Source organism: Saccopteryx leptura, chromosome 10, assembly GCF_036850995.1.
Source record: "Saccopteryx leptura isolate mSacLep1 chromosome 10, mSacLep1_pri_phased_curated, whole genome shotgun sequence".
Taxonomy (NCBI): Eukaryota; Metazoa; Chordata; class Mammalia; order Chiroptera; family Emballonuridae; genus Saccopteryx; species Saccopteryx leptura.
In genome coordinates, this window is record NC_089512.1 from 34,066,683 (window position 1) to 34,299,000 (window position 232,318).

The following is a 232,318-nucleotide window of genomic DNA, read 5'->3' on the forward strand; positions in this document are numbered from 1 at the left end:
GGGCACGCTACTGGGCCGCCGCACCTCTCGCCCCGCCCACCGGCAATACTGCGCAAGCGCAGCCTGGCCCTCGGGAAGTTTCTCTAAGGCTGGGATGGTGGAAGCCAGACTCCTCCCGCCAGTGCGCAGGCGGTGGGCGGGGCCGGGCCTGAGGCGCAGGTGCGCACGTGACCGCCAGGGCTCCTAAGATTGTGCGTGTGAAAGCGGTACCACGTCTGAACGCAGGATGTTCCCGGTTTGTGTGGAGGATGAAGGGTGTTGAAGGCAAGACGCTCGGATGGCCTTTTTAAGGTGAACAAGCATTCTCCTTTAGGGATTACAGTCCTTCTTTTCTAAGTCCCGTCCTCCCTGGAAAATTGTCTTCCTATATGTCCTCTTTTTTGCTATTGGAAGACTAATCTGTAAATGTCTATATTTGATCACTGCAGAGTCGATCCGTTTTGTGTGATGTGACATATTTGTATCTAGATGAGTACTTTTTTCTTACAATTATTATTAAAGATTAATAGGCATGTAAGCATAATTATAATATAAAATATTACAAATGTTTTTATTATGCATTTATCATATTATAATGTATTATTGTTGCAATGAATAAAATGTTTCTTTTATTTACTATATTGTTTTCTTTGATTTATTTTTGTCCTCTTTTTCATTGTAAAAAAGTTGGTCACCTTACCTTTTTGTGATTTTTAAAGCAAATTAAAGGCTCCAAGAGCCAACTAAAAGCACTTCCCAACATTATCTGGACTGATATTTAAAAAATTAAAAAATTAGGGACGTTCAAAGAATATATTGGATTCTTAATAAACATTTATTTTCCACAAACTCAATCATGACCCAAAAACACAGCACCCCCAGTCTATAAGTATTGATTGAATTGTCAGAAAACAATATATTTTCACTTTAATTATCCTTATATTAACTAATTGTAATAAGTAATTTGGTGGTTATCTGGTTAATGTCTTCTCCCTTATAAATGTTTCAATTCAGCAATAACACATATGAACTAGTGAAAGGCACCACAATATGACTGAAACTCAAAATTCGTGCTGAATCAAAGAAGCAAGATACAGGAGTGCAAACTGTGATTCCGTTGATAAGGAGCAAGTGTAATCAATGATGCCAGAAATCAGATAAATGGGAAGAGAATGTTTGGGTTTATGGAAATATCTTGATGGTGGTGGTGCTGAAATGTATACGTTTGTCAAAACCCATCACATTGTACGTTTTAAATGTGTGCTTTTAATTCTTAGTAATACCTCAATAAAATTTTAGTTGATCTGTGTTTAAATGGAGCGAATTGCTTAATATTTTTCACTCTTTATATTTGGAGAAGTTGATAATGTTTCAACAGTCTGCTGTAAAGAACACAGGCGAAAAGAATTTGTGCCTGGTACAGAGGTGGTTCTCATCCTACAGCTTTATAGCTGAAGAAGGGATGTTTTCTGTCCTTACCAGTTTTATCCCAGTGATGAGGACAAGCTTTGGTCCAGAGCAGATGCTCAGTAAGTGTCTTAAAATGTTAAACCAGTGAACTTCCTACTAAGAATATTTAATGTGCCCTCCCCAATCTTGATTCTGAAGAATGAAATATAAATTCCTTAGCACAGAATAGAAGGTCTTTTAGAACGTGGTCAAACCACATCGTCAAGGTGTTTTCAGTCACTGTCTTGAACAAATTGACCCCAAACTACAGCAGATGAATGCAATTTTACTCACTCAAAACTGGACTTTATGTCTGATGCTCCCTTTCTAATCACAGTTTGCAGAATTCCTAATCCATCTTGAAGGAAGCCCTTTCTAGCACTCCCAGATAATTGTGATCCCTCCTTGAACTTATTGATTCCCTATACCAGCAAATTTCAACCCTTTTCATCTCCTAGCACACATAAACTAATTACTAAAATTCTGTGGCACACCAAATTTTTTTTTTTGCCAGTATGACAGTAATAGGTATAATTTTGATTCATACATACCAGCTATTGTTGAGTTGGCTGTTGTCATTTTTTTATTTGATAGTAAGGGAAAAGAGGTCTGTGCCCCTGACTCAATAATCGAGTATTGCATATTTTAAAAATTCTTGGGGCACGCTGGCTAAAAATCATTATCCTGTACATTTAATCTTTATTCCTTGTTCATTTATTCAATGAAAACTGAATGCCTACTTTGCACTAGGCAGAGTTACACGTTAAAGGCACAAAGACAACAGGGTAAGTAAGATAAAGCAGGGTAAAAGCAAACTGAAGCTTCAAAATATCTGTAGTCTTAAAACTGAGTCTTCCAACCCATGAACACTGTAAATCTCTTCATTTATCTAGGTCTTCTTTCATTTCTCTCAGCAATGTTTTATAGTACACAAGTCTTACACATCTTTAAACAATTTTATCTCTAAACATTTTCTATTTTTCATGCTATTTTAAAGTGTTGTTTATTTAGTTTCAAATATCAATTGTTTTTGCTAGCATATAAGAATAGAATTGCTAAGTATATATATCTTAATCTTCTCTTCTGGCCCTGGCCAGTGGCTCAGTGGATAGAGCATTGGCTCAGTGTTTGGACATCCTGGGTTCCATTCCCAGTCAGGGCACAAAGGAGAAGCACCCATCTGCATCTTCCCTCCTCTGTCTCCCCCTTCTCTCTCTTTTCCCCTTCCACAGCCAGTGGCTCGATTGGTTTGAGCATGGTGCCGGGTGCTGAGGATAGCTCCATTGGAGCACATCAACCTCAGGCACTAAAAATAGGTTGATACTCGAGCATTGGTCCAGGATGGGGTTGCTGGGTAGATCCTGGTTGGGTGCATGTGGGAGTCTGTCTCACTATCTCCCCTTCACTTCAAACAAACAAACATACAAAATGTATTTTGCAATTGTGAATTATCCAGAAAACCTTGGACTTTGGTGGTGCAACCTCATGACAGGCCACCCTGTGAATATCTGCCAGGATGTCTAATAGTATCTCCACTTGAACCAGGTCTATGACATTTACCACAGTAGATAGAATTTGTCCAGTGTGAAGGACTCAATGCTGCTTGGTCAGAGTACCCTCATCCTGCAGTATGGGACTCCACCCTCAGGGAGAGCTGGGACAGACCTGAGAGAGGGGTTTGGGGAGACACTGGTCAGCACACACGCCCAGCTCTGGGATCCCCATGCTGTTGAATGCTGATTCCTTTGTTCCTTTCTATACATAGCTTCTTTCCTTTCCTTTCCGCTTCCCTCTCCTCCCCTTGTCTCCCCTTCCTTCCCCTCCCTTCCTTCCTTCTTCCCTTATCATTTCTTCTATGACCCTTCAGGATACTTTGCTTTTGATCCTGCAGCGTCTGAACACTGCTTTTCTAGGTTCCACCACTTCACACGTCTTATAAGGACACAGAGTTTATGACTCACCTGTGTGCAGGTGGGTGATCCTGAGGTATACCCACCACACCCCCTCCAGACTCCCTCCCTGATGTCTCAGTCCCTGACAGAAACTGCCAACTTTCAGTGACTGCCTTTTCTTCCCCTGTAATGGGGAAAATGAAATAATTCCCCTCGCATAAACAACACCCTGTGACTTCCCACATGGGAAGAGCAAAAATAGCTGTCAGTCCTTGGTTACATTGGTTCGCTTACTTTGATACAAGATCAATGTTCCATGTCCTTGACAGATTGAGGATGGATTATCTACATAGGCAATGATATCATCTACAACTCTGCTTGGTGACAGAGGCAGAAACGGAGAGGACAACGATGTGTCAAGTGCCCATATCTTCATGAATTTGAGGACACAAACTAAAGTTTGGTATATGATGGTGATGAAAAGAAGGGTGTTATATCTTAATTTAAAAATGCAAAAAAGAGGAGGGCTGGTGTGGTGCAGCTACTTTGTCAGAGTCTCAAAAGGAGACAATTGTTTTAATTCACGCTATAAATGCAAATGCAACACACACTCTTTTTCTTTGTCTACAATACTTCTTAATTTCTCTAGTTTTAGCAGACCTCCCCCTCCTCTTTGGAAACACTTTAATAGTGGCTTGTCCAAATTGAGACGTGCTGTAAGTAGGAAATTTATACCATATCCCAGGGGTAGTCAACCTTTTCATACCTACCGCCCACTTTTGTATCCCTGTTAGTAGTAAAATTTTCTAACCGCCCACAGGTTCCACAGTAATAGTGATTTATAAAGTAGGGAAGTAACTTAACTTTATAAAATTTATAAAGCAGAGTTACAGCAAGTTAAAGCACATAATAATAATTACCAAGTACTTTATGTCGGATTTTTGCTAAGTTTGGCAGAATAAATCTTTTTTTTTTGTATTTTTTTTTTTTTTTTTACTTTTCCGAAGCTGGAAACGGGGAGGCAGTCAGACAGACTCCCGCATGTGACTGACTGGGATCCACCCAGCACGCCCACCAGGGGGTGACGCTCTGCCCATCTGGGGTGTCACTCTGTCGCGACCAGAGCCACTCTAGCGCCTGAGGGAGAGGCCATGGAGCCATCCCCAGCGCCCGGGCCATCTTTTTGCTCCAATGGAGCCTCGGCTGTGGGAGGGGAAGAGAGAGACAGAGAGGAAGGAGGGGGGGTGGAGAAGCAGATGGGCGCTTCTCCTATGTGCCCTGGCTGGGAATTGAACCCGGGACTCCTGCATGCCAGGCCAATGCTCTACCACTGAGCCAACCAGCCAGGACCTAGAATAAATCTTTATAAAACAACTTACTATAGTTAAATCTATCTTTTTATTTATACTTTGGTTGTTCCACTATCACCCACCATGAAAGATGGAATGCCCACTAATGGGCGGTAGGGTCCAGGTTGACTACCACTGCCATATCCCAAAGACTTAGTATAAAAAAGAATGTAAAATATGGAATTATTTTTATAGTGAATACATTATAAAATGATACTATTTTATTTTTTAATTTTTTAGTTTTTTACAGGGACAGAGAAAGAGTCAGAGAGAGAGATAGGGACAGACAGACAGGAACAGAGAGAGATGAGAAGCATCAATCATCAGTTTTTCTTTGCAACACCTTAGTTGTTCATTGATTGCTTTCTCATATTTGCCTTGATCACGGGCCTTCAGCAGACTGAGTGACCCCTTGCTTGAGCCAGCGACCCTGGGTCCAAGCTGGTGAGCTTTTTTTTGCTCAAGCCAGATGAGCCCGTGCTCAAGCCGGCGACTTCGGGGTCTCAAACCTGGACCCTTCTGCATCCCAGTCCGACGCTCTATCCACTGCGCCACCGTCTCGTCAGGCTCTGACACGATACTATTTTAAATTTATTGCATTGAGTAAAACAATTTTTAAAAATGTTTTACCTATTTTGTTTCCTTTTTTTTTATGTGTTTAATAAAGAATTTAGAATTACACATCCGGCTAACATTCTATTTCTTTTGTTAGCATTATTCGAAGACATTCCAGCAGGGCATTTCAGACTGTAGCATACTCTTATCAAGCGACATCTTAGTGGTGCTCCAGTCATACATCACATGTTGGTTCTCAGGGAATCAGAGGATGAAATAGATAAAAAAGGAGTCTTATTGGAAATATTTGCAAAATAAAGTGGGAGGAAAAAAGATCGGGAAGCAGAACTGTCAGCCTGCAGTGCAGACCTGGCAGAGTCTCCACTGCTCTAACGGGGAACTCCAGAGCAACGCTGTCCTTCAGGGGCGCCCTCTGGGTACAGATGTCTGGGCCCAAGTATGGGTATGACTGCTTTGCTTAGTTATTTTTTATTTTTATTTTTTTCATTTTTCTGAAGCTGGAAACAGGGAGAGACAGTCAGACAGACTCCCGCATGCGCCCGACCGGGATCCACCCGGCACGCCCACCATGGGGCGACACTCTGCCCACCAGGGGGCGATGCTCTGCCCATCCTGGGCGTCGCCATGTTGCGACCAGAGCCACTCTAGCGCCTGAGGCAGAGGCCACAGAGCCATCCCCAGTGCCCGGGCCATCTTTGCTCCAATGGAGCCTTGGCTGCGGGAGGGGAAGAGAGAGACAGAGAGGAAGGCGCGGCGGAGGGGTGGAGAAGCAAATGGGCGCTTCTCCTGTGTGCCCTGGCCGGGAATTGAACCCGGGTCCTCCGCACGCTAGGCCGACGCTCTACCGCTGAGCCAACCGGCCAGGGCTGCTTTGCTTAGTTATTGGTGGTGGGGGGGGTGCTGCTCCCCAAAAGAATATGCCTTCCATTGAAAGCTGAAGCCCATCATGATTATCAGCTAACCACACTCCTCTCAGCTGGTGAAGGAGTTCTTTCTGGAAGGGGGTTCTGGGCAGAGCAGAGCCACTACACTTGCCGAGTTGGCTCATGGTATTATTTAGAAACAGAGTTAGTTGTTATTGAAAAATCAGAGATTTTTCATACCAACGTTTGAACTTTTGGATTCTCTTGGGGAAAAATCACTAGGCCCACATGCCTTTCTTGGAACAACTGTCTAAAGCTGAGCAGCGGCTTCCCGATTACTTGGGACATGAACTCGGCGATTCACCCCCCCACCTAGCCTGCTTCTCACATGGGCATTCTTTGCCTGGGGATGGAGTTCTAGAGAGGCTTCAGACTGGTAATCAGTGTACTCTGAATCCCTCCCAGAGTCAAGCTTATAGCAGGTGTGAAATCGATGTTTATTATAAACAAATAAATGAATGCCTCATGTACCTGCTATGACACTTGCATGTAGTTCACCAAGAAGACACAAGGTGGCGGTGTGTGCTCAGAAATCCACCTGCATCAGCGCTGCACCCACAAAGGATGAACGTTACCATCTAATTTTCTTGTCATGGGGATGTACAGCATAGAGAATATAGTTAATAATGCTGTAGTAATTGTACATGGTGTTATGTGGGTACTAGACTTACCAGGTTGATCACTTTGTAAATTATATAAATGTCTAATCACTATGTTGTACACCTGAAATGAAGATATAATATTGTGTATGTTCATGGTAATTGAAAATTTTTTAAATTGTTTTTAAAAATCATGATTTTACTTATAGATATGACTTTTAATTCAATTGGCTGTGAATGTGTATGTGTACCTTCTAATAATATATTTAAATTTTACACATATCCTAATGTGTATAACCTTATCTACACACATAGAAAATATTTAAATTGAGAAGATACAGCCTGACCAGGTGGTGGCGCAGTGGATAGAGCGTCGGACTGGGATTCAGAGGACCCAGGTTTGAAACCCAAGGTCAGCTTGAGCACAGGCTCATCTGGTTTGAGCAAGGCTCACCAGCTTGAGTCCAAGGTTGCTGGCTTGAGCAAGGGGTCACTCAGTCTGCTGTAGCACCCCCCCATCAAGGCACATATGATAAAGCAATCAATGAACAACTAGATGCCACAAAAAAGAATTGATGCTTCTCATCTCTCTCCCTTCCTGTCTGTCTGTCCCTATCTGTCCCTCTCTCTGTCTCTGTCACACACACACACACACAGAAGATACATAATTAGAATACAAATTAACATATGTAATTAGGGTATATACAAATGGGTAAATGAAATTACAATATATAATAGATTGTATATGTGGTTAAATACATTTAAAATTAACTACATAATTAAGGTATACATATATAATTAGCATCTATTAAAATATATATATATAATTAGGATTTTTTTAATTTATTCATTTTTAGAGAGGAGAGGGAGAGATAGAGAGGAGAGACAGAGAGAGAGAAGGGGGGAGAAGCTGGAAGCATCAACTTCCATATGTGCCTTGACCAGGCAAGCCCAGGGTTTCAAACCGGCAACCTCAGCATTTCCAGGTTGACGCTTTATCCACTGTGCCACAACAGGTCAGGCTATAATTAGGATTTATATAAAATTAGGATATGTAATCAAATATATATGTAATATTTATAAACAATTGGGATGTATATAATTACATTGAACCATATGAAATGACTGTTGTCACAAAAATACAGCAATTTTATATAATTGAACCTAATATTTCAAATGGGCCAAAATGAGTACACCGGTTCAAAAATAAAGCTTATCTTGTGTTCTCTTTCACTAGAATCTTCTGTTTTCATATTCTCATACTAATGTCCCCAATCTGTCAATGACATGAAAAACTGGTCTCAGATCAAAATAAGTGAGCCATTCTAACCAAGAAACCAAGGACCCACATGGGAAGTCACAGGGTGGTGTTTGTGAGAGGGAAATTATTACATCTTTCCATTACACGGGAAGGAAAGGAGGTCACTGAAAGTTGGCAGTTTCTGTAGAAGTCAGGGACGGAGGCATCAGGGAGAGAGTCTGGAAGGGGTGTGGTGAGTATACCTCAGGATCACCCACCTGCACACAGGTGAGTCATAAACTCTTGTGTCCTTATAAGACATATGAGGTGGTGGAGCTAGAAAAGCAATGTTCAGACACTGCAGGATCAAAAGCAAAGTGTCCTGAAGGCTCACAGAAGACATGATAAGGGAGGGAAGGAGGAAGGAAGGAAGAAAGAAAGGGAGGATGGAAGGATGGGAAGAGGATTCCAGAACATGGGCTCACACAGCAGAGATGGGACTGCAGGGGAGAAACCCACCCTGCCTTGGCATCATTGGCTCTCTTCCTGAGCACTGGGATTTCAAGGTCAGGGTGCCATGCTCAAGAGTCTTCGCTGGGTCCAGGCTGCCCCTTTTAAAAAAAATCTTTAACAGTGGTTCCCAAAATGTGATCGCTGGACCAGCAACATAGGATCACCTGGAACCTCTCAGAATGCAATGCCCTAGCCCTGCCCAGACCTACTGAACCAGAGACCCCGGGTGGAGCCCAGCAATCCTCCTATGAACAAGCCCAGGTGAGCCTGATTCTGTTGAAGTGTGAGAAGCACCCTCTACCAGGCGTCCCCAAACTACGGCCCGCAGCGCGGGCCGTATGTGGCCCCCTGAGGCCATTTATCTGGCCCCCCGCCGCACTCCCGGAAGGGGCACCTCTTTCATTGGTGGTCAGTGAGAGGAGCACTGTATGTGGCGGCCCTCCAATGGTCTGAGGGACAGTGAACTGGCCCCCTGTGTAAAAAGTTTGGAGACCTCTGCAAGTCTCATTTTCCATCACTTTCCCACAGCCAGAACCAGTGAATCATAGCCCTCCCAATACACTGGGCTCAGTGCTCCTGCGGCTAGTTGAGACTGAAACATCCCTGTATTCCTCCCTGCTTTGCCGTTATTCTGCCTTCGGGACTCAATTCAAGCATTCTTTTTTTCTGGGACAACGTGTGAGAGTCCCCAGGGTGGCTTAGATGCTGCTCCTCTCGCCCACCCAGCCCCTGGCTTACCCTCTCTCAGCTGTTGTTAAATAATGTTTGAACTATGGATGAGAGTCTTTCTCTTTTTACAAGGTGAATTCCTTTGTTCATTTTGTTTTAACGTCCAGGGCCTGGCTTGTGGAATTTAAAAAAAATTGTTGAATGAAATAATGAATAACCATTTCTTGGTTAGCAACTTTAAAAAGAGTAATCATAATAGTATGAATAAGAAGAAACATTTGCTTGGTCCTTCGTAGTTTTTTACAAATTAAAAAACAGCCCTATTTAGCTACAAAGTACAAATCATAAAATGCATGAGTTTTTTTTTAAAGAACTTACTTATTCATTTTTAAAGAGAGAGAGGGAGAAGGAGGGGGAGAGGGAGAGAGAGAGAGAGAAGGGAGGAACAGGAAGCATCATCTCCCTTATGTGCCTTGACCAGGTAAGGCCGGGGTTTTGAACTGATGACCTCAACATTCCAGATCAATGCTTTATCAGAGGCGGATTTAACGGCGGGTGCACTGAGCATGTGCTCCCTGGGCCCCGAATCCTGAAGGGCCCCACAAAACCCCAACTTGACACTTTTTTCTAATGACACCAAGTTTGGTTTCACATGTGCAGTTTTAACATTAATAGTACATAATATTTTTTATTTATTTAAAAATATGATTAACATGTATTTTTATTTTCCCTGTCTCTCTCTCTCTCTTTTTTAAGGGGCCCAATATTTTCTTCTGCGCCGGGGGCCTCAACTGACCTCAATCCCCCTCTGTGCTTATCCACTGCGCCACCACAGGTCAGGCAAAACGCATGTTTTAAGTGTGCAGTTCATGGTGTTTTGACAAGTTTATACACCCCATGTGAACCCCATCACTCCAAAAAGTTCCCATACCCTTCCCCAACCCATCTCCAGGCAAGCACTGACCTGCTTTCTGTCATTACATGTTAGTTTTGTCTTTTCTAGAGTTTTAGCAATAGGGAATCACAGTTTGTGTTCTTTCGTGCCTGACTTCTTTTGCTCAGAATGATGAGCTTTGGATTCATCCATGTGATCATTTGCATCAGTAATCGATTCTATTTTTACTTCTGAGTAGCAGTCCATTGTATAGATATAGCACAATTTGTTTGGCCATTCACTTGTTTTTGGACGTTGTTTCCAGGTTTGGCTATTAAGGGTAAAGCTACTGAAACTGCTATCATGCTCTCAACTGTAATGGAAAAATAAGGTATTAAAATAAAATAGAATAAAACTGTGGCCACACTTTGGATGGATCCTCTTTCTGCTTTTTAGGTAGTTTCATTCATATCTTTTTTTTTTTTAATTTTTTATTTATTCATTTTAGAGAGGAGAGGGAAAGACAGAGAGAGAGAGAGAGAGAGAGAGAGAGAGAGAGAGGAGAGAGAGAGAGAGAGAGAGGAGAGAGAGAGAGAGAGAGAAGGGGGGAGGAGCTGGAAGCATCAACTTCCGTATGTGCCTTGACCAGGCAAGCCCAGGGTTTCGAACCAGCAACCTCAGCATTTCCAGGTCGATGCTTTATCCACTGTGCCACCACAGGTCAGGCCTCATTCATATCTTTGAGTTTCACAAAACCTGGGAGATCTGTCAACTGAGGGGCTGGCGTATATGAGTCTCAATTGTTAAAGGGATAAATATCCAAATGTATTACTACCCACTTGAAAGATGAGAACATATTACCAATCAGTTTCGTGGCTTGTTCAAACCCCATGGTGAGTTTGTGATGGATATTCTAAGACTCGGGACTCAGCGGAGGGTGTGATGAAATGGAATGAAAGCTCTGGGCTGCGTGCTTTGGTGAGCTGGGCTGGAGAATGTCTTATTGCTGGGCTTGGGACTATAGGGGCAGGGACAGGATGACAGGGCATGCATAGCTGGTGCAGGCAAGGCTGGAGGCCCAGATATATGTACTGTATTGTTCGCTCCATAAGACACACTTTTTTCCCCCCAAAAGTGAAGGGGGAAATGCCCGTGCGTCTTATGGAGCGAATGTTCTTTTTTTTTTTTAGCTGCTGTGGGTTCCCGGTCAACTAGAAGAGTATTTGAACATTAAAGTCTCTTCTCATTTGTAAATAACAGTGCTAATGGTTGTTAATACTGCTGTTCAGTTTACATTGTTGAAATATTATTGTCGTATATTTTATTAAATATTTTAACACACCATTTGGTTCAGAATTTTTTTTTTCTTATTTTTCTCCTTAAATCCTTAGGTGCGCCTGGCCGGTTGGCTCAGTGGTAGAGCGTCGGCCTGGCGTGCGGAAGTTCCGGGTTCGATTCCCGGCCAGGGCACATAGGAGAAGCGCCCATCTGTTTCTCCACCCCTCCCCCTCTCCTTCCTCTCTGTCTCTCTCTTCCCCTCCCACAGCCAAAGCTCCATTGGAGCAAAGATGGCCCGGGCGCTGAGGATGGCTCTGTGGCCTCTGCCTCAGGCGCTAGAATGGCTCTGGTTACAACAGAGCATCGCCCCCTGGTGGGCGTGCGGGGTGGATCCCGGTCGGGCGCATGCGGGAGTCTGTCTGACTGCCTCCCCGTTTCCAGCTTCAGAAGAATAAAAAAAAAAAAAAAAAAGAATCCTTAGGTGCGTCTTATGGTCAGGTGCATCTTATGGAGCGAAAAAATACGGTACCTTCCAGAGCTGTTGCCGCAGGCTCTCAGGCTGTGCACTGCCCAATTCCAGGATGCCACGCTTGTGCACGATGACCTTGCTACTTGAGATGTGGTTTCTGGACCAGCAACACCTGAGAGCCTGTTAGAAATGCAAACTTGGTGGCCCTCAGCCTACTGAGTCACGATCAGCATTTAACAAGATGTCCGGGCGATTCTTGTACACGTTGGAGCTCTAGAAGCCCTGTGCTATGACAGGAAATGTGCTTCGTGGAGTTGTGCAGGGTGTGGTCCTTGTCCCTAAATGCTGGGTCGATGGGGTTAGGACCAAGCTTATTTTCTTTCCTGGTCTTCCCACATCACTCCTCAGAATGAACGACGCCCCGTGTGTGTGCACATGTGTGGTGTGCATGCATGTGTGTGCACACAATGTAAATTTCCCTACAGTTCATGTAACTTCCCTAATATAACATGCAGAAAATTATAAACTTTCCCAAACCACATTCAGGAAGAGCATGCCTTGGGGGCCCTGTACTCTGGTGGGGGCTGAGAGGCTGAAATTCTAAGGAAGTTGAGGAGGGGAGGAGCCTGAAGGCCTCCCCACCAATCACAGGAAGGCTCCCCAGAGCAGTGGCACTTCCGTAAGCCCCTTGGGAGCCTGGATTTCAACACTTGGTTTGGTTGCTTCTGACTCTGAAGCTGTGCGTAGAAAGGAACCAAGAAGTCAGCATTCAGCAGCATGGGGATTCCGGAGCTGGGCACGTTTGCTGATCCGTGTCTCCTCAAACCCCTCTCTCAGGTCTGTCCCAGCTCTCCGAGGGTGGAGTCCCACACTGCAGGATGAGGGCGCTGTGATCAAGCAGCACTGAGTTCTTCACACTGGATAAATTCTGTCTACTGTGGTAAATGTCACAGACTTGGCTCAGGTGGAGACACTATTGGACATCCATTCTCGGTGGCATACATGCCACAGAGGTGGCTTGCCATGGAGGCTGCACCACCAAGCCCTCAGGGTTTTCTGGAGAATCCATGCACTTCTGAAACTGTTTCTTCTATGCTTGGTCAGCCTATTCAAGTATGGAATGCCTACTGTGCTTGGCTGTGCTACAAGTGCCAGCTAACCTTCCCCCCCCCCCCCCCCCCCATGTGCAAATAAGTTTTGTGGTCTTGGCCCTGGCCGGTTGGCTCAGTGGTAGAGCGTCGGCCTGGCGTGTAGAGGTCCCGGGTTCGATTCCCGACCAGGGCACACAGGGGAGGCGCCCATTTGCTTCTCCACCCCTCCCCCTCTCCTTCCTCTCTGTCTCTCTCTTCCCCTCCCGCAGCAGAGGCTCCATTGGAGCAAAGATGGCGCTGGGGATGGCTCCTCCGCCTCTGCCCGGGGCGCTAGAGTGGCTCTGGTCGCAACAGAGCAACGCCCCGGAGGGGCAGAGCATCGCCCTCTGGTGGGCAGAGCGTCGCCCCCTGGTGGGCGTGCCGGGTGGATCCCGGTCGGGCGCATGCGGGAGTCTGTCTGACTGTCTCTCCCGGTTTCTAGCTTCAGAAATTAAAATAAAGAAAAGAAAAAAAAGTTTTGTGGTCTCCCCATATTTTATAAATTGCGTTTTTGCTTTTGTTTCTTCATTCATTTTTACCAACAGACTCGCTAACATGTGAATAAGGGATTTGCATGTGAAACAACTAAATAACATGCAGAATCACCACCTATGAGTTATTCTTTGACATACTTAAATGCCCTGGGAAGATATCCAAGATATAGTGCTACATAAAAATAAGACACTCAGAATAATGCTAGTAGTATAATTTAATATATGTAAATTAAAAAATTTGTTTATGGCTTGACCAGGCAGTGGTGCAGTGGATAGAGCATCGGACTGGGACACGGAGAACTCAGGTTCGAAACCCCGAGGTTGCTGGCTTAAGCACAGGCTCATCCAGCTTGAGCACAGTAGCTGGCTTGAGTGTGGGATCATAGACATGACTCCGTGGTAGCTGGCTTGAGCCCAAAGGTCACTGACTTAATGCCTAAGGTCTCTGGCTTGAGCAAGGAGCTACTCGCCCTGCTGTAAGCCTCCAGTTAAGGCACATATGAGAAAGCAATCAGTGAACAAGCAATCAACAAACAACTAAGATGCCGCAACAAAGAATTGATTTGTCTCGTCTCTCTCTCTTCCTGTCTGTCTGTCCCTGTCTGTCCCTCTGACTCTCCTTGTCTCTGTAAAAAAATGTTTATGTATATATACCTTTATTTCTATATTTGTATATACACACGTATGCATGTATACATAGACACGCGCGTACAGAAGAGACTGGAAGGGTGCGTACAGACTATTGATATTGGTTAGCCCTGGGGAGGGACTAGGGTGTGAGGGGCAGTGCTCGGACTGTTTATAAAGGAGGACTTTCCTATTGTGCTCAGTACACCTGAATGCTGTTTGAACGTCTTAGTCTGGGTCCCCTGAAGGCAGGCTCACATACTGCGAGGAAGTGCAAGCCCAGAGAACGGGAGGAGTGAGGGATGATGGTTGTGAGGCAGGAAAGGAGGGGAAGATGCTCCTGAATTGGGTGTTTTGTTGAACCTCCTGGGACCCCTCCACAGGAAGCTATCAAAACTGCTCAGTCTCAGAACTGTCTGAAGTGGTGGAGAAAAACAGGCACGAACTTCTAGCCCAGCTCTCCCTCGTTGATCCAGGCAGAGTTCATTCTTCTGGCACTTTGGATTGCATGCACGAGCGTGCTGACTAGGTTTCGGGGGTGGAGTCAACAGGAAGCCAGAGCAGTAGGTAAGAGATGTGTAGCTCCGGCTTGAGGAGAGGCACTGTAGGTTATGTCAGCGTGAAGTGGTCCAAATCCACAAAGAATTGGTGACAGCAGCTGTAATCAAAGGCTGATGGGGCCAAGAATGTCTGGAACGCTACTCAGAAATTGTCTGAGACATTGCGCAATCGAGGGTATGTTTGTGTATTGCTCGTATACATAAAAACACTAAAAAGTTAATTTCGCAAAGGATGAAAATATTGCAATGTTGTCTTTGGGAGATACTGAAATTTCCCACTTCTCAGATAAACACACAAATGTACCATTTGCCCTACTCTGCTGCGCCTCGGTCAGACAGGATAGAGCGTCTTCAGTGTAGAATGGAGACAATGACGGTTCCTACCTCACAGGATTACAGTGACAATTAAATTAGTATAACAAAACATAGAGAGCTGTGCTAGCATAGGGTGCACCCTATGTGTATGCAAGCTGTTATTCTCTTGACTATGCTAGATAACAAACCACCCCAAAGTTCGTGGCATAAAATGACCACCATTTTGTTATGCTCATGGACCCTGTGGTGCAGGAGTTAGGAAAGGGCACCACAGGAGCAGCTTGTCCATGCTGCATGGTGTCTGGGGACCTCAACTGAGGAGACGCGAGGCTAGGGGCATGGGAGCTGGGGGATGGACTCATCCGAAGCTTGTTTTCTCATGTGGATGACGCCAGGACTGGGGGGACTTGGAGAGCAAGATCACCTAGGACAGTGCCTAGACATGGTTTGTCCACACGATTTGGCTTCCTCACAGTGTGGTGGCTCAGGGTAGACTTGTTCCCTGGTGGCCTAGGGCTCCACGTGCAAGTGCCCAGAGCGCAAGGCAGACGCCATGCAGCCTTTTACAATCTAGCCATGGAAATCCCACAGTGTTGCCTCCCTCACATGCTACTTGGTCAGAGGTTAAAAGGGGAGGGACATTGATATCACCCTTTGATGGGGGAGTGACAAGGTAGAAGAGCATGTGATGTGGGCTGGAGATACTGCTGCAGCCATCTTTGGAAAACCAAATCTACCAAAGTTATTATTATCATTAATTTTTACAGGGGAGCAAAGCTCATGTCTTTCAAGAAGATCAACATTTTTAATTTTTCTCTCTTTTTTCTTTTTTCAGTGACTAAATCTTCCAGGAAAATAGTTTCTAGTAAACCATTTCAGATGTTTCATTCCAGGAAAGGATGACATATTTCACCTTGCAGAGAATTGATTTTGTGTTTGCTTTGTTTTAAAGAGTCACTTTATGAAAAGAAAAAAAGTAACTATGCTGGAATCAGGGAATCTTAGAAAAGCTCAGTTCTTTGTATTTTCCTGTTTCTCCCTTTCTGTTTCCGGAGAGGGATATTTTTTACTTTCTCTTCATCTTGGCCTGTTCATCTAAAGAAAAGGAAAAAGGAAAGGTTTAGGAGAGTATTTTTTTAAAATTATTTCTTTCAGCAGATAATTCCTTAGGGGGTGGAAAAGGTTAAAATCACAGAGGTTTTTCTGTTAGCCTATACACACGGAAACATGTCATTATCAAACACAGTCATGCTAACTTTGATATCCCTTGCTAGTGTGTTAAACTCAGTATATTTAACATACATTTACTGAGTGTTTACTACAAGTCGCACACTGGATTAAACATGGTGAATTCAAAGGAGAGACACCACTCCTACGTGTAAGGAGCCTCTAGTTTGGTGGCCAGTGGCACACAGGTTTGCCTTGGAGATTATGATCATTCTTGGCAACGCTGGTTGGGGTTAGTCTTAGCAGCACTGCTCTCCTCCTCATGTGACAACAGGGTTGGAGCTTATGAGCCGGGATGTTTACCTAGCAGGCAGCAATCACTGAGGGGCTGGCTCTCTTTGGTTGGGGTGTGGGGAGGAAGAAGATTGTGAAGAAGCGTTAGACAGGTATAGGAGCTTGCACATGTGCCTGCCCACGTATGAGGCTGACTTCAACGTGCGTCACCAAAAGATATGTAGGAAGTAGCAGTACAGTCCCTATTAATACCCCTCAAACCTCATGCTCTCTCTTTAAAGTTTTGGTGGAAAAATCTTCCAGCAAACCAGATGCTAATAAACATTTTCTCCCTTTGTGAAGCATTGATCTGGTTTGGGCTAGCATTGTTTGAAGGCTATCGTCTCAGGAAAAACACGTTTTCAGGGACCCCCTCCCACCTGTGTAGAAAAACTGAGTCTCAACGAGTTAGTGTAGCATACGCTCCCTCTGTGTCTGATCCCAGCTTGTTTGCTTTACTCCACACCCCCCCACTGCCCCTGGCACACTGTGTTACAGCCGTGGCCAGTCCTGGGAGGCCATGTATTCTGTCACCTCTAGGACTTTAGCCCTGCTGTCCCTGCTGCCGAAATGTTTGTTACTACCTCTTCCCAATTACACCTGGCTAGCTTCTCTTTCTTTAGGGTACCTCCTCCAGGAAGCCTTCCTTGAACACCTCCTATCTCTGAATGGATCACGCTCTCCTCATCTTCTCTAGTTATGGAACTGATCATCTTTCATTGTCGTTTCCTCTAGGCCTCTCAGTTGCCCCCACTGCTCGGAGAGTTTTTTGAGAGAAAGGCCTGCAATCTTATTTGCCATTATTTCTCAGTGCTTGGTAGATGGTTGCCACACGGGAGTACTAAAGTACTTATTGTATGAAAGAAGGAAGTTATTTGTAAGGTTCTTATAGTTTATTTGTTGTTTTTATAGTTTTTTACTAATATAATTAGGGGTAAAACCCAGTTCATCTCAGGAGAATGAGAAGACAAGCCACAGACTAAGATAACATATTTGCAAGAGGCATATTTGATAAAGGACCATTATTCAAAATATGCAAAGGATGTTGAAAACTCAACAATAAGAAAACAAACAACCTGGTTAAAAAGTGGACTAAAGACCTGAACAGACACCTCAGTAAGGAAGAGGTACGAACGGCAAACAGGCACATGAGAAGATGCTTCACGTCATACATTATTAGGGAAATGCAAATTAAACAATAGATTCTGCTGTGCCTATGGGAATGGTGAAATTCTGCTACGGATCAGGCCCTGTGAAAGTGCTTTTTCATACAGGGTTCTATTTAATTTTCACAATATCTTTGTGAGTATATTGCAGATTGCAATAATCTCATATTGCAGCCTCGAAAACTAAGGTCCATAGTGAATAAATGAATTGCCTAAGGCTATCCTTTGTCTCAGCCTGAGTTCCCTGAGAAAACAGAGCATGAGACAGGGGCTTGTGTGCAAGTAGTTTATTCTGGCGCGTGTCCTCAGGGGACGTGGATGAAGGGAGGGAAAACTAACACAAGGTGGTTTTTCTTGAATTGGTCATCACTTTGGGCAAGGAGGAGTTTCCTAGTCTTTCTCCTGGGATCTTCTGAGAAACTGGGTAGAATGTTCCTCAGAATTGTCTGCCTGTGTAGAGAAAAGTGGAAATTTTGTTATGGTCTCTAGGTGCCTGTGGTTAAGGTTACAACTGGGGTGTGTACGTACGTGTGAATGACATAGATTCCCACAGTTGTCCCAAGCATCCCTGCCTTAGAGAAGCCTCAGGGCGGACACTGAGAGCTAGTCAGTGAAGCCGAGGTAAGCTGCCATTGCTCTATAGCTGAAGCTGGTGAGCTAGGATGAGAGGCGATGCACAAAATGTGGGCATGGCATTTAGGTGATGGAGTGGAGATTTAAACCAAGTCTGCCAAATCCCGACATCCCTTTTCTTTCTATTCTCTAAAGCAGTCAAGGAAGGACACAGAAAATTATTCAGCTTTATTTGACTGAAAAATCAAAATCAAACCATTAGCTCTTCCCAGAGTTCAGTTTCTTGTTTGCTGCTGTCAATAGATCGGGCTCATTCTGACAGCCACAAGTGCTAGCAAAGTCTTGGTTTGCACTTAGCAGTGCTCATATTGGCCACTAGGTGGCGCTCCACATCCTTGGCTGCTTCGAGGTGGGCAAAGATGTGTGGGCTGTTAAAAGTCAGAGTGGAGGATGCGATTTGGCAACCATTAAGTTTTATATTAATAGAGCAAGTAACATTTATGAACTCTTAATAAACAGAGTTCTAAAATAACCTTTAGAACATCATGCTGAAATAAATAGCAGATTTTTACTTCCCACTGCTGCCTTTCTATAAAGATATTGTCTGCTGTTCCCTCCATTAAAATAACCTACTGCCACCAGCTTTTGCAAACAAGGTACATTTGGGAGTTTGCAAGCTGACTTGCAGGCCACTAGAGAAGTCTTTCTTGAAGAGTGGACAAAGACACAAGAATCTCTTAGGGCAGGGGTCCCCAAACTACAGCCTGAGGGCCACATGCGGCCCCCTGAGGCCATTTATCCGGCCCCCTCCACACTTCCGGAAAGGGCACCTCTTTCATTGGTGGTCAGTGAGAGGAGCATAGTTCCCATTGAAATACTGGTCAGTTTGTTGATTTAAATTTACTTGTTCTTTATTTTAAATATTGTATTTGTTCCCATTTTGTTTTTTTACTTTAAAATAAGATTTGTGCAGTGTGCATAGTGATTTGTTCATAGTTTTTTTTTTAGTCCGGCCCTCCAATGGTCTGAGGGACAGTGAACTGGCCCCCTGTGTAAAAAGTTTGGGGACCCCTGTCTTAGGGTGTTCATTGAAACACAGATCCCTGCACTTTTCCCTGACCTGCTGCGCCAGGGTCACTGGGTAATCTGCAATTGTACCCACACACCAGGGATATTATGCAGTCTAACTTTCAACTCTTGATTCTATCCCTTGTCTTATTCTGAAGGGCTAGCTCATCAGGGATCTATCCTGAGTTGTCTTGCTTGTCTAATCGGCACTGATGCCCTCTGAAATGGATCCAGGTGCTAAAAAGTACAAGGTTGCAGTGTGGAATCTGCTCCTCTTCTCCTCGCTAGGTTGACTGGCGCCTTGTCCACCTGGCTCTTCTGCTTAGATGCTCTCTGAGCTGGAGCAGGGCAGCTCACCCTCAGGCGAAGCTGACTTCTAGCCACCGAGCTGGTGTGATTTGGCTACTTGGGTGTCCTGGTGGATTTGTAGTTACAACTCTTTGAAAGAACATTTTCCCAAGTTACCTCCCCTGCATAGTTTTCATCTAGTGTGCGCCCCATGAGACCTTCTGCGTAAAACCTGGAAGGCAGAAAGGCATCGGCGGTATATTGTCTTTAAGGAGGAGAAGCTCGGGCCAGGGCACTGGCCCTGTGGCAGCTCCCCGCTGGCTCTTCTGCAGAACGTGGGGCAGCAGAAGGCCCACAACTCTCCAACTTCTGCCAAATCTGCTCTATGGTTTCTCCAAGTCCTGAGCCAGGCGTGTGTTTACTTCCGTGACAAAGGTCACCTGCATCACTGAAGACAGAGGCTGGCAGGCGGTGTGAGGCCTGCCACGGTCCCTTGCATCTTGTGCTTTTCTCCTATGTCCCAGCCTGTCCTGCTGTCTCACTTCACCTCTCTCTGACTCCTGCCAGCCAGCCCTGCTGACTCAGTCCTCAACAACAGGGGAGGAAACGACAGCCCTACTACCAAGACTGTTTAACTAGCTCTCTGGATTCGATTCGTGTCCTTTTAATCCCTTTAATAAATCCTTTCCTATTTAGATTTCTCCTACTGGTTCTACTCTTTTGATCAAGCTCTGACTGGCACAGGCATGAGAAAATAAAACCACAATCATGCAAATTTGATACCTACCAATTTCTTATGATTAAAATTGTTTCCTGAGTTTACCATGACCATTATATGTTGCCCCAATCTCATAACAGATAAAAAAAGACCTTTCAATAATTTTCTTATTTAATGACTTGATTAAGCCAATGGGCATTTCTTCTTCTTCTTTTTTTTTTTTTTTTTTTTTTTTACAGAGACAGAGAGAGAGAGTCAGAGAGAGGGATAGATAGGGACAGACAGGAATGGAGAGATGAGAAGCATCAATCATTAGTTTTTCGTTGTGCATTGCAACACCTTAGTTGTTCATTGATTACTCTTTCATATGTGCCTTGACCGCGGGCCTTCAGCAGACCGAGTAACCCCTTGCTCAAGCCAGCAACTTTGGGTTCAAGCTGGTGAGCTTTTGCTCAAACCAGATGAGCCCTCGCTCAAGCTGGCGACCTTGGGGTCTCGAACCTGTGTCTTCTGTATCCCAGCCCGACGCTCTGTCCACTGTGCCACTGTCTGGTCAGGCGGACATTTCTTGAGTACCTATCATGTCCCAGGTGCTGTGTATGAGATGCTGAGTTTAAAGAAGTATAAGATTTTGGTGTGAAACTTGCAGGGAAACAGTGCTCCCTCCTCTGTTTCCTGGTTCCCAGGAGATTCCAGGAAAAGTCCAGGCCTGGGACTGTAGCTCCCAAAGCCCGTGTGCTGGCCAGGCACTGGCTCTGTGGAACCAGAGGACGGAGGGTCTGTAGTTCCCTGCATGATGGAAGCCAGGGGGGCAGGGGCTGACCACGCTGGACACCAGCCCCTCTGGTCCCCATCCCTCTCTCCTGGTTAGGTTAGGCTGCACAGGAGCGCCCACCCCCACCCCCGAGTCCAGGATTCGACACACTTGGGCGTTTGTTCTCAGATATCCTTGGCAAGAAATGTAGTCAGAAACAGTTTTGTAATTGTAAATCATTTCCTAAGGTTCTTATGATTCAACTCTTTCTTTCTGGTTGCTTTGTTTTTCCTATTGAAGAACCAAGGTAATACAATTTGGGATAAACTATAAGATATTGTCACAGCTGTGAGAATTTAAAATAAAGTAAAAATAATATTTCTACAGAATGACCAGTTGGAAATACTTACTTTGAATGACAGTTGAATCAATCCCAGGTGTTGAGCTTTGAGAGGGGGCCTCATAAGCCACTCTCAGTGGGTTTACAGCATTCTCGGGACATGTTATTCTCAACTGTTCCTTCCAGATAAAGACGTAAGGAAGTGAATGAGTGAAGATTTACGCAGCTTCCTTTCGGGCCTGGGCAGGGGATGCGGCAGCCCCACCAATAAAGCCTAGAGCCCAGAGCTTTGTTAATAGGTCATCCCCAGGAAGTTTTGTGCCCCACCGCCACTAAACATAATACCTACCATGTAGTGAGCTCTTCCTATGCACCAGGAACTGTACGAAACAGTTCAAGTACATTATTTCAGTTCTTATTTTATTTTATTTTATTTATTTATTTATTCATTTTTAGAGAGGCGAGAGAGAGACAGAGAGAGGAGAGAGACACAGAGAGAGAGAAGGGGGGAGGAGCTGGAAGCATCAACTCCCATATGTGCCTTGACCAGGCAAGCCCAGGGTTTTGAACCGGCGACCTCAGCATTTCCAGGTTGATGCTTTATCCACTGTGCCACCACAGGTCAGGCTATTTCAGTTCTTTACAAGAGTCCTCTGAAGTAATGTATATGATCTCAGATGAGGAACCCGAGCCACGGAGCAGTCAAGTAACTTGCCCAGGTTCAAAGAGCTAGCAAGCATCGTGCTCTTTCCTCTACGCCAGACATCCTCACGCTGTGGTCCCTAGACCAGCAGCGTCAGCATCACCTGCGAACTTGTTCAACGTGTAAATTCTTGGACCCCAGCCAAGATCTACTGGATTTAAAACCCTGGGAATGAAGCCCAGCAATCTGTTCAAAACCTTGCAGGTGATTCCTATGCACACCGACGTTTGTGGACCACTGAATCAGAGAGTTTGCAAGGTCGTACATAGAACACCAACTGTCAAGCTGGATCCTGAAGGTCCTGAATAACATAGGCCTTTGGGGAAGGGAGAGGCAAATGGACTGGGGCTCTACCGGAAGGTTCTTGGAGGAGATGGATCTAGATGTAGGTCCAGAAGGATCGGCAGAATCAAGAAAGGTGGAGGAGAGTGAAGGAGGGAACACAGAATGTGAAGGAGGGAGAAATAGCACATAACAATCCTGGGAAAGGGGGTAGATTTGGCTAATGCAGAAGTGTCAGGGCCTGGCCTCAGTGAAGCAGGAAGAAAGCTGGGAAAGTGAGTGATGCTTTCTATTTCTTTCCTCTTTCATTCATTCATGGAAGGGGATTGGATTTTCTACAGAGAGCAATATGAAACAACGGGGAATGTGTGAGCAGGGGAGTGATCCATTTAGCCTAAGAAACTAGGAAAAGAGTTTGTGAAGATGGAGAAGTTTCTGTGCATTTATATTATATTTCAGTGCAAAAGGCAGGAGTAAACTTTGGTGCAAAAAGTGTATATGTGGCCTGACCAGGCGGTGCTGCAGTGGATAGAGCATTGGACTGGGATGTGAAGGACCCAGGTTCAAAAGCCCGAGGTCACCAGCTCGAGCGCGGGCTCATCTGGTTTGAGCAAGGCTCACTAGCTTGAGGCCCAATGTCGCTGGCTTGAACTCAAGGTTGCTGGCTTGAGCAAGGGGTCACTTGCTCTGCTGTAGCCCCCTGTCAAGGCACATATAATAAATCAATCAATGAACAACTAAGGTGCTGCAAGGAAGAATTGATGCTTCTCATCTTTCTCCCTTCCTGGCTGTCTGTTCTTATCTGTCCCTCTCTCTGTCTATCTCTCTTTGTCTTTGTCACACACACACACACACACACACACACACACACACACACACAAGTGTGTGTGAAGAGTCGGGATGGGGCAGCTCCTTCCCTTGATGGCTCCTTTTAATGGCGTTTATGAGAAATCAAGGGGTGGCAAGGATGTTGGCTAATTTACTAAGGCAAAAATATTTGCTTATAATTTATGTCTACTCCTTATTTTGGGCAGTAAAAGGCAATTACTAATCCGCATTAACCTCTAGTCTTCTCAAATCGTCCAGCTGTCCCTGCACAATGTAGGCAAGAGTAGAGATGAGTGGAAACTGTGCTGAGATTCGATTTCCAGGAATTTCATAACAAGATAAGCAAACCGACACTTGCTCTACTTCCACACTGCACGAATAATTTCCATCTCTGAGCAAATGTTCAGTACAAACACTTATCTCAGCGTCTTTTTCCTTCAAAGAATTGTGTGGAATCATCTTTATGTGTTACTTCTGACAAGAAACAACTTGTAATGAAATATTCTCTTTCATGGTGCAGTGGTTTGAAAATGCAGAGAGATTAGAGATTCTCAAATAAAAGCATGTAACTTCAAGGACTGCATTATGGTTCTGTGAGCTGGAGCTCAGGATGTGGAGTCAGGCAGAACTGGCCTGGAATTTTAGGTCCTCGACTTAACTAGCTGTGTGGCCTTGGGCAAGTCACGTTTCTCCAAATCTCCAGAGAAATAGAAACAATTAACCTTAGAGCTGTACAAAGAATTAGAAATAACGGATGTAAAGCAGGTAGCATGCTAGGCACATTGAAGGCCAAGTAATGATAGTGAGGATTATCTAATATACTTAATAATTTTGTGGTGTCCTTCAATGGAGAAAATTCTATTATTATTTTTTTTTTTGGAGTAGAAATTCTAGCCCTGCTTCTTTAACATTCCTGAAATACTGAGGGTGACTTGTAGTGATTTATCATATTTGTAAGATAAATTCCCAGAAGTGGAATCGCTCAGTTGAAGACTACATACATTTATAATTTTGATAAATACTTTTAAATTAGTTTCTGTGAGGCTTATGACAATGTACCTTTCCACCAGTAAAGTATATGAGGTAGGCAGATGTTTTTTTGAACACACTGCCAGATGACATCTTTGTGGAAGTTTTACAACACGGCTGTAAATTCTCTGACGCACTTCCCATGGAGAGGTGGGAGGGGTCTGTGTCCCTCCCTCTCAATCTGGGTGGGCTGTGACGGTGTTGACAGACAGTTGTGGCAGAAGTGATGGTATATGATTTCTGAGGCTATGTCGTAAAAGGCCACGCAGCTTCCCCCTGGCTCTCTTGGGATGTTCATCCAATGGAAAGCAACCAGGCCCTGGCCGGTTGGCTCAGCGGTAGAGCATCGGCCTGGCATGCGGGGGACCCGGGTTCGATTCCCGGCCAGGGCACATAGGAGAAGCGCCCATTTGCTTCTCCACCCCCCCTCCTTCCTCTCTGTCTCTCTCTTCCCCTCCCGCAGCCAAGGCTCCATTGGAGCAAAGATGGCCCGGGCGCTGGGGATGGCTCCTTGGCCTCTGCCCCAGGCGCTAGAGTGGCTCTGGTCATGGCAGAGCGACGCCCCAGAGGGGCAGAGCATCGCCCCCTGGTGGGCAGAGCGTCGCCCCTGGTGGGCATGCCGGGTGGATCCCGGTCGGGCGCATGCAGGAGTCTATCTGACTGTCTCTCCCCATTTCCAGCTTCAGAAAAATACAAAAAAACAAAAACAAAAACAAAAAAAACAATGGAAAGCAACCACTATGGAAGAAGTCAAGTTGAAGAGGTCACGTGTAGGTACTTTGATTGACAGCCCTGTTGAACTCCCAGTCACAGGAAGGACTAACTGTTGGCTATGTGAGGGAGGGTGGCATCTTGGATCTCCAGGACAGTGGAGCTTTCAAATGACCACAGCCCCAGCTGACATCTGACTGCAACTTTATCAGAGACCCCAAGAGAGAAAACTGCCATCCAAGCCCTTCCCTTCGAATTTCCGACCCACAGAACTGTGAGCAGTTTAATTGTTGGGGTAGTTTGTTATTGCAGCAATAGTAATGCGGACGCTTCTCCACAGTGGTTCTTAAACTTTATGTTCAGCCTTCCCAGAAAACCTTTCCAATGAGGGTTCCTGAGGTTTTCAGGAGTAGATGCAGTGTCTAGCTCATTGGCTCAACTCCAGTCCTCTCCAGCCCATGAAAGCATGGGAGAAAATGAGTAAGAATGGTATTATTAGAGGGCTACACTTGAATCAGCACTAACTGAAATTTTAAAAAGTTATTCATGAGTTAACTGCAAAACTTTAGCTACTTTCTGGGAGGCAGTACAAAGATGCCTGAGTCCTTCTGTGGGGTCTGAGAGAGCTTGGTGTGAGAATTTGAGAAAGATATTTCATACCCTCTGAGTCTTAGTTTCTTTATTTGTATTGACAATACTTACCCATGGAGTTCTTGATACATTAAATAATACACTGTAGGAAAAATTCATAAGCGTGATTGTGTCAATACACAGTAGTTAGCTGAGGTAGGATGAAGAAGACTTTCTTACAACGCCGCCCTGTGGGGCTGTATGTCCCTCAGGGCTGGGCAGCACTAGGCTTATTTATGGGAAACCACTCCCTGCAGTAATACTCCTATAAAACTAACACAGCCTCCTCAATGGTTGCCCTGCTTTCACATTTGCCCTCCATTAGTATATTTTCTACCTCATAGGCAGAGTGAGTCTAAGTTGGATCAGGTCACTCCTCTGCTCAGAGCCCTCTGATGGCTCCCATTTCATCCAGGGAGAAAGCTACAGTTTTTACTATAACTTATAAGACACTTCACCCCCTGGGGTCTAGACACTTAGAACTCCTTGTTATTCCTTGAGTGCTCCCAGGGCCACCACAATCTGTTGGGTGGCTTGTGCTTTTTAGGAAGCACCCAGTCGAGGGGGAGAAGAGAGAGCTGAAATTTGGGGCCTAAGCTGCACTTAATCATGTTGTGCTCCTGACATGACTGACACCAAGCTGTCTTATTGCATAGCAGCAGTCCTGAACTCCGAAGCAGTGCTCCTGCCCCAGGGCCTTTGCACTTGCTATTCTTTGCCTTAGATTCTCTTCCTTCAGAATATCTGACTTGCTCATTGACTTCCTTCAGGCCTTTCTTCAAATGCTACCTTATCAGAGAAATCTCCTCTGGTCCCTTTGGGAACAGTAGCACCTTAGCTCTCCTCTGCTTTTCTCCACATCACTATGTATTTGCCACCTGATACCTATACTGTCTTTCTGATCTCCCCTGTCTAGAAATGATTCTGAGGAGTAGCCCCTGGACCCAAAACATTGGCTTTCCCTGGGAACTTGTTAGGAATGTAAATTACCTGACCCCACCCAACACCTTTTGAATCAAAAGCCATGGAGGTGGGACCTATTAACCTGTATTTTAATAAGATAATTCTGATGCTCACTCAAGTTTGACAATCCCTGGTCTAGGAAACAAAAGAGAAGCTTCTCTTCTCACTTGCTGCCATATTTTCAGAACTCAGAGCAGCATTTAACATAAAGTAGGTGCTCAATAAATATACTGCTTACAAAAATTAGGGGATATTTCAAAACGAATATGAAGCAATAAAATATTCCCTAATTTTTGTGAGCAGTATATTTGTTGAATGAGTGCTGAATGAATTGGAGTGCTTTCTAAGAACAGGGCTACCTTTTAATGGCTTTACAAGTATTAATTTCTTTAATCTTTAATGAGTGCTCTGATTCAAGTACTATAATGATCTCATTTTACAGCTGGGGAACCTGAACCATAGGAAGACTAGGTAACCAGCGCAAGGTCAGATAGCTAGGAAGTGGGGAAGCCAGGAACCCAGAGGTTTATAAATCACAGGTACACACACTGGCTCTCAACAGTCCTGGGGCACTCAGCACAAGTGTCAGGCTACCAGCTAGGGTGTTGCAGGAGAGCAAAACCTTGGAGGACTGACACTCAGACAACTTATAAGAGGAAAAAAGAGAGTTTTATTAAGCCAGCAGAGCACACGGGGCTATAGCTCCAAAGACATGTGCCCCCCAAAATTAGATTTCTTACAGCTTATATACCTTTTACAGAACATAAGTGCACGTGATTCCTTTGTCCTCAATTACATGATTTCAGGATGGGAGGGGGCTTACAGGATGCCGAAGGATAAGCATTTGTAAATTTCCCATTAAGGAGAAAGAAAGGGAAAGAGGAAAGAGCTACTCAAATCTCCCTTCCCCTCCTACATTCCTGGCTGTTTTACCTTCTTTCACCCAGGTGTATAGAAGGGAGGAGGTCCAAGCCTCCTTCCTCCTTCTATACAAAACCTTCTAAATATAAAAACCTCTTTATTTACATTATAACAGCCTTTCCTAAGCAGGAATATGATTGGCCATCTTGAGATTTTATAAATTACACAAAAAATCGTATTTACAAACTCTCTCTGAATGCTTGGCCTAAATTATAAAATATCCTTGAAGCCTCTTATTGAAAGGGGGGTCTTCCTCCTCAAGGGGAAGCTCTTATAAGAAAAGAAGGAAGAGCCTGACCTGTGGTGGCGCAGTGGATAAAGCGTCGACCTGGAAATGCTGAGGTCGCCGGTTCGAAACCCTGGGCTTGCCTGGTCAAGGCACATATGGGAGTTGATGCTTCCAGCTCCTCCCCCTCTTCTCTCTCTCTGTCTCTCTCTCTCTCTCTCTCTCTCTTTCTGTCTCTCCTTCTCCTCTCTAAAATGAATAAATTAAGAAAAAAGAAAAGAAGGAAGATCTCAGTGAACTTCTGTCTGGGGTGGGGGGTGTTGGGACTGAAGAGCACTGTATGAGAAAGCAGAAGTTACAAGTTCAGTCTTTGACTCCCATTTCCTGGGGTTACAAAATTGGCAAGCCATTTGTAAGGCCAGTGGCCACGGCCACATCACAGCCACCTGGCCCATGCAGGTTTGCATTTGATTCGGATAGACGGCAAACAATGGAGCCAAGAACTGGTGGGCCATTACATTTAATCCTAGCTTGCACCTGGTGGGTGAGAAATACACAGTGGAAAACCACTTCTCTTTCCATTCAGGGATCTCAAAGCCACTGACTCATCCAAGTTTCCTAGAATCAAAGGTTTCTACCTCACCAGCCTTATTCACCTCTGTTCCCCATCTCCTTCTCTCTGCACAAACTCTGCACTTAACTGACTTCTCCTTCAGCACTCCACCATCTTGGCTGCTTCTCCTCTCCTCCATGCGGTCTTTCTCTGCTCTCTTCTAGCATAGTCTCCTCTGCCCCAATTTATAGTGTAGAAATCAAAACCTTTAATCCAATATACAAACAAGGAAGTCTCTGATACAAAGTCACTTATTGAGACATAATGGGATTCCTCATGAGAGTGCACTCCTCCCCCCCACCATGCAACAGTCAAGGGTGTGGGGAAAAGCTTAGTTTTAAAACTAAGCCTTAAGCTATAAGGATCCTGCCTGCTTACAGCCTGTCCCCCACATCCAATGCAAACCACAAGCGAGCAAACATATATATATTTACAAACTTATTTGACCAACAGTGTACAACCCCACATCATGCAACAGTCAAGGGTGTGGGGAAAAGCTTAGTTTTGAAAAGATCTTAGTATTAAAAGGGCAGGAAAGGCTTAGTCTTAAAACTAAGACTTAGGCTTACAGCCTGTCTCCCACACCCAATGCAAACTATAAGTGAGCAAACATATATATTATATTTACAAACTTATTTGACCAACACCATTCAAACACTTTGAACCTCAAATTTCTATCTGTGAAATGGACCTGAAGCTGGGGGTCTGGAAATTTGGAACAGAGTGGGCCTGCAGTTGGCTAATACTGTTATAAACTACAATCCATGGGTTTTATAGAGACATCAGGCAGGTTACAGAAAAAATTTGAGGAGTTTATTTATTTATTTATTTTTAAAATTTTATTTATTTATTTTTTACAGAGACAGAGAGTGAGTCAGAGAGAGGGATAGACAGGGACAAACAGACAGGAACGGAGAGATGAGAAGCATCAATCATTAGTTTTTCATTGTGTGTTGCCCTTAGTTGTTCATTGATTGCTTTCTCATATGTGCCTTGACCATAGGGCTACAGCAGACCGAGTGACTCCTTGCTGGAGCCAGCGACCTTGGACTCAAGCTGGTGGGCTTTTGCTCAAACCAGATGAGCCTGTGCTCAAGCTGGTGACCTTGGGGGTCTCGAACCTGGGTCCTCTGCATCCCAGTCCGATGCTCTATCCACTGCACCACCGCCTGGTCAGGCTGAGGAGTTTATTAATTAGCTGGCTAGCTAGCTACATGGGGTACGGTCCTAAATCATGTAGAAAGTCCCTACTATTCTGTGGCTGATTTTATAGACCAAATCACATACCAGTTGGGGTAGGTAAGGAGGGAGCATAGTACAATAGTCAATTACTAACAAGCTTACAACATCTATCTATAGGATCTATTAAAAGGAAAAAGCAGCCCTGGCCAGTTGGCTCAATGGTAGAGCGTCGGCCTGGTGTGCGGAAGTCCCGGGTTCGATTCCCGGCCAGGGCACACAGGAGAAGCACCCGACTGCTTCTCCACCCCTCCCCCTCTCCTTCCTCTCTCTCTCTCTTCCCCTCCTGCAGCCAAGGCTCCATTGGAGCAAATGATGGCCCGGGTGCTTGCTGGGGATGGCTCCATGGCCTCTGCCTCAGGCGCTAGACTGGCTCTGGTCGCAACAGAGCGACGCCCTGGATGGGCAGAGCATCGCCCCCTGGTGGGCATGCCGGGTGAATCCCGGTTGGGCGCATGCAGGAGTCTGTCTGACTGCCTCCCCATTTCCAGCTTCAGAAAAATACAAAAAAAAAAAAAAGGAAAAAGCATTCTTATACATCAAGACCACAAGATAACACAGTAGTGATAATTGTTTTACATACTCGGCAAAGACATTCCCAAATCTTCTAGTGTTTACCCCTATCCCTGTCACTACAAAATATTTAGCTAAGGATGAGGAGAGAAGCTAAACTAAATTACCTTTGCTAAAAGTGTTGGGCTAGCTTATTAGGAAATAAGCTAGTCCCCGCTTGTTTAGTTTACAAGTTTTTATACATATAAAGGATTTCAAAAGGGATGATTATTAGAAAGCATATAAAATGTTACAGAATGCAGGTTTTTCAAGCAAGGGGAGTGGGCTCGTGATCACTTTGTCTAGAGGTGTACATCACTTTCAGGATTCCAGGAGGGGAGGAAGAGTTAGAATCAGTGTAGGAATTTTAATTAAGATATGTAAACATTGTCTCTTAAAGGATCTTAAGGATGGGGAAGAGGAAGTTTTCAGATAGGTTTTATCCTTCCAGAAAACTATGACTAGTTACTAACTAACTTTTGCCCCTTGTTAGTCAAATAAATTTGTAAATATGATATATAGGTTTGCTCACTTATAGTTTGCATTGGGTGTGGGGGACAGGCTGTAAGCAGGCAGGGTTGTTATACCCTAAGGCTTAGTTTTTGTTTTTTTTTTAATTTATGTTATTTTTTTACAGAGACAGAGAGATTCAGAGCGGGGGATAGACAGGGACAGACAGACAGGAACAGAGAGATGAGAAGCATCAATCATTAGTTTTTCATTGCGCATTGTGACACCTTAGTTGTTCATTGATTGCTTTCTCATATGTGCCTTGACCATGGGCCTTCAGCAGACCAAGTAACCCCTTGCTTGAGCCAGCAACCTTGGGTCTAAGCTGGTGAATTTTTGCTCAAACCAGATGAGCCCGTGCTCAAGCTGGCGACCTTGGGGTCTCGAACCTGGGTCTTCCACATCCCAGTCCAATGCTCCATCCACTGTGCCACCGCCTGGTCAGGCCGTAAGGTTTAGTTTTAAGATTAAGCTTTTTCCACCCTAAGTGACTTTGTATCAGAGACTTCCTTGTTTGTACATTGGATTAAAGGTTTTGATTTCTACACTATAAAATGGGGCAGACGGGAGCTTGCTCTCCAGTTCCTGAGATTAGCATTAGAACAGAGAGCAGAGAAAGGCCACGTGGAAGAGAAGAGAAGCGACCAAGATGGCAGAGTGCTGAAGGAGAAGCTAGTTTGTGCAGAGTTTGTGCAGAGAGAAGGAGATGGGGAACAGAGGTGAATAATGCTGGTGAGATAGAAACCTTTGATTCTAGGAAACTTGGATAAGTCAGTAGCTTTGGGAGCCCTGAATGGAAAGGGAAGTGTTTTCCCACTGTGTGTATTTCTTGCCCGCCAGGTGCAAGCTAGGATGAAAGCTAATGGCCCACCAGTTCTTGTCTCCCTTGTTTCATTACCATCTGTCTGAATCAAATGCAAACCTGCATGGGCCAGGTGGCTGTGATGGTGGCCATGGCTACTGGCTTTATATCCCTTTAATCTCTTTCTCTGGGTTTTTTTCTTTTCAGAGAGGAGGGGTAAGGGGGTCTTACTCTTTCTTTTAAAATACTAATGTTAACAATTTTTGCAATTCCTTGGCACCTTATCACAATACTGTTCTGAAGTCACATCCCCTAAGTCCATCTCTGACTTCAGAGGCAGCTGGGGTGCAGAGTTGTGGGAGAACCTAGAACCCCCTGATACTGCTGATGGGCCTCTCAAGTATGTCCCTATCCCTTCCCTTGTGGATGAAAAAAAGAAAGAAAGAAAATTTTTTTTTAATAAATCAAGATGTGGCCACTAACTTAACCTGACAAGCTCAAGGAAAGCCTACACAATGGTCTTATGAACTCAGGGAACTAAGAAAAACACATGATGGTCTAAATCAAACCCTTCTAACTAAAAGCAGTTATGGTGGGTAGTCATGTCCTAGGGCAGTGGTCAACAAACTCATTACTCAACAGAGCCAAATATCAACAGTACAATGATTGAAATTTCTTTTGAGAGCCAAATTTTTAAATTTAATTTACTTTATTTTATTTATTCATTTTTTTAGAGAGGAGAGAGAGAGAGAGACAGAGAGGGAAAGAAAGGAGAGAGAGGCAGAGAGAGAGACAGAGAAGGGGGGAGGAGCTGGAAGCATCAACTCCCATATGTGCCTTGACCAGGCAAGCCCAGGGTTTCGAACCGGCGACCTCAGCATTTCCAGGTCGATGCTTTATCCACTGCGCCACCACAGGTCAGGCTGAGAGCCAAATTTTTAAAAATTAAACTATATAGGTAGGCACATTCCTTATAAAGTGTCAGCCAAATAAGTTTGTAAATATGATATATATGTTTGCTCACTTATAGTTTGCATTGGGTGTGGGAGACAGGCTGTATGCCGGCAAAGTCATTATAACCTAAGGCTTAGTTTTAAGACTAAGCCTTTCTTGCCCTTTAAATACTAAGATATTTTCAAAACTTAGCTTTCCCTCACACCCTTGACTGTTGCATGATGTGGGGTGTGCACTCTTATGAGGAATTCCATTTATGCCTCAAATAAGTGACTTTGTATCAGAGACTTCCTTATTTGTATATTGGCTTAAAGGTTTTGATTTCTACATTATAAAATGAGACAGACCAGGGGTTTTCTCTCCGGGTTCTCTCTGGGCCAATCTCAGCCTTGTTTGGTTGCTCCGCTACCGCCCACCATGAAAGCTGGAACGTCCACTAGTGGGCGGGAGGGACCAGGTTGACTAGCACTGCAAAAGTGGGCGGTTTTTATAAAAAGTTTGCCATCACAGCTCTAAACAAAGGTCAATGTTTGCTTTTACTCAAGCCTGTCTGCTCTCTTTTGCATCTACATAAGGTACCTGCTAACATGCCTTTGGAATGTAAGGGGCCAGACATCCCACCAGAGCAGAACTCAATAGACCTCGCATTGTTATTGTTATGTGAACCATTAACTGTTAACTGTCTTGCTCCCACCTGTTTAAAAAAGTTTCAGCATATACACTTTTTACCCAATCCCAGAGATTTCCCTGCTTTACTTTCTCCAGGCTCCCTGATCTATCACCAATCAATTTCATGTAACCCCCTTATGTCTTCCCCTTTGATTCTGATGTATAAAATACGTGGTGAAACTGCCATTTTCCAGAGCACTTTCTCAATTTGTAGAGACTGCTTCCCGGCAATGGTCGACAGTTTGCCTCAAATGAATTCATAAAAATTCTTACAGGTTTGGAAGTTTTTTTTTTTTTTTTTAATTGTTTCTTTTCTTTTCTTCTTTTTTTTTTTTACATTAATTGGCATAGTTGGCAGGATTTCAAAGAAGCTCACTGAGGACCACCCTTCAGGCTCAGACCTGTGCTTTAGTACTCTCAGGGTCCATTGAGTCCCAACAGATCCTCATCTTGCTTTTGGTGAACTTGGGTGAGTTTTTTTTTTTTGGAATTCTGGACCTTCTTGTTTTAAGGTAAGAGGTCCTGACTTTATTTGAGCTGTATTTGGAAATGTTCAAGGTGAACCTAAAGGTTAAATTTTGAGAGCCTAGGTAGGTTAAGGCAGAACAGATTGTTAGTCAAATAAGTTTGTAAATATGATGTATATGTTTGCTCACTTATAGTCTGCATTGGGTGTGGGAGACAGGCTGTAAGCTTGCAAGGTCCTCATAGCCTAAGGCAGTGGTTCTCAAACTTTTTGAAGTTGGGGCACATTTAAAATTCTACAAATAATTGTAGGCACACTATATACAAATTTCTGAGAAATATGTTATAATAATTAAGTCAAATATTAAAGAAAAAATATATAAAGTCCAAGCATGCTTTTATGGTAATTAAATAAAATAAATACAACAAAATTAAATTTATTCTGACATTAAAAAACATTTTTTAAAATTTATTTATTAAATTTAATGCAGTGACATTGATAAAGCAGGGTACATATGTTGAGAGAAAACATCTCTAGATTATTTTGACATTTGATTATGCTGTATACCCCTCCCCCAAAGTTAAATTGTCTTCTGTCACCTTCTATCTGGTTTTCTTTGTGCCCCTCCCCTCCCCCAACCCCTCTCTCCTTCTTCACCCCCTCCCCCCACCCCCACCCCCCACCCCTGTTGCCATCACATTCTTGTTCATGTCTCTGAGTCTCATTTTTATGTCCCTTCTATGTATGGATTCATATAGTTCTTAGTTTTTTTTCTGATTTACTTATTTCATTGCGTATAATGTTATCAAGGTCCATCCATGTTATTGTAAATGATCCGATGTCATCATTTTTTATGGCTGAGTAGTATTCCATAGTATATATGTACCAAAGCTTTTTAATCCACTCGTCCTCTGACGGACACTTGGGCTGTTTCCAGATCTTCGCTATTGTGAACAATGCTGCCACAAACACGGAGGTGCATTTCTCCTTTTGGAGCTGTTCTATGGTGTCCTTGGGGTATATTCCTAAAAGTGGGATAGCTGGGTCAAAAGGCAGTTCAATTTTCAGTTTTTTGAGGAATCTCCATACTGTTTTCCACAGTGGCTGCACCAGTCTGCATTCCCACCAGCAGTGCAGGAGGGTTCCCTTTTCTTCCCATCCTCACCAGCACTTATTCTGTGTTGTTTTGTTGATGAGCGCCATTCTGACTGGTGTGAGGTGATATCTCATTGTGGTTTTAATTTGCATTTCTCTAATGATTAGTGATGTTGAGCATTTTTTCATATGCCTATTGGCCATCTGTATGTCTTCTTTGGAGAAGTGTCTATTCATTTCTTTTTTTTTTTAATATTTTATTTATTGATTTTTTTAGAGAGAGAGGAGTGAGAGATAGAGACAGAGAGAGAGAGAGAGAAGGGGGAGAAGCAGGAAGCATCAACTCCAATATGTGCCTTGACCAGGCAAGCCCAGGGTTTTGAACCGGCGACCTCAGTGTTCCAGGTCGACGCTTTATCCCACTGCACCACCACAGGTCAGGCTCTATTCATTTCTTTTGCCCATTTTTGGATTGGATTGTTTGTCTTCCTGGTGTTGAGATTTACAAGTCCTTTATAAATTTTGGTTATTAACCCCTTATCAGACGTATTATCAAATATGTTCTCCCATTGTGTAGTTTGTCTTTTTATTCTGTTCTTGTTGTCTTTAGCTGTGCAAAAGCTTTTTAGTTTGATATAGTCCCATTTGTTTATCCTGTCTTTTATTTCACTTCCCCGTGGAGATAAATCAGCAAATATATTGCTCCGAGAGATGTCGGAGAGCTTACTGCCTACGTTTTCTTCTAAGATGCTTATGGTTTCACGGCCTACATTTAAGTCTTTTATCCATTTTGAGTTTATTTTTCTGAGTGGTGTAAGCTGGTGATCTAGTTTCATTTTTTTTTGCAGGTAGCTGTCCAATTTTCCCAACACCATTTGTTAAAGAGGCTGTCTTTACTCCATTGTATTTCCTTACCTCCTTTGTCAAATATCAGCTGTCCATAAAACTGTGGGTTTATTTCTGGGTTCTCTGTTCTGTTCCATTGATCTATATGCCTGTTCTTATGCCAGTACCAGGCTGTTTTGAGTACAATGGCCTTGTAGTATAACTTGATATCAGGAAGTATGATACCTCCCACTTTCTTCTTCTTTTTTAAGATTGCTGAGGCTATTCGTGTTCTCTTTTGGTTCCATATAAATTTTTGGAATATGTGGTCTATATCTTTGAAGTATGTCATTGGTATTTTAATTGGTATTGCATTGAATTTATAGATTGCTTTGGGTAATATAGACATTTTAATGATGTTTATTCTTCCTAACCATGAGCACGGTATATGCTTCCACTTGTTTGTATCTTCCTTGATTTCTTTTATCAATGCTTTGTAATTTTCCGAGTACAAGTCTTTAGTCTCCTTGGTTAAGTTTATTCCTAGGTACTTTGTTTTTTTGGTTGTAATTGTGAAGGGGATTGTTTTCTTAATTTCTCTTTCTGACCATTGTTGGTGTATAAAAATGCTTCTGATTTCTGAGTATTGATTTTATATCCTGCCACTTTGCTGAATTCATTTATCAGGTCCAGTAGCTTTTTGACTGATACTTTAGGGTTTTCTATATACAATATCATGTCATCTGCAAATAATGATAGTTTTACTTCTTCTTTTCCAACTTGAATGCCTTTTATTTCTTCTTCTTGTCTGATTGCTGTGGCTAGGACTTCCAGGACTATGTTAAATAAGAGTGGTGAAAGGGGAGCACCCTGCCTTGTTCCTGATCTTAAGGGTATTGCTTTTAATTTTTGCCCATTGAGTATGATGTTGGCTGTGGGTTTCTCATAGATGGCTTTTATCATGTTGAGGTATGTTCCCTGTATTCCCACTTTGCTGAGAGTTTTGATCATGAATGGGTAATGGATTTTATCAAATGCTTTTTCTGCATCTATTGAAATTATCATGTGGTTTTTATCCTTTCTTTTGTTTATGTTACATTTTTTGAGTTATGCTTTTTAGACTTCATAAAAAAGAGAGGTTAAAAAATAAAAAAATGACAAAAAGTTATCTTTTTATATATATATAGATACATTCTTAGTAAGATTTAGTAAATTCGGCAGGTCTTGGCACGAATGTGTTAAGTTTTTTCATTCTTGTGTTTATGAGAAACATGAGCCTGATGTGTCCTAGCAATTTCTTCAATGTTTGGGCATATATATGAAAGGCAAACTCTCATTTTCTCATTAGTACATTGAAGAATTTCTCTCTTTTTACTCTTAATTGTGTTGAGTGCAGAAAACCCCCACCATACATATCATCCTAACTTTACACCAAACAAAGGATAGAAGAAATTTGCCTCCAGTCTTTCTAGGGAACATGGAGGGTAGTGTAAACAATCCAGCACCACAGCTTAACAGCCCTTTGCAACCTAATCAGGCAAGTGAGGTGGGGCGTTGGGTAGACTGTCAGCTTACAGCCAATTTCTCACACCTCTGTCCCCCAAAAATCTAAGCTTTACAACCTTGATGGTTTTTTGGTCCCCAGGAGGTACATATTTCTCTGGAATACCATAGGGCACACCTGGAAATCTTCTAGGGTGCACTAGTGCACCCTGGTGCGCCCTGGTGCACTTTGAGAATCACTGGCCTAAGGCTTAGTTTTAAGACTAAGCCTTTCCCAGCTTTTTAATACTAAGATCTTTTCAACTTCCTTCTAATACTAAGATCTTCTTAATACTAAGCTTTTCCCCACACCCTTGACTATTGCATGATGTGGGATTTATGCCTCAGATAAGTGGATTTGTATCAGAGACTTCCTTATTTGTAAATTGGCTTAAAGGCTTTAATTTCTACAGTACAAAATGAAGCAGACCCGGGGCTCTCTCTCTCAGATCCTGCCATCAGCTTTGCAGAGGAGAGGCAGCCAAGATGGCAGAGTGCTGAAGGAGAAGCCAGTTTGTGCAGAGTTTGTGCGGAGAGAGGGAGATGGGGAACAGAGGTGAATAAGGCTGGTGAGATAGAAACCTTTGATTCTAGGAAACTCAGATGAGTCAGTGGCTTTGGGAGCCCTGAATAGAAAGGGAAGTGTTTTTCCACTGTGTATTTCTCGCCTGCCGGGTGCGAGCTAGGATTAAGGGTAATGGCCCACCAGTTCTTGGCTCCGCTGTTTCATTACCATCTGTCAGAATCAAATGCGAACTTGCACCAGCCAGGTGGCTATGATGGTGGCCGTGGATACTGGCCTTACACAGGGGGATAAATAATGAATAGTTGGTTTTTAATTTTGGCCTTTTACAATTGGAACTACTTTACTGTGAGTCTAAACAAAGAAAATCTCTGTGGATAAATGAGAGTCTGAACTTGTTCAGCTCTGAAAATAAGGGGCACTTCCTCGCTCTAGCTCAAATCTCAGTTATTCTTAAGTGACTAAGAATCTCTATGGAGGTGTCAAGAGGGCATCCCTCATGATATTTAGGTCACCCCATAGGGATTTACAAATTCAACTGAAATTTAATAATTGACTCATCCGGGGACATACACATAAAGGTTGGTTGCCTAGTGCTTTGAGTCCTCCTGGCTGTATTGGGCAGTCAGGGAGAGAAACTGAGACATAGAAGAGGATTTGAGATGACTTGGGAGGTAAAATTCCCTTGGAGTTCAGCCCACAAGTAGCACACTTGAACCTACTATACAATATCCCTAGAAATTTGTTCAGACTCTGCAGATATATAAAGAAAACTAAAATTAACATGGGAAATCATACCTTTTTAGGTGGACAAGCCCCAAGGACACCAGACCCCGTTTAATAATCCTGCAAGTTAACTGCAAGTATCTATTGAAATAGAAAATTTTCAGTTTGAAATGGCCAAAGTGGGGAACTTGTGATACCTCTGAAGTGATTTTTCTGCATGCTCAATTTAAAAAAATGTCAGCTTTAAAGTTAATATTGAATGAAACTAAAGCATGTATTGATTAGAAATAGAAGGTGTTGGTCAAATAAGTTTGTAAATATGATATATATGTTTGCTCGCTTGTGACTTATATTGGGTGTGGGGGACAGGCTATAAGCAGGCCAGGTCATTGTAGCCTGGGGTTTGGTTTTGGGACTAAGCTTTTCCCCACACCCTTGACTGATTGTATGATCTGGGTGGTGCACTCTCATGAGGAATCCAATTATGCCTTGGATAAGTGACTTTGTATCGGAGACTTCCTTGTTTGTATATTGGATTAAGGGATTTTGGTTTTCTACACTATAAAGTGGGACAGAACAGGAGCTGGCTCACTCAGTTCCTGCTATCACAATTGCAGGGGCTTCCCTGATCCCTTGCCCTTCATGGGAAGAGCTGGTTTTCTGCTTTTCCCTTGTCTTCTTTTGTGGTTTGCCTGTCTTGGTGAGACACCAATAAATACGATGGCCCACCATCCTCCGACTCCGCCATTTCTTTATCGTCTGCCCGAATCCAATGGGAACCTGCATGTGAATGGCCATGATGGCGGCTCCTGGCCTTACAGAAGGTTTTGGGAGAAGCACAGATAAGTTCTTTAAAAAAAAATTCAGGGACTGTCTCTGAAGTAATGAAGGCCTTTGAAGTTAATGAATGCGAACACTATTTTTTCTCCTTCTATAGCTTCTCCACTATATTTGCTATCTGAGCTTCCTTGTCTGGAATCCCCTTCCCCCTTCCTTTTCTTCTTTCTCCTAGCTTTGTATCCCCTATGACCACTCTTCACTGACCTAAGGGAAACTAAGAATAGGAATTTGGACAAGAGTAATTCAGGAATTCTAGCAGCTCCCTATGGAAGAAAGCTAGTCTCAGTCAGAGGGTGTTGGGCAAATGAGTTTGTAAAACATGATTTTTGAGTTTGCTCACTTTTATTGTTAAAAATGGTGCGGGGCAGCGCCAGGTATGTGATCTGAGAAATTGCTAATTACGTTCTTGTTTGGGAAGGGCCATTGTCATGCTAATGTTTGCCAGAGGAGAGGTTTTGGCACCAGAAAAGTTTTAAAAGGAGAAAAGGAGAAAGAGAAAGAAACCAAGATGTCAGGGAAAGAGAGAAAAGCTATTTTTGCAGAGTGAGAGCAGAGAGAAGGCAGAGTGCTGAAGGAGAAGCTGGGGAACCAGAGGTGAGGGGCTTTGGGACTGGTGAGGCCTTTGATTCTGGGAAAAACCAGAGAAGATTCTCCTGGTTGTGGGACCAGAGAAGGTGTCAGTAGCTTTGTGAGCTCTGAGTGAAAGGGAAGTGTTTTCCCTGTGTGTTTGTTCTTCGGCCAGTACGAGACTTGAATAAAGGAACGGCCCACCAGTTTTTGGCTCCACTATTTCTTTACCGTCTGCCCGAATCCAATGGGAACCTGCATGTGATTGGCCACGATGGCCGCTACTACTGGCCAAACAGAGGGGAACCAGCAATTGTGTTTGTTTCTTAGAGTAGAACAGAATGAACCTACATGAAAAATTTCCCCGATTTTTATCTAGGACCATGATGGGTTCACAAAGAAATTTAAAATTTAATTGTTAGAACATGTGATCGGGGCTGTTCTGCCCTATTCCAAATAATATATTTACTGGTTTCTGATAGATACGTGAATTCCAAACTGCCCTTTTGCTGTTCCGCTTGGCTGCCTGACCCCATCCTTAATTACCAGATGATCACCCCTGGGACAAAGGAATTCCAGGAAGCTGGTCAATCACCCCAAGGAGGAGCATTCCAGGAAGCTGGCCAATCACCCCAAGGAGGAGTATTCCAGGAAGCTGAACAGACCAGCACACCCTTGCTCGAGGCTATCCCCAACCCTATAAAGTTTTCCCTCAGTCTGTTTTCAGCGCCCTTCTTTCGGGCAGGTCTTTCTCCTCTAATAAAGCCTGCACACCTGGAGTTTCAGTGCCGTCTCATTCTTACAGTTTCTAGGAGCAAAGGAACAGAATACTAAACAGGATTTGCTGAGAAACTCTTAGAGTAGTCTGTTTTCGCTGTAGAAAGCCAGGTCACCTTAAAATTATTGGAAACTGGAATGGAATTTGAAAATATATGTAGCCTGACCGGGCGGTGGCGCAGTGGATAGAGCATCAGACTGGGATTCAGAGGACCCAGGTTCGAGAGCCCGAGGTCACCAGCTTGAGCGAGGGTTCATCTGGTTTGAGCAAAAGCTCACCAGCTTGAGCTCAAGGTCGCTGGCTCGAGCAAGGGGTTACTCGGTCTGCTAAAGGCCTGCGGTCAAGGCACATATGAGAAAGCAATCAATGAACAATTAAGGTGTTGCAACGTGCAATGAAAAACTAATAATTGATACTTCTCATCTCTCCGTTCCTATCTGTCTGTCCCTGTCTATTCCTCTCTGTTGGGCAGATAAAATGTATTATGCTCACTTTGTTAAAGATAACAGGAGGAGGCCGTCGCTCAGGTGATATTAATGTGTGTTGGGGTGGGCTAAAGGCAGGCAGAATCCTTTAGCCTGGGGCTTGGTTTTGGGATTAAGCCTTTCCTACCCTTTTTGATGTAGGGCGGTACAATCCTATCATGCCTCAGAGGGTGACTTTGTATTAGAGACTTCCCTATTATGTATATTGGATTAAGGGTTTGGATTTCTACACTATAAAATGGAGGCAGAACGGGACTTGGCTCTTGGTTCCTGAGGTTAGCATGAGAGAGCGGAGAGAGTAGAGCCAGCAGTTAAAGGAGGCCACGTGGAGGAGGCCAGGAGAAGCAGCCAAGATGGCGGAGTACTGAGTGAGATGCCAGTCTGTGTAGAGTTTGTGTCTGGAATAAGGAAGGAGATGGGGAACTGAGGAGAATAAGGTTGGTGAGCTAGAAACCTTTGATTCTAGGAAACTCGGATAAGTCAGTGGCTTTGTGAGCACTGAATGTGACTGGGTTTTGGAGCCCAGTGTGTATTTTTACTTGCCCACCGGGTGCAAGGTAGGATTAAAGGTTATGGCCCACCAGTTTTTGGCTCCATGGTTTCTTTACCGACTGTCCGAATCCAATGCGAACCTGCATGGGCCAGGCGGCTGTGATAGTGGCCCTGGCCTTGGCTGCTGGCTTTACACTCTCTCTGTTAAAAAAAAAAAAAAAAAAAAAAGTGTGTGTGTGTGTGTGTGTGTGTGTGTGTGTGTGTGTATAATAACAGAAACAGAAGTAAGCATATATTGTCCCAAGGATTATGAAAGGGCATTTTCCTTTCTCCTTACTAACAATTTAGTAAAAATAAAAATTACCCTTACAAAGGGCAAAATTGTTAAGGCCCCTGTAAATACCGGAGGCTACGTATTTGTTCTTAACCCTTCCCAACTAAGTTGCCCCTACTTCAGAGTAAAACTTATGTGCAGATGGTAAGAATATGTAATCAACCAGTGATTGTTAAATCAAAGCCTGTTCCTTTCCAATTAGAGGGGGATTTAACAGCGGGCACACTGGACACGTAACCTGGGCCCCGACTTCTGAACGGCCCTGCAAAACCCCAATTTTACACTTTTTTTCTAATGACGCCAAGTGTTGGGCAGATAAAATGTATTATGCTCACTTTGTTAAAGATAACACAAGGAGGCCGTTGCCCAGGTGATATTAATGTGTGTTGAGAATCGTTGTAGCCTGAGGCTTGGTTTTGGGATTAAGCCTTTCCCACCCTTTTTGCTGTGGGGCGGTACAATCCAGTCATGCCTCAGAGAAGTGACTTTGTAGTAGAGACTTCCCTATTTTGTATATTGGATTAAAGGTTGTGAAGCTACACTATAAAATAGGGGTAGAACGAGAGAGCTTGTCCTCTTGGTTCCTGGGATGATTAGCATGAGAGAGTAGAGCCAGCAGCGGAAGGAGGACACGTGGAGGAGGCCAGGAGAAGCAGCTAAGATGGCGGAGTGCTGAGTGAGATGCCAGTTTGTGTAGAGTTTGTATTTGGGATAAGGAAGGAGATGGGGAACAGAGGTGAATAAGTCTGGTGAGCTAGAAACCTTTGATTCTAGGAAACTCGGATAAGTCAGTGGCTTTGTGAGCACTGAATGTGACTGGGTTTTGGAGCCCAGTGTGTGTTTTTACTTGCCCGCCGGGTGCAAGCTAGAATTAAAGACTATGGCCCACCAGTTTGTGGCTCCGTTGTTTCTTTACCAACTGTCCGAATCCAATGCGAACCTGCATACGCCAGAAGGCTGCTGTGATAGTGGCCTTGGCCTTGGCTTCTGGCTCTACACCAAGTTTGGTTTCATATGTGCCATTTTAACATTAATAGTACATAATATTTTTTATTTATTTAAAAATATAGTTAACATGTATTTTTTATTTTCCCTGTCTTTCTCTTTTTTATAAGGAGCCCAATATTTTCTTCTGTACCCGGGGCCTCAACTGTCCTTAATCCACCTCTATTTCAAATGAGGGAAAATTGAGGGGCAATATATATTTTGTTAATCAAGTTTGCCCTGGTTAACTTAATAGGCTAAACATTTTCTTAAAACCAGTTATCTAGAAGTAAATCAGATACTGAACCAATTGGGAAAATAATAATTTTAAAAGACTTCCACAAGAAAAATAATCTTGTGGCTGAATGTCTATGCAGGAAATTCCAAGGCAACTTTGGACTCTGCCAGTCTTGAGACTTGGCAAAATCAAGTTAGCCACTCCTATTAAAATAATTATTAATAAAAACTTACCTCTACCCAATATTCACCAATAAATATTCTTGAAGACCTGATGCCTGAACTGGAATTAAGCCCATTATACAAGATTACTTAAAAAGGGGATTTATAATTCCATGCACAGGTCCTTGTAATTTGCCTATCCTTCTAGTAAAAAACCAAATGGAAAGGGATGGAGATTTGTACAGGATCTCAGTGCTATAAAGTGACCAATCGTCCTCCTTTAGGGATCACAGTCCTTCTTTTGTAAGTTCCATCTTCCCTCGAAAAGTGTCCTCCTATATGTCCTCCTTTTTGATATTGGAAGACCAATCTGTAAATGTCCATATTCAATCGATGCAGAGCTGATCCACTGCATGTAATGTGATGTATTTGTATCTAAATGGGTACTTTTTTCTTACAATTATTATTAAAAATTAATAGGCATGTAAGCATAATTACAACATAAAATATTACAAATATTTTTATTATGCATTTATCATATTATAGTATATTATTGTTGCAATGAATGTTTCTTTTATTGACAATATTGTTTTCTTCAATTTATTTTTGTCTTTCTTTTCATTGCAAAAAAGTTGGTCACCTTAATAAACAAGATAGTTATTTCCAGACATCCTGTGGTTCCAAATCCACATAATCTTATTACCAGCTATTCCTGTGGGTTGCCAATATTTTTCAATGATAATAAAGTTGTACAGTGCCTGTTGGAGCATGTCTGTAAAATGAAAGAACAGGAACCAAAGCCCTGACACATTCTCCAGTTCCACAACCAGAAGAATCTTTTCTGGTTCCTCCTAGAATCAAAGGCCCCACCAGTCTCAGCGGAGCTCGCAAAGCCCCTACTGTCTGTGCTTTCAACTGGGAAGGTTACAAGTTTAGTTAGAAAATAATGCCCCAGGGATATATGGAGAGTCCCACCTATTATCTTAGATACTAAATGCTGATTTCAATAGTGCTAAATTTTCCAAAGATTTCACTCTAATCCAATTCATAGATAAAATACTTTATGCTCTAGGACAAGCTCTGATTCTCTTTACCTCCAGTAAAATACTTGAGTTATCTTACATTTAAAAATGGGCTACTAATTAACCCTGGAAACAAAACAGCTTAGAGGATTCCTAGGTTTAATTGGGTATTGTTGCAATTAGGCTCTAGTTTTTATTACTAAAATCAAATTTACATAAAATTTTAATTCAAGAACATGGAGATCATCATAGGACTATACAATATTACAGTCAGCAACTTGATTTCAATAGCAAAAGGGCTCCCTCCCTGGATAAGGGCTATCTCTGCTACAGCCATGTGATGTAAACAAGCAGAAGAGATAGTTATGGACTCTTTATTAAACTCTTTATCCCATTCAATACTTCTGTCAGTCAGTTGGCTTAACTTTGTAATCATCTTAACCCTGCAACTTTGTTAACCCTCTTTATAGGATGAAGACACCTACAATTGTGTTTTGCTTACTGACTACCTTCTTTTTATTTTTTTTTAAAGAGTACTTTATTTTTATATTTTTATATTTTTTACAGCGACAGAGCGAGAGTCAGAAAGAGGGATAAATAGGGACAGACAGACAGGAATGCAGAGAGATGAGAAGCATCAATTATCAGTTTTTTGTTGTGGCATTTTAGTTGTTCATTGATTGCTTTCTCATATATGCCTTGACCACGGGGCTACAACAGACTGAGTAACCCCTTGCTCAAGCCAGAAACCTTGGGTCCAAGCTGGTGAGCTTTGCTCAAACTAGATGAGCCTGCGCTCAAGCTGTTGACCTCGGCGTCTGGAACCTGGGTCCTCCCAGTCCAATGCTCTATCCACTGCGCCACCGCCTGGTCAGGCCCACCTTCTTGTTGTTAGGAATAATTTACAGAAGACTCCTACTAATAACACTGACTTAATCGATTTACAAATAAATGTTCTTTATAATAAACAGGGACTTAACTGAGCTGGATATGCAATAACTTCCATGGAGGATTTAAATTAATTAAATTAAATTAGTCAAACTATCCAGATATGAGAGTGCTTCTTGCTGTCTTTTATATCAGTAAAATAGTCTCTTACAGTGCCAATAGATGACTGCAAAGAAACAGAAAATATAGCAACAAAAAGGGGAACCTTTGTCCTAGGAAAATGATGACTTGGACACAACCAAACCAATCTTGCTGATAGGGGTTTAATTACCTATGCTTTAACATATACATGAACTAACACATTAGGGCAGGGGCCCCCAAACTTTTTACACAGGGGTCAGTTCACTGTCCCTCAGACCGTTGGAGGGCCGGACTATAAAAAAAACTATGAACAAATCCCTATGCACACTGCACATATCTTATTTTAAAGTAAAAAAACAAAACGGGAACAAATACAATATTTAAAATAAAAAACAAGTAAATTTAAATCAACAAACTGACCAATATTTCAATAGGAACTATGCTCCTCTCACTGACCACCAATGAAAGAGGTGCCCCTTCTGGAAGTGCGGCGGGGGCCGGATAAATGGCCTCAGGGGGCTGCATGCGGGACCCCTGCACGGGCTGTAGTTTGGGGACCCCTGCATTAGGGTCTTAAAAAGATGATTTTGTAAAGTAAATAATAATATGCTATTTTAATTCAAAGTGTATAGCAAATATTTATATCTGTCCAAAATACATATAGCCCTGGAAAATCATTCCATGGGTCTATTTGAAATATGGCAACTGGACTTTATCTAAATGCCACCATTTCAGTGGTGTAAATATGTATTAATTATGATTTGTATGTTTTCTCACCGGGTTGAGGCATTCCCTTGCAGGAGAGCTATAGCCTAATGATAGAAAAATTATGGCGGGAAAAATTTAATTCTGAATTGGGTAATTCCCTCTAAGTTAGTGACTGAGAGACTCATTTTACTGAACAAATAATGCAATTTATTTGGAATATTTAGCCTATTCTAAAAGAAGCGTTTAATCTCCCTTGCCCAAAAAGCTCTCCCTACAGTGCTCTTCAACCTGAGATCTCCATTTGGTAAATGTAAACCTTCTTGTAAAATTGTCACTGGCCGTCCTATGCAGCTGGATGAAGGGGCATACGAACAAATTCTGTGAAAGGGAGACATTCTGCATTACAGTAGAGGGCTTATTAACTTGCCTAAAGAAATTAATAAATTAGTAACAGATTCATTTCACAATGTGCTCCTGGGAGACAAAGACTTCAAAAGACCATAACTTGCAACTAAGAATATTGTCCATCGAGAAGAATACTGTCCATTGAAAAAAGACGTTTAAGACTCTCCAGCATTGCTAGAACAGAACTTTTCAGGTGCCTAACCATGAATGAACATCTGCTCCTGTCTGACATTTGCCTCTACCTACAGCCAAAGGACGAGAAGCAGCTGACATCAAAGACAGCTTTCCTGTGGCCTATATACCTGTTGGACAAATAAGTTTGTAAAATGTGTTTTTTATGTTTGCTCACTAATATTTTGCATTGGCTTGTGTAGCGCCGTGTGTATGTAGTCTGTGAAAGGCTGCGGCAGATTGTAAATTGTATTACCTTCCTGCTTGGGAATGGTCATTGTTTTGCTAATGTTTGCTGGGGGAGGAATTTTGATTGCCCTCAGCCTGTTTTGCAAAGAAGAGACAGAGAGAAGCCAGTTTTGGAGAGAGAGAAGAAAGTGTGCAGATGGGGAACCAGAGCTGAGGGACTGTATGGCTAGTAGAAACGGCCACCATCACACCTGTCTGGCCCATGCAGGTTCGCATTAGATTTGGACAGATGGTAATGAAACAATAGAGCCAAAAACTGGCGGGCAAGCAATACACAGAGTGGGAAGACACTGGGCTTCCATTCAGGGCTCCCAAAGCCACTGACTTATCTGAGTTTCCTAGAATCAAAGGTTTCTAGCTCACCAGCCTTATTCACCTCTATTTCCCATCTCCTTCTCTCTGCACAAACTCTGCATAAACTGGCTTCTCTTTCAGCACTCTGCCATCTTGGCTGCCTCTCTTCTCCTCCACATGGCCTTTTTCTGCTCTCCTACAGCATGGGCTCCTCCTAGAACGTAATCACTCTTTCCCTGGAACAACGTAATCTCTCTTCCTTTTAAAACCTTTTGGCATGAAAGCCCTCTCCCAACACATACTAACATAATCACGCCCATCCCAAGCAAGAAGGACAACTAATATCATCACCTGGGCAATGGGCTTCCACGTGGGCAGTGCCATCTATAACAAAATGAGCATAATATATTCTACCTGCCCAACAATCCACCCCTATGCTCACTTTACTACCCTCAAACTACACCACTGGCATCCCTGTGCAAGGAAATTAGGCACATTACACAAATTACAACAACATGACAAATCATACAATTTCAACAATTACAAAGGTACATTTCACCAGTCTCTGAGCACTTTGCCAAAAGTGCAAAATGTCCTCGGACTTCTTTCTAGCCATGGGAAAAGCTTCCCAGGGCAGGGGGAGGGCTTCCAGCAAAGCCGCCCCCCACCCCCATCAGGCTATTTTACATTGTCCAAAATTCGTAAGTCCATCCAACAAAGGAGCCAGTGCTCACCTCTGTCACTCCGGTCATAGTCCAGGAATCAGTCCAAGCACATGGGGCCTCAGCCGCACCCCTCATTTCTGCCGTCCTGGCAGGTCTTACACTGTCCCAAAGAGGAGCACGTGGCAATGGCAGTCAGCATTTCCATCTCTGCTCCGGAGAGCATGATGGCCTCCACCCCTATGCCCCAAAATCGCAGACCTACCAGGGGTACTCCTTGCTGCTGGGCTCTCACCTTCCGGAGACTGCAAATTGCAACTCCATTCTGATTCTCCTCATCCTCAAAAAAGGAACTGAAAACACCAGCTCTCGCTGCTGACTCAAGCCCGGGGCTGCTGCTGCCATCTGCTCTGCAGGTCCTGCAGCCCCAGCTCTGGCCTCTCGCTGCTGCTGACTCTCCACAACGTCCAGGGCAATCTGCAACTCACCAACCTGTGTGATTCCTTCTCCAGCAGCTGCTCCATTTCCAGGCAAATCTCGCAAACTTGGTTGGCCTCCTCCTCTAGCACTTCCTCCAGCTTCAGGGTCAGCATCTGTTTCTCCTGCGTTTGCTCCAGCTCCTTCCACTGCTCGGTTTGCAGGTCCTGGGCAGCCTCTTCCACAGAGCTCTTGGTTTCCTCACACATGGCTGTAAAAGTGAATCTGCTTATGGTCCCCAAAAGGACAGACATGGGCAACTATAACAGCAGCCAGTCCTCTACTCCACTGCTCAAAGGTGGTGGTGGCTCCATACCGAACTGTATCGAATCCTGCCAAAGACTACACCAAATGTATGGCCAGTAGCCACGGCCACCATCACAGCCGCCTGGCCCATGCAAGTTCGCATTAGATTTGGACAGATGGTAATGAAACAATGGAGCCAAAAACTGGTGGGCCACCAGCTTTAATCCTAGCTTGCACCCGGCAGGCAAGCAATACACACAGTGGGAAGACACTTCCCTTTCCATTCAGGGCTCCCAAAGCCACTGACTTATCTGAGTTTCCTAGAATCAAAGGTTTCTAGCTCACCAGCCTTATTCACCTCTGTTTCCCATCTCCTTCTCTCTATGCAAACTCTGCACAAACTGGCTTCTCTTTCAGCACTCTGCCATCTTGGCTGTCTCTCTTCTCCTCCCCATGGCCTTTCTCTGCTCTCCTCCAGCATGGGCTCCTCCTAGAATGTAATCACTCTTCCCCCGGAACAGCGTGATCTCCCTTTTAAAACCTTTTGGCGTGAAAGCCCTCTCCCAACACATATTAACATAATCACGCCCATCCCAAGCAAGAAGGGCAACTAATATCATCACCTGGGCAATGGGCTTCCACGTGGGCAGCGCCATCTGTAACAAAATGAGCATAATATATTTTATCTGCCCAACAGGGGCTTTGTGAGCTCCGCTGAGACTGATGGAGTCTTTGATTCTAGGAGGAACCAGAAAAGATTCTCCTGGTTGTGGAACCGGAGAATGCGTCAGGGCTTTGGGAGCCCTGAATGAAAGGGAAGTGTTTTCCCTGCCCGTTTGCTCATTGGCTGGTGCGAGATTCTAATAAGTGGAATGGCCCACCAGTATTTGGCTCCACTGTTTCTTTACCGTCTGTCTGAATTCAGTGTGAACCTGCAAGGCCATGACAATAGCAGCCACTGGCTCTACAATACCCAAAACTTAATGTGGAACTTTATTAGTTTGATTGTCTTTAACTGTCTGCTAATATTAATCGTTAATAATAATAGACTTGTTAATTTGGTTTTTTCTTTCAAACCTTGTATATATAATCCAATTGTTATTATAATTGCTAAAGGTGTATAAGATAACTTCTGTATTTTCAATAATACTCTAAAACAGTTTCTCTTTTTTAAAAAAAAACTATTGCTAAAAAAAGGGAAAGATGTTTTAAGAAATTCAAAAAATGTGGCTATAAAATCATGGCCCTCTATAACTATTGCTAAGGCACAGGACATTGACTGTCCTCTTTGTGAGGTCGGTTGGCAGTGGGGGAAGATCACATGAGGAACCACCCATGCCCGTGATTGCCAAAAGAAATGGCCCAGGAACATTTTGAAAAAACAACTGTCAGCCAATAAAATTTTGCCGCAACCTATCACCCCACCACCACCCTACCAATGCTGTAAATTACCCCCTGGTGGGAGAAGCTGCAGATTTCCCTGGCCCCTGTCTTGCAGACCAGTGAACCTCACCTGGGAGTGCTCTTAATAAAGCTTTTGCTTGTCCACACTTGGTGGCTACATCCTTCTTTCTTCCTTGGTGGAAAATACTTTACATTTGGTGCCGAAACCTAGGAGGAGCTTGAGCCTCCAAGGGCCGCTCCTCTCCTCTTCCCTTCCGAGGAAGACCAGGGACCTCTGACCTCCCACCCACTTCAGCACATGGTGCAGTAAGCCTCCTGCCTCTGGCCTCCCCTCAGTTTTTTCCGACTCTGAGACTCCCTATCCGTAATTGCAGCTGCATCAGGGACCTCCTACCCTTTCCAAGTGTGTGTGTTCCCGTGAAGACGTCCCAGACACTCCCACTCTGCCTGACTCTCCGGTGGCCAGAGATTGAGTTGCGGGACACCAATTCCCATCTCTGATCACCCCAAGGCTGAGGGCAGCCATGGGGGCACAGGAAACTAAACATGAATCAAAGACACCCCTTGGGTGCCTTATCTGGAATCTCTCAAATATAGATTTGAACTCCTCCCTAAAGAAGAAGAAACTGATCTTCTCCACTGTGGCCAGGCCATAGTACCCACTGGATAACCAGAGCAAGTGGCCTCCTAAAGGGACTTCAGACTTTAACGCCCTCACCGATTTATAGAACTATTTCCAGAGAACTGGGAAATGGTTGGAGATTCCTTACATTCGGACTTCTGGTATTTGCACTCCCGTCCTAATCTCTGTGCCGCCTGCTCTACAGCACAGGTCCTTTTAGCCACAGAAAGCTCAGCTAAACCCTCCGCTTCTGATCTTTCCTCCTTCACTGACTCCGTTGAGGACCTCTCTCCCCCTCCTGCACGACCCCCTCTGTCCTGTCAGGATCCTCCTCTCCCTTTGCTAGATCCTGTTTCTCATTCGCCTGCAGATACCAGTCCCTCTCTCTCCTCCTCTGTCAGTGCTCACAACAGATCTCACTCCGAGCCACCAGAGGGAGACAACCTTCTCTGCCCTCTCCGCGAGGTGGCCGGAGCGGAAGGAGTTGTTCGGGTTCATGTTCCTTTTTCCCTCTCTGATCTGTCTGTAATCAAAAAGTGTTTAGGCTCCTACTCTTCTACTCCTACAGCCCATATCAAGGAATTCCAATATCTCACTCAGGCATATGACCTCACTTGGCATGATCTCTATGTTGTCATGTCTTCTACCCTTACCCCTGAAGAACAGGACTGAATCTGGATGGCGGCATGGACTCATGCTGATCAGGTTCTCCTCACAAAGGACCAAATGCCAGTTGGGGTACAGGCAGTCTCCGACACAGACCCCAACTGGGATTACCAGACAGGACAAATAGGTAGGAGGCAACAAGACCAAATGATTGAATGTGTCATAGGTGGTATGCAGAGTGAAGCCCAAAAGGTAGTTAACTATCACAAATTGAGGGAAATCACTCAAAGACCTGAGGAAACCCAGCCCTCTTTTTGAACCGCCTCACTGACGCTGTGGTCCTCCATACTTGTTTAGACCCTACCTCCACTGCCAGGGCCACTGTATCAGCCACCTACTTTATTTCCAATCAGCCCCGAACATTCGGAAGAAACTTAAAAAGGCGGAAGAGGGCCCTCAAACCCCTATCTGAGACCTGATGAACATGACATTTAAAGTTTTTAATGGTCAGGAGGAAAAGGCAGAGGCTGCTCACCAGGCCCGCATGCAGCAAAAGGTAACGCTCCAAACCCAGGCTCTTGCGGCAGCCCTGAGGCCGGCAGATCAACAGGGGCAATGCATAGGAGGTGCCTGACCCAAGTCCGGGCTGCAAAGAGGAACCCCACCAGGAGCTTGCTTTAAATGTGGCAAAGAAGGTCACTGGGCCTGACAGTGCCCCTGCCCGAGGCCACCCACTAAGCCCTGCCCTGACTGCAAGCAGCCTGGTCACTGGCAGAGTGACTGTCCCCTTTGGGTAAGAGGCTCTTTCTCAGTGTCCCACGCAGTGGACAAGCCACCCAATTGGGAGGCCAAGCCAGCCAGGCAGGCCCATTGTTCGAACTTCTTGGCCTCATGGACGACTGACGCGGCCCGGACTCAAAGACCCCCATCACGCTCGCCTAGTGCAGGGTAATGCTGCAGGTAGTGGGAAAGTCCATCTCATTTCTTGTGGACACAGGGGCTATCTTCTCTGTTTTACCATCACACTCTGGGCCTCTTGTTCCCTCACAGGTCTCAGTTATGGGAGTGGATGGGACCCCTTCTTTTCCTCTTAGCACACCACTCCTGACATGCAGTTTGGACGGATTCCCCTTTTCACACTCCTTCTAAATTATGCCATCATGCCCTGTACCCCTCCTGGGTCGGGACATTCTACAGTCTTGGAGCCACTATCCAGTTGATAACATCTTCCCACTTACTTCTACCACTCCTGGCTGAAGGCTCTCCCACTACTACAGATCACCCTAACCTGATCACATCCCCTATTCCACCAGATGCTGTCAACCCCCAAATTTGGGACACTTCTACCCCTGTGGTAGCAACCCACCACCCACGTGTACATATCCGCTTGAAGAATCCCTCCCAATTCCCATCTAGACCCCAATTCCCCATTTCAGCGAATCATCGACAGGGCCTTAAACCCATAATTATGCACCTCTTAAATCAAGGCCTACTCATCCCTACAGAATCTCCCTGTAAGACCCCTATCCTTTCTGTTAAAAAATCCTCAGGGGCCTACTGCCTCACACAAGAGTTATGCCTAATTAATGAGGCGGTTGTCCCCCTCCATCCGGTGGTCCCTAATCCATACACGTTACTTTCACACATTCCCCCTGACACCACTCACTTCACAGTCTTAGACCTCAAGGATGCCTTCTTTACCATTCCTCTACACCCTGACTCTTACTTTCTGTTTGCCTTCACCTGGATGGACCTGGACACTAACGCAGCCCAACAACTTACGTGGGCTCAGCCATAGCTCAGCAGATAAAACTAGAAAGTTACACAAGCCTTTTTCCCCATCTGTTTCATCCCCAACCCTGCGCGTCTATTGTTTCTTTCATGATCAAGGACACAATAAGAGTCATGCCCAGGGAATTAGGGACAGCCCACACCTGTTTGGGCAGGCCCTAGCTTGGGATCTAGCTGCATGTGATCTTGAGACAAGTACCCTCTTGCAATATGTAGATGACCTACTCCTCTGCAGCCCCTCCCTGGCTGCCTCAAGGAAACACACCGCCACCCCTTCTTAACTTCATGCTGTGAACAGGTATCGTATCTCCTCTACTAAGGCTCAACTTCACTCTCAGTCTGTAGTCTATCTGGGCATTGCCTTAACCCCCACCACCCGAGGTCTCACTCTAGATCAGGGATCCCCAAACTTTTTACACTGGGGGCCAGTTCACTGTCCCTCAGACAGTTGGAGGGCCGGACTATAAAAAAAACTATGAACAAATCCCTATGCACATTGCACATATCTTATTTTAAAGTAAAAAAACAAAACGGGAACAAATACAATATTTAAAATAAAGAACAAGTAAATTTAAATCAACAAACTGACCAGTATTTCAATGGGAACTATGCTCCTCTCACTGACCACCAATGAAAGAGGTGCCCCTTCCAGAAGTGCAGCGGGGGCTGGATAAATGGCCTCAGGGGGCCGCATGTGGCCCGCGGGCCGTAGTTTGGGGACCCCTGCTCTAGATCAAACTCAGACCCTCCACAGTCTCCAGCCACCTACCACTGTGGATCAAATTCTTTCTTTCAGTCTAATAGGCTTCTTTTGACACTGGATTCCCAATTTTGCTCTCTTAGCCAAACCCCTCTACGAGGCTGCAAAAGAGACTCCCATGGGACCTCTCACCCCCCCCCCCAACACTATTAAAAGAGTTTTCTTTACCCTTTGAGACACCCTCATCTCCTCTCCCGCTCTCGCTTTACCTGACCCCAGACACCCCTTCCAACTTTTCACTGATAAAAGCACAGTAATGCAATTGGAGTACTGACTCAACCTGTGGGGCCTACATACCGCCCCGGGGCATATCTCTCTAAACAACTAGATATCACCATCAAAGGTTGGCTGTTATGAATTTCTTTACTGTTTGAACTTGCAAGGCAAAAGACACACCAGATGCAAGTAAATGGGCAGAGGGCTGAAACTCTTAGGCGAATTCAGCCCCGAAAAACTGCGCTTCTGCATATTTATTGAGTTCCAAAAGCCATAGGTCAGTAGATAAAACTAGAAAGTTACACAAGCCTTTTTTCCCATCCGTTTCATCCCCAACCCTGCACGTCTACTGTTTCTTTCATGAACAAGGACACAAGAAGAGTCAGAGTCCCAGAGCTTATCCATCATAAAGAACATCTGGTTCTTGGAGGCATTCCCCCAAGAATCCTGCGTACTTGCATTTAAGTAACCCAGACCACTGTCTCCCCTTGGCTAACACACTCCAAGATCTCTTGTCTCCAATTAACTCTTGCTCTGAAGTTAACTGCCATTTCTTTTCTTTTTAAAAACAACTTTATTTGACAAAAAACAAAAACAAAACATATTTACAGTTAACTGCCATTTCTATTGGTGCAGAGTCCTCTCCTACAGTTGGAAACCCTGCCTCTGGGCACTGGGCGTGGCAGCTGAACTCACCAGGAAGGCTACTAAACTCAAACTCACCCTTTTCCAACCTATCACTGTCTTCTCCTTCCACAGGCTCACTGACCTCCTTTCGCACAAATCTCTTTCTCTATTGGGTCCTTTCTGCCTACAAAAATTTCACCTCCTGTTCATCGAAAACCCTTCCGTCACTCTCTTACCCTCTCTCTGACTCAACCCAGCCACTCTACTGCCAGCTCCAGCGACACTTCTAGAACCCACCCACTCTTGTACGGAGCTAATAGATTTCCTCAACAGACCCCGAGATGGGTTATCAGATTCTCCTTTTAAAAATCCAGATCTAATACTCTTTGTAGATGGGAGCTCTGTGCAAGGACCCAACAGACGATGACGGTTGGCCTACGTGGTGGTCACCACCTCCTCCACCCTAGAAGCCCAACAGCTGCCAGAAGGCACCATCTCCCAGAAAGCAGAGCTAATTGCCCTCGCACGGGCACTCACTCTGACCCAGGGAAAACGCGTAACTATATATACTGACTCTAAATATGCTTTTCTTATCACCCACAGCCACTCTGCTCTCTGGAAGGAAAGGGGCTTTCTCACTACCAACGGCTCCCCCATAATCAATGCTACTCTCATTTCTAAACTTTTACAGGCATTACAGCTACCTGTAGGGTAGGGGCCATCAAACCTCTCAGGAACCGGTGGCCTTAGGAAATGCTCAGGCTGAAGCGGCGGCTCGAAACCTCACCACGGGGACCTCTCCCACTCCTCTCATGTTTCTCTCCACCTCCTTGAAACCTTCCTACACTCCTGAGGAAGAACAGGCCCTCTTCAGAAAAGGTAGAGACGTGTGCAACCAGGAACGGATATTTCTCGGAGATAGAATTGCCTTACCAATAGGACAGGCTGAAACTCTCTTTTCTGATATCCACTGTTCCTTACACATAGAGCCAAAGCTCTCTATTGATTCTTGCAACCACTCTTTTTCTTCCCAGGCCTCCCGCAGACTACTGAAAAGGTACATGCAGCATGCACTATCTGTTCCAAAACCTCTACGAAAGGGGGTCTTCGCCCCTGCTTCCCTACTCATCAGCTGAGGGGGCACTTACTGGGCCAAGATTGGGAAATCGACTTCACTCACATGCCCCCTCACAAAAAACTTTGCTATCTCCTAACTTTTGTTGATACCTTGTCAGGGTGGATAGAAGCCTTTCTCACCTCTCGAGAAACTGCAGACACCGTTGCCTCCATTCTCGTCGAACGTATCATTCTGCAATTTGACAGTCAGACAACTGCCCGGCCTTCATTGCCCAAATAGCCCAGCAGGTCACCATCTCTCTCAACATCACCTGGAAGCTCCACATACCCTATTACCCTCAATCATTGGGTAGGGTGGAAAGGGCCCATGGCATCCTGAAGGGTCAACTAACTAAACTCTCCATCGAGACCAGACTCTCCTGGCTGAACCTCCTCTCCCTGGCATTCACCAGAATCAGAGCAACCCTGCGAAACCGCACTGGACTCAGCCCCTTTGAGCTGGCTCACGGTAGACCATTCCTAATCAATCACAATTTACCTGTCAACTCTCCTCCTCTTACCACTTACCTCCCCTTTCTGTCTTTACTCCGCCATCTTCTTAGGGAACATGAGGACCGGACTCTCCCTCCCATAGGGCGTCCAAGTGAAGCTCATCCAGCAGTCCTCCTCCAACCAGGGCACAAAGTTCTTCTAAGGGAGCTCCAGCCCAGCTCCCTACAGCCCAGGTGGACTGGACCCCATACGGTAATATTGACTACTCCTACCGCAACCAAGCTCCTAGGGAAGACACCTTGGTACCATGTTTCCTGCCTCAAACTTGCCCCCATACAGGACCACTGGCAGTTGGAACCACTGGGTCCCACCCGTCTCTGGCTCACTAAAAAGTTGGGCCCCGCAGATCTTCCTGTTACTCCTGTCCCTCCCACAGGGCATTTGCTACCACCTTCCGACCTCCCTTCCCCACAACGTCCCTAACCAGCAGGAAGTAGCCAGATGAATAGCGGTGCCCCTGTCTAACATAAAAGGTCTGAATGTGAGGTCGGTTGGCAATGGGGGAAGGTCACATGAGGAACCACCCATGCCCATGACCGCCAAAAGAAACGGCCCAGGAGCATTTTGAAAAACAACTGTCTGTCAGTCAATGAAATTTTGCCATGACTTATCACCTCACCACCACCCTACCAACGCTATAAATTACCCCCCCACCACCACCGGGGAGAAGCTGCGCGACTTCCCTGGCTCCTGTCTTGCGGACCCGTGAACCTCGCCCGGGAGCACTCTAAATAAAGCTTTTGCTTGTCCACACTTGGTGGCTACGTTTTTCTTTCTTCCTCGGTGGAAAATACCTTACACTCCTGACATCTGGAAGTTTTAGATAATTGTAATTTGCAGCATTGTGCTCTTAAATCCTTGGTCCAATTCAAACTTAAAGTTAAAGCTTCCAATTATACAGTAAGTGGAAATCAGATTAATAACAGCACTTAAGTACTTCCAATAGAAAGTATATAAACCATAATAAATAGAAACCTATCTCATGGTCAAATTATTAAAACTAAACAGGTGTATAGTGTGCCCTCAAACTATAAATAAATATTATACTAGATGCAAAATATAAGAAAGCAAAACAGATAGCAAAAACTTGAGTCATAATAACTTAGAATGAAAATGATCCAAAGTGCTTTTTTATTAATAAAGGCCCATAGAACCTGACTGCCTCCCATTTACCTGCCTTTCTTTTAAATAATAATTTGGCCTTGAATGCCATCTGAGGTTATGCTTTAGTCCCGTCCCCAGTGGTCCATCCTGCTCAGCCAGAAAACTGCTGTTCTGAGACTTCCTAGGAATGAGCTTTCCTAGCACCATGGGACCATATTATCCAACCAGAAGGTTGGTCATCAATGCATCCTTCAGATTGATTTATGACCAAAGGGGAAACTGTGGATGAAAAAAGAAAAATTTTTGTTTTAATAAATCAAGATGGACCATTAACTTATCCTGACAAACTCAAGAAAAGCCTACACCAGGGGTCCCCAAACTTTTTACACAGGGGGCCAGTTCACCGTCCCTCAGACCGTTGGAGGGCCGGACTACAAAAAAAACTATGAACAAATCCCTATGCACACTGCACATATCTTATTTTAAAGTAAAAAAACAAAACGGGAAGAAATACAATATTTAAAATAACAAACAAGTAAATTTAAATCAACAAACTGACCAGTATTTCAATGGGAACTATGCTCCTCCACTGACCACCTATGAAAGAGGTGCCCCTTCCAGAAGTGCAGCGGGGGCCAGATAAATGGCCTCAGGGGGCTGCATGTGGCCTGCGGGCCATAGTTTGGGGACCCCTGGCCTACACAATGGCCTTGTGAACTCAGGGAACTAAGAAAAACACAGGATGGTCTAAATCAGGGGCCGGGAACCTATGGCTCGCGAGCCAGATGTGGCTCTTTTGATAGCTGCATCTGGCTCGCAGACAAATCTTTAATAAAAAATAATAACGTTAAAAATATAAAACATTCTTATGTAGTACAATCCATTCATTTCCTACCGCTCATGTTCATGGTTGCGGGTGCCTGGAGCCAAGCACAGCTGTCCTCCAAGACAACACCAAATTTTTATTGAATAATGCGTAATGTACACAGGTCGTTGTATGGCTCTCAGGCAATTACATTTTAAAATATGTGGTGTTCATGGCTCTCTCAGCCAAAAAGGTTCCCGACCCCTGGTCTAAATTAAACCCTTCTAACTAAAAGCAGTTCATGGTGTTCTCTAAACAAAGGTCAATGTTTGCTTTTACTCAAGCCTGTCTGCTCTCTTTTGCATCTACATAAGGTACCTGCTAACATGCCTTTGGAATGTAAGGGCCAGACATCCCCCAGAGCAGAACTCAATAGACCCCGCATTGTTATTGTTATGTAAACATTAACTGTTAACTGTCCTTCTTCCACCTGTTTAAAAAAGTTTCAGCATATACACTTTTACTTTTTACAATCCCAGAGATTTCCCTGCTTCGCTTTCTCCTGCCTCCCTGATCTATCCCCAATCAATTTCATGTAACCCCCTTATGTCTTCCCCTTTGATTCTGATGTATAAAATAAGTGGTGAAACTGCCATTTTCCAGAGCACTTTCTCAATTTGTTGAGACTTTGCTTCCCGGCAATGGTCGACAGTTTGTCTCAAATGAATTCATAAAAATTCTTACAGGTTTGGAGGATTTTTGTTTGTTGGTTTATTTTTTTGGTTTTTTGGTAACACCCTCTTTGTGACCCAGGGCTATCTCTAATGCGAAGGGAGACCACTGGACATTCTAGTAAGCTTGGCTTGAAGCTGATGCCCTTAGAGCAGGGGTCTCAAACTCGCGGCCCGCGGGCCGCAGACTAATCCACGAAGTTCAAGAAAAGTGTTGCGTAACAGTTGCCTTTTGTAGATCTACACTCAACTAATTGGGAACAGGAGCCAAAAGATAATTGTGCCGGTCTCCCACCTTTTGGGTGATCAATTCTCAGGGGTGTTCGGTATATTTCTTGGGAGGTGGCGCAGCATCAACTCCCCCCTGCCCCTTGCTCACAGCAGCATGATCTCAATAACACAACCTCTTATCCACCTTTCCTTCCTCCCTGTCTCACTCTCCGCCTATTCCCTACTGCTGCCTGGGCTGGGTCTAAGGCTCTGCTTTAACTAAGAGACCTGCTTTCCTCCAGATTAGGATAAAAGAAACTGCCCAGAGTGCACCTCTTGGCCAGGAGTGTGGCTGGATCAGTGTCCTTGGGCTTTAAATGTGCCCAGACAGCCTGGATTCTGGTCCCAGCTGTGCTCACATATATAGGGAAACAGAATCTTTCCTTCTTCCCTCTGCAGGCAGCTCATTCATCCTTTTTTTTTTTTTTTTTTTACAGAGAGAGAGAGAGAGAGAGAGTCAGAGAATGGGATAGACAGGGACAGACAGACAGGAACGGAGAGAGATGAGAAGCATCAATCATCAGTTTTTCGTTGCGACACCTTAGTTGTTCATTGATTGCTTTCTCATAAGTGCCTTGACCGTAGGGCTACAGCTGACCGAGTAACCCCTTGCTCGAGCCAGCGACCTTGGGCTCAAGCTAGTGAGCTTTTTTGCTTAAACCAGATGAGCCTGCGCTTAAGCTGGCGACCTCAGGGTCTCGAACCTGTGTTCTCTGCATCCCAGTCCGACGCTCTATCCACTGTGCCACCGCCTGGTCAGGCTCATTCACTTCATTTTTTGAATTAGCCTGACATAGGGACCTAGCATTTATGATCAGAAGTTGGGACCAGAGGCTAAAAGTTGTTGAAAACTCGGCTTTTGTTCTTTGGATTCAAAAGAGACCTGCTAAGAAAACTCTGCCTCAGGCCTGCCCCATGCAAATCAGAGTGGGAGCTCAGAGGCTGGTGGTCACATGGTCAGCATACGCTTCATCCCTGCTCACTGGGTGGGACTTCTTTTTCTTTCTCCCAAGGATACCCAGCTCATTCCACACCACTTCCAAACACTGTAAGAGGGTCAACACCTTAAAAGAGCAAAGCAAGGTCTGCTTTCTTCCTTAAAAGGGACCTCTGAGGTTATTTCTGGGTGGTGGGTTATGGTTATGGGGGTGTTTCTTTTTCTTTTAAGGCTAACTTGTATTTTTAAAATCTTCCATTCATACCCTGGAACTTTTTTTTTTCAACATAAAAGATTAAAAAATAAATTCAACTGCACAGGTAGTTTGTGTAACAAGTGAATCACCAAAACAGTTGGATGTAGAGAGGAATTTTATAGATATTTATATTCTTTTTTCATTCCTTAGTTCTTAAGTCAAATTCCTGCATACTTGGTCCAAATCTCTCTACCAACACCAACCCCCACCATGGACCTTTCAAGCAGCTTAACAGGCACAAGCTTTAATCTTAGGAACTCATCTTTCTGCTGAAGGACAGAGAAACAGTCAGAAGGAAATACTTTTGCCATAACTAACACTGTTCTTAAAAAGTCATCATTGCGCCTGTAAATGAATCAGTTGTGACATTTAGTCCACAACGTTTGAGTTTTAGAACAACATTAACAGAAAACACATATGTAGCACTTACTGTGTGACAGACACAGGTCTAATGCTTTGCTGGTGTTAACTTCTTCAAACTTCTCAGTGACCTTATGAGATCAGGACTATTTACTAATTCCATCTTAGAGATGAGAAAATTGAGGTACAGATAGATTAAATAACTATTCCAAAGTCACACAGCTAGTAAGAGGTAGGGCCAGAATTTATTTATTTATTTATTTATTTATTTATTTATTTATTTATTTATTTACGGAGACAGAGAGAGGGATAGATAGGGACAGACAGACAGAAATGGAGAGAGATGAGAAGCATCAATCATTAGTTTTTCATTGTGATACCTTAGTTGTTCATTGATTACTTTCTCATATGTGCCTTGACCGTGGGCCGTCAGCAGACCGAGTAACCCCTTGCTCGAGCCAGCAACCTTGGGCTCAAGTTGGTGAGTTTTTTTGCTCAAACCTGATGAGCCCGTGCTCAAACCTGATGAGCCCGTGCTCAAGCTGGTGACCTCAGAGTCTCGAACCTGGGTCCTCCGCATCTCAGTCTGATGCTCTATCCACTGCGCCACTGCCTGGTCAGGCGAGGCAGGGCCAGAATTTAAACCCAGAACTGTTCTGGCCCCAGAGTCTCTCCTCTCAATAGTACACTAAATTTCCTCTCTGTATTTTTTTTATCTTGATGGGATGATCTCTTCCAAAGACCTCTGGTGGGCAGGTAGGAAATTCTATTTCAGACATTATTGGGGTTCTCTTCTGATCTCCACAGTGTCAATAAGAATCATCAGCTTGGAGAAAAGAGGGGGTTGGGAGTCCAACATGCACTCACTTTTGGCTTCCTGGTTCCCCATTGGGGGCACCCCTCAGGGCTGGCTCTCCCAGCTGGCTCCCGGCAAACGAGATCAACATGGAACTGTACAGTACTGAAGATTTGTCCTCATCAGGACTCGCCTCGTCCCTTCCTGCACCTCAGGCCCCCATCTACTGGGGCTCAGAGGGCATTCAGGGCCCAGACTCTGAATTGTGTGGAGACCCCAAGCCCCATTCAAGAGTATAGTCTTAGGACATTTCTGCCTCCTTCTCCACCCAAGTAATGGCCTCTGTCACCTCTTTCTCTGAACACCCTGCTGAATCTTCATTTGTGGTGAAGCAAAGGATTTTTACTTAGTTCCCAAGATTGACTGTAGGAGGGGCCAAAGGTAGCCTAGTGCTGATTCCTCCTACCAGGGTGGGAGGTGGGGAAGGACAGACGAATTGCATGTCTATGTTGGTAAACCATTTATCCTGTTGCAAGTTCCCATGAGCCAAAACGTGAAGCAGTGAAATCAGGAGTACAGGGAAGCAGAGGTGGAAGAACTCAGGGACTAGAAAGTGGAAAGGCAAAAGTCACTTGAGGATGGCTGTTCAAAACCCCACTCCAAGTTTATGGTATCAACATTCCCCGGAGGATTTTAGGAATACTAAAAGCTTGGGATCCTTTGGTCTGCACGTTCTGGAAAATTTTTGCTTCGCCCATTGACTGGGATCCTACTGCTGACTAAAGGAAGTTAGAAAATATTTAAGTCCAGGCTGAGGCTGGGAGTAGCAGCAAGAAGGAAAGAGAAAAAGAAAAAAAAAGAAAAGAAAACAAAAAGGAAGAAGTTAAAAGAAAATATGTAAGTCTATTAGGACAGTCAGAACATACCTCATGGAGGTGCCCAGCTGTAAGGGGCGGCAATGACGTGTGTGTGCGTTTCTGGGTTATTTCACAGCAACACAGTCACAGGGAAAGCAGGGTACTTGGTTGAGGTTAGAAAAAAAGAAAATGTTTAGGGGAATTATCTGAAACTTGGGAATAAAGTAAAAAGATGATTGCCTGACATTTTAATGTCTTGCTGGAGCATTTTCTGATAAGCCTGCCTCAGGGTCATCTGAGTCTCTGGGAATATGACTTTGCTTGGCTTGCTGTTTGCAGTTGGAGCCCATTTGTTTTACAGCTCTGACAAGTTAGAGGGAAGTTGAATTACAGTAAGAAGGTGCTTTTTTTTTTTTTTTTTTTGCCTTGTAGGACATTGCTCAGTATTGTAGCTGACTTAGCACTCTTATTCCAGCATTCCCTTTTCCCACAGACCATGTACAACCCCTTCTCATATCCTCATGGAACTGGCTTTGTCTCTCTGCTAGCTCCCGCATGAATTTTGAACAAAACTTTAAATGTGCTTATTATCTGTTCATATGGAACTGTGATTACCTTCAAAGTACGCTTTCACAAGCATACTGAGTATTTTCAGGCCTGAGGAGTAAGTGGAGGCAGTAAATAGGAAACCCGTCAAAGGGATAAGAATTAAATTCATTAACAGTAGCAGGTGGAGAGAGAGAGAGTTCTAGAAAAGTTAAGGTGAGCAGTTCAGGATGAAGGTCATAGAGATGACAAGGTTGTCAGTATTCTGTTTCTGTGTGGCCCACTGGCGTAGACCAGGATTGTTCTAAGGAAACATTCTGGACCAGTCAGACCGTTCTTGCCCTGTTAGGAGGCTCAAAGCTGAGATCTACACTCAGTTGCTCTTCCTTCCTTCAGAGAGCAGTTTTCTGTTTATTCTTCACCTTTCTTGCCTTTATATCACTTGGTCTCTCTCTTTCGGTCCTGTTTATTATTTGACACACCTTCTTGCACAAGCTATTAAATTCCTGTTATAACTACAGAAGAACAAATTCATCAATAAAATAAAGGTAGATGTCTCAAGTATTGCACCCTGACTTAAGTTGATGTGGTTGTTCACAATTATTAGGTCCACTGGGGAGTAGGGGAAGCCTATTGTCAGTCTCCCTTGGCAACTGGCAGGTCTGTATAAACCCCCGACTAGGCCAGACCTGGAGAGAACTCCAGCTGGACTGCCTTATCCCGTATGAGATAGCTGACAGGCTAAACCCCTTCCTGGATCTATGGGTGGGCACCAGGGAGAGCTGAACTGAGAACATGAGGCTGGTCTGTTCTAAAAGGAAAATTTATTTAATACGTCCGAGTCCAAGTGAGCCAAGACAGAACAAAGCCATGTCGGCATCAGGGAGGGTAGGAGTATGATTTTTATAGTTTCGTCAGGGGTCTTGGAAAAAGCGGCTGACATCACTGCCTCTGTAGGTACAGGGTAATATTTTTCCTGTGTGGATTAGAGCAGCACCATAGCTTCTTCAAATTGTTTATCTCTCGGTTGATTGTCTAAAGGAGGCCTGGTTCAAAGGTTCTAGTTTCAAGGAAGTGAGGCCCCCTTTCTCCCATGGGTTGTCTCTGGGCCTGTGGGGAGGCTTTTACAAACAACTATTGTGATTTTTTTTAAATTTTATTTATTCATTTTAAAGAGGAGAGAGAGAGGGAGAGAGAGAGAGAGAGAGAGAGAGAGAGAGAGAGAGAGAGAAAAAGGGGGGGAGGAGCTGGAAGCATCAACTCCCATATGTGCCTTGACCAGGCAAGCCCAGGGTTTCGAACCAGCAACCTCAGCATTTCCAGGTCCACGCTTTATCCACTGCGCCACCACAGGTCAGGCCAACACTATTGTGATTTAAACTCCCCTAATTGTCAGGTCCCTTCCCAATGCAAACTTTCCCTGACATTTTTGCAAAGGTAAACTTTTTGCTACGTTTCAAAGTGAAAGCCAAGAAGCCATTAATTCTTTGAGTAGTGAGCTTTTTTATGCCTACTGACTCCTGGGAGTGAGTTTTTTTTTTTTTTTTTCTCAAAAAATGAAATTAGTTTAGTAACAGTTTTATTAACTTAAAATTATGTTTATTTGATAACCAATTTATGGAAACAAGAAGAACATACATTTGTCTTTTTTTTAATGTTGCCTTACACATTTTTAAAATAAAAGTGTTTGTACGATCGTACTCTGGATGGTCAGGAGGCATGAGGACGTACATGAATGTTCGTACTACTCAAAGGGTTAAGTGAAAGAATAGCAAGCAAATTAATTATAACCTCATAGTGGGGGATGAGAATGTTCTGTTTTGAGCCCAGGTGAGAAGTTGAGTGAGGGGAATTTGAGATTTAAAGGGGTCTAAACCTAACATTAAGTTTTATTTTATTTAATTTTTGGTTAATATCTGTGGTGTCCATGTTAGAAGAGCTGTAAGTTTAGATGTAGGTATTTGCTATTATGTTAGAAAATAGCAAGATTTAAAAAGGATTTATTCAGTTAGACATTTATATTGAAGTGGGCAGAAACAGTCAGAGTAGGGTTAGGGTTAGAATTCATTTCCATATCATCTGCTTGGCAAGATCAAGAGCATGCTACTTCTTTGTCTTTGATAGCACCTTACATGAAAGACAGGCTCTTTAGAGGCAATGTGACAGTGTTTAGGGGCAGGCTTGCCTCACCACTGAGGCGAGTGAGGGGACCAAAAATCCTTCCAAGTCAGGGTTGGATACAGACCTTTGAGAATCAAGCCTCAGGAGACACTTCCGAAGTACACCAAGATTTTTAAATTCTTTTTTGAAAAAATTTTATTGATTGATTTTAAAGAGAGAGGAAGGGGGAGCGAAAGAGAGAAAGAGAAAGACAGGCACACTGATCTGTTCCTGTGTGTGCTCTCACCAGGGATAAGACCAGCAACCGCTGCACTTTGGGACGATGCTGTAACCAACTGAGCTATCCAGCCAGGCCAGCTTTTTAAATTCATACACCCTGTTTATACAAAGATAGGAGTGTCTTTAGTATTTCTGGCAAAGCTACATATTTAGAACATCACAGATTTCACCAAACAACTCTATTTCCAATGGTCATTATGCTAATTAACAAAACACATGGTGTTGGTTGGAGATAAAGCTAGATGAAAGATTAGCAGTAGCCATCTTTGGTGCGTGACTTTTTTTTTTTTTTTTTACAGAGACAGAGAGAGAATCAGAGAGAGGGATAGATAGGGACAGACAGGCAGGAACGGAGAAAGATGAGAAGCATCAATCAGTAGTTTTTTGTTGCAACACCTTAGTTGTTCATTGATTGCTTTCTCATATGTGCCTTGACCGTGGGGCTACAGCAGACCGAGTAACCCCTTGCTCGAGCCAGCGACCTTGGGTCCAAGCTGGTGAGCTTTGCTCAAACCAGATGAGCCTGCGCTCAAGCTGGCGACCTTGGGGTCTCAAACCTGGGTCTTCTGCATCCCAGTCCGATGCTCTATCCACTGCGCCACCGCCTAGTCAGGCGATGCATGACCTTTTGATTAAATGCTATTTGACCATTCAGGTTAGGGTCACCCACTTTTAGGATAGAGTTGAAAACTAAAACCCACATGACATTCTGTGGGAAAATGTTTTAAAGAATTTCCCAACCAAATCGCTGTGGGAAAATCCACTGTGCTTTAATCTGTCTGCTATAGGAATTAAATTATAAGACACAATATCTTTGAATCAGCCTTGTAATAATTTCATAGTAATAAACTTGAAAGGACAGTAAGTTGTCAATGCAAGGGCTCTTGAGAAGGCAAAATTCTGCTTTCCATAGATTAGGAAGATTAGAGAACATTTACATACCAGTTGCAAAAAAAAAAAAAAAAACTAAGGTGAAACTTATTTTTAACCTTTATCTTGTTCTCATAAAGTTGATTTTCAGGCTAAGTTAGTTTTTTAGAAAGGTAGTTTTCTGTAATAATCAAGAAGTTTATGTTATGTAAACCTTGGAAAGATTATCAACAAGTAACTTTGAGTAGTTTGTGTTATAAGGAGCTACATTTCTTAGAATATTTATTATAGAGGGCAATGTTTATCACTTACAGTTGTAAACTTATTTGTCACTGGAGATTGAATTTATGGCTAACTTTGGAATCACTGAGTTCCAATTGTAAGACCTTTGGTCTTATAATTAACTAGTCATTGTATGAAACTCAAGCTTTTTTTTTTTTTTGAGGGAGGAATGGTATTTCCTTTGCACAAGTTCTATCCAACTAAATGTTAAATATGTGATTTTAGCAGTAAAGACACAAAGCAAATTCTCTTTCTTCCATAGTGGGTTTAGACCTGTTTCTCTGTAGCCTGTGGAAGATGTGCAGCAGAATTACTGAATATTCTGGATAGAGTTTTAAAAATGATGCTATTATATGAATGACCAAAGAGCCCAGGCTCTGACTGCAAAAATATTAGCTATCCTTTTGTTTGTGTTTGGTTTCTCAGTCCCTTCTTGTCATCTGCTTTTTGTCACTGGCGCAGAAGTCTTGTCTCTTCAGAGAACACAGCTTTGGGGATTAGTCCTGGATTCCAGGAGGCCTGTGAAATGCTGCTCCCACTGTGAATACACAGCATTTGTGGATGATAACTGCGACTCTTCATCTCTTCAAAGATACAGTCTGGGTGTGAGGGTAGAGGGGCATCGTTAAAAGTCTTTGATGCCTTCCTCTCTGAGCCAAAAGAAGGAAGTCCTTTATGTTTCTGTGTTTATAGGGGATGAGGCTGGGGAATAAGACTGTAGTTCTAAATATCTTTTCCAGCTTCTAGATCAAGAGAAAAATTTGAGAGATGAGGCTGTTACCGCTGGAATCTAGCTTGTCCACTAATACGCATGTATGCTTCGGATGGGGTCTCATATTGGCTCATGGAGTTGACGATCGTCCTTCTTCATGGGTACTAGCATCTTATCTCCCAAAGACCCCACAAAGATATTCTGAATCACAGATTACAGTTATTGCACCATTTTTCTTCTTACTATCTCTCACCCAACAAGGGCATGTGAAGAGTGGCTTACATCTGAGATTCTGCCACAGCTTGCTTTTTTTTTTTTTTTAGTGAGAGACAGAGACAGACAGAAGGACAGGAAGGGAGAGAGATGAGAAGCATCAACTCATAGCTGTGTCACTTAGTTGTTCATTGATTGCTTCTCATATGTGCCTTGACTTGGGGGTTCTAGCCAAGCCAGTGACATCTTGCTCAAACCAGCGACCTTGGTCTCAAGCTAATGACCTTAGGCTTTAAACCAGTGACCTGTGAGCTCAAGCCAGTGACCATGGGATCATGTCAATTATTGCACGCTCAAGCTGGTGACCCCGCACTCAAGTTGGTGAGCCCACTCTTAAGCTGGCGACCCTGGGGTTTCAAACCTGAGTCCTCAGCGTCCCAGGTTGATTCTCTATCACTACACTACCACCGGTTAGGCCACAGCCTGGTTTTTATATAGATCTGATTAAATACACTGAGTTACTATTCATTCTATTAGCTATAAGTAAATATCTTTAAGTTTTTAAAGTGCTGTCACTGTAACCATGATTTAGGAATTCCTGAGTTTAGCACCGAGTTCTTTCACCAGCCTTAAAATTCCCCATCCCTGGCTCCTCAATAATTTATTTCTTTTCCAAAATCACTGTGAACTCCATCTTTTATGTTAACTTTAGAGATTTGCAGGGTCTGAATAGTATTACTTTCTTAGTTAAATCCCATTATCTCTGCCTCTGTTTCTCCCAGCTTTCCTGGGATCATCCTTTCATTTTCCACATCTGCCTTCCCACTAATAAAGATACAAATGTAGACACTCTTACTTGAAGCAGTTTCCAAATGAAAGAACAGAGAAAGTAAAGAAAGTAGAGTAGATATTGTCAGTTACACCCGAAAATGGCTATCAATTGCATATGTGTCCTATTTGAACATCAAGTTTTCTTGGCAAAATGAGGTTTGGCTAGAAGATGATCCATAAGATTCTTTCTAGGGCTAAATTGTCTTAATGAACAAACATTGACTGCAGCTGCATGTTGTATTTGACTTTAGGATTTATGGTAGTTAAGAAAAAAAGAAAAAAAAGAAAAAAAAAATGCCTGACCTGTGGTGGCGCAGTGGATAAAGCATCAACCTGGAAACACTGAGGTTGCCGGTTCAAAACCTTGGCTTGCCTGGTCAAGGCACATATGGGAGTTGATGCTTCCTGCTCCTCCCCTTTCTCTCTCTCTCTCTCTCTCTCTCTTTCCCTCCTCTCTAAAATGAAAAAAAAAAATATGGCAGTTAAGGAAACTAGGAAAAGATGTTGAATTATATGGTGTTCATTGTCTGAAAAAAGTGTGAGCTTGCACCTGCAGAGGTAGAATAACTCAAGTATGGACGTCTATTTTGGCACCCTGGAAAAAATTTTAAATTGTGTCTGTGCCAAAGTCATAGTGATGATTCTGAGTTCCAAGTGACCAAAAGTTAAACTGAGCTGGCTTAAGCTAAGAAGGTAATGTACTGACTTACACACACACACAGTGGAAGGGTAGATACAGGGGGTCCTCAGGTTATGACACAGTTCCGTTCCTACGACAGTGACGTAATCCAAATTTTGGTGTAAGTCGAAACAAACTCTAGCCTAAGTCACTTACCTATCCTAACACAGTTGTAAAATCATAATGCAGAACATAATAACACAAACTAAGCCACATAAAAAGGAAAAGGACATAAATATACTGTACTGTACACTGTACTGTAGTAACAAAAAAATGAGTATAAAAAAATTCCTTACCTTTATTCCTGTGGTTGGCTTGCACACTGGAAGGGGCATTGCAAGGTGGGAGAGAGTGACCTATTGGGAGGAGGAAGCTGGAGAGGCAGGAGAACCTGCAGAAGGTGCTGGAGATACTGGGTCAGGTGAATCAGGATTGCCTAAGGAACATATAGGAGATGCTGGAGATGATTCTACCTGTACTACAGGTGTTTCATCTCGAGAAGCAGCTGATGTAGAAGCTACCAGATCTGTTGCAGGCCTCTCTACCTTCTTAAAGAATTGTTCCAGGCTAGTCTGGAAGGTTGATAACTTCTTCTCTTCCAAAATCTGCCTATGACATTGCAAGGCATCCATAACAGCTCTGTAGACCTGACTGAATCTCATTGCCAGGGTCCTCAGCCTGAAATTTTGCCAACCCATCCTCTACCATAGAAAAACCTTCTGCCAAAATCTTGGTAGTAAATCTCTTGGGTTCTGAGATTTCTACCTCTTCCTCTTCAATCAGCGGCTTCTCCAGCTGAATGCGGTCCTCAGCAGACAGCTCCTCACCAAACAAAGCAACACAAACAGAACACTTATGCTTTTAACAGTCCAAACTGGCATAGGTAAGTGTAATGGGTGACACCAACTCCCTCACTCATATGCAGCGTTACTGCATATTCTTCCGCCGTGTGCAATCAAACTAGTTCGCCTATGTAGTCTGTAAGTATGACCCTAATGGCGTAAGCCTAACCACTCATGTCTCAATTTTTTAAAGTTTTTATGAGAGTGAGCATTGTAAACTTGAAATATCATATGTCGAGACTGTTGTAACCTGAGGACCCCCCTGTACTTAAATGTCCTCAGAATTTCATCTCATCTTTCTCCCATATTTTGGGATTAGTTAGGCTGGGTTTTTATATAAAGCTGAATCCATGACAACAGGCAGATTCAGCATTGTATCTTTAAACCTTCATAACTTCATAACCAGAGATGTTAGGGTTAAGGGGAAAAAAATCTAAGGAATGATTTTGATTGGCTGGGCTTGGGTCACATGCTGATTCCTGGATCAATCATGGTGTTTCCTCCCAATGGAGCTGAGGGTGAAATGGAATTTTCCCATAAGGGGATGTGGTTACCATTTCAGGTGAGCAAAAAGGAAATGACTGTTTCACCATGTTGTGGTTACTCCCTTCACCCCTTCTACTCTATGGTCAGGTCTGCCATATTAATTTGCCCTTCTCAATGCCTGACCAGGTGGTGGCGCAGTGGATAGAGCATTGGACTGGGATGCAGAAGGACCCAGGTTCGAGACCCCGAGGTCACTAGCTTGAGCGCGGGCTCATCTGGTTTGAGCAAAAGCCCACCAGCTTGAACCCAAGGTCGCTGGCTCGAGCAAGGGGTTACTCGGTCTGCTGAAGGCCCACAGTCAAGGCACATATGAGAAAGCAATCAATGAACAACTAAGGTATTGCAACGCTCAATGAAAAACTAGTGATTGATGCTTCTCATCTCTCTCCGTTCCTGCCTGTCTATCCCTCTCTCTGACTCTGTGTCTCTATAAAAAAATAAATAAATAAATAAAAAAGTCTACTATACCCTCCAAGCTCCTATGTCTTTTAAAAAATTGTGACTTAACTCCTGACTGAAGTTTACCTGCCTGGTCTCTTCAATGTCTCTCTCTAAGTGCTTTTCATGGCAGTAATTAGTGACCTTGATAAATTAATCTGTGCTGCAAACAAATTGGCTAGAGGTGATAAAGACCACAAGGATACACTTGCCATCCAATCAAGTTAGGTTAACTTATTGAGCAAGGGGACCACACACCAGAGAGACAATGGGGTACTTCACCAGTAAAAGGAAGACATACTTGCTAAAGCACTTAGGAAAAGGGTGGGGTTTTGGTAAAATTTCAACAAAGCAGTGTTGTGTTTGCTCAAAGCAAAGTGAGGCCATATATGAAGGCCTGGGCTGAGATGAGAAAACGGGATTCTGTTTCCTTGGAAACTAAACAAGTTAAGATAAGTGTGGACTGTTATGTGCAAAATCTTTATCTGAAGCTCTGCACCTAGGTTGGAAATTGAGACTCTTTCTGTTCAAATGACTTAGCTCCTTCAGGCAAGAATGAGGTGTTTCATTCTCGCCAAATGTGGTTTCAAACAGCCAAGTTGCTGACAGTGTATGGTTTTTGAGAACAAGTTTTCTCGTGTTCTTTTGTTAATTAATGAAACGTGTGTGTTTTTTTCCCCAAAGTTTCACAGAAGAAATTCTTCCCTCTTCACCTGTCATACAGGGTGGGGCAGAAATAGGTTTACAGTTGTGAGTACACAAAAGTTTATTTTTATGTTTTTATGTTCTTTTAACTGTTGTATTATTTTCCATAAGACCAACTGGAAACCTGCTTTTGCCCTACCCTGTATATACACTTGATCAGGGTCTCTTCTGAAATAATAGCATGGCTTTAAGGTGGAAATGCTATGTCATTTACAAGGAGAAGTTGGAGAAGGTCTTTTGGAGTTTAGGTATGTTATGGAGGCCATTATTCACCGTTTATTCTCTCTGAAAATATTTATTGAGTTCCTACTATGTGCCAATCACTGCAAAGGAGACTGAATTTCTATCCTTGAGCTATCACAAAAATATTTAGTGAGGGAAATATGGTGGAAGGATACAAACTCAGAACTCCACGATAAGGACAATACTGGATTTTGGCATAAACGTTTGCAAGAACAAAGAGGAAGGAATTGAGATCTCTGTTCTGAAGAAGTTTGTCCCTGTCGTGGTAGTAATAATCAGTGGGAGGAAGAATCTGAGTTTTTTAGGTGAGGAGATTCCGTTTTGAAGACATTGGAAAGCGTGGCAGACACTGTTGATTTGTGCCCCAGATCTGCTCAGCGAAGCTCTGAGCTCACCTGCCGCAAGTGGACAGCTCCTGAGCATGAGCACAGCCCCCCACCATGTCCTGAGCGTCTTCCAGCCTATCCCCACGGAGGTGGGGGTGGGGCTTTCCTCATTGCTAAGGTAGCTCACTCAGCCTGCTTGCAGGGCAGCTTGGAACTGTCCAGGGTTTAATCCTTTCTCTTCTCTAGGGGCAATCCTCAATCATTGAGGAGTGACATTCAGTGACTAAATCCTAGCTGTCTTTCACTGGGACATTTCTGAAGATCAGTCTTAGTTTTGCAGAGGATGCCCAGTGGGATCGAACCTCTCAGTTGCCGACAGAGGTGACACACTCATTAAGGCACGCCGTTTGGCTTTTATTCCTTCAGGTCTTACTTTCTGTATTCCTTCTCTTGCTTCCCTGGATTGCTTTCTGAATAAATTGCCTGCACCCAAGTCCTTGTCACAGGTTCTGCTTTTGGGGGAATGCAAACTAAGGTAGCAAACCTGTCCCCTGTAGGGGAACAGCACACAAGGAGGAGTGAGAAGATGGCTTGAAGGTCAAGGAGAGTAGAGAAAAGTGGTGAATGCTCTGGGGTGACAGAAGAAATAAGGTCTTACTGCATATTTAGGATCAGTGTTAGTGTTCAACACCATGAGCCAAAAGTCATCTTGGGGTCAAGCTAACCACCTTGGGGGAATGAAGGGGAGGCTAGAGGAGAGGAATGCTATTGAGGGGTGAGTCAGAGGGAGAGCACGGCTTTTTGAGCAGAAGGAGGGAACGGAAGACTGAAAACACTGGTTGGCATTAACTATCTGAGCTTAACTGTTTTTTTGCTGAAGAATTTTATATGTGATAGCTTAATTATTTCCCTGAGAGAACCAGAACATTTAGGGAGCATTTACTGCCTTAGCTATCGGTAAAGTGACTCTATTTCTGAGTAGATCAAACTTTCTTCTGTGGTAATAGGTTGAGCTGGACACATGGCTGTCTAGTTGGAAATCAAATCTCAAGTCTTCCCTGCTACTGGGTGTGGCTGTGTGACTAAATTCGGAACAATGGAAAGTGGTGGTAGGAATGGGACCAACTTAGGTTTTGCTGACTTAGGAGGTTTAGTCTCTAGGGTTAGCTCTTCCTCCCTTCCCACTGGCTACCCTGGTGGTACTTGCAGAAACTTCAGATAGAACATGTTGAATATTAACCTGGGTCCCTGAGTGACTGTGTGGAGGAAAGCCTCTTGCTGACCCTAAATACCCAACTGGGACTGAATTAGGTGAGAGGGAAATGACCTTCCTTGTTCTTTAAGCCATATTATTGTTGTCTCTTGTTATAGCAGGTTAACTCTTACCCAAACTCACATATACACACATGTAAATACTTATATATCTCCTTTGATTCCATCCTAATCCATACTCTGGTTGGTGTGAGTTAGTTTGAGAACCCAAGGAAAATATAGACACTTGATTTTTACCCCGTCTGTTAAAGGTTATCAATGCAGGAAGTGGTTGTCATTGTTTAGTTCATTAATTTATCCATCCATTCACCTGTCCATCTACACATCCATCCAAACATCCGTTACACATGCATTTTGAGACCTAATATGTACAAGAATCTTTGCTAGGGGATATCCAGGAGATTAGGAGTGATACAAAGATGAATGATACTCTGTCCCTGGTCTCAATGAGTTTATAGGCAAGAGACTTCAGCTAGAGACTAAATCATTAAAATAGGGACAGTTAGAGTCCATTTTTATTCTAGGATATCTTAATTAAATTGGAAAAAGGCTAGCTTAATTTATTATTATTTTTGAGAATGCTCTCTCTGCTAAGGTTTTGTGTTTATTTCCAAGACCAGTGTTTACAGAGTTTAATGGCAATAAGCATGCATGAGCACAAGCAATGTGTCACTCACCATAAACAGAGTTCTTGCTCCTCCTCTTGCCCCTCCTCCTGTCTTCCCCAGGAGAGTATTAAACACTGGAAAAGCTGATGTATATCCTTGAGCCTTTCTATACTGTAGGCTCAAACAGATTCTTAAGGAATGAAGACAAGAAGAAGAAATTGAAAGGACCAGCTCGTCTACGGCCATACCACCCTGAACGTGCCCGATCTCGTCTGATCTCGGAAGCTAAGCAGGGTTGGGCCTGGTTAGTACTTGGATGGGAAAGGACCAGCTCAGAAGGCTTTGCCAGGTAGGAGGACATTCCTTTTCCCAGGGATAGCTTTCTGATTGGAAACTCTGGGTTTTTTTTTTCACTTATTTTTTTGCAAATATACTGTTTCTTTTTCATTTCTAGGCAGTGAGAGACAGAGACCTATAGACAGCTAGAGGAGAGAAGGTAGAAACTGAGGGAGAGATGTTGAATAGCAAAGAGATGGAGAACAACTGAGAAACGGAGGAAGACACACAGAAAAAAACAAACCTAAAGAGTATGTTGGGTATACAGAGAAAGAGGAACTTTTAGATGAGTACTATGACAAAAAGGGATTGGCACCTCTATGAACTGTTCTTGATTAGGAAGAAGTGAAATATTTTGAGATTACACCTAGTGTTTATCATCTGTGTGGAATAGCAAAACTGATTTAGAGGACTCACACATGTGGCATGAATGATGTATTTCATTGATGCAGATCTTTGGGAGACTTTAAAAATGGAGATTAGAGTTAGGATGTAAGGACAAAGAAAGAAGAACACACTAAAAGTTGAATGAATAAACAGACTTAATAAAGAAATAAAACTCAGTTTAAAATGATTCTCCTTCTCAGAGCATTCTCAGGGCCAATAGGGGCAATTCTGAGTTAGAAATGAAAGTCTTTGCACATTTAGTTTGCTGGGTTCCATACAATTTGACTACCATACCACATACAATCTTAATAAATAAGTTAAATGGTTATTTACATTTTTATGAAAAATTTCAAACATAGAACAAAATTTTAAAAATTCAGAGACTACATGTATACTCAACATTGACATCCATCATTAACATTTTAATATAGTTGTTTTTCACATAACTATTCCTCTATTCATCCCTTTATCCATTTTATTACTTTATGCATTTAAAGTAAATTATACACTGTGCTGGTGTGCCAGCCCATGCTGGGGAGGACCCCTGACCTAATTTAGCTTATAGCTACAGCTAAAGTAGAAAATTCTCATGGCCTCAGCATTCCGAATCTTACTAACAGAGGCGGGATGCATTCCTTGTGCGTCAGCCCTGCAGATATTGCAGAAAGGCGTTTTATTATCTTAGAACAGTGTGTACTTTTGCAAAGATATTGTACAAATGTGCTGAAGTAACTGTAACCTTGTGGTTTTTGTCTATATATACCCTTCTTCCCCCGAGCTCATTGCTGTTCATTGCTTTCCCACTTGGCGGACAGACCACTGGCTGGTGAATAAACGCTCTGCAAATTCCTAATCAATTTGGGCTCTGGTTCTGTTACTTATGGGTTAACCACAACATTTGGGGGCTCATCCGGGACTCACCAGACTTTTCTGGTGATTGGGCCCATTTGGAACTTCGGGTGCCCTGCCTAGGGGGAGAGCTCTGAGAGACGTTCCTCAGCCCCAGGCACCGAGGAACCAGAGGAGCACCTGCCTAGGGGGAGAGCTCTGAGAGATGTTCCTCAGCCCCAGGCACTGAGGAACCAGAGGAGCACCTGCCTAGGGGGAGAGCTCTGAGAGATGTTCCTCAGCCCCAGGCGGATCTTACCGGTAAGCAACTGGGTCCGGACAGGTAGGGGCGCCCCTAGGGGGGTCGGCGGTAGGGCTGAACACAGCATAACCTCTGTGACTCGATCCTGGCACACGATGGTGGCCAGTGATCTCAGATTTAGGGTGGCCAACGATCTCAGGTTTGGGATCAGGTTCAGTTTGTTGGCCAATCAGGTTTCAGGTTTGGTTTTGTCTGGCTTGTTTTTTGTCTGTCTATACATTCTTGGGGGAGTGTTTGTCTTTCTCAGCCTAGACCTCGTCAAGTCCGTCAATATGGGTCAGTTCTGCTTCTTGTGCTAAGTGTATGCCACTTCAATGATTTTTGAATAATTTCCAGGACTTCAAGAAACGAGCTGCAGTCTATGGAGCTACTGTTAGCTCTGGGAGACTACATACTCTGTGCGAGTTAGAGTGGTCAGTGCCCCCCACCCCCACCCCAGGGAACTGGCCTTCTGAGGGATCTACTAATATCTCTCTTGCTTATTGGGTTCAATCAGTCATCTTCAGGTGTGCTAGACACCTGGACCGGTCGGCCTCTCCGGGGGGTTGCCTGACCCCATTAGATCTCTAGGAGGGGTGCCCCTGAGATGTTCCAGGGCTCCAGTTTTCCTGTAGGTCTCAGACAACTTCTCGGCAGTCACCCCTGGTCCTCAGATTTGACAAAATTAAAGAGTGTAAATTCTGACCTCCGGAGGTAAGTAAGGCAAATCTTTTGCTTTACAGAATTCTAGCTTTTCTGTTTGTGACTAGTCAATTTAAGACTGTAGGACCAAGACGTTAGTAGAGAGTTAAGTCCTGTCTCGGGTTTCCTAGGACACCTCTGTGCTGTCTGTTCATCTGCTCATGTCGAGATCTCATTCTTTGCTTTTATTGTTTCTGTCTGAGAACCCCTGAGTGATTAGTGTGTAAGTAGGGATCGATCTCTGGTGCCTGCACCTGAGTTTCAGTTTCCAGTTTGTAGCTGCTGTGAGAGACACGGTCAGGCGAGCACCTGAGAGGCCCCTGACGGGGAGCCCCCTTCCTTTGTCTGTTGAACTGTGCCTAAAAGTCAAGTGTCAATGTACACAGTATATTGTCTGTTCTGAAGTTTCTCTTTGTTCGTCAGAGAAATCTCTCGTGACATTTTCTGGTTTGAAGCCACCTTCTCCTGACCCACTAGATCTCTTTTCTTAGATCCAAGACCTCTAGTTTCAAGGCTCTCTGTCCAACTTCTCCCTTGAGGAAAGTGCTTTTTCTGTTAGCTCCAATCTTTCCTCTTGTGTGAGGTACTTAGCCTTGAAGAGGCGATTTCAGTTGGAAATTTCTGGCGTAAAACCAGAGGGCAAAAGTAAAGGGAAATTCGTAAACAAGCCCAGAAATGATAAGAACTAACTAAAGACCTAAGAGAGTGCTAGAGAAAGTATAGAGTAGAAACTAGTTTTAGATATTCAGATATCCACCTACTGACCCAAAGAAGTTTCACCCATTTGGAAAATACAGGGTAGGAATTAATATTAAGAAGATACATGGAAAACTCTCTGTAAATTAAAATAGCCAACTTTAGAGCAGAATGGCCAAATCAAGGATTGCTAGACCCAGAGAAAGCACAAGCAGTCAGTCTAGCATACTACTAGCGAGTACCTACCTGCAAGCAGGTGGCATAGCCAGGATGCAGCTGAGTACGGCAGCAGAGGCAGCAGGAGTAAGAAAAGGCAGCCAGGCTGCATGAGAAGCAGCGGAGAGAAGGGAAAAATAGAAGCGGCCGTTTCCCCTTACGGCTCTGAGCACCTGCCCCTCCCCCTCAGGCACCGGGAATCCCAGGCACCCTGACCAATTCCCTAACGTTGTATAACAAAGAAACCTCTTTCTTAGCTCAAGGGCTGCAGCACTGCTTAGTCAGGTAAAGATAACAGCGCAGTAAGCTAGAGGCAGGCTACTACCCCTTGCTACAGCCCTCCTCCCTCCCCTGCTTTGGCTTCAGGGAACCCCTGCCTCCTACCTAGAGCCAGACCCGAGAAGAAGATTTAGGGAATAGGTACTGCCCCTTCTAAAGCCACCGCTTTAGCCATAATAGTCAAGAGTTGTAAGAAAGAGTCCTCAGGGTTACTATGTCCCTGAGGAAATTGAGGACCTTATGTAAACTAGAATACCCCACTGTTAGGAAAATGAGTTTATAAAATTTGTGTTCTTTGAGTTTGCTACTCTGACTACTATATTGACTTAATGTTATAAAGCACTGTAGGTCAAGAAGAGGGCAGGAACAACCTAAGACAGGCACAGTCGAAGAGGGGCCATCAGGAGAAGGTTTAAAAACTAACAAAGGTGAGGCTCAAACCCTCACCCCAGAGAATACAGGAGACTGCTCTCCTGAAATAGTGGCCATCATCCACTGTCCAGGGTACCAAAAGAGAAGGACTGTAGAAACTCGAGAAAAACCAAGCAGCTGATGATACTACCAATAAGGTAGCCCTAAAACCAGTGGGGTTTTAGGAAATTTTAGTAACTTTACTAGAACCCTTGTTGCCAAAGGTTTTTTGCAACCAATTAGAAAAGTCAGACTTAGAATCTATTATAGAAGGCATAATGTCTGAGTGTTTAGTCTGTGCCCAAATAGATTTTACTAAAGTAATTAACAGATAAGAAAGGCACTCAATTTTAATTAGAAATTACATTGTGTCTGCAGGCCCCAAAGTTCAGGACAGGTAGAACGCATAAATCAGATCTTAAAGGAAACTTTAACCAAATTTATTTTAAAACCGGTGAAAAGTAGCCCACCTTATTCCCCTTAGTCCTCCTTAGGGAAGAATTCACTCCTTTTAAGATAATGTTCGGGGAAACCCCCTCCCTTCCTACCGAAACTCAGAGAAGAAATAAAAGCTATGTTAAGTAACCACTCCTTCCTTAAGTACTTACAGGGTCTACAGATACTCAGTAGGCTGCCCAAAAGACTGTCCGAGAGGCGCCTCCAGCACTGCCAGGGATCTGGTACATCCCTTCCAGCCTGTAGACTCAGTCTAGGTAAAGAAGTACACCACCCAAGGATTAACTTCTACATGGACGGGTCCACCACAGCCGGTTGGAGCCTGCAGTCCCAGCAAAGACACCCTCGTAGACAGCGGAGACTGACCTCACCAATCCTTGTAAATTGAACCTGAGATGGACAGCATGCCCTGCTCCAGCCATAGACCAGAGCTGGCTGGACTACGCATGGCTAATACCTGAAGAAACTCACTGAGGACTTCCTTTTAATTAGACTTAAAGAGGGAGGGAAACTGAGGTCCAAGGAAAGCCAGAACAAGTTGTCTTAAGAGTTGATACATGTACTGCTATGAGTCATACAGAAAGGAGACATAAAATCCTTTGCTAGAAGGGAAGCTACAAGGTATAAGATATAGAAATACTCTTAAAATGAAAAAGGAAGAAAGTAAGTTATTATAAAAGCCAGTTACTTCTGAATAGTTAAGAAGGTTTATAAAACTGAAAGGTTTATGTAAGTTGCAGAGAAGGTTTGTACAGGTTGTAGGAGGTTTGTACAGAGAAGAAAAACACAAGGCAGAAAGAAATTAGTATAAGAATTTATTCTCTTCATCCCCTTAGCTCACTATGTTATTTACTGCTCTACCGGAACCCTCATTTTACTTATAGTAGAGGCCACCATTGGTCCGTGTATTACGCAGTATGTACAAAAAAGAATTCAAGACATAAAGCTTCTAGTATTAGGGGCACATTATCAACCCGTTCATACTGATAAGGAAACAATGATTTGTTTCCCCGATAAAACCAGTGGTGAATGTGCTGGCGTGCCAGCCCATGCTGGGGAGGACCCCTGACCCAATTTAGCTTATAGCTACAGCTAAAGTAGAAAATTCTCATGGCCTCAGCATTCCTAATCTTACTAACAGAGGCGGGATGCGTTCCTTGTGCGTCAGCCCTGCAGATATTGCAGGAAGGCAGTTTATTGTCTTAGAACAGTGTGTACTTTTGCAAAGATATTGTACAAACGTGCTGAAGTAACTGTAATCTTGTGGTTTTTGTCTATATATACCCTTCTTCCCCCGAGCTCATTGCTGTTCATTGCTTCCCCGCGCAGCGGACAGACCACTGGCTGGTGAATAAAAGCTCTCCAAATTTGTAATCAATTTGGGCTCTAGTTCTGTTGCTTATGGGTTAACCACAACATAGACATCAGTACACTTATTCCTAAATACTTCAGCATGCACATAATTTACTAGAGCTCAAGGGAGTAATTACTTTGTAAAGAGTTGCAAGAAAAGTTAAGGTGAAATCGATCAGTTTTAGTTTTTTGTACGTAATTTTTAGATAAATTGGGCTAATATTTTTACCTTTAAATTCACTGAACAGACGTAGGGATGATGATGACTATTAGGGATGACTTCTTTGGGGTGAAAGAATAAAAACCATTGGTTAAAAATTATTCCCCAGGATCTACAGGGGAAAAATTTATCACCTCTTTTGTACTGATCTTCCAAAACTAAGAAATAGGTCCAAGGCATACCAAAAATGGAAGGGTGCTTCTTTATTTCAGGCCTGAGGGTGTAACCCACAAGCTTTGAAAAGCATCTGCCATCACATGATTCTGTCTGGTAGTTTCTGACTCACAGGAATGGGCTGTAAAAGGTCTAAGGATGTGTTTATCTTGACTTTAAGAGTAATGAAGCCCTGTCTATATTTTTTGCAGAAACAGACAATCTGGTGTGCTACACAGTCACTAGGAAGTGACATGAGAGATATTATCTCCCTGATATTTTTGCCTGAAATATTCCCAACCTAAAAACATGATGACTCTTTTAAGAAAGATCATACAAGAAATTGTTTTGCTCAAGCATTCCATCTTTATCTTGTGTCTTATGTTTGAGCAACTCACTATCTAAGTGAATTTTTGTGGCTGTGAGTTTTAGAAGATTCACTTTCCTGCCGCATCTCTCCCTGCCCCTTGTAGTCACTAACAGGCTTCATTTTAGGTTTCTCAGAGATCTTAAACCAAGTCCCTTCCAATACTATGCCCATGAACTGGTTTTACCAATTCTACAAACTTGCCAAATGTTTAGATTTATACTGTTTGTTATGTTTATATAAATATTTTGAATATAAATGAAAAAAAAATAAGTACAATTAAAATGTAAAAGCAATACCAGTTGGCTGGGAGTCCTTCATTTCCCCCCAAATAATGGCCTAAGGAGCACCAATTTTTCCTAGAGTGCCTCTGAATCTTTTCTTTAAAAGGATTTTATTTGTTGATTTTAGAGAGGTGGGGGAGGAGTGGGAAGCATTAACTCGTAGTAGTTGCTTCTCTTATGTGCCTTGACCAGGGAAACCTGGGATTTCCAACTGGTGACCTCAGCATTCCAGGTTGATGCTTTATCCACTGCGCTACCACAGGTCAGGCTAAATCTTTGTTTAGAGCATTCTATCTTAAGGACAGGAAGTTATTTATTTTTTCTAAGCAAAATAATTTATGTAACAAATATATGTTGAGCACCTACTATGTGCGAGGCCCTGGGGGATACATCATAGAAACAAAAAGATTCCTCGTAGTGCTTATAGTCTATCTAAAGGTGGGTGTAACAATAGATAATTAATAAAAAACCATGATGAACATTGTATAGCAGGGGTCCCCAAACTGCGGCCCACGGGCCACATGCGGCCCCCTGAGGCCATTTATCCGGCCCCCGCCGCACTTCCGGAAGGGGCACCTCTTTCATTGGTGGTCAGTGAGAAGAGCATAGTTCCCATTGAAATACTGGTCAGTTGGTTGATTTAAATTTACTTGTTCTTTATTTTAAATATTGTATTTGTTCCCGTTTTGTTTTTTTTTACTTTAAAATAAGATCTGTGCAGTGTGCATAGGGATTTGTTCATAGTTTTTTATAGTCTGGCCCTCCAATGGTCTGAGGGACAGTGAACTGGCCCCCTGTGTAAAAAGTTTGGGGACCCCTGTTGTATAGCAGGTTAGGAGGTGATAAGAACTATGGGAAAGAGGAAAAGCAGAGCAGGGTAAGGGAGGTTGGGTGTGCTGGGAAAGCAAGGGTGGGAAGCAATTTTAAGAAAAATGGCTAGGGTGGAGTTAATTGTGAAGGTGAGTGACATTAGAGCACAGGCTTGCAGGAGGCGAGGGAATTAGCCATGTGTGTATGTGGATACATGGGGAAGAGTGTTAGAGGTGGAGGAAACAGCATATGCACAGACCCTAGCAGGGAATGTAACTAGCTAGTTAAAGAACATCCAGTGGGTCAAGGTGATCAGAGTATAGTGAGCCAGAGTGAGAGATGAGACAGAGAGAAGCTGGGGCCAGATCACAGAGGGCCTTGTAACCCATCTTGTCTTTTTACTATGAGCAAAACAGGGAGCCATTGAAAGGCTCTGAGCCAGCCAAGGTGACTTAGACTTTGAAAGGATTTCCCTAGATATATTGAGAGGAGACTTAAGGGAAAAAGGTTAGCAGCAGGGAGACCCATGGAGGTCACTGTGGTAATCAAGTAGGAGAGGGGATGGTGGCTCAACACAGGCTGTTTGCAGTAGGAATGGTGGGAGAGGATCCGTTTCTGGGTCTGTGGCTCTAATGAGGAGCCAACAGAATTTCCTGCCAGATTATATATAGGGCGTGTGTGTGAGAAAGAGGAGGAAATGGATTTGGGTTCATGCTAGGAGAAGGTTGCCCTTGACATGAATATGAGAAATGAAGGGAGGGGGGAGATAAAGAGGAAGGAGCAAAGAAGGGAACTGTTCTAGGTGCTGAGCATATACAAATGATGAAGACAGTCTTTCCAAAGCCTGATTATTCACTGAAATAAGTGAACAAGGTTCAGAGGAAGAACAGAACATGAAGTGATTGGCCATCAGGCTTGGATTAGGGAGGTGATGTTTAGCTGGGTTTTGAAAGGGGCCTGCTGGGTGTGTGTTGTATGAGTGTGTGTGTGTGTGTGTGCACCTGTGCATGTGTGTTGGAGCCAAGGAGTGGAGTGCATCCTTTTAGGTAGAGGGAAGGAATAGTGACATGTTGGGAATCTGCGAAGTCTGTATGAACTTGGCAAAACACATTATCCTATAATTATGTTGCCTTCAGAAAGTTAGCCTAGTTAATGTGTCTTAATATCTATAAAGAAATATGTTTATTTTTCTGAGGGCCAAATAGGTTTGTGTTGATGCATTTGATGGGTATTTTTTTTTTAATAATTTTTTAAAATTTTTATTTTATTTTATTTATTCATTTTTAGAGAGGAGAGAGAGAGGGAGGGAGAGAAGGGGGGAGTAGCTGGAAGCATCAACTCCCATATGTGCCTTGACCAGGCAAACCCAGGGTTTTGAACCGGCGATCTCAGCATTTCCAGGTCAACGCTTTACCCACTGCGCCACCACAGGTCAGGCTCATTTGATGGGTATTTTTGAAGTTTGTCTTTAAAATTTTATTATACACTATTTAGATTTTTTAAAATGGTACCAAAAATAACTCAATGGCACTTTGTTATTTCAAGCTGAAGTTCTAGAGACAAAAGTGAAAGATTCATCTCAAAGAACCTACCTAGGCAGCTAGTTTCAAAGAGCTTGTGTCATCCGAATGACGACAGTGACAAGAGTTGGTGTTACACCAGGTACCCTACTCCTTTGATTCAGGGAGTCTTCTCTCACTGCTGTAAAGGGTCTATTATCACCCCAAATTTTACTTTCATCATAGCATGGTTATTTCCTACACACAAGGAAGCAAAATTGTCATCACTGCTTTTTGATTCAAGCAAAGCATTTCTCTTGGAATAAAAAATGCTGGATCTTGGCTTTGTTATTGAGAAAGGACTAAATTTGGGGACATTGTCCAATAAGTTTTTGCTTGACAAAGGTAAGAATAACCTCTCAAGTTTTATAGCTTTTTACAAAGTCCTTGCTCCCCCATTAGCTCATGCCACCCTGCTAAGTATGAGGACAAGGTGTCATTGTATTTGAGGCTGACAGAACCGAGGCTTAGAGAGTTCAAGAGAGTTCCAAGAGTTCACATAAAAAGAATGTGGCAGTGGTGACACTTGAAGCAGAAAACTCAAAGTCAGGTTCTGTGCAAACTTTATTTCTCCAAACTACACTTTCTCTCCAGTGTCTGGAGCAACCTTCGTCTTAAAGGACATAAAAGAAATAAAAGACCATGTATGTGACACCAGACCTGATAATTGCAGAGGGCATTCTTGCCCTTATTCACTAACATGACCTGCTCTTTCTGTGTTTCTTGGTGACAGGAAGTAAGGAGTGACAGAGTGCCCTGACCTACCCAGGTCCTTTGGAAAGAGGCCTGATATGTTTAGTGGATTGTAGGCTTCCTTTCTGAATGAAACATCTCAGAAAGATCATGAGCTTGATCTCACCCATTTCTATGGCTGAAGTGATGAAGTTCTGAGCCACACATAAGTTGAAAGAGTTTGAGTAAATATTTTTTTTCATTGGATCAAATCATTCAGCAGTTTGTCCAACCATTTATATAATGATCATAAAAGGAAAGATTTATTAGTTGGATTCAATGTAGCCAGCCCTACAATAATTTCTCAGACCAAGTCTCCACCCTCGATGTGTTCACAGCCCAGAGAGGGAGATGGACATTAAACAGAGAATAACAATGCGATCTGGCAAATGGCATCATTGATGTATGAGCCAGTAGTTATGGAAAACTAGATAAATCAGGATATGAAGAGGGCCTAGGATAGTTAAGAAATTTCCAACAGCTGTGATTTTGTTCAGTTACAAAATTTTAAACTTCTTACAAATTAACTGTATGCTGATCTTGTAATTACCACAGCTGACAGGATTCACCTGGCCATCAGCACCCATTTATTGCTTTGCTGAACTCTGGTGTAGTCATCTTTCTCTTTCCCTGGAGGAATGCTCCAAGACTCTGCATCTTGTTATATTTTTCTTTTGGAGCCTAATGACACATTAATTGTCATTGAAATGTTTGACACAGCCTCCCTCAAATATTTTGCAACAAAGTTGTATATATATCCAAGCAGTCATAAGATTTGTGAATGGGCACAAGAAGCAAATGTTAATATTTATACAATAGGTTAAGGTTAACCTTCAGTTTCTTTTAACTGTCACACATGGGTGTGTTTTTTAACGTGTTGTATACAAAAAAATCTGTTTATGTCCCCCAATTGTTTGCCTCCTGGAGTTTTCTATTGCCCAGATGTGGTATGCTACAAGTCTGTTGTGTAGGAAAGCCAAATCCGTGATGTTTAAATGACCCCAAGTGACCAGAAGAGAGAGAGAGAGAGAGAGAGAGAGAGAGAGAGAGAACATAACTCTGGATTTCAGAGTAAAGTATAATTAGAAAGAAAAAAAATGTGTTAAATTAATTTTGCCTATTTGCATTGGGCCTTCCATCCAAATATATTGCAGTGTCTGCTTACCTCTCAGTCATGTAAATATAAAGAAAACATTTTTTAATTGATAATCTCTTCCCTTTCTCCACTTAGCTGATGACAGACATGATTTTCTCTATATGGAACTAGAGATGTCATTGAAATGAAGCAGACATCTGCCCGGGCAGGAGCCATTGCATGCTAAGTGCATAGAAGAATGGTGTAGTCCCTTGGACCAGCTCAGCATATAAATTCTCACACCTTACCCCAGACCTACTGCATCAGAAACTCTTGAGGTGGGGTTCAAGAGGCTGGGTTTTAACTGTACCTCTGGGTGATTCTGATGAAATGGTCAAGTTTGAGAGCCACCGTCACAGAACATTAGAGATGCATCTTTACTTTTATGGTTAAGGGGCCCACAGGGAGAGAACAGAAACCCTAAACGAGACTGGTTTATAAAGCACTGCTGATTGAATTAAATGAAGTTAAGGTGGTTTATGGTTGAAGAGTAAGAAACTCTGCCCAGTTCTCCTCCTCCATCCTACCTTCTCATTTTGGGTATTTCAGAAAACCAAAGGTCTTCTTAAAACTTACAAAGTCTTAAGAGCTTATACAGCACAGGAGCCCCAATGAGTCTCACCCAAGTTCCCAGCATTCCAAAACCTTAGCTCCCGAAGCCTTGGGTGACCTCCCCTTGGGATGTCTAAAGTCTCCTGTGTCTTTGTATATGCTGTGCTTCTGTCTGAACTTGCAACTTTCTACTCATCCTTTAAGTCTTAGCTCTAGTGACATCTGCTCTGAAGCCTTCACCCAAGTGAAGGGAGGTGCTCACTCACTGTGTTCCTCAGCACCTGCTTTAGATTTCTGTAGGATTTTGCTCGCCCCCTGTTATTGAAATCTCCCCCCCCCTCTCTCTTGTAGAGTTCCAAGTCCTCTTAGAAAAATAACTATTTCTTTAATTTGTTATTTCTAGTGCCAGTGTCTGAAACAAACTTCTTCTTAAAGGATATAAAAGAAATAAAAAAACCAAGTATGTGACATCAGACTAGATCATTACAGAGGGCCATCTTGCCCTTATTCATTAGCATGACCTGCTTTTTCTATGTTTGTTGGTGACAGGAATTAAGGAGGGGTGGAGTGCCCTGACCTACCCAGGTCCTTTGGAGAAAGGCCTGATATGTTTAGTGGATTGTAGCCATTCTTCCTGAATGAAACATTTCAGAAAGATAGGGTAGTTATTTTCACTTCCCTGGTGAGAACAAGCTCATAAAATGCTTGGGTGATAGAGTTTATAAGCCTCAATAAAAACGTTTCCAAGAGCATTGCATGCTTTATTTCTCTCTCTCTCTTTCTCTCTCAATTAGTATAATCTGCTGAGCATTTAAGAGTAAATAACTGATCTCTAATCTTAAGATCCTTTGCTCCATAACATATTGTGTACATTTCTTAATAACAAGAACAGTCTTGTACATGACTGCAACACAATAATCAAAACCAGGAAATTTAACATTGAAAAAGAATTATTCTAAATATTCAATCCACATTAAAATTTTACCCACTATCTCACTTAATGTCCCTTATAACAATTTCTTTTTTTGCAATTCAAGATCATGTACAGTATTGCCTTTAGCTGTCATGCCTGTTTAGACTGTTTCAATCTCAGTTGGCTCTTCAGCTTTTCTTTGTCTTTCATGCCATTCCTAATTGTGAGGAGAACAGGCCAGTTTCTTTTCAGACTGTCCCCAAGTTTAGGTTTATATGCTGTTTCCTCATTATTAGATTTAGGTCATGGATTTTGAAGAGGGCTGCCATATAAATGATGTTGAGTTTTCTCATGCATAGCATCAAGAGGTACTTGATATTGGTTTATCCTATTATTCTTGGTATTAATTTTGATTACTTGTTTAAGTCATGCTCACAATGTTTGTTCATTGTAGATACTCTATTTTTGCCTTTTGTATTTATAAGTAATTTGTGAGGGGATACTTTGAGATTGTGTTAATATCCCATTTTCTAATACACGTTTACCCAATGGTTTTAGCATCTCTCTCTCTCTCTCTCTTTTTTAGCAAGGTGGAGGATAAACAGGAAGAGAGAGAGATTAGAAGCATCAGCTTTTCATTGTGGCACCTTAGTTATTCATTGATTGCTTTCTCATATGTGCCTTGACCAGGGAGCTCCAGTAGAGCAAGTGACTCCTTGCTTAAGCTAGTGACCTTGGACTCAAGCCAGTGACCTTGGTCTTCAAGCCAGCAACCATGGGGTCATGTCTATGATCCCACATTCAAGCCAGCGACCCCACAATCAAGCTGGTGAACCCGAGCTCAAACCGGCGACCTTAGGGCTTCGAACCTGGGTCCTCAGCACAACAGGCTGACACTCTATCCACTGCACCACCACCTGGTCAGGTGGTTATAGCATCTCTTAATCATTCTTCCCTGAATTAATTGTTACTATGGTAGGTGAAAAGTAATTGTTTTAATTGAACAAATTAATCTTTAAAAATAAATTGTCCTAATGAATGAATTATTTAAGCAGCATTCTTTGAGAGGAGTCTCTCTCTACCCCAAACCCATTAGAATTATTTCCAGAAAGAATTGGTATTGTATGCCATCCCTACCTAACTACACTTTATTTAATGGCTTCATTTTTTTCCCTCCATGATTGTCCCTATGTGTTCAAATGCAAAATCCCTTCGGCAGCTTAAATTCAATATAAAAATCTTTATGAAATAGTATATATAATATAGATAGTAAGTCCTTAAAATATATACATTTTTCTCTTTGTTGATATAACACACACAAATGCACAGCTGTAAAATGTTTATAAGCTTTTGACTTTCCCACCAGATTTCCATAAACGGCTCTGGTGCTTTATTTACAACTAACTATAAATACTTCTCATTTCTTATAACTGATTGCATTATATAAGAATGTAGATCGTCTACTTTTATATTTCATCTACCTTTATTAACCCAAGGGTTTAAAAAGTTGAAGGATAGTATTTTATTGTAATAATAGTAATAATTATAATCAGAATGTATGAATTTATTTTGGACTAGTCTTTCTAGAACTGTCAAAATCTCAAGGTCTTTCCTCTTATAATGTCCTTAATCCATTAGACCAGTCTATTCTTTATGATTCACGCATTCATTTACCTGTATTTAGATGAAAGTTTGTTTGAAAGTAGAATATTTATCATCTTAAATTATCTTTTCTCAAATTACTTATGTGCCCCCTTGAAGAGGCATTAATGGGAAGTTGATATAGAAACTGAGAAATAGAAAAATCCAATTATACCAGAGATGTGTTTTGGAAAATCACTGTTTGTAATATAGTGGACAGTATAGTAGGTGTCATAAAATAAAATAGAGGTGCATTCTTTAGTCCCTCTTAACTATTAAATTAAGCATGAGCAGTAGAAATGTATCCTTGGGGATGCAGGGTGACTACACTTAAACATTCTGGAAAGAAGATCTTAATGGTTGGGTGGCTGCTATTTCTGGGTACCATGATATCATTTCCACACAGTATTCTGTTTAAAAGGACCAAGACTGAAAAATGACTTAGACACTGAGATTTTTGAGAATGATCCTTAAAGTTTACTGATTCTTGCCCTGGCCAGTTGGCTCAGTGGTAGAGCGTCGGCCTGGCGTGCAAAGGTCCCGAGTTCGATTCCCGGCCAGGGCACACAAGAGAAGCACCCATCTGCTCCACCCCTCCCCCTCTCCTTCCTCTCTGTCTCTTCCCCTCCCGCAGCAGAGGCTCCATTGGAGCAAAGATGGCCCGGGCGCTGGGGATGGCTCCTTGGCCTCTGCCCCAGGCGCAAGAGTGGCTCTGGTCGCCGCAGAGCGACGCCCGGGAGGGGCAGAGTGTCGCCCCCTGGTGGGCAGAGCGTAGCCCCTGGTGGGCATGCCGGGTGGATCCCGGTCGGGCGCGTGCGGGAGTCTGTCTGACTGTCTCTCCCCGTTTCCGGCTTCAGAAAAATACAAAAAAAAAAAAAGTTTACTGATTCTTATCATTTCTGGTATGTAAAATTTCTCTCCCCAAATAGATTGTTCAGTTCAGATCACTAGACACAAAAGCAGAGTTTGTAATTCCATTCTCTGAAGTACCAAATACAGTTTTCAAGACACAAAACTGCTCTTTGAAGACCCAGTTGGTGAATAAAGGAACTTAGGCCTTGAGCTCACATTTTTACCCAAGGTAAATTGTTCACAGGTCTTCATTTTACATGAGGCTGACTCTGAAGTGGTGAATGACAGTCTGGACTTTAAGATTTTCATTGAAGCCAAAATTTGAGATCCAAGCATGCACCATGGGGCTGGAATCAGGTTATGCCAACAGAAAATACTGGGAGCAGTCATGACTTCAGAGGAAGCCCATAGGCTTTGACTCTGGTTTCAGCCTGACCATTTGCTCCACGTGGACTTGATCAAGCCGGTTGACCTTTCGTGGTATATGTGCTGGCCCGAGGGCTTGATACTGATTTGAGATGCCTACTGTATTGTCCACTCTATTGCAAACAGTGACTTTCTAAAACACAGATGTGATATAACTGGATTTTTCCATTCCTCAGTTTCTACATCGACTTCCCATTAATGCCTCCTCAAGGAAGCATTAAGTAATTTAAGGAAAGATGATACACATTTCACTTCCCAATAAACTTGCATCTAAATGCAGCTAAATAAATACATGAATATTAAAGAATAGACTGTTCTAATGGAATTTCACAGTGCCAGAAAGACTAATCAAAAATCAATTCATACATTATGATTGTGATTATTACTATTATTGCAATAAAATGTTATTCTGACAATGCATGGCTATATAGCTCTGGTATGCTACTCAACTTTTGGGACCCGATTTCTTCATTTCCATCAATGAAATGAACAGAGTAAAGTTTGCTCTACTGGCCTTTTGCAGGTTTGAGGTGAGGAACATGGAGGTGTTAGCACAGTAACTTACAAAGCAGCGATCAATTAAAAGTGAAAATTAAATGAATTAAATAAAAAATATAAATCAAGATACATAAAACAAAATAACTTCTTTATTCATACACAGCACAAAGTGTTAGTGTTCCTCTACTTCTGCAGATTCTGAGTTTCAGATGAGTGGGAATCCTTTTTTACTTTTACGTGGTGGGTTTTTCCAAGAAGATGTTTTCTATTTAACAAACACTTTAAGAGCCCTTTTTATGTGCCAGGCCTGGGTAAAGTGTTTTACAATAATGAACTCACCTAATTCTGATTGCAGGGTTATGGGGAAGATGCCATTTTACAAGTGGGGAAACTGAGACACAGAGAAGTGAAGCAACTTGCTCAAGATGTATTATTAAGTAGTGGGTCTTGGAATCAAACCTGGGCAGTTGACCTCCAGGAATACTTACTTTTACATTTGCACTCCGCTGAGTATTGCTGTGAGGACACGCGGCTATGAAGATAGAGATGAGGTGCCCCCTGTTCCAGTTGAAGCATCTCATTCAATGTGATCGTGGGGTGCTGATCTCCTTTTTAAGCACATATATATTATATTTCCTTAGCATCCAAAAATGGAAATGGAATCGGGAGTGGTTCATTTCCATGGGGGCCTTTGGAAATGGATCCAAGTTTAGGAGAGGGAAGTGTGTTCTGCTTCTTCTGGGAATGTAGGAAATATTTTCAGGCTAGCTAGATTTTTATCAGGCAGATGTGCTCCAGAGAGATTTGAATATCTCTTCATGCCACAAATGTTTATCAGCTCATCCAATGTTTGTATAAAAATACCAGCAAAATCATCCAGAAATGTTTATGTTCTAGCGAATAAATTCACTGTGGGAAACAGAAGTTCTACCCGGGCCTTATATGCTTTCTCCTTTTATAGCCATATCTAGACAACTTTAAATAGGGAAATCTGAGGTATACACTCTGGGTGCTTACAAAATTCTTCCTGAGTTGAGTCAGCAAGACCATTTTCTTTGATAATATGGCAACATGTTCTTTACTTTTATAAAGCTTCCATCTAGGGGATGACATAGTTAGGTTTTCTAAAAAACTAACTTTATTGGCATATAATTAACATACAGTATGATGGCCCAATTTTAAGTGTGTGAAGACATAATTTTAATTATGAAGTTTCTTTTTCTCTCTAGATACGTATCTAGAATGGAGACTTGGAAGACATATTGGGGGATCATCTTCCTTGCAGCTAGTTTTGGCTTCATCAGGTCACAGAGAATTGGTAATGTATCATTTTTTTTTTTGAGAGAGAGAGAGAGAGGGAGGGAGGGGGAGAAAGAGAGAGAAGCATCACCTAGAAGTTTCACTTAATTGTGTCATTGATTGTGTACCCTGACCCTGGGGTCCTTGGGAATGAGCTGGCAACCCCAGGACTCTGGATCGGTGACCCCAGGCTTGAGCCGGCAACCCTGGGATTGAACTGGTGACCTTAGCATGCCAGGACAATTCTCTATCCACTGCACCAAAAGCCAGGGCTACATCTAATTCTTAAGCCAAAAATGATAACCTTGTCAAGAACATAGTGGTAGTGACAATCTTAAAAGAAAATATTACAGAAGCTTCATAATTAATAGAAGGGAAATGATTCTTTAAAAAGAACTTAGAATCTGGATGCTTTTAATGAACAGCAGGACCTTGGTTTGTTTTTTTTTTTTCAAAATTTAACCTCAAATGACAAAAGATAGATATTAAAAATACTAGACTTCTGAATGTGTTAGCAGGCTCTCAAATGCTTTTGGAAGCATGGGCCTACTCTTTCGGGTCTGCATTTTGCTTTGTTTCTTTTGGTAGAGCTATTCCTAGGGCTCATTGTTATCATAAGATGGATAACTTCCTTCACCAAATGCTAGCAACCCCTCTGAAATTTTTTGCAGTCATTTGAACAGATTGTTGGAACTTTTCAAGATGAACTTGTCAAGAGAAGAACGCTTGAGTAGCCTGAAGCCCCACTGAGACAATATTGAGATTTAAATATTCAAATATAATTACACAGGCTGTTATTTGTTGGAAAAAAAAAAGACATGAAGTTCTTCCAATTCTCCCTTCAGCTCTGACTCCCCTCACCTGTGAACAGAATCTGTGACAGTCAGTCTTTTCATGTTTGAAGGTGTTAAGAAAGTAACACTGCACGAAAATGTAATACATTTTTCAACTTGCTCATAGTGGAAGGAATACTTATTTGCCTGAAAAATATTCCACAGCTGTGAGGTTTCTCCTGATTGGGAAGATTAGAAAAACGCTTAATGGTCTGTGTTTGATCTCTTCTGAAAGATGTTAAGGGGACAAACCAGTTAGTTATCTCGAGGACTCTGAATTCTCTCCGCCTAATAGGATTGCATTGTGGAGGGCCAAAGGGAAATAAAGCTTAAAGGATTTTTAGCTCATATATTATTTGCCTTTTCAATAATTATGATTCCACTAAGCTTTATGACCAAGATTACGCAAAATTCCAAGAGGTAGTGGTACTTGGGACTCTAGAAGTGACAAATGAATTTAGTATCTATGGGGTATATAGCAACCTTTCTACCCCTTCTCTATCTGGTCTTTGCCTTTCTGTAATGTGGACTTAATTTCATCTTCCTTATGGCAGTCCAATGTGTGGACTAGTTTCCAATACAGGCTCTTTGAATGGATATATATGAGTCACTTTGCCTTTCTTTCTAGGTCTTCTTTTCCTTATCTGTGAGATGGATGAGTTGGATTCATTATTCTATACTTACACTGTTCAATACAGATCTGACTATTTAAATAAAAATAAATTAAAATTCAATAATAAAATTTTAAATGTAATTACTCAGTTGTACTACCTACATTTCCAGTGCTCAATAGGCACATGTATTGCCTGATCAGGCAATGGCGCAGTGGATAGAGTGTCAGACTGGGATGCAGAGGACCCAGGTTCGAAACCTCGAGATCGCAGGCTTGAGTGCAGGCTCATCCAGCTTGAGCAAGGTCACTGGCTTGAGTGTGGGATCATAGACATGACTCCATGGTTGCTAGCTTGAGCCCAAAGATTGCTGTCTTGAAGCCCAATGTCGCTGGCTTGAGCCCAAGGTTGATGGCTTGAGCAAGATCTGCTGTAGCCCCCTGGTATTGGATTGCATAGTCTCATAGAATTATTTCTAGCTCTAAAATATTCTGATTCTTTTAGTTGGTTTCATTAATGTTCAGTATGTCTTATCCTTTCCTTTTGCTTTCTTTCTCTTTCATTTATGTATTTATGTATGTATGTATGTATGTATTTATTTATTTATTCTGAAGTTGGAAACGGGGAGGCAGTCAGACAGACTCCTGCATGCGCCCAACCGGGATCCACCCGGCACGCCCACCAGGGGGCGATGCTCTGCCCATCTGGGGCATCACTCTGCCGCAATCAGAGCCATTCTAGCGCCTGAGGCAGAGGCCATAGAGCCATCCTCAGCGCCCGGGCCAACTTTGCTCCAATGGAGCCTTGGCTGCAGGAGGGGAAGAGAGAGACAGAGAGGAAGGAGAGGGGAGGGGTGGAGAAGCAGATGGGCGCTTCTCCTGTGTGCCCTGGCTGGGAATTGAACCCAGGACCCCTGCATGCCAGGCTGATGCTCTACCACTGAGCCAACTGGCCAGGGGCCTCCCTTTCTTTTTTGCAAATGTTTCCTTCCTCAATTATTCTTTTGGGTGACTATCCTATGCTAGACACTTGAGTGGTAGACAAACAAAAAATATAGTGTCTGTTTCCATGGAGCTCACAGTCTAATTGGTGAGATTACCATTAATTGAATAAGCACACTAATGAATGTTTGTATTACAAACCAGGATAAAAGGACATGATTCTGTGGAAAATTGCCAGGAGGAAAAGAGAAAGAAAGGAGGAAAGGAAGAAAGGATGAAAGAAAGATAGAAGAGAAAGTCATCAGGGGCAAGTGGGAGTGTGGAAACTTTGAGAATCTGGACTAAGGAGCCTGGAACACAGAAAGCAAAGTGGAGAGGGTAGAGAGATAAAGTTGGAGAGATAGGGCAGGGACAGCCCAAGCCAGGATTTTTACCCTCCTGTTACAAAACCAAATGCAAGATGTGTTGGACCACTCCGAGACAATTATCCCTTGGTTTTTCAGCCACTTAAAACTAAAACCATCTTTGGCTCGTTTCTGCTTTTGTTTCTCCTGTTATCATTAGTTTATGTGTTCTTCTCCCAGCATCACAGGTAATGAAATTGTGACGTATTAGAGGGAGGGGAGAAGTCATGGTGGTTACTGAGAAGTAGATAGATCATAATCACCTCTTTTTTTTTTGTCTACACAAACACTGTGCTTAATCCACCTTTCACTTCTTGTCACAGATAAGCAAAGTTTAAGTTGAAAGGGACCCGGTCATCTGGTCAATCGCTTAGTCTAGAGAAACACAATCTGAAAGAGAGAGATTAGCTATTTGCTTAAATCCTGCAGCCACCTGATTGGCGTCTGATACCTTTCATGCTGGAGGCCAGATGGGCCCAGCTGGAGTACCACTTGGTTTGATCACTGTTGGGATTGTGTCTCCAAGGATTAGAGCTGGGTTTGGGAGGAATAATTGTACAGTGTGGCCTTGAGTTCAGGGAGCCAGAGGACAAATGTGAGCCATTTATCATAATGCCACGAGCCACACTAAAAGGCTGGTGGTGGTAGCCAGGGAGTGCCAGAGGTCAAAGATGGAAAACTGATGTCTTAGGCCAAGTGATCTAGAAACAGAGCCCAGAACAGGGATTTGGTGAATGTGTGATTTGGAGTGGGTATTTTTTAGGACAAATCTGTAAGGGAGTGAGAGAAGGGGAAATAGGGTAGTGGGGGGAAGAAATGAAGCAAGGATGTAGCCTCGGGTAAAATCAAGCCTTGACCCGAGTCATTGGAGATGCTGAAGCATAAATAGCACCGCAAATTGTTTCAGTTAAGACACGGGGGCCAGGTGTTTGTATCATGAGTGTTCAACCGTTGGCCACACAGGGTGTATCTTCCCAGGTGTTTCCCGATAAGGCTGCTCAGTTCAGTCAGTGGCAGGTCTCCAAAGTCCCAGACAGGATCGGTTAACTGTTAGGCTTTAAGCAACTGGGGCATAAGTGTGCTAGCCGGCAAAGGAGATTTAGGTGGGGTATCAATGGCATTCTCTACTAATAGGAAGCTGTTTTCTTTTTCTTTTTAAAATTATAAAATAATAATAACAATAAAAATTAATTAAAAAATAAAATTATCTATCTACCCATCAATTTATTTATTATTATAGTTGACTTACAATATTATAGTAGCTTCAGGTGTGCAACACAGTGATTAGACATTTATATAACTGATAAAGTGATTACCCTGATAATCAGTGCCCATCTGACACCATCCCTAGTTATTACAATATTCTTGACTACATTCCCTATGACTTACATCCCCATGACTGTTTTTATAACCGGCAATTTGAACATCTTAATCTCTCCCCTTCTTTTCCCCACTCCTCCAACCTCTCTCCTATCTGGCAACCATCAATTTGTTCCCTGTATTTGTGAGTGTGTTTCTGTTTTGCTTGTTATTATGTATTTATTTTTTAGATTCTCTATATAAGTAAAATGATATGGTATCTGTCTTTTTCTGTCCAACTTATTTCCCTTAGCACAATACCCTCTAGGTTGTCCATTTTGTTGCAAATGGTAAGATTTCATTTTTTTTTTAAGTGAGGAGGGGAGATAAACAGACAGACTCCTCATGTGCCTTGACCAGGATCCACCTGGCAACCACCATCTGGGGCTGATGCTCTAATCAACTGAGCCACTGGCTGCGAGAGGGGGAGAAAGAGATAAGAGGGAGAAGGTGGGGGAGAGAAGGATATGGTCACTTCTCCTGTGTGCCCTGACTGGGGATTAAACCCAGGACATCTGCATGCTGAGCTGATGTTCTATCCACTGAACCAACTGGCCAGGGCAGATTTCATTTTTATGGTTGAGTAATATTTCATTGAATATATGTACCACATCTTCTTTATTCATTTGTCTATCAATAGATACTTAGGTTGCTTCTATAGCTTGGCTATTATAAATAATACTGTAATAAACATAGACATGCATATGTCTTTTTGAATTAATATTTTGGATTCCTTCAGATAAATACCTAGAAGTAGAATTACTGGGTCATGTGGCAGTTCTAATTTTAATTTTTTGAGGAACCTCCATACTGGGATTGTACCAATTTACAATCCTACCAACAGTGCATGAAGGTTCCCTTTTCACCACACTCTCGCCAATACCTTGTTTGTTGATTATTGACACTAGCCATTCTGGCAGGTGTAAGGCAATATCTCATTGTGGTTTTAATTTGCATTTCCCTGTTGATTAGGAATGCTGAGCATTTTTTCATATGTCTGTTGACCATCTCTATGTCCTCTTTAGAGAAATGTCTGTTCAAATCCTCTACTTATTTTTTAGTCAGATTTTTTTGTGTGTGTGTCAAGTTGTATGAATTCCTTACATATATTTGGATAATACCACTTATTGGATGTATCATTGGTGAATATCTTCTTCCATTCAGCAGGTTGTCTTTCTTTTTTTTTATCGTTTCCTTTGCTGTGCAAAAACTATTTGGTTTGATAGTCCCATTTGTTCACTTATTCTTTTGATTCCCTTGTTTCTTTTATTAAGTTTAAGGGATGAATGGAGGACCATGGTCAGGGATCTAATTGAAGGGTTAAATGTTTGTAGGAACTGAACAGAGGGTGGCAGGTGAACAGGGGTAGCTGGTGGCCATGAGGAAGCAGAGAAAGATGATTATGTGTTTAGGCTGCATGCATATTAGCTGTCATCAAAGAGTTTGCAGGAAGACCTGTGGGTTGTAAAGGTATTGCTTTGGGAAAGATATATTTACAGCCAGTCGCTGTTGATTTTATAATGTTTTATCTTTAATTGACTCTGTTCCTCAGTCTGCAGCCAGGCCTTTGTAGGAGATGTCGTGTTTCTAGTGGACAGCAACATCAACCCCCAATATACCCGCAATATGAGGAACTTCTTGTACACCGTGGTGAATGGCTTCAATGTCAGCAGACAGACCATCCACGTGGGGCTGGCCCAGTACAGTGATGTGCCCCACAGTGAGTTTCTACTTTCCACGTACTACCGCAAAAGTGATATGTTGAGACACATTCGGAGGTTTCAATGGAATCCTAGAGGTCTTGGGGGCAACAAGATGGGCCTGGCCCTGCAATTCCTTCTAGATCACCACTTCCAGGAAAAAGCAGGGAGCCGGGCAAGCCAGGGAGTGCCTCAAATCGCCGTGGTAATCAGCAGCAACCCAGCTGAGGACCCTGTGCAGAAACCTGCTGAGGCGTTTAGAAGGGCAGGCATCCTGCTTTATGCCATTGGTGTTGGAGATGCAACTTTGGCAGAGCTCAGGGAGATTGCGAGCAGTCCGGTGGAAAAGTTTACCTCCTTTGCCTCCAACTTCTCTGGTCTGGGCAGCCTCACCCAGAAGCTGCAGAAGGAGCTCTGTGCTACTTTGGCCAAGGCAGCCCAACGCGTTGACCACATCTTTCCAGGTACGAAAGCTTTTCCTTATTATTTCTGATCTAGAAATCACAGAACTCAAGATTTATCTCTTATTTATTCTGTCCACTGTCTTTCTTATTTTCCATATGTGTACATGCTTGATTTTAATATTAAAATTCCATTAAACCATCTGTATGCTCTTCTCTTCTCTAATTAACCCAAAGTTATCAACTCTTGTTTCTTTTTTTAATCCTGTGGGCTTTATGATGGTTCTATACAGGCATGTAGTATAAGTCCATTTTTGATGAAATAAATATTTGTTCCTATGGTATTGTTATTCCTAGATTAATTTAACTGTATTGCCTGGATAGGGGAGGGCAGAAAAGGGGAGAAGGGCTTAGATCCCCCAGGAGGCTGGCTTATTTTACTGCTAGTGTATTGTTGTAATGTACCGGGTAAGAGGACGGATTTAGGGAAAAGAAAAATCTGGTTTCAAATCCCAATTCTCCTCTTTCTAACTGCGTCATCTTGAACATGGTACTGTATCTCTCTGAATCTATAAATTTTTTTCTAAGATGATAGTGCCTGCTTTAGAGAGTTGCTGGAAAGTTTGAATAGAATTATGCAAGTAAACTGCTTATCACAGTTCCTAGCCCATTAGAGATGCACATAAGCATTTATAGTCATTGCCTGTGATGACACACTTGTCATCAGCTTTGTGCCTCTGTCGGTGGTGATGGGGCATAAACTGGTGAAAATTCTTCACACATTAATTCTAAATTCTATAAGAAAGCATGGAACTTTGAACAGGGAAAGGGAAGGGGAGTCTTCATGACTTATTCCTTATTTTGATATTTCTACATAGGGTAGATGAATTGAAAGAAGTGCTAAAACCTCTGAACCATTTGATGCCACAGGCATGTGGTGGTAATATTGCATCTGTACAACCAAATTATATATCTTATTTTTGTAGAGTGCTTCCAGGTATACAAAGAGGTTTTATATATACAATAATAACTAATTTGCTTGGTGTTATGTAGGTTTCTTTTCTTTCTTTTTTTTATTTAGTGAGAGGAAGGAAGACAGAGAGACAGACTCCTGCATGTGCCCAATAAAGACCCACCTGGCATGCCCACTAGGGAGTGATGCTCTGCCCATCTGGGGCCTGTGCTCCATTGCTTGGCAATGGAGGCGATTTTTAGTGCCTGAGGAGGAGGCCATGGAGTCATCCTTAGTGCCTGAGGCCAACTTGCTTGAACCAATTGAACCATGGCTGCAGGAGGAAAAGAAAGAAAAAGAGAGAGAGAGAAGGGGGAAGGATGGAGAAGCAGATGGTCACTTCTCCTGTAGGCACTGACTGGGAATAGAACCCAGGACATTTATGTGCTGGACCAATGCTCTACCACTGAGCCAACCAGCCAGGGCCTTTATGTAGGTTTCAAATCTTGTTTGCATTGCCCATCTGACTGATAGATAATGGATACATAATGCTTTTGTTTTTGGTTAGATATATAGGGCAATTAGCATTTGTCTTTACATAGATACATAAGGCACTTAGTATTATTTGCGTTCTTCATGTGAGGAACCTGACACCAAAGGTAATATAACTGGATGGCAGAGCTGGGCCTTGGTCCCAAGTCTTTTAGAACAGATTCATTTCAATAGAAAGGTGTCTTAGATTGTGTTTCCCGGGAACAGATCCCAAGGCAAGAATTTGAATACACACTATTTGGTATGAAATAGCTCCCATAGGAGGTTGGTAAGCATGTAGAGGATGCAGGACTGAGAAGTAGAAGAAAGACAGGAAAGATGTGACCTTAAGCAAAAGTTCCACAGAGGGTGATTTTGGCTTGATCTCCAGGAGAACTCAGGATTGTCTTGACCCAAGAAAAGGAGCTAGGCTTTTATATATTGTAGGCAACATAGCTCCATAAGCTGGTATACAGAAATAGTAAAAAAGGAACCCAAAGCACCTGGCACAGCACTGATACTGTCTGCTACAGATCATCTCACTTAGCCTCAAGCAACCCCGTGAGACTGTGAGGCTGGGATAAATATTTCAGCGCTGCAGAGGGAGAATTGAGTCCCGTAGAGGTGAGTGACACATAGGTCACAAGGCTACTAAGTGGTAGAGCTGCAATGAAATGTGCGGCAGAACCTGGGATACATCCCAGCTTTCTGACCCATTGGTGTCAGCACACTCCTAGAGATGAAGTGTATTCCCACCAGAAAGAGGACAGCCCCTTTCTCAGCATGTGAATACATTTATAAAAGTGTTTTTCTCTTAATAAGAGTGAAGGGATTGTCCAGGTGGATTTCAATGTTAGAAGTATCAGCAGAGCATGGCAGAAGTCTCAGAAGGTGACGAAGTGGAGGGAAGGAAAGACATGAGGGATGTTGTTACTTTTCTGAGCACAGCATCAGCTGGGGAGTGTGAGGACCACTGAGTGTAGGTTGCCTGGCATTGCTCTCCCTTTCTGTACAGCATTTGGCTCCATTGGTTCTACGTACTTTGAGTGAAGGTCCACGGACTATCCCTTCTATGCTCTCTGTTGCAGCTTGCAGAGAAGCTGTCCTGGCAGACATCATCTTTCTAGTAGACAGCTCAACCAGCATCGGACCCCAGAACTTCCAGAAAGTCAAGAACTTCCTTCACACTGTCGTCTTGGGGCTTGACATCAGGAGCGACCAGGTCCGAGTGGGACTCGCTCAGTATAATGACAACACCCACCCAGCCTTTCAGCTGAACCAGTACCAGCTGAAGAGTGTGGTCCTGGAGCATATCCAGAACCTGCCCTACCGTCCAGGGGGCACAAACACAGGGACCGCCCTGGAGTTTATTAGGACCAACTACTTGACCGAGGCGGCTGGCAGCCGGGCCAGAGACGGGGTTCCTCAGATAGTCATCCTGGTGACCGACGGGGAGTCAAATGATGAAGTCCAGCAGGCAGCTGACAGGTTGAAAGGAGATGGTGTTGTTGTGTATGTGGTAGGCATCAATGTCCAAGATGTCCAGGAGTTGCAAAAAATAGCCAGTGAGCCATTTGAGAAGTTTCTCTTTAACACTGAAAACTTCAACAGCCTACAGGATGTCTCAGGAGGCATTCTTCAGACACTGTGCTCAGCCGTGAAGGCTAAGATAAAAGGTAAGAAGCTGTGTCAAACCCAACATTCTAACCAGAACGCCCCATTATGACTACGAGTCAGGGTACAATGAGTACAGTGGAAGGTAGGAGAAGAAGCTGTTCGCCACCCCGGGGGAACCTGGGAAGATTTCCTAGATGAAGTTCTCACGGGGAGAGAAGTGCACGCTGCCATGCTGGTAAGAAATAGCATGGGTTTTGAAGTCCAGAAGACATTTTTATTTTTTTAAAATCCTGCCTTTGCTACTGTCTAGTTTTGTGAGCATGGACAAGCAGTTAAACTTGGCTTCAGTTTTCCCATATACACAATGAAGATGATAATATTTGCCTAGCAGGATGGTTTGTGAGGATTAAATCAGCTAAAGTATATAAAAATCTTGGGACAAAGTAACTGCTCAGTATATGTTCACTTCCCTTGTCTCCTCCATTGGTGGAAGAAGAAAAATTGAAAGGTACTTTAGTCTAACGGAAGCAGGCAACATAGGCAGCAAGGTGTAAGAGGGAGAGAGCCTTGTGACAGTCTCCCATGGAGGAGGTGGAAGTACAATATGTACAGTGTTATATATGTACAGAGTGCCTCTCCCTCTTGTGTCTCCTGACAAACTATTCTTGTATTCAATTTCCACCAGAGTTTGACTTGATTTACTTTCTTCTGGGTGTCTTTTCTTCCCTCTTTCTCTCTTCAATTCCAGAATCCCCCCAGGGCCATGCAGATGTGGTCTTTCTTGCCGACACCTCACAGAACACATCACAGGCCAGTTTCCAGCGGATGCGGAATTTCATCTCCAGGGTGGTTGGCACGCTAGATGTTGGCAGGAACAAGTACCAGATTGGGCTGGCTCAGTATGGTGGTCAAGGTCACACTGAATTTTTGCTCAGTACCTACCAGAGCCAGGATGAGATGATTGCTCACATCCATCAATATTTTGTGCTTCGAGGAGGCTCCAGGAAGACAGGCAAAGCTCTGCGATACCTTCAGCAGACCTTCTTCCAGGAAGCGGCGGGAAGTCGGTTTCTCCAGGGCATTCCCCAGTATGCAGTGGTCATTACCTCGGGCAAATCTGAGGATGAGGTCTGGGAAGCCGCACAGACATTGAGGAGGAAAGGCGTGAAAGTCATGTCTGTGGGTGTGCAGGACTTTGACAGAAGAGAACTGGAGGGGATGGGGACTCCACCGCTTGTGTATGAGATGCAAGGACAAGATGAAGTCAGACAGGTGATGCGAGATGTGAGTGTGGCGATCCAAGGGACCGGGCAGTCCGAATTCAGGACAGAGGCTGCGAAGGAGACTGCAGGAGGTATGGTTTGCTCTTCAGTTGTGTGAGCCACTGGGAAGTCTCAGTATCACAGGAAAGTCTGGGGAAAGAGCCGAGAAGGGGGCATTCTGGATTCCTCACTGCTGGGACACTAGTGCTGGTGGACGGGGAAAAGGAGGGGGCATGGGGCTGCCTCGGGCACAAACCTTGTATTAGTCAACTATAGTCACAATGATGCTGTATAAAAAATCATCCATAAAGGTAGTGACTGAAAATAATTATTTATTTTTACAGATCTGCCAGGGGATCAGCCGATCTTCTTTGGGTTCAACTAAATGGCTTTGCAAGTCTTGCCTGGACTTATTCACAGATTTGGGATTTGGCTGAAGATTGGCTGATCTCCATTTGCCTATGTTTTGTAGCTTTCTCTCATTTTCTTCCTGGGATCATTAGGCTAGTCTAGGCATATTCTTCCCATGGTAATTGTAGATGTTTAAGAGAGAAACCCAATTGCATAAGCTCTTTTCACACCTCTGCTTCATTATCTGCTAATATCCGATTGGCCAAAAACAACACAGGGCCATGTCATCACTGATGGAGCAGGAAAGTATACTTCTACCATGGAAGTGAGTTGTAGGGAGTAAATATTTCTGAACAATAATCTATGTTACCATATGCCTTTTCCAGAAGGCCTTTCCCTACAGATTAAATAAAGTTCTTCCTTAGGTTGGTATTCAAAATGCTCAAGGGAGATGCTATTTGTGTTTTGGGTGGGACATTTACATTGTATAGTGTAGGATTGTCCTTCGTATTGCTAGAAGTTTAATAGCCTTGGTCCCTGCCAGTAACATTCTTGAATCTTAGCTCTGCCTAAACCTCTCAACATCTAGAGCAGGTGTCCCCAAACTACAGCCCACGGGCCACAATGCGGCCCCCTGAGGTCATTTATCTGCCCCCGCTGCATTTCCAGAAGGGGCACCTCTTTCACTAGTGCTCAGTGTATGTGGCGGCCCTCCAACGGTCTGGGGGATAATGAACTGGCCCCCTGTGTAAAAAGTTTGGGGACTTCTGAATGAAGATCCTTGGAAAGACAGAGAAGACAAACAAAGTGAGATAAGAAGAAAAACATCCAAGTAGAAATATTAAAGAACTAAGGAACAATTTATGGATATGATATTAAGTAGAAGTAGAACAAAAAGAAGGCATAGTGGAGGACCTTAGAAGAATTATTGGTCCCCCAGTAATGGGTATGATTTTAATATATAAGAAGAAGGGAAATAATTAGTCTTGGTGAAGGGAAAGGCGTAAGTAAGGCGTGGAAGTGGGAATGGGTGGGATAAATGTTGAAGAAGGTGAAAAAAATGGAGCCAACTGGGTTTGAGGGTAGGATTTAGAAGTAGTGAGGGATGAGATTAGATTAGGTAGGATGAACCCTGATTATGGGGTCCCAAAGGCACTGGGAAGTGACAGTAGGCTTTTAAGCAGGAAAATGACACCAGAATTGTTTTTAAGGAAGCCTTCTGTGTGCAGGCTGGATTTCACATGTCACCTCTGACTCAGAAGGACTTTAAAGCTAAACTGCCATATAGGGAGGACGCCTGGGTCTAGGAATGGTGGCCCTGACAAAGAGGAAAGGGGATTTATCCTGATGACAACTTGAAAGGAGAGTAATATCTCTTGGTACCAGCAGGAGAGGAAAAGGAGAAGTAAAATGTGCTTGGAGTTTCTAGAGAAGGTGTTTTAAACTTGGCAAAATCGGAGACAACACCCTTCTTTAAACTCTAAGATTGATTTTTGTTTCTTTTTAAAAAAAGGACCAAAAGGGAAATTTTAGGATACCAAAAGACCAGAGATAAGTCAAAAGATTATCCTGTTGTTCCTATATTTTCTTCTCCATACCCCCCCCCCCCCCCAATATTCAGCTGTCTGCATCCTGGTGTCAGCCCCCTGCGGATGTGGTTCTGGCTCTGTGCTAGGGAGACCTTTACTCTTACTTACATCAAAGCGGACTTAGATCATTTTTGTCTGTGAGCACAGTTGTTTTTTATGTGTTTATTTTTATTTTATTTATTTATTTATTTATTTTTGTATTTTTCTGAAGCTGGAAATGGGGAGAGACAGTCAGACAGACTCCCGCATGCGCCCGACCGGGATCCACCCGGCACGCCCACCAGGGGCGACGCTCTGCCCACCAGGGGGCGATGCTCTGCCCCTCCGGGGCGTCACTCTGCAGCGACCAGAGCCACTTTAGCGCCTGGGGCAGAGGCCAAGGAGCCATCCCCAGCGCCCGGGCCATCTTTGCTCCAATGGAGCCTTGGCTGTGGGAGGGGAAGAGAGAGACAGAGAGGAAGGAGGGGAGGGGGGTGGAGAAGCAAATGGGCGCTTCTCCTATGTGCCCTGGCCGGGAATCGAACCTGGGTCCCCCGCACGCCAGGCCGACGCTCTACCGCTGAGCCAACTGGCCAGGGCCGTGTTTTTTATATTTTTAATTTTTTACAGTAAGCATGGCCTAAAATTGCGAGAGAGGTGTTGGACTCCTCTTAGAAGGGAGTTCAATGCAGTCATACCTTTAATACCACACTTAAGGCAGGTTAAAGGGAAGATTCTTTTATAACAAAATAAGACAGCCCATGTTTTGGGCAAAGATTTTTGATAGAAATTTGCAATATTTCATGTTGCCTCTGTTGAAATAATATGAAATTGATAGAGAAAGTTGTACAATATAGTAGTCACAATTTCCTATTTCCATCTTTTGCCAGGATGGAAAATTTATTAAATTCAGTAGGTTTCAGGCCTATAAAAGAGAATTTGACCCAGGGTTTCTTGAAACTAGAACAATGAAGAAAAAACTAGTCAAGCAAGATTCAGGTGCTCATCATAATGGATGTAGTTGAATTGAAAAATGACTTTCTCATGGAAATGCATATGTTTATATATACTGCTCTCAAAAATTAGGGGATGTATGAAGTGATAAAGTACCCTAATTTTTGTGAACAGTGCATTTTGCAAGTGATGTGAATACTCTTTCATGTGAAAATATTTGGGATAGGCACGAACCCTGTGATGCATGCCAAATGATGGTCATAAAGACTTCCACTGAATTCTAGAATGTATTAATATAAGTTAGTATAATTACTGTATGTTATTACAATTTTAATACTAAATATTACAGTATAAAAATAAATAAATACATAAATATTACAGTATATAAAATATAGCATAATATGACATATACAAGATGAATGTTGTCTTTATTCTGTTCTCATGCTAAAGCCCTTCTTTTTGTTTTTGTTTGTTTATAGCCTGTCCAACTGCTATCCCTGCTGACTTAGTATTCCTCATTGAGGAATTTAGCAGGGTTAGACAATTGAATTTCCAACAAGTTGTCAGTTTCTTAAAGACCACCGTCAGCTCTCTAACCATTCATCCCAATCTTGTGAGACTTGGCTTGGTCTTTTACGGTGAGGAACCACGACTTGAGTTCTCACTGGGTACATTTCAGACTCCTGCCCAAATCTTGGAGCATTTGGACAAATTAACTTACCAAGGAAAAAAAGGAAGGACCAAGACTGGTGCAGCTTTGGATTTCCTAAGAAATGAAGTTTTTATTCAGGAGAAGGGCAGCCGATCCAAACAAGGTGTGACCCAGATAGCTGTGGTCATCACGGAAGGCTTTTCCCAAGACAATGTGTCTAGACCGGCTTCTCTCCTCCGCAGGGTGGGGGTTACCATTTATGCAGTGGGCACCCAGCTTGCCTCAGAGAGTGAGGACCTGCAGAAGATAGCATCATATCCTCCTTGGAAACACATCATCCCTCTGGAATCCTTTCTGCAGCTCTCCATTGTGGAGAGCAAGATTAAGAACCAGCTCTGCCCTGAGATTGTGGTTAAAGGTACTTCCACTAGTGGGATGGACTACGCCCCACCAGAAGGTAGGAGAAAAATTTCAAAATTTGCTAATTTTTAAATGTTTTACTGCGCTTGCTCCATACATCAACTCTCCTCTACCTTCCTTCCCTTACCCTGCCCCATCCAAGAAAAGATTTTGGAGTCAATTTATTAAAAAACTGCAACTCAACATTAAAAAAAATAAATTTATTTTGTCTTGATTCCAAACAGTGCTGAAGAATATGAAATAAAAAAAAAATGAACATTCTTCCCTTTTTCTTATTTTACCCCTCATCCATTTTACCAGATAGATGAAAATATATGTAAGTGTACAGTAGAAGCCATTGGGATCTGAGTATGATTGATGAGATCTTAAGTGACATAAAACAGGAAATTATTTCTAAAAAGATACAAACATTCTGGAAGTTTAACTTAAAAAATAAATGAATATCAATTCTCCAATATTTTTGTGTGGAGCCAATGCTTCTTTGAATATGAGTCCTGCTGATTAGAATTCTGTGTATTTTCTCTGTCAGTTACCGAATAACGTATTTTCTATAAGTTTCCAGTTTCTTTAAAGTGGAAAGATAACTTAGTCACTTTTGGAACAGTCTGGGTACAGAAGTCCTTATTGATTTTTATGATCTCAAAAATTCAATCTTTTTTAGTGCTATCTCGTAACACCAACAATTTCTTTCATAACAACCTGCCTTTATTGGTTTTTCTAAGCAGTTAACCTGGTTTTCATAGATGCAATAAACCTCTTTTAGTCACATTCATATCCTGTTGATTTGCACAATATTAGATTTGTTGTGTATTTATAATAACAAAACTGCCATAAACAGGCTGGGGACAAACCCACATTATTCTTGGTAGGGTTACTCTTCCACTGAGCAAAGCAGAACTGTCTGATGTTCTACTGGGGAGCCCTCCAGGGGGAGGGCACACTATGGATCATGGGAGTATTGCTCATGTGTTACAGAGGAAAAGAAAGACCTCAGTTATCTGGGAAACCACTTAAGAGGAGGTAGGTTAGGAGACCTCCTACTGTATATGAGTTAAAAAACAAACAAACAAACAAACAAAACCCCAGAAAAAAAGCAGCAGTGAAATAAGTATGCCTTTGGGTCAAATTGCCTGAATTTTAAATCCCAAGTTTGCCACCTACTGGCTGTTATAAATATCTTTGTGTCTGTCTGCCTACTTGTCTATTTTTGTCCATCTGTGCTAATATGTCAAATCAGAACTATAGAAAGAATGTGACAATTTGAAATGTAAATAATTAACTTAATAATTCAAGGCTGTGATTATATCTTCAGGGGAAAATGACTGAGTGGCTGAGCTTCTTCTTCTTTTTTTTTAATCAATTACTATATGACCTTGTAATTTTTTGATTACTTGTGCTGAGTAAATTTAAAATAAAAATTTATTTAAAATAAAAAAATTCCCATGATTTTCTTAGTCCCTTTCTCTGTCCTGGGAATAAGGAAAAAAACTGTTAAATACAAATTGCATTTCCTTGTGCGCCTCTTGCCTCAATTCTGTAGGGAAGGAGAGAAGCCTCCTTTTTTCTCCTTCTAACTTACAAACTGTATCAAGACTTGAGAATTGATCTCTTTCCCAGAATGCATAGCAGCTAAAAGAAACCTGGAATCAGGAAAATCAGCCCAAAGTATAGAGGAGTTGGGATTGGGGGTAGCTTAAAGGTAAATAAAAATTGGGAGATTTTTACCAGAATTCTGCCCTAGCAGATTATAATTTTTACAATATCTACCATTTATTGGTCGTCTGCTAAGTATTAGCCACTCTGCTAAGCACTTTGTGTATGTAACAGAGGTGGAGGCTGAGCAGCAGCCAGACTCCCCACCCCCAAACCCCCCTGATGTGTAGTACCAGGCAGTATTCAGAGCTCTTCACACCTCTGGACAGTGCAAAGGTCCTGGGCTGCCTGGAGCTGACTGTGGCAATGCCCCTTCCTGCACAGTGGTGCTTTTCTCAGGCTAACTATCTACCTGTCTCCACTGGGTGCTGGATTCTAGTGAGGTCCAAGGTTTCACTTTCTTTTTTCATAATTTTTCCTTCATTCTTCAAGCATTTGACTAACATCAGAGGGATTGATCACTCCTCTCTACACCCTTCTGAGCCATGTGCCCTGACAATGCCTGCTCCTCTAGGGTAGGGATGCCCAGTTAAATTTGAAGTTCATTCAGATAAACAAGCTTTTTTTTTTTTCCTGTATGCCTTACATATTGGCTGGACCAAGGTCATCCCAAATGAAGGCATGAGCAGTGGAGCCCAGCTCCCACCTCAGACCATTTCCCTTTCAGCCAGAAAATGTGAAAGGGTTCTTAATTCATCCTGGGTCAAGGGAATCAGGCATTGATAACACAAGGCTGGGTCGCTCTTACTGCAAGGAGCGAGGGGAAAGTTATGGTTCATACTTTTTGAGGAACCTGCAAAGTGCCAAAAATAAAACATGGGGTGATCTTAACCATGAAGTTTTAAAACTCGGCTCTGCTATCTTTCCATGATCGTAATTACCCCTCACAACAAACGCACTGAGTGGGTGTTAAGATTCTTGTTTGACAGATTAGGAAATTGAGATGCAAAGGGGTAAGCCTGCTCATGAGTGGTGGAGACAGCATCTAAAACAGAAAGTTAAATGCACTTAAACGTCAGAGAAGAGCCCCTGAATGTAAAAAGGGTGACTTGCATGGGAAGCAGGAATATGGGATACTGAGACAATTCACAGCTTCAAATATGCTCTGATATTTTACCTTTAGCTTGTTCTCAACTTACTCATTTGAGAAATGCCAAGTAGTATTCACTTCATGTCTTAAGCAGGGTTCACTGGAAATAGACCCTGAGACAAGCAAGGATCTGGTAGCAAGTGATTTATCTGGGAGGTGACTTCAGGGCACCTGGGTGGGGGAGTGGAGATGAGAGAGAGCAAGGGAAGGTAGCCAGTCCGGGTTGAGCCAGTGAGCAGGTTATAGCTGTCGGCAGCTAGCGCTCAGTCTAGCTGGGAACCACACCTTCTCACCTCTGTTCTAATGGGTTGCTGCCTCTTCCTATTGCCTAGGCTGTGTGCACATCGAGAAGGCGGACATTTACTTCCTTATGGATGGGTCTGGCAGCATCCAGCCAGACGATTTTCTTGAGATGAAGGCGTTCATGAACGAAGTGGTAAAGATGTTCCCTATTGGGCCCGACAGAGTACAATTTGGAGTCGTTCAGTACTCAGATGGAGTTAACAGTCACTTTATCCTCAGCCAGTACCCCAGTGTGGCAAGACTGACGGTAGCCATTGATGGCATCCAGCAGAGGGGAGGTGGCACTAGGACGGGCCAGGCCTTGAGACACATGGCTCAGGTCTTTGCAGCCACGGCCCGCAGCAATGTGCCTCAGTATCTCATAGTCATCACCGACGGCCGGTCGGCGGACCGGGTGGCTGAGGCTGCTGAGGCACTGAGGAGAAGCAGGATACTCATTTACGCTATTGGGGTCAGAGAAGCGAACACTGCTGAGCTTCAGGAGATAGCTAAAGACAACATGTTTTTCGTGTACGAGTTTGATCTATTGAAGGCCATCCAACAAGAAGTGGTGCAAGACATCTGTTCCTCAGAGAGTAAGAATTCTTTCTTTAATCTCTCTCTTTCTCTTCAGATATATGTGTAATCTATATGAATAGGATTAATTCTTGAAGTGTGGACTCACTACGTGAGTATAGGACACAGAGTGACTATGACCTAAAATGAAGCACGCCGGTCAAATTTTATATCTTTATCATACAGCTATGTCTATTTTGAGACTGGTTTGTGCTGGGTCATAGAAAATTTATTTCATTGACTTCTTCTACCCTCTTTAAAAATATTTTTATGTAGCCTGACCTGTGGTGGCGCAGTGGATAAAGGCGTCGACCTGGAAATGCTGAGGTCGCCGGTTCGAAACCCTGGGCTTGCCTGGTCAAGGCACATATGGGAGTTGATGCTTCCTGCTCCTCCCCCTTCTCTCTCTCTGTTTGTCTCTCTCTCTCCTTTCTAAAATGAATAAATAAAATAAAATAAAAATTTTTATGTTGTGTATTTGCCACCTCAGACTGTCTCTGAGGACTTGTAATTAATTGGTTTTAGGCTCTGAGTAATTTTCTGTTCTGTTTTCCCTCCCCCTTTTCCCCACAGCCTGTAAGAGTAAGAAAGCTGACATTATCTTTCTGATAGATGGTTCAGAATCCATCTCCTCGAAAGACTTTGAAAAGATGAAGGGATTCATGATGAGAATGGTGAGGCGATCTAATATCAGTGCTGATGAAATTCAGTTCGGCCTTTTGCAGTTCAGCTCAGACCCCCAGGAAGAATTCAGGCTCAACCAATACTCCTCACAGGTGGACATCCACAGAGCCATCTCCAATGTTCAGCAGATGAATGCTGGCACGTGCACTGGGAAAGCCCTGGATTTCACTCTGCCTTTTTTTGACAGTTCAAGAGGAGGGAGACCCAGTGTTCAGCAGTATTTGATTGTGATCACTGATGGGGTTGCCCAGGACAGTGTAACCAAACCAGCGAAGGCCCTCAGGGACAGAGACATAATTATTTTTGCCATTGGGGTGGGAGAAGCCCCAAGAGCTCACCTTTTGGAGATTACTAATGATGAGGACAGACTGTACCAAGAGGACAATTTTGAGTCCCTGCAGAATCTGGAGAAGGAAATTCTTTATAAAGTCTGCTTTCCAGAGATCATAGGTGAGTGACAAAGGGTTTGCTATTTGATCCACAAGCCCATTAGAGGTGCCAGGGACCCTGTTGGCTCTCTTAATAAAATAAAGCTGATCCTTCCAGCTTTGGGAGGGAGGGAAGTTCAACTTGTGGGTAGGAGAACCGGACTGAACTCCTAACGCTGTGGTTCACCTTCCCCTGGGGAGTTTTTTATTATCTTTTTTTTTTTTTTTTTTTACAGAGACAGAGAGAGTCAGAGAGAGAGATAGATAGGGACAGATAGACAGTAACGGAGAGAGAGATGAGAAGCATCAATCATCAGTTTTTTGTTGTGACGCCTTAGTTGTTTATTGATTGCTTTCTCATATGTGCCTTGACTATGGGACTCCAGCAGACCGAGTAACCCCTTGCTCGAGCCAGCGACCTTGGGTCCACGCTGGTGAGCTTTGCTCAAACTAGATGAGCCAGCGCTCAAACTGGTGACCTCGGGGTCTTGAACCTGGGTCCTTCCACATCCCAGTCCGATGCTCTATCCACCGCACCACCGCCTGGTCAGGCCCCCTGGGGAATCTTTTAATCATCCTCTGACTGTTACCACTCTGGCCTCCAGAGCCTGAACTTTCTCGGAATTCTCTCTAGAAACCCCCATGACTCTTCCCTCTAGTCCTTGTAGATAGATGGAACCAGACCGGAACGAGTAAACAGTTTACTGAAGATTTGGGCATATGGAAAGGGAAATAGAAGCAGGGAGCACGATCAGTTAGATAGTAGTTCATATGAAAGAGAACACACCTTTTTTCTATGTGGCTCTGTACAGGGGTCTCTCTACTTTGTTGCTAATCTGCCTCCATGTGGCTGAGGTCCTCCTCAAGCTCATTTTATCTCCTCAAGCTTTTATCCAGAACAGCAAGCTCCAGAGACAAAGGTTCCTCTTCCCAACAGTCGGGGCTGTACTGCTGATCTTTTCTCAAGACTTTCCTTTTAGCAGGTGCTTGACCCAGAGAATGTCTTCATGGATGACTCTACCTCCTTCTCACAGGGAGTGAGATTCTACAGTACGGCCACATTATCGTCAGGATAACTAACCTTCAGATGGTGCTTCATTTTTGTGCCAGGGGCTGTTCCGAGGGCTTCTATATATTAAAACATTAAATCTTCACACAACCCTATTGAATAGATACTATTTTACAGATAAGGAAACCAAGGCACAGAAAAATCAGGTTATTTGGCTCAAGTAAATAGTAAAGCTGAGATTTGAACTTGAGGAAGTCTGGTTCTAGAGTTTGTATACTAAATTCTGTTCTATATCACCTTTTGGTATATGCAATAGGGCATAACAGGGCCTCTCAAACTTTAACATGCGTTTGAATTACCTGGGGATTTTTTATAATCAGATTATGATTCAGTAGTTCTGGGTAGGATTCTGTCTTACTAAATACAGGTGATACTGATCTTGTTGGTTCTCAAATCACACTTTGAGTAGGAGGTTAGTATAGTATGGCATAATGAAGTATAGTATAATATAGAAGAGTATTATATAATATAATATACAGTTGTGTGTCGCTTAACAATGAGCACACCATCTTTTTTGCAAATCATTTTTTATTTTTTAATTACAGTTGACATACATTATTATATTAGTTTCAGGTGTACACACCAGCAATTAGACATTATATAACTTACAAGTGATCATCCTGATAAATCTAGTACCCATCTGACACCATACATAGTTATTAGAATATTATTGTCTATATCCCCTATGCTGTACTATATTCTCTCTAGAAACCCCCATGACTCTTCCCTCTAGTCCTTGTAGATAGATGGAACCAGACCGGAACGAGTAAACAGTTTACTAAAGATTTGGGCATATGGAAAGGGAAATAGAAGCAGGGAGCACTATCAGTTAGATTGTAGTTCATAGGAAAGAGAACACACCTTTTTTCTATGTGGCTCTGTACAGGGGTCTCTCTCTACATGGGGATGAATAGTCATCCCCATAACTTATTCATCCCCATGACTATTCTGTAACTACTGATTTGTACAATGAGTATACCTTTTGAGAAATGTGTCCTTAGGCGATCTCATTGTTCTGTGGACATCAGAGAGTGCACTTACACAGACCTAGATGATACAGTCTACCACTGTAATTGTAGGTGGCATACTTTTATGGGACTGGTAGCACAGTAGGTTTGTTTATACCAGTATCACCACAAACAAGTGAGTAATTGTAGCATAGGTCCTGACTGTGGGCTTTTCTTTTTGTAATGCAAGTGCCTGATTTTTTTTTTTTTTTACAGATACAGAGAGAGAGTCAGAGAGAGGGATAGACAGGGACAGACAGACAGGAACAGAGAGAGATGAGAAGCATCAATCATTAGTTTTTTGTTGCGCATTGCAACACCTTAGTTGTTCATTGATTGCTCTCTCATATGTGCCTTGACTGCGGGCCTTCAGCAGACTGAGTAACCCCTTGCTTGAGGCAGTGACCCTGGGTCCAAACTGGTGAGCATTTTTTTTTTTTTTTGCTCAAACCAGATGAGCCCGCGCTCAAGCTGGCGACCTCGGGGTCTCAAACCTGGGTCCTCGGCATCCCAGTTTGATGCTCTATCCACTGTGCCACCACCTAGTCAGGCTGCAAGTGCCTGATTTAAGCTTCCATTGCCAATGCCTCTTCTTCAAAGAGGCACCTGCTTCAATGAAGGCTATCTGGAATAAACACATTGCCTGGCTCACTAGATAAAAGAGTCAGGCCACCTCCTCTACTGAAACTCCTTCGTGTTAGAGATCTTGATTAATTTTGATAACATTTGGGGTGCTTTTCTTCCCTTGTGCTTTAAACTCACCTTCTTATGTTTTAGATCAACCAATAACGAGTGAATTGCAAAATCTTAGCCCCTCCTTCCCTCTCTCACACTTGACCCCCATAAATGCAGAACCCCAGGCCTCTGCTCTCTCTCTAGTTGTGATCTTGCTGTGTTCCTCCCTGTGTGCCTTGTACACCATGTGTGAGGGCCTGTATCTAATAAACTCTATTTTTTTGCAAAGTTTTCTAATGGTTATTGCTGAAGGGTGCCTGGCGCCTTGCAACGTAATAAGAACCAAAGGTTTGGTGTAGTTGTAACACTGGTTTAGATAGAGGAGATGTCTGTAAGAGGCTCACTAGGACCCAGGTGAGTGCCCCTCAAAACATCTAGCGATCACATTGCTACCCATAGATGGAGATTGGCACAAAACAGTAATAATTTGCACTATGACCTTATCATGGCTCCATCACTAAGCAATGGGAATTTTTGGCTCCACTGTAATCTTCTTGGACCATAGATTGTATACGTGTGGTCTGTTGTTGACTAAAACATCATTATGAGACTCATGATAGTAGTATAGTATAGAATAGCATAGAATGTCATTGAATGGTATAAAATGGCAAAGTAATGTAGAGTAGGTATAGTGAAGTACAGTATTGTATGGAATAGAAGAGTATATAATAAAATCCATAAGTTTAATAATATTCCTATGTCTGTCTCACAGGAAGCAGATGCTATTTTTAAAATACTGAGTTTTCATTATCAACATGAGAAAAATAAGAGAGGTTAAGAGAGACAGATGGGAAACAATGGAGGCAGGGTTTGACATCCCAGCAGTTGGTGTCAAAAACTGGAGCCAGTTTTCTAGAATATTAAATGAATAGTTTCGTTTATAGTGTCTAAAGAATGTCATTACTTTGCAGTGTCTTTGGTGAACTCAGAAACAATTGAAAAAAGTGCATGTTTAACATGTCTTAAGTAAGCATAGATTATGGGATGTGCTGCATTAAGCAGTTCAGAGTCTTCAGATATTAAAGTCCTGTTTTTGTGTTCGTATGCACCTGGGCATTATCCAGGAGAGGAAAAGAAATAGAGGATGCCAGCTTCTCTTCTCAGTTCATTTGCACCATGCAGTACATTGGGTTTATATTTATCTACAGCTTTGTCTTTTTTGGATAAAATTAACTGGATACTTGAATAATAGCTAGAATCTAATTAATTTTAGAATTGTAGACTCATAAAGCTGGATTGTAAAGACCTTAGAGATCACCTGGCAAGATTTATCCCTCCATTAACAGGGAAAGAAGATGCTCCTTGCATTACACAATAAAGACAGCTGGAAATGTCCCTGAGGAAAATGTAAATAAAAAATGGTGGAATGATGTACCACATTGAAAATGAAAACTCCTTCTCCCCACCCCTGAAATCAAATCTGATATAAAAATGGGATTTACATTCATGGAAACCCCTTTTGGTGAATTTCAATCAGAGATTTAAAAGTCAAAACAAAACCAAAATGTTTTCTATGAAAGGAGCAGAGAAAGGTATTTTCTATACTGGTAACTCTAGAAACATATTCGTATAGCTTGCCCAGAGTTCGATATTTAGAAGATGGAGAACTCGTGGCTCACTCCTGCATCTCAGGTCCCTGAGAAACTTTAAGCCACTGTTTATAACCCTTTTTAGTGGTGCAGGGTCAGTATTTATTTATTTTCCTCAAAATTGCCCACCCCCCTCTAAATGCGAAGTTCTGTTTTTATTGATTCCAAGCCAAATACTCCAATGTGTGCTGGTCTAAGGAGAAAATGTTCAAATGTCCTAGCATGCCCTAGACCAGGGGTCCCCAAACTACGGCCCACGGGCTACATGCGGCCCCCTGAGGCCATTTATCCGGCACCCGCTGCACCTCCAATAGGGGCACCTCTTTCATTGGTGGTCAGTGAGAGGAGCACAGGATCCATCCTCATCCTGTGCTCCGGGAGTACTGTATGTGGCGGCACCACAAAGCACAGCATGGCTCACGTACAGTACTACTTCTGGTGATGTGGGATGCACGCATCACGGCTCCGGAAGCATGTCATATCACCTGTTATGGCTAGCAGTGACAAATATGGAACCGGACATTGACCATCTCATTAGCCAAAAGCAGGCCCATAGTTCCCATTGAAATACTGGTCAGTTTGTTGATTTAAATTTACTTGTTCTTTATTTTAAATATTGTATTTGTTCCCTTTTTTTTTTTAATTTAAAATAAGATATGTGCAGTGTGCATAGGGATTTGTTCATAGTTTTTTTTATAGTCCGGCCCTCCATTGGTCTGAGGGACAGTGAACTGGCCCCCTGTGTAAAAAGTTTGGGGACCCCTGCCCTAGACAGTCCCAAGTTATGTTCACTGTCCAGAAGTAATTAATACAGACACTTTATAGTCAATAAGTTATATTTTAAACCATTCATTCAGATTCTAACCCAGATAAGAATCTGATGATCTTTGGCTTTTTTGTCTTAAGTGAATTTTGAGAATGGTCTTATATACCTGTGAGTGGGTGGCTATAAAATGAAAGATCAATGGACCTTCAAAATCTAGCTACACTGTTCCAGGAGGGCTTAAAAGTTTTCAGGTAGAAGTAGCAGAAACTGGGGAGTGGTTATCAGTCCTGATATTTTTTAGTATGCTCCCCTGAAACATGGTACATGCAAAGGTATTGAATGAGGAAGAAAACTTGTAGGGGAAAAGAAAATAGTATAGCTCACGCTGAAAGTGACTCAAGGCTCATTTATATTCCTTTCTTCATTCACTTGTCAAACATTTAATGAGCATCTATCTGCATTAGGCACTGGGAAAGTAAGATGACATAGTCCTACTATCAAATAATTCTTGTTTAGTGGTAGAGAAGGTCAAGTAAAGTAAATCAGGGGCATTTGATAATTCAACTTGAGGAGCTGGGAACATGAATCAGAAAGCTTTAGGGAGGGGGCACTTAAACTTCTACTTGAAAGATATATATGAGTGAACCAGACTGGGGTTGAGGGGATGGGAAAAGATACTTCAGCTAGAGGGAACAGGATTTGCGGAGGTGTAGAGGTATGAAACAGTATATATTGTACCAGTTAGCTTTTGCTATGTAACAAACCATTCCCTAAATTAAACAACAACCGTTACTGAGTTTATACTTCTGTGGGTAGTCTAGGGTTCTTTTTCAGGGCAATCTTGGCTGATATCTGCTGGGCTTGGTCCTGCATCTATAGATGACTAATTTGTTTTTTTTTTTTTTTCCTCCTCCACCTTCAAAGAATGCAACATAGATTTGTCTGTAGGAATTGCTATCTCCACTCCAACAAGGCAAGATCAGAAGAAGCTTCAAGAGTTACTGCCAGAGCTGATGGGACATATGGCCTTGCTTTCTAACATCAGCTGTAACGTTTCTGGTCAGATCAACACAATGTTTCGCTACTTGATTCCTGGCTCAAATGGCCAGATTATCTTCGACTCAGGCTTTGGGAAGTACAGTGATGAAACTATTCAGAAGTTCTTGGTTAGCCAGGCTGCAAAGAGCAACCGTATGAATGTGGATTTTTTGCAGTCCCTGGGAGATAATGCTCTCCACCTCTCTTCTGCTAACGTGAAGGTAATAAAGGCTGAGAACACATGTTATGGAGCCTCCAGACATGGTTGAGGGGAGCTGGGAATAAAGCTATTGTGACCGAGGCCAGCTAAACTGTTCTTCACTGGAGATCCTACATAGAAGAAAACCATAGTCTTACCCAGTAAAGACCAACAAGAAACGTACTTTCATTCAGTCAATGCATATTTACTAAGCCCTAGAGGCTCTATGTTGGATAATGCCAGTAGGGATGAAAGGTATGCTCTCAAGGTATCCACGGTTTAGTGACCTGGATTCTAACATGGAATAATCTATTCCAAAGATCACTGGAAGATATTTTGAGACTCCCTAGATCTTTGTGGTCATTGATTGCCACATAGAGTAGGGCCCATTATTTTTCTACTCTTCACCTTGAATGAACTGTCTTTTTGGGGAAGAGTACAGCCTACTCTTCCCTTTTTTATTTTTATTTATTTATTTTTTTTTTTACTTTTTAAAATTTTTTTTGTATTTTTCTGAAGCTGGAAACGGGGAGAGACAGTCAGACAGACTCCCGCATGCGCCCGGCCGGGATCCACCCGCACGCCCACCAGGGGGCGACGCTCTGCCCACCAGGGGGCGATGCTCTGCCCCTCCGGGGCGTCGCTCTGTTGCGACCAGAGCCACTCTAGCACCTGGGGCAGTGGCCAAGGAGCCATCCCCAGCGCCTGGGCCATCTTTGCTCCAATGGAGCCTCTGCTGCGGGAGGGGAAGAGAGAGACAGAGAGGAAGGAGAGGGGGAGGGGTGGAGAAGCAGATGTACGCTTCTCCTGTGTGCCCTGGCCGGGAATCGAACCCGGGACCTTTGCACACCAGGCCGATGCTCTACCACTGAGCCAACCGGCCAGGGCCCCTTTTTAATTTTTTTATTTTAAAATTTATTTATTGCTTTGAGAGAGAGAAGAAAGGAGAAAGAGAGACAGGAACATTGATCTGTTTCTATATGTGCCCTGACGGGGGATCAAACTGGCAACCTCTGCAGTTCGAGACAAATCTCTAACCAACCAAGCTATTCAGCCCATGGTCACCTCTTTCCTTTTTAGTGCCCCAAAACTTTACACCCACAAACATCCCGAGAGATTGCTAGATCTTATTGGCATTTATTAAGAACTGACATCCCCAAGCTTTAAACATGACATTTATTTTTTCCCTTCAGTCATGTATCTAATGAATTTATTTCTTCACTAGTATAATTCATTGTTTAAAATTAAAATTTTTTATAAGTAAAGGTAACACATTTTAATTGTAGAAAATGTGACAATTTCTTGGTGTTTTTTTACATTGCTGAAGGTGCATATTGTAAGACAATTTTTAGAAGGTATTTTTAAATGAACATGTTAAGCTGGTCCAAAATTTTTTTTTTTTTCTGGGGTGGGGAGGAACAGGGGAAATTGAAGTAAAGATGAATGTACTATAATAAAATGAATAATCAGTGGGTAAAAGAGAACAGCGTGGAAAGCTGCAGACAACCAGAAAAGCTAACCATATTCTTGCATTTTAAAGAAACGTGCAATTTATAGCATCTGTTTTCTCCATTCCCTTCCTCCTTCCCCTCTCTTCCCCTTTCTCTGCTTCTGCACTTCTCCCATTCCCTTCCACCCTCCAAACAACATCCCCCCCACCCCCCACCCCCGCCCCCGCCCTCCAAACCACAGGTCCTTCTCGTGTTTACAGACGGACTGGATGATGATTTAGAGAGAATGAAGAGAACATCTGAGCACCTCCGGGGCAAAGGTAAGTTCACAGAGCCGCCCTGCGTGGGCCTCATTCCTCTCGCAGGGGCTGAGACACTTGCTTTCAGATTTGCAGATGGCGCTGGACTCGATGACGCCTCCCCTACGTTAACCCTGGTGATAGGAGCTCAGTGCCCTCTAGGCGGATACCCAGCCTCCCTCTTTGTATATGAATCTGGGTGGGGGGGGGCTGTTCAGGGCCGAGACCCTGTGGGCCCATCCCCTTGACACTGACCAGGGGCCTCACAGAGGCTGGACTGACCAGTTACCAGCCTGGCATCTGCTTTTGAGGGTGGGGAGAGGGGTGAAGGTGCAACTCCTACTCCGTGGTGGGTGGGTGGGTGCTGTTTGCTCCTTTAGGCTACCCTGGGGTCTGCGTGTCTCTTTCCCTTAAAATCTGGAGTCAGCCTGAATCTGGGTCTTGCTCTTTCCATTGCCTGTCCTCCCTTGTTTGCTCCCTTATCTGCCCCCTCTTCATCTCCAAGGGCTGTTACTAGTCTTTATAGCGTCTGTGAAGTTAGAGAAAGATGCCCAGTGCTCTGGGTGGGTGCAGTCCTGTGCCTGGGCCCCTGGCCTGGTGCGCGGTGTGCTGGCTGCATTTCGGTGCCCACCACCTCGCTCAGCTGGGTGTCCTTGGGCAGTAGCTCCTGCACAACTGTGCCTGCTTACTTTGGCCTTCCCTGTGTGTGCCACATAAAGGCTCCAAAGCCAACTCAGGGTGAACAACCAGCAACATGCCTTGTTCAAGCTGAGTATGTTCAACATGTTCTGGGGATGATGTTTTCCCTTGTTTAACCCTTTGAGTAGTGAGGTTTTTTTCATGCTTGCTGACCCCAGAGAGTGAGGTTTTTTTTTTCTTCAAAAAATGAAATTAGTTCCAGTTCCAGTTTTATTAACTTAAAATCATGTTTGTTTGATAACCAATTTATGGAAACAAGAAGAACATACATTTGCCTTTTTAAAATGTTGCCTTACACATTTTTAAAATAAAAATTTTTGTTATCTCATGCAATTCTCGTGTACTTCCCATCTGTAAATAAAGAAGTATTGTTACTAGCAGAATCTCAAATATTTACATGCATATGATGATATTCTTAGGACAATTTATAGGTATTTTTTTACTTATTCCTTACATTTAAAAAATTTTCAAACTGTGGTATTCCTCGAAACATGGATGCAGGCAAAGTGGTTTGTTACATTCAATGCACATCACCCTGTGTTCCTCTGTTTATGCTCTCTTCTGTAGTGTGCTGACATACGAAGCACTTTCCTTGTGGTTTATCCCTTGAGGCTGTGGCAGGGACTGGCTTTGGGAAGTGATGCTCTGAAAGATGAAGGCTGTCTCCTACTGAAATGGTCGGCCTCTTCTGGGTGATTTCCTCTCTTTCACAAACTCCTCCAAAAGCTGATCAAAGAATGAGCTTCAGTCTGAAGTCAGATAGCTGTGGTCTTCCTCCAGTCTTCATCCGATACACAATATATGAGTTCAAAACAGCAATGTCAATTTCATGAAAAAAGTTTTATATACCATTTCATGGTTTTTCTGACATTTCCTGTGATGCTTATTTGCCTATCAGCTTTATCAATCAAACCCATATTCTCATTATACCTAACCACACTTAATGGTTTGGTAATGCTTTGCCCAGTAGTATAATCACTTTGGCCAGTTTCAATCAAATCCTCATGAATTGTAGTTAGCATGTTGACCTCTCTTTTGTCACGCCATCTCGGAGCTAACATGAGTGTAGTATGTCTTGAGACGCATTCGCCCTTTTTTATGTTCTCCAGCTTAAAGTTTAAAGACGTACATGTACGATCGTACTCTGGATGGTCAAGAGGCAGGAGGACATACGTGAACGTCCGTGCTACTCAAAGGGTTAACAATGTGTTGGAAGATCTTCTTATGACAATTCACTCCCAGTTAAATTCACTAAACAGATTACTAACTGGGAGTTTAAATTGTTGCCACTTTTCTGGAAGAGATTTGGGAGTGTATGATAAAAGACTGCAAACTGTGTGTGTGCTAGATCAGCAATTCCATTCCATTTCCAGGAAATAGTAAGAATATTTATAACGACTTTTAACCACAAGATTGTTAAACAGCTTTTCAAGGTTTTTTTGTTTTTTTTTTGCACTAGCAAATAGCTGATATGTGTGTGTGAACTTACTGTTCAAAATATTAACACTAATATTTGTTCTGAAATTCTACAAACAAGTGATTCTTAGACAAATTTGAAAAGTGTCCTTGTGCCCTGGCTGGTTGACTCAGTGGTAGGGTGTTGGTCCAGCATGTGGATGTCCTGGATTCGATTCCCGGTCAGGGCACACAGAAGAAGTGCCCATCTGCTTCTCCACCCCTCCCCCCTCATTCCTCTCTCTCTCTCTCTCCCCCCCCCCTCTTGCAGCCATGGCTTGATTGGGGTGAGTTGGCCCAGGGCACTGAGGATGGCTCCATGGCCTCCATGGCCTCCACCTCAGACACTAAAAAATGGCTCTGGTTGCAACAGAACAAGGGTCCCAGACGGACAGAGCATCACACCTTGGTGGGCTTGATGGGTAGATTCCAGTTGGGGCACATGTTGGAGTCAGTCTCTGCCTCCCCTCCTCTCACTAAAAAAAAAGAGAAAAATGTCCTTGTTCATTTGTTCTCTGTTACGTGGGCAAATCCAGATGATCTGTTTTAGTGCCTGATTCAGTAGAAGAGGCGAGGCCAGCAGTTGGCAAACCGCAGCTCGCGAGCCACATGCGACTCTGTGGCCCCTTGAGTGCGGCTCTTTGACCAGCTTAGGAGCACTCTAATTAAGTTAATAACAATGTACCTACCTATATAGTTTCAGTTTAAAACATTTGGCTCTCAAATGAAATTTCAATCGTTGTACTGTTGATATTTGGCTCTGTTGACTAATGAGTTTGCCGACCACTAGGCTAGGCTATGCTACAATACCAAACAACCTCCAAATCTCAGTGACTTAAAATAGCAAGACTGTTCATTTTATGCCCATGACCACTCATGTATGTTGCATGCTCATCACTCACAGATACAGGCTGAAGCAAGTCCTGTGGCGGGGGAAAGGAAACGAGGCAAATTGTTCCCTATTCTTAAAGTTTCTCCTAGGGAGTGGCACATATCTCTTCTGTATACATTTAACTGGTCAGAGCAAACCATATGGGCAGTTTTAACTTATATGAAATAATATTTCTTTTAAATTTTTATTTATTTATTCATTTTATTATTTTTATTTTTATTTTTTGTATTTTTCTGAAGCTGGAAACAGGGAGAGACAGTCAGACAGACTCCCGCATGCGCCCGCCCGGGATCCACCCGCACGCCCACCAGGGGTGACGCTCTGCCCACCAGGGGGCGATGCTCTGCCCCTCTGGGGCGTCGCTCTGTTGCGACCAGAGCCACTCTAGCGCCTGGGGCAGAGGCCAAGGAGCCATCCCCAGCGCCCAGGCCATCTTTGCTCCAATGGAGCCTCAGCTGCGGGAGGGGAAGAGAGAGACAGAGAGGAAGGAGAGGGGGAGGGATGGAGAAGCAGATGGGCACTTCTCCTGTGTGCCCTGGCCGGGAATTGAACCTGGGACTTCTGCACGCCAGGCCGACGCTCTACCACTGAGCCAACCGGCCAGGGCCTATTTATTCATTTTAGAGGAGAGAGAGAGAGAGAGATTGAGAGAGAGAGAGAGAAGGGGGGAGAAGCAGGAAGCTTCAACTCCCATATATGCCTTGACCGGGCAAGCCCAGGGTTTTGAACCGGCAACCTCAGCATTCCAGGTCAACGCTTTATCCACTGCGCCACCACAGGTCAGGCGAAATAATATTTTTATAGATAAGAAATTGGGAATTCATGAGAGTTTATAACTTTCCCAAAGAAGTAGAATCCTGTAATGTGCCCTTAAGAAGAGAAACCAGAATATTTGTGAAGGGTTCCAATGATGCCATAGTTTCTAAGAGCAAACCACAAATCTACATCACAAATGGGTTTAAAAGAATATAACATAATAAGGGGTGAAGACCCTCTACGAAATAAAAAGTAGGGACTGTAGGAGAATTAGGAGTCCTTTGTGATTCCACCTAACTGCTTAACCCTCAGCTGGTGGGGCTGAAAGTTATCAGACCAACTCTTCAAGAAGGAATGCCGTGAGCTAGTTTTTATTTTAACAAAAATAGGAAAGGAGGGGTGATGGATCAATATCTGGGGCCAAGCAAAGACAGACCATTCAGAAGACATATAAGTAAATTGCCCGCCTGCTGGTATCTTGAAGGATTCTCTGGACTCCTCATTATTGGCCTGGAAGGTGTACAGAAATTGGAAGAACTTCAGGAGCTAGAATTTGGCAGAGGATTTGCATATACTCAACCTCTGAGTATCACATTACAATCCCTCCCAAGCATCTTACTAAAAAATCTTGTAAGTATTTTTTTAAAAAAAAATACCATTCACAGGGTTTTAAAAGCCCTGAAAGAGTTTTGTCTTTTTAGTGTGTAATGTGATGTAGGTTAACAGATGAAAAAACTCATATGTGATATCGGCTCTGTCTTTCAGGACACAATTGTAGAAAGAACATGCTGCAATCTGTATGCAAAGTGTTTTGGAGAAGAAGGGGACAGAGGCCAGAGAGGGAGCCCTGGGAGGAAGGTAAGAATTTGTTGAGTGTGGATGGGAGAAGGAGTGAGATTACATTTCAGGTAGATGGCTACATAGTAGACTCTGTTATGTCCTTAACACAGTTATTGTAATTCTACCCTCTTAACAAACCTTTGAGGTAAATGCTATTTAATAGGCTTGAAATTGAGGCTCAGAGAGGGACTATTATTTCCCCAAAGTTGGACAGTTATGAAGAAGCATTTTTGAATGTAAGCCCCTGTCTACCTGACTCACATTTCTTTCTACTCTATAATGCTGCCCACTTACATTTATTTGACAAATACTTTTGTAGATTCTCTCACTGCACAGATGTTTTGACTTGTCTTCTAAATTTTCACTTGTCCATCGTCTGCTTTCTTTACAGTAGTCAAATGCCTCTTTTCCTTCTATCTCACCTCCTAATCTATAGCATTAAACTCCGAGGAAGGATACAATCACTGGTTTACTAGTGGGTAATTGGCATCTCTTTGTTAACTCTGAGTTAAGTTATAGGAAAATTACTACTTCACTTTTAAGGGAGAATATCTCATTAGAAATGGTCCTTAGACATCCAGGGAAATAAGGTTCCATTCTCATAGGAACTCTAGCTCCAGGATGGGGGGGGATAGTGACAAATCCGCATATAAGGTTGAATCAAACCTCCTTTCTTTGTTCTTCTTTCATGTTTTTACACACTCTCTTTGTAAGGTTTTCCATGAGGTTGTTGGAATGAGCTCTTCCTGACTTTGGGGGTCAATTTTAATATAGAATGGTATAAAGTGTATAATTATTTTTTGAAAAATAAGTTGTATAAGTTGTAGTTTTGCATTAGGACTAGATTATTTCCCTCCTCATATTGTTCTTAAACATCAGACTGGAGAATCAGAAAATCAAGCTTGGGAACCTCTTGACATTTTTTTTTAACTTAAGGACTATGCCTCAGAGGTCAAAGACGAGTGTTTTAGAATTTTGACTTCTCTGCTCCTTCTGTTTGTTAAAATTCAGTGGTTGGTTGTATTGACTTTCATTTCTTTGTTGATCATAAATAGACTGTGGTTCCCATGTATTATGGACAAGTTTTTAGACTAAATAAACACATCTGGCTATAAAATGGCAAGCCAAACTCTCTTGAGAAGGAATGGTTTGTGTTTTTAGATATCAAGAGAAGTTAAAAAAAAAACCCAGGAAACAAAAAGAGAGAGACTAAATAGTTGAGTCTCAACTATTTATAGAAATAAGTAATATGGTTGGTTATTGATACCAATACCTTTGCTTATTGATGTTTTGTAAAACAAGGTCGAAGCCCTCTTTAAGAAAACAGTTTTCCTTAAACATTTGGCTGGAAACTAGTTTTGGTTTGGATTTTCACAATAGAGTGGCTTAAAAAGGTATTTTAGAAAAATAAAAGTAGGTGATGTACCAATTATTAAGATAAATGGATATTCAAATTTTCACTGTAAGATAGACCATGAATACTTGTTTCTTTGTCTTTGCACATTGTGCTCAACATTTAATAGATTCTCAAGAAAATGCCATCTCAATGACACAAGGTTATCTAATGGTAACAATGGTCATTTCATGTAGATTTGAGAAATGAAGAATTTTGAGTCCAAGTTATTTATTTTGATGTCTTTCTTCAGGGAGAAAGGGGGCTTGACGGATTACTTGGTCATCCTGGTGAAGAAGGTGGACATGTAAGTGCTGAATCTTATTTTTTCTTTGTTGGAACATCGTAAAATGGGCCAAATATTAGCAATACTTAATTGCACTTAAGTCATGAAAGTTTTTCTCATCAATGCCATTTAAAATTGGTTTAAAAAATAAAATGGGTTTAAAATACCTGTACCTATGTAAAAACTATCATTTATTATAACAAATGTCAGGTGAACAAATTGTGTAAAGATACAAAGTCTTTAGAAGGTGTTTAATGAGGAGGTATGGCTTTTTTTTTTTTTAATGAGTGAATTTGTGATAACTGAAAATGAGGCCTGTGTCTATTGTACTTGCATGTAATTAGTAGTTGTTAAGTGTGAGCAAAATTGTGGGTCATTTGTTACTATTAATGCCATAGCCATGTTTGTAAATGGTTTAACTAAATGAAGAGAATTAAGGCCTTTCTTGTAACATGACCACTCAGATGCCTTCCTGAGTGGCTGATAAGGTGATGGAATTATAGTTACCCACTGCTGGTTTGCACAGAACCTCAGATACATTCCTGGACAAGTGAACGTTATCTATCATGTGATTGGCTGTGGAGAAAAAATGTATGTTATAGAGAGAATTGTTAGCGAGGAGACTGGAGTGTGGTAGGGATAATTTTTATTTCATCATATAAATACCAAAAGGATTAAAAAACCCCATTGCTTTCAGTTAATTTTATTTTTTAAATTATTTTATTTAAAACTTTTTTAAATGAGAGAGACAGACAGGAAGAGAGAGAGAGAGAGGGAGGAGAGAGATGAAAAGCATCAACTCATAGTTGCTTTCTTTAGTTATTCATTGATTGTTTCTCATATGTGCCTTGACTGCAGGCTCAAGCCAAACCAGTGACCCCTTGCTCAAGCCAGGGACCTTAGGCTCAAGACAGTGACCTTGGGCTTCAAGCCAGCGACCTTGGGCTCAAGCCAGTGACCTTAGGTTCATGTTGATGATCCGATCCTATCAAGCCAGGAATTCTGTATTCTAGTTGGAAAGCATACACCCAAGCCCATGAGCCTGTGCTCAAGCCGGTGACCTCAGGGTTTTGAACTGGGGAACTTAGCATCCCAGGTTGATGCTCTATCCACTGTGCCACCACCGTTCAGGCATGTTTTCAGTTAATTTTAAATGATGGAAAACCATATTGCCATGGGAGTTTATTTTAAAGTTGATTTGTGTATACCACTGGTTCTCAAGCTTTTTGGTCCCCAGATGTACCCTTATACTCTCAAAGATTACTAAGAACCTCGAAGAGCTTTTGTTAATGTGGTTTCTACCTATTGTTATTTACCACATTTGAAATTAAAACAAATTTTCAATAATCTATTTTATTTCAAAATGACAAAGATAAACCCTTAACATAAATGACGCATTTCTTTATGGAAAATAATGATATTTTCCAAAACAAAATATAGTTGTGAAAAGAGTGGCATTTTAAAAAATGTTTATTTTATTGATTTTGTAGAGAGAAGAAGGGAGAGCATAAGAGAGAGAGACAGGAACATTAATCTGTTTCTGTTTGTGCCCTGACCGGGGGATTGTGCCCAACCTGTGTACTTCTGGATGGCATTTTTTTTATATATATATTTAAGTCTGAACAATGTTTTATTTTTTAAAAATGACCAGATTCCCTCTGTTCCATCCATCTAAGACTCACTCTTTTTTTAAAAAATAATTTTATTTTTTTAATGGGGTGACATCAATAAATCAGGGTACATATATTCAAAGAAAACATGTCCAGGTTATCTTGTCATTCAAGTATGTTGCATACCCATCACCCAAAGTCAGATTGTCCTCTGTCACCTTCTATCTAGTTTTCTTTTTTTTTTTTTTTTAAAATTTTTTATTTTATTTATTCATTTTTAGAGAGGAGAGAGAGAGAGACAGAGAGGGATAGAGAGGAGAGACAGAGAGAGAGAGAAGGGGGGAGGAGCTGGAAGCATCAACTCCCATATGTGCCTTGACCAGGCAAGCCCAGGGTTTCGATCTGGCGACCTCAGCATTTCCAGGTCGACGCTTTATTCAATGAGCCACCACAGGTCAGGCAAATTATTTTTATTTATTTATTCATTTTAAAGGAGACAGAGAGAGAGAGAGAGAGAGAGAGAGAGAGAGAGAGAGAGAGAGAGAGGAGGGGGGGAGGAGCAGGAAGCATCAACTCCCATATGTGCCTTGACCGGGCAAGCCCAGGGTTTTGAACCGGCGACCTCAGCGTTCCAGGTTGAAGCTTGATCCACTGCACCACCACAGGTCAGGCCAGTATCTAGTTTTCTTTGTGCCCCTCCTTAAATACATATTTTCAAATATCTTTAAGGTCTAGCTTATTCAGTTAGATTCATATGTCTGCTTTTGTATTCGGTCTGCTGTGATATCACTTGCTATGTGGCCCCTTAAAAACTCTATTGTATACTTGGGAGAGCATTAGAGTAAAAAAACATTTGACTGTAGTTGGGAAAATAGTTTTAATTTTGTGAGCATCTCCCTCCGAAACTTTTCAAACTGCTGGTGTATATAAGCATGAAAGTCCCCATTCCACATTGTTTTATTATTGAACATTTAGGCTGCTTGAACTTGGAAAATAAGAGGAAACTAGAGAAAAATGCAGCTGCTGAAACCTCTGTAAGCTGATCCATTTCTGTGATTACGTTTATGGGAGAATTGCTGAACTCCTATTTTGCCTCAGTACAGTCTTAGGTGTTAGAAATACGTTCCAGAAATGAGGATTGTGGACTTGCTCTATTTTGTTTAGGAGTTGTGATAATATTCTTCCCATTTTTATGAAGTTTTAAAATGTCCTTTCGGTGTTATTTTTTTCCTGCTTGGCCTGTGGTTCAATGAGCCTTGTCAAAGTTAAGAGAGTATGTTGAGGTTTGACCAGCCCATTAGGTTCACTGACACCAATTTCAGACAAACAGGATAAACCCAAGTCCTTGTCTGTCTAGGGTGAGAGGTGATTTTGTCTCTTTTCTCTTCTGTCTTAATATCCTAAAACCAAGTTATTGTATAAAGACCCGCTAGTACAGGGCTAGAAATATAATGAGTGACATACAGTAGCCCCTTTTTATCTGACATGTCCTTTCTGAAATTTCAATTACCTGAAATAAACAATTGATCCTGACTGAGATCCACCTGGCAACCCCATCTGGGGCTGATGTTCGAGTGTCCAGCTATTTTTAGTGCCTGAGGCTAATGCTCTCCAGTGGAGCTATCCTCAGTGCCTGGGGCCATACTTGAACCAGCTGAGCCACTGGCTGCAGGAATGGAAGAGGGAGAGAAGGGGCGGGGAGAAACAGATGGTTTCTTCTCCTGTGTGCCCTGACCAGGAATCAAACCTGGGACATCCATATGCTGGGCTGATGCTCTATCCACTGAGCCACCAACCAGGACCCGTTTTAAATTCTATGTGGTTCTGAGTAACATAATGAAATCTTTTGCTGTCTGTTGCGGGAGGTGAATCATCCCGTTGGCCAGTGTCTCCCCATTGTAGATGCTCCCTGCCAGTTAGTCACTTAGTAGCCACCTTGGTTATCCGACAGACTGTCTCAGTTTTGTAGGGCTTGTGTTCTGGTAACCCTTATTTTCCTTGAAAATGACCCCAAAGTGCAAGAGTCATGATGCATGATGCTGGCAATTCAGATCTACCCAAGACAGGCCATAAAATGCTTCCTTTAAGTGAAAAAGTGGAAGTTCTTGAATAAAAAAGTCATGCTGAAGTTGCTCAGATCTATGTTAAGAATAAATCTTCTGTCTGAAATAATGTGAAGAAAAATAACTGAATCTCATCAGGTGGGTACTTGAATCATCTCATATCATGGCAAGAAGACGGGTGAGTACAGTATAATAAGATATTTTGAGAGAGACCACCCACATTTACCTAACTTTCATTACAGTGTATTGTTATAATTGTTCTATTTTATTATTATTAATCTCTTGTGCCTAATTTGTAAGTTAGACATTATCATAGGTCTATATGTATAGGCAATAACGATATGTATAGGGTTCATTGCTATCTGTGGTTCCAGGTATCCAATGAGGGTCTTGGAATGTATCCCCTGGGGGATAAGAGGGGAGAGATAGTGTATATAATTTTATATAATTAAAAATTTTTTTATAGTGGCACTCTAAACAACATTACAAAAAAACAGGTGAAATTGATTTTAATAATACCTGTATATTTTATTTAACCCAGTATATCCAAAATATAATTAATTCCACATGTGATTAATATGAAAAATAATGAGATATCTTACCTTTGAAACATCTTGTCTTTGAAACCCAGCGTGTATTTTACCCTTACAGGACATCTCAGCTTGGACTAGCCATGTGTGGCTGGTGGCTACTGTATCTGACAGCGCACCTCTGGTCGGTCTTGTTTGCTTTTTACTGCATTTCTCACAGGAGAAGTTGACTTCAAAATCCATTGTCTACTGAATGGCTTTTAATGTCATTTCCCTGCAGAGCAGGTCAGGTTGGTCTGCTCCATGGCAGAGACGTCTCTCTGCAGAGGGACAGGTGTCAGAGTGGGGCTCTTAATTTGTAGGTTCAAGTGGAAAGTTTATAAAGGACAAATAATTATTGCCCTCTTACCAAAAAAAAAATAATTTTTTTTAAATAAAAAGGCTCAACCAAAAAACCCTTAGTGGTGTAAAATGACAGACAACCGTTTTTATTAAGTCCTTGGACTCTGTGGGTGGGGAAGGTGAAGAGAGAACAGCAGATGGTGGGTCCCTTTGCTGGTGTCCGAGGTCTCAGCAGAGCAGGTGAGGCTGTCGGGCTGGAGGACCCCCTGCGGAACGGCTTCCTCTCTGGCGCTCTGCACTCTGTTGGGATGGCTGGTCCGGCTGGCATGGGGAAGGCTGAGGTCGAAGGGCATAGCACCTGGGTCTAGAAGGGCACATCCAACAGGGAGAGTCTGTCCTGAGAGTGAGCATTCCGGGAGACTAAGGCTGAAGCTGCAAGGCGTCTAGCAAGCCTCAGAAGTTAGGTGGTAACTTGTCTGGAACATTCTTTTGGGTACAAGCGAGTCACTAAACCCAGACCAGGTTCAAGGGTCTGGTGAGGGAATTAAGCTCATTCTCTCAATGGAAGTGTGACAGGGTCACAGGGCAGAAGAGCACAGATGTTTTGTTGTGGTCATCTTTGGAAAATACAGTCTGCTAGACTCATGAATTCTATATATGTATATTTCCAAAATTTACCTATCATGATGAAATGGAGGTTTAGATATGGATTGGTTAGGCATCAAAGAGTTAGTTATATATCAAATTAGTCAGATTATCTAAGGTCACACAGATAGTTACATAACTTCAGTAGTAACAAAAACAGTTAATATTTGTTCGCACCTTCCATGTGCCAGATACACAGCTAAACATTTTATATATATATTTCCTCATTTCATCTAGAAAGTAAGATATTATTATTATTCTCATTTCTTATGAAGTGACTTGAACCACCCCAGCATTTGAAAAGCTGTTGGTGAGGTTATTCTTTCCATTCAATTATGGCTATAATTGATAGGCTTAAGCAACTTGTGAGCAATGGGAGACCAGTTTTTAAACATAATAGAGCTTGATATATAAATGAGAAACATAGTGAGTCCAAATCCTGTTCTCAAAACAATTTAACATATGTGCTCATTATAAGGCAATTCCCCTTTTCTTATGAAAACATCCACAAAATGCTTTCACCCAGTTAGAATACATGGACTTTTAGGGATGTAGGTGAACTAGACAAATGTCTACTTATAATATTTAACTTATTTAAAGACACATAAACATATAAAAGTCTTTCATTGTGAAAAATGACATATTAAATGAGAAATTCTGCTTTTTTTCCTAGCTAATATTTTATCAACCGTTTTATTAAAAATTCTTCCCACGGTGTTTCTATCTCAATGTTTTCAGTCTGACTGGAGCCACTTTTTGGAAACATCTCACACACATTTTTTTTTTAGAGTATATTGTGTTCACTTCTAAGTTGTTTAAGATAAACCATTTTAAGTCTGTTTATAAAGTCTGTCATTGCAAATTTTATTTCCAATTTCAAAACTCAGTACCTCATTTTTCATGTGAGAATATTTTTATGGTCTCCACAATAAAATCACAAATTCCAGTGTTTATAAAAGTGATTTTTAAAAGTCTTGCTTGCATAACATCTAACATTTGAAACTGTGAGGTCTCATCCTCAAATAAAATAAATAAATACGTAATTTGTTAGATTTCTTTTCCTTTTTTTTCCCCTTTATTTGCTGATCTGGTAGATGACCTCTGTAAGTATCCCCAAAATATCTCAAATAAATACTGATTGTGTATCAATAGTATGTTGTTTAAAGTTAAGTAAAAAAAGCAGATAGAGAGAACACTCTGAAATATAAGCAACTTTGTGAGGATTCAAATTTAAAAATCCTCTTTTGTTCTGTGGACTAATTTGGGGAAAACACACACCCAATTATTTATGTATAGCAACTGAAACTTTAGGAATTGGTAATAGAAGTCATAAGAGTGAGATTTGTTCCCTACAAATTTCTTTTTCTTTTTAAGTAAAAAAACATTTTAAATTGTGGAGGAATACATGTAACAAAATTTACCATCTTAACCATTTTTAAGTATATAGTTCAGTGGTACTAGTACATTCTCGCTGTTGTGCAACTATCACCATCATCCATCTCCAGAACATCTTTTCATCTTGAAAAACTAAAACTGTCCCCATTAAACACTAACACCCCATCCCCTCTCCCACCACCCTCTGGCAACCACCATTCTACTATATGCCTCTGTGATCTTTATACTATTCTAGGTGCTTCATTAAACCAAATCAAACAGTATGTGTGTTTTGGGTTATTTCACTTAGCATAATGTCCTCAGGTTTACCCATGTTACAGCACATCAGAATCTCGTCCCTTTTTAAGGCTGAATAAATTCATTGTGTGGATATGCCACACAAACATTGTCTATTGCAAATAATGCTGCTGTAAATGGCTGCACAAATATCTCTTTAAGACCTAGCTTCCAGTTCCTCGGGGTATACATCCAGAAGTGGATTGTTGGGTCATACGGTAATTCCATTTTTACTTTTCCGAGAGCCAACCGTACTGTTTTCAGTTGCAGCTATACTCTTTTATTGTCTCGCTAAAAGTGCAGAAGAATCACAATTTCTTTACATCCTCGCCAACACTCTTTTTTTTTTTTTTTTGGTGATAGCTATTCTAAGAGTGGGCTTATTTTTAACGTTTTGTTAAAAATAAAACTGTGAGAAATTTTTTCTTGATGTCTCTGCTTTATTTGGGACATTTGTTTTAGATACAACAACTGTTTTCTAAAAAAGGCAACGACCAATTATTCACGATTGATAATACTGCATCATACAGTAAATATGTTTGAATTAAATTTTCTAGATGAAGCTTAAACATCACACATCGAACCTAAAAATGCATATCGACTAGGAAGAAGGGGGAAAGCAGACATTTACTTGACATCTACTGTATAAGCCCTGCATTAGACATTTTGTATACATTATGACATTTAGTCTTCATCACAACCCTACTGATACATGTTAATACTTTTATGGATGTGGAAATAGAAACTCAGAGAAAGGAAATGACTATCTCAGATAGAGATGGTTGGAGATGTGCTCAAACCCACGTCTCTCTGATGCCAGACCCTGTGCTTTTCTCATTATCTCTTGCTGTCTGATAAGTAGAAAACCCCTAATTTGTCCAAGCCATATGATTTCAATACAGTATCCATGCATTCAATACAACACTCTTTGAATTGCTAAAATCAGTATCCAGATCCATATTTTATAAATGGAGAAAATTGTAATTCATAAACTCATATGCTTGTCCAAGCTGACAAAACAATTTGGAACCAGAACGGACTTAAACCCAACTCCTTCATCCAGAGCGCTTCTCACTTTATCATGTTCCTTTTTATTATCCAGGGCTGCTTACATAGGGAAGTTATCCAACTTTATTAAGTAGAAGCTAGAAAGGTCATGGGGTATATAGTACTTTCTAATTTATATTTGATCCATTTGGCAAAAGGCATGATCTCTACCATTTCCTTCCTATCCAATATCTAGATAAAACGGTTATATTCACTAATATAATTTAGGAAGTAATTCTTCAAGTCCTGATTGGACATCAACTGTGTGCCTGACAGTGTGCTTAGGGTTGGAAACCCAGAGATAAATAAATGAGACATTGTCCTTGTCACCAAGGAGTTCACAACATGGCAAGAAACAATAGAACACAAAAACAATAATAATACATGATATAACAGAAAAGGCTTCTCAGAAGAAGAGGTGACAAATGATCTATATCTTAAGAATGGGCAGGATTTCAACCTAGAAGAGAAAAGAGTTAAGTAGTGGTTTATTCTCTGTGGGACCACAAGGAAACCATCTAGTTTTAGCTGCCTCAGGAAATCTTCAGTCACACCTCTGTTTTGTCCATGTGGCTTGACTGAATAGATCAAAAGTTCAGATAATTTGGATTTGTATGATTTCAGGTCGTCAGTCTGGGTAACTGATGGATGAACATTCTAATTGCAGGTGATCCAATGAGGTCTCTGAGGATATAAAAGTCATTCTAAGAACCGTGTCATATTTTAGTTTCTTGTGGTCATTATTGCTGATTTGAATCTGTGGGTGCTGACAGAGGTACTTGCTTGACTGTCTTCACATGTATCCTTATTTCACAGGGAGAAAGAGGTCCCCGAGGTTTCCCCGGACCCCCAGGTGAGGAAGGATGTCCAGGTATGAGAGGACCTAAGGTGAGTGTGACCTCCTAGTGTGGAGTTCTTCCTCATCTTTATTTCATCCCTTGAATTTGAGGAATTCCTTAAGTCCTCAGTGTAGATATGGTATCTGGGCTCCTGCTGAGATGGTGGGTTTCCCAGAAGTGTAGCTTTAGACAAGGGATCAAGTATGGACAGTTTACTGGGAGGCGATCTCAGTAAACACACATAGGGAGCAGAGAAGTTAGGGAGGGCAGATGACCTAAAAAGGGTGCCTTATCAATCAGATTACCACCAAAGGTAGATAGAACTTAATCCTGGTGAGAAACTCTGGAAGTCAGTGTTGAACACACACCTCAATGTTATCCTGCTCAAGGGGCGAGGGAGCTGGGCATTCAGACACTGACTCCTGTCGGGCATTATTGAGGACTGCTTTTAGAAGGCAGTATTTTCCTAGCGTTTTGGGTCTGTTCTGCACATATACAGGCTCTCATACCAGAAAAACTCTCTGGGAAAGAGTCACAGTGCTGGCAGTTGGAAGGTGCGCTTGAGAGCACTGAAATTTTCAATGCTAAACGGATATCTGGTGGGCACCCTTTTTGAGTGGTTGTGTTCAATGTCTCCTAACATTCCATCCAGGTTTAGAGAATCTCCTTTAATAAGGCCACAGAAAAATTTCTACAACCTCAGAGTCCCATGGAGAGTTTTTCTGATCACAATGACCATATTCTGTGTATTTTAATACGTTACTCTGTCAACTACTTTGTCCTGTTGTTCCTAGGAGCCCTCTCATGCTTGTTAGCCAGTGTATAGTCATTTTTGTCTGAAAGATGATTGTTATAATAATAAATGTTAGGTCACTGCTGTTTCTTGCTCACCCCTACTAAGTGAAGAGCTACAAGGTGCCATTTTTCCCTAAGTGCCACGCACAGGAAGTGGTAGTAATCAGAGGGTTGTGATGGCCATTACAGTCGCTGGAGAAGCAGTCTTTGTTTTGGTCTAATACATGCATTTTCTTGAAACCAGGGAACGTATGATTTCTTAAAGGAAACAATGTTTTAAAAATCTAATTCAAATTCAATTTTTTTTTCTTCCTAACTTTAGGGAGCACGAGGATTTTTAGGAGAGAAGGTAGGTAACTTTCCTTACTCTTCCTAAGCCGGAGTGCAGTTTCTCTGGGAAAGAAAACACTGAGTCCAGTTGTTTTTCCTTTGCTTGAGTGAGGTAGGGCTTAAAACTTGAAGGTGAGGGTATGTGGCAGATGGTGTCAGGAGCCAAACTGCCATGCTAATGAACGACTATTCATAAGACATGTACTATCAAGGGAGCGGTTGCAAAGTGAAGAATGAGAGACATGGGCTGATAAACCTCTTTATCTCATGTGTCTGGTACCACAGTTTCACCCCCTAAGGCCTGTAGCAAATATATCATGTCATTTTAACCTGAGAGTTTGCTACACTTACTTTCATTCACTAACTTGGCTGTACTTTGGTTTTAAAAAATATGCTTGAAACTTGATTTCCTCATGTGGACAGTATGAGTAAGTCAACTATTCCACATGTATAAAATGCATTGTATTCTGCTTGCAAAACTCTGAATTTTCTTTGAAAAGATACCTTAAAACAAATGCATTAACTGTCATTTTGAGATAGTTGGCAAAATGAAGGCCCATAATTTGAAAGTGATGACATATTTGATCAGATGTCACTATGCAACTGCCAGTTGTTACTCTTATCTACTTTGCCTCATGTTTCGTTTCCTCTCTTAAGAACATTTTTAATTGTAAACCTCCCAAAATTGCACACATGGATACATTCCCACTTGGTTCCTCCTTAATCTGACATCATCCAAGTATCTATTATGCAGATTAATCCAGGTATATTTGTCAGTGTTTTTAAGTTAAAAAAAGATGAATGACACAAGGACCATATTTAACATACAGACAACCAGTGAGAGATATTTCATTCAGTATTTTGAAAGTAACTTGTGCCCAGTGCAAAAGTTTAAAAGGAAGTCCTTCTATCTATTCAAAATTTGAGTTTCTTTTTTTTTCCCTATCATTTTTTTTGGCTCCTGAAACTGCCAGGAAAAACAGTATATAACACTAATTACTATTTCAGAAAAAAAAAAAGAGTCATTGCTTTTTAATAATTGAATGCAGTATATAACTGTTGTTTTGGAAGGTCTAGGTTCTTCTAACTAAAAAAAAATATTAGTATGAAAGTTAACATCAAAGCAATAGCTATGTACCCCTGGTCCTTTTGTGTCTAACCTTATTTTTTGTTCCACAGGGCAACACTGGGGAGGATGGTATTGATGGCTTGGATGGAGAACAGGTGCAGAAAGTTTCTTGTTCTATGCTCCCTCCTGTATGAGCAGAACACTTATACCCTCTATTTATATATACATTTCACAATTAGTCTAGAATTTTTTAAAATTTTTTTTACAGAGACAGAGAGACAGTCAGAGAGAGGGATAGACAGGGATAGACAGACAGGAACTAAGAGAGATGAGAAGCATCAATCATTAGTTTTTCATTGTGACACCTTAGTTCATTGATTGCTTTCTCATATGTGCCTTGACCATGGGGCTACAGCAGACTGAGTAACCCCTTGCTCAAGCCAGCAACCTTGGGTCCAAGCTGGTGAGCTTTGCTCAAACCAGATGAGCCTGTGCTCAAGCTGGTGACCTTGGGGTCTCGAACCTGGGTCTTCCGCATCCCAGTCCAACGCTCTATCCACTGCACCACCGCCTGGTCCAGGCTAGTCTAGAAATTTTAACATGAATATGCAACAATGTCTAAAGTTAATTTATATATTTTTCCTTATCTTCAAAATAGAAGTACCCCAGAAACTTAGTTCTAACCTACTGCCTCCTATATTACATATTACTGTTCAGTATTTTATTTCCATTAAAAAAAATTCTACCAGTTTGACACTGCTATTATTGTGTTCTATAGTCAGTGCTAATCTAGCTTTACCCTCATATTTATTACTATTACTGATACTTTCAAAATAATATGAAAAGGTCATTTTTTTTCTTATAGTAGGACTTTTGGAATTTCCTTTAATGATGTTCATAAACTCCCATAGTTTTGTTGTTCTGAAAATCTGTTTATTTTACCCTTTTTCTTGAAAAATAGCTCTTGGGTAATCATTTTATTTCAGCACTTTGAAATGTAATTTCATAGTTTCCTGGCTTCTATTGTCTCTGTCTTTCATTATTGCTGTTAAGAATAATGGTGGGTAACATCAACCTAATTGTTGTTTCTTAGTCAATAATCTTAAATATATATATGTATGATATATATATACACATATATATACACATATATATGTATACATATATACACACATATATATATCAACTCCTTTAAAATTTTCCCTTTGTTTCTTGTTTTTAGCGGTTTTAATATGATATGTCCAGGTGTGAATTTTTTTGTTTATCCTGCTTGGGACTTATTTGGCTATTGAATCTGAGCATTTGTGCCTTCTATAAGCTTTAGAAAATCCATAGCAAATTTTCATTTTGAAATTTTTATTTTTAAGATTTTCTCTGTTATCTGTTCGTGGAAGTCTAATTAAAAATTTGTGAGACTTTCTCATTCTATACTCAATGTCTCTTAACCTCTTTTCATATTTTCTATTTCTTTGTGTTTCTGTGCTACATTCTTTTTTTTACAGACACAGAGAGAGAGTCATAGAGGGATAGACAGGGACAGATAGATAGGAACGGAGAGATGAGAAGCATCAATCATTAGTTTTTCGTTGCGCATTGCGACACCTTAGTTGTTCATTGATTGCTTTCTCATATGTGCCTTGACTGTGGGGCTACAGCAGACCGAGTAACCCCTTGCTCGAGCCAGCGACCTTGGGTCCAAGCTGGTGAGCTTTTGCTCAAACCAGATGAGCCCACGCTCAAGCTGGCGACCTCGGGGTCTCGAACCTGGGTCCTCGGCATCCCAGTCCGATGCTCTATCCACTACGCCACAGCCTGGTCAGGCTCTGTGCTACATTCTGAATAATTTCTTCAGTTTCTAATTATGTCACTTTGTTTAATATACCTTTTCACCTGTTTAGATTTTTAATTTCAATTATTCTAATTTTACTTTAAAAAGTTCAATTCGATTCTTTCTCAAATCTGCTTGGTCTTTTTTTTATAATTGCTTTTTTTAAAAGAAATTATTTTTTTATTTAAATTGATTAAATATATACATTATATTCTGCATATAATAATTTCAATATCTATTATCATTGTAAATCTGATTTTGTTGTCTGTTGTTGCTGCTGGTTCCCTAGCTTGATGTCTCACTCATGTGTTGTGATTTTTGATTTAAACTCAATTTTTATTGAAATTCATCTGTGAGAAGTCATTAAGGCCCGAGCTGAAGGTTGTTTGCTTCTGCCACATAGTTGGTGGCATTGCCTCCTAGGACCACTTTATAAATATATATATTTTTTTTATTAATTTTTTAACATTTTAAAAAATTATTTATTTATTTATTTATTTATTTTTTACAGAGACAGAGAGTGAGTCAGGGACAGACAGGAATGGAGAGAGATGAGAAGCATCAATCATTAGTTTTTCATTGCGCGTTGCAACGTCTTAGTTGTTCATTGATTGCTTTCTCATTTGTGCCTTGACCGTGGGCCTTCAGCAGACCGAGCAACCCCTTGCTGGAGCCAGCGACCTTGGGTTCAAGCTGGTGGGTTTTTCCTCAAACCACATGAGCCCGCACTCAAGCTGGCGACCTCGGGATCTCGAACCCGGGGTCCTCTGCATCACAGTCCGACGCTCTATCCACTGCTCCACTGCCTGGTCAGGCTCCTAGGACCACTTTAAAATAAATGATCAGCTTGTGATTTTTCACACCACACTCACACTGAATGATCTGATGTCATTAGGACGGCCAATGGCTAATACTTCTGTTGATTCTTGCTTTTTCTTTATTCTGAACCCCAAGGTTTTTCCCTTTTCTCTATCAGCTCATTAATGGATGTAAAATATTTTTAGATTTGTTATCTAGAATTTTAGATTGTTTTCCAAAGGGGGAGTTGTCCAGGGCCCTCTGGTCTGTTACATACTCAGAAATAGGTAAAGAAACTCTGTTGTTGGCTAGAATGTGAAACTATGTGAAAAAAATTTCTGGTATGACTAATCTAACAAAGATCCGTTGTGTGTTTGTTTATTTTTTAGGGTAATCGTGGAATCCCAGGATCATCCGGAGAAAAAGGAGATAGGGGAAATCGGGTAAAATATCAGGAGATTTTGCTCTTATATTTCTACTGGTTAAACTGAACTTGACAGTTTATTTTTAACTTTCAGGAAAGAATCATGTAGTAGTTTATTAGATCGGGAGTTTAGGGACAATAACAATTAGATGACTATTTGGAACCTATAACTTACGGCCTGGCTCTGCTGACAGTAAAATGAGTAATGTAAACCAAGTTATTCAGTTTTTTGTACTTCAGAACAGTAATTATCATGCTCTAGCTCACAAGATGTCTTTAATGTCTCCCTGTTGACAGTGATTTAATCTTAAATCCAAGGCCTTTCAACCACATTCTTCACTCATCTTGGTCAAGAAATGTCCTTTCTAGTATTAAGAAGTACAAATTGACAGTTATAAAATAGTCACAGGGATGTAAAGTACAGTATAGGGAGTAACATTGTAATAATGATATACAGTGTCAGGTGGATATTGGATTTATCAGGATAATCATTTTGTAAGTTATGTAAATGTCTAATCACTATGTTGTACACCTGAAACTAATATAATATTGTATGTCAATTTTAATCGAAAAATAATTTAGCCTGACCAGGTGGTGGTGCAGTGGATAGAGTATCAGACTGGTATGTGGAGGATCCAGGTTTGAAACCCCGAGGTCACCAGCTTGAGTGCGGGCTCATCTGGCTTGAGTGCAAGCTCACCAGCTTGAGCGTGGGCTTGCTAGCTTGAGCATGGGATCATAGAGATGACCCCATGGTCACTGGCTAGACCCCAAAGGTCACTGGCTTGAGCCCAAGGTCACTGGCTTGAGCAAGGGGTCACTCGCTCTGCTATAGCCCCCAGGTCAAGGCTCATATGAGAAAGCAATCACTGAACAACGAGGAAGACAAAGGAGCCACAATGAAGAATTGATGTTTCTCATCTCTCTTCCTTCCTGTCTGTCTGTCTGTCCCTATCTGCCCCTCTCTCTGCTCCTCTCTCTGTCTCTGTCACAAAAAAAGGGAAAAATAAATTAAAAAAGAGGCCTCCTTCCCAGTCAAATTATACTGCTAAGTGTCCCCTGAAGATTCCTTATCAGGCCCACCTCTGTTTTGGTTCATCTAGGTACCCCATCCTGTAATGACTTTTCCCTGCCTCCATCTTTAGTGCTTATTTGAATATCACTTTTTGTTCAATTTTAAACTCTTGTCTTTCCTCCCCATGAGGCCGTAGACCTCACTGACCATGTTAATTTTAGAGATCTCCCCCTTCTCTATACCCTTCCAATGAACATTATTTTTACTATCTGCTTGACAGTGACTGTACATTGCCTCATGCTAGGACTTATATTTCTATATGAGAGAAGGCATATGTACTCAGTTCTCCCTTTCTGTGCCCATTGCAGACATTACTAATCAATTATAGAATATAGCCTGAAGGATCATCTCAACACAGTAGTATATTCAGCTTCTGTTGATTGATTGAATTAGATAAGGGGAATGACATTTATTTATTTATGCTCTTCTGTACCTCACATGGAATTAGAATAATTCTTTACAGCAAGGTGTGGATTGATTTCCTGATAATTGAAACATAAAGTCATAAGAAATGGGTCTTTGTTGAGGTTTCATTTGTGAATAAGTTTGTAAATCAGATTTTGGAGAAGGTGGAGGACACCACACTTCCTTCAAGACTGGAAGGCATTTAGTTGCTACTGAATTAAATGAAATTCAGTCAACTCCTGTCCAGTGTTTCCTACCTATAGGGCATTTTTCTAGATACAAAATAGAGTTCAAAGATATACAAGTCATGGTTATGCCCAAGAAAATGCTTATTTTGGTGCAGGAGATAAGATTTGTCTAGGAGAAACTATAATATAAGATAGGATAATATAAGGGCTGTAAAAATGGTGCAATAATGAATGAATGGGAGCACTGTGACTTAGAGAGGAGTTTAAAATAGAGTAATGAGTCTTTATCTGATCAGTCATCAAGATTTATTGAGCACCTGTTGTAACTCAGGCATGACTATAGAATAGGGAGCAAAACAGGCATGGGTTCTGCATCTCAGAACTGGCCTCTGTGGGGGAGAGAGAGTGTCAATGAAATAATCATAGAAGTAGAGGTAATGTTACTGATGAGATGAGTGCATGGAGAGGAGGTAGAGGTCAGGGGGACCTGATCCAACCTGTGCAGTCAGGAAGGCTTCATCGAGGGAGTAGAGGTGGAGTGAACTTTAAAGGAGGAGTAACAACCAGGTGATGAGGGAGGAAAGAAGGAGGCCAGAGACCAACCTTGCATCGTAAGGTCTGTGGCATTTGAGAATGGTGCTGAAGAGTGGAGAGGACCCTGGCATTCCAGGGCACACAGGGAATCAGGACTTTTTTTACCCATACCTCTGAGAGAGAGACAGACAGGTTACTGTATTTCAGATGAAGAAAAAGGAAAGGCTTAGAGACAGAAGAACTCAGAGTGGGTTTGGACAGACAAGTATTCCAATTCAAGAGAAGCGCAAGGTGAGATAAGTTTTAAGAGGCTGGAGTCAATCTGCTGCCATGTTTAGGGTTTTCCTTTTTCTACTGCATAATCAGGTGCTATTGAAAGTTTTTAAAGCTATAGGTTTGGAAGATCAGTGTCTGGTCAGACACTGAAGCCGGTGTCTTAGTCAGAAAAATGAGGGACTAGAAGTCAGACAAATCATAATAGGAACCATATACCAGGCTCTTTACTCAGCATTTTAATTTTTCATTCCATTTAATCCCTGTAAGAATCCTATAAGATAGGTATATCTGTTTCACAAATGAGAAAATTGTCTTAGAGAAGTCGAAGAAATTTGCCTACCTAGTAGATTGAGCAGCAGAATTGGAATTTAGAATCAACTAACTTCCTTTTGCCATTATAAGCAGACCAGGAAAAAGGTAAGGAGAAGTCTCAAGTCATTATGAGGTAGCTTCTTTGGGAGGCTGGAGACTAATTCTGTTCCTTGTGTGTCTGAGAGCCAGATCTCAAAGAAGGGTCCTACTTCATTATTTTCGGAGTGCGGTGTATAACCTCCAGAACCAGGCAGGTAACAGCATCCAAGGAAGGCTTTGTGGTGCTGTGGAAACTACTACACAGATGTGGTACCACTAGGGCAGTGGTTCTCAAAGTGTGCACCAGGGCGCACTGGTGTGCCCTAGAAGATTTTCAGGTGTTTCTTATGGTATTCCAGAGAAATATGTGCCTGTTGGGGACCAAAAAACCAATAGGGTTTTTGGAGTTTAGATTTTTGGGGGACAGAGGTGTGGGGAATTGGCTGTAAGCTGACAGTCTGTCCAACCCCCCACCTCACTTGCCTGATTAGGTTGCAAAAGGCTGTTAAGCTGTGGTGCAAACTTTTTTGTGGTGATAACTTTTTAAATTTTTTAACTTCTCCTTTTTACGAATTCTAAAAAGTGTAACTCAAAAATGTAACATAAAAATGTTATTTTTAATGTCAGAATAAATTTAATTTTGTCATATTTATTTCATTTAATTACCATAAAAGCATGCTTGGACTTTTTTTTTTCTTTAATATTTGTGTTTACACTACCCCCCATGTTCCCTGGAAAGACTGGAGGCAACTTTTCTTCTATCCTTTGTTTGGTGTAAAGTTAAGATTTGCTAATGGTCTCACCTTGCCCTATAAATAAAGCAAGATGAGGTTTTTGGGAGCGCTTTGTTCTTGCCAGCAGCAATAACAGGGCCCTCCTGACCCTGTATTTTCTTAATTCTGTGTATTTTCTTAATTCCACACAGTTCCCATTTGGGACCTGAAATTACTAACAGCGCTGGTTTGCAGCATGTGCCCAGATATAAAAATAAATAAAGTTACTCTATTATACCATTTCATTACAAAAATACCACTCTTTTTGTTAACACATCATTATTATATTTATTAGTAATACATCATTATATTATTTTTAGATAAATGCACCCAAATAAAATGGATAGATTTCTCAAAAAGAAGTGTGATATTGAAGAATCCAATTCTGGAAGTGAACAAAAGTTAAGTGTTAATAAAATAAGACTTGAAGGCTGACGGGCAGAATTTAATTTACAGCATTTCCCATCACTTAACACTGAACGATACGATTGGATTAGAAACCCATTTATGGAAGCTTCAAGTGATTTGGTTTAACATTAACAGAAGAAGAGGAACTGGCAGCTATATCCACTGACTGTGGATTGATGATTAAACATAAGGAATTGTCTCTTGAAGCCTTTTGGATTTCTATAAAAGAAGAATATGTGGGAATATCTTAAAAAACTTTGAACATTTTACTAAAATTTTCAACATCCTATTTATGTGAATTAGGATTTTCTACCCTCAACACAATTAAGAGTAAAAAGAGAGGAATTCTTCGATATATTGATGAGGAAATGAGAGTTTGCCTTTCAAATATATGCCCAAACATTGAAGAAATCGCTAGGACACACCAGGCTCATGTTTCTCATAAACACAAGAATGAAAAACTTAACACATTCATGCCGGGACCTGCCAAATTTACTAAATCTTACTAAGAATGTATCTATATATATAAAAAGATAACTTTTTTGTTGTCTTTTAATTTTTTAACTTCTCCTTTTTATGAATTCTAAAAAGCGTAACTCAAAAAATGTAACATAAAAATGTTTTTTTAATGTCAGAATAAATTTAATTTTATCATATTTATTTCATTTAATTACAATAAAAGCATGCTTGGACTTTTTTTTTTTTCTTTAATATTTGATTTAATTATTATAACATTTTTCTCAGAAATTTGTATATAGCGTGCCTACAATTATTTGTAGGATTTTAAATGCACCCCGACTTCAAAAAGTTTGAGAACCACTGCACTAGGGGCAGGTTTTTTTTTGTGTTTTTTTTAATGATTTTTTAAAATATTTATTTATTTATTTATTTTTACAGAGACAGAGAGAGTCAGAGAGAGAAATAGATAGGGACAGACAGGAATGGAGAGAGATGAGAAGCATCAATCATTAGTTTTTCTTGCGACACCTTAGTGTTCATTGATTGCTTTCATATATGTGCCTTGACCGGGGTCTTCGAGCCAGCGACCTTGGGTCCAAGCTGGTGAGCTTTGCTCAAACCAGATGAGCCCGCACTCAAGCTGGCGACCTCAGGATCTCGAACCTGGGTCCTCCGCATCCCAGTCCGTCGCTCTATCCACTGAGCCACCGCCTCAGGCTAGGGGCAGGTTTTAAGAGATGCAATCATTTCCTTATCATGTCATAGTCTTATAGCAAGTTGCTTCACCCCTCTGAGTCTCTGTCTAGAGCAGTCAGGAGCTCTGGAAACAGTTTCCTCTGTTTTTCCTCCCTGTTTTTTATGAGCTCTTGCTCTGCTAATTTTTTTGTTGTTGTTATTTTGACAGAGAGAAGTGTGTGTGGGGGGGGACAGATAGGGACAGACAGGAAAGGAGAGAGAAACGAGAAGCATCAGTTCTTCACTGTGGCATCTTAGTTGTTCATTGATTGCTTCCTGATATGTGCCTTGACCAGGGGCCTATAGCAGAGCGAGTGACCCCTTGCTCAAGCCAGTGACCATGGGGTCACATCTATAATCCCACGCTCAAGCCAGTGACCCTGTGCTCAAACTGGTGAGCCTGTGCTCAAGCTGGATGAGCCTGCACTCAAGTCGGTGACTTCAGGGTTTCGAACCTGGGTCCTCACATCCCAGTCCGATGCTCTATTCACTGTGCCACTGCCTGGTCAGGCTGCTTTGCTAAATCTGTCCATGTTGATGGTGGAGAAAATCTTACATGTGTTTTATGTGGGAGCATGAGGGAGGAGTAGAAAGATCCAGGGATTTGATGGTAGGGAGAGCTAGGTTCCACTTCCTGAGCCTCGGTTCCTGAGTTGTGAAGGTTAAATAGAAAATGCACACTTAGGGTCAAGCATATCACAGCTCTCCAATAAAAATAGATTCTTTTCTATGTCTCAACTTACCTCTTTGGCAGTGAATGCTTTAAAGTTCAAGTACTACATTGCTCTTTTAATTTAACTCTTATTTTTCTTTTCTTTCAGTAATAGATGACTTTAAAAAATAACACACTTTTTTCTTTGTGATTTAAGGGCTTGACAGGACCACCTGGCCACTGGGGAGAGCCTGGAGAGCCTGGGCTAAGGGGCGATACTGTGAGTGGTGGAGGAGGGGGTTCTGCTGCTTTAATCCGGGGATTTATAAACCGTTTGTGTGAGCACAAAGGCAGAGAGCAAGTAATTATTCATGGATGAGAAATCATTCAGCCTATCTTGGTATTATAACAAATAAGAGATCTGAGAGGAAACCCATCTTGTATAGAAATTTTGGTTTCTCAAAGAGTTTGGAATTTTAATTACATCTCATATTTGGGATTATAGAGTAGGTCTAGACAATTAAAAGGGTCTATTTTGGTGCCTTTTTTTTTGTTAAGATCATGCTTCCTGTATATATTTTTTCCAGTCTTTCTTATCCATTTGAAGTAAACACCATTTTATTTTCTCAGGGTGATCCTGGAATTGATAGTTATACTCAAGGCCCTAAGGGAGAAAAAGGAAGGCATGGGCATCAGGTAAGATAGTCTGTTTGCTTGGGGATGCTGGTACACATTGGAAAGGGTACTAGCTGGTGCAGAACACTTGGCATTCTGGTTGGATCAGCATAGAAAACTAGAGAGAAAACATGCGGAACTCTAGTCCATGGATAGAAGCTCTAAATGTTAATCACCAATTATGCCCTCGTCCTTGCATCCTTGCATCCCTGTCTCATAGGTGTTTTTTGTTTGTTTGTTTGTTTGTTTTTAGAACTTTTATCTCCCACAACACTAGTAATACATATTACTTTTCCTCTTTTGTTTTTGGTTTCTTCATATTCAAAATGAAAATATCAGATTCAGTGATACTTAAAATCTACACTTTTAAAATTGTCCAATTTTATGATGATGTCTTGATTTAAAAGATGCTCAGGGTCATGGCTGGTTGGCTCAGTGGATAGAGCATCAGCTTGGTGTGTGGATGTACTGGGTTTGATCCCAGGTCAGGGCACACATTGAAAAGCCACCATCTGCATTTCTTTCCCTTCCTCTCCCTCTTCTATCCCTCTACCCCTCTCACAACCGGTGGATCAGTTGGTTCGAGCATCGGCCCTGGGTGCTGAGAATGGCTCAGTTGGTCTGAGCATCAACCCCAGACAGAGGTTGCTGGGTGGATCCCAGTCATGGTGCACACAGGAGTCTGCCTCACTATCTCTTCTCCTCTCACTTAAAAAATAAAGTTGCTCAGGGTCATTACACTGTGGGCTTGCTTTCCATCACTGCCAATGTTCATTGATCTGAATTGGGTACTAGCCATTTTTAAAGATAAGATCTTTGTTTAGTTCTGAAGATTAGCAGCATTGTGACAGAAGACATCATGGAAGGAAAAAGATTTCTTACGTTGACAGTTGCTAACTTATTGGAAGCCATTTTTAGATTTTCATGTCCTAGACATTAAAATGCATGATTCTGAAAAGTGACTAAAATAACCCAGTGTCTCAGTCATTACACCTCATCATTGCCAATTTCCAAGAATGAGGTCTGCATACCAACGTGTTCACAGTGATAGAGCAACCTCTGTTTGCTTTGAACTTCAATTTGTATCCTTTGACAAAACCTTAGGACATTGGTTCTCTTCCCTGGATTGTGGCTAGTTCACACCCATTTTATATATGTCCAGCTGGATTTTATGTTGGACAAACTCCACTCAAGGGTTCCCTTTGGTGAGCTGAGAGAATATCCACTCAATATGATAACCCATACAGGTATGGATGGAGCTAAGAGAACAGCAGAGCAACAACCCTTTAAATCATCTGGACCTCAGTTTCATTATTTGTGAGATGGGAAGATTAGAGAAACTATTTCAAAGTTTCTATCAGTTAGTGGTTATCATGGGAAGAAAGGTCAGGGTCCTTGTATAAATTGACCGTTGGTTCCATGACTTGCTCATGGCTTTATAGCTGGGAAGGAACTCAGTCTAAACAACCATGGGCAGAGTCTCATGCTCATAGCTTGCAGAGGTCACCACCATTGACGTTAGCTAAGGGTTAATCGTGAACTTCAGATCCCTGAATCGTGCATGCAAACAAAAATTGTAACCCTCCGAGGCAGAGCCATGTTGTTTTGCGTTTGCCTTCCCCATGGTTTCTATTCCCATGATGAGCTTAAAAACTGGTGCTCTGTGAATTTAAAATATAGCCCTCTGGGGGCACTCTTTCATTATTACAGTATTAGTTTTGAATTGAACCAAAGAGATTAGGTGTTGCAGTTTGTATGGAGAAGGTGCCCTGATGAAGCAGCCTTTCAAACCAAATTGAGAAACCTAGTATTGGGGAAGAAATGAAAAACCAGTCATGCCTTAGCGCTTCTGGGGAGGGTGAAAACCAATACAACCTTTCAAGAAGGCAGTCAGGCCACATACATCAATCAGGACTGCTGAGTTTTATGTTTTTTGATATACAAGTGACAGAAAACCTGACTGACGGTGTTTAGCTAATAAACATGTTTGCTAATCTGGGGATAGGCAATTCCAGGTTTGGTGTACTAGCTTAGTGATGCCATCAAAGCCCAGCGTTGTCATCAGGGACTCCGGCTCTTTCTTTCCATGGTGCCATCCTCATGTGGCCCTTGGGCAGGGCAGCCGGAGAAGTTTACCTTCACCTTCACATAAAACGCTAGAAGGAAGGGGCTTTCCTTTTATCAGGGCACTCCCAGCAATATTCTCGCTCTCTTTTTCTAAATGAGAGGAGGGGAGATAGACAAGACTCCCTCATGTGCCCTGACTGGGATCCACCTGGAAACCCCCGTCTGGGGTCAATAATCTGCCCATCTTGGGTCATGCTTGCAACTGAGCTATTTTTAGTGCCTAAGGTAGAGGTTCCACAGAGCCATCATCAGTGCCAGGGGCCGATGTACTCGAACCAATTGAGCCATGGCTGCAGGAGGAGAAGAGAGAGAGAGAAAGAAGGGGGAGATGGTGGGAGGTAGAAGCATATGGTTGCTTCTCCTGTGTGCCCTGGCGAGGAATTGAACCAGACATCCATATACTGGGCCAATGCGCTACCACTGAGCCAACTGGCCAGGGCCAGCAATACTCTTTATAGCTCATTTAGCTCATTAATGGGTCCTGTGCTCCCCACTTGCCCTTGCCCTATTTTAAGAGAGTCAGAGAAAGCCAGTCTCTGACAAAGGAAATGAGATTGCCATGAGTGTTTTAAACCTGTCATAATTCATCCCTTGGAGCTGAGCATATTGGTGCCATAAATAAAACTGACATTTTCTTAGCAAGGAGGCAAAGGGAGGGGAATGTCATGTAACCACCAACTGTGTCTGCCATGGCTTAAGATGTGTATGTCCTCTGAGCCAGTCTTTCCAGTTTCTAGAAGTTTACCCAGATGTTAGTCATAAACCAATATAAAGATTCAGCTCCATGGATGATAAATGTAGTAGTTTGTTGTTGTGTTTTTTTTTTTTTTTTTTTTTTTTTTTTTACAGAGACAAAGGGAGAGTCAGAGAGAGGGATAGATAGGCAGGAACGGAGAGAGATGAGAAGCAGCAATCATCAGTTTTTTGTTGCGACACCTTAGTTGTTGATTGATTGCTTTCTCATATGTGCCTTGACCGCGGGCCTTCAGCAGACCGAGTAACCCCTTGCTCGAGCCAGCGACCTTGGGTCCAAGCTGGTGAGCTTTGCTCAAAGCAGATGAGCCCCCGCTCAAACCAGTGACTTTGGGGTCTCAAACCTGGGTCTTCCACATCCCAGTCCAATGCTCCGTCCACTGCACCACCGCATGATCAGCCTAATGTAGTAGTTTTTAATCACTACAATGCTTAAATGTTCAATGATAAGGGATATTTTATATCAACAATGACATCTGATAGATTATTATTAAACCATGAAAAATAATTTAGATAACTATTTCATAACAAGTAAAACATTCATGATGTGATATAAGTGAAAAAACAAACAAACAAAAAACCAGATTACAAAACTCTGTATTCAACAAAAGTACTAATTGGTTAACTATATTTGTATCTATTTATCCTAGTGGGATAAACACCCCAAAATTATTCATTTCTTTTTCTTAACCTTATTATCTGAATTGTTGAAAGTTTCTTTGTTGAGCCTTTTACCCCAATTTTTATTTTGAAAAAATTTAAACCTATAGAAAAAGTTGTAGTTACAAGTATAATAGCACAATGAACACCAATTCTTATCATATAGCCATATTTGCTTTTTATCTCTCCATACAAATGCATAAGTACTATATGTATATATTTTGCTGAGCCATTTGAGGATTAATTGATGATATGGTGACATTTTGTTTTTAAATATTCAATAAATATCTTTCAAAAACAAGAAAATTCTCTTATAGAAGCACAGTGCAAAAAGAAACTTAATATTGTTTCAAAATTATTTCTATTATACAGTCCATATTCAGATTTCCACACTTGCACCAATAGTGCCCTTTATGGCTATTTTTATCGTTGTCGTTGTTCTGGGTTCCAGTCAAGGATTATATAGTGCATTTAGTTGTCTTGCTTCTGTTGTGTTATTTAATCACAACTGTTGTCCAGTTATTTGTTTGTTTACATGACATTAACATTCCAGACCAGTTATTTTGCAAAACATCTCTGAATTAGGATTTGTTTGATTGTTTCCTCCTGAGTGGATTCAGGTTAAACGTTTTTGGCAGGAGATTAAGAAACACTGTACCCTCTTCGGTCACCAGGAGGACACTATATCAGTCTGTCTCATTATTGATACATTAATTTGGTCACTTGATTATGATTGTGTTTACCAGGGTAATCTATTGTGAGCATACTTTTCACCCTTTCTAATGATTAAGTAATCTGGGCAATAATAGTCTGAGACTGCAAAATGTTAATTTCCCAACATTCTTTTACCCAGTGGTCCCCACATTGGCCCAAATAATTTCTTTCTTATGTTGGCTAAAAACAAACAAACAAACAAACAAACAACAAACCAACAAACCAACAGATATTTCAAAACAAAAACTGTTTAGTATTGAAATGAGAAAATGATAAACATTTTAAGAAATAATCTTTATTATATCTAGACCAATTTTGAAAGTGCTATATCTAATGCCTTCTCTCTGATAAGAATTACTTAATAAATAAAAAAGTTCCCATTATAAAAGTAACTCAGCAGATATTTGGGAATACAGAAAAATACTAGCTAGTATTTTTTCAAAAATTAGCACATTTGAGGAGTTGTCAAATGAATAATCTTTGGGGAAAAGATGCCTACAACATGAATATTTTAAAACTCTGGGATTAAATCAGCACTCTAAGGCAATGCTGAGGTCATGGAAATACTCTATATCTGTGCTGTCCAATATGGTAGCCACTAGCTACATGGAGTTACTCAACACTTGAAAATATGCTTAGTGCAGTGGTAGTCAACCTGATCCCTACCGCCCACTAGGGGGCGCTCCAGCTTTCACGGTGGGCAGTAGTGGAGCAACCAAAGTATAAATAAAAAGATAGATTTAACTATAGTAAGTTGTTTTATAAAGATTTATTCTGCAAAACTTAGTGAAAATCCGACATAAAGTACTTGGTAAGTAATTGTTATCATATGCTTTAACTTGCTGTAACTCTATAAATTTTATAAAGTAAAGTTACTTCTCTATTTTATAAATCACCATTACTGTGGAACCGGTGGGCCGTTAGAAAATTTTACTACTAACAGAGATATAAAAGTGGGTGGTAGGTATAAAAAGGTTGACTACCCCTGGCCTAGTGTAAATGAGGAACTAAATTTCAAATTTAATTTGACTTAATTAATTTAACCATGTGGCTACTGACTTCTGTATCGGACAGCCCATTATTCTAGAGAATAAATGCAGAAGTTCATAAATACCTAAACTGCTCTTCCTTTTCCCTTTTACTTTTCAGGGAAGTTCTGGTTACGATGGACCTCAGGGGGAAACCGGAAATGTTGGCTCTCGGGTAGGCATAAGTGCTTTTGGGGCTACAATGGTACCTTGAGATACGAACAGACCAACATACAATTTTTTTTTTTTAAAGATACGAGCTGCAACTCGGTCTGTATTTTTGTTCGAGATCCGAGCAAAATTCCGAGATATGAGTCGTGATTGGGGAAGCTGCTGCTAGTTAGTGCGTTGCGCACGGGTCCAATATCGGCAGTTTGATATATGAGTTGACTGACTTAAGAGCTCGGTTATACAGGACGAATTAAATTTGTATCTCAAGGTGCCACTGTATATTTCACCTGCTTATGAGGAAGAGAGAGGTTGGCTGGGGTGAAAATTGGCTGTTTTCTTCTCTAAGATGTTCATTTCCCTTCTATTCTTAGGGGTCAAGAGGAAGACAGGGTCTGCCAGGATCGAAGGTCAGTGCTTTCTGGAAGGGTTGCTTTTGGTTCCACATCTATGGCACTTTGAGTAGTTCTGTCTGAGGTCAAGGGAAGGGCTGGTTGGACTGTCTGAGGTTGCATGAGAGTCACTGGGAAATTTTCATGGGGACATTTTCTGTGAAGAAGGGAAAGTTTATATAATTCCCTTCTTCTCCCTCACCGCCCTGCTAAAATATTTCATTTGGGTTGAAAAGAAGCTAATCCCTTAGAAAATAGCTTTTACCTCTGAAATAATGATTTTTCCATTTAGAGAAGCTTCCTATGAGTGTGTAAGGGAATCTCATAGTGATTAACTGAAGAGAACAGATCAAGCTTTACTATTTCAGAAGGGAGAATGGTGTGATTTGAGGGTGGGATGGGAGTATCTGTGGCAGAAACCATATTTTACTAAGGATTTATCTAACACCAGTCACTGTGTTACGTCTTTATTTATATTATTTCGTGTAAACCTTATTATGGCTTTAGCAGTTGTGAGCACCATTGGTTACTTTTTATGGATAAGAGAAGAAATATAGGTTTAGCAAAGTGAAATTACTTGTCAGAGGCCAAAGACCACAATGCTCTTGGAAATGAGTGAAGTTGATTGTGTAGAATTATTTCTAGCATAGTCAGGTCATACTTTGCTGGTATGACCTGATTTTATTTTTTTCTAGTATTCTCATGATTTAAGGATGGAGAAGCCAGAGACTGTCTTATGTCATCTCTGAGCCTGGGCGTGGGTGAATCTGAGTGTGTGTGTGTGTGTGTGTGTGTGTTAGGCAAGGACCTAGATACAAAAATATAATGGACTCATGTCTTCAAAATTATTAAAAAAGCACGGGTATGGAGAAATCTTAAGTCTCAAAAATCTAAACAAGTTTTAGTGACACCTAACAAAAATATTATTTCTTTTTTAAAAAATATATCTTAAACAATGTTCAGATTTGATTGAAACAAATTCTTTGATAATTTTTGTGCTATTAATTAAGTGGTAACACTTATAAAAGAAATAATGTCTTGAAATATCATTTTATCTCATTGTTTTTGTTCCCCCAAAGGCAGAAATAAATTACAATCGACCAAGCTAAGCTTTAGAGAAATTCAGTGGCTCTAATAGGTTTCCTATTCTTGAACTATTTAATTCTTTTGTGGTAGTTTACCTAAATATCTGTTAGCAGGGGATCCTCTGCTCAATTGAGTCTTGGTTATTTTTGATTCCCTAGGTCATTCTATCTCTTATGTCTTTTTTATTATTTTTTTTAAATCAGAGCCAACACTGTGCATAAATTTAAACTTGCACTCTCAAGCTTATAATGAAAACTATCTCCCTGCCCATTCTTCCCCCTTGTTTCTGACTTCCAGGTCTCCAGTCACTCTCACTTTCATGGCTTTGGATTTTCCTTCCAGTGTTACTGCCCCTCCCCTTTTTTTCTAAATGATGTGTTTACTTTGCTATTTCTTGGTTTTTCAGTTTTGGATGTTTTTCTATCGATCTCATTCTTTTTTTTTCCTCTGTTGATGATGGAAGTTTAGACCTTGATTCACCCTGTATGTTCCTGAATCAGAATATGTCCCCCTCCAGGCTTTTACTAATGTATCAACTACATAGCTTTGTTTTCCTGAGTCACCCTTTCTCCCCATTGGCTTTGTGTTCTGTGAGCATATTACTAGTTAATCATAAAGTTCTTTCACAAAATTGATAACCTCCCAATATATTCAAACATGCAAGGTTTATTTTTCATGGATTGCTCCTTCCTGAGGATTCTGTCCTCCTGCTCTAATCCAGATTGATTGCTCTCTGGGCCTCTGAACTGTTGCCTTATTGGAACAGATTTTAGAACAACAATGTCTCATTTTGGAAGCAGAGAAAAACGTATGCAAAATGCTGTCTTTAATAGGGAGTCTTTCCCTTTAATACACTGTAATCTTGATAAATCCTCACAGATGGTTTCTTTTTTTCCTATTGAAGTTCTGATTTGTTTTTTTTTAAATAAGAGATACTTGTAGACTCCATGGTGAACTGGGTTTATTCATGTCAATAGTTCGCTAGATAACCCACTGTTGGAGCATTCGTCAGGTAAACCCATTTATGTTTTTGAGACTGTAACTTGCTAAAGATCAGCCAATGCTGTTAGAAGAATATAGCTTACAAAGGTGCTGAACTCTAAATTACAACATTCCTTGGGCCTTAAGAAAATATGGCTCATTACTGTCTATAAACTTAGATGTTCTGGCTTTTGCAAGCTGTTTGATAAAGTGGAATTCTAAATGGGATTTTATTTATGGAAAATATTGTATTATGGCAAACAAATCAGTGCATAGATAATTTTGGTAATAAGGGAAAACCATTTGTTAATTTTGATAAAATTAATATCATTACGGTAATTTTTTAAATGTTCAAAAATCTACCGCCATTCTGCAACTATTTTCACATTTGTGTTTCCTTTAATTGCATAAAAAATAAGTGATTATCATAATGTATGTACTATTTTATATTCTGTTTTTCTATGTGTCCAAATCTTATTATATCATTTTAATACATCTTTATTATATGCGGCTTAAGTGTCTGTTTGTCACCGATAGCTTATTGGTTGCTTGTGTAACTGTACTAGCCAATGGGGTGAAGTTGCCACGGCTGAACACAAATTGAGCGGGTCAGGGGGAAGGTGAACATTTGTTTGCATTGGCAATCATCTGTTTTACATAAAAACTACATCTTAACGTAATTTCTTTTAAGAATGCCTCCTAGAAAATACAGCACTGAAGAGGAGAGAAAAGGAGCTAAAGCTGCACAAAAATAGCTTTCTCGACAAAAAGAAACCACTGAGCAGAGAAAGACAAGGCTTGCTTCAGTCACAGAGCAAATGCGTCTTTCTTGGCAAAATGAGACTGATGAGCATAGAGAAACAAGGCTTGCCTCAGATGCAAGACAAAAAAGCCTGTCTCGACAAAATGAGTCCCTTGAACAAAGGCAGGAGAGAAATGCAAAAAATGACAGAGTAATGCTGACCGAAATGCAAAAAGGATTAAAACAGTTTCAAACGGAGAAACTTTAATTTTTGAGCATTCCTCTGGTGACATGAATATTAAATGTGAACACTGTCAGTCCTTAAACTTCAAGTTAGAAACTAATTAAGAAATGTACCGCCAGTGGTTTCCTTCATTGCACTCTACTTTAAGCAATTAAGCAAGTAGAAGGGGGAAACCCCGTGGGGCACTAAGCAAAGGGGCATCCTCGCCACCTGCCCTGGGTAATTCAGTTTGAATTAGCAGACACCTTTGCACAAATCATTTTAATTACAATTTATAATATCTAGAACAGCGGTCATTTCGTATGACTGCCGGGCTTTCTAGTTATACCTTAAATGATTTACTAAACTACTACATAATGTCTGTTTTGTTATAAATCATGTCAGGTGATGTAAAGAAAAACTGTATTTTAGGTTTCTGTTTTATTTTTGCTTTTGTTTTGCTGAAAAGATTCCCTAATATAATGTATAGGCATGGAATTATAATAAAAGAATCCGTAATGTATAGGCATGGAATTATAAATAAAAGAGTCCGAGCTTCGCTATAGAGAGCCACACTGTTTTCAGAAGGGTTGCATTATGAATGTCACTAATGTAATATGCAAATCAAGCAACATTTTACAACCTGTTCCAACATCTCTAGCTTTTAAAACTTGGTTCATTCATATTTATAAATCTGAAAATCAACTCTTGAAGAGTAGAGTAATATAATAGTAATGATTAGTAGAAGTGCTTCCAATTTATTTGAATGGTTTAAAAAACTTAAGAAGCACAGTTGATCCACATATTGATTAATTCTGAATTTCAGATATTTTTTTCTCTTTGCACATCTATGAATAATCAATCAATAGCCTGGTCAATATGAGGAAGAAGGCAGAATCATTCACAAAATAGGCATTGTCCTCGATATTGGAAAATGTGTCTTCTTTGTAGAACTGAAAATACTAATTTGAGGGAGAAATTAAATTAGTTGTTAGAGGAATAATTTTAATGCTCACTTTTTGCCTAGAGAACTAGCTTAATGCTCTAAGAACCTATAGGGTTTTTTATTTTTATTTTTTTAAATTTTTTTCTGATATGAGAAGTGGGGAGGCAGAGAGACAGACTCCCACATGCACCCGACCAGGATCCTCTGGCAAGCTCGCCAGGGGGTGACGCTCTGCCCATCTAAGAGCATTGCTCCATTGCAACTGGAGCCATTCTAGTACCTGAGGCAGAGGCCAGCACCCGGGCCAACTTTGCTCCAGTGGAGCCTTAGCTGAATGAGAGGAAGAGAGAGATATAGAGAAAGGAGAGGGGGAAGGGTGGAGAAGCAGATGGGCGCTTCTCCTGGGTGCCCTAGCCGGGAATCGAACCCTGGACATCCACACGCCAGGCCAATGCTCTACCACTGAGTCAACTGGCCAGGGCCAGGACCTATAGGGTTTTAAGCCAGTTTTCTGCTATTTCTGCATGTGATTTATGGGCCTTTGTCTCAGAATGTTGCACCTATTACAATGTTCAACATCCTGAGTTCTCTCACATGGAATAAGGGTCCTTAACACCAGTCAGCATTTAGCCTGTATTCCTTAAAAGGAATAGATGAGCTTTTAGTGACCAGATATTATGTTAAAAAGGAGTTTGATTAATTTAAACAAAATATTTTTGCTTCCAACAATAACTGAGACATTGACAAGAATTGTCCAAAGACTGGGAAAGACAGTGAGAATCTGGTCTTAACATTTTCCCAACATAAACGGAACTCCCACCCCCAATTCTCTCCAACTCCACACCCTAACAGTACTGAGCACAGATAGTGAAATCATTTCTGTCTGTCTCTATGGCTTTCAGGTGACATCTTGCAGGGGAGGCTGCCTTCAATAAAAACACTAACGATCCCAGAGAACTCACTAAGTCTAATTCATTTGACAGGGTGTGCGTGGAGAATCCGGTGAACGCGGTTACCAAGGAGAACTTGGGTATCCAGGCTCACAGGTTGTATCAGTGAACTTGTTTCTAGTGCTAAAGGATATTTGTTAACATTTTAAACTTAGATTCTTTCATAGGGATTTAGCATATATCAGAATGGCCTTGGATAACTCCCTTCTGGGGCCTCCCAAAGCAAATTATATAGCCTTTCTTCTGCAAAGGTTAAAGTTCAATAGCCAATATTCATTGAGCTCTTACTATGTCCTAGATACAGCCTAAGTACTTGTATTAGCTCATTAAATCCTTCAGTGGGGGGTTTATTATCCCAGTTTTACAGGGCAGAAATGGTAGGGGATAGAGAAGTTACATTTGCCAAGCTCATGCAGCTGGTAAGTGATTAAGATGGGATTCAGACTCTGGCTATATAATTATAAATCTATGCTTTTATTTATTTATTTAAAAATTTTTATTAAATGAGAGGTGGGGAGGCAGAGAGACTCCCACATGCTCCCCGACCGGGATCCACCTGGTGAGCCCACTAGGGGGTGATACTCTGCCTGTCTGGGATTGCTGCTCATTGCTCAGTAACTGAGCTACTTTAGCAACTGAGGTGAGGCCATGGAGCCATCCTCAGTGCCTGGAGCCAACTTGCTCGAACCCATTTAAGCCATGGCTGCGGGAGGGAAAGAGAGAGAGAGGTGAGAGAGAGAAAATGAGGAGGGGGAAGGGTGGAGAAGCAGATGTTCACTTCTCTGTGTCCTGACTGGGAATCAAACCTGGGACTTCCACATGCCAGGCTGATGCTCTACCACTGAGCTAACCAGCCAGGGCCATAAATCTATGCTTTTAATTATGCACATTCAAATTATTCAAATCATATTTAATTCACTAAAATTGTATTCAATTTAGCAGGAATAAATGAGCAATGTGTTTATGGAGTATCTTTTATACACAGGGCAGTTTGCTAATAGGCCTGGGCCATTTAGATCATTAAGGCAAGAATTTTGCCTTCAATTTCAGTCCAGTAGGGCATTGCAGACTATTCTGTGATAACTGCAAATTTAAACTTGCAATCAGTTCTCTTGGAATCTTCTAAGGGTAACCCAAGTCTGCCATTCTGTAAACACTTCTGGAATATTTTCTACATCTTTCTTTTTAAAGCCAAATGGTTCCAAAGTATGGGAAAACTTTAAAACAACAAACTTTACTCACACATTGAATCATTCTTCTTAACTTTAAAGATCCTATGAGTGTCAGAAGATAATTTAAGAAGGTTTCTGCTTTTCTCCAGTTGACAAAGATACTAAAGAAATGAATAATCAATGTGTAATTACAGATTGTATATACTTTATGATAGAAAATAGTATCTGAACATAGGGGGAAGCCACTGAGAGATGTATTTTTGCCTTTTCTTTTGCTCACTAGCTTAATTCAAATTTGGACCTCCCACAAGTATTATGTCTTGGCAGTCTCCTTTATATATTCACTTTATTATACTGCTGAGCACAAGGGGAGCAGGTGGTCTGGTGAGCCATGAGCAAGATAATCAATAAAACCTCTCCTTAATTCTCACTTCCCACTGGCATGTGGGTATGATTCAATACCCACAGAGATGATTCAATATCTCATGCAGGAGTATAGAAGCCATGATCAATGCTTCTGATAGGGAAACATTTCTCAGAAAAGCTAGACAAAATTAAAGTGTCAGAAATCAGTAAAGTAAAATAGAGTGGGGAAAAAATAGCAACTCGACAACAATGTGCCCACTGAGATGAGGCCGCTTAAGTGTACTTTGGTTCTTGATAAAGTCAGAATGTGATTTCTTATTTAGCCATATATATTATATATATATGGTAAAGGTTGGCTTTTCAAAGGGGATCACTATCTTTTCAGCTTCTCTCATTCCCATTTTAAGATTTAAAATAAGTTGGGTGAATTAAAATGTAAAAGCATGTTCTCAAACTTTAGTACTCATCAGATTCGCCTGGAGAGATGGTTAAAAATACAGACGCCGAGAACTCAGAGCCTGTGCTTCCAATGGGATGAGTTTGGACTGAGTGTGCTGGGGGCGCTGCAGACTGTGGATGCTAATTGATTAAAGCGGAATAAACAAGATGGTGATGGGCGCCTTAATTGTGCTTCCATGAGCATCCAAGATGATTTTGTGGTTACATGGAAAAGAATTCTGTAGCTCTGTAAAAATTGGTTGAATTTTCACTTTCTCTATGGACCAGGGACCAAGAGGAAGGCAAGGACCACCAGGAACTTCTGGACAGAAGGGCTCCCTGGGTGCTCGGGTAGGTTTGGAAAACTAAAAGTTGCAACACAGCTGCTCATTAACAATGGCCAGTGCTCACACCTGAGTGTTCCTGGACAAATAACATAAAAACCACACTGTTTGTTCTGGGATCTGTGGGTATCAGGAATTTCTAGAAATGGCTAATTTGCAGTAGACATTGATCATCAAGTGTGTGTCCCCTTCTACTCTAAGTATAATGTGGGGATATTGTGATCAATGAAATTGGGTTTGAGCCTCAGGGGTGTGTAACACAAGCTCATGCTTAATCTATGGTGCAAGAAAAAAGTAGTATAAAGGGGGAATAAGTGGTTAAGCATTACTAGTAATAATTGGTAATAAGCATTACTATCTTAATTTTATAGATGAGGATTAAATTACTTGTCATCTGGGTAGTAAGAGGCTGAACTGGTTCCTAACTTCAGTCTTTCTAGTGCTTGTTCTACAACCTATCTAATATCCTGGCGGTTCGTAGAAGGTTCAGACCAGATTGAGGCAGATGACTGAAGTGGTTTCCTAAGGAAGAGAGCATTTGAGATAACTTAAACCTAAGCAGTGTGATATAAGTCAGGGATAAGAGTATCTAGAGGTTCAAAATAGCAGCTCCAGGATACCTAAGCCCTAGTTCTGTCCTCGTTCTCTCTCTTGATCAGGAAAATTCTAACCCCATAACTGATTGTATTATTTTCATCCTCATTTGATAATATTTTCTATTTGGTAAGGGTAAAAGTTTAGGCATTTGTCTTCCTGATCTTTTAATCAAATGGTGTTCTGTCCTCTAGTAGTCAGATAATTCCTTCAGTTTTTGGTATGTAGTAGATGTGGCCTCTTGAACAGAGCACCTTGCTCCCCCAACCCACCCCCCAAGCCAGAGGTTAAATGTGTGTATTATGTATTTTCTATGTTGGAAAATAAAATTATTGTATTAAAGGTGATTTATGATCATATTACCAGTTCCAGACCATATCAATAATAATAAGAGTGTCAGGTAGTTAACTTTGTGGCTGTTAGGTGACTTTGGTCATGGTCTTGTTGCAGGGGAATCCTGGGCTTCTGGGACCAAGGGGTTCAAAAGGAAAACCCGGACCAAGAGGAATGAAGGTAAATGTCAGAGACTATGCTCTTCCTTGAATGCAACTTGAGTTTTCCAATCTGAATCGTTTCCAGCATGAGTTTCTGATGTGGTAGATACCTTAGAGATGGATAGATGGATACAGAGAAAAAAAGACATAATGACAGACAAATAGAAAGATGACTAAATGGTCATATGTATCAGTAGACAAAGACATCAATAGATAAAAATATACATTCACCATAAATGCATATTCACACACTCATACCTAGAAAAAAACATAGCAATGTAAAATTCCGTAACTGATGTTGCATACCTGGTTTTGCTAATTTTCAATACCAAAATTTAAAATATATTTTTAGTTTTTTATATTTAACAAAAGTCTAGAGGAAGATATTTACCTTAGACTGTAGGATGATGTCAGCAGGGCTAGAAAAGAATAAATTTCTAAGAAAAATTATATGAAATTGTATGGAATCATGGGACAAAATTAATTTCATCTTTATCTTTTATTATAAAAGGGAGAGCATGGTGTTATAGGAGAAAGAGGCCCACGGGGTCAACAAGGACCAAGAGGGCAACCTGTAAGTCTAGTTTCCCTGTTTTAGACTCTTCATTGAATTTCTTGCTTATTATTTGCTCTTATTTCACATAAAATTCTAATATTCATGATGACTATTTGGGGTAACAAATATGACATAATCACTAAAGCTATTGTAATTCTAAAGAGTCAAAGATCCTTAAACTCCTCATATAAATAAAAAATCTAAAGATGTCTCAAGCTTGATTTTGTCTTTTCACATGTTGTTCACGAGGGAAATGCTTGTATCTCTTTTGTTTGACAAAGATGTTTCATAAGCACTTAAGTCTTTTAAGGAATACTGAGATGCTCAATGGAACATTTTTTCAGGGAAATAATCAGAGATGCAAACTTTTAAGGGCATGGATTACCCAAAACATAGAAATAATCTTTGAAGACCAAAGATCATAAAAGGTTTACTTCAATAGATAGTACTTCTAAAGACAGGGCTAGGCTTAGTCATTGCTCTGAACGTAAAAGCAAGTTAGTTATTTTATGGTTCTTTTCAATTCAGCGCCTTATTGAAATGAGCTTTATGATGCAGAGTAATGTTGTCTTTCCTGCAACTCATATTTCTGAGATTTCTCTCATTAGCAGTAGGAAAGACCTGCTTCTGTTTTACACAGAAATTGCATTTGTTAGCAAGGAGAGAAAATAAAAGACAGTCTAAGAATCTTAAACTTAAATGTGACAAAGGGGAAAAAGAGAACAAGATTACTATCAAATGAAATGTAGGGCAAATCATGTTTTACCTCGACACACAATTTAGATGATGAAGTTAAAACTGTTGGACTTTATTAACCTGTCTTGATATGAAATAATGCAAAGCTTGTTCCTATTGACCTCTTTGGAACAGACAAAACTGGGAGCAATGCCTTTCTTGAAGTTGTCATTTCAGGAACGTCGGAGGGTTTTGAATATCTCCAAAAATACACAGTTTGGGTCTTTGGGGTTGCAGATACTGTAGGCTCTGCATGTCCTTCAGCAGAGAGAAGCTGGAGTAATACCCTTGCCCATCAGATAATTCATTTTTGACAATATTCTTTATCTTATTTTCTAATATTTCAAATTTTTCTTCTTAGTCATAAGAGTGATCTTTGTGGCTTAAAATTTTTCTTCTTAGTACATGTACTTGATTTAGGTGCAGTCTTTGTCCATTCAGCACAAAGTGCCTAAAAGATTCTGAATTCACTCTGTATTCTAGGAAGCTCATTGTCTATATGTACAGATGCTAAGACCCCAGTAATATCATCAACATTCTTATAATTATTATCATCAGCACTGCCTCCACTTCCACCAACACTATGTCTAACATCATCACCATCATCAACATCACAACCATCACAACTCCCTTGCTAACATCATCACTATCACTGCCGCCATCAGCAACAGAAGAATAACTACTTGCAAAGTACTTTCTCTGTGCCTGGTATCGTGCTAAGTGCTTTCTATTAATAATCTCACTTAATCTTCTAATCATACTAGATAGATGGTATTATTATCCTCACTTAACAGATGAGGAAACTGAAGCTTAGAGAGGTTGAATAACTTTCCTAAGGCCACTAGTACAACCAGTGTTCGAAATGGAATAAAAGTTCAGGTCTGTCTGTGTTTATACCCTATAAGCTCATTCACTAAGCTACATTGCCTCTATTCCTACCCCCCTCCTTCAAATTCTGTCTTTATCCCTAGAGATATACCAAATCTGGAACTTGTTCCATTGTTCCTTTAGCCTACAAGGAAAGTGAGTTTTCCCAAGGAGAATATTGGGCTTCCTACACCCATAGTATCATCTTGCTGAGGTACAGAATCTTGCTGAAGAAAAGGGTGAAAAATGAAAAAGAATACAAAAAATTTATATCATGGTCCTTAAAACCTTTAAGACCTATTGTTTTCTTATCCTTTAAAGTTAATCTAGTGTTTATCCTATAAAGCTGGGATAAACATCCATCAAGCCCCTTCTGCCTTCCACCTACTTGCACTGCTGATTTTTCCAAGGGTTCAGATAATATCGGCAACCAAGTGTTGAACTGGATCACCCTACAATTCACCTTGTGTCATTTTCTTAGGGTTTTTTTGGCCCCGATGGATATGGACCTCCAGGAAGAAAAGGAACAAAGGTGAGAGTTACCTTACAGAGTATTCTGAACTAAAGACTATAGCTCTTGTTTTATTTCACTAGAATAAGAGTTATTACCCAAGTGGCATGCCAGGAATGGTTTCTGCATGCTGTTTATGACATGTTGTAGCTGCCCTGCCAGAGAACCCTCCTTAAAACATAACAGCTGATTTTGTCACCCTCTTATTTAGAAATCAAACCCCTGACCTCATCAGAGGTAGGTATTCTACCTACAGCGGATAGTCCTACTCCAGTTCTGTACACTCCAGGCTCTTTCCCAACTCCTTGCCTTTGCACGTACTCTTGCCTCTATTTGGGGTATCCTTCCTCATCTCCCTCCTTTGGACATTTTTAAGTCATTTTCTAAAACCAGCACAGATATCAACTTCTCCCTGTAGAAGACAGAATTTGATGTCCTGTATGCTATGTTCCCAAAGCACGTTGTTCATATTTCTACAGTAGCCCCTTTCCATTGAGGTTATAATGTATTCCTGCATATTGGCCTACCTCCCAGTTTGTGAATGTGATAGCAGGATTGCATCTTACTCACTTTTGTATTGCTGGCACAGAGCCTGGCACAGTGCCTGGCACAGTGTAGGAGCTCAATAAGTATATTTAAATATATCCACTCCCATAAGGAGCTGGTATTTTAATATGTAGTCAGTTAATGGGTTATTGACAGAGGTTTTGAAGCATAGAAGTCACATGAATCTTGTTGAGAAAATCGAATGTCAATAGCTGCAGCTATTCTTCATGCTTAGTTTGCAAGTTACATTTATTGCTTCATGAAATAAGGAGTTACTGGGATGTTTAGTGATGTTCAGGTACTTAACAATGTCAGGATGTTGGGCTAGCTTCTCTGTAATTCTCTTATTTATCTTATGGCTGCTGGATTACACCTCTGCCATTTTACTGAGCCCCAAACGTAGTGATTGCTTAGTAAATATCTATGGAATGATAGACAGTGTGGGATCTCGTGATTATCTAGTTTAGCCTTGTCGGTTTACAAAGGAAACTCAGGAAAGTGCAGTAACTTGCCTGTGGCCATGTAGCTAGTTAGAGACAGAGCTGAACCTGGAAGCTAGTTCATTGGAGCCCCATCCTGGCCAGTAACTCTTTCTTCTCCAGGGGAGAGTTTGCATTGCAGAGAATTAAAATGTTCATGTTTTGAGCCATGTACCAACCCTAAGCTGAGCACACTTACTGTGGTACACTTAACAACGTGGATTATGCAGGTTCAGCCCAATTTGCATGAAATTTTCCTTTCCTGAGTCATAATGGTCTCACTGTAAACAACCTACTGCCTCTTGGCCAGCAGACTACATTTTCCTAGTCCGTTCACTCTCCTCTTCTCTGGGTGATGTTTCATACCTTCTTCTCTCTGTAGATCATTCCCGAGACAAAAAGAGGTGAGGCTATCTCTTATCTAAAAACCCTTCAAACTAAAAACTTTTACTTAAGTACATACTTTCACTGCCCTATTCTCTCTGGCAACTCCTTGAAGGAATAGGTCTAGCCCATGGCTCCCACTCAGGGGTGATTTAACCCTCCAGGGGACATTTGGCAATGTCTGCAGGTGTTTTAGTTGTCACAGCTGGGGGAGGGAATGCTATAGGCATCTAGGTAGTAGAGACTAGAGATACTGTTTTTCATTCTGCAATCCACAGGACAGCTCCCCACAACAAAGAACCATTAGGTGTCACATGTCAGTTGTTCCAGGGTTGAGAGGCTCCACTTTCTTTCCTCTGGTTCCCTCTAACTCATGACGGCTGAGCCTCCACCCGTCGCTCTCGCATTCAACTACATCCGCTTTAGTTGAGGTGCTACCAGTGGTGGGACTCAAATAACTTAACAACAGGTTCTCGGCCCTAATGATCATTTTAAGTATAAAAAAATGATATACTGAAAGGTAGTTTATTATTTCAGCATTTAATACATACTTAAATAAGAACAATAAAAGAGATATACAAAACTAGATTATGCTATGAGTTTTAAAATATTAATGAAAAAATGTTAAATAATACCTGACCAAAAAACAATAAAACTGTTATTTAAGATATTTCCATATTGCTTCTTGATTGGCATCTTTTCTTGGAATTATTTTTCACCTATGGACAGAATGAACATCACTACGGGTGCTTAGAATACACTGTTGCACAAATGAATGTTAAAAAACAGTAAGGAATGTAAATTTGTGAGTTTTATATTGGGTGGCTGCCCAGGAGCCCATCTTAGAGAGAAACCTGATTACAAGTGCCATTTTAACCAGCACTTTGCAGAACTCAACAAAAAATTAGGTATCGGTTCTGCTGAGCCGGTGAGAACTGGCTGAATCCCACCACTGGGTAAAACCCATGGTGCAAAATCCAATGATCAGTTCTTTGCCATCATCATACTCCATGTCTCAGAAGGATTTGACAAAGATGATCATGGGCTTGTTCTTGAAACCTTTCCTCTCTCGTCTTCCCGAACACCCCACGTTCCTGGTTTTCACTGGCTGCTCTTTCTCAGTCTCCTTTGCTGGATCTTCTGAAAATGATCTTGACTTCTAAATATTGGAAGTCTCAGGGCTCTATCCTATATTTTCCCCTCTTTATTCACTCCTTAGGTGACCTTATCCAGTCCCATTGCATCAACTACCATCTATCCTGTGATCTCCAGTTTATTTCTTCAACTTGGACCAATCTCTTAAACTCCAAATGTTTCTGCTTGGTTATCTAATAGGCATCTCGAAATTGGCATGTCCCAAAATAACATTTTTCTTCTTCTTTTGTTTGTAAATCTTTTATCATGGAAAAATTCAAACATATATGCAAGTGGAAAGACATTTAATAACAACTCCTCCCCTTCTGTGAATCCATCACCTTGCTCAAACAATGCAAAACCCTTGATTAATTTTGTTTTGTTTCATTTCTACCCCCACCCACTTATCTCCTCACTAATTATTTTGAAGCAAATCTCAGATATAAAATACTTTATGCATAAATATTTCAAGTTTCATCTCTAAAATACTCTTTAAAAATATGGTTCCCATAATACTGTGATCACATCTAAGAATCAACAATAATTCTTTAATATCATCCAATAGCCAAGGAGTCACAGCTTCCTCTGCGGACATCCTGCTCCTCCTCCAACCTTCCCCATCTCAGAAGAGGACACTCTGTCCTGCCAGTTGCTTAAGACAGACACTTGTACCATCTTTAATAAGTTTTTTTCCCCCTAACCCCCTACATTTAATCCAGCAACAAAAAATGGTGAAGTCTACCTTTAAAATATATCCAGCATTTCATCACTTCTCACCACAACCACTGCCCGTCTCTGGGCCAAGCCAACGTGATTATCCCCTTGAATTACTGCAATAGCCATCTAGCTGGTCCATCAGCTCCCGCCACTGCCCCATTTAGTTAGTTCTTTATGTGGCAGCGAGAGCCTTCCTTTAAACACATAGTCAGACCATGTCACTCCTTTACATAAAGCCCAGCTGTGGCTCCTGATACCATTCAGAATTAACCCCACCGTTCACACGGGCTATAAGAGGCTATGCAATCTAGCTCCTCTGTGAACTCTCAGCCTTTATCTCCTCCTGCACTCCCCACCCCAACCTCATCCTGCTTCAGTGTTCTTCAAACACGACACACATTTATACTCCTGCCTCAGGGATTTTACATGTTCTTCCCTCTGCCTGGAATGCTCTTCTCCCAGATGTCTGCTTGGCTTGTTTCTTCAGGTCGGGCTAGTCTTTGCCCAAATGCCCTTTTACCAAAAGGCTTTGTCTGACCACCTAATATAAAATAGTTACCTCTTACTCTCATCCACCCATGTCATTCTTCACCCTAAGCCCTTTTCTGCAATAACATTTATCTCTCCCTGAAGCATTATATATTTCTTTCTCACTAGCAGGTAAGTCCATGATAGTAATGGTCTTTGTTCTGTTCACTGCTGAATTCCTGGTGCTTAGAGAAGTGCCTGGCACATAGTAAGTGCTAAATAACTATTTGCTGAATGAATAATTGCTTGTACTGTGCCTATAATCTGACAATAAAGACCTGCTTCCCAATAGTCAACTTGATGCCCTTTCCTTTGGCTTCCATTGCATCACACCTCTGGTTATTTAAACTGATAGGTAAAAATGCTTAAGAAAACGATTTCATTACACAGTATATAAAGGAGGGGAAAGAATTTGTAAAAATTATCTGCAAGTTGTTTTACAATAAATTATGGAAATAAAATATGGCCACTTGGCCATAAAGTTCAAGATAACTTTTGATATTATTGTTTTTTTCTGGCACCTGTTTTGTTTCTTTTCTCTCAAATTATAGTTTCTTCTTTTTTCCTGAGGAATGCTAAAAAAAAAACCCTAATTACATGACATTAAACAAGACCTTGTCTCATTTCTGACACTAGGGTGAACCTGGATTTCCTGGCTATCCTGGAGCAAAGGTAAGAGGGCCTGGCAACTGGGATGTAGCACGTGTCATTTGTTTAAAGTCACTTCTCTTTACACCCAAGGTTTTGCTTTTGATTCTATTAAGGGAGAAGATGGTGACCAGGGCCACCGAGGAGAGAAGGGGACAAAGGGAATCAGAGGGAAGAGGGTAAGAATCAAAGGAATTTCCCAAGATCTATAAAGGCCTACATCACAACACTCCACTCATAGGGGCATATTTCCATTGGATTAGTGAACTTCTTAGCAGGAAGCCCATGTCCTCCTCAGGCAGGCACATCTCACACCTGCCTAGGGGCTATCTCACTCCCCACTTAATCCCATTCTCTTTTATCTTCTGAATGCAAATGTAGCTCCCCAAACCATAACAACAGAAAATCCAAGTTGGAGTTTTGGTTATGCAACATTAACCTTGTCAGAGATAAGTTTGGAGGGACCTCTGTCTTTGGTAAGTCTAGATATCATTTGGGAAGGTATTGTTTTAGCTGCAGAGCAAACATTGCCATTTTACTGAGATTCTTCCAAGCCTTACCTTTCTCTTAGCTTTTTTAGGACTACACTCTCAAGAATGTGGCTGCCATCTTGGTAGACTTTGAGTTACGTTTTCACTGAGCTTTATACAGTCTGCTATTAAAAGACTATTGCTTCAGGTTCTGAAGATTTGATCTTGAAGAGCCATAATCACTGGCAGCTGTTTTTTGGAAAGACCAACCTTGTGGTTATCTATCTTGGTAGTGTTTAGCTGATAGACAATAGAGGGCAAGGCCTTCTGGGAAAAGAACATGGACCAGTGTTCAGTGAAGAGGAAGAGAAAGAGAATGGGTGTGTGTATATATATATTAATTTTTATTTATTGATTTTTAGAGAGAGAGGAGTGGAGAGAGAGAGAGAGAGACAGGAACACTGATCTGTTCCTGTATGTGCCCTGACCAGAAATTGAACTGTCAACCTCTGTGCTTCGGGACAATTCTCTAAACAACGAAGTTATCTAGCCAGGGCTAGAATGTATATTTTCTAGGAACTCAATAACTGATATTGATATTTTCATACACTGGCAAGAACATAAAGAAAAATTTGGTCTATGCCTAACTTGGCTTGCTGCTGGCCAACACTGCCCTGCTAAGTTACACTTATCTCTTTGTTTAAAAAAAAAAAAGGTAAAACATCAATGACATGCAGATAAGGTTGTGTCAGTTCAAATCCCTGCAAGATAAGCAGTGAATTCATGATTAGCATATACCTTTTCTTCTACACTGAAGACCAGAAGGTGATGGAGAAGCTTTTCTTTTCTCTTGATGACAGCCCCCTCAATGAATACTTTATGCATTCTTTTAATTATATGACTTGGAGGCTCAACTGAATATGACGTCCTTTAAGGCTGTTTGGAAGTGTGTGTTTGTGTGTATGTATACATGTTGGCTGGAATTAGGTACGTAGGAGGGAATTTAGATAGTTCCCATAAAGAGACCCCTTCTCTTTCTACTATCTGTGTCTCACTCCACTGATCACAGTTCATAAACTAACTGGCCTATAGCAGACTCATTCTACCTTAGATATAATGACAACTTGATGTCTCAAAGTGAAGGCTTTAATCAAGCTATATTCAAGGTGTGGGGGTGGAGCTTACTCCTTCGGTTTGGTCATTTTTAGGGTAATGCTGGCTTTCCAGGATTTGTTGGAACTCCAGGTGACCAAGGCCCTCCAGGACCATGGGTAATATAAACTCTTCTCCTTTTTCTTATTTTCAACCTTTGTGTAAAAATAAATAAAGATTTGCTAAGAGGTATCTCTAAGAAGAAATGAACATTTGGGACAGACAAGAGGATCTATATAGGGAATAGGCTAGATTTGCTTTCCATTCACTTCAAGTCCTTACACAGTATTTTAATTCTATATAAGTGTTTTACTTGAAGATGGGGAAGATATTAGAGTGGCTGGAGATATATGAATCTGTCTAAATACATAAAACAATACATGATACACACTGGAGAATGAGTTTATAAATGTAAATAAGATGAGCAACAACATTTATGTCAAAACTAGAAGGAAATACTGAAAAAAATATGACATTCATATGTATGTTCTGAAGGACCCAGGGAGGTTTTGTTCAGTTCTAGGGCAGCGATAGGGTGGTGATAGGTGGCTGGAGGGAAAAGGTGGGGGAGGACTGGGTTCTACTTTAGAACCACCTATGAATGGTCCTGAGATCTTGAATGGCCCTTTTCCTGAATTTTATACTAACCTATGGCTTCATCTCAAAGTGACCCGATCTTCTAAAAGTTATGTGCCATCTAACTGGGCATCCTGGACTCCAAGGTCTGGGACATATCTTCCAGGCACTCTGACCTCCTTCCTTAAGGGGTCAGACAGAACTCCAAGGCCAGGAGTGAAGGTCCGAAGGTGGCCCATGTACTGTGGTAAACGTTATCAGAATCTCTTGCCAACTCAGGATGATAATATATTAGACCTGACAATACTGCATTTTAAATCTGTTTCCGTTCTTTCCAGGGCGTCAAGGGCCCCAAAGGCTTGGCAGATATGATGGTAGGTGAAGATTTTAATGCTTAAACTTTATTCTTTTCATAACACAAAGCTTTCCATTTGATAAAACAGAAATCTATAAAGATTCTTTAGTTTTACCTCTTACAAATTCTGTTAGTACTTTAAGTTTACAGACTTTACTTGGAAATGTTTGAACTAAATCAAATAAAAAAAACTAGAATAATATTTTAAATCCTGGAGGGATATGGATGTTTTTGAGTAACATACTAGTTGACGTGAAAGGAAAGACTGAGGCCACTCCCCTAGGCAGTCTGCCTCTATGTCAAGGTCAAAAATTGCTGATAAAGTGTTTATTAAGCCAACACACAGCGCAGTGCAGGCCTTTGTGTCTCATGGCACACCTTATCTCGAAAGTTATGATAGTTTTTCATCTTCCAAGTACAAAAGTACTTTTGTGGTGGGGGGAGAAAGTGGGGACAACTGTGGAGTAGGAAGTGATGGGGTGAAGGGAAGAACAGAACAGAGAGGAAGGGAAGAACAGAACAGAGAGGAAGGGAAGAACAGAACAGAGAGGAAGGATCACAGGAACAGAACAGAGAGGAAGGATCACAGGAACAGAGCAGAATTCTAGGGGAAGTGCCAGGAGTACCTGTCTTGGCAGTCATTTGAATCTAAAGTAGTGTCCCGGGAATTGCTAATAAAGAGATCCAAAAAGTGAAGACATTTCCCTGCCTTCTGTGCTGAGATTCTTGGATTTGAACTTCTCCAAAATCAGATTTGATTCCATTCTTTTGTGAGGCAGATAAAAAAAAATTCTCCTTATCTACCTATCTCTAATAATAAGGGCACTATATTATGAGAACATTATACTATGTGAAATAAGTTAATCAGAAAAAGCTAAGAACTGTATGATTTCACACATAGGTGGGACATAAAACTGAGACTCATGGACACAGATAAAAGTGATGTGGTTACCAGGGGAGGGAGTTGGGGGTGGAGGAGATTAAAGAGGGACATATATATGGTGATGGAAAGATTTGACTTTGGGTGGTGGGCACACAATGTAATCAACAATTCAAATGCTATAGAGATGTTTACCTGAAACCTATGCATTCTTATTAATCAACGTCACCCCATTAAATTTAATTTCTAAATAAAAAAAATCCACTGGATTCAAAAATAGAACTGCTGGATAGTTTTATATGCTATAAAAATTTTTGGGTTTTCTGTTATAGCTTAAAAAGCTTCAGACAGGCACTGATAATATCCATATGACATTTCTAAGTCCCTAGGGTGAGGAAGAAATAGACTTCAAATTAAATAGTTTTTCCCTTTTTCTGTCTTTCTCCATCTTTCTAAACAGCCTTGTGAAATCATCAATTTCACACGAGAAAACTGCCGTAAGTGGTTTGGGAAAGGCTCAAAAGGAGCCAGTGGTGTGAAATGGAGATGAATCATGGGTTGGGGACATAAGCCACTGTAGATTCAACTGAGGTTTGGGAGGTGCCACTGTCCATCGTGAAAAGCTCCTGTAAATGAACATACTTAGCTCAGTCCCCCCTTGGGTAAGTAAGCTTCTTCGATGTGGTCTTAGAAATGAAGCGGTCAAAGGGCATGTCATCTCAATGGTGGATAAAAGTCCCACTGTACAGTATGGAACCCCATGAGATGCCATGGTAATTGCTCTCCTGCATGTCTGCCTCTTGGTGCTACTTATCCCAAAACAGGCAAAGAGCAGCTTGGTTCTTTTAATCTCATCCATTTAAACAGGACGGAGCAACGGTGAGCTTTTAATAAGAAATGTGACCTACTTTATTTACCTTTATGTTCTAAAAAATGAAATTATAAATCATCAGATCATAAATCATTACATTCTCTGACTATAATTGCTCTATTGTCTTCAGTGTATTCCAGGATATTTGCATACTATAATAAATACATCTCTCCGCTTACTGGAGATAGGGAGAGTACACTGACTTGGCAAATTGTTTAGTCTGGGAGCTTGGGTTTTCTCCGCAATCATTTTGCCCCTTTTGCTCTATGTAATTCTTCCATGTTCTGTTCATTCCCAGCCAGTTGCTGCTCAGGGAGATTATAGAACTCTATTTCCTAGAAATCATAAAGAATAATACCATAACGTTGACCACAAAGGAAAAGAGTTTCAGAGTTGATTATAATAAAAGTGAAAACTCCTCTATATTGAAAAGCAAACAAAAAAATGGGAAAAATGCAATATAAGCAATGGACCCAAACAAAAAACCTAAGTTTCTTACTCTATCGTGTTAAAATATGTAAAATCGTGACTCAATCATCTTCATCAGATGATTCATCCAAATATAACTATTTCAGACTTGCTACATATAAACATAAAGAAAACTCTTTTAGATTGAAAATGGGCAAAAGCCTTGAAGGGAGGATTCAGAGAAGAAAACACACACATGAACAACAAACCTATGAGAATGTTGGACCTCATGAGAAGTGAAAGAATACAGATCCAAACGAGGTGCTATTTTTGTTGCCCAAATTAGAAAACATTTTTTAAATGACCAAAACACCACAATCCAAATTTGAGAAATGTAGAAAAGTACTCATTGCTGGGAGGACTGTCAATCGGTACAGACTTTCTGAAGTGCAGTTAGACAAGACATATCAAACGCCATAATGGTAAGGATTTATAAGGGCTACAGCTGGGCAAATATACACAGAGACATGCACAAGTATGCTCATCACAAAGGGATGTTGGTGGAGAACACCATGAGACATCTACATCGTAGGACAGATGATATTACTCTAAAAAATAGACGTCCATCATATACTAAGTGAAAAACGATCCAGATGAAGGACATATCTTAAGCTCCAAGTTATGGAATTTAGGGTGAATTAAGGGTAATTAAAATTTTTTTTTGTTTTCTAACATTTTCCATACAAATATATCACTTGCACATATATTTACTTATACATAGTATATATGTATATTTATTATTATATATATGGCTTCAGAATAGCTTGGTGTATTTAATTAGATTTCAGTTCAGTACTTGTGACTTCAGTGCTCAATAGTGGTGACGTGAGCGTATTTCTCAGATCAAAGCCAGGGAGCAGCCAGTCTAGGTTAATACGGAGCTCCAAGGGGTGCAGGCTCTTTATATTTTCTTGCCCTGCGATTGTTTCCCAAATCACATCATGGTCTGAGAGTCTATGAAGCTTCAGTTGGCAAGAAGAAAAGAAAAAAGAAAAGAAAAATTCTTTTATGAAGTTGTACCTACCATCTTTCTTATTCTGTTATCTGAAACTTATAAGAGGGCTACTCCACTGGGAAAGGTGGTGTGTTCCAGGCAGCCATATGCCCAGCCAGCGATTGGGGTTCTCTTACTATAGAAAAATGGAGAATGAACATAGGAGAGCAATTAGAGGTCTCTGCCATGCTCAGGCAGGACTTGGAGGAGGTCATTGCTTGAATTTCGCAGAAGAGATGGGTTTTCATTTTGAAGCACTCACATGGAAAACTTATTACTGACTGTGTAAACTAACAATGTCTTCTTTTCTTTCCAAAATAATTTCTGGTCCAGCTTGTTCAGCAGGTAAATAATAACATTTCTTCTTGCTCACTCAAATTCTTACTTGTTAGAGGCGTTGCAGAAAATCTTAAATCTGTGTATCCATGTGTCAAGGTGTTTCAAAATGCCCATTGTTCCCGACTGAAGTGGTCTTCGCCTTGGACATGTCAAGTGACGTCTCTGAGTTGAATTTTGAGAGGATGAGGGACATTTTATTGTCTCTGTTAATGAAGATGGAAATAAGTGACAGTAACTGCCCAACGGGTGCCCGAGTGGCTGTCGTTTCGTACAACAACAAAGTGGACTACCTGATTCGTTTCTCAGACTACAGGGGGAAGGCTGCGCTCCTGCAGGCCATCAGGAAAATCCCCCTAGAAAGGTCATCAGGCGGCAGGAAACTTGGGGACGCCATGAGATTTGTGGCAAGACATGTATTCAAACGTGTGCGCTCGGGCCTTCTCGTGAGGAAAGTGGCTGTGTTCTTCCAGGCCAGGTGGGCCCGTGATCCCGATGCCATCAGCACTGCCACCCTGGAGCTCAGCGCGCTGGACATCGTCCCTGCAGTCATCACCTTCACAGTGGAGCACAACCTCCCAGACGCCCTGGTGGTATGTGGGGGGACCTGTTGGGGGGCTGGGGAAATGGGGTATTAGTGCAAAGTCCTTACTTCTCCATTGAGGACTACATGAGGTATGAGAGCTGTCAGGGGAAGAATTTCCCAGATATTGATGAGTATGCATGGGGGGGCGGGGTGTCTCATGATGGACTTTACTACTAGTGCTGACTGGCATTCTTGAGCCCTTACCGTATTTCCCCATGTATAAGACACCAATTTTTGGGAAAATTTTGGGGTCTAAAAACTGGGTGCGTCTTATACAGTGGTTGTAGATATTTTTACTTGCATTTCCTGCTTTTTCTCGCATGTTTTTGCGCTCATTGTTGAAGACAGTGATTCGTCATCAGACACAGATGAGGACAAGCTAATGGATGGGAGTTTTGACAGTGATGAGGGATTGTATGAATTTTATGATGAATAAAACTTGAGTTTATTAACTTTATGTAATCATTTTTTCCCCCAAAATTCAGACCCCCAAATTAAGGTGTGTCTTATACATGGGAGTATCTTATACATGGATAAATATAGTATTCTGTGCTATGTGCCTCATAAATGTTACCTTATTTAATAATCCCCCAAACTCTATAAGGCAGGTATACTATATATCTCCAGTTCAGAAATAAGAAAACTGAGGCTTAGGGAGGTGAAGTCAATCATTGAAAGTCAAGTATCTAGTTAGTGACAGATTGATATTGTTTGCCTTCAGAGCCTATGTGTAGCCACTATTCTTAATTGTATCATGGTGGGGGGGGGGGGTCCATAGCATGTAATTATTTTTTTCATTTAGGGTATAACATACCTATCTATATAGGAAAATGGATAAGGTGCATTAATTTTAAGTGTACAGATGGATGGATTTTTATATAGAGAGATGGTTTAAACCTCCAAGACATGTTTTGAGATACTGAACATTTTCAGCATCCTATAAGTTTTTTTCATGTCTCTTCCCATACTGTACATTCCCTAAAGTCACTGCTCTTCTGGCTTCTATTATAATCAACTAGTCTGACCTGTTCTGGACCTTCAAATAAATGGAATCCTATAGTATTGCTCCTTTGTATCTGGCTTGTTTCACTCAACATCGTGTCTGTTCTTTTTGTTCATCCATGTATTCATGGTGTATATATGGGTAACCTGCTTTTTTATTTTAACTGCTATTCTGAAGTATTCTCGTATGTATATATTACACAATTTATTTACCAGTTTCAAGGCTTTACTCTTCTAACCAAAACCCATGTAACACATTCTTTTTTTTTTTCTGTATTTTTTCCAAACTTAGAAGCGGGGAGGCAGTCAGATAGACCCTTGCATGCGCCTGACCGGGATCTACCCTGCATGCCTACCAGGGGGCAATGCCCTGCCCATCTGGGGCATTGCTCTGTTGCTGCTGGAGCCATTTTAATGCCTGAGGTGGAGGCCATGGAGCCATCCTCAGTGCCTGGGCCAACTTTGCTTCAATGGAGCCTTGGCTGCAGGAAAGGAAGAGAGAGATAGAGAGAAAGGAGAGGGGGAATGGTAGAGAAGCAGATGGGCTCTTCTCCTATGTGCCCTGTCTGGGAATTGAACCCGGGACTTCCATACAATGGACTGACGCTCTACACTGAGCCAACCAGCCAGGGCCCATGTAACACATTCTTATGAAATATCTGCTATGATTTATCAAAATGAAAAGCTATGCTCTCTTTTTTGCTTTTATTTATTTATTTATTTATTTTTGTATTTTTTTTTTTTTCTGAAGCTGGAAATGGGGAGAGACAGTCAGACAGACTCCCGCATGCACCCGACCGGGATCCACCCGGCACGCCCACCAGGGGCGACGCTCTGCCCCTCCAGGGTGTCACTCTGCCGTAACCAGAGCCACTCTAGCGCCTGGGGCAGAGGCCAAGGAGCCATCCCCAGCGCCTGGGCCATCCTTGCTCCAATGGAGCCTTGGCTGCGGGAGGGGAAGAGAGAGACAGAGAGGAAGGAGGGGGAGGGGGTGGAGAAGCAAATGGGCGCTTCTCCTATGTTTCCTGGCCGGGAATCGAACCCCCACACGCCAGGCCGACGCTCTACCGCTGAGCCAACCGGCCAGGGCCTGCTTTTATTTATTTTTATTTTATTTATTTATTTTACTGAATTTATTGGGATGAGACTGGTTAATAAAATTATACAGGTTTCAGGTGTACAATTCTATAATACATCATCTGTATGTTGCATTGTAGGTCTACCACCCCAAGTCAAGTCTCTATCACCATCTATCCCCCCTTAACGTTCTTTTATACCCCCTCACCCCCTTTCCCTCTAGTAATCACCATACGGTTTTCTGTGTCTGAGTTTGCTTGTTTGTTTGTTTGTTTGTTTGCTTAATCTCTTCACCTTTCTTATTCAGCAACCAACCCCCCACCTCTCTGACAGCTTCAGTCTGTTCTCTGTATCTATGAGTCTGTTTATACTTCACTGGTTAGTTTATTTTGTTTGTTAGATTCCACATACACTTGAAATCATATGGTACTTGTCTTTCTCTGACTGGCTTATTTCACTTAGCATAATACTCTCCAGGTCCATCCATGCTATCACAAAAGGTAATATTTCCTTTTTTTTGTGGCCGAGTCGTATTCCACTGTGTAAACGTACCACAGATTTTTAATCCACTCATCTGCTAATGGGCACTTGGGCTACTTCTAAATCTTGGCTATTGTCAATAATGCTGCAGTGAACATAGGAGTGCACATTCTTTCAAATTAGTGTGCTGAGTTTCTTTGGATATATTCCCAGAAGTGAAATTGTTGGGTCATAAGGCAGTTCCATTTTTAATTTTTTGCTGGTCAGAGTTAGGGAAATGGCTCCTGCTTCAGTGCCAAACAACTCAGTCAGTCCTAGATTCTGCCCAGACCTCAGCAGTGTGGACCCACCAGGAGTTGGAAGGTTCAGCCTTGTGACATTGACAATATTCAACTTTTTCTGACTGGCAGTATGGAAATGTCATATCGTTCAACCTAATTGCTATTGAGTTTAGCTGGGCTAGACCACTTAATTTTCTTTGAAGATTGAGGGTGCAGCAGAGGTGGTAGCTGTAAGATTTTGGTACAGCTATGAATATGCTTCTAAGACTCAAAAGATAAAATTGTGACAGCTTGCAAACTGTTGGGAAGGTTGGACAAAATATTTTGGGCTTTGAAAAACGAAGTTAAAATGCAGAGGGTGAATTTGTTGTTGAGGTGACATCCCTCTGCCTAGCAGGATGTCTGGACAAGGATAGATTAGTGGAGGTGGGGGCAGCGCTCAATCACCTCCTGAATGGATTAATAAAGGCAGAATATAAACACAACTGATGGTTTAAACGAGAGACATAGCTTTTGGCTTTGGCTCTTACATCAATAACTGGGTGCCTTTGGAAAAGTCTCTTCATCTTTCTTAGCTCTAAAATAGAGAGAGTCACAACTAGCCATTATCTAGGCTTCCTGCCAGGCGTAATTATCTATTTTCAGGAAGGCGTTTTCCTAAACCATTGGAGAATGATACTCAGGATAAAGTTACATCTCCCAAATGTTCATCAGTGTTGCTCTCTGAGAGGAGGTCCCGGGAAGACCGTGTTTGGATCCAATGTAGAGATGATCCTTTGCCAAGATGTTCTTGCTGCCTTTGTTGCCTTGGGTTCTGAGGAAAAGGATGTAATGCTATGTGAAAAGAACTCGCCAGCTTAAATATACTTGAACTTCAAGTTCTGTCATTGCTATCTGCTCTCCTCTCCATTTCTTGGACCTATTCTTGTACCAGGCTGCTGGGAGATAACCCTGTTCTTAAATTTAACAATTTAGAAAGGATGTTACATGGCGCTTGCCAGCTCAAATGGAATACATGACCTCATTTCTGGTAAGATTAGCAAGGAGAGAATCCATAAATATGACAACCCCCTTTCGGAGTCTTACAGAAAAAAATCTTCATTTCTTCACAACTGGGCATATTGCAGCCCTTATCTACCCTCCTCTATCTTTAGGGAAATCCAGTTAGGAGAGTGTGAATAACCTGTGATTTTTCTTCTGAATTTTCTGCCTGGGGACTTTCTTCAACTATCTGTGGCGAATTTTGTTTTCACCTCTATGTTATTTTATTTTTTCAGAACAATACCCAAATGCTTGTGGGAAAATGATGGTTATTCAGTTTGAAACAATTATATAAACAGATACCCTGTTTTCTCAGTTCATTTAAACATGCTTGGAGGCTATGAGAATATTGAAAAGATTTTTTAAACCATCTATTAAGTCCTCTCAGTCCTAAATAAAACCGTATTATAGCATAGCATTTGGACTATTTGTGCCTAATCCTATTGTCTAGAACTGTCCAAATGCCTTGTGTCTTAAAACATGACTTTATTCACCCAATTTTTTAAAAGTTATAAACCAGAGGATTATATGAAAAATGCAAGTTGTGTGCCAGATTTTAAATTTAATTCTGTGTGTGTGTGTGTGTGTGTGAGAGAGAGAGAGAGAGAGAGAGAGAGAGAGAGAGAGAGAGAGAAGGGACAGACAGAAAGGGAGAGAGATGAGAAGCATTAAATCATAGTTGTGGCACCTTAGTTGTTCATTGATTGCTTTTTCATATGTGCCTTGACCAGGGGACTCCAGCCAAATCAGTGACTTTGGGCTCAAGCCAGCAACCTTGGGCTTCAAGCCAGTGGCCATGGAGTCATGTCTATGATCCCACACTCAAACCAGTGATCCCACATTCAAGCTGGATGAGCCCGCACTCAAGCCTGCAACCTCTGGGTTTCAAACCTGGGTCCTTAGCGTCCCAGGCCGACATGCCTGGTCAGGCTTATTTTTCTTTATAAAAAATCTAGCATATGTTACCTTAAAATAATACCTATGAAAACGTTTATGAGCCAGGCTCTGTACTAAGATCTAACCGCTTATTGATTTACTCAATTCTTACAACCACCCAATGAGATAACTCTTAACATGGACTCACTTTTCAGGTGATGAAACCGAGACAGAGAAGTTAAATAACTTGCTTAAGGTTGAAATTCCCATTAGCAATAGAATTTTAATTCAGAAGTCAGAAAGAGAAAGAGAATTTAGAAGCTCCAAGTTCTTTCCAATAATTAATTCATTTTATCTTTATAATAATACTATGAGATAGACTTTTGAACTGGCCACATTTCTATTTCTATATATTGCTCTTTTAAAAAACAACAAAGACCCGGGTCCGATTCCCGGCCAGGGCACACAGGAGAGGTGCCCATTTGCTTCTCCACTCCTCCCCCTCTCCTTCCTCTCTGTCTCTCTCTTCCCCTCCTGCAGCGAGGCTCCATTGGAGCAAGGATGGCCTGGGCACTGGGGATGGCTCCATGGCCTCTGCCTCAGGCGCTGGAGTGGCTCTGGTCACAACAGAGCGATGCCCCAGATGGGCAGAGCATCGCTCCCTGGTGGGCGTGCTGGGTGGATCCTGGTCGGGCGCATGCGGGAGTCTGTCTGACTGCCTCCCCGTTTCCAGCTTCGGAAAAATGAAAAAAAAACCACACACACACAAAAAAACAACAACAAAGTGGATTTTGATTTCTGACTGTTAAGAAGACAAAAAAAAAAAAAATCAACTTTAGAAGATGAAAATACAGTGGTGGCCAAAGTAGGTTTACAGTTGTGACTACATGAAACAACTTATATTTGTATTATTATTTATTAATTATTGTACTATTTATTTATATTGCAACTGTAAACCTACTTTTGCTCACCCCTGTATTAAGAGGAAGACCAAAGAGATTTAAAAAAATTTTTTTGTTATAATTTCAGAATTCAGAAAAATTGCAGGACATTCTTCTTTTTTTTTTTAAAGAAACTATTGGGTTGTCCAGAGAGGCCCATTCATAGGCTGTGGACACCACCTCGCTGAGGCATTGGGGGCTGCTGTTTTCTGTTGGATGGTTACTGCCCTAAAGCCAGGATCAGCAACCAAGGGAGGAATTAGGTAATGAAGCTTCAAACTCGGGCTTTGTCCCTTATGTTATCTGGACATGTTATTTGGTCCTGGGACCTCAACGTATGCACCAATAAAGCAGAGATAAACTCACAGGTTTGTTGTGGGAATTGGATGAGATAGTACCTACCGGGACATCTGACACTTTCTATGTGCATACCCCAGGTGAGTCAGTATTAGTACCATCTTCTCAAGGTCCTGAAGAGTGTACCTTTGCCCAGTAACTTTATTAAATTGGGTAGATTCCATGTCAATTAAGTGCCAACCATCATGCTACATGCTTTTCATGGCTTGTCATCTTAACCCCTCACCACTCAAAATGTGGTCCTTGGACCAGCTGTACTAGCATGACCCAGATTTGTGAGAAATGCCAGATCTCCAGCTTCACCCCCGATCTAATCAACTGGGCTCTGCATTTTTAACAAGATTCCCAGATGGTTTCCATGAATGTTAAAATTTGCAAGTGTTGGTTAAGATCTCAACTATCCTACAAGTCAATAACAATCATCTACATTTACGGAGGAGGTAAAGGAAGGTCAGAGGTGAAGCGACTTGTTTTAACCCTCTGAGTAGTACCCACGTTCATGTACGTCCTCGTGCCTCCTGACCATCCAGAGTATGATCGTACATCTGTAAGCGACATTAAAAAAAAGGTAAATGTATGTTCTTCTCGTTTCCATAAATTGGTTTTCAAACAAACATGATTTTAAGTTAGTAAAACTGTAATTGGAACTGATTTCATTTTTTGAAGAAAAAAAAACTTACTCCCAGGGATCAGCGAGCATGAAAAAAACTCACTACTCTAAGGGTTAAACGACATAGTCCTGGCCTTGGTTTTCCTTTATGTCTGGTTCCCTAATCCCACTCTGCCAACCAACATTCTCAATACAATTCTGACCCCTCGTATTTGCTGGGGAGTCCAGGAAGACTCAACCTCTTCGTGGCAGTCTTGGTGGGACCGTGCCCAATGGCAGGAGCCAAAACTGGACTCAGGCTCTTGGGGTTAGTCACAGGTTACATGACTGTTCTCTTCTGTGTCCTTCCCAGTTTTTCCTCCCTGTTCCCTGAGCCCTTACCTCAACTGCATGCCAGATTGTATCTAACTCTCCCTCCTGAGGGTTCATTTAGCTCTTCCTCTGTCAGGGGCAAATTCTCCTCCCCAGCACTCGTTTCCTTTCTCCTCCTTCCATCTGTCTAAGCCAAGAGGCTCCCTCCACTTGGTCCTGGGAATAAACATTGCCCCATGTTCTCTGGCAGCTTAATACAGCAGCTGAGACCCTGTAGGTCTCTCTAGCTCAGGGCCCATGGGGAGTTTTCTAATAGTGAGGGCTGAGGTTTGAGGGTTGTCCATATCCTTTCAGGAAATGTCTTTCTACATATTAAATAAAAGAGTGTGATGATGTAAATCCCTGTGCTGCACCCTCCCTCCCTCCTCTTCCAACTTGTCCGTATAGACCACAACTGGACACTGAAGTTGGTTGAGAGAATTACCAATGGCGCTGATTCAAGCTATATAGCAAAGCTTTGAACCTCAAGCAGATCACTTGGTTTGTGTTTAAGGTATTTTGTTTTTGAGATTTTCTTGTCTGGTGCTCATGGGAGTTTACAGAAGGAATTGTAAAGCCATTTTCTCTTCTCACACTGGGATTTTCTCCCAACACTATCTCTCCGCTTGAACTTTCTCAGAAATTATCTTGTCTACTGTATCAGTGACTAGGACCATACTGGAGAGTTCAAAGTCCAAATAATTTAATGTTAATTAATAACAAATAAGTACAGATAGATCTTTACTGAATTATAGTTCCCTGTGGACTTCCATTTTTTTTTTTTTTTTTTTGTATACTTGTTCCCACAATTTTTTTTTTCAGAAACAGGAAAAATTTTAAGCATGATCAATAAATTATTCTTTCTAAACAAAGTTTTAAAAAAAGATGTGGGCTTTTTAGCTATTCCAATTCATTTGAATTTGGTCATTTCCCAACAAAGAAAAACAGATGGACAAATGCATCTGTTTAATCTGGACATGCAGTTAATCAGCTGCTCAGATTAGAAAAGTTAACACAGTGTCCTGAACATGAGGCAAATACAGAAAACAGCCTTAATCCCTAGCCTTAAACTCTGTTGCTGAGAAAACTGAGGCCAGAGGCTTGTTCAAGGTCAGATAGCCAATTATGGTAGACCTGGGTTCATGATGCCTAATCCATTCGTGCTGCATAAGCTTTTCCCATGAACCTTTTTCCATTGTACAAACTTGGGGAAATATTTGAATTTGTTTGAAATTTTTCACACTATCATAAAAATTTGCACAAATTCTGCATATTAAAACACACTTCACCTGTGTGTTTCCTCGCATTTAAATCCTAGCGTGGCATTTCCCCTCAATCTTTGGGGTAAAAATGGATGCTCTTAGGGTTAGTCTAGTCCCCCTCATATCCTGCAATCCTGCCAGAGATACTGACTTCAGAAGCCTTCCAAATTTCCTTTCGTGTGATTTCCAGTAAAGCTATCAATGTGTCACATGCGTGCCCCAATGTTTTCTCTAATCCTTGGAGATTAATTAGGTCCATTTGGCTTGGTAAATACTCATAGCTGATAACCATGAGGAGTAGATCTGAATGAATGTTGAATGTTGGCAACTCTGCACTTGTACTTCATGTCAGCCTCCTCCATCTGGCAAGGAGTTTCAGGCTTTCAGATGTGCTGTGTAGCTGCACACTGGTGGTGGGTGTTTTCTGATCTCTGGAGAGTGGGAGCCTTGAGAAAATTCTATGGATAACCTGCCTACCTCTGGGTCTTTGTACATGCCGTTCCTTCATACTGTAGTGCTTCCTCCTGCTTCTTTGCCAGGTAAATGTCCTCCTCGTTCTTGTAGAAGTGCCAGATGCTATTATCTTCATCGGGTTCTCTCTACCCCTTCTCCTGGAAATTAGTTTCCCCTTTCTGTGTTCCTAAAACATATTATTGGACCTCTTCCTTGAAAATGGCTCTGTCTATATTTCACTTAAGCTCTTTGAAGGTGTGGCTATGTCAATTTTGTGTGTCCACATGGCTTGTTAACACTTTTATAGAGTAGCTGCTTAATCAGTCTTGGTTGATTTGAATTTCTAAGTCAGGAAAAAGCACAACATAGGTTGCTTTTGCCATGTGAAGAACAAGAAAGGGCATTTTGCCTTTATCCTTAGGAGACTTAGGAAAGTTCCCATGTTTTTGTCTTCTTCTTTCTTTGGTATTCTATTAGCATAAACAAAAGTTCAACTCTCTATGTTTCTTTCCCCACAAGGGTCTTTCCTTTAAGTAAGCTCACTCGGAGAGAATGTTGGGGAGATGCTGCAGTCCTGAACAGAAAGAGTAAAGGGCTCTGTATGGAGTGTATGTTAGAGAAAGTTCTTTTTCAAGGTCACCCTTGCCTGTCTATCTATCTGAGGGCCAGTATGACATTTTATGTGCTTTATTATGTGCAGGGTCCAGAGCTTGCTTGGTCTGGGCCACAGAGATGAAGGAAGTGACCTTTAGTGGGGCTATGTTTTATGTGATTTGACAGAGTTGACAGAGGTTGGACATGACTAGGCTTAGATAACCATCTCTTTGTAAACCACACCTCAATTCCTGAGGGAAATAATCTGAAGGCATTTCTAATTTCATCATGAGGTGGAAATTCTGCAAAGAGTCTATTAGTCAGGGAAGGTTAACTATATATAAAATTATTTATCACAAGTGCATGTAGGACATTGTGTATGGAGGGGAGGCAAGGGGTTTGCTGCATGCAGCCATTTCAGGACCTGTTTTTTTTTCCATCAGTGGCTCTCATCATACCCTTTAGTCTCAAAGCCTTTATCTGAATCCTCTACATTTAGCTGGCAGATGAGGGCCAAGGGAGCAATGGAGAGTAGTGCATGCATTGGAAATGGCATTCATCAACATGCCATTGGTTAGAACAGTGGTAGTAAACCTGGTCCCTACCGCCCACTAGTGGGCGTTCCAGCTTTCATGGTAGGCGGTAGCAGAGCAACCAAAGTATAAATAAAAAGATAGATTTAACTATAGTAAGTTGTTTTATAAAGATTTAGTCTGCCAAACTTAGCGAAAATCCGACATAAAGTACTTGGTAAGTAATTATTATTATATGCTTTAACTTGCTGTAACTCTGCTTTATAAATTTTATAAAGTAAAGTTACTTCCCTACTTTATAAATCACCATTACTGTGGAACCGGTGGGCGGTTAGAAAATTTTACAACTAACAGAGATACAAAAGTGGGCGGTAGGTATAAAAAGGTTGACTTACCCCTGATCTAACCACTTGTCACATGGACCTTGTTGGATTTATTATTGTTACTATTAGTATTTTGCTTTTAAACCTTGATATCAGTTATTACATAATGCTAACTGAAAAGGTTAAGTGAAGATGATAAACATATTTGCCATTCTTATAAAATGTTCCCTGATTCCTCCTCACTCCTGCCTTCTGGTTTTGATATGTCTCAAGTCTGAATACCAGAAATTCTCTGGAAAAGACTCCCTTGGGTATCTGCCTCTTTCCAGTCTAATGCTATATGACTTATATGACTCCCTCCTTAAAAGGAGGCGTTGTTCATGTTTATAACTCTACCCCCATTGCATCTTGCATACTGTGAACAATTACTAAAGATTTATGGAATTTATAAGTGATTGAACCCTCAACTTCCCTACCCTCATTTCAACACAACATGACATTGGTTGAGTTTTACACACATTGGGAGTCTAAAGACCCACAGCTCATGTAACCATACCAATGACAGACCAACCTCCAGGTTAGAACAAGAGAACTAAATGCTTATACATGACTATAATAGATAATGCCAAATTATATAAATATATATCCATATATTCATATACTTATATAGTCTTTAAAAATCATATTAATGTTTTTCTCATCTGAATTGGAAAGCACCGTGGCACGAAATTTAATTCAGTCAATGACAGACTTGTGTATGTGTTTGGATTAGATGGATGGAACCAACAGATTTTACCTCTTTATCTGGGAGACAAAGAACCAGGAGGACATGGAGCGCATGGCCCGCTGCATTCTTTGCTATGGTAAGCCTGGACAGCATTTCTGATCAGATCCATGTCTTTAGAATAAGATGAGTTGATTGGTGTCCGCAGACCAGATGTGTATTTCCTTGGTATGTGTGGTTTTAGAATCTGGGCATTTCTTACTAATTCTGGATGACTAGTTCTTAGGAAGTCAGAATAGTCTGGAGAATCACAGATGTTGGGTTCCCATGTGGCCACAGTCAGCCAACGCTGAGTTGCATCTCCCCCCCCCCCTTTGATGAGGCGGGTGTCTGCTGGTGTCCCATGTTTTCTTCCCCTCCTTATTGTCTTTCCTCTGTCCTGCTCTGCTTACTTTCCTGTCCTGCCAGACTCCTATAGATGGCTGAGCTTGTGTTCCTTCCTTAGTGGGTGAAGGGCAGAGCGTTGAACTAAGAGCCAACAGTCCTGGGTTGAGGCCTGGGTTACCATCGACTACCAGCGGGGTAATGGCAGGTCAATCAATGTCTCTGTGTCTGCAGCCTCCATCACTCTATCCCACACCTCTCACTAGCCTGTGCCAGAGCGAACTTTCCATCAAAACCCATGCATACCCATGTGTGGAGGGTTCTCATCCATCCCCATGTCACCTAGGGCTACAGTGAGTCCTATTGGTTAAATCAAAAGAGGATTTAATTGTTTCCTCTTCTTGATCCACACCAAGATCTAACACTGCCATAGGAGATTTGGTCCTGAGAACTTGGTCAAGTCAAATGCAGTAATTGCCATTTTCAGAGTATGTTCCAATTGAACTGCTTTCCTTTTCACATTTCATCTCTCTCTCTCTCTTAGGTGAGAGGAGGGGAGATAGTGAGGCAGACTCCTGCATGTGCCCCAACTAGGATCCACCTGGCAACTCCATCTTGGGCTGATGCTCTAGTACCAAGCTGTTTTAACACCTGACCAACTGAGCTATCCTCAGCACTCAAGGCCATGCTTAAACCAGTAGAGCCACTGGCTACAGGAGGGGAAGAAGGAGAGAAGGGGAAGAGGGAGGGGGAGAGAAACACATAGTCTCTTCTCCTGTGTGCCCTGACTGGGAATCGAATCTGGGATGTCCATATGCTGGGCTGATGCTCTATCCACTGAGCCACCGGCCAGGGCCACATGTCATCTCACTTGACATGTTGTCTCTCTTGGTCTCAGTTTCCTTATCCTGTAGAAGCATAGACCTCGCTGGTATTTACTGAGTTTGAGCTCTTACTTCCCAGTCATTGTTCTGAGCAGTTACATATATTAAGTCGTTTATTAATTTAAACCTCACAAGGTAGGCACTATTATTATCATCATTGTCTCTGTCTGACATGTGAGGAAACTGGGTCAGTGGGAAGACTGAGGAATTGGCTCAAGGTTACACACTCATGAGAGGTAGGACCTGGACTGACCAGGCAGATGTCGGTGAACCTAAAAATGAAGAAGCCATATGGTCTAGTGGTTAAACACATTAAATATAGAATCAGATCATCTCAATTCTTTCTCCTGAATGATGAGCGTTTCCTTACTGTGCCCACCTGCTGGCCTTGTCAACACAACGCAAAGAGTGCTCAGCAGCGGTATTCTTACCGAGAGTCTAGAAGTATGTTTGCACGGGAAAGAAAGAAATGCATGGTAACTCTGGCTTCTCCCACCCTTCCTTCCCAGACAAGTGCCAACCAGCCCCGGAGTGCAGGTCGGGCACGCCTGAACCCCTGGCGGTAGACGTGGACTTGGCATTCGTGGTGGACAGCTCCCGCAGCGTGGGTGCCGACGTGTATCGTACCGCGTTGAGTCTGGTGGACGCCATGCTGGACAACCTGGAGGTGGCTGCTCAGCCGACCACATCCCTCCACGGGGCGCGTGTGGCTCTGGTGACGCACACGACTCTAGGCTTCCGGCCGGGAATGGGACGACCCCCTGTGCTCCAGGATTTCCTTCTGACCACCTATGGCCACCGGACACAGATGCAGAGGCACATCCGTGAAGTAGTGGGCCGGCCCCTGCAGGGAGCTCCGGCCCTGGGCCACGCCCTGGAGTGGGCAGTAGAGGAGGTGCTCCTGGCAGCCCCGCTGCCCAGGAAGCCACAGGTTCTCTTTGCCGTCGTGGCCAGTGAGACCAGCAGCTGGGACCGGGAGAAGCTAAGGACTCTGTCACTGGAGGCTAAGTGCAAGGGCATCGCTCTGTTTGTGCTAGCCTTGGGCTCTGGTGTGGGAGCCCAGGAGCTGGCTGAGCTGGCTCGAGTGGCTAGCATCCCCTCTGAGCAGCACCTGCTGCGCCTGGAGGGGATCTCGGACCAAGAGGTGGCCTATGCCCGGGGCTTCACGCAGGCCTTCCTGAACCTCCTAAAAAGTGAGCAGTCCTTGAGCACTACGGTTGCCCTGGGTGGGCTGGGGTGGGGAGAAACGCTTATAAAGCCTGGCATTTGGGCAAGCAAGTGCCCACTGAACCTTCATCCTTGCTGAGGAGCGTGCAACCCTACGGCCTCTGGGGAGCTCCTAGATAATACCCCATTGTCCTGAAAAAACCAGAGCTACTGTTGCCCTGACACTGTGCCAAGCCTAATGCCAGTTTCTTGTTTGCAACCTTTCAGCTGGTAGTTGGGAGGTCTCAGGTCTCCACCTAACCTCGATATTCTCATTTATTTCTGATCCCACATTTAAATATGCCTGAAAGCACCAGAGCTGTACAAATATAAGGCGTAGTTATTGCTATCATTTCCCGTAAGCCAGACTCTAGAATTCAGTGGCTCATGACAGTGTTTCTCAAATTTTAACATGCACATGCATCTCCTGGGATCTTGTTAAAATGTGGATTCCAATTCAGTAGGTCTGAGCTGGGGCTTGAGTTGCTGCATGTTTGAGCAGAAGTGATGTGTAAACTCCCAGGTGATGCTGCTGCTGTCCACGGACCGCACACTTTGAGTCACAAGAGTATATGATATTTCAGGGACTTGCCAGGAAGTCCAGGGTCTCCCACCTCAGGTGGGGTGGATGAAGCCAAGAGAAGGTTTAGGGGGCACACTGACAGTGCATCTTGGCAGGAATCCTTCCCCACCTCCTGTTCTAGTGTCCTCATCTCCAACCAGAACTGTTGAACCAAATTTGTGAGCAGTCACTACCAAGGCTGTATCCCTATTCGGGGGTGGGTATTATCTGGTCATATTTCCAGGAGTTTGTCTTAGGCTTTGTCCACCAGTGTGTAATTCAAAACAAGTCATGTGCCTGGTGCCTTGTGATCCGTGAGGTCTTCTGGCCCTCCTTACTGGAAGATATGAGTTTCTCAGTTTATAAGTGGGTGTGGGTGTGGCATCTTGTTAGGAGCCTTGAAGGCCCCTTAACGCTGAAGGAATAAAAGGGAGTCTGCTAGACATCTTAGAAATACTGCCGCAGCATTTGACTCTGGTCCTAGTTTTACCACTACTGAGCTGTATATTCTTAGAAAGGTCAGTGAACCACTCTGAACCTTAGATTTCTTTTTGATGTAGGAGATGGAGACATTTGTAATATACAGCTGATTGCTTAGTGAATCTTTGAGAGAGAAGAACACTGAATGAGTCACATTTCCAGTCTATTTTAATTTCATTTACTTTATTTTTATTTTTTTTATTTTTTTTTTTTGTATTTTTCTGAAGCTGGAAACGGGGAGAGACAGTCAGACAGACTCCCACATGCGCCCGACCGGGATCCACCTGGCATGCCCACCAGGGGGCGTTGCTCTGTCGTGACCAGAGCCACTCTAGCGCCTGGGGCAGAGGCCAAGGAGCCATCCCCAGTGCCTGGGCCATCTTTGCTCCAATGGAGCCTTGGCTGCGGGAGGGGAAGAGAGAGACAGAGAGGAAGGAGAGGGGGAGGGGTGGAGAAGCAGATGGGCGCTTCTCCTGTGTGCCCTGGCCGGGAATCAAACCGGGGACTTCTGCACGCCAGGCTGACGCTCTACCACTGAGCCAACCGGCCAGGGCCATTTACTTTATTTTTTATGTTTTATTATGTCAGGTTGCATTTTAGGTTTTTATTTTGTTTGTTTTCTATTGGCTTTTATTTTTTAAATTTATGCTTTGCTTGAATATATTTTACATCTTTTTTACTTTATCTCAATGTATTTTTTTTTGGTTTTTATGTTTTACTTAATTTCATTTTTATTTTTTGTTTTTTTTATTTTGCTTTATTGTATGTTTTACTTTATGCTTTATTTGATTTTATGTCTTAAATTTTTGTGTTAATGGATAATATTTTGTTTTTATGCTTTATTTTACTTTATGTTTACTTAATTTTAAGTTTTATATTCTTTTATGCTTTATTTGATATGGTTTGATTTTAAAAATTTTATTTTTAGGTGGGACAAACCAGTACCCACCCCCAGAGCTCACTGAAGAATGTGGGGGCCCGAGCCGCGGGGACACTGTGCTGCAGTCACTTAAGCTTCTCCAGAGGTAGGCTGAGGGCAGAGCTGAGGTAGTCCCACAGCTCTGTCCCCTGTAGGAGACTGTCTCTCTGAAGAAAGGTCACAGGCAGTGTCAGTCCGTGATCTGATCGAAACGACTGGGGCTAGGATGCTCCTGTGTTAGACAACTCTGATATGGTTTGGTTTCTCTCTCCTTAAGAGTAATAATACATGACCAATATAAAACATTCTGCGAGCACGTAAGTGTATAAAAACAAAATATAAAAATTTTTAATCCCACTCTGCTCCCCTATCTTCTAATCCCATGTCCCAGAGGTAAAATTAACAATGCTAAAACGATTATTGCTATTTTTGTCCAAAGACTCCTGCAAACCTAACAAGGTAGCTAATGTGATAGCGGAGTCATTAGGAAATGCCCAGACCTTAAGCTTATTGAGCCCAGTAATATCAACTGGAAATTGACCCTCTCAGTTCTTGTGGTTAGGTTATGCAGTTTGGCATCAATTGTTTCTTTACAGGTTGCCCAAGCACCAGAGTGACATCTCTGGCTTTGCTGATGATTTGGAAGCACGGGAAGCAACAGACTTTTTCCTAGAGGAGACTACAACAGCCACAATGACATCTATAACTCAGCAAGAAGCACTTGAAAACTATGAAAGGAATGGATATGCCACCGAAAAAAATGAACAAGAAACAGCTGTCAAACAAAAGAAAAATAGAAAAGAAATGAATTCAGGTAAAATTATGGTAAAAACCAACTATTCCTTGTTCCTTGGGTTGCATTCACTCTTTAAAATCTTTATCTTTAAAAACAATTCCTGTGTACTGGGTTAGCATGCAGATTTGGCTTTTATAGACTTTCCTTCCGAATGCACAAAGTCATATATACCTCTAAAGAAATGAATTTGTGAACACATACAAAGGCCAGCTTTCACCTGACTGTAAAACTGGAGCTGAGGAGAAGCTATTTCAGGGCGTATGATGGGGCACACCCTGTGAAGTGTCTGTATTTCATTGAGGAGAAACAGTCATGTGCAGAAGTGGCAAACATACTTTTGACTTTGAGGAAAAAGGTACTGGTTTCTAGAAGGCTACTTCATCTATGAGCGGTCACATAGGTTCTGACCAAGTTTCAAAAACATTTGGGTCCATCTAAAACAACTGTAGCATTGATTTATGATTATAGCATGTAGTAACGCAGATGCCATGTGGCCTCTTAAACGAGCTCCACAGTGTGAACAAAATGATGGCCACATTAGAAAGAGATTTCAAGGTATTTGACTCTGAAGGGTTTTTTTTTTTTTTGTATTTTTCTGAAGTTGGAAACGGGGAGGCAGTCAGACAAACTCCCACATGCGCCCGACCGGGATCCACCCAGCATGCCCACCAGGGGGCAATGCTCTGCCCATCTGGGGCGTCACTCTGTTGCAACCAGAGCCATTCTAGCGCCTGAGGCAGAGGCCATGGAGCCATCCTCAGCACCCGGGCCAACTTTTGCTCCAATGGAGCCTTGACTGTGGGAGGGGAAGAGAGAGACAGAGAGGAGAGGGGGAGGGGTGGAGAAGCAGATGGGCGCTTCTCCTGTGTGCCCTGGCCGGGAATCGAACCCGGGACTTCTGCACACCAGGCCAATGCTCTACCACTGAGCCAACCGGCCAGGGCTGATTCTGAAGTTTTTAAAATGCAGGGAAAAGAAGGCTGGAAGAGTTTCTAGTGAATGGTATGGTCAGTCCTGCTTTTGATTAAATGAGAAACAACTGACCAGAGGTTTTGAGTGTGTCTTAGATAGTTCTCCATCTGGGACCACTAGCTAAGTGGCCATGGGAAAATTATTTAACATCTCTGTGACTCTCTAAAGTGGGGATTGTGTAAATACCCATCTCTTAGGGTTGTTTTGAGAATAAAACTTGTTAATTTATGTTTGCCACATAGGAAATGTGCAAGCCAAGGTAGATATTAAGATGCTGATATGTTCTACCTCTTAGATTCCAAAGCGAACAAATGTCCAAAGGAAATAACGAAACCAGATAGACAGAGGAATGGACACTCCCGGCAAGGACAGTAACATTTTACCCCCTTAGGCTGAAAACTAAGCATAGCGGAACTTACCTTGTTAATTCTTCTATTTTCAGTACAGGATAGGCCAAGGTAATCTTACTAAGGCAGTGATTATCAGTCTTGACTGTAAATTAGGATCTCCTACAAATCCTTAAAAATTCTCAATGCCTAGATCTTATCCCAGACCAACTCAATCAGAATCCCTGGGTGGGGGCACTTCTCCAGTAATTCCACAGAGTGGCCAAGAGTGAGAACCACAGCTCTGAGGCATCCTTTTCCACAAATTCAATGTGAAAGAGATGGAGGAGAGCTTACTGGTCATCTAATCTGATTCTATCCACAGACAAAAACTGAGGCCTGAAGATCCCCAAAATTTCTCTCCCACTCTGCGACTAGGCTCTGGCCAGTCCCTCTCCATTGTATTCCAAGGCTACTCTCCACCTTCACCGCCTCCTCCAACTTCTTCCCCTGTGTCTCTTTCCCTAGCAGGTGCCCTTATTTTTTTTTTGCTTTCAAAAGAAACATATGTGGCAAAGTGCAACCTCATACAACTTCATGTATTGCTGCACACTATCTTCCTGCCCTCCAGTCCGAGAAAAGAGCTGTCCCTCGTCTTCAACTGTTCCAAAATGTCAAAAATAAAAAAACCCAAAGGGCTCCTTCAGCCCTCAGTGACTTGAGCTCCTTGGGATGTGGCCGCTTTGGGCTGTTCCCTTTCTCTTCAAACTCTCGGCTTCGGAGATATTCTTACTTTGCTCTACTTCCGAGCAGTCCATCTTTGTGGGCTCCTCTCCCCAGCCCTCTCCACCCCCACACACAGAGAGATCCAGGTTTCATGGAACCTGAAATTTACACAATTTAGAGTTCCTCTTTAAGAAAAGAATATGAACTTAGTAACATTCAATTCAAAAGTGAATATTTATTTAGAAGAGGTTTATGCAAATGAGGGCCCCTGAAGCTCAGGCTTCATTAATTTCATGGTAAACCCGCAATGCTTTCCCCAATGACCTATCTTCAGTCCTCTGAGGACTCTCTACCTACTACTGGGGCGAGCTTTCCTGCTGTGACTCCAGCTAGCCCCCTGGACTGATGACTTCAAATCCATAGCTTCCATCTTGAACTGTATCCTTGGCTGCAGACCAGTGTATTCAACGAGCTACCCACCAGATGGCACCATTGCTCATGCCCACCGTCATCTCAGACAAAGTCACTTAAACAAGCTGTACTCATCTTTCCTACTTACACCTTCTCCTCCTTTATTCCTTTACTGAAATAAACCGCCGTTGGCCCAGGAATAGAAAGCCAAAACCCGAACCTCACTAGCAGTCTCCCCTCGTCGCCTCCTGCCTCCAGCTGGTGACCACACCTTGATGTGACTTTCACTTTGGCAGCTCTCAGCTCCATCTCTTTTCCACACTCTTCCGTCTCAATACCTTGCCTTTCACCTTGACTGTAATGGCAGTGTCATCTAACGGGTCTCATTCCTTCCAGTTTGTCTTCTTTCCAGTTCCATTCTGAACGCCAAATTACCATCTCTAAGATGGAAATCTGGTCATGTCATTTCTCTTCTTCTTTATTTCCCAGTGGTTTATAAGCTAATGTTTAGCTGCCTGGATCAGGCACACAGGCCTCAGTGATTAGACCTTGCACTGTCCTGTGGGGCCTACTGGTTGCCACTTTCTTACATGTCTTTCGTGCTATTTGCAGCTGCCCCTTCTGCCCTGTTACTGATTCCAAGTCTCCGTGCCATTGCTTTGCTCACCTGTCCATTTGCATCCTCTCCACAGTGTCCACTTGGATCACATCTGCTCATCTTTTAATACTCAGGTCAAGTTTCACTTCTACATAACGTCTGGCCCCCACACAGTCCTCATTTTTACAGCCTCCATTGCACCCCTATCTCTTAAACCAAATTCTGCCACAGTACCTGCAACTTTTCATGCACCGACTTGTGAAGAATTAAATGTCATCTCTTGTCGTAGAAGCCAGCCTGACCTTGGTTTAATTTTCAATTTCAGTGTTCTCTCTCAAACACACGGAGCTATATTTTGGTTTTCTCCTCCAAGCAGGGCTACATCCTGAGACATATATACCAAGAGAGCGAACCAGCCCAGGCAAAAAGCAGTTCCACTGTAGCTGTTCTTCATTCCCATCCAGCTCTTTTCTTTCTCTCCCCCTTTTCTTCATTCCTCGATTCCATGGACTTGAGTAAAACCGACTGCTGCTGCAGAATTCTTCCAACAAGGCAAAAATGTAACAAACGCTCATGGTAAAAATAATGCAAATGTAAAATTAGGGACCAGCAATAATTGGTTGGGTGAAAACTTGTTTGCCCCTCAATGTCATATCACACCTATAAAAGGAAACCGAAGACTCTGAGGCCTCTTTAGGGTGCACAGAATACCTTTGTGATAAGTAGTTTAAAGCATTGAGGATTTCCTTACCTACAGCTGTGCTGACCAACTACTAGCCACAACAGCTATTTAAATTTAAAATGAAATAAAACTGAAAATCCCGTTCCTTGGTTGCAGTAGCCATATATATATTTTTTTTTACAGAGACAGAGAGTGAGTCAGAGAGACGGATAGACAGGGACAGACAGACAGGAACGGAGAGAGATGAGAAGCATCAATCATTAGTTTTTCATTGCGTGTTGCAACACCTTAGTTGTTCATTGATTGCTTTCTCATATATGCTTGACCATGGGCCTTCAGCAGACCGAGTAGCCCCTTGTTGGAGCCAGCAACCTTGGGTTCAAGCTGGTGGGCTTTTGCTCAAACCAGATGAGCCTGTGCTCAAGCTGGCAACCTCGGGGTCTCGAACCTGGGTCCTCGGCATCCCAGTCCGACACTCTATCCACTGCGCCACCACCTGGTTAGGCAGTAGCCATATTTTAAACACCCAGTAGCCACTTAGGCAATGGCTACTGTGTTGGACAGTGTGGATATAGCACATTTCCCCCCATTGCAGGAAGTTCTATTTAACAGAGCTGCTCCAGAAAAATAATGTAGGAGAAGCAGCCCTGTTTCATTGTCTCCCAGATTAAAGGCAAGGGTGGGGCTTCTAAACACAAATGCCGCCAAGTATCACTGGGAAAAGTAATGATCTATTCAAACAGGTCCTTGGCTCATCAGTTTGGAATGGTAGCGGTTGGTGCCAGCTGATTGGTGAACCCCAAATCTATTTGTTGAACGTACAGAAGACAGTCCAAAGTTCACCACCAGAGTGTTCTTCTGTTGACTCGGATACATCTTTGGAGGCACATTTACCCTGGCTCCTTCTTCTGGGCCCTCAGTGCCTGCATTCTCACACCCTCCCACAGTCAGTCATGCAGCAGGCCAATTCCCATGTGCCTGTTCAAGGTGGAGGACCAGCCTTTGCCCCGCTGAGAGTGTATCTCATCCCCTTGGGTCCAGTGCATCTGGTCACTCCTTCAAAAAACTAGTCAATGCCAACCATACTCAGGGGAGGTGAGCAGGCAGCTTGCTGGGAACAGAGCACAAACTTTAACTCTTGCTGTCTGAAGACAATGTCTTCTTTTTTTTTTAAAAGAGTGATTGCAAGGCGCAGGGGAAACGGGAGGTAACCAGTGTTCTGTGTTGTGGGGCTGACCTGAAGCAAGGACACCTGGAAAAACTAACGTCTGATTTAAAATTCAGTGTATCCAGATTGTATTCCATTGTAACTTGTTGACTCCCAATGCTTTTTGCTTTTCCAGGAACATCTTGTTTTTATTTTAATAAATATAGTAACTTCTTGGACAAGTGTCAAGGTACAAGAAATAATAAATAAACTGGATTTACTTAGGCTTTTAAAAGGCTTTGGGATTAAGCAAGGGATTGAGACGGTTTGTAAAAAGAGCGAAGTGAATATATTAAAGCAAGTAGAGAGTTGTCAGTATCAGAGAGATCCATTCCCTCCCTCATTTATACACTGTTTGGCGCGTCTGCCCAGTGGTAGGTACTGTGCAAAATAATCGCTGTAACTCTATCACACCTTTCACACGTGTTAGGTGACGCCTTACAACAAACTTTTGATGAAGGTTATTTTCTAAAGAAAAGATTGCTTTTATGCTTTAGGCACCTGCGGCTAAGAAAGGTTAAGTTACTAGCTCAAGGTCAGTTGGTAGTGAGGCTAGGATTCCTTTCCAGGTCTATGACCCAAACCATTGCTCCTTGCCTGTTACGCTCAGACTGGACATTCAACTCTCTGCATGTGTTCTGTGGCAGGTCCTTGTTCCATGGATCCACTGAAAGGCGAATGCCAGGATTACACCCTGAAATGGTACTATAACAAGGAGGAGCGGGCTTGCCAACCATTCTGGTACGGCAGCTGTGGGGGCAATGCCAACCGCTTTGAAACCAAGGAAGAATGTGAGGCTTGGTGCGTCCCATCACCACTGTAAAGCCAGGCAGAGCCTCATTACTGTCGCCCCTGTGTTAACTGCCCATGAAACTGAGATTACCTTTCCTGAGACAGGGCCACGCAGCTCATGAGGGATGACGCGCACTCGACAATCTCAGCGGTCGAGTCCGAACCCCCTGAATTTTTTCCTGCCAGCTGGGACTTAGCTGAAATGATTTGTGATTTGAGAAGGACTGCATTCTAGTAGCTAAAACAAAGTAACTGAAACTTTCCTGAAAGTTATTTAAATGATATAGAACTGAATGAAAAAAAACAACAACTTGAATTTGCAAAGAAAAGAAAAACAGCTTATAGACACAAACAACAGTGTAGGGCAGGGGTCCCCAAACTGCGGCCCCCTGAGGCCATTTATCCGGCCCCCGCTGTACTTCCGGAAGGGGCACCTCTTTCATTGGTGGTCAGTGAGAGGAGCATAGTTCCCATTGAAATACTGGTCAGTTTGTTGATTTAAATTTACTTGTTCTTTATTTTAAATATTGTATTTGTTCTTGTTTTGTTTTTTTACTTTAAAATAAGATATGTGCAGTACGCATAGGGATTTATTCATAGTTTTTTTATAGTCCGGCCCTCCAACGGTCTGAGGGACAGTGAACTGGCCCCCTGTGTAAAAAGTTTGGGGACCCCTGGTGTAGGGACTGCAGGAATGAGAGAGGGAGAGGGAGGTGGGAGAGGGTACAGGGGGTATAGATGGTGGTGGAGGGAGATGACTGGGGGTGATGAACTACAGGTGATGTGTTATATAGAATGGTACACCTGAAACGTGTGTCATTTTATTAACCAGTGTCACCGCAATAAATTCAGTAATTTTTTTTTTTTTTAAACACATTAGTTTATTTGGCTATGTAGCAAAAGAAAAATCAGTGTGAGCAGTGAATAAAAACTAATTTGCAAGGGAGTTGAAATTTGATACCTTTAAAAAATTTTTTTTACTACTAGAAAACCTGGAAGTATTAGTTAAAGCAGGAGTTTGCAAAAAGGGACATCTAATGTGAAATTTTATCCTGACTGTCCAGTGTGAAAATAAAGGCATTTTTGATGAACTCATTTGGTTGTGACATGTGTGATACCTGCTTACTGCGATCTGTGCTATACTTTGTGACATAGTACGTGATGGAGAGCAAACAGAAGTGACTTGGCCATGGGACCAGTCCTTTGTTATCAATTACAGGGACTCTTGCTCTTTGAACCTTGATGACTCAACAATTAGGGCTGACATTGTCAAGCCAAATATGAGGGTCTCGGTTCACCCTGAATGAAACATTATGCAGTATGGCTTTTGAGGATCGTTGTGATTTTGTGAGATCTTCCTCTGGTTCACAGCTCAGTTCTCGAGGCCTTTGAACGTGGGTCCAGCTTCAGGACAGAACACGGTACTGCATGGATTCCAGAGGTACTGGGTACTGAGGGGGCCTGGCACAGGACGTCTGGAGGGTCAGGAACTAGTCTGCTCTGGCTGCCATAACCAAATACTACACACTGGGGGGCTTAGACAACAAATATTTGTTTCTTACAGTCCTGGAACTGGGAGTCCAAGATCAACGTACCAGCTGATTTGGTTTCTGGTGAGAGCTCTCTTTCTGGCTTGCGGACAGCTATCTTCTTGTTATGTTTTCAAATAGCTTTTTCTTTGTGGAGAGAGAGAGAAAAAAGAGAAGGAGGGAGAGTGAGTGAGAGAAAGAGGGGGCGGGAGAAAGGGAAAGAGAAAGAGAGGGTTCTCTGGTGTCTCTTCTTATAAGGACACTAATCCTATAGGACTAGGACCCCATCCTTATGACCTTGTTTAACCTTGATTACCTCCTAATAGTCACACCTCCAAATTCAGTTGCATTGGGGGTTAGGGCTTCCATTTATGAATTGGAGGCATAAAATACTCAGTCTCTAACAGATTACAAGCAGCTGGTGGTTGCCTCCAGGGACTCAGAGTGGCACTTCCTCCCCAAAAAGTTCCTGTTCAATAATGAAAGTTGGATTTCTAGCATTCTTTTTCTCTCTCCTCTCAAGCCCAGTGATGCTGCAGATCAGATAGGAAGGCAGCTTTGTGTAAAATCTTAGAAAAGTTAAAATTTTCATTTTATTTTATGACAGTTATTTGTATCTGATCACAAAAGGATAATTGTGTTCTTGGTAGTCAATTTGTAATTTAACTTTATAAATTTTCAGAAATGCACATAGAGGAAATAAAACTCACTTATCTTTTCTTCCGAAGGTAATGATTTTGGTATAACCTAGGTTTTTTTTTTCTAATGCCTGAAATATATATTATTTTCTCCCTTAACACACTACATTGTAACCGATTTTGGCTAAAGTGTGTTCATGATGGGAATAAAATGGCGATACTCCACCTTGCTTGGTAGAGCTGCTCATTGGACAGGCATGAATATGCATATCTTTTTTAGACATAACCTCAGTTGCCTGGGCATATGGGGGCCAAGATGATCTATCCTGAGAATGATATATGATTTGAGTTGTGATCTGTTTGCCACTTTTTCCCCCACCCTTACCTTCCCATGCTCAGGCGCTGGGAACACAAAAGCAAAGACAAAGTGGTAGGATAACATTTCCATGGAGCAACTCTGACCTTGGCAGAAAGTTTACTTTAAAAACCCTGAGGGGCCCTGGCCGGTGGCTCAGTAAATATTGGTCTGGCATATGGACGTTCTGGGCTCAATTCCTGGTCACGGCGCACAGGAGAGGCAACCATCTGCTTCTCTCCTCCTCCCTCTCCCATCCTCTCCCTTTTCTTCTCCCATAGCCTGTAGCTCAATTGGATTGAGTGTGGCCCTGGGCGCTGAGGATAGCTTCATTGGAGTGCATCAGAGCATTGGCCCCAGATGGGGTTACTGGGTGGATCTGGTCGGGGTGCATGCGGGAGTCTGCCTCGCTATCTCCCCTCTTCTCACCTACAAAACAGCAACAACAAAATACCCTGAGGTACAGAGATAATCTGACCAAAGGGCAGCAACAATTCTCTATTGTTTTAGATCAGTGGTCCCCAACCCCCGGGCCATGGACTGGTACTGGTCTGTGGGCCATTTGGTACCGGTCTGCAGAGAAAGAATAAATAACTTACATTATTTCCGTTTTACTTATATTTAAGTCTGAACAATTTTTATTTTTATTTTTTTTAATTTTTCTTTTTTCTTTATTTATTTATTTATTTTTAGAGAGGAGAGGGAAAGGGAGAGAGAGAGACAGAGAGGGAGAGAGAGGAGAGAGAGACAGAGAGAGAGAAGGGGGGAGGAGCTGGAAGCATCAACTCCCATATGTGCCTTGACCAGGCAAGCCCAGGGTTGTTTTATTTTTAAAAAATGACCAGATTCCCTCTGTTACATCCGTCTAAGACTCACTCTTCACGCTTGTCTCGGTCACGTGATACATTTATCCGTCTCACCCTAAAGGCTGGTCCGTGAAAATATTTTCTGACATTAAACTGGTCCGTGGCCCAAAAAAGGTTGGGGACCACTGTTTTAGATAGCATTCATCCCCACTTCTATATATGTAATTTATGAAGCACTTTCCCACATTATCTCTTGTGTTTTCCCATTCCCCCTACTAAATCTTAGATGATGGCGTTGTCCTTCCCAGTTTTTCCCATGGCTCTTCCCATTCTCAGAGAAGTGAAGTGGCAGGACCCAAACACATAACAGAAACTGGCCTTGAACTCCTTCTGAACCCAACTCTCGGGCTCTTTTTTGCTCTACTCCACTGATACTCCTTCCGTCAAACATGAGCTATCCCCGGAGGGGAAGAGTGTGCTGAGACAGAAGAAAGGAATTTTCGAACTGTAAATAAACTTGACCTTGCTGTCTGCGTCAGATGCTTCCCTCCTCCTGCAAACCCCCCACCCCCACTCTGGGACGTGGTGCTGGTCTGGCCCTAGGTCTGGGAAAAAGTAGAAATGAACTGAAAGAGAAGTTGAAATGTGACACAGGACAATTCTAAAGACCACCTTGGCCAACCTCACAGGGAGCTTTGGAACTGACAGGGCTTATCTAATTTTCTCCAGGGTGGCTGGGCCTGTATCCCCTGCCTTCGTTGGTCACTGAGCGTGGGCAGGGCTTGCTCTGGGTGAGGCAGCTCTCCAGCTCTGGCAGACCCCGAGGGGCCCAGCAGAAGGCTGTCTACCAACAGTGTTCCTAGCAGCCGGGGCAGTAAGTTCTTCACCAAGGGAGCGGTGGACCTGGGGAGCTCACCTCCCTGTCCATTGCAGTGCCTCTATCTGGATGCCCTTTTGCATCGTTTCCAAACATCCATAGCTTCCTGAATCCAACAGACACCCTCAACAGCATTACCATGGCATAGGAGGCCTGAGAGATCTGGTCTTTGCACCCGTCTCTAGCTTCACCATCGTGGTAGTTGTTCTGTCCCTCCAAATTTTTACTGGAGCAGTACTAAACTCAGCACTTGTAGTTTTCTGGAAATTCCATATTCCATCCACTCGTGCTGTTGTCCTTGGTGATACTTCTGGGGGTAATGCCTTTTTAATTCATTTGTTTGAAAACTACTTAATAGGCATCTGCTATCTACCAGATCCATCTGTCAAATCCAGCTTAGCTCTCATTGCCTCCATGAGAACTTCTCTGATTACCTATCCCCTTTCAAAGAAGAATTGGGTATTGTCTCCTAGAGGCTGCCTGACGCTGACACTTCACTTTTTGCCCTTTTCCCATCATACAGGGTGGGGCGGAAGTGGGTTTCCAGTTGTGAGTACATAAAACACAAGGTTTATTCTTGTGTTCTTATTTATTAATTGTTGCATTATTTTCATACGAACATCTGTTCAATCTACTTTTGCCCACCCCTGTGTGTACACCAATTGCCCTTGAGTTTCCTTCGACTACGAGTCTTTTCACCTTGGCATTGCTTGCCCCACACAGGGCCTGGCACATTTCCTTTTGGTCCTGATATATTTTTTTAACTCTGCCTGTTTTCAATGACACTCCCAAATGGCTGACATGTTTCTTTTTTCCTACCATATCTCTTGCTCTAGAAAAACTTGGCTTTGTAATGCTCTATATTTGTTTTAGACACCAGGGTATCATCAGTCAAGCGAAAAAGGTTTGTGTGTTTTTATTTGTTGATTTTTAAATCTACTTACACATTTAGTTTTATCGTAACAAAGCAACGTGTACGCTTTTAATGTTTAAAAATGAGCATCTTCATTTCTTTCTCAGTGAAACAAAAAGAAAATTTAAAAATTAACAGGAACAAAATTACAATAAGAAATGTTAATTCCAAATAAGAGCTTACAGGTTCTGCTGATTGTCCCATCGAGTGGCAGGGCTCTTAATTTCATTCTTAGATCTGTTGTCTCATTATTATCACCGTCCATTGCTCTGGGGAATATTAATTTTGCTGATGAAGAAATTAAGATGCAGAAAAGTCAAGTGACATCAAATCTCACTCAACAAATCAGTTGGTAGCCTACGACTGGAATTAAAATGTATTTGGAACTGATTTGGCATTTGCTTAATTCACCCTGCAGAATATAAGGGTTTTAATTATTGTGTGAAATGACTATTTTGTACTTTTAAACATATAGCAGGTTTCATTGATTCTAGAAAATTGGAGGGGTTAGAATTGCTAGGCTCAGAATTTGACTCCTAGCCATCTATTGAAGTGTATAAATAAATCAATCCAAGGATTTGTCCTGACCTCTCCTAAGTGGAGCTCATGCTGATTGGACAGTTTCCCAGGGTTTCTCTTTTGTTTAATATAGCTGAGGGTTCATTGTTGGACTTCCGGTGTTATGGGAAACACCAAGCCTTGGGTACCTAAATTCAGAATCTGGTTTCTTCCTTGACTGCCCTGGTGACCTTACTCAGGTTACTGTCATTCCTTTTGCGTCTTAGTTTTAATTTGCTGAGGAGTGAAACATCTCTTGCCTGTCTATATTCTGTCTAAATTCTGCATGCAAACTAAACAGTTCTTTCTTTAGCTTATCTCTTACGTTAGGCTGCTAAAATAAGCAAGCCAGCTAGGACAATAGAACCACCCAGCTGAGCCCAACACAAATTGCTGACCCAGGGAATAACGAACTAAACAGTGGCTGTTTTAAACACTAAGCTTCAGGGTGATTATTACTTGACAAAGTTGTGGCTGGGCTGGCACACGTATCCACAGTCAGCTATCAGCCTGTTGGTCAGTTGGCTGGCCGAGGGTCACTTTCTAATGATAAGAAAATTATATATACACCAATGCATAGGTTAGAGAGCACATTGAGAAGTAGAAGAATTGGAAAGGAGGAAATAACACAATCTGTTTGTAGATGGCAAGAATATATATCTGGAAAAACAAAAAGTTCTAAGAGAACAGTAGTGTTTCAGACAGAGCCTGCTCCATCGACCTGGATCCTGCAGTGATCAGGAAATAGCTTACTGTGGTGAATATGAAATCTGATTGAGAAATAGCCCTTATTTGCAAGTCACTGAGATTTGGGGGTCTTTATTGCAGCATTACTAAGCCTGTCTATCTCTGATAATTCAAACAGAGAGCAATGAAGACTCTCAAAAGTTGCTTTTTAAAAAGAAGACATCTTGGCATTTTCTATTGAAATTGAAAATGCAAATGCCCTGAACCAGCAGTTTCACTTCTAAGCAGATGCCCTGGAAACTCGTGTGTGATGACCAGGATATATATGCACTTATGGGCAATGTTCACCAGTGTTTTTTTGTTTTGTTTTAAGATTTGTTTATTTATTTATTTACTTATTTATTTAAGAGAGAGATGGGAGGCAGAGAGACAGACTCCCACATGTGGCCCTGACCAGGATCCACCCGCAAGCCCCCTACTGGTGATGCTCTGCCCATCCGGAGCATTGCTCCATTGCAACCAGAGCCATCCTAGCGCCTGGAGTGAGACCATGGAACCATTCTCAGCACCAGGAGCCAATTTTGCTCAAACCATTCGAGCCATGGCTGCAGGAGAGTTGGGGGAAGAGAGAGAGATAGAGAGAGAAAGAAAGACAGACAGAGAGAGAGAGAGAGAGAGAGAGAGAGAAAGGGATGGGAGAGGGGTGGAGAAGCAGATGGTCACTTCTCCTGTGTGCCCTGACTGGGAATTGAATCTAGGACCTCCACATGCAGAGCTGATACTCTACTGCTGAGCCAACCAAACAGGGTTTTATTTATTTATTTTATTTATTTATTTCAGAGACAGGAGAGAGAGAAAGAAGGGGGGAGAAGCAGGAAGCATCAACTGATAAGTAGTTGTTTCTCTCTCACATGTGCCTTGACTGGGCAAACCCAGGGTTTCCAACTAGCAATCTAAGTGTTGGGGTTGTTGGTTTATCCACTGCACCCCCACAGGGCAGGCCACAGCAGTGTTTTTAAAACCCCCAAGTCATGGACACCCTATATGCCCATTAATCTTGAAAAAGAAGAATATGCTTTGGGCTATTTATAAGGGAGTGCCCTGTGGTACATTAAAACAGGGTGTGCAACAATGGAAATGAGTGAATTGAGCTGAATTAAGATTCAGAGATATGGCAGAATCTTAAAAATATTTTTGAGAGAAAGACAGACATGGAAACATGCATACATACAGTAGGATTCCATTAATCTAAGTTTCAAAAACAGGCAACAATAAATTATATTGTTATCCCTTATATGGTAAAACTAGAAAATAACCCCCCCAAAGATGCAGTTATTATCTTTGTCAAGATGGCAATGTGGTGGACACTGGGCTGAGTCGCCCACACCTCCTGGGGAATGAACTTCCTCCTCCAGCTGCTGGGAGTGCTGCAGGAAGAGGACGCTCAGAGGTTAGCCTTCATCGGAGAGTTCCTCAGTCGAAGAAAAATTCACATTCTTCCATGGGCAGATGTATCCAGTGACTGATTGATAAAGAGTTATAAATGCCCAGCCTTACAATTTGGGACAACACTTCAAGGAACCAGATAGAGAGCTGCCTATTGAGTTAGCTGAGATCTTGATTGGAACTTCTCTCTTTGCTGAATTCGACTTTCTTCCCTTCCTTTTCGCAGGTCTTGACCTTAAGGACACTCCCTTATAAATAGCCCATGTGCTAATCTCCATTTCAGAGAGTGCTTGTTGGGGACCCTGGCCTGGAATTCCGTTGCAGACAGAGGTGCTTGGAACTGGGAAGGCAGAACATGGATGCTGATAACATTCTCTTCTTCTATCAGTTCTATTTTCACAGGTATTTACTTTGTATGCATCCATTAAAGTGTATGAGTGTGTTTTATGAGGTTGGTTTATGTTTTGTGCCCTCATAGTAATCCAGAAATTCCTTAACAACACAAATCCAAGACATGTGCTGATGTTACCTTCATATGACCCTTGATTCAGAAAAGTGAAACATTCTATGTTGGCCCGATTAACCACCTTCTTTGGAAGTGGCAGCAGATTCTTCATTATGCGTTTATGTGTGGACACATGTTAAAAGCATGATTTTTCTCCCCATTCATTGAAACAACAACTGAATCAGAATTTCTCCTGTTAGGATAAAAAATACAAACCACCCAGACTGGGTCCTGGTCTTGATTTTTTAATCACTTTCTTCATGGAAACTAAAGAGTCAAGTGAGAACATTTAGTCTTATTTGAATCTCCTGGTCCTTTAGAAATACCTTAGTTTTGATTTTTAGAACTGGATAGGGGCTTAGAGAGAAACTTACAAAGGTAGATGTAAGAAGTTATATCTATTTATTCAAAAATATAAGAATTTATTCTTATATGCTAATAGCTCTTCTATTCGCTTGGGATATGTCAATGGAGAGTAAAGAAAAAAAGAAGTCCTCACTCTCATCTGCTCACATAATTTCCATTTTTTGGTGTCTGGTGAAAGGACCTGAAATCTATCCTCTTAGCAAATTTCTAGTATACAGTATTATTAACTATAGTCATCATGCTGTACATTATATCTCCATAGTTATTCATATCCTACATAATTGCAGCTTTGTGCTTTTTGATCAATATCTCCCCATTTTCTCCACCTCCCTGCTTCTGATAACCACCCTTCTACTCTATGTTTCCAAGTATTTGACTTTTTTAGATATTACATATAAGTGAGATCATGCAGTTTTTTCTTTTCGTGTCAGGCTTATTTCCCTAGTGTAATGTCCTCCAGTTTCATCCATGTTGATGAACATGGCAGGGTATTAATATTTGTAAGGCCAAATAATATAATAAGTTTAATTCTTTGGAATATACACCCGGAAATGGGATTGCTGGATCATACGGTAGTTCTATTTCTAATTTTTTTGAGGAAGCTCCATATTATTTTCTATAATGACTGTGTACAAGGGTTCTCTTTTCTCCACATCCTCAAAAACATTTGTTATCTCTTGCCTTTTTGATAACAGCCACCCTAACAGGTGTGAGGTGGTATATCATTGTGGTTTTGAATTCCCTGATGATTAGTGATGCTCAACACCTTTCTGTCTAGTTGTTGGTCATTTGTATGTCTTCTTTGGAAAAATGCCTATTTGGGTCCTTTGCTTGGTTTTCAATCTTTTTTTTTTTTTTTGCTATTGAGTTGTATGAGATCCTTATACATTTTAGATATAAACCCCTTACTGGATATAGGTTTACAAATATTTTCTCCCCTTTGATTACTGTTTCCTTTGCTGTGCAGAAGTTTTTCAGTTTGATGGAATTCCTCTTGTTTATAATTGCTTTGCTTTTGTTACCTGGGTTTTTGGTGTCATATTCAAAAAACCACTGAAAGTCAGCAGGATGGCAGAGTAAGAAATACCAGCCTTCATCTCCCGCAAACAAATAACAATTAGCCAGCTATCTATGAATGAAAATAATCCTTGGAGGGCTTAAGACAGCGGTTCTCAACCTGTGGGTCGCGACCCCGGCGGGGGTCGAACGACCAAAACACAGGGGTCGACCAAACACAGGGCCTAGGCGACCCCTGTGTTTTGGTTGTTCGACCCCCTCCGGGGTCGCGACCCACAGGTTGAGAACCGCTGGCTTAAGAGCATTGAAAGAGGTAATTGAGAAGATGTGACCACCAGTTGACCTCCTAAGAACTCGACTTGGGCAATTAATCCTCACTCCCACCCCTGTGCTTGGGAGTCATTTTCAAGGACATAGCCCTGAGAGAGCAATGTGCTGTTGAGACATCTGGACACTATACATGATGGAACCCAGTTACGGTCTCTATATAAACGTTTAAGATTAGGCAGGCAGGTGTGGAGATCTACTCATCTTGTGGCTTCCTGAGACGATCCTTGTAAGTAAGTTTCCTGGCTTATTACAACCGCCATCTACCAGCCTGGGATGGTCTGCCTCTTTCTTCAGTCTCTCCTTGCCCTCCAGGCTCAGGTGCCAGTGTGAGAACCAACAGATTCCAGTAACACAGTGGAGTAGAAAATGGAGACCAGCTGCACAGAAAAGATCATGAGGGATTGCCTTAGTTGAAACATCTGGGCACTAGAAACAAACAAGAAGGGCAGGGACTACCAGGATCAGCTGTGCAGCAGGTGCCATCTGCTGCCATCTCCCTCGTGGCGACTCTGCGGAGATCCCTGGCAGCCTTTGCCACTGAGGACCTCACATTCCCAGTGATGGCTGCAGATTTCTCACAGCTTTCACAGCAAAAGACCTTCTAATGTTCGTAGGCATGGACCCAGCAGCCTGCTCTAGAGAGGTTACCAATGGCTTAAGCCATGGAGGAACCAGCAGCCACAGCCACCATGGACCCCCAGAAGGGAGACGCTGCTTCCCATCCCTCGGGGAGAACTGTCATGCTGCCCTGGGAATAGGGCTCCCAATCTCCCTAACCCCATGCATGCCCCAGATCCCAGAGCTGTGTCTTTTCCACATGTACTTGCACTTCAGATCCTGGCTCTTTGTACCTGTGTTACAGATCCTGGCCCCATAGTTGTTCTGAATCATGAAGAAATAAAATATCTGAACACACTAATAATGATTAAGGAGATTGAATTAGTAATCAAAAATCTCTTAACAAGGCACAGGCCATGTTTTGTGTTGGTCTCAGCTTATTGACTGTGATGCATTCCATCTAGAAAGGCCTTGGGGTCCCCGCCTGGGCCAGCACTACTGTGGCAGGCCCCACAGACATTTCTCTGATTGGATCCGATCTTATGGCTAGACTGGCCCTTGAGGTTCTTGTAATGATTGCTAGACACACTTAAGCAACAACTATCTGGGAACTTTGGGAACAAACAAACAAACAAACAAACGTGTTGCTCACAAGCCCTGGAGGCACGTAGTGTGCCTGGGCCGCATAGTGAGGTTCTGTGGATAGCGAGAGAGAAGAGAACCTGCCTTTCCTGGGGCTCAAAGTGGGTCTAGGGTTTTGCAGGTTCCCTCTGTGTTGGTGGATTTAAAACACTAGAGTGAGTTTTAAAGCACAGGGTCACTCAAATGGTCTGTTATCTAGGTCACCCAGGCTTTTTCAAAATATTTAGTTGTATAGCTGGCAATGTGTTTGTTTGAGATGGATGCCATTGATGTGACTGCCTCAGAAACCAAAATCTTAAAGTCAAGCAGTTATATTATAATAAAAAAACTAATAGTCATTACCTATACTATAGCCCAGAACCAGATGGCTTCAGTGATGAATTCTACCGAACATTTAAACGCAATTCTTCTCAAACTCTTCCAAAAAATTTATGAGAAAGGAACACTTCCAAACACAAATCATTTTATGAGGCCAGCATTACCCTGTTACCAAACGACAATAAAGGAAAAGAAAACTATAGGCCAATATTACTGATAAAAATAGGAGCAAAAATTTTCAACACAATGTTCGTAAACCAAGTTCAATAGCATGATCAAGTGGGATTTATCCCTGCGATAGAAGGATGATTCAACATATGCAAATCAATCTACATGACAGACCACATTAACAGAATGAAGGATACAAATCATATGATCATCTCAATAGATGCAGAAAGCATTTGATAAAATTTAACATCTTTTCATGATAAAAACTCTTAACAGAGTGGGTACAGAAGGAATGTACCTCAACAAGTAAAAGATTGAGAGCTTTCCTGCTAAGACCAGAAAAAAGACAAGGGTGCCCACTCTCCTCATTCCTTTACAACTGGAAATTCTAGCTAGAACAATTAGACCAAAAAATTACATAAATTAAACTAAAATTAAATTTAAAAGGTATCCACATCAGAAAAGAAGATGTAAAATTGCCACTGTTTACAGAAAACAAAATCTTATCTATAGAAAACCTTTAAGACACCACCCCAAAACTGTTAAAATTAATAAATTCAGTAAAGAAGTTGCAGGATTCAAAGTCAACATACAAGAATTAACTGCATTTTACTCACTAACAACAAGCTATTTGAAAGAGAAATTTAGAAAGCAATCACATTCACAACCTGAATAAATTTAACCAAGGAGGTGAAAGACCCCTGTATGCACTGAAGACTGTAGGACATTGATGAAAGACATTGAAGATGACATGAATACGTAGAAAGATATCACATAGTCTTGGATTGTAAAACCTTAATAATCTACTTAACTAGTCCTCTGTGGACAGATGAATTGGCAATTTCCAGTTTTTAGTCAGCACATAAAAGTTTAAGACTGATATTAGAGATACTATTAAATTGGCACTTACCAAACAGATACCATCAGAGGGTCATACCAGTGCACAGGGGTTGAATATCAGCCTTGATTGCATTATGCCTTGTCAGATGTTGATAAATAAGTTTACTACTAGCAATGAGATTATCGCAGCATTTTAAATTTTGAAAGCTCTTGCCAAATAGCCCTTCAAATGGTGTCACTAATTTAAACTCCAACTTGTCGTATGAGGGTACTCTCTTTCTAATATGTTTAGTAACACTGGTTTCATCAAATTTCAAAATTTTGACAAATCTAATATATTAAAACTTGTTTTTTATGGGGTTTTTTTTGGTAATTCTTTGACTATAAATATAAATATGATGATCATCTTTGGGGAGAGCTATTTTGGTTTCCTTTTTTCTTTTTCTTTTTTTGGAAACTGCCTATTTATACCCTTTCTGCTCCAAATCATGTGAGAATCTACTTTCTTAAGGAAAAAGAACAAGAAATCTCAAACCATTTGCCATAAGTTAACTAAAGCTTAAGGGGACTGGCAAGAGTTATGTAAGCCACAATTTGGTTTTGAGAACAAAGTTGCATTCAGGAGAACAAAAGAGGTATTGGATTTTAAGAGTTTCTCTCCATCATTGAAATATACAGAATGAAACCAAAGTAGACAGAAAAGGATGCTTCACTATAAACTAATCATAATTTGTGAAATAAGTAGATTTATGCAAAGAAGATGGTAAAAGACTACCAGTCAAGATTAGCAAACTTGAGATAAACCAACCTTGTTTTTTTTCACTGTATCAAAAACAAAACAAAAAACAGATAAGAGTCTAGGAGAGAAAAGCATCCCAAAACAGGATCAACTAAGACTAGTTGTTAAATGCAGCAAAATATAGATAATTCTATTTTAAATTGCCACGTGTTGATCCCCTACCACTCCTGATGTAGATTTGGAAGTCAATCAATTGAACTAAGGTAATGACAAAGAACAGAATTTTCTTGTCTTTTACCTCCTTAGTTCAGGCTCTCCAAAGACAATCACATTCAACGTTTTCTTTTTTACATATTATTTTTACACAAGATTTTTCAGTTTTAGATATTCTCTATTAAATTTCTACAACGGGCTTTCTTTTTTTTTTTTTTTTTTTTGTATTTTTCTGAAGCTGGAAAGGGGAGGCAGTCAGACAGACTCCTGCATGCGCCCGACCGGGATCCACCCGGCACGCCCACCAGGGGGCGATGCTCTGCCCATCCGGGGCGTCGCTCTGTCACCAGAGCCACTCTAGCGCCTGGGGCAGAGGCCAAGGAGCCATCCCCAGCGTACAACGGGCTTTCTTAATCCCATATCCTTTTTCCTTTTCCTCATTCTTCAAATAATTATATCTATTTAAATGAGGTCCTTGTTCAGTATTTATATTACTATGATTATGTAAATATTTCTCTTAGAGCCATGTCTTGTAAATTTCATGTAAGTTATTATTTCCTTTGAGAATAGTAGCCACTTCTATTTTTCTTTTGCTTCATTTTGATAGTCATTTATATGTGCTTCACTATTTCATTGCCAAATGCTGTGAGAAGTGTAAACTTTCCTTCCTATCCTGGGTTGTGGGGTTTGTGTTTTCATGCTCAGAGATAAAGCCGTAAGAATGGAGGAGCCTGCAGCGGATGTGGAGCAGAAGGTTAAGGATTAGACTTCTGTTTGATATGAGTATGGAGAGGAGGCTGGAAGAGCACACAGAATCAAAGTGTCATGAACTGGAGGAAGAACACCCAGAGTGTTGAGGTCTACAGAACCTGAGACAGCATAAACACTCAGGAGAGTAAAGCCTGAGAGTTAGCAATCGAAGTAAAGCAAGCAGCAAAGTCATTGTTTTTAGTTAGGATGGTCTCCGCAGCCAGCTATAGAAAACTCTGACCCAGCTGGCTGATTCAATAAGGATATTTACATATGTTCTCAGAGAACAAAAAGTCCTGGAAAGGGCAGCCACAGGCTACAATCGACAGCTGCTCAGTGACATCATCAAAATCCCAGGTTCTTTCCATCACTCTGCTGTCACCCTTCAGCTCCTCACAAGATAACTGCTGTAGCATGAGGCATCTCATTTGAATATGTTGATGTCCAGAGACAGCAAAAAGGAAAAACCACTTAGACTCCCTGTGTGTGATCTGCAAGAAGATCACATGCCCACTGGCAAGAAGAATAGGACATGATTAAATTAAAAGAACTGGGGATAGGTTAAGTTTCCTTAAGCCTTTGAGTAGTGAGTTATTTTCATGCTCGCTGACCGCGGGAGTGAGTTTTATTTCAAAAAATAAAATTAGTTCCAATTACAATTTTATTAACTTAAAATCATGTTTGTTTCATAACCAATTTATGGAAACAAGAAGAACATACATTTGCCTTTTTTTTTTTAATGTTGCCTTACACATTTTTTAAATATCAATTGTACTCGGTATGATCAGGAGGCATGAGGACGTACATGAACGTTTGTACTATTCAAAGGGTTAAGTATAATGTCACTCAGAGAGAATGAACACTTGAACAAAACTTGGACATTGCTGAGGAAGAAGAATGGCAGAATGAATTTCAAGGAGGAAACTAATAACATCTGCTACTATTATCTCTGGGAAATGAACAGCCAAAGAGCATGTGGGGGTTAAGAGACTGGTATGAAAAAATTTGAAATGTGTTTGTGGTAAATTCAGTAGAATCAAAATGGAATAAATACAATGCTTGTCACATGGCACTGAGGCCTATTGAAGTGAGACAGCATTGCTTGAAAGACCTGATCAGCAAAATTTTAAGATATTGAATGATATTCAAGCCATTCATATTAACAGGAATCATGATCCTTGACACTAATTTTTGGAAAAATTCAGGGGGAATGGAGCTTTTCCTAGTGCCCATGAAATTATATCTTGGTTGATCAGGGCTTAGATACAACCATATTTGTCTTGATTCATGAATTAACTTAGTCTGTTATCTTACTGATTAGAAATCAGAAGATTCCTGAGAACTACAAGCACAATGTGGTAAGTAAGCAAATAAGTTACCTGATTATTGAACCTCACAGTCATGATGAATGAGCATTTTCTAATATGTGGCTTAACCTCTGAAGAGATCTTATCAGCGCAGTCTAAATGACCTTGAGTTTCTCACTATATGGTCACTGTATAAGTAAAATCAAGTGTCACTTTCTTTAAGTACACTTTCTTGTTTTGTGGGGGTGGTAGTCAAGATGTACTGGCCCAGCATAGAATTCTGGTAGTGTAAAATGCAGTAGTGTAAAACAGTGTTTCAGAATTGTCTTCTTGGGTTTGAAAATTAAACTCAAGAGGGCTTCACCTGTTTGGAAATGTAAAATCTGAACCTTGACCTTGAAGAAAATACATTTTCTTCCTATTTATAAATTCTCTCCCAAGTTTCTTGTGTAGGGATACGGGTTACAATCTTAGGAATTTCAAGTGGTGTGAGTATAAATTTCATTTGTGTTATATTTTTTACACAAATATTTGGGAAGCATAAATTTAATTTGTGTTATATATATATATTTGTTACACAAAAATTTGGGAAGCATTTGGAATACTTCTGTAAAATCTTTTTAAATCACAACAGCAACAACACAAAAGTCCTAATCATTGGACTGAAAACATCTTGCAGACTTATGTGATGGCCAGAACATCAAGATACATTCACTTGTACACATGTCCCATTCCAATTATTTCTCGCCTCGATCAGTTCTATCATTCCCCTTCTAGGGAACCGATGCAGCACAGGGCAGAAATTTCAAGTGTATGCAGCTGGAATAATTACAGTAAGCACCAACTCAGGATACCCTGCCAATGTATGACTTGATAATTGAATGTTTACAATAAGAATTACTATTGAGGATTTGAAACATTATTCTTCAGAGACATGTTTACAGAATTATCATGCTTTTGCTTGCCAGATGTTTGGTGGTTCAGTAATGAATAATTAAGAAATGAGATGTGTAAACACTGTCTGAGTTATTCAGTAAATCAGACATTGAATAAGTTTATCAAGAGAATCAAGTAAAAATGAGCAGAAAGAACCCAGAACATTTGGCATTTCTTTTAAGTCTTATGCTTGATTTCCCTTAGGTCTATATTGGTTTCTTTAGATTCTTTCCATCCACACCAATGTTTATTTTCAAGGCGGCAATAATAATAATAAACTCAGCATATTTTCAAAGGTATAAGTATCAGTTATATGATTTGCATAATGGAAGCCATTTCAAGATGGTGGAATGAGCTTTTGCTGCAGTATCTTTTGCATGAAAACCCTTCAAATGATAGAATACTAAACAAATAAACCAACAGATAAATTTATATTTGCAAATAGAAATGGAAACTATTAAAGGACCAGAGGCTATGAACATTTTTCTAAAGATAGAAATAGACATCCTTAAGGAGGAAAATCAGAGCCCAGTCTGTTTGTGGGAAAATATTACAATGTTTTGTGAAAGGTAGAAGGATCAAGAATAATCCATGCTGAGAGAGAGAGAGAGAGAGAGAGAGAGAGAGAGAGAGAGAAGAAGCTATAAGCAGAAAAAAGCTCAGGAATAAACAACAGAGTGATTAGCTGGGTGAATTAGAAGTAAACATAGGGAGAAACACACCTGTGATTCTTCTTTATCTTGGGACAGGAAGCAACAAAACTGTATGTAGAAGTAGTGAGTATTAAAGCTTTATTTCAGAAACAGTGTCCTGAATGGTGGGTGATGGCAACAGCTCTTAGAAGACCAGCTTCTGTTACATGACATAGGGGCATAGGAGAACACTTCCTTCCTCACCAATACTCACTGAAGGCAGTGTCATAGGACAACAAAGACAGCAGCTCTTTCTTAGTCTCCCCCTCTAAGTGGACCATACAGTAGGAAACCTCAACAGATGATTAAAAGTAAGCAAACATTTAAATACATCTCATATAATTTAAGGAGAAATCAAACTCAACAAAAGGAAGAATTCACACCTAAGGAAATAAAGGTATTCAAGAAATAAGGAGTCAAGTAGGGTTCATTCAGACTCTGATTCTGTGCAATTATCTCAGCAATTCCTTTTTTGTCTTTTGGACTAATGTTTGTCATAGAAACAAAATGGCAGCAGCAATGTCAGGCCTCATACCTACATCCCACACCATCTAGAGCAAGAGGATATCTGTACCCCAAATTTCCAGAAAACATCATAGAGAAGTAAACTGTCTGGACCACTTATGAACCAATTCATGTGTTCAGAGGAATATTAGATACTGACTGGATTAACCTAAAATGACCTCAATCAATATGGTGAAAAGGACAGATAAACCAGATAGTCTTAAACCAATCAAGGCTTATTTTTAGACTTAAAGGAATAGATGCAGGGGAGACAACAAAAATGTCATTGTAGTGATAAAAGAAATCTTGATGAATTCTTAAGTGTTCATATCAAACAGGACATACTGAATGATTTCATTTTATAAAACTATAAAATACACATGGAAAAGAAGAAAAACACTTTTGAATAATGCACGTTAAAAAGGAAATTTAAATGGAAGTTTAAAAATAGTTAGAAATGAATAAAAATGAAAAGACTACACACAAAAACATTCTTGTTGCAACTGGAGCAGTAGTCAGAGGAAATGTTTGTAGCCTTAGATAAATTCACCTTTAAAAGATGGGGAAAATATGTATTTATATCAAAACTTAACACAGTAAAATAGAGATAATAAGGCTAAAGCAGAAATTACTAACATAAAAATGACATTTGATCAATAAATTTTATCTATTTCTTTAAAAACACTAGTGAAAGACAATATTTTGAAAAGTCTGTAGAAGAAAAACATGAAAAGGTACAAATAACTTATATGAGGAATATATACAAAACTGCTTAGAATAGTGACCAAATAAATATTAGCTATTAGTATGGTTGTGTTGATACAAAAAACATTAAAATAGTGAGACTATCATATAAAACCTTATGCCAATTATTCTAAATTTTAGACTAAAGTTAAAAATTTATGCAAAAATATAAAATATCAAATTTGCCTGAAAAGAAAGCTTACATAGAAGTCAAAGTCAAAGATATAACCACCACCACTCCTAAATAAAATCTTCCCAAATCTGAATAGTTTTGTTGGAATGTCCTATGAAATTTTTAGGAAATCAATGATTTCCATTTGATATTATATATTTCAGAACATAGGAAAAGATTATAAACTATCTAACCTTTTATTCAGTTAAGAGAACACTGATACCAACTAGTAGAACAATAAAAGAATAAAAATAAATAAAAGAATTTTTTTTCTTCATTTTTCCAAAGCTGGAAACGGGAAGGCAGTCAGACAGACTTCCGCATGCGCCCGACCAGGATCCACCCGGCATGCCCACCAGGGGGCGATGCTCTGCCCCTCTGGGGTGTCACTCTGTTGCATCCAGAGCCATTCTAGTGCCTGAGGCAGAGGTCACAGAGCCATCCCCAGCGCCCGGGCCGTCTTTGCTCCAATGGAGCCTCGGCTGTGGGAGGGGAAGAGAGAGACAGAGAGGAAGGAGAGGGGAAGGGGTGGAGAAGCAGATGGGCACCTCTCCTGTGTTCCCTGGCGGGGAATCGAACCTGGGACTCCTGCACGCCAGGCCAACGCTCTACCGCTGAGCCAACCGGCCAGGGCAATAAAAGAATTTTTTAACCCAACCAAATAATGTTTACCCAGGAATGTAAGGATAGTCCAATGTTAGGAAATAAAGATACCTGAACCAATTAAAGGGGAAAAATAGTATTCTGTTAACTTTTAATTTAACTTTAATGTGTTCAGAGAAAAAATTTTGTATGACTTGAACCCCTTCAAACGTGTTGAGATTTGTTTAAAGGCCTACAATATGATCACTTGTGTTAAATGTTCTGAATGCACTTAGCCAAATAAAAATGTAAAATTCATTTTTGAAAAAAAGCTACATTTGCAAAGATGAATGATAATTGATGGAATGGAAGCAGATATTTGCAATATATATTAGATATGTGTATATTATAATAGATGCACATCTAAAATACATAAATAACTCCTACAAATAAATTAGAAAAATATCTAATTAAAAAGTAAGCAATGAATGGGAACAGGCATTTTAAATAAGAGGAAGCCTAAATGGCCATAAAACAATTTATAAGATGTTAAACCTCGCTATCATTTATGAAAGTGCAATTAAACAACTTTGATATTATTTTCCATCTATAAGACTTGCAAAAAATACCAAAACCAAAATTAAGAAAGATTTCGTGGTATCACTTATAGTCGAAGGTACAGAGACAGGTCCCCTATTTGTTGTAATGTCAACTGTAATCACAAAGTTAGCATATGCCTCTTCTACTTAAAAGATAATCTTCAGTTTAGTCATCTGTACAGGAAATGGTAGATTTAGACTATTGTTCTTTTTTCTCTCTTTGTATCCATGCCCTTTGACATGTGGCTCGCTGAGTCCTTTCACTAGAGTAGAAAAGATACATTTCTCCACGTTATTAATGCATTGCTTCATGTGATTAGGTGACCATTGGTCTGAGAAAAATATGGAAATACATAAAAGAGATCTAATGCCTATCCAAAGCCTGGATTCAAGCCCACCTTACTCAAGAAAGAGTTTAGACAACCCAGGGAGTCGTGCATGAGAAAATTAAAGACTCGATGTTATAAGCTTCTGGGTCGTAGAGTGGTTTGTTATGTGTAATTATTACAGTCCTAGATAAATAAATCATGATCCGTAGAAGTAAAAATGAGTCTGTAAACTGGACAAAAGTTTCAAATCAAACTCCCAAAGAGGAATAACCTGGATGTGAATGATAAATAGATGAAGTAAAAATGTGAATGGGTAATTATAGAGCAGCCTTTGTAAACAGAGGGAATCTTTAAATTTCTGCAAATCATTTCATTACAGTTTTACTTTTAAAGGTATTTAATGCCTGACCTGGGTAATTCTTTGGGTTTCTATGGATACAGCAATGAACAGGATAAATAGAGCCCTTGATCTCAGAGGCTGTGGTTTGGTGGAGGATCTGATATTTAACTAGATAGTTCAGTATTGAACTTCCTGTGTATATAAAACAAAAAAGCAAGCACACACCCAAAACTCTGGATATGTAATTTCCCATTTAAAAATGAAAGATGCCACTCTTAATACCTACATAATAGTTGGAAATAACGGGTTGTTTCTTATAGCCCACTAGAAAAACTCCTTATACCAAGTGTGTATATACACATCTAATGAGAATAAAATACTTTCTAAAAATGAAACTAGTTGACATCAGATTTTATTGCTAATATGTGTTATGAAAACTTACAAAATTGAATGAATTATAAGTTTATGTTGAAATGAAGAAGGGTGTTAATAAGTGTGAACAGAAAACAGAAGGGAGACAGTTGTTGAGGAGTACACAACACAGCGCTGGCCAGTAGGCTTGGGCAATTCTTACACCTGCCATCATTTCTGAGAAACAGATACTACATCTAATATTCAATGTTGTAGTAATATAAGGTTATAGTAATTAAATATATAGAAATATAAACATATGGTAGATATATAAAAGTAATTAAAAGGATATTAAAAATAATTAAAATTAAGGAAAGTTATGCCAATTGGATAGGAATTAATATAGTGGCTTAGTGCCATAACTTTTATTTAAAATTATTTTTATTTTATTTATTCATTTCAGAGAAGAGAGAGAGAGAGAGAAGGTGGGGAGGAGCAGGAAGCATCAATTCCCATATGTGCCTTGACCAGGCAAGCCCAGGGTTTCAAACCAGCGACCTCAGTGTTCCAGGTCAAGGTTTTATCCACTGTGCCACCACAGGTCAGGCAGTGCCATCCATAACTCTGTAATGTGATAAACAGACTCTGACTTTCAAGCAGAGTCCAGTTAGTATATGTGTGTGAAGTTATACATAGATAAGAAGTGGCTTGGTGTTATTTACATTAACTTTGTAAATTAATGAAAATAAGAACATCTTAAAAAGTGGTTTAATGTAAACATTTCAGTAGATTGACATAAAAGGGGTTCCCTGTGAGGAACTCCCAAAAAGGTGGTTTGAGGTGATAATCCTGTAGATTGACACCTGTTAGAAGGCATTGGCCAGAAAGGGTACTAAAGCTGAGGGGCCCCGTGCTGCAGTAGTCGCCCAGACTCCAACATTGATGTGGACTGTCTCCACGCCACTCTGAGCTCTGACCAAAGCCAGCCGAGAGGAGCACGCCGACGGGGCCCCCTTAAGCTATACCCAGGCACGCCAAAAGGATTTGTTTTTATTTATTTATTTATTTTTGTATTTTTCTGAAGCTGGAAACGGGGAGAGACAGTCAGACAGACTCCCGCATGCGCCCGACCAGGATCCATCCGGCACGCCCACCAGGGGGCGATGCCCTGCCCCTCTGGGGCGTCGCTCTGTTGCGACCAGAGCCACTCTAGCACCTGGGGCAGAGGCCAAGGAGCCATCCCCAGCGCCTGGGCCATCTTTGCTCCAATGGAGCCTCAGCTGCGGGAGGGGAAGGGAGAGACAGAGAGGAGGGAGAGGGGGAGGGGTGGAGAAGCAGATGGGCGCTTCTCCTGTGTGCCCTGGCTGGGAATTGAACCCGGGACTTCTGCATACCAGGCCGACGCTCTATCACTGAGCCAACCGGTCAGGGTCAAAAGGATTTGTGAGTAATAAATTGCCTGTGTGATTATTGCAACTAATTTGTGCGTCGGTCGTGTCTTTCCTCCGGTGGCATTTAACAGTACCATCCTCATAGCCGCCTCAAGAGTAGTCTCGAAGAGGCTGCCAGCCCTGCTAATAAGCAGAGTGTCCCACTGCACAGAGAAGTCAAATCAAGGACGCCTGATCAACGATGTAGAGCTTGGGCTCTACTGGGACATTCATAAGCTTAGATAAATCAATCCCATTGTTGGAATCACCCTTTGGATGATGAGAGTGAGATCCAAAAGAGTGAAGTCAGTTGCCTATTCTAAATTGCCATAGTAAAACTGGTGTGCTTCATAAGCCTCTTATCTACATACAATAGATCTGTTTTCTTTTACCTGGTAAACAACACATTCTTTGGAGACTTGACCTTGAGTTACCTCCCCACTTTAGCATTTCTTGACCTCCACAGTGGTATGAACAGCTACTTCCACTGTATTTATCAAGCTGCATAATAATGTATTTCTGTTGTTTATGTAGATAGTTTACTTCTCTGTTCAATTATGACTTCTTTCTGGGTGGAGTTGCATAAGGCTTAATTGTGGCTACATAGATCACACCTTCATTTGCTCCATATTTAATAATTTTACTCCTCTAGAACCTGGTTGTTAGGAAGGGTGGATGGCGGCCATGCAAATTTAGGCTATTAGAAAGTCCTACTCATGGCGCTGGCCAGTTGGCTCAGTGGTAGAATGTCGGTCTGGCGTGTGGATGTCTCAGGTTTGATTTCCAGTCAGGGCATCAGGAGAAGTGTCCATCTGCTTCTCCACCCCTCTCCCTCTCGCTTCTCTCTCTCTACTCCTCCTGCAGCCATGACTTGATTGGAGTAAGTTGGCCTGGGGAGCTGAGGATGGCTCCATGGCCTCCATCTCAGGCACTAAAAAGAGCTTGGTTTCTAAGCAACAGAGTAATGCCCCAGATGGGTAGAGCATTGCCCCCTAATGGGCTTTCCAGATGGATCCTGGTTGGAGTGCATGTGAGAGTTTGTCTCTGCCTTCCCTCTACTCACTGGATAAAAAAACTCCTACTCATAATAAGGAAAAAATAAATGGGCATCACAATTTGTAAATTAGGGTATTGTACATTTGAGTTTGTGAATCAATTCTGGGGACTAGTGATGCTCAAACCTGTCTGGTCAAAAAGAATCAGCTCTAAAGCTTTAAATTATCCAAATTCCTGATATCAACCCCAGAAGTTCTGATTCAATAGGCCTTAGGTAAGGCCTATACATACATAGTCTTAAAACTATTTATTTTTATATACAGTTGATTTGAGGAAATATGGTCTAGAGCTTGATTTCTTTAATAACCTAATAAAATAAAAGCAGGAAAACTGAGATCCAGAACTTACCGTGGTACAACAGTTCCTCTCAGATTTAATCTGTACAAGTAAATTAACCTTAACCACTTCAAGTGCTACCAATGACAATATCCCTATAGCATTGGGTTTGGGATTGCATGGTTTTTGAAATTTCAATGGAATTTTTATACCATTGAATTGGCTTCAATTCCTGGAGACCCTTTGAATAAGTGATGTCCACAATGTCCTGTTCTCAATAGCTCTGCTCAGCTCCTGTAGACTCATGATTATAGCTTCTATTATAGAGTCAGTTCAACTCATATTTGGACTTCTCTTTTCCTGCTGTTTTCTATTTTTTTCCAGAATTATTATCTTTTCCAAAGAAACCTGCCTTCTCATGATGTGCCAAAGTAGGACAGCTTTAGTTCTTTCAATTTTTCCTCCAGAGATGTTTTGGGATTAATTTGCTCTAGGATTCCTTTGTTCATCTTTCTGGTGGTCAAGAATATCAGTAGAATGCTCCTCCAATATTATATTTCAAGTGAATCATTTTTTTCCCTATCAGCCTTCTTTACCACCCAACTTTGGCATTTGTACATAGTAATTGGGAATATGAGGGTGTGGATGATCTTGGCCTCGGCCTCTAATGACACATCTTTCCTTGGTGATGTTCCCTAATTCTTCCATTGTTGTCTTTCTGAGTCTCATTGATTTCTTGGATGCAGTCTTCATTTGAGTTGATGACTTAACCAAGTGTAGGGAATCACCCATTTAACCTTGGACCCTAGAAGACTTGGATTGGGGAACTTTAGTTAAAAGCCCTGAGTAAATGTCTCTTGGATGCAAACAGCAAGAAACTGTGTGAGTGAGTGACTTTTGTGCAAACACAAAGGAATGCATATGAACAGGCTTTAGAAAATTAGTCTAGAGGTTCTAGATTGCCTCTTCCATTGTGCTTGTTAATTAGCAAAAGAAAAGAATGTACTGACCCAAATTAGCCCTTTCTCCATGTCAGCATAATGGCCATTAGTCATCCTTTCCCCTTATCACCTGATCTCCCTCCCTTGTAATCTTGTTACCTCTGTTCTGCTGATTAATAAAAGCTAAGGGAGAAGGAAATTCAGGAGGTCTTCTTTTCCTCTGTTGGCAAGCCTCCCCCTCTCTTCCTCTTGACATAAGTTTGTGTCTTGATTAGGTTTCTTCCATGTGACACTGGTAGTTCCCAGTGGGCTGGAGTACTACAACTAAAGTAAGCAACATCTTTGAGAATTTTAGTGTCTTCGTAGTCTATGTTAGAGTTGTGTATTCCTTCTGTAGTCATGCTTTTTGTCTTCTTGATGTTCCAGGGCAGTCCTGTTTGGCACTCCCTTCTATTACTTTTATCAGAAATCATTTCAAGTTTTTGCTAGTTTCTATCAGTTGGTGCCATCTGCATATCTTAAATTATTAATATTTCTACCACCAATTTTTATTTCTCCTTTCTCTGAATCTAGACAGTTTTTTTTATATGTTTTGTGTACAGATTAAGGAAAAGGAGATAAAATGTGTCCTTGTCTGACACCTTTGCTTGTAGAAAACCATTCTTTCTCTTCATATTCTGTCCTGACAGTGGTTTCCTGTCCATAGTACATGCTATTCGTCAGGACAGTCAAGTGCTGAGGCACACCCATTTCTTTCCAAGCTTTTTATGATTGACACAGTCAAAGACTTCACTGTAGTTTATACACATAGACTAACCTTCTTCTGAAATTCTTTGGAGCACTCCAGTTTCCAACAAATGCTCACAATTAGATCTAGAGCATTGTAAAACCAGCTTGAACATCTGGCATTTCTTACTCCACATATGTTAGAAGCCTTTGTTGCATTACCTTGAGCATCACTTTACTTGAGTGGGAAATTAGAGCAATGGTCCTATAGTTACTGCACCCTTTGGCATCTCCTCTCTTGAAGATTGGGTTGTATATTGAATGTTTCTAGTCTGTAGAATATTGTTTTGTTATCCATATTTGTTGACTTATGCTTGTCAGGATTTTGACAGATCTAGTCTCTGAGGATTCAAATAATTCTATCAGTATTCATTCTCCACAGTGATGTATTTCTTCCCAATATTTTCATGGTAGCTTGCATTTTGCTTGCTAGAATTACAGATTCTTCTTTACAGAAATAGAGGTATCTGTCAACCTTTTGTCTTTTCTGTATAGATTTTCAGTATACTGTTTTCATGTTTGTTTTATTTTCTCCTGGTCTGGTCATATGCTTCCTTGTTGGTCATTTAGCATTCCTGATCTAGGTTTGAATTTTCCTTTTATTTCTTGAATCTTTTGGTTATCCTGTCTCCTTACATTGCCTATTATAGTTATTGTTTTTACCTCTACATGACAGTCATTGAGAAACCACACAGAGGATTCTAACCCTGCTTTCATCACCTTTTACTTCTGCCTCTTACTTGTCTCTAACAATTTTTCATACTTCTTTTGCCCTCCATATCAATTTTCTTTCCTTTTTACTTCTGGCATTGTCTTTTCACATTCTTCCCTATTATTATTTCTAGGTTCAGTCTACAGGTTTATGGTTCTTGGTTAATGAGGTTTAACAGTGCAATTAATTTTTATATGGACTATAAATCCATCAGAAATGTTATTTACGTTATAATCTGGCACAGCAATTCTCTCACTGCCCTTCCTCAGCCTGACTCTGATGTTTGCTATTACAGTTTATGGTCAGAACCACAATCTGCTCCTGATAGTGTTTTGATAGTGAGAATACAGCTTTTTCATCTCCTGCTTCCAATTACATAGTCTATTTGATTTCTATATTGGCCATCTGGTTATTTAAAGCATGTGTTTGCGATGGACAAGTTGTTGGCTTCGCAGAAATTCAGGAACTGAGCTCCTATCCCATGTCTGACCCCTAATCCAAATTTTCCAACAATATTTGATTCTGCTTTATTTTCTACTTTTGTGTCGCAGTCACCTGTAATTATCAGCCTGTTTTGTTTTAGTGTGTGATGATTTTTTTTCTTTTTGATACTTGTGAAAAAGCTTTCTATTTCATCTTCTTCTGTTCTGTTCTTGGAGCATAGAACTGAATAACGGTTATGTTAATAGCTTTTTCTAGAAGTTTGATATCTATTATTTGGTAAGACTTTGCATTTTGGCCCCTAACTGCCTGTGCTACATCTTGCCTCAGTATTAAAGCCACTTTATTTCTATTGAGTTTGGCATTTCCAGAGTAGAACACTTTGTCATTGCCTGCCTGGCAGTGTCCCATTCTGGTCCATTTGGGTTCACTAACACCAAGCACTACAATACGCAGTCTCGCTTTACAGTTGCTAGTTTACCTTGGTTCATGCGTCTTACATTCCATGTTCCAGTCGGATGTGTATGGGCAGCACTGTACTTTCCTTCTGCCTTCATGGACATCAGCACTTAGATATTGTTTTGGTTCTGGTCTAGTTGTGTCACAAGCAGCAATACTGTTTGGACTTGTTCTCTGCTCTTCCCCAGGAACTGTTTGAGCATTCTCTGAGCTGGATGCTCATCTTTCAGCACTATCTCATATTTCATTTTAGACTGTCTTATCATAGGGTTCTCAAGGTAAAACAAAAGACTTAGCAAAGAAAGAATAAGAAAAAATGCAGTAGTGGCTTAACATTGCCTTCTGATGTGAAGTGTGTGGGTCCAAATCACATGTGCTCGGGTTTGTGGTGTCGAAATCAGCAACCACCTATGAAATGTAAGTGCCCTTACCCTGACACTTGGAATTTGACCAGTGCTTACAAATGGATATACCCCTAAAAATCTTCCCCAGGGACTTGACATTTTAAGAACTTGTCCACCTGCTGAGCAGTGGCCATTCAACCTTATCTATGGTGTATACTTAACACATGTAGCTCAACCCATTGAGTAAGATTTGTAATATTCTGGAGTTTCTGGTAGTTAGCTTTTTATGTCAAATGAAGATAGAAAACATAACTGTTTATTTATCGTACTGTGGTGCTTTAAAATTTTTTAAAATGTACTTTAGGACATTTCTGAGATACTAAAAGGAGTAACAGATGGTTTTAGTAATCAAAAGCAACCAAGATTAAAGTAGATGAAAGAGCCAGCCTTTTAACTGAGTGAAATGCAGCTAACTAGCTTAGGCCAAAAAGGGCTGTTTCCTGGCCAATGTGCAGAGCTGTGGGAAGGACAGTAACTGGACAATAACTGGAACTTGGAACTCTGATTCTCCCAGAAGGCTCTCTCTCTCTCTTCTCGTAGGTCAACTTTAACCTTTCAACAGTCTTCTTTGATGATGAGTGGAATATGGTTTCCATCAGCCTGCCTGCAGACTCACATTTATCTCTTGAGGAATGAAAATCCAGCCTCTCTGAACACAAGATCCCAGGGTTGACTGGTCAAATTTGGGAGGTGGGGCCCTGAAAAAATGGAGGCTCTCTTTGGAATCATGTAAATAGAATTGATGTTTTCCAAGACAGGAGAGGGGAATGTTCTTCTAAGAATTTGAAACAATAGATGTGCAATACAGACATGAAAATTAATCATTACAGTTATTATATTGTGATGCATATATGTGTGTGTCTATGTCTATATCTATCTGTACATATCACTACAGAGACTGGAACAGCTAACACTGAGTGGAGGTGATAATGAGGAAGAGGCTTCATAAAGGAGGTAACATCTGAATAAGTCTTTATGGACCACTAGACTTTTCCGAGGCAGGCAAATGGGAACAGCATTTGCAAATGTATGAAGGTATGGAATAGCATAGTATGTGGGGGCAATAGTAATATAGCTTAGGTTTGGCTGTGAGTTACACAAGTAGACTGCATCTAGATAATTAAAGAACTTTTATACCTTGATGTCTAAAGGAGTCTTGAGTGTTCCTGGGCCCAATTCTAATGTGTGTATTGGGGGTGCTTCCCACACAACACCAAGCAATTCTCGAACACCAGCAGGGTATCTGAGAATTCAACTCATTCAGACATTGCCCAGAGATAGCATCAGATTCCAGAAGTTAAGGGTTCAGTCCCATAAGATTGTTCCTTCCCCTCCTCCCACCCACTAAATTCAGGCACCAATTTTTTAAATAATTTTATTTTTAATGGGGCGACATCAATAAATCAGGATACATATATTCAAAGATAACAACTCCAGGTTATCTTGTCGTTCACTTATGTTGCTTACCCATCACCCAAAGTCAGATTGTCCTCTGTCACCTTCTATCTAGTTTTCTTTGTGCCCTTCCCTCTCCCCTTTCTCTCTCCCTCTCCCCCCTCCCCCCGTAACCACCACACTCTTATCAATGTCTCTTAGTTTCACTTTTATGTCCCACCTACGTATGGAATAATGCAGTTCCTGTTTTTTTCTGATTTACTTATTTCACTTCGTATAATGTTATCAAGATCCCACCATTTTGCTGTAAATGATCCGATGTCATCATTTCTTATGGCTGAGTAGTATTCCATAGTGTATATGTGCCACATCTTCTTTATCCAGTCATCTATTGACGGGCTTTTCGGTTGTTTCCATGTCCTGGCCACTGTGAACAATGCTGCAATAAACATGGGGCTGCATGTGTCTTTACATATCAATGTTTCTGAGTTTTGGGGGTATATACCCAGTAGAGGGATTGCTGGGTCATAAGGTAGTTCTATTTTCAGTTTTTTGAGGAACCACCATACTTTCTTCCATAATGGTTGTACTACTTTACATTCCCACCAACAGTGTATGAGGGTTCCTTTTTCTCCACAGCCTCTCCAACATTTGTTATTACCTGTCTTGTTAATAATAGCTAATCTAACAGGTGTGAGGTGGTATCTCATTGCAGTTTTGATTTGCATTTCTCTAATAACTAAAGAAGATGAGCATCTTTTCATATATCTGTTGGCCATTTGTATTTCTTCCTGGGAGAAGTGTCTGTTCATGTCCTCTTTCCATTTTTTTATTGGATTGTTTGTTTGTTGTTGAGTTTTATGAGTTCTTTGTATATTTTGGATATTAGGTCAGGCACCAATTTTAAGCCCTGGATGCTACCTGAGCTCTGACTTCCAAGCTACAAATTGGAAATTCCAAGAACTCTCTCCAACTCAGGATTCCAATCTCAAATACAGGTTGTTACCTGTACTTCTGACTGATTGGCTATAAATCAGAGGTTCCTACAACACCCTCCTTAGGTTTGATTAATTTGCTAGAGTGGCTCACAGAACTCAGAGAAGCATTTGACTTACTAGATTACTGGTTTACTCTAAAAGAATATGAAAGAAACAGCCCAACAGAAGAGATGAATAGGGAGAGTTATGGGAAAGAGAGCTCAGAGCTCCCATACCCTCCCCAGGCACGCTCTTCTTCTCAGATCTCCATGTGTCCATCAACCTGGATACTCTTGGAACCCTGTGCTTTTAGGTTATTATGGAGGCTTCATTCCGTAGGCCTGATTGATTAAGGCATCCACTGGTGACTTATTTAACCTCCAGCCCCTCCCCTTAGGGAGGTTGGTGTGAGGAATACTGGAATTTCCAACCTTCTAATCATGTGATTGGTTCCCCTGCAAGCCAGGCTTCAGCCCTCTGTTACCTAAGGGCATTCCAAAAGTCATCTTATTAACATAAAAAGGGCCCCCGGCTGGGTAGCTCAGTTAGAGCATTGTCCTGATATGCCAAGGTTGCCGGTCTGATCTTCACTCAGGGTACATCATAGAATCAACCATTGAATGCATAAATAAGTGGAACAACAAACTGACATTTCTCTTTCTTTCACTCTCTGTCTCAAATCAATAAATTAAAAAAAAAAAAAAAAGAAAAAAGATAAGACACCAGTATCACTCTTAGAATAGGAAATCCAAGGGTTCTGGAAGCTCTGTGCTAGGAATGGGGGACAGAAACCACATAAATATTTCTTACTATGAATCACAATATCATAGGGAGCCACTGAGCTTTTTTTGCTAGATAAATTTAATAGCAATCGGATTAAGCGGCCCTGAAATTCAGACCTTACTGAAAATGTGAAGTTGGTCTGCAGCTTTATTAAGCCCAGCACCGTTTGTTCCAGGAGAAGCACGCTTCACCCTCCTGGAGAGCCCTCTGTTTGACTCCACTGGAGGTCCACAGCTCTGACCCTCCACAGCACTAAGTAAATACTGGGAGGAGGCATCCAGGCAGGGATGTGGCCTCAGAGGATACCAAGTGCTGACTATGGAACAGCAAAAACAAAAATGCAACCACATCAGTGGGTTGTGTGGGTTTGCGTTAGTACTTCCCTTGGTGAAACAAACTTTTATCCCAAGTGCCTGGCCTCATACTTTTTCTTCCATTGTCCTTTGAAAACCTGGCAGATTGTAAAACTGTTGGGCAAAAACAAACAAACAAAAAAAAAACAACTCCCCTTCTTGATCAGGTTGAGTCAGGCACAGATATTCGTAATCATAAGACTGTGTTTTCTATCTTTCCACCCTCCCCCTTGCTTTCACTATTATTCCTCCCCAGGAAAAAAATAATACACACAAAACAACATACATATAACGAACACTGCTTTCTCTTCTGTGGTAGTTACAACTGAAGATGCTTGGTCATGGGCTTGCCTGCCATCCAGTGTTTGCATTACAAGTGATGAGAAAGCGTCTACTGTGGTGTATTCTTTCTATCTGGGGTCATCTGCAACCCCGCTGGAGCTGGGGTGCATGTTCCTGCAGAGCCCTGTCCTCAGACCTTGCAGTTTCTCTGTGAACCCTTGTCCTGAATACTCTTGGCAAAAAGCAAAGAACATTGCAGCCTAGAATTTTGCTATGTCCAAAATATTCGTGTTCTCTTCCATACAGAAATGCTTTCCTAAAAAGACCTTATGTAGTATTTGGTGTGAAATAATTAATTATTGCCTTCCATGTCTTTTGTGAAATGTGCCATTTCCAACAATTAGAGGGTACAATGCTATACTGGATGACTTTTAGGACAAGTCTTCGGGTGAGCTAAGGAGAAGAAAGTAGTATTTGTTCAGCATCTACCAAATGCTGTATACCGTTGTATGCAGACACAGGCAACATACCCAGTCTTCACAACAACCTGTAGCATAAATATTATTCATGATGAATAGACGGGGAATCTGAAACTTAGAGAGAGACGATTTGACCAAATCACACAGCCAATAAAAAACAGAGCTGGGTTTTAAACCTAGGTCAGTTATGTTCCAAAGATTAAGCTCTCAACCACAACATTACTAAGCCACACAAATATTTTATTTAATTTTGACATTGTTGTGTGGCAATTCCCTCCACCATCTGAAGTCATTAAAATTCACACGATAGTTCAGATGATGTTGCATTAACAGAGATAGTACATGTTACCCACATGGCGTGGAAATATATAATGCAAGTGTTATTCATGTTCCAGCAGGGTTTTACAAAGATATTTTACCATGTTCCAATACTTTTAAAATCAAGGTGGAGAAACAAAACTGAAATGAACTATTAACCTTGCTGGATAAATCAAGGGGACTCCTGCTCTGAGGTTTTAGGCTTCTGCCCGCCCTGGGGGCTCCTCTTCTGATATCTTCATATTCACCTTCCCATCCAGGATACATGAAGATTTTTCTTGTATTTTTTGTGTGTCTGAGATTTTCTTAACAACCTAGGAAGGTAGCAGGGGAGGTTGCCATTTATTTTTACTAGGAACTTTTGGGATTTCTCCTTCTAATTGTTATTCTTGGAGGTGGAGGGTTTCTCCTAATGAGGCCTAACTCCTCAGTATTCCAGAGTTAGACTTGGGACTCTTTAAGACCAAACGCTCATGTTCTTATTAAGCTTTTATGGATTCTATTGCCCTCAATCACCCACACATTGTTGGCTTTGCCTTCTGCTGTGAGGTTGGAACATGAAACAGACTTTGATTACAGTGTACTTGTCAACTATTGAGTCCCTTCAAAAGACCACCAGAAAAATCTGTTGATCAATCAGAGCTAATTAATCAGGTTTCTTACAGGGAAGATGAACACCATATTGACAATCTTAGTAGTGTCTCAGAAGGGAAGTCAGAACAGAGTATTTATAGGTTTTAGGTCCTGGGCTGGGTGAATTTTAGGTGTTGTTTGCCAACCAGAGAACTTGTTGGGTTTGGCAGAATTTGTGATATAATAGGTTTGGATTTCTGGACACTGGGAGATGAAGGAGTTGAAGCAAGTCTTGTTGAGCAAGCTGGTTAGTCCTGATAAAGTAAGAAACTTCAGTTAGTCACAGTTTTGTCTTTTAGGAGCTAGTATTACCTGGAGCAAGTAGAAAAGTCCTTTTTGCTTGTTTTCAGTATGGCTAACATTAAGAAAGTATACCAGATGCCAATATTGTGTAATACAGAAACAGGAAAGCATGTTGGCTTTAGTTATCAACATCAAACTTTACTTAATAATTTTTTAACCTGGTACACTGGCATGCAAAATATAATTGAGCCACTTGGTGAGAGAAGTAGCTTTTCCCCCTCCTTCTTTTAATAATTCTGATTGCATCAATGAGAAAGTCAATTACGTCCATTTAAATCATCTCCCACCCAACATCATCTTACATATTTTTGGTAGTATGTGTTTCACCTTTTTGGAAATACCATCAATATTTCTTAGTAGGAGTTAAGGAGCACAGAGTAGAACATAATTTGGTATCACCCACTCTAATGCAGCAATTTTCAACCTTTTTCATCTCATGGGACACATAACACATAGACTAATTACTAAAATTCCAGAGTACACCAAATATATATATATATATATATATATATATATATATATATATATATATATATATATATATTTGCCAATCTGACAAAAAATTAGATACAATTTTGACTTAGTCACACCAAACAGCTATCATTGTGTTGGCTGTTGTCATTTTTTTTCTTTGACAATCTAAGGGAAAAGAGGTCAGTGCCCTTGACTAAATAGGCAGGTATTGCATGTTTTAAACATTCTTGCAGCACAGCAGTTGAAAATTGTTGCTCCGATGTTATCTTCTTATTTAAAACAGTTGCAGAAAACCCGGACTGTAGGTTGGGCCAGAGAAAAGCAACTATAACTGAAAATGGTTTCTGGGAGAACAAAAGCCACAATTTTGAAATTTTGGATTTTATTTCTTTTATTGAATACCTTTTCTTTTCTAGAAAAAAAAAAAAAAAGGCAAGTGAAGCCCAGGTCAGATAAGTGTAGTGTAAGTACGATTATGTGATTTTCTGTGTTAAGAAATTGAAAACTTGGTCATTTTAGTGCTTCAATTTCTTCAAATGTTGAGCTTAAAACTTCTACTTTCTGAAACATATTAAATTAGATAAATGGATCCTTAGTAGAATAAATATAATTTTCACTAGAGGAAAAATTATGCATTATAATTTCTTTAGAAGGGAAATAAAAGCTTGTTTCAGTTTTATAAGCAGAACAGTGGAAAAAGAAATATTGAATTCTGGGGAAAAGTTTATAGATCCCCAAAGCTGCTTTTCTGTAATTGTGAAACCTAAATTGTAATTGTGGTGGTGCAGTAAAAACATTTCTACAATAATATTTTTCAGAAAAGTTATTCAAAACTTCCATTTGACTCCTATGCTATTTGACTCCTATGCTATTTGACTACCACTTCACTGATTGTGAAGGAAGAGCCCCACCCTTCTTCTCCTGAAGTGAATTAGACCTCCTTTCTTCCCTTGGGATTTTACTTTTGGTTTGGGAGGAATTCTCAGTTAATAAATCTTTGCACACTGTGGTATATGGACACAGCATGAGCAAACTTTCCACTCGACCAGGCACGAATGTGAGCTGAAATACGTTCTGTCCCCAAGAATCCAGCTTCCCGAACTTCCAGCCCTCAGCGTCACTCAGTGTTTCACTCTGATGGCACATTCCCCATGGAAGTCTGAACAGGATCTGAGACTCACTGATACTAAAAAGTCTTGGGGTTGGTGGGGAGTACATCTCAAACATGAAAACCATTCTTTGGCATCTTGAGTTTTTTTCTTTTTTAAAACAAATAAACATAGGATGTTAGGTTTATAGGCATCTACCACAAATATACAAATTGTTGTTCAATTTTTACTATGAGATTCCAATAAAAATTCTAACCCAGCTGATTTTAGAATTTATAGGAAAGAGATAATAGACAAGAATAGCCAAGATAATCCTTATGGAGAAGAGCTTGGTAGAAGGACTAACTTTACCAGTTGTCAAGATTTCTTATGAAGCTATAGAAACTAAGACAATAGGATCCTGGGACAGAATTAGATGAATGAACTACAGAATCCAGAATCATACCCACACAAGTATGAAAATATTATTATTATTATTATTATTATTATTATTATTATTTTAGGTAGAGAGAGAGAGAGAAAGGAAAGGAGAGAGAGAGGGAGAGAAAAGCATCAACTCTTTGCTCCACTTATGCATTGATTGCTTCTCATACATGCATTGATCTGGGATCGAACTGGTGACCTCAAGCTCAAGTTGACAACCCTGTGCTCAAGCTGGTGATCCCATGCTCAAGCTAGTGACCCCAGACTTTAGCTGGAAACCTTGGGTTTCAAACTGGTGACCTCAGTGTTCCAGGTTGATGCTCTATCCGCTGTGCCACCCCCAGCCAGGCCAGAAATCTTATTTTTGACAGGAGTGACATTGCAAATCAATGGAGAAAAAGTAAAATATTGAACAAATCATCCTAGAAACATTATGCATATAGGAGAAAATTGAAAATGAATCTCTACCTCATACCATATCAAAAATTAATTCCACATTAATTGTGTGTTTACAAGTGAAATAAAAATGATTAAACTTATTAGAAAAAACTAGAGAATATCTTTATTACAGGTAGGACAGGAAACTCTTGAGTTATAATGAACACAAAACAGAGAGATGATGGGTATGCAACATAATTAAATGTCAAAATAACCTGGAGATGTTTTCTCTGAACATATGTACCCTGATTTATTAATGTCACCCCATTAAAATTAATAATAATAAAAAATACATTTTAAAAAAACAGAGAGAGATGAATACATCTGACTATTTGAAAATGCCTAATCACATGTGTCATTACTTTTCATTTCTTTCTTTTAACAATCTAATGAATCCTAGGTCCATGGTAGGCACTGGGGATTGAACATGAAGAATGCAGGCAGTGTGGGAAGGAAAGATATATTTTGCAAATAATTTTAATTTGCGAATTTTATAAAGAAGGACTTCAAGGAGCCTTAATTTCCTTGGAGCACCAGGAAAGGCTTGTGGGATGGAGAAGATTGAGTCAGAGGGAGCAGAGTACATTGGGGTGGGCGGAATGGAGTGCGCCCGGCCAGGGGAGAGCCGGCTCAAAGATTCTGAGAACCTACAATATGGTCAACGAGTTTGAAAAGGGGAGAGCCAAAGGGAGGAGAGCGGAGGATGAAACAGGAGAAGCGGCAAGGCCAGATTATGTACGGCCTTGTGGCCATGGTCAGCATTTTGAACTTTACCTAAGAGCCATGGCAGCCACTTAAAAAAAAATTAGAACAATGATGATCAGATTGGCATTGTCCAATAGCAAACAGAGAAAGCGTGAGTGGGTATAGGGAGAACCCACATTGTTGTTCCTTTTCCCTTTTCTTTTCCCTTAGACGCTGTTTCCCAACTGTATTTTCTAAACTAGGGAAGGAAGGAAGCGTTAAAAAGAACAATGTATTATATAAATAATATAATAATCATATTATTATTAATAACTGTAGTTAATATTTTCAGAGCACTTAACACTGGCCAAGAATAGTTCTAAAGACTTTACATATATTAATTATTTTAACTGTTTTATGTGGTGGATACTATCTTGATCCTTGTTTACAGAAGGAAATTCATCAGCTTGCCCCAGGTTACCCAAGAGCTGAGAATTAAACCTGGGCAGGTATGCTCTAGAGTCCATGCTTTTAACTACTACAGGATGTTGACCAGAAATTAGGAGAAATAATAGAGCAACTGTTTGCGTGCACTCTTTAGGAAACCATTCTCAAACTCAACTAAGACCCAATGGATATAAAATGCTGCATCTGTTACAACCACAGAGATCAGTGATGAGCATTACCAGGTCACATGCTTGCCTAGCCAGAATGGCTGACCTAACACTGAGATGCTGCCAAAATCAATGGACAGTCTTGTCAATACATTCAAATAAAATTTGAGGCAGACTTGGGCAAAAGTTCTGTTCGTGAGTCTAGGTATAGCTAGGAAAATGAAATTTGTCATCTTTGCTTGACTGTACCAAATGCCACTCTGGCCTAGAGTGTTGCCCATCTACTTCCTTCAGCAACTGAGGCAATGCTGAGATTGTGTGGCTAATTTCCATGGCAGCCATGGTTTAGACATGAACCAAATCATACACGTGCAAATGCACTAGCACCCAAGTATGTACGTTTACTCACAGATATGCTCACGCTCCTGTGAACAAGACTTCCCTAAGGCATTGGAAGACCTTGCCCTTCCAGAGCGTTGTCTCAAGCAACTTTCCAGGAACAGTTAAGGTCTGTGCTTACAACTACTGCCATAGTCTAAACACCCTGCGGCGTCTGCATAGGATCTGTGAGGTTCCACAAGTCCAGAAGGATTCACTGTGAGAAACTTCAGACTAGGATGGCCACAGGAAGGGAAAGCCCACTGTAAACATGGAAGTGGAGTCACTT

At 41.5% G+C, this 232,318-nt stretch overlaps 2 protein-coding genes across 3 annotated transcripts in view; one reads left to right on the plus strand and one right to left on the minus strand.

Annotated features, from left to right (window-relative positions):
* Window positions 1–10, minus strand: part of CAPN7 (calpain 7) — a 36,874-nt gene extending 36,864 nt beyond the window's left edge. Inside the window, exon 1 of one of the 2 annotated variants that reach the window (XM_066351837.1) lies at window positions 1–10. This exon is cut by the window's left edge and continues 336 nt beyond it. The gene's annotated coding sequence lies outside the window, so the exon portion shown is untranslated. The other variant, XM_066351836.1, reaches the window with a different exon arrangement.
* A 73,795-nt stretch (window positions 11–73,805) lies between these two features.
* On the plus strand, window positions 73,806–195,385 carry LOC136382012 (collagen alpha-4(VI) chain-like). Its single transcript, XM_066350804.1, has 38 exons — window positions 73,806–73,927; window positions 90,915–91,003; window positions 96,685–97,296; window positions 99,805–100,392; window positions 101,082–101,687; window positions 104,948–105,577; window positions 108,616–109,161; window positions 109,715–110,275; window positions 116,344–116,678; window positions 118,349–118,427; window positions 122,693–122,838; window positions 122,974–123,066; window positions 124,695–124,748; window positions 133,452–133,523; window positions 134,592–134,618; window positions 135,779–135,823; window positions 138,684–138,737; window positions 144,792–144,854; window positions 145,205–145,270; window positions 150,653–150,706; window positions 151,074–151,109; window positions 156,053–156,115; window positions 158,284–158,346; window positions 159,384–159,446; window positions 159,939–160,001; window positions 162,067–162,117; window positions 166,521–166,556; window positions 166,649–166,711; window positions 168,211–168,273; window positions 169,069–169,104; window positions 170,426–170,462; window positions 172,632–172,643; window positions 172,734–173,227; window positions 184,174–184,264; window positions 185,903–186,586; window positions 188,570–188,666; window positions 189,157–189,374; window positions 194,926–195,385. The coding sequence occupies exons 2-38, from the start codon at window positions 90,928–90,930 to the stop codon at window positions 195,099–195,101; spliced, it is 7,053 nt and encodes a 2,350-aa protein (XP_066206901.1). The 5' UTR covers window positions 73,806–73,927; window positions 90,915–90,927; the 3' UTR covers window positions 195,102–195,385.
* The last annotated feature ends 36,933 nt before the right edge of the window (window positions 195,386–232,318 follow it).

Bases quoted from the DNA above. Each gene is read 5' to 3' on its own strand.
- LOC136382012 (XM_066350804.1), top strand. From the start codon at position 90,928: ATGGAGACTTGGAAGACATATTGGGGGATCATCTTCCTTGCAGCTAGT. The intron at 105,578-108,615 runs GTAGGAGAAAAA...CCTATTGCCTAG, and splicing joins GGACTACGCCCCACCAGAAG to GCTGTGTGCACATCGAGAAG. The intron at 134,619-135,778 runs GTAGGTAACTTT...TTTGTTCCACAG, and splicing joins GAGGATTTTTAGGAGAGAAG to GGCAACACTGGGGAGGATGG.